The 288358-nt window shown below is 42.3% G+C and overlaps 3 protein-coding genes across 4 annotated transcripts; all 3 read left to right on the top strand.

The window, feature by feature from the left end:
• Positions 1-55616: 55616 nt before the first annotated feature.
• On the top strand, positions 55617-62019 carry TMEM186 (transmembrane protein 186). 2 transcript variants are annotated; one of them, XM_063428879.1, is made up of 2 exons: positions 55617-55685; positions 61237-62019. In XM_063428879.1, exons 1-2 carry the CDS (start codon positions 55669-55671, stop codon positions 61931-61933), a joined length of 714 nt encoding a protein of 237 aa, XP_063284949.1. In that variant the 5' UTR covers positions 55617-55668; the 3' UTR covers positions 61934-62019. The 2 variants fall into 2 exon arrangements, with proteins under 2 accessions (XP_063284949.1, XP_063284950.1); XM_063428880.1 differs by having other exon boundaries at positions 55624-55672.
• Positions 62020-87627: 25608 nt separating this feature from the next.
• On the top strand, positions 87628-115664 carry MOSMO (modulator of smoothened). The gene is made up of 3 exons (XM_063428877.1): positions 87628-87902; positions 113748-113960; positions 114619-115664. The coding sequence occupies exons 1-3, from the start codon at positions 87797-87799 to the stop codon at positions 114801-114803; spliced, it is 504 nt and encodes a 167-aa protein (XP_063284947.1). The 5' UTR covers positions 87628-87796; the 3' UTR covers positions 114804-115664.
• A 24204-nt stretch (positions 115665-139868) lies between these two features.
• Positions 139869-287460, top strand: VWA3A (von Willebrand factor A domain containing 3A). The gene is made up of 34 exons (XM_063428878.1): positions 139869-139920; positions 156255-156329; positions 165300-165432; positions 174321-174445; positions 190348-190425; positions 192457-192511; positions 194327-194425; positions 195758-195864; positions 197954-198079; positions 198929-199028; positions 202521-202586; positions 205216-205347; positions 206520-206658; positions 224178-224281; positions 225298-225378; positions 226290-226384; positions 227888-228007; positions 234943-235017; positions 244309-244453; positions 244616-244784; positions 245902-245972; positions 248563-248721; positions 251340-251430; positions 253139-253249; positions 257133-257230; positions 258719-258871; positions 259975-260083; positions 274729-274873; positions 275008-275152; positions 280016-280161; positions 280778-280904; positions 285629-285726; positions 286526-286593; positions 287269-287460. The coding sequence occupies exons 1-34, from the start codon at positions 139904-139906 to the stop codon at positions 287274-287276; spliced, it is 3570 nt and encodes a 1189-aa protein (XP_063284948.1). The 5' UTR covers positions 139869-139903; the 3' UTR covers positions 287277-287460.
• Positions 287461-288358: the final 898 nt, after the last annotated feature.

The following is a 288358-nucleotide window of genomic DNA, read 5'->3' as shown; positions in this document are numbered from 1 at the left end:
GGACACAGGCATCCGACTGGGGGGGGGTCCGCTGTTCCTGCAGGACTCAATACATAGGCGTGCCGCGGGGATTAGGGTGTGGCCAGGCACACCCGGCACACCCCGTGCGCACGCCTATGGGGCTAGAACATATATGTAGAGAGACACTAGGAGAATATAGAAAACATTATTTTACATGTTCACATCTCAATTTAGCAAAGTCCTTGCAGGCACACGAAACGCGAGAGATTTTGGTTTGAAAAACATTTTGGCTTTCAATCCCTTTCCAGCCTGAAGGATTAAATAGCTATTGTGAATGAAAGGGATTAAATATGTTTTGTCAATGCGATCTGAGTTGTTATCCACAGATTACAACAGCGTAGAGAATGAGAGCCATCTGCTGTGTGTAACTATTAATGCATGCAATCATGTCTGAAAAGGAACTAACTACTTTAAAAATGGCACGTATCACATCAAAACATATTATAATCCCACCAATTGTAAAAAATTATTTTTATTTTTTAAATTTTTTATTTTTGCAGTGCATAAGATGTTACAGCGTTTCACGGAGTACCCCAAAGGCATTCCTTGTGTTAGTCAGACAATAGGTACATTGGGGTATATGCTTGTACTTGCACATTTTTGGGTTAAGGTCGTGTTCTGACAAGATGATGTGCAACGTTAGTTAGTTATATAGCGATATGGGTTATGCAGGCAGAATATACATATCATATAAGGTACTTAGACAAATGAACACGGTACACATGAGTAGGCACTATGTTTTGTGTGGTGGTATTGCTGATCCAGGATTGCTCCTAGGCGACTCACCCACCAATTGTAAAATTGTTCAATGTATCCACTCAGTAGGTTTAAGGTGGCTTAGGTTAAGGTGGTGTTTAAGGTTTAGGGGAGATTGAGGGGGTACATGCTATGATAATGTTATGGACCGCAACCAAAAATGAATTGTACCTTTAACTGGTAATCTGGTTTGCATGCACATTTTTAATGATCTGCAGCACCATATCATAGAACATGGAATTATGTCATTACTGTTGAAAGCTTATTGACATTGACATGCTGATTGAAGAAGCCTGCTCCTTTTTCCATTTTCCATTTACTTTGTGGCTCTTCTGTCTGCAGCTTGAATTATTCGTCCGCAGCCTTGACAAGGGATATGGACGTAAGGTAGATAGAAATGAGAGATGTGATGATAAGTGTCATGTAAAGTATTGGATTTAATTGAATGTATCTGTTGTTAGTATCTATCTATTGCATTATGACGCTGATGATAACTCCTGATTGCTTCACATCCATGGAAAGGTCAGTTGCCTCGTCGTCCCAGTCAACCTTGAATGTACTGACAGTATTTTCATATAATGGGCCTGAAAATTATCTTTCTTTACAGTCTGTGTGAAATGGTTTAACAATGGTTCAACAACACACACACAACCATTAACATACAATTGTTTTAGACCTAAGTGCTAAGTCATTCAATGGGTCCCCAATTATTATCATATGGAGTAGTCTCTAAGCAACTGCCGACATTAAATTTCTCCACAGCAGTCAAGAACCCTCTTGCACTGTTATGGTCTATATACTGTTTAGAATGTTGAACTACTTTTTAAATGTTACTATAAATGCAAAAATATGCACCACTGAGCTAAGAATGAGTCCTCAAAACAAAAACAAAAAAATTGGTGCAAATTGAGTGTCCCAGGCAAAAAAAAACATTACGAACCACTATACTAGACTGTATAATTGGATCCCAAGCCCAGCCGGTGGGCATCCTTAGCCCATCCAATTCCACAGTATCTACTACGGTCTGGGATAAGGCAACGTCGTGCATCCATTATACACAAGCCAATATTTTGAGCTGTAAAAATGTTAGAATTTTGACTTCATTTTTTATTCCAAATTAAAAGTATGCTATGGCTTGAAGAATTCTGCTTGACCAGAATGTTGCCTCTTTTGTTGTAATAAACCTGCAATCTTGCAGAGATGACCGGGGTAGTTTGCACTTATTTGAAGTAGGCTGGGGCATGGCAGGGTTCTAGCTTACAATATAAAAATAATCTACCACATCTCTGTAAATTACAGTTCCTCAGTCCTGCTTGAATATGTTTGTAAGTGCTGCCTGATGATTGCTCTCAGTGTGGCCTACTGTATTAATACACAGTGCACACCACACACAAGTAAAAATGGGAAACCTATGGGATCATTTCACCACTCTGTCCACCAATGAAAGTCATCCGGAGTACACCTGATTGATCTTCAATCAACTCTATTTGGAATATGTATTTAATGGGAAATCTTAGAAGGAAAACTACCTGCAACTGAAAAGGCTGTAATTAAAGGAGCACTCTGGCCTCATAACGATTTCATCTCAATAAAGTTTTCTCAATGAGTCCCCTCACCCAGGCGCCATTTGACATCTAATGTTCAACTGTTTTTGAATGATTCAAAACAGAAGTTTTGTCCCCAGTTGTCTGTCACAATGCCTCCTCTGTTTTCCTCTTGGCTGCTCTGTTAATAAGGAAGCACTGGCTTGGCTGCAAGCCTTAATATCATAAAGTAAGACAGCACTCAGGAACTCCAGGTCCCCTAACAACTTCTGTGACGGTAGTCACCGTCACTGGGAATGGAAGACAGACACTATGTGTGGGTCCACAGATTCCTTTTGTGTTTTGGTTATCCTGTGCCCATTATTGGTGCAGGGTATGTTGAATGTATTGCTTGTCTGTGCCTCTTCTCCTCCCCCTTTTTCCTGTCCCATTGTTTCCCCAGCAGGGTGTTGTTCCAGGGACACTGCCAGACGAGTTTAAACTAGCTGCTGTGTCCCTCCCCAATTCTCCCATAAACCCTTGCTATTGTCTGACCCCACCCTTCCTTGTACTATAGTGCTCTATGCACCCTATTGTAAATAAATGAGGCTGTTGGGGGCTTAAAATATGTGTGCTATTGTGGTGGAATCTCGGTAAAAATAAATTTAGTAGGCCGAGATTACCACGTGGCATGTGTACGTGCATATGCTGACGTATCGATCAGTTGGTTGCACGAGGCAAGATACGATCAGTAGTGTACGGAGCATGTGCAAGAATACAGGATATAGTATTCCCCTCCTCCATTGTGCTGGACAAGCCATGCGGTCAAACAGGAAGTTAATTCTTATTTGTGTTGATTGGTTAAGAGAATGTGCGGGTGGAGCTTAATATGGGAGGAGTTATATGCCTATATAAGGAGCCTGCACTATTGTCCGGGGCTCAGAACTTGTGGTATTTTGGTGACGCTAGTCCCTCTGAGTCCCGATCGGTGATCCAATAAAGAATCTCTTCCTTCCTGAAGAAACCTGTGTCCATCTCTCTGTGCTTGGCTTCCGTCAGTTTCTCCGGTATCATTTGGTGCATTGGCCGGGAAGCTCATCGTTCAACGGTAGCTGAGAGGCAGAGGCGTGAGACGGTCTATCTTTGCCCACGTTCTCTACGGCTGCACCCCTGAACTTCTGCGTGGACCTCCCTTCGTCTCGGCGCCACTGGTCTGTTGTCCAGGAGATCATCGGCCTCTACGTGAGAAGTGCTGGGGTGTCCCCGTCGATGAGTGTGAACTCAGGTTCAGGAACGAGGAGGTAAGACAACTGCTGTTTTAGACGGCAGGACCCACTAGGGGTATACCGATTGTGCGGTAGGCCCAAAGGGGTTTTGAATCTGTGTATCTGCCCCCTCTGTCGGAGGGAAGGAGCGAAGGCGCACCGCTCGATCGAACGCTCTTTAGTCAGACCGTTTGATTCTGTTAGTCAGGCGGGGCGCTCTGGTGTAAAATAGCCCTAGCCGGACACCGGTGTCTTGTCTAGACTAGCGTTCTAGGGTGTACATTTTGTTCGCTAGGTCGGAGGGACCGGGAGACTAAGCGGCGTCTGTGTAAATCCGGTTCGCTAGTTCTCATCCTATCTGGGCTAAGTGGGAAGGCGTGTAAATTTGGAACCCACTAGACTTTTGATAGTACGACTAAGAGGCGTCTGTGTAAATTCGGTCCTCTAGCTCGTTGTATAGTGCGACTAAGAGGCGTCTGTGTAAATTCGGTTCTCTAGCTCGCTATATATGTGGTGATTGGGCAGTGTGGCTAACCAAAACGTATGTAGATTGTTTTTAGGTAGTCCATTCAAGGTACTGGCCAATAGTTTAGTTGGGAATTGTAAATGTGTTAACGATTGTTTTAGTAAAGTGTATATCTTGTTAGATAGCGCGAGCTCAGCCGTCTAGCGAGAGTGTTAATAGTGTGTTGCTGTATTATAGTGCACGGTACCATAACCCTGTATATATACTGACATTGTATAATAAGTACTAATCATTGTCGTCAATTGCATGTTTTAACACCATAACCACTAATAATTGTATTGTGACCTTAACTTGTACTTTGACCTATGCTAACCGTACTGTAACCGCTATTTGTAAAAGACGATGTTACTGGGGTGTGTTATAGACGGGTAATTCATATATAGAGAATTATAGCGTGGGTGACTGTATAGTTACGCCAAAGGGCATAATATTGATTATCTAGTGACTGGTGTAACAGCTGTGTGTGTACGGGAATTCCCTGAGTGTTTATTGTTATTGTGTACGTTTCACTTGGTAACCGTACCACGTGGTGCTGTTGCCAGAGGAAACGGGTGTGACTGTTGAATAGTACGCGTGTATAGTATTCGTTGTCGACGACGTTCCGTTGTTAAGTATGGGTGCGTCGCAGTCAACGATTCCGGATCCCTTAGGTTGTATGGTGAAGAATTTTAAAAAGGGATTCAAAACTTGTGATTTTGGGGTTAAGATGTCTCCTGTACATTTAGTTACTTTGTGCACTAGGGAGTGGCCTACTTTGGTTGCGGCATGGCCGCCACGTGGCAGTTTGGATTTAACTCTGGTACAGCGCTTACACGTGGCTGTATCAGGTAGGCCTGAACTTTACGGCCAGTTTCCTTATATTGACTGTTGGAGACAGGCCGTAAATGACTCGCCAAAATGGCTCCAGACATGCCACGAGGAGCAGTGTCGCCTCATGGTAGCTAGGACTTGTTCGTCCACTAGGACCGGTGTTAGGCCCATTTTGGACACGCCCCCTGAGTCCGAGATCTCTTTGCCGCCCCCTTACTTTCCGTTAAGAAGAAGTGACGCAAACGCAGGAAGCCCTGCACCCCTCCCCTCATTACCCTCATCCACTTCCGCTTCCTCCTCCAGTACAGGATCCACCCCCCCTCGTACTAAATCTCCCCTTCCGGAACCAGAACCCACCCCCATTAGAAACGAATATCCTGATTTGGCGCCACTTCAGACTTCCGGTCAAGCTTCATCTAGCTCGACCCGAAGTGTTTTATTTACAACCTTTTCCCAAAACCAACCTCCCACATCCCCATACCCTATCTCTCCCCGACCGGAACCCATGACTGACACCCCTCTACGTAGCCCCATCCAAACCCGACAGTTGACTGGTGCCCAACAATTAAAGCACTATCAGATGCCTCTTCGCCTAAATCCCGGGTCAGCTTATATCGATGCCGCAGGTCAAATGGCACACGCTGACCCAGTCTTCGTATATGTCCCATTTACCACAACCGACCTTTTAAACTGGAAGACCCATAATTCCTTGTATACTGAGAAACCACAAGCCATGACTGATCTGTTCACCTCAATAGTACAGACGCATAATCCGACATGGGCTGATTGCCAGCAGTTACTAATGACTTTATTTAACAATGAGGAAAGGACAAGAATAAATCAAGCAGCCATTAAAGCATTAGAAGATAGAGCCCGTGCTTTGAACCAAGCTAATCCAGCAGCATGGGCCGCAACACATTATCCCAATACTGATCCCGATTGGAACGTAAATGGTGCTGATATGGTTCAACTCAGAGCCTATAGAGACGCTATAATTGCTGGCATGAAAGCAGGAGGAAAGAAAGCCATTAACATGTCGAAGACAGTTGAGGTGATTCAGAAAAGCGATGAAGCGCCCAGTGTCTTTTATGACCGATTATTGGAGGCGTACCGCTTGTACACCCCCTTTAATCCGGAAGACGCAGACAATTCCCGAATGGTTAACTCCGCCTTTGTCAGCCAAGCATACGGAGATATTAAGCGCAAGCTACAAAAGTTAGAAGGGTTTGCAGGTATGTCCATCACCCAACTAATGGAGGTAGCAAATAAGGTTTATATGAACAGGGATACAGAAAGTAAGAAAGAGGAAGAGCGCAAGATGCGTAAAAAGGCTGATATGCTAGCGGTAGCGATCGCAGGCGTAGATAGACGGGGCCCGGATAGAGGCGATAGTAAGTGGAATGAGGAACCTCTAAGTAGGAATCAGTGCGCTTACTGTAGGGAAGAAGGGCATTGGAGAAATGAGTGTCCGCGAAGAGAACAGTCTGAGAGAGACAGACCTAGGTCAGGTTACGGAAACTTTAGAGGCAGAGCGAGAGGTAGAGGAGGCCCCGGAGGGAGTAATGGTTATAGAGGGAGTAATGGGAACAGAGGAAGTGTTAGGGAAGACAGGTATATTCCAGCAGCGCAAAGGTCCCGCGATAGAGAAGGTAGGGACTTTGTAGGATTGGCTGACACGGTCATGGAGGACTATTGATACCGACCGGGCTCCATCCCCCTTGGTCGAGCGGAGCCTATGGTCGATGTATCAATAGGGGGGAAAAGGAGTGCGTTCATGATCGACACTGGTGCTGAACATTCAGTGGTGACTAATCTAGTTGCTCCTCCATCTGGAAGGACTATTACTGTGATAGGAGCAACTGGAAGAAGTGCTGAAAAACCGGTTCTTAAAAGTCGACTCTGTACATTGGGAGGCCACGTAGTAAAACACCAATTCCTTTATATGCCTGAATGTCCAGTCCAATTGCTGGGACGTGATATGCTATCAAAGTTACAAGCGCAGATTACGTTCCTACCAAATGGAACAACATCTCTAAAGTTTAATGGACCTTCAGGTATTATGACTTTATCCGTACCAAAGGAAGAAGAGTGGCGACTTTATACAGTGTTGACTAGCCAAAACCCTAGGAGTGATGAGACATTATTCAACATACCAGGAGTTTGGGCAGAGAACAACCCACCAGGACTGGCCCGCAATATTCCACCTATAAAAATTGAACTGAAACTTGGGGTTTATCCAGTAAGCCTAAGACAATACCACATCCCACAGAAGGCTAAGAAGAACATCCAATCCTATCTGGATAAATTCATACGGTATGGTATCCTAAAATTCTGTACTTCCCCCTGGAACACCCCATTGTTGCCTGTTCAAAAGCCCGGTACAGATGAGTATCGACCTGTGCAGGACTTGAGAGCAGTCAATGATGCGGTTGTTAGTATACATCCAGTCGTGCCCAATCCATATAACCTGCTTGCTTTAATTCCGGGCGGGGCTACTTATTTCACAGTCTTAGACCTCAAAGATGCCTTCTTTTGCCTCCGAATTGCCGCAGAAAGTCAATGTATTTTCGCTTTCCAATGGGAGAACGCTGTAACGGGCTCAAAACGCCAAATGACTTGGACGAGACTACCCCAAGGGTTTAAAAATTCACCTACCCTATTTGGTTCAGCTCTAAGTCAAGATCTACTGGATTTCGAGTCCATCCCAGGAGAGTGTGTATTGTTACAGTATGTAGATGACTTGTTGATAGCAGCAGTTACAAAAGAAAAATGTCAGCAAGCAACGCACGATCTACTACACATTCTCTGGAAGGCAGGATACAAGGTGTCTAGAAAGAAGGCTCAGTTGTGTTTGCCAACTGTCAAGTATCTGGGATTCCATATCTCTGAAGGTCAAAGGATTATGGGGCCAGAGAGAAAAGAAGCTGTCTGCCAAATACCAATACCCAAGAATAGAAGACAAGTGCGAGAATTCTTGGGGGCAGCGGGCTTCTGTAGGATATGGATTCCCAGCTATGCGATACTGGCAAAACCTCTGTACGCAGCCATCAAAGGTACAGAGCACGACCCCTTCTTATGGACTCAAGAACAACAAACGGCTTTTGAAGATGTGAAGAAGGCTTTGATGAGTGCCCCAGCATTAGGTCTACCTGATCACACACGACCATTCTACCTGTACGTACATGAGCAAAGAAGAATGGCTGTGGGAGTATTGACACAGTACTTGGGATCATGGCAAAGAGCTGTTGCCTACATGTCTAAGCAACTGGATGCAGTGGCCAGCGGACTTCCACCTTGTCTAAGAGCCGTAGCTGCAGCCGCCTTGCTAGTAGCTGAAGCCGATAAACTCACTCTGGGTCAAGAACTTTATGTACGAGTCCCACATGCAGTACAGACGTTGTTGGATTACAAAGGAAATCATTGGTTTAGTAACAGCCGTATGACCAAGTATCAAGCAATGTTGTGTGAAAACCCAAGAGTGCATTTAGAGACTGTAAACACCTTAAATCCAGCTACCCTTTTGCCACAACCTACTGAAAGTCAACATGATTGTTTGGAAGTAATGGATGAAGTATTTTCAAGTAGACCAGATCTTCGTGATTTTCCCATCCAGAACCCCGATGTTCAATATTACACCGACGGCAGTAGTTATGTGAAAGAAGGGATCCGCTATGCAGGATATGCAGTAACAACAATAGACAAGGTGATAGAAGCTCGGCCACTGGCAAAAGGAACATCAGCACAAAAGGCAGAATTAATAGCACTAACACGAGCGTTACAATTGGCTGAAGGTTTAAGAGTGAATATCTATACGGACTCTAAGTATGCGTTTTTAACCACTCATGCCCACGGAGCTTTGTATAAAGAAAGAGGACTACTGAATTCAGAAGGCAAAGAAATCAAATACGCAGCTGAAATCCTACAACTATTGGAAGCAGTGTGGGAGCCGAAAGAAGTCGGTATCATACATTGTCGAGCGCATCTGAGAGGAGATGGTGATGTAACCAAGGGAAATCGGATGGCAGATAGTGCAGCTAAGCGTGCTGCTGAATCAGGAAGACAGGAGTATGTGGGGCATATAGCTGCTCTTATACCAACTCCACTGTCCCAATGGACTCCAGTTTATACAGCTCAAGAAGAGGAGTGGTTAAAGACTGAACCGGGAAAGTATTTGGAGAACAAGTGGTATCAGCTAGAAGATGGAAGAATAGTTATACCAGCATCACTAGCAGTAGAAATTGTCCAGAACTATCATAACGGGACACATTCTGGGAGAGACAGTACTGAAGAATCTCTCAGGAAACATTTCTACATACCAAGATTGTCCAACTTGACTCAGGCCATTGTACGCAGATGTGTAACGTGTGCTAAGAATAATGCAAGACAAGGACCAGTAAAGCCACCAGGAGTCCAGTTTATGGGGGGACTCCCCATGTCCGATCTACAAATAGACTTTACAGTGATGCCTAAATCGGGTGGACATCGTTACCTGTTGGTAATTGTGTGCACCTATTCAGGCTGGGTAGAAGCATGTCCTACTCGTACAGAGAAAGCAGGAGAAGTTGTGAGATTCCTGCTACGAGAGATAATACCCCGATATGGACTACCCTGTTCTATAGGATCGGACAATGGTCCAGCTTTTGTTCACCAGTGCCTACAACAACTGACTCATATGCTTGGTATAAAGTGGAGGCTTCATACTGCATATAGACCCCAGAGTTCTGGTAAGGTAGAGAGAATGAATAGAACTATTAAGAACCAGTTGGCTAAAATGTGTCAGGAAACCCAACTTAAGTGGAACGTTCTCTTACCCATAGCTTTATTGCGAATCCGCAGTACCCCTACCAGAAGGATGGGCCTCTCTCCTTTTGAAATTATGTATGGGCGACCACCTCCCGTACTTGGTAACTTAAGGGGGGATTTGAGTCAGTTGGGAGAAGGAATTACCCGGCAGCAGGTTGTAGAGTTGGGTAAGACTATGGAGGAGGTACAGAAATGGGTACAAGATAGATTACCTGTGAATATTTATCCCCCTGTTCATAGTTATCATCCAGGAGATCAAGTATGGATTAAAGAGTGGAATAATGTACCGTTAGGGCCCAAGTGGAGAGGTCCTTATGTTGTTCTTTTGTCTACCCCTACAGCGATAAAAGTAGCCGAAGTGACTCCGTGGATACATCACTCCAGGGTTAAACCAGCAGCAGTCGATTCTTGGCAAGTTACAGCAGATCCAGAGAATCCCTGCAAGATCCGGTTGAAACGCACTACTCAGTCGGAGTAACGAGGAATTATTGTGGATTACAAATTTTATTGTTACAGGTGTGAGTGAGAAGGCCATAATAAAGCCTGTCCGCTTACCATCACATAGTGTATAAGCCAGGAAAGTCTCGAAGGGACACCTGTGAAGACGAGCAGAACTCCATTCCCTGCAGCCCTCACATCCTGGAAGCTGAGGTTCCATCGCACGGACGAAGACTGAGGATGACGGCGAAAGATGTGCTTTTGATTGTGTTTATTTACATGTGTTTTTATATTCAGGAAGGTAGAGGTACCGACACTCCTAGCTGTGAGGTATGCATTAAGACTACGAGAACAGGTAACCATATTTCCCAAACCCTAATTTGGCATTCACAATACGAATGTAAAGGAGAGGTATCAAGATGTAGATACCTAAATATAGACTATAGTGTGTGCCATTTAGGAGTAGGAGAACCTAAGTGCTTCAGTCCGGAGTATCAACCTCGTACAATTTGGTTGACTCTCAGGAATGGAGATCCTCAGGGGACCCTAATTAATAAGACGGTGTTAGAATCCGTATATTCTTCGGGTGTTCTGTTATTTGATGCATGTAAGGCGATATCAAGTGGTAGAAAGCCGTGGAATGTATGTGGGGATCTTAGATGGGAGAGGACGTATGGATCTAACGATAAATATATTTGTCCCAGTAGTAAAAATAAATATGTGAGTCCTAGATGCCCAAATAAAGACTATAACTTTTGCCCATATTGGTCTTGTGTGGGGTGGGCGACTTGGGGACAGACAGTAGACAAAGACATGATAGTGACTAAGTTACCAACTAGCCCATATTGTAAGTCTATGGAATGCAACCCAGTCCATATACTTATTAATAACCCCGACAAGTTCTTAGATAAGTATGGAAATTTATTTGGGTTCCAGATATACGGGACGGGTTTAGATCCTGGGACATTATTGTTTATAGGAATAGAGACTGATACGGTATCCTCCCAGACTCATCAAGTATACCATTCCTTTTATGAAGAGATGAGTATAGATAATAAGATCCCCCATAATGCTAAAAACCTGTTCATCGATTTAGCCGAGAGTATTGCCGGTAGTCTTAATGTTACCAACTGCTATGTGTGTGGAGGTACTAACATGGGAGACCAATGGCCTTGGGAAGCAAAGGAGGTAATGTCCGGTTCTGAGGCAGTTGACCAACTAATATCTGCACAAGCCGATTATCATTTAAGTGTTAGAGGTAAATCTGAGTGGAGATTAAAGACCTCCATCATAGGTTATGTTTGCATAGCAAGGAAAGAAATAATGTATAACACTTCTGTAGGAGAATTAACTTGTCTAGGGCAAAAAGCTTATGATGATGATACAAAGAATACAACTTGGTGGTCGGCTTCAAATGTCTCAGAACCATCTAACCCGTTTGCTAGATATGCCAGTTTAAAGGATGTGTGGTTTGATTTATCCATCACATCTACCTGGAGAGCCCCAGCAAATTTGTACTGGATCTGTGGTAAGAAAGCCTATTCGGAGTTGCCACAGGACTGGGAAGGGGCATGTGTGTTGGGTATGCTCAAACCATCCTTCTTCTTGTTACCCATTGAAACAGGTGAGACTTTAGGTGTTAAAGTGTATGATGTGAATCATAGGAAGAAAAGGGGACCCTTAGAGATAGGCACCTGGGAAGATAATGAATGGCCTCCCCAGCGTATCATAGATTATTATGGGCCAGCCACGTGGGCTGAGGATGGTACCTTTGGTTATAGAACCCCTATTTATATGCTCAACCGAATTATAAGGTTACAGGCGGTGGTTGAGATTATCACAAATGAAACATCACAAGCGCTCAATCTCCTAGTGAAACATAATACCAGGATGAGGACAGCAGTATACCAGAATAGATTAGCCTTGGATTACCTTTTGGCAGTAGAGGGAGGTGTATGTGGGAAGTTTAACCTAAGCAATTGCTGTCTTCAAATAGATGACGAAGGGCAAGCAATAGCGGAGCTTACTAGCCATATGGTTAAACTAGCACATGTGCCTACTCAGGTATGGAAAGGGTACAATCCAAGTAGTTGGTTTGGTAGCTGGTATGAGTGGTTTGGAGGGCTTAAGGCAGTGGTAGGTGGAGTCCTACTGATTTTATTGTTGTGTCTACTCCTACCGTGTCTTATACCCCTAGTAGTTAGGTCTGTGCAAAGCCTGATAGGAAGTATAGCAGAGAGGAAGGCTGCTGCACAGATAATGGCGATTTATAAGTATAAGGCTTTAGATCAGGGAGAACCAATGCAAGAAGATGAATGTTGAAGATTCACATCATAAGATAAGTCTGGTCTGGTTCAAGGTAACTTGCGGTGTAAGCAAAACTAAGGTTAAGTGATGCCTCAAGTAATTGTAAAATATCAAGAGGCATCAAAGGGGGGAATGTGGTGGAATCTCGGTAAAAATAAATTTAGTAGGCCGAGATTACCACGTGGCATGTGTACGTGCATATGCTGACGTATCGATCAGTTGGTTGCACGAGGCAAGATACGATCAGTAGTGTACGGAGCATGTGCAAGAATACAGGATATAGTATTCCCCTCCTCCATTGTGCTGGACAAGCCATGCGGTCAAACAGGAAGTTAATTCTTATTTGTGTTGATTGGTTAAGAGAATGTGCGGGTGGAGCTTAATATGGGAGGAGTTATATGCCTATATAAGGAGCCTGCACTATTGTCCGGGGCTCAGAACTTGTGGTATTTTGGTGACGCTAGTCCCTCTGAGTCCCGATCGGTGATCCAATAAAGAATCTCTTCCTTCCTGAAGAAACCTGTGTCCATCTCTCTGTGCTTGGCTTCCGTCAGTTTCTCCGGTATCACTATGTCTAGTAAAGTTAGTTGTTGTTTTAACCTTCACCAAGTGTGGTGTTTGGTCCAGGGTGGAAAAGGCCCTCAGTGATCCCAGTCAAGCCTCAGCGACTGGGTCTGAAGTGCTCCAGGGTCCCTGATAGCTACGAGAAAGCAGACTTGGCGGAAGTACTCGGTCAGAGTACTGGAGCTCCGTTACAACTTCATAATGGGAGATGAAGTAGTTTTGGAACCTGAATGTTTCTAAAGGTAATATAAATTGAACTAAGATACAAACATGAAAGTAAGAGTAGGGTAATTAAACAAAAACGACATGTCAAAATCAGGGGAAGGTAACTAGTGTCAGATCAAGAAAAGAAAGGAAACAAGCTGAGGTTTGGCAAGCAGAAAAATAGGATGTTCAGGAGCTAGGCATCACTTATGGAGGACACTATCAACCCTTTGATACCGGAGAAACTGACGGAAGCCAAGCACAGAGAGATGGACACAGGTTTCTTCAGGAAGGAAGAGATTCTTTATTGGATCACCGATCGGGACTCAGAGGGACTAATGTCACCAAAATACAGCAAGTTCTGAGCCCCGGACAATAGTGCAGGCTCCTTATATAGGCATATAACTCCTCCCATATTAAGCTCCACCCGCACATTCTCTTAACCAATCAACACAAATAAGAATTAACTTCCTGTTTGACCGCATGGCTTGTCCAGCACAATGGAGGAGGGGGAATACTATATCCTGTATTCTTGCACATGCTCCGTACACTACTGATCGTATCTTGCCTCGTGCAACCAACTGATCGATACGTCAGCATATGCACGTACACATGCCACGTGGTAATCTCGGCCTACTAAATTTATTTTTACCGAGATTCCACCACATTCCCCCCTTTGATGCCTCTTGATATTTTACAATTACTTGAGGCATCACATAACCTTAGTTTTGCTTACACCGCAAGTTACCTTGAACCAGACCAGACTTATCTTATGATGTGAATCTTTTAACACTCATCTTCCTGCATTGGTTCTCCTTGATCTAGAGCCTTATACTTATATATCGCCATTATCTGTGCAGCAGCCTTCCTCTCTGCTATACTTCCTATCAGGCTTTGCACAGACCTAACTACTAAGGGTATAAGACACGGTAGGAGTAGACACAACAGTAAAATCAGTAGGACTCCACCTACCACTGCCTTAAGCCCTCCAAACCACTCATACCAGCTACCAAACCAACTACTTGGATTGTACCCTTTCCATACCTGAGTAGGCACATGCGCTAGTTTAACCATATGGCTAGTAAGCTCAGCTATTGCTTGCCCTTCGTCGTCTATTTGAAGACAGCAATTGCTTAGGTTAAACTTCCCACATACACCTCCCTCTACTGCCAAAAGGTAATCCAAGGCTAATCTATTTTGGTAGACTGCTGTCCTCATCCTGGTGTTATGCTTCGCTAGAAGATTGAGCGCTTGTGATGTTTCGTTAGTGATAATCTCAACCACCGCCTGTAATCTTATAATGCGGTTGAGCATATAAATAGGGGTTCTATAACCAAAGGTACCATCCTCAGCCCACGTGGCTGGCCCATAATAATCTATGATACGCTGGGGAGGCCATTCATTATCTTCCCAGGTGCCTATCTCTATGGGTCCCCTTTTCTTCCTATGATTCACATCATACACTTTAACACCTAAAGTCTCACCTGTTTCAATCGGTAACAAGAAGAAGGATGGTTTGAGCATACCCAACACACATGCCCCTTCCCAGTCCTGTGGCAGCTCCGAATAGGCTTTCTTACCACAGATCCAGTACAAATTTGCTGGGGCTCTCCAGGTAGATGTGATGGATAGATCAAACCACACATCCTTTAAATTGGCGTATCTAGCAAACGGGTTAGATGGTTCTGAGACATTTGAAGCCGACCACCAAGTTGTATTCTTTGTATCATCATCATAAGCTTTTTGCCCTAGACAAGTTAATTCTCCTACAGAAGTATTATACATTATTCCTTTCCTTGCTATGCAAACATAACCTATGATGGAGGTCTTTAATCTCCACTCAGATTTACCTCTAACACTCAAATGATAATCGGCTTGTGTAGATATTAGTTGGTCAACTGCCTCAGAACCGGACATTACCTCCTTTGCTTCCCAAGGCCATTGGTCTCCCATGTTAGTACCTCCACACACATAGCAGTTGGTAACATTAAGACTACCGGCAATACTTTCAGCTAGGTCAATGAACAGGTTTTTAGCGTTATGGGGGATCTTATTATCTATACTCATCTCTTCATAAAAGGAATGGTATACTTGATGAGTCTGGGAGGATACCGTATCAGTCTCTATTCCTATAAACAATAATGTCCCAGGATCTAAACCCGTCCCGTATATCTGAAACCCAAATAAATTGCCATACTTATCTAGGAACTTGTCGGGGTTATTAATAAGTATATGGACTGGGTTGCATTCCATAGACTTACAATAAGGGCTAGTCGGCAACTTAGTCACTATCATGTCTTTATCTACTGTCTGTCCCCAAGTCGCCCACCCCACACAAGACCAATATGGGCAAAAGTTATAGTCTTTATTTGGGCATCTAGGACTTACATATTTATTTTTACTACTGGGACAAATATATTTATCATTAGACCCATACGTCCTCTCCCATCTAAGATCCCCACATACATTCCACGGCTTTCTACCACTCGATATCGCTTTACACGCATCAAATAGCAGAACACCCGAAGAATGTACGGATTCTAACACCGTCTTATTAATTAGGGTCCCCTGAGGATCTCCATTCCTGAGAGTCAACCAAATTGTACGAGGTTGATACTCCGGACTGAAGCACTTAGGTTCTCCTACTCCTAAATGGCACACACTATAGTCTATATTTAAGTATCTACATCTCGATACATCTCCTTTACACTCGTATTGTGAATGCCAAATTAGGGTTTGGGAAATATGGTTACCTGTTCTCGTAGTCTTAATGCATACCTCACAGCTAGGAGTGTCGGTACCTCTACCTTCCTGAATATAAAAACACATATAAATAAACACAATCAAAAGCACATCTTTCGCCGTCATCCTCAGTCTTCGTCCGTGCGATGGAACCTCAGCTTCCAGGATGTGAGGGCTGCAGGGAATGGAGTTCTGCTCGTCTTCACAGGTGTCCCTTCGAGACTTTCCTGGCTTATACACTATGTGTTGGTAAGTGGACAGGCTTTATTATGGCCTTCTCACTCACACCTGTAACAATAAAATTTGTAATCCACAATAATTCCTCGTTACTCCGACTGAGTAGTGCGTTTCAACCGGATCTTGCAGGGATTCTCTGGATCTGCTGTAACTTGCCAAGAATCGACTGCTGCTGGTTTAACCCTGGAGTGATGTATCCACGGAGTCACTTCTGCTACTTTTATCGCTGTAGGGGTAGACAAAAGAACAACATAAGGACCTCTCCACTTGGGCCCTAACGGTACATTATTCCACTCTTTAATCCACACTTGGTCTCCTGGATGATAACTATGAACAGGGGGATAAATATTCACAGGTAATCTATCTTGTACCCATTTCTGTACCTCCTCCATAGTCTTACCCAACTCTACAACCTGCTGCCGAGTAATTCCTTCTCCCAACTGACTCAAATCCCCCCTTAAGTTACCAAGTACGGGAGGTGGTCGTCCATACATAATTTCAAAAGGAGAGAGGCCCATCCTTCTGGTAGGGGTACTGCGGATTCGCAATAGAGCTATAGGTAAGAGAACGTTCCACTTAAGTTGGGTTTCCTGACACATTTTAGCCAACTGGTTCTTAATAGTTCTATTCATTCTCTCTACCTTACCAGAACTCTGGGGTCTATATGCAGTATGAAGCCTCCACTTTATACCAAGCATATGAGTCAGTTGTTGTAGGCACTGGTGAACAAAAGCTGGACCATTGTCCGATCCTATAGAACAGGGTAGTCCATATCGGGGTATTATTTCTCGTAGCAGGAATCTCACAACTTCTCCTGCTTTCTCTGTACGAGTAGGACATGCTTCTACCCAGCCTGAATAGGTGCACACAATTACCAGCAGGTAACGATGTCCACCCGATTTAGGCATCACTGTAAAGTCTATTTGTAGATCGGACATGGGGAGTCCCCCCATAAACTGGACTCCTGGTGGCTTTACTGGTCCTTGTCTTGCATTATTCTTAGCACACGTTACACATCTGCGTACAATGGCCTGAGTCAAGTTGGACAATCTTGGTATGTAGAAATGTTTCCTGAGAGATTCTTCAGTACTGTCTCTCCCAGAATGTGTCCCGTTGTGATAATTTTGGACAATTTCTACCGCTAGTGATGCTGGTATGACTATTCTTCCATCTTCTAGCTGATACCACTTGTTCTCCAAATACTTTCCCGGTTCAGTCTTTAACCACTCCTCTTCTTGAGTTGTATAAACTGGAGTCCATTGAGACAGTGGGGTTGGTATTAGAGCAGCTATATGCCCCACATACTCCTGTCTTCCTGATTCAGCAGCACGCTTAGCTGCACTATCTGCCATCCGATTTCCTTTGGTTACATCACCATCTCCTCTCAGATGCGCTCGACAATGTATGATACCGACTTCTTTCGGCTCCCACACTGCTTCCAATAGTTGTAGGATTTCAGCTGCGTACTTGATTTCTTTGCCTTCTGAATTCAGTAGTCCTCTTTCTTTATACAAAGCTCCGTGGGCATGAGTGGTTAAAAACGCATACTTAGAGTCCGTATAGATATTCACTCTTAAACCTTCAGCCAATTGTAACGCTCGTGTTAGTGCTATTAATTCTGCCTTTTGTGCTGATGTTCCTTTCGCCAGTGGCCGAGCTTCTATCACCTTGTCTATTGTTGTTACTGCATATCCTGCATAGCGGATCCCTTCTTTCACATAACTACTGCCGTTGGTATAATATTGAACATCGGGGTTCTGGATGGGAAAATCACGAAGATCTGGTCTACTTGAGAATACTTCATCCATTACTTCCAAACAATCATGTTGACTTTCAGTAGGTTGTGGCAAAAGGGTAGCTGGATTTAAGGTGTTTATGTCAGGATCGGGACAGGGATCCAACACGCAGAGTACAAAGAGTGGAAAGGTACGTATACCGGGCCTTAGAATGGCCGGACTAACGTACCGAGAGTAAAGAATAGTCAGAGGCAAGCCGAGGTCGAGGGAACGAGAAGACAGATAAGCGAGAGACAAGCCGGGTCAAGGGATAACAGAGAAACAGGGTAGTACAACGAGCCGAGTCAAAACCAATAGAGCAAACTAGAATACCAGAGCACTGAGTGACTAGACAAGCTAGAACCACGACAGGGCAATGAGCTGAAGTAAGGAGTAAGCCTAAATACCCTGGTTCTGGATGGAAATCACGCCTCTGACAAGTGCCGATTGGATATCGGACACTTGAGTGACAGATTGCTCGTGCTAGCGTCATGACGTCACGTATTGAGCGTCCTGCTAGAAAAGGACGTGGATTCCTCGCGGCCGGTGTTTAAGTGACTGGATGAACCGCGAGGAACGGAGGAGACAGCTCGCCTGGACGGATACACCACCAAGTCTCTACCTCCCTTAGAGGTAGAGGCCTCAGGTACCCTGACAGTACCCCCCCTCTCAGATACGCCCACCGGGCGGAATGAACCGGGGCGAGATGGGAAGCGAAGGTGAAATGCTCTGCGAAGGCGAGAAGCATGGACGTCCTCCTGAGGTACCCAACTCCTCTCCTCAGGACCATATCCCCTCCAGTTGACCAGATATTGCAATTTTCCCCTTGAAATTCTGGAGTCAATGATGGAGCTGACCTCGTACTCCTCCCGACCCTCCACCTGAACAGGACGAGGCGAGGAGACCTTAGAGGAGAATTTGTTGCAAATGAGGGGTTTCAACAAGGAGACATGAAAAGAGTTAGGAATGCGTAAGGCAGGTGGCAGAGCAAGGCGATACGCAACCGGATTGATACGAGTGAGAACCCTGTAAGGACCTATGTAACGAGGAGCAAATTTCATGGACGGAACTTTTAGGCGAATATTCTTAGTACTCAACCATACCCTATCCCCAGGAACAAAAACAGGAGCCGCTCTTCTATGTTTGTCAGCGTGTTTCTTGAACAGCGAGGAACTATGTAATAGAATTTGTCGAGTCTGATCCCATAATTTCTTCAGGTTGGCGACATGATCATCAACCGACGGTATCCCCTGAGAAGAGGAAACCGAAGGAAAAATCGAAGGATGAAAGCCATAGTTCATGAAGAAAGGGCTAGAGCGAGTTGAATCGCAAACAAGGTTATTGTGTGCGAACTCCGCCCAAGGAATCAGACCGACCCAATCGTCCTGGTGTTCGGAAACAAAGCAACGCAGATACTGTTCGATCTTTTGATTAGTACGTTCAGCAGCTCCGTTAGACTGAGGGTGATAGGCAGAGGAAAAGTTCAATTTGATGCCCATTTGAGAACAAAAGGATCTCCAGAAACGTGAGACAAATTGAGAACCTCTATCAGAAACAATGTCTGAAGGGATCCCATGTAGGCGAAAAACTTCTCTCGCAAAAATCTCCGCCAATTCAGGGGAAGTCGGAAGTTTAGGTAATGGCACGAAATGGGCCATCTTGGTAAATCTATCCACCACCGTGAGAATAACAGTCTGTCTTTTGGAAGCAGGCAAATCAACGATAAAGTCAATGGACAAACAGGACCAAGGTTTCTCAGGAATGTCCAAGGGGTGTAACAGGCCACATGGGGATGCATGAGATAGTTTAGTCTTGGCACAAGTCTCACAAGCTGCGACGAACTCCTCAATATCCTTACGAAGTGAAGGCCACCAGAAATCCTTGGATATCAGAGAGTACGTCTTGCGAATACCAGGATGACCAGCTATTTTACTTTCATGAAAACATTGTAAGAGCTCCAGTTGAAGTTCAGGAGGAACAAAGTTTCTTCCCTCAGGAGTGTTTCCGGGAGCTAGATGTTGTGACTTCAAGATCTGGTCAAGTAGCGGGGAATGAATTTTGAGACTGGTATTAGCAATAATATTGCATTTGGGTACAATGGAAGACAAAAGTGGTTCAACTGAAGCAGAGGGTTCATATTGGCGAGATAGCGCATCGGCTTTAGAATTCTTTGACCCAGGTCTGTAAGTCAGAACGTAATTGAAATGGGTAAGAAACAACGACCAACGAGCCTGCCTGGAGGACAGACGCTTGGCCTCTCCGATATAAGACAAGTTTTTGTGGTCTGTCAGGATGGTAACAGGATGTAATGTACCTTCCAATAAATGTCTCCATTCTTTCAAAGCCTTGATAACCGCTAGTAATTCTCTGTCACCAATGTCATACCTGCTTTCAGTACCGGTCAATTTTTTAGAGAAAAATCCACATGGATGTAATGGTTTATCAACACCCAACCTTTGAGATAGAACAGCACCTAAACCAGTCTCTGATGCGTCTACCTCGAGCAAAAATGGCAGAGAAGTGTCAGGGTGAACTAAAATTGGAGCGGAAGCGAAAAGCTCCTTGAGAGTCTTGAACGCAAGGAGAGCTTCAGTAGTCCAATTCTTAGTGTCAGCCCCCTGTTTGGTCATGTTAGTGATAGGTGCAATAATGGAAGAATAGCCCTTAATAAAGCGCCTATAATAATTGGAAAAACCAATAAATCTCTGTATGGCTTTAAGACCTGTGGGTAAAGGCCACTCTAGAATGGATTGGAGCTTATCCGGATCCATCTTAAATCCCTCCCCAGAGATCACATAGCCGAGAAAGGTTACCTGGGTTTGATCAAAGCTACATTTCTCCAACTTGCAGTACAAGCCATGCTGGAGAAGCTTGTGCAAAACCCTCCTGACTTGTTTGTGATGAATCTCAATGTCACTAGAATGAATGAGTATATCATCTAGGTATACAATGACGCACTCTTGCTGAAATTCCCTAAGAACCTCATTAATCAGATCTTGGAATACTGCTGGTGCATTGCATAACCCAAAAGGCATGACAGTATATTCATAGTGGCCATATCGAGTATTGAATGCCGTCATCCACTCATGTCCCTGCTGGATTCTCACCAAGTTATATGCCCCTCTGAGGTCTAACTTGGTGAAAATTGTAGAGCCCTTCAAACGATCGAAGAGTTCGGTGATCAAGGGAATCGGGTAGGCATTTTTAATGGTTATCTTATTCAAGCCTCGATAATCAATACAAGGTCTCAAAGAACCATCTTTCTTTTTAACAAAAAAAAATCCAGCCCCGGCAGGGGAGGAGGACCTCCTGATGAATCCCTTGTCTAAATTCTCGTGAATATATTCCTCTAGGACTGAGTTCTCCTTTATAGATAATGGGTATACATGACCTCTGGGAGGCATGGTACCAGGGAGTAGGTTAATTTTGCAATCAAAGGACCTGTGTGGGGGTAAGGTATCGGCTTTCTTTTTGTCAAATACTGCCTTTAAATCTAGATACTGAGGCGGAATTTGTGTCTCTGTAGGATTGTCAGAGGTATTCGATGTATTAGTTAATCCAAGAGGTAAGACCTTCCGCAAGCATTTTTCTTGACAATTCTCTCCCCACGAAACTATCTCCCCTGATTCCCAATTAATAATAGGGTTGTGTCTCCTCAGCCAGGAGTACCCCAGAACTATGGGAATAGACGGAGAAGAAATGAGCATCAAGGATATATCCTCTTTATGCAGGATGCCAACAGTCAAGTTAATCGGTATGGTCTCATGAAAAATAACAGGCTCAAGTAACGGTCTACCATCGATGGCCTCAACAGCCAGAGGTGTCTCTTTTAACTGGGATGGAATAGCATGCTTGGCAGCAAAACCCTGATCTATAAAGCTCTCAGCAGCTCCAGAATCGATTAGTGCCATAGTCTTAACTACTCCCTTCTCCCACTTTAAAGAAACGGGTAACACAAGCCTGAGCTCCTTGTAGTTGTGAATAGAGGACAAAGTAGAAACACCCAAGGCCTGTCCTCTAGAGGAACTTAGGTGCGAGCGTTTCCCGAACGATTGGGACAATTTAGGCGTAAATGACCCCTGACTCCACAATACATACATAAACCCTCCCTTCTCCTGTACTGTCTCTCCCTTTCAGTGAGATGAGTACTGCCTATCTGCATAGGTTCAGGAATACGTAAGTCTTCGAACTCAGAGATTTGAAAGGTAGGCGCTAGTTTAAAGGAGGGTCTACGGGTCCTATCTCGAGTGTTCTGCCTCTCTCTTAAGCGTTCATCAATACGAGATATAAAAGAAATTAAATCCTCCAAATTTTCAGGGAGTTCTCTAGTAGCGACCTCGTCAAGAATTACATCTGATAACCCATTCAGAAACACATCTATATAAGCCTGTTCGTTCCACTTAACTTCTGCCGCCAAGGATCTGAACTCTAGTGCATAATCCACAAGTGTTCGATTGTCCTGTTTAAGGCGCAACATTAATCTAGCTGCATTGACCTTTCTGCCAGGAGGGTCAAAAGTTCTTCTAAACGCAGCTACAAAGGCATTATAATTATAGACGAGTGGATTATCATTCTCCCATAAAGGATTGGCCCATCTCAAAGCTTTTTCAATGAGCAGAGTAATAATAAATCCAACCTTTGCTCTATCTGTAGGATAAGAGCGGGGTTGTAGTTCGAAATGGATGCTAATCTGGTTTAGAAAGCCACGACACTTCTCCGGTGACCCGCCATAACGTACTGGTGGGGTAATACGGGAAGAAGCACCTACAGTGGCTACCTCTAGACCTGAGACTGCAGGAGAGATAGAAGGAGTACGTGTCTCCTCAGGTGGATTACTAGCACGAGACAAAAGTGCCTGTAGTGCCAAAGCCATCTGATCCATCCTATGTTCCATGGCGTCAAACCTGGGATCCGAAGAACCAAGCTGACTGTTTGTACCTGCAGGATCCATTGGCCCTGTCGTAATGTCAGGATCGGGACAGGGATCCAACACGCAGAGTACAAAGAGTGGAAAGGTACGTATACCGGGCCTTAGAATGGCCGGACTAACGTACCGAGAGTAAAGAATAGTCAGAGGCAAGCCGAGGTCGAGGGAACGAGAAGACAGATAAGCGAGAGACAAGCCGGGTCAAGGGATAACAGAGAAACAGGGTAGTACAACGAGCCGAGTCAAAACCAATAGAGCAAACTAGAATACCAGAGCACTGAGTGACTAGACAAGCTAGAACCACGACAGGGCAATGAGCTGAAGTAAGGAGTAAGCCTAAATACCCTGGTTCTGGATGGAAATCACGCCTCTGACAAGTGCCGATTGGATATCGGACACTTGAGTGACAGATTGCTCGTGCTAGCGTCATGACGTCACGTATTGAGCGTCCTGCTAGAAAAGGACGTGGATTCCTCGCGGCCGGTGTTTAAGTGACTGGATGAACCGCGAGGAACGGAGGAGACAGCTCGCCTGGACGGATACACCACCAAGTCTCTACCTCCCTTAGAGGTAGAGGCCTCAGGTACCCTGACAGTTTACAGTCTCTAAATGCACTCTTGGGTTTTCACACAACATTGCTTGATACTTGGTCATACGGCTGTTACTAAACCAATGATTTCCTTTGTAATCCAACAACGTCTGTACTGCATGTGGGACTCGTACATAAAGTTCTTGACCCAGAGTGAGTTTATCGGCTTCAGCTACTAGCAGGGCGGCTGCAGCTACGGCTCTTAGACAAGGTGGAAGTCCGCTGGCCACTGCATCCAGTTGCTTAGACATGTAGGCAACAGGTCTTTGCCATGATCCCAAGTACTGTGTCAATACTCCCACAGCCATTCTTCTTTGCTCGTGTACATATAAGTAGAATGGTCGTGTGTGATCAGGTAGACCTAATGCTGGGGCACTCATCAAAGCCTTCTTCACATCTTCAAATGCCGTTTGCTGTTCTTGGGTCCATAAGAAGGGGTCGTGCTCTGTACCTTTGATAGCTGCGTACAGAGGTTTTGCTAGTATCGCATAGCTGGGAATCCATATCCTACAGAAGCCTGCTGCCCCCAAGAATTCTCGCACTTGTCTTCTATTCTTGGGTATTGGTATTTGGCAGACAGCTTCTTTTCTCTCTGGCCCCATAATCCTTTGACCTTCAGAGATATGGAATCCCAGATACTTGACAGTTGGCAAACACAACTGAGCCTTCTTCCTGGACACCTTGTATCCTGCCTTCCAGAGAATGTGCAGTAGATCGTGCGTTGCTTGCTGACAGATTTCTTTTGTAACTGCTGCTATCAACAAGTCATCTACATATTGTAACAATACACATTCTCCTGGGATAGACTCGAAATCCAGTAGATCTTGACTTAGGGCTGAACCAAATAGGGTAGGTGAATTTTTAAACCCTTGGGGCAGTCTTGTCCAAGTCATTTGGCGTTTTGAGCCCGTTACAGCGTTCTCCCATTGGAAAGCGAAAATACATTGACTTTCTGCGGCAATTCGGAGGCAAAAGAAGGCATCTTTGAGATCTAAGACTGTGAAGTAAGTAGCCCCGCCCGGAATTAAAGCAAGCAGGTTATATGGATTGGGTACAACTGGATGTATACTAACAACCGCATCATTGACTGCTCTCAAGTCCTGCACAGGTCGATACTCATCTGTACCGGGCTTTTGAACAGGCAGCAATGGGGTGTTCCAGGGGGAAGTACAGAATTTTAGGATACCATACCGTATGAACTTATCCAGATAGGATTGGATGTTCTTCTTAGCCTTCTGTGGGATGTGGTATTGTCTTAGGCTCACTGGATAAACCCCAAGTTTTAGTTCAATTTTTATAGGTGGAATATTGCGGGCCAGTCCTGGTGGGTTGTTCTCTGCCCAAACTCCTGGTATGTTGAATAATGTCTCATCACTCCTAGGGTTTTGGCTAGTCAACACTGTATAAAGTCGCCACTCTTCTTCCTTTGGTACGGATAAAGTCATAATACCTGAAGGTCCATTAAACTTTAAGGATGTTGTTCCATTTGGTAGGAACGTAATCTGCGCTTGTAATTTTGATAGCATATCACGTCCCAGCAATTGGACTGGACATTCAGGCATATAAAGGAATTGGTGTTTTACTACGTGGCCTCCCAATGTACAGAGTCGACTTTTAAGAACCGGTCTTTCAGCACTTCTTCCAGTTGCTCCTATCACAGTAATAGTCCTTCCAGATGGAGGAGCAACTAGATTAGTCACCACTGAATGTTCAGCACCAGTGTCGATCATGAACGCACTCCTTTTTCCCCCTATTGATACATCGACCATAGGCTCCGCTCGACCAAGGGGGATGGAGCCCGGTCGGTATCAATAGTCCTCCATGACCGTGTCAGCCAATCCTACGAAGTCCCTACCTTCTCTATCGCGGGACCTTTGCGCTGCTGGAATATACCTGTCTTCCCTAACACTTCCTCTGTTCCCATTACTCCCTCTATAACCATTACTCCCTCCGGGGCCTCCTCTACCTCTCGCTCTGCCTCTAAAGTTTCCGTAGCCTGCCCTGGGTTGGTCTCTCTCGTACTGCTCTCTTTGCGGACATTCGTTCCTCCAATGCCCTTCTTCCCTGCAATACGCGCACTGATCCCTACTCAAAGGCTCCCTACTCCATCTATTATTGCCTCTATCTGGGCCCCGTTTATCTACGCCTGCGATCGCTACCGCTAGCATATCAGCCTTTTTACGCATCTTGCGCTCTTCCTCTTTCTTACTTTCTGTATCCCTGTTCATATAAACCTTATTAGCTACCTCCATTAGTTGGGTGATGGACATACCTGCAAACCCTTCTAACTTTTGTAGCTTGCGCTTAATATCTCCGTATGCTTGGCTGACAAAGGCGGAGTTAACCATTCGGGAATTGTCTGCGTCTTCCGGATTAAAGGGGGTATACAAGCGGTATGCCTCCAATAATCGGTCATAAAAGACACTGGGCGCTTCATCGCTTTTCTGGATCACCTCAACTGTCTTCGACATGTTAATGGCTTTCTTTCCTCCTGCTTTCATGCCAGCAATTATAGCGTCTCTATAGGCTCTGAGTTGAACCATATCAGCACCATTTACGTTCCAATCGGGATCAGTGTTGGGATAATGTGTTGCGGCCCATGCTGCTGGATTAGCTTGGTTCAAAGCACGGGCTCTATCTTCTAATGCTTTAATGGCTGCTTGATTTATTCTTGTCCTTTCCTCATTGTTAAATAAAGTCATTAATAACTGCTGGCAATCAGCCCATGTCGGATTATGCGTCTGTACTATTGAGGTGAACAGATCAGTCATGGCTTGTGGTTTCTCAGTATACGAGGAATTATGGGTCTTCCAGTTTAAAAGGTCGGTAGTGGTAAATGGGACATATACGAAGACTGGGTCAGCGTGTGCCATTTGACCTGCGGCATCGATATAAGCTGACCCGGGATTTAGGCGAAGAGGCATCTGATAGTGCTTTAATTGTTGGGCACCAGTCAACTGTCGGTTTTGGATGGGGCTACGTAGAGAGGCGTCAGTCATGGGTTCCGGTCGGGGAGAGGTAGGGTATGGGGATGTGGGAGGTTGGTTTTGGGAAAAGGTCGTAAATAAAACACTTCGAGCCGAGCTAGATGAAGCTTGACCGGAAGTCTGAAGTGGCGCCAAATCAGGATATTCGTTTTTAATGGGGGTGGGTTCTGGTTCCGGAAGGGGAGATTTAGTACGAGGGGGGGTGGATCCTGTACTGGAGGAGGAAGCGGAAGTGGATGAGGGTAATGAGGGGAGGGGTGCAGGGCTTCCTGCGTTTGCGTCACTTCTTCTTAACGGAAAGTAAGGGGGCGGCAAAGGGATCTCGGACTCAGGGGGCGTGTCCAAAATGGGCCTAACACCAGTCCTAGTGGACGAACAAGTCCTAGCTACCATGAGGCGACACTGCTCCTCGTGGCATGTCTGGAGCCATTTTGGCGAGTCATTTACGGCCTGTCTCCAACAGTCAATATAAGGAAACTGGCCGTAAAGTTCAGGCCTACCTGATACAGCCACGTGTAAGCGCTGTACCAGAGTTAGATCCAAACTGCCACGTGGCGGCCATGCCGCAACCAAAGTAGGCCACTCCCTAGTGCACAAAGTAACTAAACGTACAGGAGACATCTTAACCCCAAAATCACAAGTTTTGAATCCCTTTTTAAAATTCTTCACCATACAACCTAAGGGATCCGGAATCGTTGACTGCGACGCACCCATACTTAACAATGGAACGTCGTCGACAACGAATACTATACACGCGTACTATTCAACAGTCACACCCGTTTCCTCTGGCAACAGCACCACGTGGTACGGTTACCAAGTGAAACGTACACAATAACAATAAACACTCAGGGAATTCCCGTACACACACAGCTGTTACACCAGTCACTATATAATCAATATTATGCCCTTTGGCGTAACTATACAGTCACCCACGCTATAATTCTCTATATACGAATTACCCGTCTATAACACACCCCAGTAACATCGTCTTTTACAAATAGCGGTTACAGTACGGTTAGCATAGGTCAAAGCACAAGTTAAGGTCACAATACAATTATTAGTGGTTATGGTGTTAAACATGCAATGGACGACAATGATTAGTACTTATATACAGTGTCAGTAAATATACAGGGTTATGGTACCGTGCACTATAATACAGCAACACACTATTAACACTCTCGCTAGACGGCTGAGCTCGCGCTATCTAACAAGATATACACTTTACTAAAACAATCGTTAACACATTTACAATTCCCAACTAAACTATTGGCCAGTACCTTGAATGGACTACCTAAAACTATATACACCCGTTTTGGTTAGCCACACTGCCCAATCACCACATATATAGCGAGCTAGAGAACCGAATTTACACAGGCGCCTCTTAGTCGCACTATCAAAAGTCTAGTGGGTTCCAAATTTACACGCCTTCCCACTTAGCCCAGATAGGATGAGAACTAGCGAACCGAATTTACACAGGCGCCGCTTAGTCTCCCGGTCCCTCCGACCTAGCGAACGTAATATACACCCTAGAACGCTAGTCTAGACAAGACACCGGTGTCCGGCTAGGGCTATTTACACCAGAACCCCGCCTGACTAACCAAATCAAACGGTCTGACTAAAGAGCGTTCGATCGAGCGGTGCGCCTTCGCTCCTTCCCTCCGACAGAGGGGGCAGATACACAGATTCAAAACCCCTTTGGGCCTACCGCACAATCGGTATACCCCTAGTGGGTCCTGCCGTCTAAAACAGCAGTTATCTTACCTCCTCGTTCCTGAACCTGAGTTCACACTCATCGACGGGGACACCCCAGCACTTCTCACGTAGAGGCCGATGATCTCCTGGACAACGGCCCAGTGGCGCCGAGACGAAGGGAGGTCCACGCAGAAGTTCAGGGGTGCAGCCGTAGAGAACGTGGGCAAAGATAGACCGTCTCACGCCTCTGCCTCTCAGCTACCGTTGAACGATGAGCTTCCCGGCCAATGCACCAAATGATACCGGAGAAACTGACGGAAGCCAAGCACAGAGAGATGGACACAGGTTTCTTCAGGAAGGAAGAGATTCTTTATTGGATCACCGATCGGGACTCAGAGGGACTAATGTCACCAAAATACAGCAAGTTCTGAGCCCCGGACAATAGTGCAGGCTCCTTATATAGGCATATAACTCCTCCCATATTAAGCTCCACCCGCACATTCTCTTAACCAATCAACACAAATAAGAATTAACTTCCTGTTTGACCGCATGGCTTGTCCAGCACAATGGAGGAGGGGGAATACTATATCCTGTATTCTTGCACATGCTCCGTACACTACTGATCGTATCTTGCCTCGTGCAACCAACTGATCGATACGTCAGCATATGCACGTACACATGCCACGTGGTAATCTCGGCCTACTAAATTTATTTTTACCGAGATTCCACCACACCTTGTTATTTCACTTATCTGCTTATCTCTAAAGACTTTCTCTGTTATTTCTGCATCCCCCCCCCCTCCTTTTATTGATACCCACCAAAATGTCTTGCTTGACTAATCCTCACCTCCTCTGTACATCTCCATTCCATAGCTTTATTGCAGGTCTTTTTGACCCGATCATCTCTGTCTTCCACAGTCTGAGTTAAGTTTAAAAAATCAGAGTAAGCGCGCGAGGGGGGGAGCCCACGGATCAGTTTTCGCACCGGGGCCCCATGGGTTGTGTGTACGCCACTGTGTCCGCCTCAAACTTTGCAACTCACTTCACTGAGAAGATTTCTACAATCAGGGAAGGGATCTCTAACCTCTCTCCCTCACCCCTTCCAATATATCACCCAACCCCACTCCCTCCACTGTTCTATGCTCATTCACACCTACTACAACGGAAGAGGTTTCTGCCCTGCTCCGCTCCTCCCTCCCCAGCACCTGTTCTCTCGATCCTATTCCCTCATATCTCATCTATGCCCTGTCTCCCTCTATTGCTCTTCTTCTCACTAAAATGTTCAAGCTCTCCCTTTCCTCTGGTAAATTTCCTTCACCCTTCAAGCATGCAACCATAACGCCAATAAATAATAAAATAATAATATTATATACCTACCAATGTAGCACTCCAGAAACAAGATATTAACCTTTATTAAATTCATTAAAAAAGAAAGATGATATGCTTAGTGCTCAGAAGCTGATAATATGCTAATTCCCTTTTAAGGCCTGGAGGATGGACGGAATCTTAATGTATACATCAAATGCAAAACATTGTGTGCCAATACGTACTTTTACATCCAAGAAGGGTACAGAAGTGCGATTATACTCCAGCATAAATAATATGGTCCAAAATGTGTTGCTAATATCTTCCTTTAAGTGTCAGAGTTCCTCCAATGAGCCTTTCCAAAGAAAGAAAACATCAGCAATATAGCAGAGCCATAGCGGCCGGTATCAAATCTGCAAACTGTTCATATGAGTAATCAGTAGCAGGAACACAAAGGTTAGTATAATTATGAGTTTTGTTTTATTAATTCTCATAGGGATGGAAAAAAGACAGGAAAAAAATAAAAATAATTATGGTCTCTTGAAGTGGAATAAACACAACATAAATATTACAGATACTTTAAATAAATTCATTGCACGGTGGACGGTGGTGATCACAGTTTAAGGAATGATAAGAGTTAGAGTAATCTGTGAGACAAGTCTGTGGTCACAATCTGTATGAAGCAGGCAAGCAGAGAAGAGAAGAAGAATTGTATTCCTTTAAACAGTCTGAGGGCAATGAGCCAAGAAGTATGTATGAGAAAGAGCGTAGTCAAGATACCAAGTCCTAATCCAATAACCAATTAATCCAACCAAGAATAAAGAAATTGACAAACCATGTCCGTATTCAAAAGACAGGTGATCAGCCTTTAATGCAAAATCCGTAATTGTATTACGAGTCAGCCCAAGGTCAGTTTAAGTTGGCAGTGCATGCAATGGATAAAGTATACTCAAGATCTGTGTTTGTTAGCCAGGGTCAAAGAACTTCCAAAGTCAGAGGTTAAGGAGGGATTCAGCTTCTCTGTGAAGGCACTGTAGCTAGAAGAGAGTAGAGGATATACTGATCCGATGCAATAATCAAGCTCCAATCTTTTTCAGTTTCCTGTTCAAACAGGAGCATTAATCAACTATTAAAAGAAATAGTAGAACGCATTGAATCATGCATGCAAAAGAAATATTACAATATGTTTCTCTTTTCAATTTTATTCATAAATAGGTTGCCCTGGAAGGTGCTACATTCAATCCCATCAGAGTGCCCTGCAGCTGTTTATAGAATTGATTATCATAACAATACTCATGTGGGTGTAACAAGTCTAACACAAAATGGTACTGGGATGGGGTCTGACAGAAATCTTCAAATGTTCTTTAAAGAGACCCTATAGGCACACAGAGCACTTCATCTCATTGAAGTGGCCTGGGTGCAGGGCCCATAGTCCTCCCTTAGTCCTGCAATGTAAAACATAGCAGTTTTTGAGAAACTGCAGTTTTCTTTGCAGTACCAAGACTTAGAGTTTGACCCCATGAAACGATGCTGGATGTCAAGGGTTTGAGAAAACCCTGTAGGAAAGCATTGCCTCAATGCTCTCCTATGGGAAAGGACTAAAGCGTGCGCGGCACTTGCCGCGCATTACGTCCCGCCATCGTCCCGCCAACGTCCCGCCAACCCAGCACTGAGGGAGCTTGGCACTGGAATCAAATAATTGAATAAAGGGTTATTTAACCCTTTATGTGCCCCAAGGGCGGGGGGCTTCGAGGGAGCGAGTCCAGTGGGTACTATAGTGTTAGGAATACAGCTTTGGATTCCTAACACTAAAGTTTTCCTTTAACCCTTTAAGGACGGCCGACATCCAGGCCTTCCTATGCACTTACCTGAGGTCGCGATCACATGGACGAAATAGTCATCCACAGCTGTGACTGTAGGGGGCCTTCCTGTAATGACAGACAGTCCCCCTGATGCCTGTAGAAAAGTTTTTAAAACAGTTTACAAGTACATTATATATACTTAGATCATATATATATATATATGTGTATATGATCTAAGTATATATTTACACATACATAATGTCTCTAACTGTATTTTAATATTAATATATATTATATATATATTAAAATACACTTAGAATGATGTAAATTTTACACACACATATATATATATATATATATATATATATATAGTTATAATTATATATATATATAATAAAATTAATTAATTACAAATTTAAAAAATAATAAAACATAAATAAATAAAATGTATATATACATGTGTAATTTCGTTCTAACTGTATTTTGATATTAATATATTGATATTAAAATACACAAAATTACATATATATCTATATACATAAATATAAAAAATGTATAACTATATGTATATATCTCTCTATATATATATATATATAAAAATTTAAATCATTTTAAAAAAATTACATATACAGACACTCCTCACTTACTGACCGGATTCCGTTCCCACGACCTGGTTGTAGAACGAATTGGTCGGTAAGTGAGGAGTTAAGGGATTCCCTTCGGGGAAATGTTTGCAACCTACCTGTTTTACGACGGCTCGCACTTACGACTAGCTCTCTCGCGGGGTGGTTAGTGCTAGCTGTCGTGGGAATTAGAGGGATTCCCTGCTCTGCTGTGTTCTTCTATGGTCGGGGATATTTCCCTGAAATTTCCCCGAACATAGATTAAGGGATTCCCCGCTGTGGTGCGCATGTCTGTGTTCAGGGACATTTCCCCGAACATAGACGAACGCACAAGAGCCAAATTACGCTTTGGTTTACACTGCTAGAAATCAAAAGAAGTCGAACTTTGTGACTGAGAGTGGCCAACTGTGGAGGAATGGCATGAGAAAAAGGCTTTAGTTCTCAAATTTCAGGTGGGAAAAAATATGTAATTCCTCATCCAAAATTAGTTTGTCACCATAGTATGTGTTAACAAAACTAGTACCCTTACAGAGAATATGCTCCTCAAGGGTTTTCAGCTATCATCATGAAATGTTGATCACCATATTTTCTGCACTCTGTACGATCTGGGTAGCATCTTGGTCTCACCACTCATTCTTCAATTTATACACCTCCTCCTTCTCACTGTCTCCTAAACGCTCCTAAAAAAAAAGGAGACGCAAATTCTTCAGTGGACGTGCCTGGGGTTTTATGGTTGATCGAGTCTGTGTTAGAGTTGTCAGTGACTACTCTTTGTCAATCTTTATTTTATTGAAGCTTTATGGATACGTTACAGAAAGGAAGAGTAAGGATAAATATATTGTGGTAAATGCACGTATAAACAATTGTTAATAACATTGATACATTCTTACATGAGTGTCCGCTTCATTTTATATTATAAACGTCTTTGTGTTGTCAGGTTAAAAATGCCTATATAAAGGTGATGTAGAGTGTCGTTCGGTTTTAGTATCTGGCTACGTGTGTAAGATTAAGGAGCGTGGTTCGTTTGCCTTTGCCATGCTGTTGGGTCGTATCATGGATCATTATAGTCGTGACAGTACATTAAAGCTAGCACTGCGTTCATCAATAAAATATTCGGTGCAGCCGGGGGTACATTTTCATGTGTACTAAGGCTATCTAGTGCTATTCATTGGTAGGAGTCAGTGGGTAAACTGAGCTATTCATGTAGTTAACATTCCCTGGTACCTTCTACATGCTTTGTAGGTTCTGCTTTTGTTGTTTGTTTCTTCCCATTTGTAATTTTGACAAGTGATAAAACGTTCACATACAAAGTTAGCTTTAATGTCGTTTGATATTTGCACGTATATAATGTAAATTTTGTGAAGTTTCTCGGATGTTTGTACGTCTGTCGTGTGTCTATTCATGTGCTGCAGTGTTGAGGCGATATCAGTGTGCCTACCCGGTGTCATATACTCTACCCGGTCGGTTGTATTCTGCGCCTTAACATTATAGAAAGTGTGGGCGCCTGTGGTTCCTAGTGTAGTCGTTTGTCTGTGGTGTTCGGTATAGGGTGTCTCCTGGTGGCAGAGACTTATGTTTGTGTGGGGGGAGTCGCTATAGTGATCCTGTCTCTTGTCGGGGTTCCGTGAGGGTGGGTATGAGGCCATCCCAGAGTTGTTTTAACCTCCCGTGTAGTGGAGCGCATGAGTGTGTTGGTATGTGTCTAACCTGTGTGCATAGAGTAACCTATGTCACCGTAAGCTTTGCAGGTGTGTATTGCGCCACATTAGTTTACAAGAGAGGCATTATAGAGGCAAACAAGGTTAAATAAACTTAACGTTAAACGATAACTTGTGAGCGGAGTGTTTTTAGCCAAAGTTCAAATTTTGCCGGGTACTACTGTTCCCTGTTATCGAGCACAGTTCTTTCAGGTTGGGGCCGCTGGGCGTTCGTTGTCTCTCGGGGTGAAGGGCACCGATCTCTCTGGGTCAGTTAGTGCAGGGAGACCCATAGTTTGCAGGTACGTGGTTGCTTCTTGTAGGTTGGACAGTCTCTTCGTGTTCCCGTCTTTGGTGACTAGGAGGGTACGTGGTAGGGCCCACCGGTAGTCCACACCAGCGTTGCGGAGTTGGCTGGTCGCTGGGCCCATCGATTTACGCCATAGCATCGTGGAGCGGGTTATGTCTTGGTAAAACGATAGTTGCGCATTTTCAAAATTAAGCGGGGTTTTGCCCCGGATTGCTGTCATCATTTGGATTTTATCGGTGGTCGAGTGGCATCGAACTATCACGTCCTGTGGTGCTCCAGCTGGTGCTTGCCGTGGTGTCGGGATTCGGAAGAGGCTCTCGAAGGTAAGTTTCTTTGCCTGCGTGTGTGACATTATCGATGTGGTGAGCCTCCTGATGTAGTGGGGTAATTCCGTTAGATTGACAGAGTCAGGGATGCCCCTTATCTTAACATTAAGGAGCCGGTGGCGGTCCTCGGCTTGGTCAGCTCTAGTTAGGAGCGCGGTTTGGGATGCTTGCAGTTGATTAAGGGTTTCTTTTATGTCCTGTACCTCCTGCCTGAGCTCCAGGATGCCATCTTCGGAGGTCTGAGTACGGACTATAACCGCTGTGATTTCCTTCTTGAGTAAGTCCAGGTCAGCAGCATGTAACCGCCGCATTTCGTGTAGTAAATCCGCTATATCCTGTTTCGTGGCCGGCGTTTGATTGGGTACCAATGCCTGCTCCACTATGTTCAGTTCGGACTGTGTGGTGTGAGTGGGCCTTTCTTCAGGTCCCTCTGGTGCTTTCGGGCCCTCAGATTGCCCCTGAGCCGCCGTCGCGGTAGCTGGGCGCTGTAACATCGCGCCTATGTCCTGAGTGTCTCTGGTTGTTGTCAGGGGGGGCTTTGTGGTTTTTTTTGCCCATGATTTCGATAGGCTTTGGGGCGTGCTGGGTCTGGTGTGGAGGAGAGTATAAGTAGGTCTCCGGCCACTCCGGTATTTCCCACGAGGCTCGAGCGTTACGTGGCCCGGAGTAGGCCCCAGGCCTCCGGCGTGTCTTCCTGCTGGGTTGCGGGAACAGGAAAGGCATCGGATTGTAGCTCCCGACCGGGAGTATCGAGGTGGGGGGGTGTCCACTTTCCGTGGTGTGTCGGGCACGGTAATTTTCCCCCGTCTTTTGTTCTCCTTTGTCGGAGCTCTAGTTAGTTGCGGCCATTTCGTTTGAGCGCTCGGCTCCGCCCCCGTCAGTGACTACTCTTTGTGTTCCTCCTGTGTCTTCTACGATTCTCCCTCCAAATGTGCACTTGGTCGTGGAGGTAATCAAGTTTGTCTCTCTTGAATTTTTTTTTTTTTTAATTCTTTATTTTTCCGTGCATGAGTTTATCATAACAATCATTCATGTCTTGCCCCAACAGCAGTGACATGTTGTAGAGGAAACAAGGCATAACAGTTGTGGCATTGAAAGTTAGTGCACATTTTTTTTTTTTTTATATACAGTAGAGACATCAGTAAAAGGCAAGGTAATAGTCAGTGGTGCAGTAAATGATTAAACATAGGCTATGCTGGCTGACTATTTGAGAGTAAGTTTTAGGAGTAGAACTAACTAGTAATTTGCACGTTTGACATTATTTAGGAGATAGGCTTAACAGCTGATTGAGTGCTATATATGATTCACGAACCTGCGGTTACTAAGAAGGACAAGTATAGCTTTTATGCTAGCGCTAGTTAGGTAATTGTAGAGACAGTAAGGGGAATAAAGCTACGCTTTGCATCCCTAAAGCTCTTCCCTGCATCTGCAAAGCTACATTCTGCATCTTCAAAGCTGTACTGTGTCTTTAAAGTAGACGCAAGTTGATAGGGTGCTTAAGTATATGTTTGTCGGGCTTTAGTTACACTGGTCATAAGCAGAGAAAAAGAAAACAACAATATAAAGAGTAAACTTGAGAACATATCATGCTTAAAGAAAATAGTGATACTGCATAAAAACAGGTATTGTAAACATGTATAGTGGAGTCTCTAGTTTAGTAGAGGTTTTACTGATCAATGATCTGTGTCCAGTCAGCCAATTCCCAAGTCTGGGAAACAGAAACCTTGAGAGTGGGGGTTCAGTAAGGCGATCCTGACTTCCCTGGGTGTGAGTCCCTCTCCGGTGTGTTTTCTCTTCATGTTCTTCTGTGCTGTGGCGTGGTGTTTTGCTGTAGCCTCAGATTGCAACCAAGTGACTTGCTGGCCTGAGACGGCATGATCGGTTGCGTTGCTGGGACTGTGGGGTTGCCCGGCGGACTCCTGCCTGCGTGAGTGGGAGTGGGTGCGTGCGCCCAGTTTGCTCGGGTCCTTTTTCAGCCGTCGCGGTTGTCGGCGCTTGTTTGGCAGGCCGGCCACCCTGAAGGCTTGTAGTGGGATTCCGTAATGGCGGCGGCGTGTCGCAGGACGGATCCACGAGGCAACCACCCGAGCCGCTTGAAGGTAGGACAAACCCCTGTCACGGAGAGTTTTGCAGAAGCTCAGGCAGAGTCGATTCAGGATCTCCAGAGGGTGAGAGTGTGGGTGGCTGTCTGTGTTCCCCCTTTTTGGCTTTTGCTGGGCGGCCATTTTGTATATGCTCAGCTAGTTAGGGTGAGTTTAAGTTTGATGCTGGGTGCAGGCTAGTGCAGACCGGGATAACCCCCGCCGGTCCAGAGGGGGGGTAACAGGGCTGTGTTACAAGCTTGGGAGGGCACTAGGTCGCACAGAGCGTGCGATCGGCCGCCTCACCCGTCCAGCAATGCTGCTAGGCCTCACTCCCGTCACCCTCGTCAGGCGCTCCGTGCACCCGCGGGCGGCAGACCCGGGGCACTGTGGCTGGTTCCTGGGGTAGGTGTGATTCGGTTCTGGCGTGTGTGAGGGTCCGGGCTGGCTGGCATGCAGTTAATCAGGCTGATTGAGCTCGGAGCTCACACGAAGCACGTCCAACCGCCATGAAGCCCAGGCCCCGCCCCCCCCTCTCTTGAATTTATTAAGTTTATGATTAACCTTTTTTTCTAGTTCAGCATTAAAGGGACACTACAGGCATCCAGACGACTTCAGCTCAGTGAAGTGGTCTGGGTGCAATGTCTCTTTTACACTTAGTGTTTCAATGTTAAACATTCCAGAGAAACTGCAATGTTTACATTGCAGCACCAAGTCTGTCTCCAGTGGCTGTCTTACAGATGTCCGTTTTGATATATTGTTAGGAATACAGCTTTGGTCCGGTATCAGACAGTGGACGTCCTCATGCTCTGCATGAGGACATCCAACATCAGATTTTTTCCTCATAGGGAAGAATTGGTTTACATAAAGGAGGGTTTTAACCTTTTATTTAACCTGGGGGGTGGGGGGCGCAAGGGAGGGGGGAGGTAGGGGAGCGATAGAGCCAGGAAGCCAGGAATACAGCTTTGTATTCCTGGCACTTTAGTATCCCTTTAATGTCAGGAAACAGTTTGTCATTCCAATCTCTGGGCTCAACTTCCCTGAGAGAGACTCTGATGAAGTGTCAATGAGGCACGAAACACGTCAGCGGTGAGGTATCCACCCTTGTATGTCCTAGCCATATATCTATTTTACTTGAATTACTTGAAGGTATCTATTTATTCTTATCTTTGGATCAATGCATTACATGTTTTTTTGTGCATGTTGTTTTTGTTGTATCCAGTGCTCTTTATATATGTTCTAAAACAATACTTCCTTGTAACATTACACGAAGGCATAATAGACAACGGAAAATAAAACAATCAAGAAAAAAAAACACGACTGTATATTTAACAGTTAATACACACCATTTATTTGTGGATGGTTTGCTTTAAGTGTGAAAGCACCATACATTTATACCTTATATATAGTGAAACGTGTACCCTCAGGATATAAATTAACACTTTTTTTCTTTCTTAAGAAGTGTGTTAAGAAATCCTCTGTAAGCATCTTCACATTTGCTTTCAACACGTTTAATATATCCTCAAGTCTCAAATGTCTAAAGGATAGTACTGGTATACCTAATGTAATACCCAGGGGAGAGGGAGTATGACTAACGATAGGTCACTCAAAAACTGGAAAAATAGGGATTCACTAAAACCTATATGAAAAATAAAACACTCTGCTATAGTTTTGCAGAAACCAGGAGCTAACCTATAATGCTGGCTGAGTGTAGTGAACGGTGAGGGATTGCAGAATAAAAGGTGGACTGTGCCTTTAAGGTGTAAAAAATATGTACTGTGCCTTTAAATCTCACATAATGTGTGTGGTAAGTCTGCTGGTTAGAAAGACAAAATGAGACAAAACAAAAATGGATAATCTAATAAATCACAAAAAGAAAAAAGGATGAGAAAAAAATATGAGGAAGAGGGATGAAGAGAAGAAAAAAGTGAAATGAAATGGAATACGGAAAATGAAAAAAGGAGAAAAGTAGAGTCTGGAAAAGAAATATAAATAAAAAATGATAATAGTAAAGTGGATGGGTAGTGCAAAACGCAGCCGATGATATGTGCAGTGCAGATAACTCTATCCCTAATGGGGTATAGGGTAGATGGTATCTGCTCCAAATATTATACTTTGTATGTGTCAAAGATCTGGTTCAAATAATAATAGCAATACAGTATATGGAACTGGATGCTAAGGTGATAAAAAAAGGGTCACTCGATATAGAAAGCAATGGTACAAAACTGGATGTAAATAACAAAGCCAGTTTATTGGTAAAATTATAAAAATATAAAAATATATAATACAGGAACTGTTCATACAGAGGTTACCAATTCATCAGGACCGAGTTCCAACTTGCAGAGCGCCTACCAGCAGAGAACAGTACTCGCACAGGACCTTTTGTGTATTTGCCGAGTGGAGCCGTTTACAGAGCACGTCCCCTGGAGAGAGATCCTTATCGGGACGCACACCGAAAAGCCCGCCGTCCTTACCGACAGCAGGATTTCTGAAGCTCATCGGCCCGAGTCAATCCACACCAATCCCAGCCAAATCCAAGGGTTCCTGCACTTTTCTGACACTCATTAGACTGGTAACCTCTGTATGAACAGTTCCTGTATTATATATTTTTATATTTTTATAATTTTACCAATAAACTGGCTTTGTTATTTACATCCAGTTTTGTACCATTGCTTTCTATATCGAGTGACCCTTTTTTTATCACCTTAGCATCCAGTTCCATATACTGTATTGCTATTATTATTTGAACCAGATCTTTGACACATACAAAGTATAATATTTGGAGCAGATACCATCTACCCTATACCCCATTAGGGATAGAGTTATCTGCACTGCACATATCATCGGCTGCGTTTTGCACTACCCATCCACTTTACTATTATCATTTTTTATTTATATTTCTTTTCCAGACTCTACTTTTCTCCTTTTTTCATTTTCCGTATTCCATTTCATTTCACTTTTTTCTTCTCTTCATCCCTCTTCCTCATATTTTTTTCTCATCCTTTTTTCTTTTTGTGATTTATTAGATTATCCATTTTTGTTTTGTCTCATTTTGTCTTTCTAACCAGCAGACTTACCACACACATTATGTGAGATTTAAAGGCACAGTACATATTTTTTACACCTTAAAGGCACAGTCCACCTTTTATTCTGCAATCCCTCACCGTTCACTACACTCAGCCAGCATTATAGGTTAGCTCCTGGTTTCTGCAAAACTATAGCAGAGTGTCAAATGTCTAAAGGTATGGTGTCTGCAACGGTTTGCAATAAGTAACTTTCCAGTTGTTGCCGAACAACTCCTCTGGAGTCTGCAAAACTAATTGCGAAGATGCACTTTGCACAGCTTGTGGTTTAAGAACATCATCCAGCCTCCTTCATTCTGTTCACATTGGGAATTCTTTTGTTTATTTGGAAGCTTGGTGGGCTCAGCAGCTTTCATACGATAAGATGTTGGGTATCCCTTTAGATGTGGTTAAGTTACGGTGGATGGGCATTCGGGGACTGTGATGGCATGATGTTTACAGAGAATGTTGCACCTTATTGAAAAGGGATTGCTCCGCTGTTGTTCTTGTCATTCACGATGGAGGCTGCTTGAATAGCAGCAATAAGAGACTAGAGAAGGGAGGTACAGTAATTTAATTTATATAATGCTAAAAGCTGTGTTAAGCAATTTACAGGTTTGTGATAGTGATGTGATAGTGGAGCGCTAGGGATAATGTATAAATTAAATAATTCAGAGAAAAAAGGGTAGGAGGGTAGATAAATATAGGTAACCTAACAACCTATAATCATATGTAAATATAACAGATGAAAAAAAATCTCCCTTTACTCTCATGTATAAATATATTTGAAATGTATCAAAATCATATGTCCATATTGTATAGATCAGGGGTAGGCAACTGTGACGGACTGCCTGGCACACCGACCGGGTACCTCCGTCAAATGATGTTCCTAGTGCTTACCGAGGGCTCCAGGCACTCCACCGGACACCATAAGCACTGTAGACCCCACGAACCGCCGCAGCTTGGTTGGGGTTTTGCCGTCCTCCACCCACCCTGGACCCAAGACCAGGATCCAGCTCCCAGTGGGCAGACCTTTCCTACTCCAGAGAGCATAGCAGGAACAGCTCTTAGAAGAGCTAGTGATTATACTCAGGGGAGTGTAGTGATTATAGCAATCCCCAGAGTGTAGTTCTCCAATTCCCCAAACATGAGCCAAGACTTCATGAAGGGGTAAAGCATCTCATTTAATATGAGCCACAGCTGGCCTTTTATGCAAGTCCCCATGCAAGGGAACACCCACGTGGACCTTGTGGGGGACAGGGTGACAATTGTTACAAACCAATCAGAACAGTAATTAAATGTACGACACTCCTACAACAAGCATACAATCCCTCCCCTCTGCCTGTGAGATAATTGGATCAGATACTGTATTAACCAAATTATCTCCAGGCAGAAAAAACACATATTATACAAAATCCCAAAAGTACCCCAAAACACAACATATCCCCATTACATCCCCTGAAAGCCCTGATTTGGGTGAACAACATATCCAAAAATCACCCAGATTAGATCAGAGGTTCAGAAATTGTATGGAACTCATAGTTTCCTGCCCTAAACAGTTCCATAGAATTGCGGCTAAGTGCCGCTGGAGGACTGACCGTGAACCGTGAGGTTTTCATGCCAAAAATAGTTCCAGGGCATTCGCGGCTAAGTCCCCCTGAAGTCAATTCGCGTTTTTGGTCCATGCGAACAAGATGGCTACCATCACGTGTTCGAATGTCGAATGGCAGCTACTTCGACTATTCGTAAGTTTGAAGTGTTACTTTGAAAGTTCGAACTGTGGCCATAAAAATCCAAAAGGCACGAACAGTGATTTAAACAAAGTTTTATCACAGGGGCCATAGTCACAGGGTAGGAGGCTAATAAACAGGCCCCTCAAAAAAACAGTGACGAGGTTACTTTCGCCACAAAAACCTTTTAGCAGCACTGTGCCAAAATAGGATTGTGATGTCCCATAGTATGCCAGTCCTATTTTTTTAAATTGAGGTGTGTATGTTGCCGTATTCTGATTGTGTTATTTATACTGCAGTCGCGTTGTATCATATGTTCATAAGTAGTTTGTGGTATTGTGTATGATACCTACGAATGTGGGCTGGGTATGGGGGCTGCTTGTGGAATTTGGTGTGGATGGATATGTCAACTTGTGTATTTGGTAGGGTGTTGTGTGCATGTATGTGGATTTTCAGTGGTGTTGAGTTTGTGTGGATTGTGTTGTGTTTGTTTGTGGGCTGTTCAGATTATTTGTAGGAGGGAACGGTTATTCTGCATTTCTGTGTAAATTTAGCAGTGTGGGTGGCTTCCCCGGGTTCCAGTGGGGACTAGGCTGGCCAGGTTCAGGTCAAGGACAGGAGCTGTAACAACAGCAGCAGGCTGCTCTACTACAGTGTGGATTCCCATTCAGAAGTGCTGCAATGCATAAATTGAGGATTGTCCTTCACCACCTTTTCGTACATCTAAAGTTTCACTGGGACTCCTAATAAGCCAGAGCCTGTTTGGCTCCAGCAGCTTTGATTGCCGTGCATGGCACACGTGCCATGGATTAGTGGAAGTCCGTTATGGACTGAATGATGGTGATGGGAGTCCGTTATATTATTTATCTAGTATACAACAGGTTTACATGCTATATTACAGCAGAGGGGAGCTAATGAATCTTTCATCTGTTTGTAAGGCTCTGAGCTCTGAAGTCAGAAATGTGTCCTTCAAGGGTATGAGTAAGGTTTTGATAAAATACTGTGGTTTTTAGACTCTCACCATGGCTCCTTCATATCAAACACAGCTTGTGGGTAGCTAGATCTACATGATCTACATGAGGAGATTTTAAGAATTTTAGGATGGTTAAAGGAACACTCCAGGTACCATGATGCCTACCTGAGGTCTGCTGGGTGCTGCTCCCTGCCTCCACAACAGCCTTCAGTAGAGTTGGAAGCTCTCTGTCTGAGCTAAGCCTGACTGGTGTAGGAATGGGGGGAATGGTTGAAACGATGGGGTGAAATAATTGTGTACATTTTTAAAGATGAGAATCTGGTAAATGGATTAACATATACCTCCCAAGGGATTCATATTTGTTATGAAATAATGTCCATCTGTCCTCCCCCCTGTCCCCACCCCCAAATTTTCTTTGGTACCTACATAGATGTCCGACATCTCGCTGCAGTGGTCATGGTGCTTGCAATGTTCTTTTAATAAATGTCACCCACTATCATTGTGCAGAGGTCATCCATGCAAATATTTAGTGTAAACAGCATAACTTAGTATTTACAGATAACATTACAGTAGAGGAAAGGCACAGTGAGTGCAGTATCTGCATATATTTTCTTTATATTGAGCTAACAGGGGGGTTTATATTGCATGTATATTTTATTTGTATAGAGCGAACAGGTTACAGAGGTAGTGTAAGTGCATTAGTTATACACTGTATGTATAATTTAGATAGAGCTTATTATTTGGCTTAAAAATCCACAAAATAATATCGGAGACTTTAAATAGATGTATTTTTATCAAACCTTCACAAAGGTTGTATATAATAGCTATAAATAATTTATAGGAAACACACGCTGAACATTTTAACAAGTGGAAAATAAAACCCATGGTGTGAATTTAAAAACGTAGTAAATGTGCTAATTAACATATTTTAGAGTATTCTTGGGAAAGTACCATTAAAGGAAGGTTAAATTTGAACACACAATTCACTACAAGAAGGAAAAAACAGGTTTTGGCGAAAACTGTGGCTCTGCCTAGCACACAGAGACTAGCCATTTTGACAACGCAGAAATAACCCTTCCTCATTATCAATATCAATTCAGTCCTACTTAAACAGTAATGATGGACTGAGAGCAGTGGAATAAACAGCCCCAGCACTTTTCTATTATTAACCTCCAGAGTGGATGGAATTGATATTAGTATTATCAAGAGGAAGTATAAATTCTGCGTTGTCATGACATCTGCGAAGGGGGAGGTCTCCAGGTGAGACCTCCCCATTTCTCAAGTTGCTTGGCAAATTAAAATGGGGGCTGTGCCAAAAAAAAACTCCTTATACCATAAGCACTATATTGAGCCAAGTGCCCCTGTAGATGGGAAATGTTATGTTTGGTGGACACCTCTTTCATCACAGGGTTAATAGAACGGCATACATACATACACACATAGGGGCTACATGTGAGTGTTAGTAATTGTGCGCATGTGGGAGATTCTTGTTTGTGATGGTTAAATTAGTGCAAGTTCAGTGATCAATCGTTGTGATGTATTGCATGTCCTCTGACGTTGGAGTGATTAGACAGCAGCTGTCTACCTGGTATCAACACCAGAAAGAAACATTTAAGATGGTGTAAAAAATAAATAAAAAATACAGTCTTGGAATGAAATTAATTAATTATAGAGAAGAAATGCGTCAAGCATTCTTAGAATCTCATGATAGCCAAAAGAGGCATGAGTACCGAGAGCCACTTGTTGTGGAGCCCCCCATAGGAGAGCATTGATTCAATGCATTCCTATGGGGAAGCTTGGATGCACGCTCCACACTCGCTGCGCATGAACATCAGGTCCCCGATGAACCTCTATGAGGATCACTGGATTGAACCATCGTGGAAGGAGGAGTGGTAAGCAGTGCCGAGGAAAGCCTTGCCCATAGAAAAAGGTAAAAATTATTTACTAGGGAGAGGGACACTTAAGAGTTAGGAATGCAGGTTTGTAGTACAATCATGGTACTCATATGGTCCCATGATCCGCTGCAAAATACAAGCATATATATTGGATATAATATAGTCATGATTCTTTATATGTAAATATTTTAAAACTCGTCATGTTATTACATTTTGATCATCTTCATCATGCCAAAAGATAGATGTTTTAGTCTTAATGATTACCATGTTAAAGCATGCCTCTTACCTAGTATTACACTACAAGGAAGCATTATCCATTCATTTGGGAAATGATAAGCCATTTAAAATGTTTAAATGATACTTCATGTGTTATAGCACCTGAACAAGCATCCAGTCACCCAGCCATTCATCCGTCCATTCTCTTTCTTGCTATATGTTCTAAATCACTTTTTTATCCTGTCTATTTTCCACCGTTTAATTTGTTAATGTTTTTTTTTGTCAAACTATTCAGCATTTTTCTCAGTAGATCTTTCACTTTTTTCTGTAGTCCCAACAGCCGTCAAAGTGTTTATGACAAATGATTTAGATTGTTTTTTTTTTGTTTTTTTTTCAGCAAACCAATGTTTTTGCAGTCTACGATAATGGATTAAAATAAAGATTAAAAGATTAAAAAATATATATACGGTAACTCTATGCTCAAATTTCCACCATTCAACATTGTTTAAACTTCCTATGCTCATTATAAGTGGTCCAGGCACCCAATTGAGTCATTTTTGTTTTTCCGTTTTTTCCGTTTTTTGTTTTTTTACCTTCTTAGGAGAGCGGACACAGTGTGCCCATATTCTGTCTCTAATTCAAGGCCATCACAGACAGTAACATTTCCTGCATTGTTAGTGGATGCTGAGCAAAATCAAATGAAAGGCATGTGCTGATCGTTCACAAAAACAGGATTAAATGCACAAGCTTGAGTTAAAAAGCCAAAAAAAAAAACACTTTAGAAGACCGACACATTGAAACATGTTTTTGCTGATTACTATTGTCAAAAAAATGTTGTTGTTGTAGCTGTTATTGCAGTTGCAGTGCAATCCTGTTATTAATACTTTGATCTATGCATGAAACGCAGTTAAAGGCCAGCAGGTCTCAAAAACAAAAGAATGCTAGCCGGTCAATACATGTACATTGATCACCATGTTATCTGAGATTCAGGGGAGGGGAAACCTATCTGGAAAATTTAAAAATGTAATTCATCCGGTAAAGCCTCAATTCAATTTCTGTGCTCCAATTACATATCTGTGGTTTTTTTTCCACTATGCAGAACAACAAATATTTCTACTATTCCATTTGTTCCATCTGTCCCTCTGCATCACTTCAGAGGGACTATAAATTATGCCTACCCTACTCCTTCATTCTACAACAATCACAGAGGTCAAATGAATGGTTGCATTATATCAGCTAGGGAGTAGATAGGGCTGTGTGTATACAGAGTACATTACATAGATGATTGGTGTATTTGCACTTACTGTATGTGTGCATGTATGTAAGTACATTTTTACATTCTACTAAACTTTTTATGAAACAGCTTTCTCCAAATAAATTTACGAATACCCACAGGCTGGGATTCTCTTCTACACGTATATGTCAAACCCTGTCTGATATTGATACCCTACATTTTTCAATGCATAACAAGGTTTCTTTAAAGAATGAACAATTATACTAAAATGGTGTAAACGTGCCCAATTTTAATTGTATAGCTATCCTAAAACAGAGATTAAAAAAAACTAAATGTCCCTATGTTTTTGTGTAGCTATGCATCTCATTTAATGCTAAATAAAGGGTTGTTTTAAAAGGGTTAAACAGTTAAATACTTTTTTAATTTTAAAAATTCTTTATTTTTGATGTGCAGCTTGGGTATGTAGGAGAGGAGCAGGATACTGCCGGTGTGTGTCATCCTGAGGTGGTCTTCTAGATAGTGGATTTTGTTCTTGTGCTTGATTTTGAGGCATCAGCAAGACTGACGCCAAGAGTCTTTCCAGCAGTGCCTAAAAGTCCTGGAATATTGCCTCCAGTCTCAGCAAGGGGCATCCAGTGAGGTTGCTTACATCACCACAGGTTAGTGTCAGGTTCTGTGCCGTTGGAGAAGGCCTCCACGCCATTTTGGGAAGCTTGGGTGAGCGCATATTAGTTGCAGGTGCAGGAGCTGTCTGTTATGGCCCAAGAAGTGTTTAGATCAGCCTTGCAGGGACTGTGATAACGCCCACTGGTCCGGGGGGCGGAGGGGGTTGGAGCAAAGATAGCCCACATGGCAAACTTGAGAGCAGGGAAGTCGGCCGCCCTTCCCGAGCAAAGCCGCCTGTCGGCCTCAGCCAGCCTCCCTAAAATTGGAGGCATTCGATTAAGGTATTGGTGGATTCCCTACAGCACTCCCAATTCAGGCTGTGTGGAATAACCCCGATTTTGGTGCTGTGGTTGAAGATTACCCCCAATAATCGGTGAGCCAGGCGGGAGCTCGACCAATAAAGATCTGATCAGCATGAGGCTCAGGCTCCACCCCCACAGTAAAATATTTTTCATTGCCGTTTGTACACATTTAAATAAATGAATCATCTTTAGTCAAAAGACAATCATGCATTGGAAATTAACGGACATATTTAATTTTACAAGCAATATTTTTTATTAGATTTCACCTCACATGATGGATTTTTATTATTGCGATGGAATATATAGATTCCTAGCATGTCCTTTTCAATTTACACTACATTCTTCTGTGCCATTTAACCATTATGCGTTCTTTTTATTGTGTGTTTAACCCCTTAAGGACACATGACATGTGTGACATGTCATGATTCCCTTTTATTCCAGAAGTTTGGTCCTTAAGGGGTTAAAAGCCTGCGCTTTAGCAAACCCTCTCTGGCTTGGGGTTCTAATTTGGAAGTGTCAATAGGAGAATTATTTCTATGCCATAGAGCTATTCTCGTATCTATTAAAATTGGATATTTTGATAATGTTTGTATTATAATGGGTACATTTTGATCCAAAACAGCACTGTTTGATTTAGAAGCAAGACACACGTCATTTCCTATGGAGTCAGCATCTATCCTTAAACAAAAGCTGAAAACCAGTATGCATCATCATCTGGGCAGCATAACAGAGGATAAAGTGGAAAAAAAAAGGTGAGCATGCCAATTAATTTCCGTTTTTGAATCAATTCAACCCATTGTCGTCAATTTGCTATTATTTCTCGTATTCAAAACTTTCTCTGTCACTGTGGACTCATGCCAGTAATTAAGGAAGAAAGCTTATTAACGTGCATTAGTGAATCACAACAACAAACTGAAAAAAGTGAATGAAACATCAATATAGAGAGTGTGAATAAGTAATGTACAAGTTTAATATTTAATTTAAAAAATGCCTTGGGGATCTAAATCCTATTGAGGAATGAAACAGATTTCTATCTGATAAATAACCTTAGAACTACGCTTGGGCTTTATTTTAAAATTTAAAGTAAAATAAAAATTGGAGAGGTTCAAAAGATAAAAGGAAAGGGACATCAAATAAAAGGTAAACAGTCAACCACACATACAAATAGTTTGTATCAGTAAAAGCACTAGACAGATACAAGTCATGTTGCAAGTATTCATAACCCCTATTTTACCTTAGGGAGAGCAAAAAAAAAATAGGGTGCAAGAAAATACTGAGTATGGACAGCAGCTCATCTGACTATCAGACACTCCAAACTTAAACGTTCGTTTTACATATTTGTAAAGTGCTTTGAGTCTCATTAGGGAGAAAAGTGCTATACAAATGGCAAATTGTTATTATTATTATTATTATTATTATTAACAGTTCAAATAGATTGTACTTTGGTGGCTCTCAAGCTGATTTTAGTTCAGTGTTTTTGCCATTACAGAATACCTAAATCATTTGCATATCACACTGATCCAACCCAAAAGGGTGGTACAAATCCAAAATACCGGCAGGAGAGATCCCTCTGCATGAGAGATAACGTGTCATTCTTCCAAAAACACAAGGATAGTCCAAGGAAAATGTAATCATTGAAGTTGAAAAATAATTGCTAAATAGGTGTGGGGACCAGATCAGAGCCTCTGAGGAAGTGAACCTTGTCTCACGAAATGCGTAAGGCAATTGCTTCAATCCAGATTCGAGATTGAGGCTGTGAAGTGGAACACAGAGCAGCGAATATTACAGTAAGACTGCATTACTATTTCCCATTGTTTATGCCGGCTGAACATTAGGACTGTGGTAATGAAGGTTCAGCATCCAGAAGCTGATTCCCCTGGTAAGCTGCCTCAAATTGGAAATTCTGTGTTTTTACTCTCTTTTAAAATAAATGCTTACTTGTTTTTATTTTTATTGTTTTATAGATGCTAGTTGCTACTTAATCTACCTTGGGGTCACATATGTACGTTGACCCAGAGAAGGCTGGCTTCCCGGAACTCGGAGCTGATGGTTAAAAGGGACCCGGACTCCCGAGTGTTGGGAGGGGAAATGGGCACTATGAGGGGAGGGTGGAGACCAATAAGCAAAAGGGTAAAGCAGTGAGCCCTACAGGCACAGGGATGGACCCCCAGGGCACTCTGGAACGGAGAAGCCCTGAGAACAACCTCCCTAAAGCCCCAAAAATATAGTTACCAGATAATACACTAAAATTTGGTTGGACTAATATAATGAGGAAAATAATGGTACAAAATATTATAACATTGTCAAGTCAAAGGTAATGTAAGAACAAAATACTCTGACCTGACTTTTGAACGGAGAAGCCCTGAGAACAACATCCCAAAAGCCCCAAAAATATATTTACCAGATAATACACAAAAATTTGGTTAGACTAATATAATGAGGAAAATAATGGTACAAAATATTATAACATAGTCAAGTCAAAGGTAATGTAAGAACAAAATACTCTGACCTGACTTTTGATGGAGCAGCAAAGAAAGAGGAAGTACCTCAGTGGGATGGGGTTGTTATATCTTATCCTTACATCCAATTGTTTTTTGTTTCTTTATTCTTTGCTGCTATTGAGCAAGTAAAAGGAGGTTAATGCAAAATATGAAGCCTCTTGTCACATGGTAAAATTGCCAATTTTATGCACTTGGTAATGTGGTGGTTTCACAACTACGTAACTACGAACTATTTGACAATCCTTTGGGTTCCCAATAGGTCTGTAGGGTGTGTACACTCATCAGCCTGACCAGACTGCTACAATATTTGAAAAAGTGTTTCTACTTTATTAACTTGGAGCTTTAGTGATCCAGTAGACACATATACAAGGACAGTGTTATACCTTATCGTAGAAGATTGAGAAAAACAAATTTTTACATCAACTATTCTCTTTTACATATTAAAGGGACACTATAGTCACCTGAACAACTTTAGCTTAATGAAGCAGTTTTGGTGTATAGAACATGCCCCTGCAGCCTCACTGCTCAATCCTCTGCCATTTAGGAGTTAAATCCCTTTGTTTATGAACCCTAGTCACACCTCTCTGCATGTGACTTGCACAGCCTTCCATAAACACTTCCTGTAAAGAGAGCCCTTTTTAGGCTTTCTTTATTGCAAGTTCTGTTTAATTAAGATTTTCTTATCCCCTGCTATGTTAATAGCTTGCTAGACCCTGCAAGAGCTTCCTGTATGTGATTAAAGTTCAATTTAGAGATTGAGATACAATTATTTAAGGTAAATTACATCTGTTTGAAAGTGAAACCAGTTTTTTTCTTCATGCAGGCTCTGTCAATCATAGCCAGGGGAGGTGTGGCTAGGGCTGCATAAACAGAAACAAAGTGATTTAACTCCTAAATGACAGTGAATTGAGCAGTGAAACTGCAGGGGAATGATCTATACACTAAAACGGCTTTATTTAGCTAAAGTAATTTAGGTGATTATAGTGTTCATTTAACTCATCTTTATTTTGTAATATTTATTCTTTTACTATACTATTTAATTTGTTGATACTATGTACTAGTTCCTGGTTTCACCCAGGGTGTTATTCTGGGTAATCTTGGTTATTATAGTTACTACACCTATCAACTATTAGCATTATCAGTGCATTCGGCGGTCTATAATCCTAAACCTGTAATCTAATAGAAAAACCCTCAAAGGCTTCAATTTCTCTTTGTTGTTGACTTTGCGATATCAAGCTCGAGACTGGGAGATTATCTATGTAATCATGATTTAGGCCCAGTTTTATGATGGTGTTTCCTGACTTTAGTTTCATTACCAGCAGAAAAAAAAATGTTGAAACGTGATATTTGGATTCCCATTGCATTAATGACTGCCAAGCGAAAGTTAGAACATGTCATCAATTAGTTGCCAATGCTGCATTTTAATGTAAGCCACGGTGCTTTCTTCCACAGGGATACTGTAGAAACCTGTTAACTGCATAGAAAGGATGGCAACTGAATTACTGGGATTACTGGATCATTGAGATTATTGTGCTTTGGGGTAAATCCCTGTTTTTGCCTTTGTATTTATTTTCAGTACTTGCCGTGTGGGGAAGACCTCTCCTCCAGGAGAGCGTATCAGGAACAAGAGGTAAGTGAGTAAAGCGCAAGGGAGTATGCAGAGCAGAGCAATCCCCAGTGTGATATAGCAGTTCCCTCCAATAACGAGACAAGGCTACGTATTGAGGGTCAAGAAGAACTCTGGTCTAATTACACACACTCTGCTTTTATGCAATTCTCCCCTGCAAGGGAGACGCCCACATACAATTATACATTACCCAATCACACAATGGTTACATCCCACAGATTCCCTCCCCTTAGCCTGAGAAGTAACCCAATTATCCGTACAATTTAAACATACTTTTTACCCAACTTTCATAACTCTAAAACCATACATCCAATATTAATTAAGATTTTAATCACACAGACATAAGTTGGGCTAAAGGGACTAGTAGAGCAGCAAGAGGAATCAGGTTTTTAAACGTATTCAATGACACCTTCATGTCACAATTGGTACAAGCACCAATTAGAAAGGATGCTTGTCTGGATCTGGTTATAACAAACAATGCTGATCTTTTGACAAACATTCAAGTAGGGGAGCACCTGGGAAATAGGGAGCACAATATGGCATCTTTTGAAATAAACTCAAAAAATCTAATGCACATGGGGTATATTAAAGCATATCATTTTTAAAAGGCCAATTTCAATAGGATAAGGGCAGCTTTACAACTCATTGACTGGAATAAATGCTTCAGTGAAAAAAAACAGGAGGATAAATGGAATAACTTCAATATCTTAGTTAATGAAGACCACGGAAAGGCAGAAATATCAAATAATTATTTTTCATCAGTGTATATTAAAGGGGAAACTATGGCAAGAGGTATGCATATGATTGCTGCAAAAAGACTTGCAGAAAATTTGTGATTGGATAACTCAAGACAAAGTGCTATAGCAACTAAAATAAGTTGCAAACAGAGCTCCAGAACCTGATGGTATTCACCCACGAGTATTTAAGGAGCTAAATGTGAAAATATGTGACCCTCTTTGTTTAATCTTTCATGATTTTGTTCTTTCAGGAATTGTATAAAAATGAGAGCAAGTATAATATAGAGGACAAAAAAAAAACACCTCCTGATGTCAAGGATTAAAAGAATTTATGGAGTATTAGATCAGAGCTTGAAATTGAGTTTGGAAGACTAGAATGAGAACTAAAGACAAAAAATGTATTCAAAGAAGAAAGCCAAGACTCAGAGGGTAGCAAAACAAAATGTGAGGAAGGTAGAAAAACAGAGACGAAGGAAGAGAGGATGATGGGAATAAGGGGGAATTTTTTTTTTTAAATTGTTTCTTATAATTTTTCTAAGTCCAACTTCATCTTTCCACTCTTCCCACTCAATTAGCTTTCGCTAGTCATACTATGAGGAGGATATTACACATATACTGATGTGCAATTAAACCTACACCCTATTAATATCACAGCTTTCCTGGCTATATTTGGTAAAGAAATTGTGGAGAAATGACATGGCAATTAAGCATTTAAGATAAAATAGGCCAATAAGAAAATTTGGTATTTTAGCATAAAATTTGTAATTCCCTTATCATTTCTTCTTATTCCCGGTTTGGCGAGTAAACGTTATGATAGCTCACTTTTTCTTATCATTCGGGATAGTTTCCATTACATATTTTTTTCAGGTTTTTGTTCAGCTGAAATTGTATGCAACCTTTAATACCTCCACATCCGGGGCATTGTCCATCTTCCAAACCTGGAAGTATTGAGTAATAGAAATAGCAGACTGTTTATGGTATTCCTGCTCTAAAGGTTGTAGTAGCAGTTACTTATAACTGAAAGATGGGATATATTATATGTATATAGGTTGTTATACCTGGGAATTTAAGGAGTTTACTATACTTGTATGATAGTAGGAATATTAAATGTGACTCTTCACTGATAGTCTTAATGTTAAAGAAATTCTTAAAGGACCACTCTAGTGCCAGGAAAACATACTCGTTTTCCTGGCACTAGAGTACCCTGAGGGTGCCCCCACCCTCAGGGACCCCCTCCCGCCGGGCTCTGGAGAGAGGAAGGGGTTAAACTTACCTCTTTTTCCAGCGCCGGGCGGGGAGCTTTCCTCCTCCTCTCCATCTTGATCTCGACGTCATCGGCTGAATGCGCATGCGCGGCAGGAGCCGCGCTCGCATTCAGCCGGTCGCATAGGAAAGCATTTACAATGCTTTCCTATGGACGCTTGCGTGCTCTCACTGTGATTCTCACAGTGAGAAGCACGCAAGCGCCTCTAGCGGCTGTCAATGAGACAGCCACTAGAGGATTTGGAGGCTGGATTAACCCTCATTATAAACATAGCAGTTTCTCTGAAACTGCTATGTTTATAAAAAAAAGGGTTAATCCTAGAGGTACCTGGCACCCAGACCACTTCATTAAGCTGAAGTCGTCTGGGTGCCTAGAGTGGTCCTTTAAAGAATTCAAGCACCAGCATCAGCGCCTTGTAGTGTCTGTTTTTCCAGGACTGCTCTGCCCTCGACCCCCATGTAAGTTGTCAATTTTAGAACTAGTTGACTTTTTTTTTGTTTTAATTCTTTATTTTTGTTGTGGATAATATAACAAAAGAGTTTGTTGCCACGACAGCAGGGACAAGCCCCATAAGATCAACAGAGCAAGTCTACAGCATGGCATTAAAATAAAATAACAGCACAATTTTAATAACATGCACTAAACAGGTTAAATCAAACATATCCAGTTGTTAGTTATAACTATGGCAGAGTAGAGAGGCATTTAGCTGACTGGACATGCTGATTACTACAATTAGTCGAGTGTATGAAACACGCTTAATTTAAGTATGACGGGAATGCAGAGATGTAGCACATTATAGTTTTGCTGCCATAGCTTGCTAGCTTTGCTGTATAACTACTTAAAGGACCACTATAGTGTTTTCCTGGCACTATAGGGTCTTTAGGTCCCTCCCCCCCCCCCCCCCCACTCCCCTCCCTTCAGGGTCCCACTCTCGCCGGGCTAAGGGGGAGGAAGGGGTTAAACTCTTACCTTTCTCAAGCACCCGGCTCACTCGGTGCTGGGGAACTCTACTCCCTCTGCCGACATCAGCGCAGAATGCGCATTTCTCAATGCTTTCCTATGCACCCAGACCACTTAATTGAGCTGAAGTGGTCTGGGTGCCTATAGTGGTCCTTTAATTCTAGATATGCATGTTAAGATAAAATAAGTAAGCGAAAATGAGTAAGAGAAACAGGCATCAACATAATATCTAGAGTCAATAGTTGCTGGGAGCCAGGGTGACACTTCACCGTGAAGTAAGGAAGCCTACAGCTTTATTTAGCCAAGTCTGCAGCATGTGTCTGACACCCCACTGACTGGCTGTCACCTGATACCTTTGCTGACTCACGCCACCGTAAGCATGGTCTCGGTAAGATGCTGCCACCGCTTGAGCTTGTGGTAGCTTCCGCCGAGAGTGAGGGTCATGCACCAAGGTTGTCCCCCTTCGGACTCTCTGACCTGGAAGGCAGTAGTGAGCGTTGGACAATTCAGGGCAGGATGTGGTTTTCAGGCTTGCCTTCTTTTTCTTCCCCGGCCTCTTTGGTCCGGGGGCTGATCCGGTACTCCGAGGCCTGCCAGCCATGTGGTGTGGGTGGCTGGAAGGCGAGGGTCGTCACCTGTCGGTCTGCTGCCGCTTCCCCTCAGTCTGTGCAACTCTATGCCACAGCTTCCGCCAAAAGTCTCTCAAGATTGCGTCCAACCGCTGGTCAAAACTTGCCAGCAGGCCTTGTGTCGTCGTGGTCAGCGACACTGTCACCATCTTGGCTCAGGCTATGGTATAGTTCGATGTTTCAGGATCAGGTGAGTTCCCTGGTTCTACTTGTTGCCTTACAGTAGAGCTTATATGTTGATTGGCTGTGCCTGGATACACTCACCATCAAGGGGGAGGGGGACCGAGGCACGCAGCTTGTTCATGCAGGACTGCTTTCAGAGAGATCGACCGCCTCTCCCGTGCTTGCGTCCACAGGTAGGCCACAACTCGTGGTCAGTCTCAGGATGCTTCTCCGAGCTCAGAAATCCACCTGGTTGATCTCGGGGTATCACTGATGCTCTGCTGCACCAATTCAGTAGTTTTTAGCTTGATTTGTCAGCACAATTTTACTTTTTTTAGCGGGTTTCTGCTCGGAGCTCACGTTCAGTGCGACCAGACTAATCGGCGGCTAGGCCCCGCCCTCAGAACTGGTTGACTTTTTACTTAAGGGATTCTATACAAATCTGTATTCCTTACACTATAGTTCCCTCTGCCCACCCCCTCGCAAACCCCCCAATCGCACCCAGGCATTAATATAATATAACGATATCAGCAATATGTTCAGGTGGGACATCTGGCATTAAAAAGGGATACTGAGGTTTATTATAATAAACTCTGAAGTGAACCTCATTGGGGATCTGAATGGCATTATTAAATGTAAAATAGCTGATCTATGGAAATTCTCCAACTGCAATAGTCTCCAGTAGTCATAGATTGTATATTATATCTTTCATTTTACAATTTAGACTTTAATTTGCTATCATCTGGTTACAGTTAGTGAATAGACCACCTGATGTAAAATTGAGGTAATTTCTAATGTTAAAGTATTTTATTCCCAACTGGCCATTTTATTTCCCAGTCAAAGCTGGTCTCATACTATGTTCATTCAAAAGAAAAAAAAAAAAAAAACTAAAAGGTTGAAATTCCCAGTAAGGTAGCAGCCCTGGGTTCACTCCTCCCCCATCCCCATACACAGCTCACTCAGCCATTCCTTCTACACTGAGATTAGTGAAAGGGAAAGCTGCACAAAAATTGACCAATCAAAACTTATAGAATTAAGCCCGCCCCTGATGACGCTCTTCCTTGCTGCGGTCGCTTATTGATGACGCATTAAGTACTTCCAAACCTATGGTCATATTATCCATATCACTCCGCCGCAGAATATAGTCCCCTTCATATTTAATGTTTATTTTATTTGAATGCGCCCACCTGGATCCCTGATATCGGTCTGCCCGGCGGTGGGAGATAGCGGGGGTCATGTAAGGGCTCCTATCCCGGCTCTCAGATAGAGGGTCACAAAGTTATTTTTTAGGGTGGCTTGTGAGCCGGCGCAAAGGCTGCTGGGACGGGACTCCAAGCCTGGGCAGAGTGAGTTGCTGTAGATGGCTGATCCCGATTCGCTATAACTGTGACCCGCGGGTTTATGGGTAAGGGATTCAGGTGAGAGCGGTCACAGCATTAAGGGGGAGTAATCAGTATATCTCTTTACTATAAAATGCATTATCACTATATGCAGCCCCTAGCATAGCCCAGTGCCAGCACTATTCCTGTCCTGGCAGACACACCTTATATTATTATTATTATATTTATTAGTACAGGAGGTCTCTGGTACCTCTCCCACCAGATAAATTATATTAATCACTGCATTTCACATTAAACTGGCTGCAGCAACAACAGTGCCATCCACTGGTATGGGGTCTTCTGGTAATTCAACTTGAATGTTACATTTTAGTCTACAATACTCAAATTATGAGATTTATACTATAAAAGGGACACTACAGGCACCCAGATCACTTCTGCCCATTGAAGTAATTTGTGTGCAATGTCCCAGGTCCATTAACCCTGCATAGGTAATTATTGCAGTTTTTAATAAACTGCAATAATTATCTTAGAGGTTTAACTCCATCTCTAGTGGTTGTCTACCAGACAGCCACTAGAGGGCCTTCGGGGTCACTAGGCGACTCTTGGACATGCTGTGGACGTCCTTACAATGCATGAGCACACCCAGCGCCACCAAAAACCCCATAGGAAAGCATTATAAAATGCTTTCCTATGGGAGAAGTTTTAATGCGAGCGTGGCAATTAGATCTCTCCTGTCGGCAGGGAAGGCGGAGCCTGAACCAGCGCCGATAGAATTACCAGTCTGCACCACAGAGGTGGGCACTAGCACTATAGTTTCCAACAATTTTAAGTCTCTTATGTTTTCAGATTCTTTATGTAATACTCTAGATTAGAGGTTCCCAATTAATTTTTTCCATGGAACCCTTTGACATAGTGTACCAACATCGTGGAACCCCTAAAAAAAAATGTGCACCACAGCGCAAACCTTTTAATTAGCAGAGTGTAATGTTTTCTTTTTAGCAAGTTTTGTTTTTTGATATGCATACACATACTTGGGAGCAGGTGTGCTTTTGTGTGTAAAGTTGATTCTTGTAAATAATTTTATTTTAGGGATATGTTTGTAATGCACAGATGCACACATTGTCGCAAAGATACACACACCTTGACACAGATACACACACTGACAAACAGGTTCACACACTGGCACATGCATTTTTTTTAGAAAAGGTCAAATCTTTATTCTCACCAAAAAAAAAAAAATGTGTGAATATAATTCAGACCGATCATGGCTTCAGCAGACATTATTTCATCAACGTTGCTTGATCCTTTCATACATCATTCTTCAAACCAGATTCGTTCTGATCTACTTCTTGTGCACACGGTACACACATCATGGAGCTTATGTAATAATCACAAACAACGAACAATGGCAGACAAACAAAAGCGATTAGCTGCATAATTCCCGATTGAAAGGCTGTTTTTTTGTTTTTTTTTTAAATTCTTTATTTTGTGCGAGTGATAGCGTAATGGTAACATGACACATGAAACACGTACAATTTTTTACAATCAAACATGGTACAATTGCGGGTTACTCAAGGTCTCATTTCGGTATTCCACTCATTTTTAAGTTATATCAACTAGGTTTCCCTATTATGGGCAGGGTGCATTATGGCAGTCTACGTTTATAGAGGGGTCTGGCCTTAGATCTCGTAGTGCCTCTTAGGTCTTATCGCGGTATGGCTGTGAGGAATCAGCTTCACTGAGGCCTTCAGTGAGGTTAACAGTTAGCCTGCTAGCCTTCGTTTGCTGTGACTTTACGCTTGGCATACTATTGCTAGGGTGGAAGGCCTGGGGAATGGTTAGTGAAAGCATTATGAACTTTAGGCCATTGCTCGTTGTGGGGGGGGGAGTGTATCATAATATAGGGCTAGTCCGTCAGCTTACGGAGCCAGTTTAGACCTTGGGGGGGGGAGGTTAGGTATAAAATCTGCATTATAGGCAATAGGCAGTCTTACGGTCCACCAACAGTGTGAACCACCAACATGGGTGTCTGTAAGTCCTGCACTCAGGTGGGTAAGGTGTCCATCTTACGTCTCCCCCTTCCAGGAACAAAAGGAGTGATTCCAGCAACTGTCCATGTTGGGCGCTCTGTGTGTAGTGCTTTCTCCGCTGGTATGCCTAGGCGTTGGAGAAAAGTGGGTGCTTCTGAGAGGCATGACATTGTGTGCATCTTGCCGGCTTTTTCCGCCATAATTCGGCGTGGGCCCCATCTGTAGGGGATAGAGTGTTCCTGCAATGTCTGGGTGACTTGCTTGAGGGACCTCCGCCAGGTAAGTGTGTGCCTTGAAAAGTCTGGAAAGAAAATCAGCTGTGCCCCCTCAAACGACACTGTGGAGGAACCTCTCACTGCCCCCATTATCGCTCCGCGGTTGGAGTCTCGGGTCAGCTTTAGCAGGATGTCTCTGGGCGCTTCTGGAGCGGCATTGGAAGCCTTGTTGAGGCGGAAACAGGAGTCCACCACCATTTGCTTCGCCTGTTTGGGCATGAGCAGCGTGGCGAACAGTCTCCGGCAGTAGTGGGGGAGTTCTGCCCCTGAAATCGACTCCGGTACTCCCCGGATTCTTAGGTTGCGGGCTCTGGCTCTGTCCTCCATGGTGGCTATTTGCGCTTGTTGGTCTGCGCATGGTTTCTTGAGCGCGCCTATAGCTGCATCAGTGGCTGATTGGGCCAGTTTAGTGCCCTCCATTCCTTCCTCAAGTGCTTGTACCTTGTCAGTTAGCTTTGTGCCCGCTTCTCGGATCGGGGCCATATCAGCATTAAACATTTTTTTTATTTCAGCCATTAGTGCCCTGATGTCTGCTTTGGTTGATGGTGCAGACTCTGCCAGCTCAGTGGTTGTTTGTGGTCCTGAGCGTGGCCGGGAAGGAGGTAGAGAGTCGGCAGCAGCGCTGTCATCGTCCGACGACGTTGGCGTGTAGGCCTCAGCCGGCGCCATCTTGGCTGTGTCAGTCCTCAAGGTTGTGCGGAGGAAATCTCCAATATCGCGGGTGCCCGAGCCCGGGTCCGCTCGATGCTTCTTAGGTTTTTTCCCCATGGCTTCAGGAGTCGAGCTGGTGCCTTTGGGGTGGTATAGCAGTGCCTGGGACGGTAATTGTCCCTGTTTATTGAGTGCGATGCACGGAGCAGTCTCGGTGTGCGTCCGGCTCGTACAGGTGCTGGCTCCGCCCCCTCCTAGCCATTGTCTTCTAATATCTCCAACTAGTGTGTGCCCCCAAAAATATCAATTTCAGCTGTTATTTTACATATCTATGTAACATGTATGCATGTTCAGGTGATTAATAAACATATATATTTGGGGTCGGGATTATAAGGCCAAATAGAACTTAAACATATACATACTATAATATACAAAAGTCGTTTTAGTTATACCAAAACCAGCAATCGGTTAAGCCTGTAATAAAGAGGGCCCACCTGGTATGTATAATAAGGAGAGAGTTGGGAGGGTACCTTCACGAAGGCGGCGTCCGATAACTGGGGAAGCCCTGCTTGGTGTTTTATAAGCAGGGAAGCCCCTCCCACAACTCCAGGCTCCTGTCTTTTGTGTATTTATATATATTATACAGTCATAGGGGAAAAAAAAACACCCTCTTTCAATTCTATAGTTTTACATATCAGGACATAACAATCATTTGCTCCTTATCAGTCTGAAATTAAGTAAATACAGCCTCATATGAACAACACCTGACACATTATTTATTTAACAAAAATAAAGCCAAAATGGAGAAGCCATGTGTGAAAAACTAAGTGCACCTTCTCATTTAATAGCTTCTACAACACATTTTAGCAGCAATAATTTGAAGTAATTGTTTCCTATATGACTTTACTGCCACAGCATTTCAATTGGGTTGAGGTCTTGACTTTGGGCCATTGCAACACCTTGATTCTTTTATTTTCAGTCATTCTGTTGTAGATTTGCTGGTGTGCTTGAGATCATTGTCCTGTTGCATGACCCGATTTCAGCCAAGTTTTAGCTGTTGGGCAGATGGTCTCACATTTGACTCTAGAATACTTTGCTATACAGAGGAGTTCATGGTCAACTCAATGACTGCAATGTTCCCAGGTCCTGTGGCTGCAAAACAAGCCCAAATCATCACCCCTCCACCACTGTGCTTGACAGTTGGTATGAGGTGTTTGTGCTGATATGCTATTTTGTTTTCAACAGACATGGTGCTGTGCTTATAATACATAAATAACAACAAACACCAAGAAATTTATTGGAGAAAGGCAAACGCCGTGATCTTTATTGAAGAGGGGAAGGGGGCTAACCTTAAATTACAAAACATTATATGAACCACAAAAACATATCACTCGCTGACTGAAAACTAAGACTCCTGTACTTTTTTTTTTTTTTTAAACGAACACTTTTCTTTTTCTTTTTTTTTCTTCTTTTTTTTAAATAACGGACACATCATGATTATTTTTTTTTTTTAAATAACTGTTACACTAGCTCTCACGCTGCTCTACAGCCAATAAGCCGTGTATTAACATCACGCGCTATATAGATAAATAAATTAACTGTAACCCACCTTACTATAACCTAAGCAACAACAATTCCCATGAGAGCCAATATGCTTATAAATATCTGATATAACCATTGTGGCCAGACGTCTCGTCTGTTCAATGGTCATTTTTCCAGAAGTCTTGTGGGGTTTTTTCAGATGCAACTTTGCAATCCTAGCCTTGCTGCCATGTTATTTTTAGAGAGTAGAGGCTTTCTGCTGGCAACCCTTCCAAATAAATCATACTTGTTCAGTCTTTTTGTAATTGTACGTTCATGAACTTTAACATTCAACATCCTAACTGAGGCCTTAGATGTAACTCTTGAGTTTTTTACAAGTGTCTCAGCATGGCACGGTCTGACCTTGGGGTGAATTTGCTGGGACGTCCACTCCTGGGAAGATTGGCAACTGTCTTGAATGTTTCCCAATTGTGAAAAATCTTTCTCACTTTAGAATGATGGACATTAAATTGTTTAGAAATGGCCTTGTAACTCTTCCCAGTTTGATAGGCAGCAACAATTCCTTCTCTAAGATCTTTGCTGGTTGCTTTCCTCCTTGGCGTTGTGTTAACACACATGTGAATGCTCCAGAACAGCAAACTTATAAAACGTTGGCTTTTACAGAGGTGGTCACACTTGCTGATGGACAATTAATCAAGGGAATTTATTTGATTAGCAGCAGCTATCTGCAACCAAGCCTCTTAATTCCTATGAAAGCAGTAAGGGTGTACTTAGTTTTTCACACATGGCTTCTCAGTTTTTGGCTTTATTTTTGTTAAATCATGAGGCAGTGTAATATGTCATGTGTTGTTGTCCATCTAATGTTGTATTTACTAATTTTTAAGACCTGCTAAGGAACAGATGATTGTTGTGTCCTGATATGTAAAACCATAGAATTCAAAGAGGGTGTGCTTTCTTTTTCTCATGATTGTATATAGGTGGCAGCCATACCAGCCCCATCTGTGGGATGTGCCATCCTGGGCCAGTTATTCGTAGTGAAATAAGAAATGGAATACAAATTAAATTCTGTATTAATGTTGACTAAAATACACATTGAACTAATATATATGGTATTGTATCTTTCTTTAACAGATATTTAAAAATGCTACAAGTCGGCGTTCTCTCTGTGCGTTTTTGGCCGTTACAATCTCAGCTGTCACTGAAGATCTGGAGGTCAAAGCCGTTTTGCCGAACTAGTTTCACTGGTAACAAAGCATTCTGTTCTTCATCATCTGATTACAAAAATAAGCCACAACATACAGTACCAAACACACAATATCCTTGTCCATCCAAATCCCAGCAAAATGACAAATGTGATAATTTTACATTGCTATACAAGCTACATGGGATACAGTTCTGCAGAACTCTTTCAAGACTTAAAATACTTCAGACAAGTTTAACCGTGATATTCCTGCCTCCTATTTATTATTACTACATGAAAGGACAAGTCACATATTTGTGTGTTCAATACAGCACTGGTACTGCCGTCTTTGCTTGTATAATGTTGTATTGTCTAAGTTATTTTCTTCGGAGAATTATAGGAATGATTTACTTAAATGATGCTGGCACAACTGTAAAAGTTTCTCATTTGACGTTTTGGGGCAAAAGAAAAGACCTTTTCATTCCTATAACAGATATACAATCACTGGAAGAAACTGGAGACGACAAAAATGAAATCCTTCTTCAATTTAAACGATACAGCAATCCAGATGTTTTGTATTTTACAACAAGATTCGGTTACATTTTGGATAGAAAAAAGTTTTCAATGCTTTTTGGAGCTTTTAAATGACTGTCATCAAAACAATCAATGTATGTTTGTTCAGCCGTAAAATGAAAATATTAAAGCTATTAAAATTCTACAAAGTATATTTGTTTTAGAAATGGACACACACACACACATATATATATATATATATAAATATATATATATATATTTTTTTTTTTTTTTTTATGAAATCTCAAGTTTCCTTAATGCTCTGTTTATTGGGTCTGCCTGAAGCAGCAAGCACACCCATCTACTCCATCAGGAAGAATCTTCCATCCCACAAACTTCTGCACGATGACTTTAATGTGATAAGTAGCTTATCCCCAAGAGATGTTCCACTCATTTTGAATGAGTGTAACTGCTTTGTAAAATAACAGCTATGCCATGGTTTTTATCCAATATTCACTGTTTCATAAACATGTCTTTGTGAAACAGTTGGAGGTGGCACAGTTCCTGTGTGATAATTCCATGGCTTTGCTCTATCTCATGGGAACATCTTACCAATAGCTGCTTTTCTGTTAACTCGTTTAGCCATCACCTCCAAACTTCCCCTGCTACCTCTTGTCTCAAATCCCCATGGTATCCTTTAGATTGTAAGCTCACGGGCCATCTAGCCAAGCACTTTGTATAAAAGAGCTCCAATGGCTAGATATCAGCTTACGGGCAGGGCTCTCTTACCTCTTGTATTTGTCTGTGTATAGTGTACGTTTCTCCACTAATTGTACAGCGCTGCGGAATCTGTTGGCGCTTTATAAATAGCAATAATAATAATAAATAAGTAGAGCTCAGTCCAAGAATTGTGTGTGACTTGGAAAAGCTAGCAAATCTTTGGGCAAAATTAACGAGGCAACTTTGAAATAAGAATTCAGGGCTTACTGATAGTTCGGAAGACTTTGAGCTGCAGCAATTTTTTACAAATTTCTGCACATCTAAGTCATTCTCATATTCTAGAGTAAAGGGAAGCAAGCTGGGGATTGCTTTATGATGGTGTATTGATAGCCAAAAAGCAATGGAGAGAAGGTATAGTTTGTCCTTGGGTAGAGACATGTGCTGCAACGGTGGAGATTTTGGTTGGAAACATGGGATGCTGTTTGTGGTGCAGTACAGAGTCAGAGTTGGAGTGAGGGTTATAGAAAGTTCTAAAAAGACAAAACAAAACAGAGCATGCAGGTTCACCACAAGGGAACATAACATGCTCCCTGGAAATATAGATAGTAGTATTGCTAAATGTAAATATAAAGTAATTAACCTGAAGCAAAGTAAATGTCCTCTGACATTCGGCAGTACAGTTTTAAAAGAAAAAATTAAATACACTACAATAAACACCTTGTACGTAAAACCTCCTATCTCAAAATATGTAGTGTACAAATTCTCACAAGGCTGGTATCACAATAAAAAGGAGTTTTATTAAATATGGATCTACATACAAACACACGTCAGCCCCTGTGAGAACAATTGATTGCTGCTAGGAAAGAGAGGCTATGTAGTCAGTCAGTATACATAACACCAAATAGACCTAACAGTCAACATAAAGTCAGCCTGTATGAGGCATGAAGGGCTATTTAAATGAGTTAAATAAAGCCTGTTGGGTGGCCAAGTGGCCAAATCGGTATATACAAAATAGCCAATTAGAGAAAGATGAAAAATGCTATTACCAGTAAAAGACTGGCAAGAAGTTAAACTATCAAAGCCTCTCTCCCTGTTAAGCTTGCTAGACAGACATAGGAGGAAAGATCAGAAGTAAAAATCAATGTAAGTGAACCATGAAAGCAACATGCTAACAATTAATGAAAAATAAAGTGCCCAGTGATAAAACAAAAAGCAAGAACGTCCGACGCGCGTTTCGGTGCCAAAGTACATGCACCTTCGTCAGGGTAAAAACAATAGAATGCCAGTGATCTCTGTTATAAACCAGTATCCCACGTGGGAGCCCTGGGTATCAGCCAATAGTCAGGCTGTACTTTAATAAGGGGGTGTGTATGTGGCATATGTGGGGAACGCCCTATTAGTAATCTTAAAGATATATTCCAGAGATTATAGCTAATCGGAAAAATTTTAATATCTCATGGCTAGGAAGAATAACGGCTACTAAGATGACTATATTACTAAAGATTACTTAAATTATGAGATGTATTCCAATTCAATGTCCTATATATATGATCAATCAATTACAGAGAGATATAGACTTATTTATTCATCAGAATAAAAAGATGCGTATTAAGAGATCAATATTGTTTAATAAACTTTGTAGAGGAGGAATAGCGTACACAGATATTAAGAAATATCAATATGCCACTTTATTAGCACATATGATAAGATGGGTGGAGGAGGAAAAAAGTAATAGCTGGGCCCAGGTAGAAAAAGTTTTTCTGAGTTTAAGTAGTATGAATTAAATACCCTATCAAGAACTACTACCCAGCAGTACATTTAAAAATAAAGATTCGATAATATGGAAAAATTCAAGGTGCTGGTCGAGATTGAATACTAAGAACACATTAATCCCTTTTCCGAGTTTGATCACTCCGCTCTCATGGTTGAAGAGACTGTTTCCTTCTCCTTTGTTTGATTTATTAATAGAAGAAGGCTGTAAATATCTAAGCGATTTATATGTAAATAATACATTTGCACAATTTGATTATGTACAGAGAAAAATACAAGATCCCAACCAGTTTTTGGCTGGACTATAATAGTTTAAGGACTAGAGTCATATCCTCTAGGTTTCATCTCCAAGAGGCTAGACAGTTGACAGCCTGTGAAAAATGTATCTACTCAAAAAATAAATTAAATTTGATATCAAAGTGCTTCAGCATAATAAGAGATAGTGAAAATGAATCTAAACCCTTAAATATAAGACGGAAAGGGAAGAGGAGGCTGTCCTACTGAGGTACCTAAAATGAGGATGTAGGTAAAGGACAAGATCTTCCTGAATAGTTGGGAGCCACAAAGTGTAAAGGGTAATTGTGGTGTATAAGGGCGAACAAAGGAATAAGAGCAATACTTTAATAGGGAAATAGACAATCCTAACTAAACCAATCACCAATTAAGATATCAGTAGTGTGATGGTTAGCTCGCAGCCAGCGATCAGACTTACTAGCATAAACAAAATCGGGATGGATAGGTAGGGGGGGTAGACATAAAGGGGAAGACACAACTTAAAACGTGGACACAGGTTGTGTAATGATCCAAAACCTGTGTGCACAAACTTGTATTCTAATTGTACCTAGTGGAGGTCAACACGTAGAATATCGGGCTACACTATAGGCAAAGACAAGTGTCAAATTAATGTAGCGTGTTGAGCTTGTAACTAGGTAAATGTTCCAATGGATGATTAGAATAAAGTATCGAAAAAACCTCTTATCGAGAACAGAGATGCTACTGTTACTTGCTACTTCCGATAGGGGGGGATAACCGTGTGTATCCTGTATACCATGGTGAGTATACGGTACAGTTATCCTATCCACAGGAGTTATAAGTGCGTGGATACTGCTGTACTTAGTGCGGTAAGAAAACAAATTCCTGTCAGGATTAGAATGACTAGGGTAATGTGTCAGTTTACCCTAATGAGGTACTGGGTGGAAAATAAAGTGTTACTCCGCAAGGCGGTATAAGCGGTACTGATTATCTCCTGATTCAGAGAGACTTTAAGGTAAGTAACCCCTGCAGTGCTGATGGGTGTTTGTCCCCGGTGGAATGTCAATTTCCCATAGCAAGACACTGTGGGGAAATATGACCATCAGTTGGGCAGCACGAGAGGCAGTAATGGTCTCCCGGGTCGGAGAGACCAACACCCCGTGGCTGCTTTGGTGCTGAGCGGGTGACACACCCGCTCAGCACCAAAGCAGCCACGGGGTGTTGGTCTCTCCGACCCGGGAGACCATTACTGCCTCTCGTGCTGCCCAACTGATGGTCATATTTCCCCACAGTGTCTTGCTATGGGAAATTGACATTCCACCGGGGACAAACACCCATCAGCACTGCAGGGGTTACTTACCTTAAAGTCTCTCTGAATCAGGAGATAATCAGTACCGCTTATACCGCCTTGCGGAGTAACACTTTATTTTCCACCCAGTACCTCATTAGGGTAAACTGACACATTACCCTAGTCATTCTAATCCTGACAGGAATTTGTTTTCTTACCGCACTAAGTACAGCAGTATCCACGCACTTATAACTCCTGTGGATAGGTTAACTGTACCGTATACTCACCATGGTATACAGGATACACACGGTTATCCCCCCCTATCGGAAGTAGCAAGTAACAGTAGCATCTCTGTTCTCGATAAGAGGTTTTTTCGATACTTTATTCTAATCATCCATTGGAACATTTACCTAGTTACAAGCTCAACACATTACATTAATTTGACACTTGTCTTTGCCTATAGTGTAGCCCGATATTCTACGTGTTGACCTCCACTAGGTACAATTAGAATACAAGTTTGTGCACACAGGTTTTGGATCATTACACAACCTGTGTCCACGTTTTAAGTTGTGTCTTCCCCTTTATGTCTACCCCCCCTACCTATCCATCCCGATTTTGTTTATGCTAGTAAGTCTGATCGCTGGCTGCGAGCTAACCATCACACTACTGATATCTTAATTGGTGATTGGTTTAGTTAGGATTGTCTATTTCCCTATTAAAGTATTGCTCTTATTCCTTTGTTCGCCCTTATACACCACAATTACCCTTTACACTTTGTGGCTCCCAACTATTCAGGAAGATCTTGTCCTTTACCTACATCCTCATTTTAGGTACCTCAGTAGGACAGCCTCCTCTTCCCTTTCCATTTTATACCCCGAGGGTTACCCCCTCCCTGTCCGTCCACATTTGAAAATCTCATAGGCCAACCCCAACTTCCTTTCATTACTTAAATATAAGACCAATCAGAGTGCTCTGTGTCATTTTACACAGCGTGGGAAAGTTCTTTGGAATTTTCCCACACTGTGTAAAATGACAAAGAGCACTCTGATTGGCTTAAACCAGCCAATCAGAGTGTTCTTAGCCTAATTGCAGGGCGTGGCAAGGCTTTATAAGAGCTCAGTCTGCTCGGAGCCCTCCATGGGTGAAGATGGATTATTATTTTTTGCGCTCGTTTTTGTTTTTTTTTTTTAAATTGCGTCGGTTCTTATGGCTTTTTATTTGCCCTTTTTTGGGGCTGAAAAAAGATTTTAGAAAAAAGAAGACGTCAAATGGTAAGTTGAATTTTTCGTTACAGGTTAGCTATTTTATTCCCCCGTCACTATTTTTTAGGGTTAGGGGGGTAGGTAGTGGGTAACTTTTTGGGGGGTGGGTGGGTGGGTGGGTGACTAGGGGCTTGGGGACACCTAGTCACCTTTGATTGGGGGGGGGATTTTTATTTAGGGCCCCCACCCACCACTCAGGGGTGGGGGCTGGGGGGAGGACAGTAGGTCCCCCCTCATTATTTTTATGGCCCCCACCCACCGCGCAGGAGTGGGGGCCGGGGGGGAGGACAGTAGGTCCCCCCCTCATTATTTTTATAGCCCCCACCCACCGCGCAGGGGTGGGGCGGGGGGGAGGACAGTAGGTGTCCCCCCCAGTGTGTATCAGGGTCCCTGAGGACAGGTGTCAATCCATATCTGCTAAGTGACCCTATGTAGGGGGAACAGTCCCAATTCTGCTCTGTGTCAGTGTGTATCAGGGATCCTTAGGATAGGTGTCAATCCATATCTGCCAAGTGACCCTCTGTAGGGGGAACAGTCCCTATTCTGCTCTGTGTCAGTGTGTATCAGGGTCTCTGAGGACAGGTGTCAATCCATATGTCAAGGTGTCAATATGTCATATGTCAGGTGTCAATCCATATCCATTGTGATTCAGGAATGTTAGGTGATTTATGCCCTTTATGGATTAAAACCAGACTCTGCATCAACTGTGTAATTTTCCATGGGAGTTTTGCCATGGATCCCCCTCCGGCATGCCACAGTCCAGGTGTTAGTCCCCTTGAAACAACTTTTCCATCACTATTGTGGCCAGAAAGAGTCCCTCTGGGTTTTAAAATTCGCCTGCCCATTGAAGTCTATGGCGGGTTCGCCGGTTCGCGAACATTTGCGGAAGCTCGCGTTCGCCATTTGCGAACCGAAAAGTTTGTGTTCGCGACATTACTACTCGTTACAGAAATTAAGCCTGAAGAGATCAAAGGGATATCTAGACTGTTACAGGGTTTTAACAATCGGTCATGCAAAGATAAAATGCAACAATATTACAAAAAACAATTCTGAGATTAAATATGATGGTTGTTACAAAGAAACAATTTGTAGTTTAAGTGTTCTTAGATACATATATAAGAGAATCATAAAATAAAGACAGGCAATGGATATTTCATTTCAAAGTATTTTATTTCAAAGTATTGTAATTCAAAGTACCGTATTTATCGGCGTATAACACGCACTTTTTTCCCCTGAAAATAGGGGAAAAATCGTGGGTGCGTGTTATACGCCGATATCCCATAATTACTTACCTGTCCTGAAGCGTGGGCCGGCTTCACAGCGCGCACCGCGGTACAGGAACTTTAATTTAAGGTTCCGGTTTCCGGCGGGACTGAAAGGAAGTGTGCACAATAGTGTGCACACTTCCTTTCAGTCCCGCCGGAAACCGGAACCTTAAATTAAAGTTCCTGTACCGCGGTGCGCGCTGTGAAGCCGGCCCACGCTTCAGGACAGGTAAGTAATTATGGGAGGGGAGGAAAGTACACTATGGGAGGGGAGGGGGAGGAAAGTACACTATGGGAGGGGAGGGGGAGGAAAGTACACTATGGGAGGGGAGGGGGAGGAAAGTACACTATGGGAGGGGAGGGGGAGGAAAGTACACTATGGGAGGGGGAGGAAAGTACACTATGGGAGGGGAGGGGGAGGAAAGTACACTATGGGAGGGGAGGGGGAGGAAAGTACACTATGGGAGGGGAGGGGGAGGAAAGTACACTATGGGAGGGGGAGGAAAGTACACTATGGGAGGGGAGGGGGAGGAAAGTACACTATGGGAGGGGAGGGGGAGGAAAGTACACTATGGGAGGGGAGGGGGGGGAGTACACTATGGGAGGGGAGGGGGGGGAAAGTACACTATGGGAGGGGAGGGAGGGGGAGAATACTATGGGAGGGGAGGGGGGGAGAATACTATGGGGGGGGAGGGGGGAGAATACTATGGGAGGGGAGGGGGGATAATACTATGGGAGGGGAGGGGGGGAGAATACTATGGGAGGGGAGGGGGGGGAGAATACTATGGGAGGGGAGGGGGGGAGAATACTATGGGAGGGGAGGGGGGGGAGAATACTATGTGAGGGGAGGGGGGAGGAGGGGAGGGGGGAGAATACTATGGGAGGGGAGGGGGGGAGAATACTATGGGAGGGGAGGGGGGAGGAGGGGAGGGGGGGAGAATACTATGGGAGGAGGGGGGGAATACTATGGGAGGAGGGGAGGGGGGGAGAATACTATGTGAGGGGAGGGGGGAGGAGGGGAGGGGGGGAGAATACTATGGGAGGAGGGGGGGAATACTATGGGAGGAGGGGAGGGGGGAGAATACTATGGGAGGGGAGGGGGGGGAGAATACTATGGGAGGGGAGGGGGGATAATACTATGGGAGGGGAGGGGGGGAGAATACTATGGGAGGGGAGGGGGGAGAATACTATGGGAGGGGAGGGGGGGAGAATACTATGGGAGGGGAGGGGGGATAATACTATGGGAGGGGAGGGGGGGGAGAATACTATGGGAGGGGACGGGGGGAGAATACTATGGGAGGGGAGGGGGGGAGAATACTATGGGAGGGGAGGGGGGGAGAATACTATGGGAGGGGAGGGGGGGAGAATACTATGGGAGGGGGGAGAATACTATGGGAGGGGGGAGAATACTATGGGAGGGGAGGGGGGGAGAATACTATGTGAGGGGAGGGGGGGGAGAATACTATGGGAGGAGGGGGGGAATACTATGGGAGGAGGGGAGGGGGGAGAATACTATGGGAGGGGAGGGGGGGGAGAATACTATGGGAGGGGAGGGGGGATAATACTATGGGAGGGGAGGGGGGATAATACTATGGGAGGGGAGGGGGGAGAATACTATGGGAGGGGAGGGGGGAGAATACTATGGGAGGGGAGGGGGGGAGAATACTATGGGAGGGGAGGGGGGGAGAATACTATGGGAGGGGAGGGGGGGAGAATACTATGGGAGGGGGGAGAATACTATGGGAGGGGAGGGGGGGGAGAATACTATGGGAGGGGAGGGGGGGAGAATACTATGTGAGGGGAGGGGGGAGGAGGGGAGGGGGGGAGAATACTATGGGAGGAGGGGGGGAATACTATGGGAGGAGGGGAGGGGGGAGAATACTATGGGAGGGGAGGGGGGGAGAATACTATGGGAGGGGAGGGGGGATAATACTATGGGAGGGGAGGGGGGGAGAATACTATGGGAGGGGAGGGGGGAGAATACTATGGGAGGGGAGGGGGGGAGAATACTATGGGAGGGGAGGGGGGAGAATACTATGGGAGGGGAGGGGGAGAATACTATGGGAGGGGAGGGGGGGAGAATACTATGTGAGGGGAGGGGGGGGAGAATACTATGGGAGGAGGGGGGGAATACTATGGGAGGAGGGGAGGGGGGAGAATACTATGGGAGGGGAGGGGGGGGAGAATACTATGGGAGGGGAGGGGGGATAATACTATGGGAGGGGAGGGGGGATAATACTATGGGAGGGGAGGGGGGAGAATACTATGGGAGGGGAGGGGGGAGAATACTATGGGAGGGGAGGGGGGGAGAATACTATGGGAGGGGAGGGGGGGAGAATACTATGGGAGGGGAGGGGGGGAGAATACTATGGGAGGGGGGAGAATACTATGGGAGGGGAGGGGGGGGAGAATACTATGGGAGGGGAGGGGGGGAGAATACTATGTGAGGGGAGGGGGGAGGAGGGGAGGGGGGGAGAATACTATGGGAGGAGGGGGGGAATACTATGGGAGGAGGGGAGGGGGGAGAATACTATGGGAGGGGAGGGGGGGGAGAATACTATGGGAGGGGAGGGGGGATAATACTATGGGAGGGGAGGGGGGGAGAATACTATGGGAGGGGAGGGGGGAGAATACTATGGGAGGGGAGGGGGGGAGAATACTATGGGAGGGGAGGGGGGAGAATACTATGGGAGGGGAGGGGGAGAATACTATGGGAGGGGAGGGGGGGAGAATACTATGGGAGGAGGGGGGGAATACTATGGGGGGAGGGGGGGAGAATACTATGGGAGGGGGGGGGGAATACTATGGGAGGAGGGGAGGGGGGAGAATACTATGGGAGGGGAGGGGGGGGAGAATACTATGGGAGGGGAGGGGGGATAATACTATGGGAGGGGAGGGGGGGAGAATACTATGGGAGGGGAGGGGGGAGAATACTATGGGAGGGGAGGGGGGGAGAATACTATGGGAGGGGAGGGGGGATAATACTATGGGAGGGGAGGGGGGGGAGAATACTATGGGAGGGGACGGGGGGAGAATACTATGGGAGGGGAGGGGGGGAGAATACTATGGGAGGGGAGGGGGGGAGAATACTATGGGAGGGGAGGGGGGGAGAATACTATGGGAGGGGGGAGAATACTATGGGAGGGGGGAGAATACTATGGGAGGGGAGGGGGGGAGAATACTATGTGAGGGGAGGGGGGGGAGAATACTATGGGAGGAGGGGGGGAATACTATGGGAGGAGGGGAGGGGGGAGAATACTATGGGAGGGGAGGGGGGGAGAATACTATGGGAGGGGAGGGGGGATAATACTATGGGAGGGGAGGGGGGATAATACTATGGGAGGGGAGGGGGGAGAATACTATGGGAGGGGAGGGGGGAGAATACTATGGGAGGGGAGGGGGGGAGAATACTATGGGAGGGGAGGGGGGGAGAATACTATGGGAGGGGAGGGGGGGAGAATACTATGGGAGGGGGGAGAATACTATGGGAGGGGAGGGGGGGGAGAATACTATGGGAGGGGAGGGGGGGAGAATACTATGTGAGGGGAGGGGGGAGGAGGGGAGGGGGGGAGAATACTATGGGAGGAGGGGGGGAATACTATGGGAGGAGGGGAGGGGGGAGAATACTATGGGAGGGGAGGGGGGGGAGAATACTATGGGAGGGGAGGGGGGATAATACTATGGGAGGGGAGGGGGGGAGAATACTATGGGAGGGGAGGGGGGAAAATACTATGGGAGGGGAGGGGGGGAGAATACTATGGGAGGGGAGGGGGGAGAATACTATGGGAGGGGAGGGGGAGAATACTATGGGAGGGGAGGGGGGGAGAATACTATGTGAGGGGAGGGGGGGGAGAATACTATGGGAGGAGGGGGGGAATACTATGGGAGGAGGGGAGGGGGGAGAATACTATGGGAGGGGAGGGGGGGGAGAATACTATGGGAGGGGAGGGGGGATAATACTATGGGAGGGGAGGGGGGATAATACTATGGGAGGGGAGGGGGGAGAATACTATGGGAGGGGAGGGGGGAGAATACTATGGGAGGGGAGGGGGGGAGAATACTATGGGAGGGGAGGGGGGGAGAATACTATGGGAGGGGAGGGGGGGAGAATACTATGGGAGGGGGGAGAATACTATGGGAGGGGAGGGGGGGGAGAATACTATGGGAGGGGAGGGGGGGAGAATACTATGTGAGGGGAGGGGGGAGGAGGGGAGGGGGGGAGAATACTATGGGAGGAGGGGGGGAATACTATGGGAGGAGGGGAGGGGGGAGAATACTATGGGAGGGGAGGGGGGGGAGAATACTATGGGAGGGGAGGGGGGATAATACTATGGGAGGGGAGGGGGGGAGAATACTATGGGAGGGGAGGGGGGAGAATACTATGGGAGGGGAGGGGGGGAGAATACTATGGGAGGGGAGGGGGGAGAATACTATGGGAGGGGAGGGGGAGAATACTATGGGAGGGGAGGGGGGGAGAATACTATGGGAGGAGGGGGGGAATACTATGGGGGGAGGGGGGGAGAATACTATGGGAGGGGGGGACACTATGGGATGAGGGGGGAATACTATGGGATGAGGGGGGGGGAATACTATGGGATGAGGGGGGAAATTTCCTGGAATTTCTTTCTAAAAATGAGGTGCGTGTTATACGCCTGTGCGTGTTATACGCCGATAAATACGGTAATTCATTTTAATGTACTCTATTGTATCTGAAAATTTCAAAGTGTACTTTATTAATTTCATTTTATTTAAACGAATTTCAATATTGTATGGATGTACATAGAATTATTTATAATTGGATGTTCAATCTGATTTAACTCAAAAAGCAATATATTTTATTATGTACGGATTTTAACCAATCAAACAATTAACAACTGAGGGATATATAAGCACTACTATCTGTAGAATACCACAAACGTCTCTGAGGAAGTAGGGCTATTCCTTACGAAACGCGTCAGACGAGTCATAAGAATTTCCACATAGCACAACAGACTGAGGTATCAGCATAAGAGCACAGCCAGCATCCCGGATTCCAGGCATCTCACGATCATCATCCGACGAGCAGTGCAGTTCCCCCCCCAAGTGAGGCTAAGGTGGAACGCACTGTGGCACGCAAGCCGTCCTCACCGGCGATCGGAATTGAGACTTTGGAGTGTGAAGAATATCCACATCCATCTGTACCTGTGAATAAGGTTTCTGTGCATTTTTTACCTCTAAAGATCTGATGTTGTGACAATGGACTGATTTTTACAATTATTTTTATATTGAATTATTTTTATATTCAATAAATCGTATTTTCTTATTCCCAGTTGTTTTTGGCAATATTTCCTATATTGCTTATGGCAACCAGTTCCTAATACTGGCTTTTGCCTTATTATATCATTTATCTGATTTGCACCAGCAATCAGTATTTTTCAACTTTCATTTTATTAATTTTATGGAAGTATATTATTTGGTATTAAGTTACCCCTGCCCTGGGACATTTCTGTGTTTCAGGTGAAGGGTATACATACCATACAGACATCTTTTGTAATTTAGTGATTGGAGGTTTTCACATTTCATTATTTATTAATTTTTTAATATATTCCTTCTCAGATTTAAGACTATTGTGCTATATTAGAAGTTTTATTATATATATATTTGCCACAACTACTTATTTATTGGTTAGCTCCTGGATTCTTTGATTGCTATCTGTTCAATGCAATTTCTCCCTATTATATTGTCGTAATCGTGGATTCCTATTTTTTTCCAGTTTTAGAGCTTCCAGTATAAGGTCTTTTTTCCATCTTCTTTCTATACTTTTTTGGTATTAGAACTCATTCCATTTCAATTTACAGCAGGGCTGACCCAGCCCCTCATCCTGGAAACCAGAGAATGTCTGCATGCAGTTTTCCAGGTAACACACGTTGTTGTTATTATTATATTAAAAAGACCTTCAACGCTCAGATAAAGGAATCAAAAAGGGGGGGGGGGGGGGATACATAAAAAATAATTAATAGGTTATACCAATTCACTTAATAAATCACATAAAAGCTATGATATCAAAAGCTATGATATCAAAAAGCTATGATATCAAAATGACGAAATAGGCGGGCGCGAGCAGGGAGCAATCAGACGCTTCCATTTGGAAGTGTCATTGCTCCCTTGTGCGCATGCGCGGCTTCGCCGCACATGCGCACATACTTCAGAGGGCGGCATTCATGCCGCCCTCTGAAGTCCTGAGCGCACTACCGCGCATGCGCGTGGTGTGCGCGGCCGCGAGCTGAGCTGACTGACAGCTCAGCTCACGGTCTTTGTCCGCCCCCCTCCTCTGCTGACAGGCTGGAGAGAGAAGGCGCGCACACAGTGCCTTCTCTCTCCTGCACACGTCAGACGTATTTTAATACGTCTGACGTGTACAGGGCCTTTTTAGGGCCCTGCATGATAGGAAGTCCCTCTGGTGGCCGTCTGAGTGACGGCCACTGGAGGTATTCCTATCAATCAATGTAAACACTGTATTTTCTCTGAAAATACAGTGTTTACATTAGATTGCCTGCAGGGAGCTATAGATCTCACCTGAACAACTACATTAAGCTGTAGTTGTTCAGGTGACTATAGTGTCCCTTTAATGTGTTTTCTCACTACAATAACAACAGAGAATTACAATTTTTTTCTTGCATGCTATATACACCACACCATTTTGTGTTGTTTTATTTGTGTTGAATACTGTAATTTGGGAGTTGAAACGTTGTGTTGGTGGTATTAGTTGGGGTGTCTGTTATACTGTTTGTTTTTATTATTATACCCGAACACACCACTGCAATCGAAACGCAAACGTTACATGCAAACACACCCCTTTATTAAAACCCTAAATATATACAGACACCCTTCTCTGTCAAAAGCACCTCATTCCAGGGCCCTAATTAACCTTGTACTGCAGAGAGCCTCAGATGGAAGTTTTTTTTCCGAAGTAAATTGGTAAATCCCAGAAGAGCTGACATTAGGTTGCTAGAGTAGGATCGGCCAAAAATGGGGTACATTGACGTTGTGGCACGCTTATGCAATGTATGATCATATACTATAACCATACCCCCAATATTTTTGCAATAATTAGGTGTTTTTTTTAAAAAACGATTCAAATCAGTAAGTTTTAAAGATGCTGTTTAGTGGATGAGTGAGTGTGCTGAATCATGTGTAATGTGTGTGTGTAATATACACCAATATCAATTCTAATCTAGCACAGAGGGTGTACCATCTATCACTTTAAATAATATAATCATAAGCAAGAGGCAAATCCAAAAATAGGCACTCCTCAAAAATGCCTGGAAAACTCAAAATAAAAAATATTTAAGGAACACACACTCCAATAATAATCTAAAATATAACACTTTATTATAAATTGATAAAAATAAATACAAAGTAACAGAAAATATAGGACCATGTACAATGCATCAAAGCTAATACAGGTATACTTAACATATATAGATCACCATCTTTTGCAGAAGCCACACAGTACAGAGCACGAGTCAAAACCTCCCCCCAATGTTTCGGCACCCTACTTGGCTGCCTTTCTCAAGGGTATCTGATACCCTTTTATATGTAATATTTTATATTATTATGGGAATGTGCATCCTTAATAATTTTCTGTGTAATGTACACACAGACACAACGGAGAACTGTGTGCATACTGGTCAATGTATAGGTGAGAAGAAAAAAGTATGTGTTACATATTGAGAACTGTTATTTATTTACAACTCTGTTTTCCCATCTGTAACCTTATTACTTTTTAAATGATTTTCTTTATCCAGAGTTTTTCTATCCAGACAAAATTATGTTTTGGTTTCCAATAAACATTGCACTATCTAGGCATACTGAGACAAAAATACATTAAAACATTACTTTCCAGGACACCCAAAATCTTTGGATAGCAACTGTGTTTTTTTGGTAGTGAATTGACTCACCTGAGAGGTTTGCCTTGACGTGGCAGGTGATCTTATACTTAAATGGCCATTAGAGTTATACTAAAAAACCTCCAGTTATTTAAATGTGCATAGGGATTTGGGATAGTGGGCAAGTAACTTTTTTATTTTTATTGGATGTATTGGGGCTAATGTGTACTGTAGTCACTGCTGGCACCCAGGAGCAGTGAGAGTTTGATTGCAGGGCTTAAGTTTGTATATTTGTACCCTGTATGCATAAAGTCCCATTTTTCACAATATTGGCATAACTCATGGACCCAAGGTTGTGTAAAGTGAGCTTAACGGAATTTAGATTGTAATTCACAGCATTGTATGACAACCGTAAACTAATATTCTACTACTGGACACTAGAGGTCAGTATCTACTCAAAAATGGAGCTCAGAAAACGCGTGCTGGAGAAGTATTGGCTACAGGTAGGCAGACCAAAATTGTTATAATTATGGCTCCAATTTAATATTTTTGAATAAACTTTTTAAATGATTTTTTTTAAATGGTTTATTATCTGGAAAAACATTTTTTTAAAAATGTTATATTTGATTTTTGGGGGGATATTTTAACCCCTTAAGGACCGGACTTTTTTTGCGATGTTGTACATTTGCGACCAGGCATCTTTTTGACACTTTTGTGGTGTTTGTGTTTAGCTGTAATTTTCCGCTCTCTCATTTACGGTTCCCATACAAATTATATATTGTTTTTTTCAGGACAAAAGGGGCTTTCTTTACATACCATTATTTATATAATCTCATGTAATTTAATTTTTTAAAAATTACAAAATATGATAAAAAATTGAAAAAAATACACGTTTTTTGACTTTTATGTGAAAAATCTTTTACTCATCTACAAAAGCGAATGAAAAAAACTGCTAAATAGATTCAAAATGTTGTCCTGAGTTCAAAAATACCCAGTGTTTACATGCTTTTTGCTATTTTTTTGCATGTTATAGGGCTATAAGTACAAGTAGGATATTGCGGTTTCAAAACATAAATTTTTAAAATGTATCAATAGTGACATTGTAACACTGTTATCTGTCATAAATTGCTAAATAACACCCCACATGTACATATTTTTTTAAAAGTAGACAACCCAGGGTATTCAATATGGGGTATGTCCAGACTTTTTTAGTAGCCACTTAGTCGCAAACACTGGCCAAAGTTAGCGTTCATATTTGTTTGTGTGTGAAAAAAGTAAAAAACTAAATTGAACGCTAATTTTGGCCAGTGTTTGTGACTAAGTGGTTACTAAAAAAGACTGGACATACCCCATTTGCAATACCTTGGGTTGTCTTCTTTTGCAAATGGTATGCCATCATGGGGGTAATTCTCATTCCTGGGCTACCATACGCTCTCAAAGGCAACGTAACCAACCTGGCCATTTTCAATGTAAAAATATTTGACCCATATATTTGACCCTGTAACTTTCAAAAACGCTATAAAACCTGTACATGGGGGGTCCTGTTCTACTCAGGAGACTTTGCTGAACACAAATATTAGTGTTTCAAAACTGGAAAATGTATCACAACAATTATATCATCAGTAAAAGTGCTGTTTGTGTGTGAAAAATGCAAAAAAGTCACTTTCACTGACAATATCATCGCTGTGATATGTTTTACTGTTTTGAAACACTAATATTTGTGTTCAGCGAAGTCTCCCGAGTAAAACAGTACCCCCATGTACAGGTTTTAGGGTGTCATAGAAAGTTACAGGGTTAAACACAGTGCTAGCAAATTAAATTATCTGGACTTTCGGCCTGGGTTGGCAGGCAGGTCCCTCAAATTGCAATCATTAAAATTACTTAATTAGGTAAAAATATTACATAAATACACATGTAGAATTTTAATATATATACATATTTATATATTTGACGTCTACGTGTATATTTATGAAATTATTTATGTAATTATGTATATGGACATATGTATATTTCGTATTGTTTTTATTTATTTATATATACATAGATATATATACAATTTCATTCTAAGTGTATTTTGATATAAATATATATATATATTAATATCAAAATACAGTTAGAATAAAATTTCGTATAGATATAATTTTTTTTTAATTTTTATTATTTTTAATTTTTTTAATTTAATTTAAATTATTTATTATTCGTATTTTATAATAATATATATATATATATACAATATATATAGTTATTATATATATTATATATATACGTGTGTAAATTAATTATAAGTGTGTTTTTATATTAATATATGTACATATTAATATAAAAATACACTTAGCATGACATTATATATATGATATATAGACATATATTATATAGGTATAATATATGTCTATATATCATATATATACACATATATAATAATATATATTTTTTTTATTAACTTTCACTTTAAATTTTTTTTTTATGATTTTACAGTTGCAGGGAGACTGCCTGTCAGCACAGACAGTCCCCCTGCAGGCAGAGACTAGGACACCTATTGTGACCATGTGGTCGCCCTGTTGGGCGATCACATGGCCACAGGGGTCCTAAACCGCCATGGGGAGACTGTCTGGGCTGCAGGCAGTCTCCCCACACCGGGAGCACCGCGATCGCCGCCGGGGGAACGACGGCGATCGGGTAAGTACATTGGACGGTTAGGACGGTTCAGGACCGTCACCGGTCGGCAACACAAAAATGCCGATGACGGTCCTGAACTGTCCCCCGTCCTTAAGGGGTTAATCCTTTGAATAATATGTTTAATAGATAGCTCCCTAATTTAGCACCTTTTTTTGGGATTACAATTTTTAAGGATACCAAATCAGGGAGCTTTCTGCTTAACAGCGCATCAATTTGGGTTTATGGAAATAAGGAATTTCGTTTCAGTTGCGAAATTCTTCAGAATTTCGTGTCATTCTAAATCGATAATCCCATAATTTTGAAACCAGCATCTCTGCTACCCAGCTTCCGTTCCTCTCTAATCTGCAGTATAAGGGAATAGTTAACTGTATAACGTAAAGGCCCGAATGTTTTTGTTTTGTTTTTTAAATAGTACACAATAGTAGTTAAAATCCTGAAAGTTAAAAGAAGCCTAAACACTTCTGCCCCCTTAACAACACTCCACTGCCCAAATACAAAATAAATAAAAATCACTGTTTAGTAGATATGCCCCAAATGAAAACTTGCATGCAGTCAACAATGTATTTTTTTTTTTTTTACTTGGGGGTCAGGGGCATCGCTGGGTGCGTGTCATCATATTCCCGGCTGCCTGCATCAGTAGATGGCCCACGAGGGAGCCTAGAAGGATTACAGCTCCCTCGCCGCCTCTGGATGTACTCACAGTAGCTAGCCTGGACCCAAGGACAGATCCACTCCAGCTCTCCAGGTAGGGAGGCTGGGTGGAAAAATGACATTAATAGTATTAGTAATTTGTGTGTGTGTCTGTTAGTGAATGTGTGAGTGTGTGTGTGTGTCTGTCAAGCAGTCTGTGTGTGCCTCTGCCAGTGAGTGTGTATGTGTGTATGTCTATCAGTGAGTGTGTGTGTGTCTGTCAGTGAGTGTGTGTCTATCAGTGAGTGTGTGTGTGTGTGTGAGTGTCTGTCAAATCAGTGAGAGTCTGTGTTTGTCATCAAGGATCTGTATTTGTCGTTGTGTGTTTGCCAGTGAATGTGTGTGTGTGTGTGTGTGTGTGTGTCAGTGAATGTATATGTTTCTGTCAGTAAATGTGTATGCCAAATCAGTGAGTCTGTGTCTGTCAGTGTCATCTGTGTTTGTCATTAAATGTGTGTGTTACTGTCAGTGTATATCTGCCAGTAGGTGTGTGTCTGTCAGTGAGTGTGTCAGTGAATGTGTGTGTGTCTGTCAGTTAGTGAGTGTGTGTCTGTTAGTGAGTGCATGTGACTCTGAGTGTGTTTGTGTCAGTGTGTGTCTGTCAGTGAACGTGTGTGTTAGTTAAACAGTGTGTGAGACAATGAGTGTATGTGTATCAGTGAAGGTATGTTGTCTGTAAGTCTGCCCACCCACAAGGTCATCCCCACACTCTGTCCTCCACACAGTCATCCCCACACTTTACCCCCCACACTGTCACCTTCATACACACTGCCACCCTATACTGTAATCTTCCTACACACTGTCCCCCCTTTCCAGCCCACAGGTAAGAAGCAGGGAGAGGGGATAAGTCCAATTTAATTTAAACGGCTCACCCCTTCAGCACTTATCCAACACTACATCCACTACACAGACACTGCATCCACCACACAAACACTAGATACACTACACATGCTGCATTCACTACACAAACACAGACACTGCATCCACTATACACACAGACACATAATGTATTCAATACACACACTGCATACAATACACACTACATACACTACATGGAAGAAACGCGTAGAGTTATTTGTTTAGATTTTTATTTGATTTTACATATTTTTCTTCTGTTTTCCTGCCTGACATTTCTACAAGGACTTCGTTCTCAGTATTGATGGGATAAACAGAATTGTACTGATGGGCCTTTTTACATCTTTTATATTGTAAGTGCAACCATTAAAAGTTGATTTATATTTTTGCAACAGTGCTATACTATGCTATCATCTATCTTTTACATGCAATATCCACTATTCTAACTACGAGGAATTCGTGAAAATCTACTCAATTGATGGGCTCGAAAACTACTTCAATTTTGTGAGTGTGACATATAAAATAGGTGCTATTTGTACATTTACGTTAATCCCCCATGAGCGTGCTTTTTTCTATTTTTTAGGTCTAGGTATATCTTATTTTGTTTCTATGTGTACTGAGGATTAAGAGGAATCCTTTTGCTATACCTGACCGAGAAAAAGGAAGTAACTATCCTTTTATATATTTTTTACCCGTTACACACTGCACCTGGGTGGTCTAAATTTGTATTTCCTTATTTAAAATAAAGTAAGAATTGCCAGGAATTCAATATGAATTACACAATTTAAGCCAAAATAGTTTAGAAACATTCTCCAAGTCAGTTATGTATTTAATTAGGATATTGGGCCTTGCATTTGAATTTCATATTGAATTCCCAACATTCCCCAATTTAGTGAATAACCCTAAAGACCCAGGCACCATAGTAGTTTACAATGGATAATATTAATATCAACACTTTTATGGTTGGACTAAGTGCTACAAATTAGGGTTAGCCCGGTGATATAGTGTTATCGTTTTTTTTTTTTGTCAGTTGTCAAACAAAATTTTTCAAAAAAGACCACTTACTTTAATTTTTTTATGGAAAAGGATAAATTCAAAGATAACCCAAGTAATGCACCAGTTAGGAGGTCGTCAACGAAGTATCCAATAGGTAGAGGGATTCTCTTTACGGAAGTTCAGTAAAACAGATTTTGGGACTCATGGTAGCAGCTCCTGTATTGGAGTAAAGTGAATTATCTTTAAACAACCTGAGGAACACATTAACTTTGTCCCGAGGCACTGATGTCCAACGCTTAATTAATGTAGCCTTATATTTGTTAGTGTCGTGTTAAAGATACAGCTTCCCAATTAAAAACAAAAAAGCAATCAAGGGAATAAAAAATATACATATAGAGATTAAATGTATGTTGCCATGGTAACATTATAAACTTACTGTTACAGATTTTAGCTAAGTGTAACCTGGTTGTATTAATGAAGGATGGTAACGGTGATCAAGGTACTGCAGTCTCCGAACTTCGCTTTGCCACTCAGAGGTTAAGTAAAGTAATAATTTATAAAGTATGTGTCAACAGAAGACTCAATATAGGAGTCATGTATAGGAGTGTCATGTTCTGAAAAATGGTATAAAGTACTTGAAGTGGGCCAGTCACCATAGAAACCGGTATAATCAGCAGACACAATGCGCTGGTAACTCCTGCCCTTTTCCATGTGTTAACCACTTTTCATGACAACAGTTTAGACATAACCCCAATTCACAGCATTGTATGACACTGTAATTGATTATTCCAATCTGGACACTAGAGGTCAGTATCGGCCTGAAAAGAGATCTCCGAAAACTGTATGTAGACAAAATACAAAATTATGTCCCTGATTTAATATTTTTGAATAAACTTTTTATAAAACAAAAAATATTTAAAAAACAAAACATTATCTGCACATTATCCCAAATCCCCATGTACAGAGATGAGTACCCTAAGAGGTTTTGCCTTGTCGCTGCAGGTAAGCTTACACTTCATTGGCCATTGGAGTGATAATTAAAACCTCCAGTATTTAAATGTGCATCGGAACATGAGATAGTGTGCACGTAACTTTTGTTTATGTTCCATGTATTGGTTTTTGTACTGTAGTCATTGCTGCCACCCAGGCGTAGTGGGCGTTTGAGTGAAGGGCTAAATTTAGTTTGTTTCAATAAACTTTTCAAACAGTTTTATTATTTTTGGATAAACTTTTAATATGATTTAATATTCTGAAAAGTATTTTAGTATTTTTATATATATAGTATTTTATATATATTTCTATATGTTTTATATATGATATATATTTTTGATATTTTAATATATAGAAAGTTTATCCAGTAACATTAAATCATTTGAAAAGCTTATCTAAAAATATTACATCAGGCCCCAGCGGTTTCTTTTTACATCCCTTATTGCCCAGTCACAATTCCACAGGGAAGAAAGTGTGTCTGCAAAAATAACTTTCAACCTTTCCAAGGCTATTTAACATCATGTCTCAAACAAAAGATTAGTGACACCATATGTCATCCCATGTCACATGTCAGGCCTGCCACTGCTTCAAAGAACCCCAATAACACTGGTTCCTACGCTAATCTGTACAATGTAGACAATCAGGCTATCTGAAAAACTTACTGCAGGAAATGCCTTCAGAGGCTCTACCTAAAGACATGCTTGGTGTTTCCTATTGGGCCATCTGTGAGTGGAGCCGTTGGGGTGTTCAGCCCAAGGAAGCTGGTCAGAACTACAAATATCCATAGAAAAATGAAGATGGGAACACAGAGAAAATCCATGTCTTCATAGTGATGCTGTTTTGAGAGCACACTGTTGTGGATCAGTATGTGAAATAAAAAGTCAAATTATTCTACAAAGTTATTATGAAGATATACCATAAACATCTTCCTGCTTGCTCTGTCGTTTTTTTCTTTTTTAATTTTTTTCTGACACGTTGCGGGAATATATTTTGCTTAGGAATTCTACAATTACTTGCCAACATTAAGAGGTATAAGATTGGGATGGGGTGGGTGATGTCACTGGTGATGCTCATAATGGGCAGTTCCGCTGACAAATCAGGCCCAGTAACTGAAGGGGATTGTCACCAGGCTGACAGACTAAGGTTACAGAGAAATTATTCAGACCAATCGGATTTTAAAGCAATCCTCGATTTTAAAGTAGCATTTTTTACAAAAGGATTTAGAAAAGGTCTGTTATGTAGATAGAACACAGTTATTACAATATAAAGTAAAGAACAAAGGTAAAATTGTTAGTAAGCAATTATTTAAGTAATATCGGAGTCCTAAATAAAATAGTTACCTGTAATTGGCATATCTTACAACAAGAACATGAAATTAAAGGGACAGTATAGTCACCAGAAAAACTACAGCTTATTGTATTTGGTCTGGTGAGTATAATTATTCCCTTCATGTTTTTTGCAGTAACACTTTCTTTTAGAGAAAAGGTAGTGTTTACATTACAGCCTAGGGATACCTCCAATGACCACTCCTCAGATAGCTACTAGAGGTGCTTATTGGAGCAGTACCGCAGAATATGCAGCACTGCCATTCAGTGTCTCCACCCTCTGCATGCAGACACTAAACTTTCCTCATAGAGATGCATTGATTCAGTGCATCTCTATGAGGAGATGCTGATTGGCAAAGGCTGTGTTTGGGGTGTGCTGGTTCTGCCCATTATTTGCCTCCTTAACAGTCTCAGCCAATCCAATGCTTTCCTATGGGAAAGCATTGTGATTGGCTTTGAATAAATCCTTTGATACCTTTGATTATGTCAGACAAGAGGAGCAGACTGGAATAAAAGTAAGATTTTACTATATTTAGGGTGAAGGGGGGGGGGGTGGCATTTTTAACACTATAGGGTCAGGAATTTATGTTTGTGTTCCTAAGCCCATAGTGTTCCTTTAAGGATTATATAGGTTCTAAACCAAAATGGATCTAGGGGTGTGGGGGCACGAAACATAATTTAACCCTTAAGTTATGTTAATAAAAATAGTGCAAGCAAGTAATAGTTTTCTAACAAATTTGAATGAAAACTTTTTTAAAAAAATTCTTTATTTTATTTGTGCACAGGTTATACAAGCAGGTTTGCACTGCCATAACAGCTGGTGCAAACTGAGTATCAGGCATAGTAAAACATTTGCGTGGCCACTAGAACATTGCACATTTTCATTAGTGAGGCTAAGCAAGATAAAACTAAAGTCCTTAATCTAATGAGGCAAGATATCTCTCACTAGGTATGTATGCTGGGTGCTGGGTCCCAGGTGTGCGTCGTGGCCTGCATCTCAGGGGTTACGGGTCCCGTTGAGAGTCCCAGAGCTTGGAGAAAAGCTTCAGCGTCGGTCGGTGATTGGCAGCGAGTGGTAATGCCGTTTTTCTCTACTGTGAGAGCTCTTGGTTGTGTCCATCTGTATTCTACCCCAGCTTCTCGGAGTCTCTGGGTAACCGGGCCAAGGGATTTTCTCCATAGTAGTGTGTTCTTGGTTAAGTCCTGGAAAAAGTGTAATTGTGTGGATTCAAATTCAAACTGGGTATTACCCCGGGCCACGTCCATTATTCGGCTATTTTGTCAGATAGGGATTGGCATCGGACTATCACGTCCCCGGGTGCTGCCGCTGGTGCTTGCCTGGCTTTGCTGATGCAGAAGTAGCCTCCTAGAGTAAGCCTTTTAGCCAGCGTGTGGGGTAGTAAAGTGGTGAGAAGGCGTCAGAGGTAGTGCGGCAGTTCAGTCGGGCCGATGGCGTCTGGAATGCCCTTGATCTTTATGTTTGTACGGCGGTTTCGGTCATCAGCTAGGTCGAGCCGGGATGCCATTTCTCTTTGTGAGACCTGCAGTCCTTAGTCCTTTTACCTCCTGCTGTACATCCAAGATGTCCTCCTCTGAGGCCTGGATTCGGGCGGTCACTGCTTGGACTTCAGTTCTCATTAAGTTCATATCAGCCGCTGACATCTGCTTTAATTCCAGCAGCAGGTTTTTTATGTCCAGCTTAGTGGCTGGGGTCAGAGCGTCCAGATCGGTAGGTACTGTGGTGGCTGTCTTGTGATTTGCAGGTTCCACATGGTCTCCGTAGGCCGAATCTGTCTTGCAGGAGCCATTTTGTGGGCGGCGGGGCGCTGCAGCAAAACTCCTATGTCTTGGGAGTCTTTGGTCATGCTGGCTTGGGCTTTTTGGGATTTTCGGCCCATTGTATCCTCGCCGAGCATGTACTCTCTGTCTTTGTGTGGGTACAAGTCTGCGTCGTCCGGTGCGCCGAGAGATGATGGTGGCTTGTGGAGTGCAGTAGGCCCCAACTCTGCGGCGTACTTTCCTGCCTGTTTGCAGGAACAAGGGCATCTGGACACCTGCTGGGCTGGTGTGGTATATACTCTGGTGTAAGTGCAGAAGTCTGCTTGCAGCGATTACACTGGATTTTTAATTATTTGGTATGAATTGGCAGGAGCTCGGGAGAGTTGTGTCCGTTCAGTTCAAGCGTTAGGCTCTGCCCCCATGAAAAAGTTTTTTTTCATTGTGGCATGTGTAATGCATGTACTAACTCTAATAATAATTAAGTCCCTTATTACCTGTCATTCGATAAATGTAATCTAAAGCACAAAAGTGTGAAGAGTGTGTCCTCTTTTTATGTTACAAAAAGTGCTTATTTCTATAGAAATTGGCACTTTTATAAACTAACCTTAATACACCTCCCTGGCTGTCAATCAAGCAACTAGTCATGTTACTTCCTGGTTTGATTAGCTCAGTGGAGCTAAACCCAAGAGGCAGCAATTGTCCAGAGCTCCTGCCTTGCAAAAATGTGTCATTGAACCGAATTGAGAAGTCTGTGATTAGACTGACACATAACATCTGGGTGGGGTTAGAAGGGCAGGGCTTGCAAAGGATCTGCAGCGTTTGCAAGCTGTTTTTTTATATACCCCCATTAAATGAATGCATGTATTCATTGAGGATATATCTAATAAACAGATTTTTTTTTTATTTGGCCATTGGAATTTCAATTTCATTGATGGAAATCTAAAGTGAGTCTTAAAGTTTAGTCCCAAAATAACTGCACTCAAAATAAGACTTTTTTTGTGGTTATTTCTGCCTAAAATTGAAAGTATATTACTGACAAAATATTATAGTGAATGTCCTTGCAAACTGTAAATAGGCTAACTGAGCTGATTTGGAAACAAATCTCTACTTCAACTACTACATGCCACCCAACATTGGGAGGTATGCAGATGGGATGAGGGAAGATACATCAGGATTGTGGAAGGCAGGCTCTTGGAGGGCGTCGCCAGTGATGCGACTAATGTCACTGGTGACGGCCATGATGGGGGGGGGGGGGTGGTCTACACAGAAAATGGTGGTTCAGCCAACAGAAGGGTATTAAAGGATCACTATAGTGTCAGGAAAACAAACCCGTTTTCCTGACACTATGTCATCCTTGGGGGACCCTCACCCTCAGGGTCCCCCTCCCGTGGCGCTGAAGGGGTTAAAACCTTAATCCAGCACCGGGCTCCCCCGCCCGACGGCAGCTCCCGAGTGGAGAAAAATGCGCAGCAAGAGCCGCACACGCATTCAAACAGTCCATAGGAAAGCATTTCTCAATGCTTTCCTGTGGACGTTCTGCAAGCTGGATGTGAATTTCGCATCCAGCGTTGCAGAAGCGCCTCTTGTGGTTGTCAGGAAGACAGCCACTAGAGGCTGGATTAACCCCAAATGTAAACGTAGCAGTTTCTCTGAAACGGCTATGTTTGCATCTGAAGGGTTAAAACCTGGGGGACCTGGCACCCAGACCACTTCATTGAGCTGAAGTGGTCTGGGTGACTATAGTGTCCCTTTAATGTAAAACATTACATTCTAGTGTAATCAAAATGTCACAATTTAGGCTACAATTTTCAAGCTGTTTCTATAGCTGAATTGGAAGATTTTATTTATGCCTGCCCAAATCAGCTTTTTTATTTTTTATTTTATCCTCAGTCTCTCCATTCTCATTTCAGTTTAGTGGATAAGCCCCCTCCCCCCTCATGGAGTATTTAAATGTCCATCACAGGATGGTAGTAGCCAGTTGCTAGGGAAGATTTGGCGCGTGACAGCTTCCGTAGCAACAAGCAGGTGGGCGGGGCCTCGGCTGATGGCGTTCTCCTAGAGGAGGGCTATAGAGGGGTCGTTCACTTCCGGCGAGCTGTTGGGTTAGCAGCACTTTCAGTTCCGGGTCAGTGTCCGGCCCGGTCTCAGCGCTGGGTTCGTGTTGTTATTATTCACCGAGGGATCTCCCCCCTCTCCGTCTGAGAGGGGAGCTGGAACCCGGGGCCCCTGCAGCAGCGGCGGGGGGGAGGAGGTGACGGAGATATGGATAAACTGACCATCATTTCAGGCTGTCTGTTTCTGGCCGCCGATATCTTTGCCATCGCCAGCATCGCTAACCCAGACTGGATCAACACCGGGGAGTCTGCGGGTGAGAGGGGAAGCTGGGAGCATGGGGGAGAGCATGGGCAGGGGCAGCCCCCCCATGGGGGAGAGCTTGGGGAGGTGCAGCCCCCCCCTCCCCCCTTGGGAGGGAGAGCATGATGAGGGGCAGGGGCAGCCCCCCCCCCCCCCATGGGGGAGAGCATGGTGCTATGGCAGGGGTGGCTAGCCCAGGGCCGCTGCTGCTGCTGGTCCCAACATCTGTATTGCTCTGTTTACCATGGGCACAGAGAGCAGCAATCCTTGGCAGCCCATCTCTGCTGAGCTGCAACCCCAATCATGCTGCCAGTGATAAGTTGCAATCCAGAGGTTGCTGGCGTGTTTAGACTTAAAATACCTCTAGGTCAGGGCTAGTCAACCTTAGACACTCCAGATGTTGTGGACTACATCTCCCATGATGCTCTTACTGCCATATTGCAGGCAAAGCATCAGGGGACATGCAGTCCACATCACCTGGAGTGTCAAACATTGCCTACCCCTGTGCTATGTTATGTATTACAATGTCGGTAGAAGCATACAATGTGAATTTTTTAATTGCCAGGCTGAAATGGTAACATTCTTCAGATCTTCCACTATTGCATTAATTCGACATTTGCTTTTGGATCCCTGAGAATTCACCCTTTAGTGATTTATTATGTGGGTAGATGGGCCGGGTAGAGATGGATAAAGAGAAGCAGAAACCAGGTCTGAGATATTGAGATGTTAATTTAAGCAAGTGTGGTTCACAAAATAATGTTAAGAATTCTTTATTGAATTACCTTTCAAAGTCTCCAGTTTGTGTTTTGGACTTTGTCCAATTTTGGTTTCTCTCTTGAGAAAGTTTCTACAGCTCTTTGCATTCGAGCACTTCTAGCATTGATGTGATACGTTTAAATTATTTCTTAGTCATCATGTGGAGCAGCTCAAGTATCAATTTTATATTTGTGCTTTCTAGGATGTAATTGGTGTTGTCTGTTCTGTAACACTGGTGATGCAAAGCTGAGGTTTAGGATTTAAAACAAATTTCTAAGCAATACCAGCGATCTGTACAATACAAATACATGCAAGAGAGAATTCACAGCTCATTGGATTTAATGTATTTGTATGAATGCAAAACGATTTCTAGATGTGAAGAACTCTAGAATTCAGCAAAAGGTTTTGAAGTCATATAGTGAAAGGGACACTATAGGCACCTAGGCCACTTCCACTCATTGAAGTGGTATAGTTGCAGTGTCAGTCTTGCTTAGTCCTGCAATTTAAATCATTACAGTTTTAGTGAAACTGCAATGTTTACATCACAGGACTAGGACTGCCTCTAGTGGCACTAACTGTTTGCTAGGCTACTTTTGGTCCATTAGTTCCCCCTCCCCTGTCGGCGGAGGCAGAGTGCCGAGGTAGACCAGTGCTAGAATTGGGTGAATGCAGAAAGGTGTGTTTTTTTTTTTTTTTTTTTTTTTTTTTTTTTTTTTTTTTTGTCCTTACACAAGGGAGAGGCAACCTTCGGCACTCCAGATGTTGTGGACTACATTCCCCATAATGCTGGCAAAGCATCATGGGAGGTATAGTCCAAAACATCTGGAGTGCCGAATGTTGCCTATGCCTGCCTTCCACTACACTATAGTGTCCCTTTAAGGACATGCCTGTCTACCATCCTTGTCCTTGACCTTGCAGACTTATCTATTCATGTTGACTTAGAATTATGTGAATCTGTTTTTGTATGTGTTTTCACTCTGTTTTAAAAATGTTTGCATGACCTCCCTGATTTAGGATTACATGTTCAAAGTGCAATACAATCCTAGAGTCTCTTCTTATTGTACTTAGAAGAACATGTACTTGGAAGCTCACAGCAAGAATCTGAGGTTAGAGACACTATAGTCACCAGAACCACTACAGCTTAATGTAGTGTTTCTGGTGTCTATAGGCTGTTCCTGCAGGCTCTGCAATGTAAACATTGCAGTGTTTACATTTAGTCTAAAAACACATCAAGGTGCAGTCACTCAGACAGCCACTAGAGGTGCTTCTTATTTTAGTGCTGCATTGTGTACAGCACCTACATTCAGAATTGCTATCCTCAGTTTCTTTGCCTTCAAAGGCTCGTTTATTCCCCCCTTTCACTGTTTGGTTCTACACGATCCACTTTTACCACTTTTTTTTATTTTGACACTGACTTTTTATTCATCCTTCCCGCTGATGTACATTTCTTCCTCTTGTGTTTCTTTACCCCTTACTGAAAGATTGTAAGCTTGTTTGAGTAGGGCTTTCTTCACGTATTGTCTCTTATATTCTGTAAATTAATTTATTTCAAATATCCACATGATATAATTGTAAAGACCTGCAGAATATGTTGGCGCTATATAAATGATGATCATAAAACCTACCTGTAATCCAGTGCCAGGACAGGATCCTCTTGCAGCTAGGTCATTAATCATGATCTCTTTTAGAGAAGTATTGCTGACTTACAGCATACACACGGTAATAACAATGAACCACCATTGAAGTGTTGCTTATCGAGAAGTGATTCTGCTCTTCTTTGTGAATCCGGTTCTTCTTTGCTGTTCTCTGAGAAGAAAGAAGGAAGTGGCTCTAGTGGCTGTTTGTCCGCAACTACATGCAGGCATAGGCAACCTTCGGCACTCCAGATGTTTTGGACTACACCTCCCATGGTGCTTTGTAAGAGTATTATGGGGGATGTAGTCCAAAACACCTGGAGTGCCAAAGGTTGCCTAACTGTGATACTAGAGGCATGTGTTTGGCCAAATGTAAACACTGTCTCTCAAATTACGATGTTTTACACTGCCAGAGAAAAGGACCAGCATCTCTGCACTAAAATCCCTATGTCAGGGGTGCCCAAAAGTTAAAGCCACTACATCTTCATTTAAGGCAGAGATCTCCAGATGTTTTTTAAACTACAGCTTCCATTAAGCTTTGTCACTCTAAGCATTCTAAAGGCATGCAAAGCATCATGGGAGTTGAAGTTCTACAACATCTGGAGATCTACCCTTTGGGCACCCTTGCCCTAAATGAAGATGTAGTGCAGTGTTCCCTTAAAATTTAGTTCTTTAGTTTTTGCATTTATCCTAAATATTTATTTAAGACAAAAATACAACCTTAAACATCTTCAGCATTCATCATGTCCTAGAAATAACCTATGACATGCAAGGAGGGTCTGTCTTCAAACCGTCTAAGGAGCATGTAGATACTGTAAAAGATTGCAGTTTTCTAAATAACTATGTTTAGCATTGTAGGGATTTCTGAAGGGTACCCCAAAGATATACAAGCGGTTTGTGAAACTTGGCCAAGGCACAGTATATATGTATGACAAATATAAATTGAAGTCAGAAGCATTTCTGATGAGTGGCATGTTTAAATTGAACTGGAGATGGTGCTGCCCGCAATTGTGATGGTTTGATTAATAGTAAAGCTTGTCAAATACCTTTAGCATCTGGCAAAAGAAGCATCTGATATTGACTTTATGTGCGCCGTGAATAAATATAAGCCGCTTTCAAATAGTCAGGGTTATTCACTAATGGGAGCAATTAAAGTAAACCTACAATTTAAGACAAACTGGAACCATATTTGACTTGGAGCAGCAGTTCCCAAAGTGGGCACAGCGGTGCCGCAAAATGTTTCCCCGCAATGATTATCGCACCAGGAAACCTTTCTGCTGAACAGGGGCCCGGTCAGGAAACGTGGCCCTTTAAGACTGCGACTGAGCCTCTGTTGTGTCAGGCTGGGAGGAAGTGACAGCCTATCACTTCCTTCCAAGTTCATGCATAGAGTGCAGTGCAGGATGGTGAGGAGGCAGTCGCAGCATAAGGAGAGAGTAGCTGCTCCAGACCCCTTTCACACCAGCAGCAGGACCAGGACTCCAAGCCACCCTCCTGGACACACAAGGTAAGCTTAACAGGAGGATGGCTGCAGATATACAAAACTCTCTCTTGAATGTTTGTCAGATTATGTGTGTGGTTTTTATGTCAGTTTCTATCTGTCCGGATGAATGTATCTGTATGTCAGTGTGCGTCTGTATGTGTGTTAATTTGCATTTATATCTGTGTGAGTGTATGTGCATACATCTAAGCAGTCAAACACCAGCACAACATACAAATACACCTCTTCACTCAAACACAAATACATTACATTCAAAAAATACCCCTGCAAACATTACATGCAAACACACCACTGTATTAAAACACTAAAACTATATATAGAAGCTCCTCTTCAAACACCAACAATATATATTACACTATAGTGCCTGTATATGCCGCAGCTCTGAACAGATATAAAACCTAGAAAATGTGACTTGGGGGCGCCTTGGAAAAAATATTGAAGTATTAAGGGCACATTGAACCTAAAAAGTTTGAACAACTAACTTAGGGAATGTTTTCAGTTTGGCTATTTTTTATTTTTTATTTTTACCTTGAATATGAAATTCACTTTAGTGACTAACCTGGTGGGGTACATACCAAATTTTACTGTCTGTAAATGCGATGGTTAAGGGGGAGACAATTGTTCGTTTTGAAAATTAAAAGTTGCATGTAAGTTTTTATAGCTAGATTTAAGGAGTTCTTAAAATAGTTATGCTACAAAGTTTATCTAAATTAATCTTTTAATTATTTTCTTTCAGCGGTCATCAGCTTCTCAGCATTCTAATAGTAGCTATTACATGACTTTGATAGTAGTTTGCTTATTAACCATGTGTAATTAAAGAACAACACGGTCAGAAGCTGACCCTATAGTGTTAAAAACACATGTAGGATCACTGCCCCCGTTAAATATTAAGAGAACTTGCCTTATTTGCAGCGCTGCGATGGTCCTGCCCCTGTTCTGCCTCCTTGGCTGACGTCATCAGAAGTGGTGATCCCAGCCAATCACAATGCTTTCCCATAGGAAAGCATTGGTTTGGCTAATATTGTCAATTTTGATGATCTCAGCCAAGGGGGTAGGACCAAATGACTACCTAGCTAATCAGAATTTCCTCATAGAAATGCATCTCTATGGGAAGTGTTCAGTGTCTGCATGTAGAGCATGAAGATGTTAAACGTCAGTGCAGCATTGACCCAGGAAGCACCTGTAGTAGCCATCTGAGGAGTGGCCACTGGAGGTGTTCCTATACAGTAATGTAAATACTGCCTTTTTTCTGCAAAGGCGGTGTTGACATTTTAAAAGCCTACAGGGACATGCTATAGTCACCAAAACTACTACAATAAGACGCAGTTGTTCTGGTGACTATATAGTGTCCCTTTAATCTACTTGCTGCAGCATGAGTGTGTGGTTGTTGTACATGTTATCTTAAAACAAGGGGCCAATGGATTACTTAGATGTTTGGTCTAAATGCAGCCAATGCAACCCCACAGCGCTGGAAATAAGGGGTGTTTTAACCCATTCTAGTGGCGCCACTATAGGGTTAGGATTATGTTTGTGTTCCTTTACTGCAGACAAACATACCACAGTGACGTAATCTTCATATCTTAAGTGGATCAGGACCTTTTTAGCAGGCAGTTGTGTTTTTGATTATTCTATTTCAAGCTGTTAAGTCAGTTGTACATGAAAATCATAGGTATTTGAAACTGCTCAGGTCACACACAACCGGTTTAATTGTTAATCCATGTGGACATTGTCTTGTAATATGCTTTTGTATTCCAATTATGAAAAGTGCTACATTACTATATTTTCATCACACTGGTGCAGTACTGCCCACCAATCACTGCTACATTAAAAGTGTAAACTGAGCTTCGCTGCATAGAGCTGAGCCCATAAACTGTTGACATTGCAAATCCTGATTTATTGCACAATTTGCATTTTTATCCTTTAAAACCTGTATAAGCACAAAACCGCTTTTCACCCAGCACCATTTAAAATGGATAGGTTACCTTTTTGAAATGATTAGCATTGCTAATAAAATTGCTGGATTACTTACTTGACTTAAAAACACAAATTAATTTATTCAGCATGTACGTCATCACTAAACATCTATCCGTTTTGTTGCATTTAAGCGATCACTGTATTTACATCCCAGGCAGTGTGTTTTAAGTCATAATCCCAGAGAAGCACTCAAACAAATCTTAAACCCATTCAGAGATTTTCCTAACCTGTGGTCCTGTGTGGACACATCCATATGTATTTAAACACTGATGGGTCTGTCAAAAGACCAAATCTAATTTAACTGCAGGATATGACCACAAAATAGATAAAGCTCCGTACATGGATGGCTTACATCCGGTTACAAAATAATTATCCATGTACTTCTGTTTGTACAGTAGTATAAAGGACCATCATGGAAGACTGTATATACACAGCTGCTTTAGGTACAGAATAGGAATATGTAGATGTAAACCTTTAAATAAAACTATACCAAATTAATTGAAATTCAAAAACATTCTATAACTGTTTGCTCTACTACTGGTGCATTCTTATTTTCATTGTTGTACATGTAGTCAACCAGCAGGTTACAATCCTACCAAATATTGAGGTCCTCCGAAAGCCCCAGAAGAGAACAAAGGGAGCCATTGGTGAGGACCAGGACCAGTGTACACTGCATTGACTGCCTGCTGCACTGCTAGGAGGAGAACATGCCTACCAACTAGGAAGGCCTACATGTCAAGCTAGATGCTGTCATATATCTGCTATGAATGTGCTTTAACAAATTTAAAAATTGACTAGCTTTAACAAATTGTACAGAACGCAAGTGTACTTTTTATGCCTACCTTTAATTTTTGTCTTCTCAGATATTTTTGTTATTAAAGGGACACTATAGTCACCAGAACGACAACAGCTTATTGCAGTTGTTCTGGTGTGTATAGCCTGTCCCTGCAGGCTTTTTGCTATTTTCAGAGAAAAGGCATTACTGCCTAGTAACACCTCTAGCGGCGGTCACTGCTCCACCTTATCTATCTGGGAGAGAAGCTCCAACCAGGAGCTTTTTGTTCTGCTCTATTCTTATCGTCTATTCTTATCCCATAATGCTCTGACCAGTAGGTGTTAATGGCATAAGTTGTTTGAAACTGCTCTCTAAAAAGATAGAGCTGCTATCTTTTTACAAATGGCTCAGGGTTTGTGCACTGATTGGCAGAGCCACATTCCATGCAGGAGTAGTCTTCGATTTGGCACTCTCCTCCGAGAGTGTGTTCAGCCCAAGTTACCTGTTGCACAATAGGAGGAAAGATTTATAATCGGCAACAGTCTGACAGCCCTTAGGGGTACAAAGACCTTTTTAAATTTGAGTGGGGTGCTATATGCTGCATCAATTTTGTAATTTGTGCAGAATTGTGATTATGGTTACAGGTGACCCCTTTTAAGAATTTCTGTGTTGGAAGGGATTTCCTGCTGGTTTTCCTCCTACCCAGCAGGCGCATGTGATTTTTAAAGCAAGTGTTTTGTGGCAGTATAATTACAGTCTGTTATTAATTTAATGACATTTGCAAATTCTATTTTAACTTCTGTTGTACAGATTCCCAAGACTATCAAGTCACGCTGAATTGTGCTTTAATGTGTAAGCCACATCTGAGATTTTTTGCAAAGCCTATAGATATCTAAGTAATCTGTGCTTTGTGCTCTCTCTAATGCATACACTGCCTGTATAGAGGAAGCCTGCTGAATGAAAATATCAGGCCAGCATATTCATTCGTTATGTCAAGCAACATGACCACTTTAGTGATTTGAAGTGGTCATATTGCTTGGAGTCTGTAAGAACTGCTGTATATACGCCTCCAGCAGAATTATTAGGTGTGGGAATGGGGGTCATCAGCTAGCCCAGAGCTAGAATTTTAAGACTGGTAATGTCAATTCTGTGCAACTTATATTGCACAGAATGTCAATCATTGGAGGTCAGCTTATGTTCTCAGCCGATGAATGGCCAGGTAAGGGGCAGATCATTGCTAGGGTACTTTAGATATCATAACCACTACAGCAGGCAATGCACTAGTTTTTTCAGTTATAGCTTTCTGACATGCAACTTGTGAGTTACAGGTTCAACATGAACATGAAGGTTGATACAGTACTAGAGTTTAGTGTTTAGCCGTAAAGTAAAAATCGACTCTGTGCCAATTTTTTTATTTTATTTGTGTACAGTTCCTAATTTATACTAAGCTCTGCTTTACAGATTTTGGTTCTGATTTAAAGTTCCGTTTTTCTAATAACACTTGCCATAAACTTTTTTTTTTTTGTCATAAGACTTTATTTATAAAATATTTTACCAGGAAAGCTACATTGAGATTTCTCTCATTTTAAAGTATGTCCTGGGTCCACAAAACATTGCATTGATACAATGGGGTACAATAAAATAAACAATATTAAACGGACACTATAGTCACGCAGGCCACTTCAGCTCAATTAAGTGGTCTGGGTGCCAGGTCCCCCAGGTTTTAACCCTTCAGATGTAAACCTAGCGGTTTCAGAGAAACTACTTTGTTTACTTTGCAGGGTTAATCCAACCTCTAGTGGCTGTCTTCCTGACAGCTGCTAGAGGTGCTTCTGCAACGTTGGATGCAAAATTTGCGTCCATAGGAAAGCATTGAGAAATGCTTTCCTATGGACTGTTTGAATGTGCGCGGCTCTTGCCACACATTCTGCTCCACTCGGGAGCTGTCGTCGGTGGGGGACTAGAGGTCACCGGTGCTGGATAAAGGTAAGTAGCTGAAGAGGTTTTAACCCCTTCAGCTCCCAGGGAGGGGGGCCCTAAAGATGCTCTAGTGTCAGGAAAAAGAGTTTGTTTTCCTGACACTATAGTGATCCTTTAATATACAAAATGTAACATAGTACAGGTAGAAAATATATAATCAACCATAACTTGTGCATTCGGTTTTGAGGTATATAGAGGAATCTCTTTAAGTACTTTAGGCTTGGGGAAGATTTGAAAGTGTGCGGGAGGTCGTTCCATAATTGCAGGAAAAGTCGGATCGGGTTGCTTTCTTTTTGTATTGAGGTAGACCAAATAAAGTGCTGGTACTGGATCGGAGGTTATAGGAGATGGGAGAGCATTCTGCTCAAGTAGGGAGGGAGCTACCCAGAAAAGCTCTTAAACACAAGGCTGGAAAGATGTAGGGTGTGTCTGTATTCCAGCGACAACCAGTTTAGTCCTTTTAGCATGTCACAATGGTGGGTCCTGTAATTGCATTGTAGCGCAAATCAGCAGAACGAGTTATACAATGTATTGAGTTTATTAATGTGGGATTGCTGGTGCATATATTACATCCCCATAATCCATGATTGGCATCAGCATTTGCTGTACAATCTTTTCCTTTACTGTAGGGCTTTAGCAGGATTTTTCTGTACAGGGCACCTAGTTTTGGATAAAGGATAAAGTTTAGATGCAAGTTTTTCTATGTGGAGGCCAAAAGATAGATTGGGGTCTAATATCGTACCCAAGTATTTGAAAGCATGGACTGCAGTCAGTGTGTTATTTGAATTTGTTTCGATGGATAGGTGGGAATTGTGTAATTTAGGTACTGTTACAGAGATCATTGTGACAGTTTTGTCAGTGTTTAGGAAGAGTTTTTTTTTTTTTTTTTTTGTCATATGGTGGCAGTACCATTGGGTTTTGATCCTCCCCTGTGGACAAGACATCTAACAAGATAATTATGATCAAAAAGACCCTCCCCTTGACCTTTAAAACTGCCATAACACAAAACATACCACAGTTTCCTTTCTTGTCCCGAGAGAGGATGGCATCTTATGGTGAGACACACGGGTTGTTTGCCTGGGGGACCCGGTCCGAAAGCTGCCCGGGCGGTAGGCTGAGAGACCATGCTTCTTACCAGTAAGGTTACAGAGCAAGTGGAGAGGTGTTTCTTTTATGCCGAGAAGGGTTCCGGCAATACTTCCTGGAGGCGGAGTTTATCCTGAGCAAGCGCACAGCGGTGGAACTCATGCCCGGGTGGTGCTGCTTTCCACCTAAGCTTCTGGTTGCGCTAGAACGCATGCGTAAACCGGAATCTTTATTAAAGAGACAAAAACAAAACACGAAATTTGTACTGCAGGTGTGTGTATATATAGAGAGCTGTGCAGGCTCAGAGGTATTTTGAGGTAAGATTAAAGAAATCTTTACTTTAAAATATGCTCAGAAATTTTACAAAAGGTAGAATCAGATAGTTTAAGCCTCCATTTATATTTTCTCCAGATATGTCTACCTCAGCTTATCCTGATATGGACAAGGAGAAATTGGCAGCCTCCATGCCTAGAAAGGCTACGGCCAAATCTAAACACTTAGTTTGCAGTGAGTGTGCAACTCCTCTTCCAGACGGATCAAGGAAGAAGGTGTGCCAGTCAGTTAACTGCAGATTCCTTGGAAAGAGATAAGCAAAAAGATATCCAATCTTTCCTAACCTGGTTCCAGGAAAATCTGACCCAGACCTTGGAGATGATTAAAGAGTCCAAAAAGGTGGAATCTTCTATACAGGAAGTACATCAGATAATCAAGAAAAGATCTTCTGCATCTGAGACATCATCCGGGGAATGTTTTTCTTCTATAGATTCAAATGGGTCAGGATCCTCATCAAGTGAACCAGTGGGGTTTCCTCCAGATGAACTTCATAAAGGAAGTTAACCTGGCAGTTTTACCAGAAGGCCTGGAGAATCCTAAAAAAAAAAGGGTTTCCTGTTCAATAAACCCTAGTGGATTTAATATCCAGGGAATGGAGAAATCCTGAGAAACGTGCCTCTATATCCAGACACTTTATAGATATCTTCAGACTTGCCGGCGAAGTAGTATGGGAAGATCTCCCTAAAGTAGATGTCCAGGTGGCTCAACTCGCAAACAATACCACTATTCCTATGGGGGAAACTTCGGCCTTGAAAAATCCAATGGATTAAAGAGCTGAAACCTCTTGTAGGTGATCTTACCAGACGGCCGGATTTCAATGCAGGGCTTTACTGGAAGGAGCAGCGGTTGCCAGAGCAAATGGCATTTGGATAAACCCTTTCCAAGATATTTTATCTTCTGAGCAAGATAAAGACCTTAGTTGCATGTTTCATAACATGCGCTTGTCTAATGAATATTTGGATATGTTGGAGGTTCTTAAGCTGGCATCCAGAATTATGGGGTTGTCATCTGTAGCAAGACGAGCCTTATGGTTAAGGTCATGGACGGCGGATTCAGCTTCAAAATCAGTCCTTTGTGAGCTTCCCCTAGAAAAAAGTTATTTGGGTCTCCTTTAGAAGAAATTAAGCAGATGTTAGAGACTAAATGGGCGCTTCCTCAAGATAAGAAGTTCTCCTGGAGATCGGGTTACAGGAATTACCAGTATAAATACAGGAGATCCTATCAAGAGAGACTGTAATATTTTAAAAGATCAGAAAAAATTTTGTTGATTTGAACAAAGAGGTGATTTTAAAAAATCCTCCAGAGATAGACGTTTCTGACGCCAGAAGTGTGGGAGGAAGACTCCCAACGGTTTTTTCAGGCATGGGAAAGAACCACAAGCAATCCCTGGGTTCTAAGACTGATCCAGCAGGGACACAAGATTATATTCACAGAGAAACCAAGAGCAAAATTTCTGGTCTCGACTTACCAGTCTTCAAAAAAATCCCAAGCCCTGTTTTCTCAAACCATTCTACTCTTGCAAAAGAGGGTTATAGAGAGAGTACCAGAAAAGCAAAGATTTTGGGGAATTTACTCAAGATTATTCCTGGTTTCAAAACCAGACCACTCCTTTCGTCCCATTTTGAATTTAAAAACCATCAACCGGTTTATCCCATATCAAAGGTTTTGCGTGGAATCAATCGCTTCTATTTTTCCTCTTCTTTAAAGAGGCGACTTTATGGTAAAAATAGACTTGAAGGATGCTTATATATGCATGTTCCGATTGCTTCCACTTCAAGGAAATTTCTAAGATTTGCGATAAAAAGAGGAAGAGCCTTTGATCATTTCCAGTTCAGGGCTCTGCCTTTCAGGTTTTCAAAAACCTTGATTCCTGTGACAGCTCATTTGAGGGAATTGGGAATATAGAATATCCCGTATCTGAACGACTGGGTTCTCATGGCAAATACGGAAGATCACCTGCTCAAAGACCTGTAGGTCACTATCAGATTTCTTCAAGACCACGGTTGGATCTTGAACTTAAAGAAGTCAGTTCTCAGAAGTCAGTTTCTCGGATTCAGAATTAATTCAGTCTCCCTGTCAATTCACCTTCCCAAACTAAAAAGGAGGAAAATTCGAGAGGTGATTACCAATCTCCAAAAGATGGAAAGTTGTTCCTTCAGACAGGCCATGGGTGTGTTGGGCCTTCTAACCTCTGCTTTTCCAGCAGTCAAATTGGCAGGATCAAAGGTCAGACCTCTACAATGGAATATTCTGACAACTTGGTCAAAAAAGGAGGAAGATTTATCCCCTCAGGTAAAAACTCATCTTACTTGGTGGAAAACCTCAGTGCCTTTCAGGAGGATGTTCTTTCTGTCCAAAGGACTGGATAATGGTCACTACAGACGCTTCCAAGACAGGTTGGGGAGCTCATCTGGGCACCATCTTTCAAGGCAGGTGGTCAGTTAGGGAGGCGAAAGAATCCGCAAACTTCAAGGAATTACTAGCAGTTCTTTACGCCCTACATCACCTCAGGCCTTGGGTGCAACAAAAGGTGGTGAAGATTCAATCGGACTATCGTACAGTAGTCTCATATATCAATCGCCAGGGAGGAACCAAAGTAAGGAATCTTTACATTCTATGTGCCGAAATTATGGCGTGGTCACAAAGATATCTGGAAGACATCTCTGCAGTCCACATAAGAGGCAGCGACAATGTCATAGCCGACGATCTAAGCAGAGGGAAGTGGGATCAAAAAGAATGGTCTTTGAACCTGGAAATATTCAGAATCCTGGCAGAAAGATTTGGAATTCCAGAAGTAGACTTGATGGCAAGAGCATTGAATGCAAAATTTCTGTTTCGCTTCCCTATTCAGAGCAGATCAACCCCAATGGATGGACAGTCTATCGATAGAGTGGAACTTCAATCTGGCTTAAGTCTTTCCACCTCTTCCTTTTAATCCCAAAAGTCCTTCTCAAGATACGAACAGACAGAGCAAGAGTATTAGCAATAATTCCATATTGGCCAAACAGTCTGGTTTTCTGCTTTAAAGAAGATGACCACCGCTCATTGGGAACTTCCCATATCAAACTTCCTAATTGTGAACAGGAACCTGCCCTTGGAAGTTCTAAAAATGTTCAGGTTCACGGCTTGGCTACTGCAAGGCTTATCCTTCGTAACCAAGGTTTACAAGAAGACAGAATAGCTATCTTACTTCGCTCTACCAGGAAGTCTACTTCTAAGATATACTTCAGGATTTGGTCTGTTTCTCCACTGGTGTAGGGAACACCAGTGCCTTGTTTTACATCCATCCCTAGAGAACATCCTCCATTTTTTTTTTTTTATTTTTTTTTTTACAAGACTGTTTTTCAGCTGGTCTGGGGGTTTCTACGCTCAAAGTTCAGATATCTGCCTTAAGTTTCTTTCTCATTAGGGATTTGGCCTCCAATGTTTTCATCAGAAGGTGTGTGTGTGTGTTTTTTTTTTTTTTGGTTTTTTTTTTTTTTTTTTAGGTCCATCAGTCTAAAAGGTCCTCCTAGGAGATCCGTGTTTCCAGCCTGGGATGTATCCCTGGTCCTACAAGCTCTTTGGAAGAAGTTACATTCCTGGTAGCCATCACATCGTCCAAAAGAGTCGAACTTCACGCTCTGTCCTCCTCGGATGAATTTACTATTTTCCACAAAGACATGGTTGTTCTTTATCCAAGGCCGTCTTTTCTACCTAAAGTTTTGTCTTCAAAGAATATTAATTAGCCGATTATTTTTACCTTCGTTTTGTAGTGAAGTCTTATCTCCTCAGGAGCTCAAATGGCAGAAATTGGACATCAGAAGAGCTTTACTTGTATACCTTGCCAGAACAAAAGACTTCAGAATTTTGGATCATCTGTCTGTTAATTTTCAGGGTCACTACAAGGGGAATGTGACTTCCCGCAGCACCTTATCCTGTTGGCTCATTCAAGCTATAGAGTTGGCATACTCTACAGAAGGTCTTCAGGCTCCAGTTGCGCTTAAGGCCCATTCCACGCGAGCTATGGCTACCTCATGGGCAGAAAGGGCGCTTGCTTCTCCAGAGGTCATCTGGAAAGCAGCATGCTGGTCGTTTTTTTTGTTTGTTTGTTTTTTTTGGGTTTTTTTTTTTTTTAACACTTTTATCAAGCCAAGCACTATCAGCTAGACATATTCTCTGCCTCTGAAGCAGCTTTTGGGCGTAAGGTGTTACAAGCTGTCGTGGCATAAGTCCCGCCTGGATGGGGATCTTGCTATATCCCGATGGTACTGTGACCATAAGACAGACAGAAATTTTACTTACCGTAAATTCTTTTTTCTTAATATGGTGGCAGTACGGCTTCCCTCCCTCTTTATTAAATATTTTTTGCAGTACAGTTGGTCTGTTTCTTTCTCTTGCTACTTACTGAGGTAGGTTTTGCGTTATGGCTGTTTTATAGGTCAAGAGGGAGGGTCTTTTTGATCATAATGGTCTTGTCCACAGGGGAGGAGCAAAACCCTATGGTACTGCCACCATATTAAGAAAAAAATAATTTACGGGAAGTAAAATTTCTGGTTTTTGCGATCCACTTTTCTACTTCTGTAAACTGGTCTTGGAGCACAGCCTCAAGCAGGCGATGTGGGATTTTGTTTGCACGCAAGACACATAATGTGTGAATTCAAGCTTTGATTTCCCATTAATAGCTTGCCTATGGGTGCGAAGTATACAGCTGGTACTGTTGAAAGCTTAAATGGGAACCTATTTTCTGCTAATGCTTTTCAGAGCCATGTGCTTAGGAGAGCATCATCTGTACTTCGGATTAATTCACACAGAGCCAGATTAAAAGGTTCTTCAAACATTATTTATGATGGTGTGCTTTATAGAAAACAAGAGTGCCCTTGGGGAACACCATTTTACCTTTTAGCGATATGCCTAAATTTGTCTGTGACAGTATAATTCCATTTAGTGGTAAAATTCTCTGGGGTTTTTAACACTAATTTTCTGTGAAAGGTGAGTACCTAAAGATTATTGAATCATTCAAAGATAGACGCTACTTTCTATAGGCTAACATACAGCATACATTTGTATGAATAATTTGTAGAATAAAATAGGTGTATATGTGTATACTATATAACATTTTTGACATTTGCTTTCTCAAACTATATTTTTGGTTAACTTTAGACTTTGGGTTGGTGCACACTTATTTTGTTGGAGCTGTTTGGCACCGGCACGTATTTCCGGCAGAGCTAAATATTGATGTGCGGCACCACATTGACTAAATCTAAATTATTAATAAACAAATTAAACATTCATCACAGTCTGTTTTGGGCTGTGAAAACATTAGAAAAAGCATTTTATCAAAATGTGCATTCTCTCATGGAGCCTGTGGAGTGTTTTGATATTTGTTTTTTAATTTAATATATTTTATTTTTATTTTGTATATTTTTTCATTTTTTTTTTTTTTTTTATAAAAATCTGAACTATTGCTTGACCTATTTTAAACCCTGGCAGGTGTTGGTTTATTTCAAGAGAATGTTTATGGGTTCCTGTGTGGGTTTGAGAGAGATATCGACTTATTCCAGTGCAATTCCAACTTAGTTTTTTGCTTTGGTGCTCCTTTTACCACCTTAAATGGTCATTATAGGCACCCAGACCACTTCATCTAACTGACGTGGTCTGGATGCCATATCTCTATAGTTTTCCATCCTGCAGTGTAAAAGCATTTACCAGGCAGGATTTTTTTTTTTAATTCTTTATTTTTGTAGTGCTTAGAGTAACAGACATGCTTATATCGCCACGACAGCAGATACAAGTTGATGGTATAACAGAGAATAAACCGTTTCATGGCGAACATTGACAGCACAATTTTTTAAAAGGAATCAGACTAAATAGAAATGTCTCCAACTTTAGTTTCAATCAGGCTTATAGTTACGTAAAGGTAGGGTAGACATTGTAGTTAGTCAGGAGCTTATAAGGTTTAACAGCTTTAAATAGAGATTCACAGTAGAGGCTTTCTAAATTATGCTAAGCGTAACCATTGCATAACTAGGAGTTGTCTTAAGTTGTTGCATATCGAATGTAGATTTCAAGATTAAACAGTTAAAGGATACACAGGTTAAGGATAAACATGGTAAGTAAGTCATAGGAGTAAGAGTACAAAGCCACTGAGTGCCAAAGTATATAAACATAGAGCTCTGAGTAGCCTTGTAGTAAAATAATAACATGACTCAGGAGGAATGAGTGTTCTAAAAGTAGCAAGCACGTTTGTGTTTCTAGATGAGTGTACATTCATTATTGTAAGATGCTAACATGTTGTATAGTGGTGGTGATGGGAGTTGGTGTATGGTGTGGCTATACATTACATAAAGTCCCAAGAGGTAGAAGCAAGTTCATGCATCTATTTAGCATTTTAGTCCCCCTGAGTGAGGCTCCATCACCAGTCTGCAACTGCCTCCCCATCCAGACTTGTCATCCGATTCCTGAGCGTCGCTGAGTGTGGGAGCATTCCGAAGGGATACAAGGTGCTACCGCTCTGGCGGGGGTGGGGGTGTCCCTCCTGCCCCAGGCTGGTGTGTAGGCCTGTGTCTTCTGGCCTGAGACTCGGTGGCATATATTGCCCGAGTGTCTCCCCTTCGTGGGGGTGGCGGTAGGTCTGCCGGTTGGTTGCCGCTTGAGATTCCGCCCATGTGGCCGACGCTTGCGGATCGTAGCCCTCTTGGCCTTCCGCCCGAGTGGGCTAGGGTAGGTGAGTGTCGGCTTTCTGTCCGGTGCTGTGCCCGAGGGAGTCCCCCTCTCGCCTGGCTGCCTATAGTTCTTCTTTCGTGTTGCCTCGGCGCGCTGTGCGCGTTGCTGGAGCTTCTCCCAGAAGTTGTGGAATAGGGCATCCAGACGCTGCATAAGGTCTGTGCCGCAGTCGGAGCCCTGCTCAGGAGTTGCAGGCTGAATTAGCAGTTGCCGCGAATTCTCCGCCGCCATGTTTGAGCCACGTGTCGCCGGACCTGGTGCCCTCACGGTGTGCATAGGCTCGGTCTGGGTTCGCGGCATGGGTTCGCGGCCGTTTCCCCCTTGCCAGCCATTTTGCAGGCCTCGGTCACCGCAGCTTGGGGTCTCGGGTGGGTAGGTCGTCGAGTAGGGTGTCCAGAGGTGCACCCCGAGAATCCCCGTTCAATTATGCCCTTGTAGAGTGGGTCTGTGCCGAGTTTATTGGGTATTTTCCCCGAAAACAGGCAGAAGTTGCAGGAGCTCAATTTTGGCACGTCCACTCTGCTTGGCAGCTAGGCTCCGCCCCCCCACCAGGCAGGATTTAAATGCTTTAGGCAGTCACTTGAGGCACTTCTGCACTTCGAAGCACTAAATTACATGCATAGAATAACGCAAATTCCATTCAAACAGTGTTTTCTCTATTCCAAGCCTCCTTTTCGTGCCACAAGTTCAAAGTTCTAAATAGAGAAAACTATTATGTTAAAGGCCTACATAATATACAGTACAATAAGTACACCAATAGTGTGAAATATATTTCAGCAAGGGAGGAGCAGAGGTGAACCCTGAAACCGCACAGAGGGACATCGGAGCTGGAATTGGGTAAGTGACTGACTGGGGTTTTTACCCCTTCTGCAGCAATGGGGGAGGGGGTGTGAGGAAGGAGGGCATTATAGGGAGCTATAGTGCCAGGAAAACCACTTTCCTGGCACTATAGTTTCCCTTTTTATGCTTTGGTCGATGGTCCCTTGTAGACTCTTCAGGGTTAAAAAAAATAATTTTTTTTTTTTTTTTAAATAATGTATAGGGGTCCACCTTATAGTTGCCTCAAAAAGAAAAATGCCCGTTAGCCGGTTTTAAAGAGTGTATGGTTAGCATAGAACTGCAACAGCATTTCTATGATTAATGCGTACACAGTTTGCCATTATTGAAAAGAAATTGCATTTGTATCCCTCCAGGGCTAGCACAGGAAGACATGGGTATTCTACACAGCTGTTTTGTGTGCAACTCTTTTTTTTTTTTTTTTACTAGGGGGGGTGCTGCAATTAATCATTTTCAGATGATTGGTTGTGACTTGTATTTTATAGAGCTTATGTCTTCTATTCTGCATGAATATTATAAGTGATCTGTACCTGATGTAAATGGTCTGGTGTGATGCTTTAATTTAAAAAGGGACTTGATGTGAATTGGCAAATAACATCTTCTCAGTATGTTATCTACTCTAGATATTAAAGCACAATCTATTACCTTCTCAGTTGGTGACCATTTCAATAAATAATCTAGATCCTGTATCTTTCTTAATATGATTCACCCATATATTTTTACTTACACACTACATACATTTTCCACAAAATGTGTATGTGTTTCTGCGATGGGATAGGGGCTGTGGTGGGTGGAGAGGACCAGTTTGAGGATTTGGTTTTGTTTTGGTGTTTTGGTTTCCTTTCCCAACTACTTAAATTAGAATGAGGAACATGACATCCCATCTAGAGACTCTCTTCGTCTGCATCTCTGTATATTCTTCTCACAAGCCTCTGCATTGTGCCGTAGCAACGCTCTGAAAGGGAACAGATGGGCTCCATATTCCAAAAAACTACAGTATGTTTACTGTTGTAAGGCGCATATTCACCTATAACACATTATCTTTCAAAGATGTTCTGCACACAGGAGCCCTTTGGATCAAATAATACTTCATATAAAAAAGTGAAACCAGACTCCGTTCCTAAATCTGTGGTGCCACTTTTGTTAAACTTTTGTCCTTCGTTTCTTTTTTTTTTTTTTTTTTTTTAAATGAATTAAGTAAAGTAAGGCGTGAGTAAAAAAAACAGGCAGCTGAACTAAAACTCCCATTTAAGGGCTTCCTACATGATGCAAGATTTTCCCATAGACCGATATGGGACCACAAGGCTTTCCACAGTGGATTTGACCACTTCCTGATCCCATGTAAGATCACAGCAAGGTTTTGGCTTTATAGTTCTGCCCTCATTCCTGCTTCTAATGGGCAAATGTGTTAATTCCTGCATTTCCAATACAGGTGAGGAAAGGGCATAGGTTAGTAGGAGTCTGATTATTTTACACCTTTCCTAAACGGTTTGTCATTGAATTAGGGGTACAGCTCCAAGACGCCCTATAAGAAATAGAACACTCACTGTAGCGTGCCCCTCTTTAATATTGTAAAGCACTGCCTGAAATGTTGTATTTAAAAAAAAAAAAAAAAAAAAAAAAAATTGTGATATAGATATATTAAAAGTTAATGTTTGGCTTTGTTCTGAATTTTTATTCTTGCCAAAAATGTGATGGGTACAGTTTAGGTTGCATTTATTGTGTGAAATCGAGAGGGGGGAAAAAAACTAAACTTTTAAAAGGCAGTTCGAAGAGTTTGGCTTTTTAGAGCCAAGACTTGGTTGCCTTTGTTCTTGGATTCTAATAAGGAAGCCCTTTTATTCTATTTAGTATAGAAATATTTCAAGCCACCCATTCTATCTAGCACACAAGCTCCTCCAAAGTGTTCAGATTTCAAACTATGCCTTTTTGTTTCTTAAATTCCCCTTACAGTAACTGAAGATTCAGAAGAAAACTGAGATTGGCTTAGTTCTAATCAAGTGATGAATTGTACTTTAAAATCTTCTGATCCTGCTGGTCAGCCATTACCTCATAATGTGGGCTGATCCTGTGTTTCTTGAAAGACCTGGGTTGGTCTTTAGTGGACCACTCAGTCTGCAGCAACTTAAGTTTGAGACCTGGTAGTTATATTTAATTGGCTTAGCAGGCAACTTGGGAAATGCTGTGGGTTTTTTTGTTTTTTTTTTTTGCTCATCTTTCTCAAAAATCGCGTCCACTGCCACTTTAACCATGAATTGGATATCGTAGATATGAGCTTGAGAATCCCTCATCATTAATAGGGTATAAACGCAAAAAAAGTCGGCATACTGATACCTCTTAATGTAAGCTTGGTCTTACCCAGAAGCACACAAAGGAATGGAATCTCACCCCAAGAGGACATAATCTGTCAAATATATAAAGTTGGGGCAAAATCAATCAAAAGGCACTTTTGCACATAGTGAGGCACACAGGTATGATTCATATTTTGGAGGATTACCCATTTTTGGAGCTCCCTATTAGGTGGTTACAGTGGTGCAGCTCACAAGCCCCTGACTTGTATCCAGGCTCCTGACCTGCACTGTTTACTTTATTTCTCCATTTTGTGTTCGGACTCCCTCACATTAGTCAGCCCAGCTTGCAACCAGTAGAGAAAGGAGTAACGTGTCTTTTTTTTTTTTTTTTAAAGACAAGAGTATACATTTTGCACCAGCCACTCTGTATTAAACTGTAAATGGGGCCAGCCAAGACAACTGCTATTGAGTGAGCGTAAAGCCCACGATGCTTTACACGCCATAATGGCCTGCAAAGATCTTCCTAGTTGCAAGATCCAAGATGGCCACCATGCTGGGAACATGCTATAGAATGTAAGCTCGTTTTAGCTGGGTCCTCTTCAACCTGTCGTTCCTGTTAGTTTTCTTGTAATTGTATTATTTATAGTTAAATCCCCCCCCCCCTCTCATAAAATTATAAAGCGCTACGGAATCTGTTGGCGCTATATAAATGGCAATAATAATAATGCTGCACCATGATGTGAAACAGAAGATAAGTTGCATCCATATGCTGGTGTGCTGTATGTAATTTAGGTAAATAAACATTTCCTTCAATGTTGGGATAGGTGTGAATTTTTTTTTTTTTTTTGGCTGTACATGGTATTTGGGAGAAATCTTCCAGTCTACATGGTGCAGTGAGGCAATACCTGTTGATGTATTCCGTAAGAGATCACCCATCTTCCCCATTACAGCTGCAACCCTGGCATTTGGTAAATCGGGTATTATGCTGGAAATACAAATGGCTGCACTAACTCACTAAAGAGCGTTGGACCATGAGGAAGCAATTACACACGTGCCAGTATCCTTTAAGGCAGCCCAGGCACTTGTCCGTGGTCGGTTTAAAAGCATAAACGCTATCCTGCCAGGAATTGCATGTCCCAGGCGTCTGGCAATTTATATATTTCACATCCCTGGAATTAGCATTCTGCTATTGCCAGTGATTCTCAAAAGAAAGAGATACATAGGTAAGACTAGCCCTTATAACAGTAACATTCAACGTACAAAATCAATTCTATAAACAGGAGAATAATGTTATGGACAAAAAAATTATGACCGGTTCCTTTGTCTTCTAACTCAGCTGATGTTTTATAAATAAATACTGATCATGGTACTATAGAAGTGTGGATGGATCCTTAGCCTGGCTAAGTAAAAACATGGAGTAGCAGTGTGGCTAATTTGTACGCTGGGTGCTCTTCTTCCTCTGTATGCTTGAAGCAATAAAAGCATGAACTAAGTGGGCTGTTTCAAAGCATAAGACTTTTTTATTGACAAGACGTGCAATTTGATCCATCACATAAACTGCAAGAGCAAGGGGGGCCTGCACGGATGTGGGCTCCTTTTTATTCTACCTTTTAGCAAGCTCAATGAAAACCCTTTACATCATAAAATCCGTTTAGTATGCTGAATCAGCTGCTACAATGGCAAAGGTCTCTGCTAAATTTGTCATGACTGAATCTGTTTTTTATTTAAAGCACATTATTGTAGATTTCATCTCTCCTTCAGGCATGTACTTCTAAGGAATTAGATAAAGTAATTACTCCATTATTTCAAAGCCCCTCAGGAATAGGATTGTTGGATTTAATATTTTTTAATTCAGTTCGTAACCCCTTTGAGTCCCTATATAATCAATATTGTATCCTGGTGGTTGATTTACAAGCATTCTATTAAACTTTTGTGAAAACCCCATATTTAAAATTGTGTTTAAAGGACCACTATAGGCACCCAGACCACTTCAGCTCAATGAAGTGGTCTGGGTGCCAGGTCCATCTAGGGTTAACCCTGAAGCTGTAAACATAGTTTCAGAGAAACTGCTATTTTTACAATAGGGTTAATCCAGCCTCTAGTGGCTGTCTCATTGACGGCCACTAGAGGCGCTTCCGCGCTTCTCACTGTGAAAATCAGTGAGAAGATGCTGACGTCCATAGGAAAGCATTGAGAAATGCTTTCCTATGGACTGATTGAATGTCCATGCGGCGTTGGAGAAAGGCAAGTGTTTTAACCTCTTTCTTCCCTCTGCGAGTGGGACCCTGAGGGTGGGGCGGACCTATTAACACTAGTTTGTTTTCCTGGCACTATAGTGGTCCTTTAAGTTTGACCTTTTTTAAGAACACAGCCAAACCACTATGATTTTTTTTGTTTGTTTGTTTTAATGCTTAATTTGTATTTTATTTTGTGCTAGAACGTGGTTTTATTTTTTATTTTATTTTTTTTTTGTAAATTAAACATTGCTGGTGATACATCAAAGTTTAGTTTCTATATCACATGTAGTTAACTGGGGGTGGGGGGGTTTAAAGGGACACTATAGACACCCAGGCCACTTGAAGTGGTCTGGGCGCAGTGTCCCTATTGCATTTAGTGCTGCAATGTTTACACTGCAGTACTACATCTGCTTCCAGCCACTGGAGGTGCTTTCTTCATCAAAACTGACCTTTCGTACGGTATCTGACGATGGATGTCCTCATGCTCTTCATTCAATGCTTTCCTATGGTGAGGTATAATGCGAGCACGGCATTTGCACCTTGACGATGCAGGGTGGAGAAGGAGGCGGAGCTGTGGTTTTTTACCCTTTATTTACATGGTGGGGAGGCAGATGGGCTATAGTGCCAGGAATACAGCTTTGTATTCCTGGCACTTAGTGTCCCTTTGAGTGGTTTCTTTTTAATTTTATGTGAGATTGTTCCTTTAAATCGAGGAAATATTACTTGTCCAATATGAACGTGTGTTAGTGGTACTGCTTGGTTTATCAATATTGTAACTGGTAATGTCCATTCTGCATCTTTTTTTTTTTTTTTTTTTTACTTCACCTTGTGGACCATTTCGAGAATGAGGCGGTTTGTAAGTGACCTTGACTTATCATGAATATCATGAACAAACATGAACAGTATGTTTTGTATTACTTGATCAATATCTGAAGTTAAAGCTTTCCAGCTTTTTGATATGGATGACTTTGCTGCTAAAGCAAAGCAATGTGAGTAAAGGACCACTAAAACATGTAACATATCTAATGTTCTAGTGTTTTATATAACCGTTCCATATGTGGTTTGTTTTACCATGTGTCCTCTTCCTACCACACTTTGCAGTATATTTGTCATCGGGGACATAAGTATGTATGCATTCTTAAGGCTAATATAGGTTTTCTGTGGATAATCTTTTAAAAGCTTCTACTTTTGGTGGTCCTTTAGAACGGTTCTAAAAGACCTATAAAATGTATTGGCCAAGTAAAACAATGTGGCTTTTATCTTAGTCTTGCATAGACACATTTAACACTACAAATTTTATTGCTGCAGAGCTCTGATGCACTCATACGTGCCACACATTGTGATTTTTAAATGAACAAATATCTTGGCTCCTAGAATAGTGATCCCAAGCTTATCGAAAGGAATAGAGCTGTGCTGTGCCCTCCTTACTGACATTTTTAAAGGCTGGTTTTGTCAAAACGTGCCCAGTATACAGCTCAATGCAGAACTGAGCTGTAGTGATTTTGAGGCTTAGTGCCCTTTTAACTAGTACAGTTTAATATGAGTAAATGTAGCCTTTAGGCTAGGATATGATAAATGTTTTGTCCTAAATCCATAATTCAAATGGTTGTCATGGTTATGAATAATGATGGAATGCTTATCAGTAAGGCCGCTACTGCCATCTGAATTTTTTTTTTTTTCACGGCAGTGAACCCCCAGCATGCAAGTAATTACAGAAAATATTGTTAAAAGAACCACATTCCTCCCGTGAATATCTGTCTGAGAGGTTAATACCCACTAGACGTCTTTAAAGCAATCTTGGTATCTGCTGCACATAATTACCTTCTGTAATTCCGAGAGAAACATGAGAGCCAGAAATGGCTGCTTTTCATTTGGAGGTGATAAATTAGTTACAACTAAAGGGAATCCACAACGAAAAAAATTTATGTTCTCTTTGATCCAATTGTGTACTCATGCACAACTATAGTCGGTCTATTTCACCAGAGGGCCATGTGTGCTCAGTGGCTGAACTGATGACTCCAGAATGCCCAGTTCAAATAAACTGGGAACCTGGCTGTGTATAAAGTGATGGCAGCTGTGGAATGACTGCCGTCTGTAGAGCTGTTCCATTAATCCTATGTAATTTATAGGATAAGATCTGACCCCGTACACCACAATGAGAGCCTATGGACTAGTGGTAAATGAGGGTCTGTCTAGCCTGTGCAACTAATATTTATGCCATCAAGCAATAGATGAACGTAGTGAGTTTTTTATTTTATTTTATCATTATTTACAGTTTATATCCTCATTGTAAAAAAGCTCTGTGGCGTATGTTGACACTATATATAAATAAAATTTAAGTACACACACTTTCTTAATGTGGTATAGTTTGTGGTTATATGCACAGGGTAGTTTTCTCATTACTCCCTCTTGTCAGAAAAGAAGATTTTTAATCACCAGGGGCAAGCCTTGACTTGTTGGCTTTCTAATCCATTAAGTAATGTCACACATGAAAACATCTGCTCATTTAATCAAATAACCTTCTAACCTTTCTCAAGGCAGTCTTGCAGTCTTTGATGCAATGCCAAAACCCATTTCCATTTACTAATAAGCACTCAATGCAAAGCCACAGAGGATGTATTTTTAGGGGATTGGGTCACTCATGTGCCCTGCTAGACATTGAGCCAGGTATGCAATCTTAAAGGGACACATCTGCCCAAATCAAATATATTTACTATCTAGTAGATATAGCCCATATGAAAACATTTATGCATTTTGTTTAATTGGGGTTATATCTAAAAACTGCAGATAACTTGTCTGCTGTTTTTTTGCAATCCCTTCCTTTCGAACTCCGCCCAGACTTTCTGTGGCTGTCCAATCACAGACTTCCCAGTGCAGTTCCGTGTGAAGTCTTTGCAAAGCGGGTGCTCTGGGCAAATCCTGCTTTTTGAGTTTAGCTCCACTGAGGTAATCAATTCGGAAGTAGCGCCATCTGTCTGCTTCACCACCAAAGGAGTGTAAATAGATTAATGCTACAAAAATGTAACTTTTCAATAGAAATTAGCACTTTTCTAAACGAAAAGAGAGGACACTCTTCACATGTAAAGCATTTCAGCAAATGAAAGTGCTTTAGGGGCCCGGAGTGTCACTTTTAGGCAATACCTGAACTCTAAAAAGAAAACTGAAGTACCCATTCCTGTTGAATATAATCTGTTTGTTATGCTGGCTGGACTTTTCAGTGAATCTCTTATATTTTTAGCAAGATTTACGCCATGAGCCTATCCTTTCTCTCACACTTAAAGAATAGTTATACTAGAATCCAGTCTATAGCATCACTTACAATGTAGCTGCAACCTCTGCTGCTCAGATCTGTGCTTAGAGGTATTAGAACTGAGCTCTGTGAATGCGTGGGCACAGACACTCTGTAGCAAAGGAAACATGGCCGGTACGTGAGCTGAAGTGCTTTGCGTGTGCAGTGTCCTTTTAAGAATGTTAAGTCCTCACCAGGGAAGGTTACAATGAGAACGTGGCATTAGTTAGGCAGGAGAGTTTAGTGATGGCTCACAACTGAAGCAACCAAATGACTGACTGGGTTGATTTACTGAAATCTGGACTGAAAATGATTGGGTTACTCGCTCTACCATTCATTTAAGACTTTATTTTCCTCTCTCATTAGGTGTGCTCAAAAATCTGTTATCTAATTAACTGCTTCTTCTGTATAGTATACCATTTGTAAAACTACAAGTGCTAACGCTGTCTCTTGCTTCCAGGTGCTCTCACAGTTGGCCTCGTCAGACAATGTCAGACCATTCATGGACGTGACAGAACCTGTATCCCTCCACGGCTCCCTCCAGAGTGGGTAACCACATTGTTTTTCATCATAATGGGAATCATATCATTGACTGTTACATGTGGTTTACTAGTGGCATCTCACTGGAGAAGGGAAGCTACAAAATATGCCCGCTGGATAGCATTCACTGGCAGTAAGTGTACACCTTTACAGATATACAAAAATCATAAAGATCTATTTATTTTATCATTAAAAATTGTGATTTAGCTTTGTGGGGGGGGGGGGAGGAGGGGGGGGTTGTTTTAATTTTAATTTTTATATGCTATTAATATCCACATTACCGGTCTCTGTCCTTGAGAAGGTACTTCAATCCATGCAGCCTATAGCAGTTTGTTTTGGTTTTGTTTGTTTTTGAAGGCGTTCTACAGCCTATCAAAATATTGCAGATTCTCTGTTTAGCATTTATCCAATAAACGGTAAATTGCAAACAAAATCAAAAACTTTAGGCAGAGTTGTGGGGGAAAAAAAGAGGAAGAATGTTTTATTCCTACTCTGCTAAATATAAACTGTTAACTTCACAGACTATAATCATTGTGGCATCCATATTTGGAATAACAAAACATGATCTATAATTGGGCATGTATTTTACCAGTACAGTTGGTAGGTTGAGCCTGAATCTGACCTTGTTGCTCTGATATTTTGTAGCTGATAGTCTGTTAAATTGCATGATTTAAAATGCTTAATTTAACATATATCTTTATACACATTCACATTAGTAAACCTGCTGGGTTCTGTTTGTGTGCATGTATGCCATTGTTTTAACTGAACCTATTTTCTTTTTCATTCCACAGTGATCCTTTTCTGTATGGCAGCATTAATATTCCCTATAGGATTTTACATCAGTGAAGTTGGTGGACAACCATACAAATTGCCCAACAACACGGTAGTTGGGTCATCCTATGTACTCTTTGTCTTATCCATTTTCTTTACGATAGTGGGACTATTATTTGCAGGCAAAGTATGTTTACCTGGCTGATGTAAAGGTCATCCAGCTGACTTTTTATTGGAATGGATAGTATAATTTCTTTTTGAGGGTGGGTGGGGAGCTGGGGTATTTTAAAGACCCCCTGAGGACATTATCTTCTCAGGAGAAAGTTTGCCTGTCTCAAAAGGATAAGAGAAGATGAAAGACATTGACTTGTTCTCACTATGCACTTTGGATCAAATGGAGACTTTCTTTCTGTAACCAAATACAACTATCATTAACTTATCTCCTGAGCATATACATGCAGTCAGGTCTGCACTGTGACGGGGACTCATGAACGCTTTACACTGACAAACAAATCGACCTTTATTACTGTACCTGATTCCTGTTTTTATTGTTTTACAATGGGAGTTGAAGAGAGAGAAACAAAGACAAGAGTATTTATGAACGTTGCATATAATCCAGAAGCATTTCAAGGCCAAGTGAGGCTGGCCTCACTTTTAAGGGGAAATGGAGGACGTATGGGAGGGGACTTGGCACCATGATGAATTAGTTGCACAAAGGAGCCACAAGATCAAAGCTTGTCTAACGCTGTGATGCCCAACCGTTCAATATTTGGTTTTGAGCAATTTTAGATCTGCTCCTGTTCGTCAGCTTAATGTGCTTTGATCCATCTAGAGATGGGCGGATCCACAATACATCACAATGCCAATTTTACTAAGGTACTGATGGACAGGATGGCTGTAAGTGGCTATAACGGTGCTTTTTGAATTTGAAAGGGAATGTCCCAATCCTAAAAGCGAACAAAAAACAAAACCTACTTCTATACAATGTCTGTTCCTTCAGCGCAGTCTGTGGGTGGGGCTAAACGTACAAATGGAAGAAAAGAAGAACTAAACACTAACAAATTGGGGTGGGATGAACTTTTCATTTATATTTATATAAATATATATATTTTTTGCTGACGCAGTATACAGTGTATATATTAGCAGTTCCTGGAAGAGAATGCTAAATGCTTTGCTAGCGAAATCACTGTGGCGTGCAAACTGGAACTCTGTAGAGAAAAAAAAAAGCCATTACCCTGAAGGCTGCATAGTGAAAAGTCTTCAATTTTACCTCATTACTTGTAGCAGCCCTCAATTGAATCGGTTATACATTTATTGTATTCCCATTTTTAATCCTTGGGTAGAACTAGACGCCATTTTGAGTTAGTTAATTTTAAATTTGTTTTCCTTTTGGGTTTTTTTGGTTTTTTTGTTCCATCCTTTTTCTTTTTTTCTCACCCATTGCCTGATTTGAAAGATTCCAGTTCGAAATTTGTTTTGTTTCCGCTATGTATTTTGTAATTTTTTTTTTTTTTTTTTTTTTTTTTTTTTTTTTGCCACTGAGTTCATCTGCTACACTTAGATACATTTTTAATGTGATAACTCCAAGCACAGCTGTAAACTTTAAAGAAAGAGTATGCTACAGGGGATGTCACAATTAGGTCAATATGATGTAAATACATTTGTTCTGTAATGTGTGTTACTTGTTATGACTAATTTATTATCAGTCAGAGATGAACATTCTTAAATTATTTTGTCTGCGCTTTCTTTTTTTTTTTTGTTTTGTTTTTTTAGATGTATCGGACCTGATCTTAAGTCAAAATCTTTGAATGAATTCCCATATATCAGATTAATTGCATATGTATTTGATCACCAGTCGCTTTCTTATAAACTGATCTTTTCAGAAAACATTTACAAATTAAACCTCATCTGCCTCCTTGACAGTCTCAGCCAATTGTATAGGAAAGCATTGTGATTGGCTCAGAGAATCACTTCTGATAATGTCGGCCAAGCAGGCAGATCAGGGGCAGAGCGAGCAAGTAAGATTTTACTATATTTATGGGGACTAGACGGTGGTTATAAGGGTCAGGAATATGTTTGTGTTCCTGACCCTATAGTGTTCCTTTAATCAGTCAGTCAAGAGGCTAAAAGGAAAGATATATTTATTTATTTTTCTTTCCACATCATAACGAGGATGCAATTTTTAAAATGTTGAGTTAAAAAGTGAATATGTAAAGAATTACTGGTTTGACTGTGATAATCTTCATGTGCTTAACTTTTTGCTCAGGTGTCCGATTCAAACACAGAGCAGGCCATTTTTCTTGATTTAAATTTATTTCCCATTTATTTTTTTTGAGACCTTAACTGAATTTATTCCCAGCACGATTGAGAAGTGAGGGTTGTTAGTAATTCAAAGTGAATTTAAAAGAAAAAAAACAAATTGCTGAATTGGAAATACTTTCAGTTCGTACTTTTTTGATCTAAAATTTTAAAATTCACTTTGAATTCCTGCCACTTTTCACTTTATTAAATTACACTGTTATTTAGTATGGAGGGTTTTAGACTGACCTTAGTAAGTTTTTTTTTTTTTTTTTTTTGTGTGTGTGTGTCTAAGCAGCCATGGTAGGACAGACTCTACTTTCATGTGATCAGCTGCTGCTCAACCTAACTTACCTGTTCTGACGATTGTTCTGTCTGAAGCTGCAGCAGCACGCAAGTTAGGTAGTTGGTCAGGTGACATTTAGACCCAACATGGCTGCTCAGTTAGACAAAGTAAACTTTGTATCCATTAAAAAAAAAAAAAAAAAACACAAACATTAAGTTTTATTAAGAAGTTTAATACATTTTTTAAAAGAAGTGCAATTTGACATAATCATAAACTGGATCTTCAAAGACAACTAGTATCAAAGTGGGTTTATACATTTTTTTATTTTTTTTTTGGTCTGGCTGTACTACATCACTAAGATTTGTGCACACTTTAAAGTTTTTTTTGTTTTTTTTTTTATGGGTTTTTTTTTTGGTGTGCAGTGTCTGTGACTAGATACCAATTAATTCATGTGTAAGACTGCTTCTGCCTTCTCAACTCAAAATCTTCACTTTATATAAAAGGAAGTAACTCCGTGTCAATTGCTGCTGTAAAGGGACAACAAACTCCTTTATCCCTCCACCCCTATTTTGATTAGTCAGTTTGTTTCAAAAGGATGGTTACTGCATCATCTTTAATGGCACCGCTCAAGTTGGTTACACACTTCCCTATGTGTTCACCAACTATATAAGGAAATTAAGAAAATCAGAACTTTTACAATAGCGAAGTTTATGTAGCGGATACTTAATAGAATTTAAAGTGCAACTGACATTTACGTGATGACAAGGTCACCTACAGGTGTGTCTGTAATAGAAATATATATTTATATTACACTGAGATCCCATTTAGTCTATACACTGGGTTGGCAATATTGTTTGCAACTGTATAGATTAAAATATATATTTTCTTTGTCTCTAAGATGTTCTCAAATTAAACTGTCTGCACCGAAATGCCCCAATGCATGGCACTCCCCTAATTCCTAGAATGCAGCTGCTTGTCCTCCTTCCTGATAGTATTAGGGGAACAAAATATGAAGTAAATTATGGTCAGGACTTCCATTGAAGTAATTTGTGTTGCCTGTTGTCACAATCTATAGCTAAAAGTTTATTTATTTTTTATTTTTTCATACAGATTCCACATTAGGTTTGGCATGGCAGGTGTGCTTTAAGTTTGTAGAAGAATGAATCGGATTGTTTGTTAAAACACGAAGTTTGGCATGGAAAAATGTTTAAAGTCCATTTTATTTCATCATACTTGAATATACCTTGCGGATGAGCATTATGACGCCTACCCTACCGATCAATCTTCTCTATACCCATTTGTGAAACGGGAAAATGATTGCTTGTTGCCTTTCTGGTCCCCCCCCCCTCCCTTTTTTTTTTTTTTTTTTTTCCTTCCTTCCTTCCTTTCAGGGTTATTCATTAAAATGTGAATTACTAGAAATTTTACAAGGCAAATCTACTTTTAGACCACACTATCCAAACTGAAAACTGTGCCGTTCCATTTTAGCTGCAAGTATGAATTTTGAATTTTAGACAATTAAAACTCTAATGAATATTCTATTTAAGTGGTGCCAGTTATGGAATATAATTATCAAAAGATGGCTAAAAATAGGTGTAGCATTAATAACATACATACGTATAACTTTTTTTTTTTTTAAATACTTCATGTGAGATTACATGATGGACTGTTGCCATAACCATTACAGTGGTTCTGGTGCTTATATTTTACTTTTTTTTTTTTTTTTTTTTTTTTTTTTAAATAAATAAATAAATAAACCATACTGGATAACTTCACAATCCCTATCTTGATGGTATCTGGGCAAACTTAACTAAATGTGCCACCTTGTAACCTAGCAAGTTTATATTTAATTGACTCAGCAAGTTTCCTTTGTCTGGGCTGGACTTCTATTGAAGTCAATTGTGTTGCAACTTTTACAGTACTGTGTTCAGCGTGTCCTTGGGAATCCGGGATTGGACAAGCTGTGCCCCATTTTATTTCTAGCTACGTAGCAAGACTTTCCAGATCCTCTGGTACTCTCACAACTCACTTAATTTTCCTCTGTTCTGTACAGCCATAAGGGAGTAGGGAGAGTTTTGGTGCCAAGTAAGAATTCTCTAGTAAATTTGCTAAACATAATGACAGGGCCAGTGCAAGGATTTTTATCTACACAGGCAAAGATTAATTTGGCCACCCCTCCCCTTTATTATAATTTTTTTTTTTTTTAAAAGCATCTTAACCTGTGTCTTGTTGTAATCCCCCCTCATTTTGTGCTCGAATTTAATATTCCCCCTTTAGTGTATTTTACTACACCCCCCCTCCCCCCAGCCCATTTGTGTGTATCTAACCTCCAGCCCCTTTCTTTGTCTCCTTCAGTCCGTTTTGTGTTTCCCTCCCCACCCGATCCCTGTATGTCCGTTTCCTCCTAAGCCACATGCATTGTTTTTCAGGCACACAGTCAGTCATACAAACCCAGAAATAATCATACAGAGACATACATACAGGCATAGAGAGAAATATATATATATATATATATATAATTTCTCTATGCCTGTGTGTATATATATACACACACACACACACACACGGACAGTCACAATTACATACTTACATCTGTATAATCTGGTCCTTGGGGTGACTGGTCACTGAGCAACAGCTGCGCTGTGTGGTACACAGGGAGCAGAGATATGATGTAATTCATATCCCCGCCCCTCCACACAGCCTGCGGCAGACACCAGGGTAGGAGGTTGGGCTCTGCGGGAGGTAAGACCTTGGCTGCGCTCTGCCATGGTACAAGAATTAATTGGCTGGAGGGGAGCGCAGTGTGCTTTTCTGCTGCCGGTCAGCCTGACATTGCGCCCCCAGGGCCTGTGTGCCCCAAAGCGACTGCCTTATGGTAGCATCGGCTTTGACTCCTTACCATTAAAATTAAGCTACTATTGTAGAGATGGGGAACCCACAACACTATATGTTACTTGATAATCTCTATTATCTAATCTTTTGATATTCAAAATGATGCTCATTGATAAAATGAAAGGTTTTCCAACAATGACCATGACTGGTAATTCCTGCAACCCAACTTTTATGGTTCCTGTAAACTTACATATCCTGAAAAGTTGTCGTATTTTTATGTCTAACAGGACTGGGCAAATGGTACATCCGCCGATGTACTACAATATTCTACTGACATGATTTGCCACCATTTATAATGGCAAAGCATCATGGAACTTGCAGTCCTACAGCGTATGGGGATCTTCTGTTTGACTGGGTCTAATGGATAACTATCCCTTTCTGGTTTCTTTCTGCTGTACTTTACCTGTTGTCCCCACTATGTGCTCCTTTTCCGAATGAATGAGTTTGGTTTTGTGCCATTGTCTAGCAAACATTTTTTACAAGTTCAACAAAGGTGGGTTTATATCGAAAGGTAAGCTCTCATACTGTTAAAACGTTCCTCCATCTTTGTGACGGTTCAATATTTTCACCTGGCTCCACCTACAATGTCAGAACTTTAGTTCAGGTTAAGTTACAGCACAATACATCAATACATTATCGGGAAAAGGTAACAAAGCATTTAAACATCTTTTATTAAAAAAAATAGTGGGGGATTTCTCTTTCCTTGTAAATAACCACAGTGGGCAGGTAAACCTAATTATTTTGGAAGACTACTTTTTGTATCACCCCCTCTCTTTCACCCCCCCCCCCCCCCCCACCACTCCACTCCAAACTCACTAACTTTTAACCATTTGTGTGATGTGGACGCAATGCATTGCATGCTGTTCTGGAACAAAGGACTTAATACAGTTATTTATGCTATTTATATAAAAAAAATAATATTATTTTTAACCAGCTTTTACCCACACATTTTCATACTTTTAAAAAGGAAAAATGTTGGACACAGGACTGAGCAATTGCAAAATGAAATGAACCTTGACTCAAATCAATTCAATGTCTTAAAAGTGTTCTCTGTTTACCTGTGGATCATTTGGCTTGCAAAGCAGCAAAATGTCTGCTAAAACTACATTGTATGTGGGTTTTTTTTTTTTCTTACACATTGTAATGGGTCCATTCAATAAAGTGACTTACTAAAATTCTGGATAAAACCTCTAAACCAACCAAGTTGTTGTCTATTTTTGATGTATAGTGGCAGTACAGTAGGGATCCCCAACAGGCTAGTGGACAGGTAGACTCCTCTAATAAATTAAAATTGTGAAGCATAGTCTCACACCCTCCAATACCTTAAACATCCTTTGTTCCCTCCTCCAGCTCGTTCTTACTTGTGCTGTGGGCAGGTAGTCTCCAGTCTCTGTAATTGGTGGCAATTAAGCACAGGATGCTATCCAGTGGGGACCGGTGGAGATCCATTGTGCTCCTTGGCAGTGAACTTAAGTGTTGGAAATTAAAATTTTATTTTGTAGTGGAACGCATGCTGGTAGTGCATCCAAACACAGGAAGGGTGACGCAGGTGGTAGCTAATGAATTGGGTTGTGAGCCTGTGCACAGCCGGGGGAACATACATGTGTTCCATGGTTTTCTGCATGTGCTACGGAGCATGTGCAGACAAAACACAATTCATTTTTAAAGCTGTAAAGCCTGTCTATGCGTGTCAATACAGGATCACTGTGTTCACCAGCTGTACGTTCTGAGGTCTTTTTAAGGTTAGAAAATGTATTGATGTTTACATAATATACTTATTCTTGTAGAAAAAGATTCATGTAGAACATTGTATGTGTTATAGTTAATTACTAATGGGAAGACCTTCATCTCCTGTCGATATTCGACAAATTGCCTTCTTCTTTAAAATTTAAGGCTTCGTGTAAATCTAAGAATTTGATGTGTTCAGAATGTGTCATACTATAGCCAGGTGTTTGAAAAAAAAAAAAAAAAAAAAGGAAGTACTGCAGTCAGTGTTCAAACGAAGGCTTAGAAAATTAAAAAGATATGCATAATTTTTTTGATTTGGTTTCAGGAGAACCTTAACCAAATCTTTTCAAATTCCAACATCTAATGTCTACTTCCTCTGATCTTGCCCTCAAGGATAAGAAACGATGCGAGTCTCCCTCACCATCAGATCGATCTTCTGGGGGAATGCTCATATGGTTCTGTTCCCTAAGAATGGCTTTGGCTTCTTGAAAACTTTTTAGATTTGTTCTTGGGTTGAGTATGAGAATATTGATTTTCCAATTCAGGAAAATCTGTTTGGCTACAGCACCAAGGGTTATTACCAATATTTTACTTCCTCTGGCACCATTTTGAAGACAACAATAGTACCATACTAGAAGACAGGCTTGGCATAGAAACTAAATAGAAATGTTTATAAAACTCTGCAGATAAAACTCCAGAACTACAGTTGGAATATCAAGTAGAAAATAATACAAACTGTAGCCTACAACAAGAATGGGTCTAGAAGCAGTGCAGGGTGCTCCTGTTTAGGAGATTCAGGTGTTGGAGTTGCTAGCAGACCACAGTTAAAAAATATAAAATTTGACTACTCATAATGGGGGAGGGGGAGGGAGGAGGCAGGGAACTCCTGGCACCATAACCACTACAGTTAGCTGTGGTGGTTATGATGCTTGGAGAGTTCATACCTTTCCAGCTTTGCACTAGATCCCAAGAAGTTTTGTTCTTGAGATGTGTATCCTTGTTTGTGTATATAGAGAAAGGTTGGAGGAGTCAATAGCTTTTTTTAAAAATGTATTTATGAACCAATTCCAATGACATTACATACAATGACGTAGATTATGAACTGCACTCAATTCCATAACTCTGGGCCAGGGTGCAACCAAACCAGGGCCCAGCACTAGATCCCAAATAATACCATATGTAAAAAAAAAAAAAAAAGGTTTAGGCACTCCAAGGTCCAAGAAAGGCACGTTTAATCGAACCAGATAACAAGCGGCAACATTTCGACCTTTTAAGTGCCTAAACCTTTATTTAGTACATACAATGAATGCTTAACAGATGGAGATTTGTTTGAGTAGGTATGGAAGAGGACATATTTTAAATTATTAAATAAGTTATAAAATCAATTGTTATTAAAGGGACACTATAGTCACCAGAACAAATACAGCTTATTGAATTTGTTCTGGTGAGTAGAATCATTACCTTCAGGCTTTTTGCTGTAAACACTGTCTTTTCAGAGAAAATGCAGTGTCTACATTACAGTCTAGTGATAACTTCACTGGCCACTCCTTAGATGGCTGTTAGAGATCCTTCCTGGGTCATGGCTGCCTAAAATGCATCCAAACATTCAGTGTCTCCACCCTCTGCATGCAGACACTGAACTTTCCTCATAGAGATTCATTGATTAAATTCATTACTATGAGGAGATGCTGATTGGCCAGGGCTGTGAATTGTGCTTGCTCTACCCCTGATCTGCCTCCGTCTCAGCCAATCCTATGGGGAAGCACTGTGATTGGATCAGGTCACCACATCTGATGATGTCAGCAGACCGCTGCTATTCTGAGGCAAACACCATGCAGAGCTACAGCTTCAGGCTTGAATACCAGTAAGATGTTGCTATATTTAGGGAGGCATGAGGGGCCCAAGGGGGCTAGATTGTGGTTTTAACACTATAGAAATACATGTTTGTGCTCTATAGACCCTATAGTGTTCTTTTAAATATTAAATAAGCTTCATTTTACGCCTTGCAAAGTTGAGCTCTTTCAATTGCATTGTTCACAACATTTAATGTTTGAGGCTCTATTTTCTGCACAGATATTCTCCTTGAGCTGCCCGAATGTACACGGTTTGCTCATGTACAACCGCTCCTTCAGATATCCCCACCGGAAGTAGTCGGGAGCTGAAAGGTTGGGCGAAAGTGACAGCCAGTTAATCTGGGAATTTCTTGAAATTAAACTCGCTAAACAGCTGTCTCATTTTTTTCATTGTTCCTTAATGACATTACCCATGTTGAACCTCACAAGACTCTGAATAACAAATAAGTTATTTACCTATGAAATCCTACTCTGAATTTTGGCCCAACCGGTACAAATTGTTTATTTTTTTACACCTTAAAGGAATAGTATAGGCATCAAAACAACTTTTAGCTTAATGAAGCAGTTTAGAGTATAGATCAGGCCCCTGCGTTTCCACTGCTGAATTCTCTGACATTTAGGAAGTAAATCGCTTTTGTTTCTGTTTATGCAGCCCGAGCCCACTTATCCTGACTGGCACAGCCTACATGAAAAATCACACACACAGGCGGCTCATGCAGGATCTAGAAGGCTATTAACGGAGCAGGAGATAATAAATTCTAGATTAAAGAGACCGTGCAATACACAAACCTAGAATATCTAGGTTTCCTTTTAAGAAGTGTTTAGGAAGGCTGCACAAGGCACATGCAGGGAGATGTGATTAGGACTATACACAAGGTAATTTAATTGTTAAGTGTCAGATAATTGAGCAGTGAGACTACATGGGCATGATCTAGGAAAAAAGAAAACACATAAGAGATGCTCGGGTGTTCCTCTTAAGAAAGAGGAGGAGGAACTACCAAGCAAGCCGGTAAAGTTACAGATGGTAAGTGCACAAGATATTGTACCTAGTGAATCTCTAAGTCCTCTAATTGCCTATAATAACAGCCCTTGTTGCCGAAATGAGATCGTTATTCTTGGGTTTTTGTTACCAAGGGAGTTTATAGGTAGAGGTCCCCTTAACACAAATCCTTCAGATTTCTCTGTGTAATCAATCGATTGGGAGATATACCCCCAGATACATATACAGTGTAGAATCTTGAAGCATGTTTTTGCCAAATACTCGTGTAGTAGGGAAATAGGCAGAAGTATAGGGTATTTAGTTAGCACAGTGGGACAGCGAAAATCCAAATAAATGACTCGGAATCCCCCCCAATAAGTGATCCGAGTCTCATCCCTGACGAAGGAGTTGCTTACTCCGAAACGCGCGTCGGATCACTTATTGGGGGGGATTCCGAGTCACTGGACCTCGGCACAGCTCACCATACTATTCACGATGCACTAAAGGAATCCTCCTTTTCTTTTCTCACCACTTGGTTATGATTTCCTATACCTCTCCAACTATCTCTTCTAGAGTCTAACTATACTTAACAGGATAAGAATTTCTAGTTTAATGACTTAGACTAGAACACCCACGAAGGTGTTTATTAGCAGAAGTAAGGGAAATAGCATAGATCAGGAGACAGCCTCCACTTGCTATATTAGACTCGATTGTCGTCATTTATTTGGATTTTCGCTGTCCCACTGTGCTAACTAAATACCCTATACTTCTGCCTATTTCCCTACTACACGAGTATTTGGCAAAAACATCCTTCAAGATTCTACACTGTATATGTATCTGGGGGTATATCTCCCAATCGATTGATTACACAGAGAAATCTGAAGGATTTGTGTTAAGGGGACCTCTACCTATAAACTCCCTTGGTAACAAAAACCCAAGAATAACGATCTCATTTCGGCAACAAGGGCTGTTATTATAGGCAATTAGAGGACTTAGAGAGCTCCCCATTTGTTGATACAAATTGCTACTGTATCTCCTTTTCTTAACAGTTTAATAAAGTTCAATTATTTTTTCAGTGGATAAAGAGATACTTTTTATGTACTGTAGCAAATATATTCAACATTGCTCTGCTACTTTGTCCCTACCCACCGATTTTTTCCTGTTTACTGGGCTCTAGACTCTAAGATTCACTAGGTACAATATCTTGTGCACTTACCATCTGTAACTTTACCGGCTTGCTTGGTAGTTCCTCCTCCTCTTTCTTAAGAGGAACACCCGAGCATCTCTTATGTGTTTTCTTTTTTCCTACATGGGCATGATCTATACCCCAAAATTGCTTCATTAAGTTAAAGTTGTTTTGGTGCTTATAGTGTCTTTAAATGTTCCGAAACAGTTATCCAGCATATACAATCAGTACGACGTTGTAATCCAGCACACCATCTTGAATCAGAGCTCCTTCTTTATCGTCACAAAAGCACAGATAAAGACCTTATTTAAGCAAAGTGTAGTGATATGGCCAGATACTTGGCTGAAACGACCTTTTTTAGGAATTGCTTATTCCAGAAGGTGTTATAGATCATTAAGTTTTTGATATGATCACAGTATAAAATTAAATATCTAAAGCCATGTCACATGGCAGTGGTGGGGGTAGAAGATAGTTGGGTGTCCAGTTGCTTGGATTATTATAAATTGCCATATGAGTTATCGGTGCATTTTGGTTTTAGCACAATATTCGACATGAACAACTATTACAAACACACTGAGACCCAAGAGTTCATTGAAAATGTTTAAAAAAAAAAAAAAAAAATGTAGGGGAGCGGAGCCTAGCATCCAACCTGAATGGTGGCATCTCCTCTGAGCTCCTGCAAACTCGGCCTGAAATAAGCACTAAGCCCGGCAAAACCAACAAAATCAACCCTGCGGGACCCCCAATCACCCACAACATTATGGGGCGCACAACTAAGAAAAAGAAAGCCGAAAAACCAAACCTGGACATGAACATTGGAGACTTATGGCGGCAGGCACAAGCAGGAGCCTCGCAAGCCAAGATGGCGTCTTACCCCGACGACAGCTCCGACTTCTCGGATGATCACACCCTGGAGTCCGGAGACCCCCTCTTGCTGGACCCTCAACGACCAATAGTGACCCCAGCGCAACCCTCGACCAAAAAGGACTCATCGCCGGTAACCAAGGCCGACATGCAAGAGCTGCTGGCGGGCCTCCGACAAGACATACATGCGGATGTTGCCGCACCTGACAGGCCGCATGGGAGCTCTGGAAACGGACTACCACAACGCCAAACAACAAGTTACTCACCTGCAATCAGAGCTGCGGTCCCTGCGGAAACACCATGCCGCCCTGGAAAGAAAAGTCACGTCCATGGAGGACGCAAGGCGATCCACGAACCTAAAGATAAGAGGGGTAGTGGAGACGGTGCCAGACGCAGAATTACCGCACTTTGTGAGACGCCTCATGTGCTCAATATTGCCCCCGAAACAGGCAAAACTGATAACACTGGAGAACCTGTTCAGAATACCTAAACCCCATAAAGCTCCTAACGAAGCTCCCAGGGATCTGATAGTCTGCTTCCAGACCAAACAGGACAAAGCGGCGGTAATGACTGCCTTACGAGGACACTCACCTTATATATTTGAAACCTCTTCCCTCACTTTCTATGCGGACTTATCCGGGGCAACGCTGAAGTGGCGAAGATCCATGCAGCCTCTCACAACGCTGCTCCGCTCACACACCATCACCTACCGGTGGAGGGCGGCCCAAACCCTGATGATCACCCACGAGGGGAACTCCTACCTGGTTCATAAACTGGAAGACGCAGCTGCAATCCTAGGGAACCTGGGCCTCCCACCCGACTCAATCCTCAAAGCCGTGCACCAACCGACGAACACAGAGCACAACTGGGACCCGGTGAATGTCAGCCTTCGTACCCCGGAGAACCCAGGAGACCGCCTATGCCACGGTCACGACATGAGGGTACAACAAGAAGGAGAGTCGACCGCTTACCAGCTGCACAAGACAGGTCGCACCCCACTTTTCATAAAGACGCGGTCAGGACAGTTAGTGCAAAACCTAATAATCAGTGACTGAACTATGCCCACCAGATAATGCTTTCAAAATGGCGGCGATATGCCTAATCCTTACCGCTTCTATTGCCAATTGCCACGGATACTACTTACCCTATGCTATTGTTTTATTTTATTTTGATTAATTACACCCTTTAAATGTTGGGATATAATGCTGCATGCAATGCAGACTCTACTAACAAGCACTCTGATGCTAGACTATCGGACCATACCAACGACACCACCTTGTCTGACATTAGGACGCAAAGTAATCTCTGTCCCTCTATTTGTGTTACATTGCTTTTTGTTTTTTTTCTTTTTGTTCTTTCTTTGTTCCGCTAACAATCTCTAATATTACCTTTCATTAAACTTATGACGATGTTGTCGCCAGCAACCCTGAGACACCATACAGAAAGTAGCGTTGAATTAGAGAGTACAGCCCAGGGGTTAATACTACTGACTATTTGACCTTACTTGATTACTCACTTACTTACCTAACCCACTTAACTAACAATCCACATGTCTGATGTACCCCACGACTGTCCCACCAAGCTTGTTTTTCTCCCAGACATGTGGGTCCAAAAAGTTTAATAATACTGCGATAGTAGACAGTAAAAACTCTAACTCATCCACATGCCAAATACCAGACAGCACAGGTTGGAGCACATCCAGCCCCAACAAGGCATCGGATGAACCACACAGGACTGGGACTCAATGTCTAACAAAGGGCCCATCATCCCTCACTTTTCTTATCCTTATTTCGTTTTATTTTTTCATAACTCAGATGAACTCCGACTGTATGCATGCAATTAACCTTGCACATCCCTTCCAATTGCTCCAACAGGGGACCACAGCCCCTCTGTGGTATCACTCGAGATCAAGCGACCACAAGCTAAGTATATCTGTGTATAGTCTAGCTCAAACCCATGCATGCTACATTGGTTCTTCAACATACATAGTGCTTATACCTTAATCTCTAAAGCCAAGCAGTTTACATAGCTTACTAGGCACAGTGTCTAATTTTATGTTCAATGTTCTTTTTTATCTTAACAGATCGCTACAAGCATACTCAGTGCATGTAACTTTCCACATTGAAATAGACTGTCTATGAGGGTTAGCAAGCTATCAGTAATCCTTATGTGTTTTCATCCTAGGACACACTTTGTCTTAACCTGTACTATACTTAAAAAAATTGTGCACAGTAATCTTTATGCCATGTTACTACATGTTGTTGAATGGTCTTCTGCAGCTATTGTGGTGTAGCAGACCTGAATGTTCTTTTCTCGTATACAAACAAAAATAAAGAATAAAAAAAAAAAAAAATTTAAAAATGCTACAACGAATAAACAAAGTTAAAAAAGAAAAGAGTGTGGAGATATTCCACTGTACCTTGGCACGGTTTACTCAGCGGATTGGGGAGTGGGAGTAACACTAAGCACGTATTCTTGTAACAATACAATTTCACTTGTGACCGGTAATGGGTATTTTACTAAAGTGTCATGAATTTGACACATTTTAGACCAAAATACCCGAACTAGAAGCGTTTCCGACTTGGAGAATGTTCCCAATTTAGCTGTTTTGTCTCTAAATTTGAGATTCACTCTTTGTAATCCTGACAATTGTCACTTTACTAAATAACCGTGTGAGTTTCAATGCTATATTATTCAAAGCATGCAGAGTCGTAGCACAGCTACCTATGGTCTTCAGCAATCTGCTTTCTATTGCGGGGAAATAATATGCATCCTGTCCCATCACATTGTTCACACCAATGAATTATTTCATCTTTCAGTGCTGTGCTTGGTGTATATCCGTTTCAGTAATAGTAAAGGACAGAACAAATGCTACTTCTCTGGCTGCATACAAATGTGCTGCTAAGTGTAATTATTTTATCAGATCTTGTGCAAGTGAAGCACCTTTCCGTTCGGAGTCACACAAATCATTCTTAAATGGCCCTAATCTTACAGCTCAATGATTTTATTAGATAAAAGCAAAGTACTCATGTAACCATTCTCATCTAAATTACCTACAGTGACTCATGTCTGTTCTATCATGTACTCTGTATTGAACTCACCCATACATTACTAATAAGATCAGGGAAGAGCTCAACGAATTGGCGCACAGCTATTAGCGGTGATGGTGATGGTGATGGTTAACACCCATGATGCTCCGACAGCTGACAGAAAACCTAAGGACGTGATCCTCTTTTTCCTACACTTTTGGTAATGGGTTAAGAAATAGATGATCTTCCCAGAATAAGATGGATGAGGAGTCCTCTCCTAGATAAAATGCATTAAAGGATCACTATAGTGTCAGGAAAACAAGCTCGTTTTCCTGACACTATATAATCCTTAGGGTCCCCCCCCCCACCCTCAGGGCCCTCCTCCTGCTGGCCTGAAGGGGTTAAAACCCCTTCAGCTACTTACCTTTATCCAGCGCCGGGCTCCCTCTGCGCTGGTGACCTCTCCTCCCCCTCCAACGTCAGCTCCCTAGTGGAGCCGAATGCACATTAAAAACACCCATAGGAAAGAATTTCTCAATGCTTTCCTATGGATGTTCTGCACGCTGGATGCGATTTTCGCATTGAGTGTCGCAGACGCGCCTCTAGCGGCTGTCAGGAAGACAGCCATCAGATCTAGAGGAGGGGTATTTAGGCCCAGTTCTCATCCTGCTCAGTGCCCTGTCGTGGTTTCCCTTGTGGTTGTCCGAGAGCGCGTTATTGATTCTGGTAATTCTGGTTATTTGACTTTGGCATTGTTTTTGACTTCCCTGTTTTCTGGCATCCCTGACTCCTGGCTTTTTCTTATCGTTTTGTCTCTTTCTGTATCCCTTGACCTCGGCAATTCCTGACTATTCTTTGGTACGTTAGTCCAGCCATTCTAAGGTCCGGTATACGTTACCTATTAGTCCTCTGTGTTACACAATTCTACGTGCTGGATCATTCTGTAATCCTGTCATTACGACATGGCCATAGATCCTGTAGAATTGTGTAAGCACATAGCTGCTTGCGAAAGGAAACTAGAGGACAATGATCACCGCTTGGATCAATTTGCCCAGGCTTTCAGTACGCTTCTTACTCGTACAACGCATCTGCAACCTGCGGCTGCTCCTACTGTCTCACCTCCGCCTTGTGTACCTCCGCCTATAGTATACAAGGCACCAGCTATCTCTCTATCTTCTCCTATGCATTTTGATGGTAATTTCCAAGAATGCCGGGGATTCCTTAACCAAATAGAGTATCATTTTAAGGGCTCACCTGGATTTTTTCCCACAGACAGAGCTAAAATTGGTTACCTGATAAATCAATTAAAAGGTAAAGCTTTAGCTTGGGCCAATCCATTATGGGAGAGTAATAGGAGTGTGGCACACAATTACCAGGAGTTTATTACGGAATTTAAACTTACGTTTGAACCATTAGGCAGGGAGGAAGACGCCTCTACTGCCCTGATGCATATCAGACAAGGGAACCGGTCTATCTCGGAGTATGCCATAGAATTTCGTACCCTAGCTTCCGAGGTAGACTGGACTAATAGTGGGTTAATCTCTGCATTTAATAAGGGACTATCTGAAACTATGCTAGATGAGATTGCCGCCAAAGACTTACCCAAAAAGCTTAATTAATTTATTACTTTTGTCATGCAAATTGATAATAGATTGAGAACCAGAGAAGCTACTCGAAACAAGACTAGACACATGAATATGCCTTTAGCACACCACTTCTCCAAACCTATTGTCCCTGAATTTCCTGTACAGTCCGAACCCGAACCCATGCAGTTGGGGGTCACTAGACTGTCAGAAGCAGAAAGACAATATAGGAGAAAAGAAGGCCTATGTCTATACTGCGGTAGAAAAGGACATATGAGAAACAATTGTCCCATACGTCCGGAAAACTACCGCACCTTAAGGAGACAGGTCTTAGGTGTAATGGAAACGTCCTCTGGAATGGATAAAAATAGGTTTCTCCTTGATATTTCTATTGCCTTTGAAAAGAAGAACTTTTCATGCAGAGCCCTGATGGATTCAGGTGCCGCTGGAAACTTCGACGTTCGATTTGTTAAAGGTAATACTATACCTATCAAGGCGAGCCTATCACCCCTAGCTGTTGAAGCTATTGATGGGAGACCACTCTCACAACCATTGATAACACACAAAACCTTACCCATTAATATTTCCATTGGTGCCTTACATAAGGAAGAGATTACATTTCAGGTTATTGCATCCCCTTCCTGTCCGATCATATTAGGCTTTCCATGGCTTAACAAGCATAACCCTCATATTGACTGGGCTAATGGGGAAATATTAGAATGGGGTAAGGATTGTTATGAAAGGTGTATATTTTATGTTGCCAAAAGAGTGGGCACTATTGGATTACCCACTAGTACACCTCAAAACCCGGAAATCCCTATACAGTACCAAGACATTAAAGAAGTATTCAGCAAAACTCAGTCGAATACTCTACCTCCTCACAGACCTTATGACTGTTCCATTAATTTACTACTCAGTGCTATGCCACCTAAGGGAGCAGTCTATGCTCTGTCACCTCAGGAGAGTAGAGTAATGGAGGAATATATTAAGAATTCATTGAATAAAGGCCACATACGAAAATCATCCTCGCCTGCTGGGGCAGGATTTTTTTTTTGTATCTAAAAAGGACGTTGAGTTGCGCCCATGTATCGATTATAGGGCATTGAACAAAATCACCATTAAGAATGCCTACCCCATTCCTCTTATTGCTGAATTATTTGATAGACTCCAAGGCGCTAAAGTATTGACTAAGCTAGATCTTAGAAGTGCTTACAATTTATTGAGAATCAAGGAAAACCACGAGTGGAAGACTGCATTTAATACCAGAAGTGGACACTATGAATATCTAGTGATGCCATTCGGGATGTGCACTGCTCCAGCGGTTTTCCAAGATTTCATAAATGATGTACTCAGGGATTACATTTACTCGTTTGTCTTGGTCTATCTGGATGATATCCTTATTTATTCTCCTGACATTCAGACTCACCACGATCACGTTGGACAAGTTCTGCAGACCTTGTTAAAGAATCAACTTTATTGTAAATTAGAAAAATGCATCTTTGACCAATCTGAAGTACAGTTTTTGGGATATTATATCTCTGCCTCGGGATTTCAGATGGACCCCAAAAAGCTGGAATCGGTTCTACAATGGCCTTTACCCACTGAGTTGGAAGCCATTCAAAGATTCATTGGTTTTGCCAATTATTACAGAAGGTTTATAAAGGGATTTTATTCAGTAATAGCTCCCATCACCAATATGACACGCAAGGGGGTTAGCAGTACGATATGGTCTAAAGAGGCTATAGAAGCCTTTGAAACTCTAAAACAGCGATTTGCCTCCGCCGTCATATTGATACATCCTGACACCAGTAATCCTTTCATACTGGAAGTTGATGCATCAGAGACAGGGGTAGGGGCAGTTCTCTCCCAGAGGGAAAGCCAAGATACTCCATTGCATCCTTGTTGTTACTTCTCTAGAAAGTTGTCTCCTGCCGAGTGCAATTATGATATTGGCAATAGGGAATTTTTGGCCATTATTCTAGCTCTCAAGGAGTGGCGACATCTTTTAGAGGGTTCCAAGGACCCCCTTTTCATCATTACTGATCACAAAAACCTGGCTTACATAGGAGATGCTAAACAATTGTCTTCTAGACAAGCTAGGTAGTCTCTGTTCCTTTCTCGCTTTAATTTTCTTATTACTTATAGACCTGGTTCTAAAAATGTCAAGGCTGATGCCTTATCCAGACAGTTTGATACGGAGTCTATACAAGAGTAAGAAAAGTCCCATGTCTTTCCCCCGGAATGTATCATTGCTTCCACTATCCTTTCATTGTCCTCTCCGCTGCTCGGCTCCATCATGGAGTCTCAGTCTCAGGTGCCCTGCGGTAAACCTCAGGATAAATTGTTCGTTCCATTGGGGGAAAGGGTTAATATCATGAAGGTGTTTCATGACAATGTGTCTGCTGGTCACCCAGGTATTAATAAATCCACTTCTGCTATCATGAGGTCATTCTGGTGGGATTCCCTTAGGAAGGATGTTAAGGAGTATGTGCAGGCTTGTTCTGTTTGTGCGGTTTCCAAAGTACCTCATAAACTCCCTTGTGGCTTGTTACAACCTCTTCCCGTTCCTGAGGTCCCATGGTCCCACTTGTCTATGGATTTCATTGTAGAACTTCCTAGTTCTAATGGTTATACCACTATTCTCATCGTTGTTGACCGTTTTTCTAAAATGGCTCACTTCATCCCTCTCAAGAAATTACCGTCATCTCAAGACCTGGTACTGATCTTTATACGTGAGATTGTCCATCTGCATGGCAAACCTCATAATATTGTATCTGATAGAGGTTCTCAGTTTGTATCCCGGTTTTGAAGGGCTTTCAATAAGCAATTGGGAATTTAATTGTCTTTTTCATCCTCTTACCACCCCCAGACTAATGGTACAGCTGAGAGGGCTAACCAGTCTTTAGAGTTATACTTGCATTGTTTCGTTAATAGCACTCAAGACAATTGGTCCGAATTATAACCATGGGCCGAGTTTGCTAGGAACAATGCTGACCATGACTCCTCTGGGCATTTTTTTGTTAATAATGGCCGGCATCCTACTGTCCTACCGGCTGTTTTTTCTGATACGGCCATTCCTGCTTTGGATGACCGTCTGGCTTCCATCCGTGATACCTGGGTTAAAGTTCAATCTGCTCTCGGTACTGCTGCTGAACGTTTCAAGCATTTTGCTGATACACGTCAAGGTGCCAACCCTGTTTACCAAGTGGGAGAGAGGGTTTGGTTATCTTCTCGTAACATCTGGCTCAAAGTCCCTAGCATGAAATTTGCTCCTAGGTTGGACCTTTTCGTGTCCTTTGTAGGATCAATCCTGTTGCGTACTCTCTGGCCCTTCCTGCCTCCTTGAAAATTCCTAATATCTTTTATGTGTCCTTGCTCAAACCTCTTGTTTGCAATAAATATACTGTCTCAAGTGTCCCCCCTCGTCCCTTAGTTGTTTCTGGACAGGAAGAGTATGAGGTCTCCTCCATAATTGATTCCAGGATTTCTCGGGGCACTTTACAGTACTTGGTGGATTGGAAAGGTTATGGACCAGCTGGGTTCTAAGGTCGTTCTTGGGTTCTTGGGTTCCGGCATCTGATATACATGCTGGCCGCGAGATTCGCTATTTTCACACCAAATTTCCTCTCAAGCCTGGTCCTGCCCGCCCGGTGGGCGTTCTTCAGGTGGGGGCTAATGTCACGTATTCATCTGCTTATAAAAATGTGGTTAATGACATTTACTGTCCACACAAGAAAAGTTGTGCCGAGCAGCAACCAAATCCACAGAAGGGTTAATGCTGAGCAGCAATTATGCAAATGGAAACCTGGTAACTGCCTTTGGGGTCAAAGGCTAGTTACAGCCTATCAGATCTAGAGGAGTATTTAGGCCCAGTTCTCATCCTGCTCAGTGCCCTGTCGTGGTTTCCCTTGTGGTTGTCCGAGAGCGCGTTATTGATTCTGGTAATTCTGATTATTTGACTTTGGCATTGTTTTTGACTTTCCTGTTTTCTGGCATCCCTGACTCCTGGCTTTTCCTTATCATTGTGTCTCTTCCTGTTTCCCTTGACCTCGGCTATTCCTGACTATTCTTTGGTACGTTAGTCCGGCCATTCTAAGGTCTGGTATACGTTACCTATCAGTCCTCTGTGTTACACAATTCTACGTGCTGGATCATTCTGTAATCCTGACACTGGCACCCAGACCACTTCATTGAGCTGAAGCGGTCTGGCTGACTATCGTGGTCCTTTAACCCCTTAAGGACCAAACTTCTGGAATAAAAGGGAATCATGCCATGTCACACATGTCATGTGTCCTTAAGGGGTTAAGATAAAAGGAACAGTTACCCCGGTCATGATGGACTAGTCCCTAAAGGAGTTCTCCAAGTGTACTGTAGTGGTTGAGGTGCCAGGAGTGCTCAGGAAATCCCTCCCCTAAAGCATTTTAGAACATAGGGTCTGGCAAGTTTTGGCTTTAGTGACTTGACTTTAATTCTGATCTGAGAGCCAGCAGTTGTCTGCCTGAACTAAGCCTGGCACTCAGCTTGACAACTTACCTGCGGAGCACCAGAATGACAGTCACCTCGTCCCCTGGAGCTGGAAGCTCGTGCAACATGAGCACCTCCTCGCACACAGGGCTTAAAACAGTACAGGAGCTTGGGGCTGGAGAAGATGTGGCAACTAACGGTGATATCATTCATCATAAAGTAATTTAAGAAGAAATGCATCGACCCTTTTTTTCTTATATTGGTCCATTAGATTGGCCAGACCATTTAATCAAACTAATTAATAAATTGTTAGCAATTCACCTGGGAATTTAAAATGTTGGGCCAATAGCAGAAATGAAATTAAAAGCCCACCTAGGTTTCTAGGTAACTATTTTGGCCAAACATTTCAAAAAATGCTCTGGTTGGTTACTGACAATTCACTAATAGAAATAACCTTGACAATAAAGCCGAATTGCTATGTTGCATGACTTTTTTTGCACAAGGTGCACAATGTTACATAAACATACACAGCCTAACACAATCATTTCTACGAGACTTGCATGGAACCTTTCACCTCAGTTACAGATGGATGATTTTTTCAAGCAAATCCTACACATCCTCGCCAATTCATGGCACAGCCGATAATAACTATTTATAGCATCTTCTGGTTCTGAGAGGTCACATTCATTTTATAATATATCAATAAGTCTGCATAGAACCAGAGAGAGTAAAGGGTGCAGTGATGGAAGGGATTATAGGTTACTCCAACACTCTTTAGGACGGAGTTAATTGTACAAGTTCTGAATGAAAACAAGGCCTAGAATGTGTGTAATGTGTTTGTTGCACCGTAAGTTAAGGGTTTCTCTTTAAGTGCCTCCATACATACTATATATTGTTTGTTTGTTTTTGTTTTTTAAAGGATTGTAATAACTTTTCTTTAATATCCTATATGCAGTGTTCAAAGTATTATCTTGCCATCATTCAATGGCAAGTGAAAATCTAACCCTGGAAAATAGAAATTCACCTCTGGTGAGTGTGCAATGGACTCTCCGGGCTTGCAGTGGCAAGTTAGTGTTAAGGCCTGGACTTGAAATTTAAGCCCTGTTATATACAGTGGTGTATTTTGGATCTGTGCTGCCCTAGGCATGACGGAACTCGGGCACCCCCTAATTTACATTTGCCCCACCCCTTCTTGTCAATGCTACACCTCTTCCTGTTAAAGACTAACACACACACTTTGACTGACAGACACACACTCTCAGATATACTAACATACACACACACACTGATTTGACACAATCTGACAGACACATACAATCACTGACTCACTCACAGACACACTGACAGACACACACAATCACTGACATACACACAATGATGCAGACTCACACACTCACTAACACACACACTCACAGAAACACACACACTGACAGGCATACACAATCACTCAGACACACACACAATCACTCAGACACACAGGCTCCCTCACAGACACACACACTCACAGACACACTTACAGACAGACACATAGGCGCCCTCACAGACACACACTGACAGACATACACTCACTCACTCACAGACACACACTGACAGATATAGAGACACACTAACAGACATACACACACACACACACACACACACTGACAGACAGACAGACAGACACACACACACACACACACATTACCCCCCCCCTCCTCCCAACATTCACAGATTATTTTTTAATTTTAGTTTAAATCCACCCAGCCTCCCTACCTTTGGGAGAGCTGGCGGAATTTTTTTTACCTGGGGTCCAGTGGGGCTGTTGGGCAGGGAGGGAGGCAGGCATGCAGGCAATTGGGCGGCTAGCTGAATTCCAAGGTGGGCGGTGAGGGGCTGCTTGGGCAGGGAGGGAGGCAGGCATGCAGGTAGTTGGCCGGTTAACTGAATTCCAAGGCCGGCGGCGAGATGTGTGAGCTCTATCTGCTCAGCTCCCTTGCGCGCTGCAGAGTGATGCCGGGAGCCGGAATATGATGTCATATTCCCGCCCCCCGCACTCTGCGGTGCGCGAGGGAGTTGTGCACCCCCCAAATTTGCACCAGATTCACATTAACTACTAGGCTGGCTAATGATGCCCCAATGAATCGGCTGGAGGTGAAGTTACATTTCCTGCAACAGATGGGTTAAACTTTGTATGTTCATCATCTTATAGTGAAAGACACCACAAACAGACTCTTTCAAACCACTGAATTGGTCATGGTGCATAGTGTAACCTTTTACGTAAAGTGACATTTATAAATTGATGATGATAACCATGTGTATACAGAGATAGTGTTTTTGCTAAAGTGCAAAAAGAACTAGACAGTGAGTGAGGAAAAACTAGACATTATTATGTAAACCTAACACAACACTGAATATGAATAAAATGTTAAAAATAGGAAAACAATAATAATGTTTACACATCAACAGAAATTAAAAAAAAAAAAGAACTCGAAATATATTCACGTATCAGTTCTTATTGTTAAATGCTTCATATGTCTAAGGTCTCAAATAATTTTGGTAGGTACCGCTATCCCTATACCAAACCTACCCGTATGCTTACACTAACTCTAACCATACACCTACCCTATGTTTAGCCATGAAACATACATCATAGCTAAGTGTAAATCACTTCCCATACCCTAAGAGCTTTGTGGCACTCATAAACGGGATTTAGAAAGGGTTATTCACAAAAATGAATTTTAAATTGTTGTCCAAAATAGGACAATCCTGCTAGTCAACCATGTATTTAGTTCAGTTCAGTTCTCTCTGAATTCTCATTAAAGCAGCTATACAATCTTTATAAAATGCTTTATAAAATTAATTGAACTCCTAACAGTCAAAAAATATCATAGGATCGCATATCAGTTTTATACTCTTGCGCATGTACAGCACTTACGTGGGCTCATGGGGGATTAAGTTCCAAGAGTCGAATAAATAATTTACAAATCTTGGAGCTTCAATCTCCTCGAGTCCACATGGTGGACATCATCAGGAGTTACACTATGGCTACCGCTGCACACCATACAGCGATGTCAGGGACTGGGTAATTTGTAAAAATAAATGCTAATATTTCATATTTTAGTAAATAACCTCATCTGCCATGACAGTGTGTAATTTTATTCCATTTTGGTGACAGCTCTATTTTAAATCAGCTTGGCAGATTACTAAGATTGTTTCCACTGCAAGAACTATAAAAATATCTGTGCGTCAGAAAATAAAAAAATCTCTCGACATTTAAATTATGGGCACCCAACATTCAAGTCAGAAATTAATTATTTTTCCTTTCTGGCCTGGAAAGTTTAGCATTAAATAAGCTGACTCAGTTATAAGCGTTCCCCCCTTTTTTTTTTCTTTCAAAAATCACTTTTATTTTGCTGCTTGGCAAGCCAATATGTTGGCAAAACTTAGTAACAGTAGGCAACAGAGAATATTGTCTATAACTGTAAATGTCAAGTGAGAGGTGCTTTATGTCAAACTGTTACACTGGCGTTTTAGATAAATGCAGTCAGTGAAATCACTCATCTCTCTTTGAACCAGCATGCATAGAGTAACAAGATATTTACCCAGACCTGTGGTTGGGAAATTATTTGAAGAGTTACTAAGGGATCACATCCAGGAATTTATTATGGACAACAACGTCATTATTAATAGCCAGCATTGGTATATGAAAGACATATCATGTCACACTAACAAGTGGATTCTGTGAAGACGTCAGTAGAAGCAGTCAGCCCATAAAGGGTCCTGTTTGGTTCCATGGTCCCTGGTAGGATCTAGAGTTGGTGGCATTTTGCCTCCGCTGCTAGGGTCAATTGCTGCTCTGGCAATACAAAAAATGCCACCCCATTGTAGGTACCACCAATGTGGTACCAGGAGGTGCCCAGCCAGGCATGCCACATATTACTTTGTTTTGTATGTAGCATGACTGAGCAGCATGGGAGTGAGAGTCCTGCGAGTAAGCATGCTCTGTCATTATTCTTCACATTGGCTCCAGGTGCTGTGTGTGACAAAAAACAATTGATGTCTTGTTATATCCTCGCCCTCTCCCCAGAGGACCCAGTATCTAGCATGAAGAATGCTGAGGCAGCAAGCTTGCTATCAGGACTCTCACTCCCATGCAGCTTGGTAATGCTACAAAAGACAAGGTAATGTAAAGGTGTGACACAAATGCAGACAGACTGGGAGGGGATGCATGGACACACTGACACAAGGGAATAAATCTCCAAGGGGATAATGGAAGGTGGACAGCCTTTAGGTAGCATATGTTAAAACATACAGTTTTCTGTTGAGATAATAATAATAGAAACCTATTAAATCTACCTGACCTAATCTTTTAATAGCTAAATTCCTTACAAAATAACAATTATTTAATAAAGGTCTTTCCATTTATACTTATAAGCCATAAAATTAAAACCACTGACAGGTGACGTGAATAACACTGATTATAATGTAACAATGACACCTGTCCAATGGTGGGAAATATTAGGCAGCAAGTGAACAGTCAGTTTTTTAATTTCAGCAGTAGACATTGCTTACCTCGATTTCAGTAAGGCTTTTGACACTGTTGCACATAGAAGGCTTATCAACAAACTACAATCTTTGAGTTTGGATTCCAATATTGTTGAATGGGTAAGGCAGTGGCTGAGTGACAGGAAACAGAGGGTTGTAGTCAATGGAGTATATTCGAAGCTTGGGCTTGTCACCAGTGGGGTACCTCAGGGATCTGTAGTTGGACTCATTCTCTTTAATATTTTTATTAGTGATATTGCAGAAGGTCTTGATGGTAAGGTGTGTCTTTTTGCGGATGATACTAAGATATGTAACAGGGTTGATGTTCCAGGAGGGATAAGCCAAATGGAAAATGATTTAGGTAGACTAGAAAAATGGTCAGAGTTGTGGCAACTGACATTTAATGTGGATAAGTGCAAGATAATGCATCTTGGACGTAAAAACCCAAGGGCAGAGTACAGAATATTTGATAGAGTCCTAACCTCAACATCTGAGGAAAGGGATTTAGGGATGATTATTTCTGATGACTTAAAGGTAGGCAGACAATGTAATAGAGCAGCAGGAAATGCTAGCAGAATGCTTGGTTGTATAGGGAGAGGTATTAGCAGTAGAAAGAGGGAAGTGCTCATGCCATTGTACAGAACACTGGTGAGACCTCACTTGGAGTACTGTACACAGTACTGGAGACCCTATCTTCAGAAGGATATTGATAATGATACCGGAGAAACTGACGGAAGCCAAGCACAGAGAGATGGACACAGGTTTCTTCAGGAAGGAAGAGATTCTTTATTGGATCACCGATCGGGACTCAGAGGGACTAGCGTCACCAAAATACCACAAGTTCTGAGCCCCGGACAATAGTGCAGGCTCCTTATATAGGCATATAACTCCTCCCATATTAAGCTCCACCCGCACATTCTCTTAACCAATCAACACAAATAAGAATTAACTTCCTGTTTGACCGCATGGCTTGTCCAGCATAATGGAGGAGGGGAATACTATATCCTGTATTCTTGCACATGCTCCGTACACTACTGATCGTATCTTGCCTCGTGCAACCAACTGATCGATACGTCAGCATATGCACGTACACATGCCACGTGGTAATCTCGGCCTACTAAATTTATTTTTACCGAGATTCCACCACATTCCCCCCTTTGATGCCTCTTGATATTTTACAATTACTTGAGGCATCACATAACCTTAGTTTTGCTTACACCGCAAGTTACCTTGAACCAGACCAGACTTATCTTATGATGTGAATCTTCAACATTCATCTTCCTGCATTGGTTCTCCTTGATCTAGAGCCTTATACTTATATATCGCCATTATCTGTGCAGCAGCCTTCCTCTCTGCTATACTTCCTATCAGGCTTTGCACAGACCTAACTACTAAGGGTATAAGACACGGTAGGAGTAGACACAACAGTAAAATCAGTAGGACTCCACCTACCACTGCCTTAAGCCCTCCAAATCACTCATACCAGCTACCAAACCAACTACTTGGATTATACCCTTTCCATACCTGAGTAGGCACATGCGCTAGTTTAACCATATGGCTAGTAAGCTCAGCTATTGCTTGCCCTTCGTCATCTATTTGAAGACAGCAATTGCTTAGGTTAAACTTCCCACATACACCTCCCTCTACTGCCAAAAGGTAATCCAAGGCTAATCTATTCTGATATACTGCTGTCCTCATCCTGGTATTATGTTTCACTAGGAGATTGAGCGCTTGTGATGTTTCGTTAGTGATAATCTCAACCACCGCCTGTAATCTTATAATGCGGTTGAGCATATAAATAGGGGTTCTATAACCAAAGGTACCATCTTCTGCCCACGTGGCTGGCCCATAATAATCTATGATACGCTGGGGAGGCCATTCATTATCTTCCCAGGTGCCTATCTCTAAGGGTCCCCTTTTCTTCCTATGATTCACATCATACACTTTAACACCTAAAGTCTCACCTGTTTCAATCGGTAACAAGAAGAAGGATGGTTTGAGCATACCCAACACACATGCCCCTTCCCAGTCCTGTGGCAGCTCCGAATAGGCTTTCTTACCACAGATCCAGTACAAATTTGCTGGGGCTCTCCAGGTAGATGTGATAGATAGATCAAACCACACATCCTTTAAACTGGCATATCTAGCAAACGGGTTAGATGGTTCTGAGACATTTGAAGCCGACCACCAAGTTGTATTTTTAGTATCATCATCATAAGCTTTTTGCCCTAGACAAGTTAATTCTCCTACAGAAGTATTATACATTATTCCTTTCCTTGCTATGCAAACATAACCTATGATGGAGGTCTTTAATCTCCACTCAGATTTACCTCTAACACTCAAATGATAATCGGCTTGTGTAGATATTAGTTGGTCAACTGCCTCAGAACCGGACATCACCTCCTTTGCTTCCCAAGGCCATTGGTCTCCCATGTTAGTACCTCCACACACATAGCAGTTGGTAACATTAAGACTACCGGCAATACTCTCGGCTAAATCTATGAACAGGTTTTTAGCGTTATGGGGGATCTTATTATCTATACTCATCTCTTCATAAAAGGAATGGTATACTTGATGAGTCTGGGAGGATACCGTATCAGTCTCTATCCCTATAAACAATAATGTCCCAGGATCTAAACCCGTCCCGTATATTTGAAACCCAAATAAATTTCCATACTTATCTAAGAACTTGTCGGGGTTATTAATAAGTATATGGACTGGGTTGCATTCCATAGACTTACAATATGGGCTAGTCGGCAACTTAGTCACTATCATGTCTTTATCTACTGTCTGTCCCCAAGTCGCCCACCCCACACAAGACCAATATGGGCAAAAGTTATAGTCTTTATTTGGGCATCTAGGACTCACATATTTATTTTTGCTACTGGGACAAATATATTTATCGTTAGATCCATACGTCCTCTCCCATCTAAGATCCCCACATACATTCCACGGCTTTCTACCACTTGATATCGCCTTACATGCATCAAATAGCAGAACACCCGAAGAATATACGGATTCTAACACCGTCTTATTAATTAGGGTCCCCTGAGGATCTCCATTCCTGAGAGTCAACCAAATTGTACGAGGTTGATACTCTGGACTGAAGCACTTAGGTTCTCCTACTCCTAAATGGCACACACTATAGTCTATATTTAGGTATCTACATCTTGATACCTCTCCTTTACACTCGTACTGTGAATGCCAAATTAGGGTTTAAGAAATATGGTTACCTGTTCTCGTAGTCTTAATGCATACCTCACAGCTAGGAGTGTCGGTACCTCTACCTTCCTGAATATAAAAACACATGTAAATAAACACAATCAAAAGCACATCTTTCGCCGTCATCCTCAGTCTTCGTCCGTGCGATGGAACCTCAGCTTCCAGGATGTGAGGGCTGCAGGGAATGGAGTTCTGCTCGTCTTCACAGGTGTCCCTTCGAGACTTTCCTGGCTTATACACTATGTGTTGGTAAGCGGACAGGCTTTATTATGGCCTTCTCACTCACACCTGTAACAATAAAATTTGTAATCCACAATAATTCCTCGTTACTCCGACTGAGTAGTGCGTTTCAACCGGATCTTGCAGGGATTCTCTGGATCTGCTGTAACTTGCCAAGAATCGACTGCTGCTGGTTTAACCTTGGAGTGATGTATCCACGGAGTCACTTCGGCTACTTTTATCGCTGTAGGGGTAGACAAAAGAACAACATAAGGACCTCTCCACTTGGGCCCTAACGGTACATTATTCCACTCTTTAATCCACACTTGATCTCCTGGATGATAGCTATGAACAGGGGGATAAATATTCACAGGTAATCTATCTTGTACCCATTTCTGTACCTCCTCCATAGTCTTACCCAACTCTACAACCTGCTGCCGGGTAATTCCTTCTCCCAACTGACTCAAACCCCCCCTTAAGTTACCAAGTACGGGAGGTGGTCGCCCATACATGATTTCAAAAGGAGAGAGGCCCATCCTTCTGGTAGGGGTACTGCGGATTCGCAATAGAGCTATAGATAAGAGAACGTTCCACTTAAGTTGGGTTTCCTGACACATTTTAGCCAACTGATTCTTAATAGTTCTATTCATTCTCTCTACCTTACCAGAACTCTGGGGTCTATATGCGGTATGAAGCCTCCACTTTATACCAAGCATATGAGTCAGTTGTTGTAGGCACTGGTGAACAAAAGCTGGACCATTGTCCGATCCTATAGAACAGGGTAGTCCATATCGGGGTATTATTTCTCGTAGCAGGAATCTCACAACTTCTCCTGCTTTCTCTGTACGAGTAGGACATGCTTCTACCCAGCCTGAATAGGTGCACACAATTACCAACAGGTAACGATGTCCACCCGATTTAGGCATCACTGTAAAGTCTATTTGTAGATCGGACATGGGGAGTCCCCCCATAAACTGGACTCCTGGTGGCTTTACTGGTCCTTGTCTTGCATTATTTTTAGCACACGTTACACATCTACGTACAATGGCCTGAGTCAAGTTGGACAATCTTGGTATGTAGAAATGTTTCCTGAGAGATTCTTCTGTACTGTCTCTCCCAGAATGTGTCCCGTTATGATAGTTCTGGACAATTTCTACTGCTAGTGATGCTGGTATAACTATTCTTCCATCTTCTAGCTGATACCACTTGTTCTCCAAATACTTTCCCGGTTCAGTCTTTAACCACTCCTCTTCTTGAGCTGTATAAACTGGAGTCCATTGGGACAGTGGAGTTGGTATAAGAGCAGCTATATGCCCCACATACTCCTGTCTTCCTGATTCAGCAGCACGCTTAGCTGCACTATCTGCCATCCGATTTCCTTTGGTTACATCACCATCTCCTCTCAGATGCGCTCGACAATGTATAATACCGACTTCTTTCGGCTCCCACACTGCTTCCAATAGTTGTAGGATTTCAGCTGCGTACTTGATTTCTTTGCCTTCTGAATTCAGTAGTCCTCTTTCTTTATACAAAGCTCCGTGGGCATGAGTGGTTAAAAACGCATACTTAGAGTCCGTATAGATATTTACTCTTAAACCTTCAGCCAATTGTAACGCTCGTGTTAGTGCTATCAATTCTGCCTTTTGTGCTGATGTTCCTTTTGCCAGTGGCCGAGCTTCTATCACCTTGTCTATTGTTGTTACTGCATATCCTGCATAGCGGATCCCTTCTTTCACATAACTACTGCCGTCGGTGTAATATTGAACATCGGGGTTCTGGATGGGAAAATCACGAAGATCTGGTCTACTTGAGAATACTTCATCCATTACTTCCAAACAATCATGTTGACTTTCAGTAGGTTGTGGCAAAAGGGTAGCTGGATTTAAGGTGTTTACAGTCTCTAAATGCACTCTTGGGTTTTCACACAACATTGCTTGATACTTGGTCATACGGCTGTTACTAAACCAATGATTTCCTTTGTAATCCAACAACGTCTGTACTGCATGTGGGACTCGTACATAAAGTTCTTGACCCAGAGTGAGTTTATCGGCTTCAGCTACTAGCAGGGCGGCTGCAGCTACGGCTCTTAGACAAGGTGGAAGTCCGCTGGCCACTGCATCCAGTTGCTTAGACATGTAGGCAACAGGTCTTTGCCATGATCCCAAGTACTGTGTCAATACTCCCACAGCCATTCTTCTTTGCTCATGTACGTACAGGTAGAATGGTCGTGTGTGATCAGGTAGACCTAATGCTGGGGCACTCATCAAAGCCTTCTTCACATCTTCAAATGCCGTTTGCTGTTCTTGAGTCCATAAGAAGGGGTCGTGCTCTGTACCTTTGATGGCTGCGTACAGAGGTTTTGCCAGTATCGCATAGCTGGGAATCCATATCCTACAGAAGCCTGCTGCCCCCAAGAATTCTCGCACTTGTCTTCTATTCTTGGGTATTGGTATTTGGCAGACAGCTTCTTTTCTCTCTGGCCCCATAATCCTTTGACCTTCAGAGATATGGAATCCCAGATACTTGACAGTTGGCAAACACAACTGAGCCTTCTTCCTGGACACCTTGTATCCTGCCTTCCAGAGAATATGTAGTAGATCGTGCGTTGCTTGCTGACATTTTTCTTTTGTAACTGCTGCTATCAACAAGTCATCTACATACTGTAACAATACACACTCTCCTGGGATAGACTCGAAATCCAGTAGATCTTGACTTAGAGCTGAACCAAATAGGGTAGGTGAATTTTTAAACCCTTGGGGCAGTCTTGTCCAAGTCATCTGGCGTTTTGAGCCCGTTACAGCGTTCTCCCATTGGAAAGCGAAAATACATTGACTTTCTGCGGCAATTCGGAGGCAAAAGAAGGCATCTTTGAGGTCTAAGACTGTGAAGTAAGTAGCCCCGCCCGGAATTAAAGCAAGCAGGTTATATGGATTGGGTACAACTGGATGTATACTAACAACCGCATCATTGACTGCTCTCAAGTCCTGCACAGGTCGATACTCATCTGTACCGGGCTTTTGAACAGGCAGCAATGGGGTGTTCCAGGGGGAAGTACAGAATTTTAGGATACCATACCGTATGAACTTATCCAGATAGGATTGAATGTTCTTCTTAGCCTTCTGCGGGATGTGGTATTGTCTTAGGCTTACTGGATAAACCCCAAGTTTTAGTTCAATTTTTATAGGTGGAATATTGCGGGCCAGTCCTGGTGGGTTGTTCTCTGCCCAAACTCCTGGTATGTTAAACAATGTCTCATCACTCCTAGGGTTTTGGCTAGTCAACACTGTATAAAGTCGCCACTCTTCTTCCTTTGGTATGGATAAAGTCATAATACCTGAAGGTCCATTAAACTTTAAAGATGTTGTTCCATTTGGTAGGAACGTAATCTGCGCTTGTAATTTTGATAGCATATCACGTCCCAGCAATTGGACTGGACATTCAGGCATATAAAGGAATTGATGTTTTACTACGTGGCCTCCCAATGTACAGAGTCGACTTTTAAGAACCGGTTTTTCAGCACTTCTTCCAGTTGCTCCTATCACAGTAATAGTCCTTCCAGATGGAGGAGCAACTAGATTAGTCACCACTGAATGTTCAGCACCAGTGTCGATCATGAACGCACTCCTTTTTCCCCCTATTGATACATCGACCATAGGCTCCGCTCGACCAAGGGGGATGGAGCCCGGTCGGTATCAATAGTCCTCCATGACCGTGTCAGCCAATCCTACAAAGTCCCTACCTTCTCTATCGCGGGACCTTTGCGCTGCTGGAATATACCTGTCTTCCCTAACACTTCCTCTGTTCCCATTACTCCCTCTATAACCATTACTCCCTCCGGGGCCTCCTCTACCTCTCGCTCTGCCTCTAAAGTTTCCGTAACCTGACCTAGGTCTGTCTCTCTCAGACTGTTCTCTTCGTGGACACTCATTTCTCCAATGCCCTTCTTCCCTACAGTAAGCGCACTGATTTCTACTTAGAGGTTCCTCATTCCATCTACTATCGCCTCTATCCGGGCCCCGTCTATCTACGCCTGCGATCGCTACCGCTAGCATATCAGCCTTTTTACGCATCTTGCGCTCTTCCTCTTTCTTACTTTCTGTATCCCTGTTCATATAAACCTTATTTGCTACCTCCATTAGTTGGGTGATGGACATACCTGCAAACCCTTCTAACTTTTGTAGCTTGCGCTTAATATCTCCGTATGCTTGGCTGACAAAGGCGGAGTTAACCATTCGGGAATTATCTGCGTCTTCCGGATTAAAGGGGGTATACAAGCGGTATGCCTCCAATAATCGGTCATAAAAGACACTGGGCGCTTCATCGCTTTTCTGGATCACCTCAACTGTCTTCGACATGTTAATGGCTTTCTTTCCTCCTGCTTTCATGCCAGCAATTATAGCGTCTCTATAGGCTCTGAGTTGAACCATATCAGCACCATTTACGTTCCAATCGGGATCAGTGTTGGGATAATGTGTTGCGGCCCATGCTGCTGGATTAGCTTGGTTCAAAGCACGGGCTCTATCCTCTAGTGCTTTTATGGCTGCTTGATTTATTCTTGTCCTTTCCTCATTGTTAAATAAAGTCATTAGTAACTGCTGGCAATCAGCCCATGTCGGATTATGCGTCTGTACTATTGAGGTGAACAGATCAGTCATAGCTTGTGGTTTCTCAGTATACGAGGAATTATGGGTCTTCCAGTTTAAAAGGTCGGTTGTGGTAAATGGGACATATACGAAGACTGGGTCAGCGTGTGCCATTTGACCTGCGGCATCGATATAAGCTGACCCGGGATTCAGACGAAGAGGCATCTGATAGTGCTTTAATTGTTGGGCACCAGTCAACTGTCGGGTTTGGATGGGGCTACGTAAAGAGGCGTCAGTCATGGGTTCCGGTCGGGGAGAGATAGGGTATGGGGATGTGGGAGGTTGGCTTTGGGAAAAGGTTGTAAATAAAACACTTCGAGCCGAGCTAGATGAAGCTTGACCGGAAGTCTGAAGTGGCGCCAAATCAGGATATTCGTTTCTAATGGGGGTGGGTTCTGGTTCCGGAAGGGGAGATTTAGTACGAGGGGGGGTGGACCCTGTACTGGAGGAGGAAGCGGAAGTGGATGAGGGTAATGAGGGGAGGGGTGCAGGACTTCCTGCGTTTGCGTCACTTCCTCTTAACGGAAAGTAAGGGGGCGGCAAAGGGATCTCGGACTCAGGGGGCGTGTCCAAAATGGGCCTAACACCGGTCCTAGTGGACGAACAAGTCCTAGCTACCATGAGGCGACACTGCTCCTCGTGGCATGTCTGGAGCCATTTTGGCGAGTCATTTACGGCCTGTCTCCAACAGTCAATATAAGGAAACTGGCCGTAAAGTTCAGGCCTACCCGATACAGCCACGTGTAAGCGCTGTACCAGAGTTGGATCCAAACTGCCACGTGGCGGCCATGCCGCAACCAAAGTAGGCCACTCCCTAGTGCACAAAGTAACTAAACGTACAGGAGACATCTTAACCCCAAAATCACAAGTTTTGAATCCCTTTTTAAAATTCTTCACCATACAACCTAAGGGATCCGGAATCGTTGACTGCGACGCACCCATACTTAACAATGGAACGTCGTCGACAACGAATACTATGCACGCGTACTATTCAACAGTCACACCCGTTTCCTCTGGCAACAGCACCACGTGGTACGGTTACCAAGTGAAACGTACACAATAACAATAAACACTCAGGGAATTCCCGTACACACACAGCTGTTACACCAGTCACTATATAATCAATATTATGCCCTTTGGCGTAACTATACAGTCACCCACGCTATAATTCTCTATATACGAATTACCCGTCTATAACACACCCCAGTAACATCGTCTTTTACAAATAGCGGTTACAGTACGGTTAGCATAGGTCAAAGCACAAGTTAAGGTCACAATACAATTATTAGTGGTTATGGTGTTAAACATGCAATGGACGACAATGATTAGTACTTATATACAGTGTCAGTAAATATACAGGGTTATGGTACCGTGCACTATAATACAGCAACACACTATTAACACTCTCGCTAGACGGCTGAGCTCGCGCTATCTAACAAGATATACACTTTACTAAAACAATCGTTAACACATTTACAATTCCCAACTAAACTATTGGCCAGTACCTTGAATGGACTACCTAAAAACAATCTACATACGTTTTGGTTAGCCACACTGCCCAATCACCACATATATAGCGAGCTAGAGGACCGAATTTACACAGACGCCTCTTAGTCTCCCGGTCCCTCCGACCTAGCGAACAAAATGTACACCCTAGAACGCTAGTCTAGACAAGACACCGGTGTCCGGCTAGGGCTATTTACACCAGAGCCCCGCCTGACTAACAGAATCAAACGGTCTGACTAAAGAGCGTTCGATCGAGCGGTGCGCCTTCGCTCCTTCCCTCCGACAGAGGGGGCAGATACACAGATTCAAAACCCCTTTGGGCCTACCGCACAATCGGTATACCCCTAGTGGGTCCTGCCGTCTAAAACAGCACTTGTCTTACCTCCTCGTTCCTGAACCTGAGTTCACACTCATCGACGGGGACACCCCAGCACTTCTCACGTAGAGGCCGATGATCTCCTGGACAACGGCCCAGTGGCGCCGAGACGAAGGGAGGTCCACGCAGAAGTTCAGGGGTGCAGCCGTAGAGAACGTGGGCAAAGATAGACCGTCTCACGCCTCTGCCTCTCAGCTACCGTTGAACGATGAGCTTCCCGGCCAATGCACCAAATGATACCGGAGAAACTGACGGAAGCCAAGCACAGAGAGATGGACACAGGTTTCTTCAGGAAGGAAGAGATTCTTTATTGGATCACCGATCGGGACTCAGAGGGACTAGCGTCACCAAAATACCACAAGTTCTGAGCCCCGGACAATAGTGCAGGCTCCTTATATAGGCATATAACTCCTCCCATATTAAGCTCCACCCGCACATTCTCTTAACCAATCAACACAAATAAGAATTAACTTCCTGTTTGACCGCATGGCTTGTCCAGCATAATGGAGGAGGGGAATACTATATCCTGTATTCTTGCACATGCTCCGTACACTACTGATCGTATCTTGCCTCGTGCAACCAACTGATCGATACGTCAGCATATGCACGTACACATGCCACGTGGTAATCTCGGCCTACTAAATTTATTTTTACCGAGATTCCACCACAATACCTTAGAGAGAGTTCAAAGAAGGGCTACTAAACTGGTTCATGGATTGCAGGATAAAACTTACCAGGAAAGGTTAAAGGATCTTAACATGTATAGCATGGAGGAAAGACGAGACAGGGGGGATATGATAGAAACATTTAAATACATAAAGGGAATCAACACAGTAAAGGAGGAGACTATATTTAAAAGAAGAAAAACTACCACAACAAGAGGACATAGTCTTAAATTAGAGGGACAACGGTTTAAAAATAATATCAGGAAGTATTACTTTACTGAGAGGGTAGTGGATGCATGGAATAGCCTTTCAGCTGAAGTGGTAGAGGTTAACACAGTAAAGGAGTTTAAGCATGCGTGGGATAGTCATAAGGCTATCCTAACTATAAGATAAGGCCAGGGACTAATGAAAGTATTTAGAAAACTGGGCAGACTAGATGGGCCGAATGGTTCTTATCTGCCGTCACATTCTATGTTTCTATGTTTCTATGTGTTGGAAGGAAGAAAAATAGGGCAAGCGAAAATACCTGAGTGACTTTAAGAAGGGCCAAATAGTGATGTCTAAATGACTGGGTCAGAGCATCTCCAAAACAGCAAGTCCTGTGGGGCTTTCCCAGTATGCAATGGTTAGTACCTACCAAAAGTGGTGCAAGGAAAGACATTTAAACCGGCATCAGGGTCCTGGGCTTCCAAGGCTCATTGATGCATATAGGATGTGAAGACTAGTCCGTAAGGTTCAATCACACAGAAGCTCAAATTGCTGGAAAACCTAATGCTGGCCATGATAACAAGGTGAATCGCAGTTGCTGCATATGGGTCTGCGTGGGCACAGATCGGTCAGAGTGCCCACGATTACCCTGTCTGCCGCCGGAAGTGCCTTCAATGACCATCAGAACTGGACCATGGAGCAATGGAAAGAGATTTTCTGGTCTGATTATTCCCAAATTTAGTTTAGATCAGGTGGTTGGCCTAGTGCATCATTTACCTGGGGAATAGATGGCAGCAGGATGCAAATTTGAAGAAGGCCGGCTGGCAGAGGCAGTGTTATGCTCTGGGCATTGTTCTTATGGGAAACCTTGTGTCCCGGCATTATGTGGATGTCCCTTTTCACTTTCATTCCTACCTGCCTCATTCGCATTGTGCAAGCCCTGATCACAATACAGTTGAGTTGGTTTAGCAGAACAAAACATAGCGTAAAACTGTTTAGATGCAATTATAAAAGACAAGCCTCCACAACTTTCCACTCACTCCATTTGGGATGTCCTACTCCAGAATTCACTCTTCCACTACTCCTTGGGACCTGGAACCTTGGTGTATTTAGGAGCTGTGTGAGAACATCTTGGAGTCCCTTTGTGGCAGGTAATTTCACCTATTGATTATTAGCGGCGGACCGTTTGTGAGTGCAATAATTATCTTATATTTTATCATTGTATCTAAACAGGTTTACACTATGTTTTGTTTTATGATTAAAAGCTGTAATTATTACTATTTCCTAACTGGCGTATTACCAGTTTATTCCGGGAGACCGGTAACCAGTGTGTGTATATTATCTGAATGGTGATCTTCACAAATGTTATTATAGCACACCAAACCATTTATTTTGAACAGTGATAACTATACAGAAATATAAAGACGGCTCACGGTTTTATTTGGATTTGCGTTCAATGAAAAATAAATAATTGCATTTTTATTGTATGTAATGAATAAAATAAAGGCAGCTCCTCCAAGCATTCCTCATAAAAAACAAACAAAAACAAACAAACAAACAAACAAATTAACACAAACATGTCATTGGTAACCCTATTTCCAATATGTCGGCGCTATAGATTGACAATCAGTCATCTATTTGTTACACAGCACTAGATAACCTTTCTAATTATTGGCTGATTTGGATTGTATTGATAGGCAGTCAATGCAGCCATTATTACTGTAGTGCCTAAGACTAAGCTGGACAGTGCTGCACTAGGAGACTGACCCCTCCTGGCCAAAATACATACTGCAATGCTTTCTGCAGGGAGAGCTTTCTGCCTGGCAACGGACTATACCAACATGCCACCTTGTTTCACGATGTCTTACAGAGAGCCTTTAGCCCGTAAGCAGTTTGTCCTGTTACATTAGCGCATAATTCTATGTGGATATATTATTTCTGGCTCTGGTATGTTTACAGTCTTATTATTGTGGGGGTTATCCCCCATCTGGATATGAATGGGCGGGTCCGTTGCCATGGAGACGTGGTAACATCTCTGAAGCAGGAAGTGGAACCCACGCCGAAACTAAGAGAGAGGTACCTACCTACCCACCTACCTACCACCTACCCCAGGGTGTATGTAAGTCCTCAATACCAGCTCAGCAAGCCAGGTAACCATGCAATCCCACTGATATCAATAACATATATTAAAATGCCATTACCCATAGGCAAGTAATGATCCTGCTGCTTTGGAATACAACTCCCATCATGCTCAGCCAGGCAGCACTCATATTTAGTATCATATTATTTTTTTTGAATGGCCTGTGAGGCTTCTTTAAGAACCACAATTTTTCTTTTTACACCATGAAGGGTCTGGCATATCAGCACTATCACAATAATATCTAATTACTAATTAGTTTCTCCCTGGTCCTGGGACTAGCTGTACGGCGCTAAGGAATTTGCTGGCGCTATATAAATAACAATAATAATATTAATAATAAATTATAATAATTAGTTTCTCCTTGGTCCTTGGTCCTGGGACTAGCTGTACGGCGCTACGGAATTTGCTGGCGCTATATAAATAACAATAATAATAAATTATAATAATTAGTTTGTCCCTGGTCCTGGGACAGCCAGTAGCAATGCTTGTTAAATTTGAGGTGTGCTATTAGTGTATTTTCTTATTGCTGTCTGTGTGCAATAACTCCACTGATACACTGGTTACCTTTAAGGCAGCGCTCTCAACTACTGCATTGTTTTATTATTGTTTTATTTCTGTTTGTTGGGAACAAAAAGCTCCCCAAAACATCATGCATACTGATTGGGGATCCCTAACCTGTATCGTTAATATTTAGAAATGTACTGGTTTATTTATTAATACAGAAGATTAAAATTATATTGTCAATTAAACATTGCAAATTACCTTTTACCCCTTACATTATTAAGCAGGGCCCCCAACTCGTCTTGTTGCAAATCCATCTCTGTTAGTCCACCTATTGTACAGCGCCATGAAATTGTTGGCGCAATATAAATTAATATTAATTATACTGCAGCTTAATATGACCGACCGCTAAATGCACCCAATTTGTGGATGCCATGGTTAGATAATATGGCTAAGAACACTAACTATGACTTCATATCCACGCCATCGGACCATGTGTCTGGGGATCTAACAGGGTCCTGACAACTTTTCCCCGTCTTTTTTTCTTCCTCCTCCACCTCTTATCTTATTTTTCCTCTCTCCTGCCTCTATATTCCCTAGTGGCACAATGTATGCTAAACGTTATTAAACCTCACTTTCAGTCCTGCATTGATGTGCTGACTGTCTTCATGCAATGATTTGCAAGGTTAATTGTCATTTCTGAATACTCATAGTTAGATATTTGTCTACCTATCATTTTTTTTCCAGTGCTATCTCACTCCGTTCTATTGTGATATCTTATCTATTTTGGGTTTTTTTGTTTTTTTTTGTTTTGTTTTTTGCCTACTTTCTACATTATGCAATGGAAATGTTCTTGCTTATCTCGCAAATTTCAATAAAGATTGTCAAAAGTAAAAACAGAATCAACTACAACTTGTGCTAACCTGTTTTCACGTGATACACCATTTTTTTCACTTCTATATCAAAGATTTAGGATATTACATGACAATCCAGTTCAGTTCAGGCACAGTAAGGGCATACATTGTAAATGAGGAAGAAAAATAGAAACATTGTTTAATTTCTTCTCTGTATGCTTTGTGTAGACTAACTGCCAGGTGCAAAATACGGAGGGAATGATATAAAGCTAAAATGGAGGCACCCAGTTTCAAGATAGAGAATATTACGTTCCATATTTTATTTTTCACACTTTACAAATACATATTTGTTAGATGAAGGGAACATGTATAATAATATCCTCTTAATACATATCTTGGGAAAAAGCAAAAAACAAGTTATAGACAGAATACGATTTGTAACTGCAACAATTTATCTAAAATGCCTAAAGAAACCTATGAATTATGTACCCAATAAACATTGGTACCAAGACATTCGATATTCCAAAAAAATACCAACAGTATATGCTTATTTTTAAATAACCTTAACAAAGGAAAATTATTTAATTACAAAATATTTATATAAAAAAATACAGAAAGGAACCACATTAATTAAACTGAGAGAATAACTTAAATGCATGGAGAATACCATTTTTTATCTTTTTCTTTTATCTGTACAATTCTATTGTGTATGAATTTATCAACTGCCTTTTTATTTTCTTAGCCCATTTCAAACACATGGGCGTAAATCTTTATATTGAAAATATTTATTACTGAATAAAGAATCGAGAGGTTTAGATAGTGATTCGTCAAACATTATCAGAAATAGAACTCCATTTAAAAGTTTATTTATATTTGATTGGTCCTAATATCTCTCATAGAATCCATACCTGCCAGATACTTTACATTTAGTGTCATTGTTATACTTTATGTTTTATTATTTTTTCTCCTTTTTTTATATTACCCTTTAATCACCATCCGAGAGTACTCTTCTAAACCAACCTACGTAGGACTATCTACAATGTATTTGATACTGTTTACTGCACTCTCTTTCAAATGTGACTTACTGTATTTCATACGAGTAATACTGTGATAAGATAGGTTGTTAACCAATATTAGATACAATATTTTGTTATACTCTTTAATGAAAACTCTAAAACCCAATAGAAAAAACCTGTTGAACCCAATAAAAACATAATATCATTTGGTTTCCATGCATCAAATAGTGGGAGAAATGAAATTACATGAGAGATATGCTGACTACAGACTAGCGCTGATATTACATCACGCATCACTGGTAATTCGTGGCAATAGTAGCGACAGAAAAGGGGGTGCCACTCTGGTGCGATTCAGGCTGTTAAAGAGAAAAGCACTGAAAAGGTGCTCTTATGTGTGCACAAGTAAACCTTCATGGACCTTTGCACTTACACAATCACTTTTAATGATATGTCTGAATTGGCCTTTTTGGGTACCTTTCACTGCTGTCCTCAGATATGGGACACATGAAAAATACCTGGAACTGCTATGTATATTAGCAACCATTGGATCTGTGCAGCGGTATGAAAAAAAAATAACATATGTTATTGTTTTAATTTTGGTATATTATTGATGTGTTGCAGGAATGATCCAATGGATTCACATGCGAAACACGTGGCACAAATTCTGGACAATGAGAATTTCTTCAAGACCTCTTGGTAAGTGTTGCATATTATGCATATTGTGTTCTAAAACTGACACGAAAAGAATATTAACAAATTATTTCTGTATTCCTTAAATAGTAGAATTATCATTATTTACTTGGTAGTGACAAATAGTCATTCCTGACTTTGTGGACTGCAAATGTAGGTTCCATTGAACTAATGAAGAAGATAATAGATTGGGATTTCAAAACTCTAATTTTAATAGTGTTCTAACTGGGAGATTGTCGTAGTATTAACATTGTCCCATGTCTGTGCTGCTAATGGTTGTATCCTATTGACCTAAAAAGGAACGAGCAATGGCTGATGTATTGTAAGAACCGACTAGATGGGCCGAATGGTTCTTATCTGCCGTCACATTCTATGTTTCTATGGTTTCCTGATTACCTTACCTCTGCTTAAATAGATTGACTATCCAATTAGTGTCCACAAATTGGATGGCTGCAACTGAGGCACAGCCAAGCCGTTATGGTATTACTGCAAGTATTGAGAGCACACAAGCCAAGGGTTAAAGGAAGGTACCATAGGCGTGCGCACGGGGTGTGCCGGGTGTGCCTGGGCACACCCTAATCCCCGCGGCACGCCTATGTATTGAGACCGGCAGGGGAGATCCAAACACCGGCTCTGCTCTCAGCCTCCCTCCCCACCGACCCACAGGCAGTGAGGGAGGCAGGAGAGGACCGGTGGAGCTCTTGCCAGCAGCTCCGCCGGGTTCCTCTCGCGAGATCTGAGTGTTGCCGCGGCAACGCTCAGATCTCGCGAGAGTGAACTCTAGCCCCGCAGGCTAGAGTTCACTCACCACTGGACCACCAGGGAAGGATGGCAGAACAAGGATCCCCCCTCCCAGGCATAAGGTAACAAGGGAGGGGGGATATTAACTGATCTGCCCCCACCTCCACTGGACCACCAGGGAATGTAGCAAGGAACAAGAATCCCCCCTCCCCACATAAAGTAAGAAGGGAGGGGGGATATTGAGTAATGTACCCCCACCTCCACCCCCCACAATCACCCACACACATACAGCACCCACACACATAAAGCACCTACACACATACAGCACCTACAGACATACAGCACCTACAGACATACAGCACCTACAGACATACAGCACCCACAGACATACACAGCACCCACACACACATACAGCACCCACACACACATACAGCACCCACACACACATACAGGACCCACACACACATACAGCACCCACACACACATACAGCACCCACACACACATACAGCACCCACACACACATACAGCACCCCCACACACACAGCACCCACAGACATACACAGCACCCACAGACATACACAGCACCCACAGACATACACAGCACCCACAGACATACACAGCACCCACAGACATACACAGCACCCACAGACATACACAGCACCCACAGACATACACAGCACCCACAGACATACACAGCACCCACAGACATACACAGCACCCACAGACATACAGCACCCACAGACACACAGCACCTACACACATGCAGCACCCACAGACATACACAGAACCCACACACAGCACCTACAGACATACAGCACCCACAGACATACACAGCACGCACACACATACAGCACCCACAGACATACACAGCACGCACACACATACAGCACCCACAGACATACACAGCACCCACAGACATACAGCACCCACAGACATACACAGCACCCACACACATACAGCACCCACACACATACAGCACCTACACACATACAGCACCCACAGACATACAGCACCCACAGACATACAGCACCCACAGACATACACCACACATACACAGCACCTACACACATACAGAACCCACACACATACAGAACCCACACACATACATAGCACCCACACACATACACAGCACCCACACACATACACAGCACCAACACACATTCAGCACCCACAGACACACATACAGCACCTACACACATACAGCACCCACACATACACAGCACCTACACACATACACAGCACCCACACACATACACAGCACCCACACACATACACAGCACCAACACACATACAGCACCTACAGACATACAGCACCTACAGACATACAGCACCTACAGACATACAGCACCTACAGACATACAGCACCTACAGACATACAGCACCCACAGACATACAGCACCCACAGACATACACAGCATCCACACAGACATACAGCACCCACAGACATACAGCACCCACAGACATACAGCACCCACAGACATACAGCACCCACAGACATACAGCACCCACAGACATACAGCACCCACAGACATACAGCACCCACAGACATACAGCACCCACACACATACAGCACCCACACACATACAGCACCCACAGACATACACAGCACCCACAGACATACACAGCACCCACACACATACAGCACCCACAGACATACACATCACCTACACACATGCAGCACCCACAGACATACACAGAACCCACACACAGCACATACAGACATACAGCACCCAGACACATACAGCACCCACAGACATACAGCACCCACAGACATACAGCACCCACAGACATACAGCACCCACAGACATACAGCACCCACAGACATACAGCACCCACAGACATACAGCACCCACAGACATACAGCACCTACACACATACAGCACCCACAGACATACACAGCACCCACAGACATACACAGCACCCACAGACATACACAGCACCTACACACATACAGCACCTACACACATACAGCACCCACAGACATACAGCACCCACAGACATACAGCACCCACAAACATACAGCACCCACAAACATACAGCACCCACAGACATACACAGCACCCACAGACATACACAGCACCTACACACATACAGAACCCACACACATACACAGCACCAACACACATTCAGCACCCACAGACATACACAGCACCTACACACATACAGCACCCACACATACACAGCACCCACACATACACAGCACCCACACATACACAGCACCCACACACATACAGCACCCACACACATACAGCACCCACAGACATACACAGCACATACACACATACAGCACCCACAGACATACACAGCACCTACACACATACAGCACCCTCACAAAAACACACAGCACCCTCACAAAAACACACAGCACCCTTACACACATTACACAAACAGCACCCTTACACACATTACACAAACAGCACCCTAACACACAGCACACAAACAGTACCCTCACAAACACAAACAGGACCCTAACAAACACACACAGCACACTACCAGTACCCTCACACACAGTACATTAACAGCACCCTCACAAGTGCACACACACACACACAGCACCCTCACACACAGTACATTAACAGCACCCTCACAAGCGCGCACACACAAACACCCTCACCTACATAGTACACTACCAGCACCCTCACACACACATCACACTAGCAGCACACACACACACACACACACACAGCAGTGTATGTGTGTGTGTGTATATATGTGTATATGTATATACATACATATATATACGCGGCGTGTGCTTGTGCTTTAAGGTGCACACCCTAATGCAATAGGCTGCGTACGCCTATGGAAGGTACCCTAATTGTTTCCTTTTTCTGTTTTTTGTTGTTTTATACAACTGACCTAAAACTCAACAAGCACTCAACAAATAACTCAAAAGACAAATGCATCTGGTCAAAATGGCAAAATGTTTTGTGATATATAGATATGAGATACATAACTTGAGTAGATACACAAGGAGGAAATACATTTTTCACAATGTCTTTGTCATGTGTGAAGATGCATCAGTATGTACAAATGCTGATACCATGAAGAGTTGTACATGCCAAGCAATTCAGGGGTTGGATTAGAAAGGTGAATCAAATCCATCTTAATATGCCAATCAAACCAGTTATATTCGTTCGATTTGTGTTATATGTCTTACAAAGGAGCAAGCAGCCATCTGACCCCTAATATTCCATCACTTAGAATCATAAAATGTAAGACTTAACAGATTTTCTAAAGTGCATTGAGTTTTACATCACATGCTTTTTTCTACAATGCAATACATTTGTTAAAGGGACACTATAGTCACCTGAACAACTTTAGCTTAATGAAGCAGTTTTGGTGTATAGAACATGCCCCTGCAGCCTCACTGCTCAATCCTCTGCCATTTAGGAGTTAAATCCCTTTGTTTATAAACCCTAGTCACACCTCCCTGCATGTGACTTGCACAGCCTTCCATAAACACTTCCTGTAAAGAGAGCCCTATAGCTTGACTGGAGTCTCGCCGTTTTCCTTCCACCCTGGATCAGCTTCTGTCCTCCAGAACCGTGTGGGAAAGACCTCTTCCTTCCACCCTGTATGAACCTCCAGCTTCCAGGACTGTGTGGGGAAGACCTCTCCTCCAAGGAGAGCGTAACAGGAACAGCTCTTAAAAAAACTAAGTGATTCAAGCTCAGGGGAGTATGCAGAGCATAGCAATCCCCAGTGTGATTATAATAGCTCCCTCCAATAACGAGACAAGGCTACATTTTGAGGGATCAAGAAGAACTGTCTAAAACTTTATTTTACTTGGGACTAGCCCATATGGTCATAACATTAACATTGCTGTGAAAATTCAATACAATTACAAACAGTCAAATCATAGCAGGCAACATACAGTGACTTATTACAACATAATTACATATTTATAAATGAGTGGGGAAGACCATAATTAACACAAAATGTCTCTCTCCTGCATGCAGAATTATCGATATGCAAATCTACCCGAATATGCAAATTACAAGTCTTGCTATTCAGGTAGTGCATATTACTGTTGCTATCAACAGAGGGCACTACACAAGCTCCATAGCCAAATCCACCTAGTTGGTAGCAATCCTCAGCAGTACAGGAGAGCAGGCAATACATTTCACAGTACACACACACACTATAAACAATTACATTACACACACCCTGCACCTATAATGACTAAAACATAAGAGAAATAAAGCAACCTACATAAATAGTCTGTCTGAAGGTAGAATAGGGGCATCAAAGAGTCATAGTCACAGGGGAGGAGGCTGGCAAGCAGGCCTCTCCAGGACCAAGTGGCGAAGGGCACTTTGTCACAATAGTGTTCCTTTAAATTTTTTATCAACAATTTTTATATCAAGTTTTATATCAACAATTTTCACTTGACATAATTCTTCGCTAATTACAATACATCATCTCTTTCACGTATTTTTTACGTATTTCACGTATTTCCTAGGTTAGAGTTTAAAATATGAAGTCATTCATTACTAGCTAGACTTTAAAAGTTACTTGGAACTGCAAGCCTGAAGAGTCCATGACATACTCAACATGGATGAATTTGTACTTGCCAGGGCTAAATTTTCACTTGCTAATGGCTAGTGGTGAGTGAAAATGTTTAACCTTCTCCTATTTAATATCAAAACCTGTAGAATATTGCATATTCTATGTTTCTATTGATTATGTATGGATGTCTGGATTGACATAAGTAACAGATGGTATCAATAAGTCACAAGGCTTTCTTTGTCTGAGAACTCTGGAATGTGGATTGGGGGTCTTGTCCTTATATGGCTAGGGTTATACTCTGACGTCATTATGGTCATATCTATATAGAATAGGGGACAAAGGACCACGATGTCTTGCTGTTGCTTGCTGCACGAGGTTGTTCTTCTTGTCCGGCTGTCTAACTATGCAGACTCAAACTCTCCCTTCAGGAGTCAAGCAATTACCACCTGCTGTTGAACATCCATTATCCTGTAACATCCTTTGTTGTTTTATTATGTATCAGTAACTGTAAGAATAAGCCTGAAGAAACCGTAAGTAAGATTGCGTATTCGTGTTTTTGGTTAATATAGACCTGGCGAGCCTTTTACTCAAGAAGAAATATACATAAAATAATTATTCCAATCAACCGGAAAAACACACAGAAGAACGAGTTTATTACAAAACCAAATCTCTGCACTACTCCATAATTACAGCATCAAAGCTAGTCCTAGGCACTTGGATCGCCAATTGCAGTTGTCACTGCTTATTCTTTTCTTCTTCAACACCTTCTTCCAGATGTCAATGCACGCAAGAGTTTATAAGGTTACTACAAACGGATTTTCCCTTACCCCACACTCCCATTCTCTGTTTTGCCCTTATTCAAATGGTGTTGTTGGAATCCTTTTCAAACAAACTATGAATAGAGAGTGCTTTGACCCTCTGGATTGACTGGAAGTAGGGAGGTCCCCACCCTGCTATTTACAAGTGTCATATACATTCATATCCATAAAATAGAAGATAGGGCCAGTGGAGCACTGTAATATATAATTTTTAGATTTTGTTTTGCTTTATAGAGAAGTATTAAATACTTTTGAATAGAAACAATGGAATATACATTTTTCATACCTATTTAAGCTACCTGACCTTACTTTTGAATGTACACTGGTCAGCCACAACAATAAAACCACCTGCCTAATATTGTGAAGGCCCACCTCGTGCTACCAAAACAGCTCTGATGCGTCAAGGCATGGACTCCACAAAACCTCTGAATGTGTCCTTTAAAGAGACACTATAGTCACTAGATCCACTACAGCTTAATGCAGTGATTCTGGTGTCTATACCATTTGACCGCTGGTTTTTCAATGTAAACCATGTCTTTTCCAAAAAAGGCAGTGTTTACATTGCTGCCCAGTAACACCTCTAGTGGCAGTCACTGTGTGCAGCACCTACATTCAGCGTTTTCACGATCTGCATGGAGACACTGATTTAATGCATCTCTATGAGGAAATGCTGATTGGTGCAGTGCAGCGTTTTGCCGAACATGCACAATAGCCTCCCAATGCTTTCTTACAGGAAAGCATTGGATTGGCTGAGATCATCAAGATTGATCATCTCAGCCATGGAGGCAGTGCGATGTAGAAAAGGTACATTTAAAACCTTTTAATTCCACTCTGAGGGGAGGCCAGAGACCTAATACATGTTTGTATTCCTAACAATATAGTGTTCATATAGTCCTGCAAGTTGACAGGTGGGGTCTCCAAGGATCAGATTCTTTGTTCTAGCACATCCCACAGATGCTCAATCGCATTGAGATCTGTGGAGTTTGGAGGCCAAGGCAACATCTAAAACTCTTTGTCATGTTCCTCAAACCATTCCTGAACAATTTTTGCAGTGTGGCAGTGTGCATTATCCTGCTAAAAGAGGCCACAGGCAAACTTCTTCCATTGCACCATGGTCCAGTTCTGATGCTTAAGTCCCCATTAAAGGTGCTTTCGGCAGTGGACGGAGATCATAATGGGCACTCTGACCGCTCTGCGGCTACGCAGCAAACTGCAATGCACTATGTGTTCGGACAAGTTTCTTTCATGGCCAACATTCCAATTTTTAACAATTTTAGCAAACAAATACAGTAGCTCCTCTGTGTGATCAAACAGTCTAGCCTTCACTCCCTATGTGCATCAATGAGCCTTTGTGCCAATAACCTTGACTTGGGTTCACCAGTTGTCCTTCCTTACACCACTTTTGGTAGGTACTGTCACGGTGTAGATCAGCACCTCAGTGTGACCGCACGCCGTCACAAGATCTTTGCAGTCACACTAAAGGAGAGAGAGGTTACTCACCTTGCCACCAACACCTCTCCTTCCGCACAGCTCCTTGGACAGTGGCCGGGTCCAGCGTTAGGAAGGACGCCGGCCTCTGCAATGACATCACTAATGACGTCAACGTACGTGCGGCATCAAGTTCTGGGGTCATGAGACCCAAATTAGCAAATAGCAGGGTTATTTAAACCCAAACCTACAGGTATTCAGTGCCCTGTCGTGGTTTCCATCCTGTTGGTTATCCGAGAGCGCGTTCCTGTTACTGTTATTTGGTTATTGATCTTGGCTTGGATTGACTTTCCGTTTTTTTTTATTCTGTATTCCTGACCTCGGCTCGTTACTGGTTATTCTTATACGTTAAATCCGGCCATTCTAAGGCCCTGTAATACATCGTTACTGTTTGTTATTTTGTCCGTGTTTAAGTTAGTTCTGCGTGTTGGGCCACTGGTTCGTCCTGACAGGTACTAACCACTGCATACCGGGAACACCCACAAGACTTGCCGTTTTGGAGATGCTCTGACCCAGTCATCTAACAATCACTATTTGAGCCTTGTCAAAGTCACTCAGATCTTTTCACTTGCCCATTTTTCCTGCTTCCAACACATGAAATTCAAGAACTGACCGTTCACTTGCTGACTAATATGCCCCACTCCTTGACAGGTGCCACTGTAACAATATAATCAATGTTATTCACTTCACCTGTCAGTTCTTTTTATGTTGTGGCTGATCAGTACAAATATATTTATATATCAGTTAATCAAAGAGGTATATAGATATGATATATTAAGTTATTATGGTGTTTTGAGATCTTGGGCACCATGTTACCAAAGAGGATTAAACAAACTGTCTAACCCCAAACTCTGGAAGTCAACGCCCTATCAGTCTGTGCTCCTTTCTTGATTTGAGGTTGAATAAGGAAGCCTCCAACCATCACATTTTCTCAATGAGGTGCTAGTGTTAGGCTGAGATCGTCAGCTGATGCTCACAGCTTTTCAGCAGCACCTGATCTGAGGCTTCCTGATAGAAATATTGGAAGTATAGGGGCAGAGCGATTTGGCACCATCTTCCACATTTTGAGGTTAAACTGTTTGTTAACAAGTTAATCTCATAAGGTAAGAAGGCAGCCGGAACCTCCTTGCATCATAACAACTTTATTGTGAACTTCTGAAAACAAACTCCTTTAAAATATTTTATTTTTTGCCATCTTTTATCAACAGTAAAGCATATGATCTTAAAGTATACTTTACACCATCATGATTGCAAGAGTGGTCTTACCTTCTCAAACCCTTTCCGAAAAAATATCTGAGAGGATCTACCCATTCCCATACCCTTGTTACACTGATCTTTAATAGTCATAACAGAATTATGTCAGGCAATGTACTCATGTGAGTTGTTTGTTACTGTGTTTTTTTTTTCGTTTTTTTAAAGCCCTGAAGTGGAAAGAGAATTAAAACCAATTCCCATCAGTGCGTGGCCTTCCTGGAAAGATGTTAGGATAAACAACATGGGACGTGATAACGGATTAATGGTGACACACGTCAATCACACACAGGATTTACTGGTAACACAGAATCTCAATAATTCACAGGAGTTTTGTTTGTTTTGTTTAGCTATATATGCAATTATGTCAGAACTTATAGTCAACTTGTGGTGGTGGTGTGATTTGTGATTTACCAATACAGGATTACAGGTAAGGCAGCCGCTTGGTACAGTTCCTGAACATCGTGGCATATCAATGGATGCCGTCCTCTGCGGACTCACTCAGTTAAATAGCCCCACCTCCGTTCTCGGCAAGATTGACACCGACGTGCGTGTGACGTCACACAGATGACGCACACGCACGTTCTGGGGTCAAAGACGAGGTACAGCCAATCGGAGCTACAGGAGGGCTATTTAAGTCCAAGTTACTTGATCGTTGCCCTGTCGTGGTTTCCACTAGCTGGTTTTCCGAGAGTGTATTCCTTATCGTGTTTTTTCTGGTATCCTTGACTTTTGGCTCTCCTCATCGTTGTGTCTTGTTCTGTGTCCCTGACCTCGGCAAGTATTCAGACTATTCTCTGGTACGTTACGTCCGGCTATTCTAAGGTCTGGTAAAGGGTGTGATACAATTCTGTGTGCTGGATCAGCTATAATCCTGACACACAGTTAGAGGAGGTGCTCAATTTCGCATTTGGGTACATGGTGTGTTTAATTTTTAGGAGGAATTAAACCTGGTTTATGATAAAGGATTTTCTTCCAGGTTTAGGTGTTAAATTAAGGCTTTGGGGAAAGGGGAGTATAGGGTGCAGGCACGAGGAGTTTTAAGGGTTATTTGGAAAGTAGTCACCCTCCTGTGATTGGTAGTAGAATTGCAGGAGCTGTTGAACAGTGTGAATTACGCAGTGCTGTCCCTGCTCCTCCTGCTAGGCATTTCCTGTTAGTAGGCAGATGGGAAGTGACCCCTTGTACTTCCTCTTTATCTTCACACACAGACACTGAAGGAGCTGAGACAGCACTGAGTTTTACACACTCTGTAACTATTCCTGCAGCTCTGTTATCATGCGTAGGAAGCTGGCTTGATTGCAGAGTTGCAGGAATAGGACAAGGCTTCTGGTACTTATCTCTCCTCACCTGCCCACCTGAGCTCCAAAATGGACATTATAAGTGCTGTAAATAGGTGTCTCCAACAGGACAAGTCCCTGAAGATGTAGCGTTCTTTATCCCTGCAAGCTCCATCAACATGATATGCTTAGCATGATGCAGCATTTACAGAGAGCTGTGTATGCCCAAGAGACACAGACTCTGTTTTCTGCAACAATGATAACCGCAGTGTTTCATGAATGTCATGAGCACTGTCTCCGTTTACCCTGCAGTTCCATTTACACATCTCCCGGGACATCATAGATACGCATAATAGTCTGACAGCCCCAGATACTGCAGTCCACTGAATTCTTACTGCAAACCTACACAGTACTTGGCTAGGAAAGACCCTGCACACATCTTGCCTGTTGCCTTACTCCTACAATACAGTATCAACATACATTCCTACACACCACCCTGCTGCTTTTAGAAGAATGGTGTGAGACTGCAGACCATAATCCCAGTATGCTTTGCAACTGCCCTCTAGCCAGACTTCCCATACGTGTTCATCTATGACTAAGTCACAATCATTAAGTATATAAATAGCCCACAAAATAGTGCCGGTTTAGGCAAATTTGTATTCTGTCCCCTGCCAGATACAATGCTGTTGTTCTCTAACATCTAAATTGTTATTCGGGTTTGGCTCGTCCAAAAATATTCCGGAAAACGATTAAGACATCGGTGTACAAAATTTTTCCCCACAATTTAATTCACAGATAAAATGAGAAAATGTAACCAATAGAAGGAAAAAGAAGATGAGTAGTAAAAAACCCAATATTTACCGTATATACTCGAGTATAAGCCGACCCGAATATAAGCCGAGGCCCCTAATTTTATCCCAAAAAACTGGGAAAACTTATTGACTCGAGTATAAGACTAGGGTGGGAAATGCAGCAGCTACTGGTAAATTTCTAAATAAAATTAGATCCTAAAAAAAATATATTAATTGAATATTTATTTACAGTGTGTGTATAATGAATGCAGTGTGTGCGTATGTGTGTGTGTATGAGTGCAGCGTGTGTGTATGAGTGCAGTGTGTGTGTGCATGAATGCAGTGTGTGTGTGCATGAATGCAGTGTGTGAATGCAGTGTGTGCAGGGCCGGTGCAAGGATATTTGCCGCCGTAGGCAAAAAAAAATTTGCCGCCCCCTCCCCCCCCATATGTCTTGACTTCCCCTCCTCCTCCCTCAGTGGTCCTTACCTCCCCACCCCCGTGTTCCTTCACTCCCCCCCCCCAGTGGTCCTGACTCACCCCTCCCCTAGTGGTCCTTACCCTCCCCTCCCCTAGTGGTCCTTACTTCCCCCTCCCCTCCCATAGTGGTCCTTATCCCACCCCCTCCCTCTCATAGTGGTCCTTATCCCCCTTCTCCCTCCCATAGTGTTCCTTATCCCCCCCATCCCTCCCATAGTGGTCCATATACCCCCCCCCCTCCCTCCCATAATGGTCCTTATACCCCCCTCCCTCCCATAGTGGTCCTTATCCCACCCCCTCCCATAGTGGTCCTTAAACCCCCCTCCCTCCCATAGTGGTCCTTATACCCCCCTCCCTCCCATAGTGGTCCTTATCCCCCCCTCCCTCCCATAGTGGTCCTTATCCCCCCCTCCCTCCCATAGTGGTCCTTATCCCCCCCTCCCTCCCATAGTGGTCCTTATACCCCCCTCCCTCCCATAGTGGTCCTTATACCCCCCTCCCTCCCATAGTGGTCCTTATACCCCCCCTCCCTCCCATAGTGGTCCTTATCCCCCCCTCCCTCCCATAGTGGTCCTTATCTCCCCCTCCCTCCCATAGTGGTCCTTATACCCCCCTCCCTCCCATAGTGGTCCTTATCCCCCCCTCCCTCCCATAGTGGTCCTTATACCCCCTCCCTCCCATAGTGGTCCTTATACCCCCCTCCCTCCCATAGTGGTCCTTATACCCCCCCTCCCTCCCATAGTGGTCCTTATCCCCCCCCTCCCTCCCATAGTGGTCCTTACCCCCCCCCCCTCCCTCCCATAGTGGTCCTTATCCCCGCCTCCCTCCCATAGTGGTCCTTATACCCCCCCCCCTCCCTCCCATAGTGGTCCTTACCCCTCCCTCCCATAGTGGTCCTTATCCCCCCCTCCCTCCCATAGTGGTCCTTATACCCCCCCTCCCTCCCATAGCGGTCCTTATACCCCCCTCCCTCCCATAGTGGTCCTTATACCCCCCCCCCCTCCCATAGTGGTCCTTATACCCCTTTTTTTTTTTATTATTATTATTTTTTTTTTTTATATATTTTTTTTTCGTCCCCCCTCCCTGCTTGATATATGGCAGGGAGGGGGGCTCTCCTTCCCTGGTGGTCCAGTGGCAGTTCAGTGGGGGGAGAGGGGGGCTGGCAGAGCTGTAACTTACCTTTCCTGCAGCTCCTGTCAGCTCTCTCCTCCTCCGCGCGGTCTGTGCAGCTCACTCTGTCAGCTCACAGTGTAAGTCTCGCGAGAGCCGCGGCTCTCGCGAGACTTACACTGGGAGCTGACCGAGGTGCTGAACGGACGGCGCAGAGGAGGAGAGAGCTGACAGGAGCTGCAGGAAAGGTAAGTACAGCTCTGCCAGCCCCCCTCTCCCCCCAGTCTGTATTATGGCAATGCAAATTGCCATAATACAGACTCTGACTCGAGTATAAGCCGAGTTGGGGTTTTTCAGTCCAAAACATGGGCTGAAAAACTCGGCTTATACTCGAGTATATACGGTATATAGTCTATATTTATTAAGACAACCACTAGAGGTGGATTTAAAGGATTACTCCAGCCCTTTTATTCAAAATGCCCTAATGGGCATTACTAATTACTATCATTAAGGAAATAACACAAGTTCTAGGTAATTTCTATTGTTTTATTCAAAGGTGGACATTTTAGAGGCTGTTCCCCTTTAAAATATTATAATACATTTGCCAGATTTATAAATAAAGAATGTTTAAGGCCAGTACAAAAACTGTTATTTGCAAATTTTAACAAGAAGAACAAGCCCAAATGTTATTTCAGATACATTTAAAGTTTGCCTTTGGCTAAATTTAGTCAAATTGAGTAAATTGTGGAGTAATTACAGTGTATTCAATAGGTTATTATAATACTAAATAGATGTGAATGGAACCATTATTACATTGGCAGCAGAAACGTTTTGCATCATTACATTTCAAATTAAAGCTTGATAACAAATAGTTAGATCTTGTTTTCAGCCATTTTATGGTTTTCAAAAGAACTTGATTCAACTTGTCTTGTAACTCTCTAAGATAGTGAACCAAATGACAGCTATGGATGTAGCGGAGCTCCAATACCTAGCATAGGTATCTCCGCTGTGCAGTCCTCGTAGCCTAAATAAGCAGCAAAATATCCCAAGACACTTTCCCCCCAGTAACTGGACGGCACACGGTTCTGGGAGTCAACTGAGTTTACAGCTTTTATGCACTGACCCCTACATGGGGTCTCTCACACAGAAATACAGGGCTTTTCCTCCCAAGATCCTCTGTGCCTGAGAGATAATTGCATGATAAAAATCTATAACTCAATTATCTCTCAGGTACATAAAAATCTACAATAATTAAAAACACCACAAAAATGCATTTTAATATTTCAGAACCCTACGAAAGTCACATCACCCAATAGCTTGGGTCTGAGCGCACACTTTGACGAAATATCACTCCGATCCCTTCGGTGTTTCGGGAACGCCAGTCGAATGAAGTTTTGACCGGTTGGCCACGAGGTGATGCCCCAAAACAGTTCCAGAGAAAGCAAGGCCACAACCAGTCATCTTTTGGGGGTTCTCGCACATCAAGAATCAAGCACATCAAATCAATTTATAACTTTTTTGACATGTGTTTTTCTTGACTTTTTTTTGTTATTCTGTCTAAAATTATAGACTGATCATTTCTTTGTCAGTGGACAAACGTTCAAAATCAGCAGGGGATCAAATACTTTCCCCCCTCAATGTATATAATACGAAATTAATGTGGTAAATGCAATTAATAAAAATTCAGTGTCAAAACTAAATATTAAAGTGATCGTGCTTTTATATACACTGAACAAAATTATAAACGCAACACTTTTGTTTTTGCCCCCATTTCTCATGAGCTGAACTCAAAGATCTAAGACTTTTTCTATGTACTCAACAGGCCTATTTATCTCAAATATTGTTCACAAATCTGTCTAAATTTGTGTGACTGAGCACTTTGACAAGATAATCCATCCACCTCACAGGTTACATTAGACAGCATGATTATTGCACATGTGTCCCTTAGGCTGGCCACAATAAAAGGCCACTCTAAAATGTGCAGTTTTATCACAATGGCACAGATGTCGCAAGTTTTGAGGGAGCATACAATTGGCATGCTGACTGCAGGAATGTCCACCAGAACTGTTGCTTGTTAATTGAATGTTCATTTCTCTACCATAAGCCGTCTCCATAGGCATTTCAGAGAATGCAGCAGTACATCCAACCGGCTTCACAACCACAGACCACGTGTAACCACACCAGCCCAGGTACACGTCCAACATCTTCACCTCTAAGATCGTCTTACACCAGCCACCTGGACAGCTGCTGCAACAATTGGTTTGCATAACCAAAGAATTTCTGCACAAACTGTCAGAAACCGTCTCAGGGAAGCTCATCTGCCTGCTCGTCGTCCTCATCGGGGTCTCGACCTAACTGCAGTTCATCGTCGAAACCGACTTGAGTGGGCAAATGCTCACATTCGATGGTGTTTAGCACTTTGGAGAGGTGTTCTCTTCATGGATGAATCTCGTTTTTTTTACTGTATAGGGCAGATGGCAGACAGCGTGTATGGCGTCATGTGGGTGAGCGATTTGCTGATGTCAGCGTTGTGGATCGAGTGGCTCATGGTGGTGGTGGAATGATGGTATTGGCAGGCGTATGTTATGGACAACGAACACAGGTGAATTTTATTGATGGCATTTTGAATGCACAGAGATACAGTGCTCTGGATCGGCGTATACGACAGCGTGTTCCAGGTCCTGCCAATATCCAGCAACTTCGCACAGCCATTGAAGAGGAGTGGACCAACATTCCACAGGCCACAATCAACAACTTGATCAACTCTATGCGAAGAAGATGTGTTGCACTGCATGGGGCAAATGGTGGTCACACCAGATACTGACTGGTTTTCGGACCCCCCGGATTCCCCAATACAGTAAAACTGCACATTTTAGAGTGGCCTTTTATTGTGGCCAGCCTAAGGCACACCTGTGCAATAATCATGCTGTCTAATAAGCATCTTGATATGCCACACCTGTGAGGTGGATGGATTATCTCTGCAAACACAGATTTGAGTACAGCTCATGAAAAATGGGGGCAAACACAAAAGTGTTGCATTTATAATTTTGTTCAGTGTATATCATGGTTCGTCAACCTGGTCCCTACCGCCCACTAGTGGGCGTTTCAGGATTCCAGGTGGGCGGTAGGGATTTCCAGGTTGATCGGGCGGGCGGGTGCGAGCCGGCGGTACCCGTGCGACTGGGTACCGCTGTGACCATTTGCGGCTCCGGCCCGCCCAGTAAACCGCCGGGGCCGCCTTCCAAAGTGTCCATCGGGTGGCCCATGCTGTCAGGGCCACCCGATGGATGCGGATTGTAAGGGGGCCCGGTCAGCGCTGGGCACTTTAACAGCGCGACCGGGCCCCCTGTGATGACATCAGAGCTGGGAGGAAGTGATTCCCCGGTCACTCCTCCCAGCTAAAACTGAGAGCCGCGCGGGAGGAACACCAGGGAGTCAGAGTGGGAACTCTGACTCCCATCCACCTGAGCCACTACTGGACCCCAGGGAAAGTCACCCTCCTGCACCTTAAAGGTAGGAAACAGGAGGGTGACTTAAATATACTTAAATATAATGTGTGTGTCTGGAAAGGGGAATTGAGGAGGGAGAGGAGATGAGCTGACGCACAAATGAGAAATCATATTATGCGCAAACAGAGAAGTCGTCTGAATATCACTGAAAGAGACCTTCGTTTGTTCCTTACGAAAATCGAACCAGATATCAAATATTTAGTGTCGCAGCATCAACCTCAAGGATCTCATTAATCACTAGTAAAGGTAATTTCAATTTACTTTATTGTTTTCTCATTAAACGTTATAAAGTTAAAAACCTTATAAACCTGCATTAAGTAGAAATAAAAAGATAAATGTACGTACATTTATTTTTTTTAAAAAACACCCTCCTTTCTTAAAAATATTCCACATTTGCGCGAAAACTGGTGGGCGGTAAGGAAATTTTTTCAACCAAAAAGATGCATTAGTGGGCGGTAGGTAGAAAAAGGTTGACTACCACTGGTGTATATACTTACAATGCAAATTATGTATCTACTCAATGAAACTTATAATTGAAGTGACGTTACTATCCAAACCCTCCTCAAATTTATACCTGTGGTCACCTCCAAAGGGGCCTCTGAGGCTGGAGGTTGCTTAACCCCAAAGGGAACCTGATCTCGATTCCAAACTACAAAGCAAAAACTAAAGGGAAATGGGGGCACACCCAGAACATACATCTTGCAGGAATGGTGCTACTGTAGTGACCAACATGTATACATAATACAGATTAAGGAACAGCGCACTTGTAAAACACATTTCTAAATTACATAGGGGCACTTAAAATAGCTTATCTCAGCAAACAAATATGGGGTTTAAGTTCCACCATATGGCCATATTGTGTTAAGTCCACTACTTTTTCACAGTATCCCAATATTGGTGGGTTTTACACTAATAACAACATGGGAGGCAAATCAAATAGTGCTAGCGCTAAATAAACTGAAGTGAGTAAAGAAGAGAGTCTTATGTGTTCTCCCTTTGAACAGAGGGTTTCAAAGTCAGTGGGTTTCCTACTCAAGAAGCAGGGCCTAGGGAGGGACTTCATAACATGAGTAATTTGTGTATTATAGCAGAATACTCCAGGGACTCCAGTGGTTTGGATTTTCCTTTTGTGACTAAATGCGTTAGACACATGAGGCCCTCTAACCAAACCTGTGTCTTGTTCTCCAACTGGAAATGACAGATTAAATAATGATGTCATGGGGTTTGGGATTGATGAAAGATCACAGTGAACATGGATTCTATGCCAAATGTGCAGTTTAGCCCCTATGAACGGTTGCAATACCTTGATGGTGAGTATGACCCGCATTTCAAGCCAAGCCAAAAAGAGGAGACAGTGAAAGGATCCTAACGTTCCCAAAGGGCACCAGGGTTTTGCTTCCACCGAGCCATGCCACTCAACAAATCGCAGGAGGGAAGGTAGAGTTGGGACAGCTTGATTATATACAAATCGTAGAATAGCTGATTGTAGAATGGAGAAGAATTAACTGGGAATCTGGATGGGAATGGTCTGGAACAGGTATAAAGCTCTCGGGAACAGTTTAAATTTAATCTTGCTGCAGCTACCAACAGCTAATTCCTTCTTGCAGTTTATATAGTGATAAAAGAAAACACACTTTTGTAGTGCATGAATCGCCTTGTACAAAGTATATGTTGTATATTATTATTATTATTATTATTATTTCCATTTATATAACGCCAACAGATTCCATAGTGCTTTACAATATTATGAGAGGGGGGGATTTAACTATAAATAGGACAATTACAAGAAAACTTACAGGAACAATAGGTTGAAGAGGACTCGGCTCAAACGAGCTTACAGACTAGTGCTACAAATTTCCATAGTGCCTTATTCTATTCTATATTGTAAACAGTATTAAATTAGACATGTACACCATTAAGACGATGCAGTAAAAATGTATATTTCTTTGAGCTCTTAGGAAAAAGAAACAGATTTGTTCATGGTTAACTGATTTATTTTGCTTTGTTTGTTCTATGCAGAGATTAAAAGGCCCGGAAGTGGAAATACATGATACGCAGTCATCTGAGGAATGGATTCAAACTACTGGCATACATGCCTTGCATCTAACAATACAAGATCTACTAAAATTGGGACATATTGTTATGTAAGTTATTCTTAAATCTTATTTAAATAAATTTTTTGGGGAAGTCCCAATTTTTAAAACTCAATTTTTATTGTTGACAATTAAAATGGGAATTAGCTCCATAAAAAGTGAGAAACAACGAAAAGTAAAGTAAATGTTAACATTTGTGTTTTGTGTAAAGAAGAAAACCTTAATTATACAAGATCCATGTTTTATTCATTAGACAAAGTGCATTATTTACCATGAATAGTAGGCAAATGTGTTCTTTATTAGTCTTTTACTGACATCTAGTGGATTATTCTCAGTATAACAACACAGTATACTAACAAAATACAATCTGAGTTGTAGTGTGAACTGTGAAGTATTGTTGCCTTCAGTAGTCTCTGAACATTGGTGGTCCCTACACAATATACAAACACAATAGGCAAAACAATTTAGGCAAAATGTGCTAAATTAGATGTGGTAGTCTAAAGTGATCTGTGACAATCCCAAACTGAACTCTCATCACAATTGTAGATTATGCTAACGCAATGTACCTATAATCTAAATTTTATTATAGACAGGAGGCGAATATTTTGCATGAAACGCTCTCTACTAAACTCCAGCAGCACAGATTTAACAATAAAGTTTATTGAAAAAAACATATTGCAACAGGGTATAAAAGGCCCCTCTTCCTTTATCTCTTTCTTTGATGCAATCTAACAAGAAATGCATTTTTAACCCCGCCGTCCTATGCACTTACCTGCTCGCAGGCGATCGCGATGGGGGTACCTGCCTGGCATCCCAGGGAGTCCTCCTGCGGCTGATCCGGCCCTCCCCGGCCATGTGATCGCGATGAGGATACGATCACATGGACAGAATAGCCGTCCACAGCAATGCCTGCAGGGGCTCTGCCTGGAATGACAGGCAGTCCCCCTGCTGCCTGTAGAAAAATTAAATACAGTTTAAAAACAGTGTAAAATTAAATTATATATACTTAGATCATATACATATGATCTAAGTATATACATATACAAACATGCATACACATACACTGTCTCTAAGTGTATTTTAAATTTTAATATTAAAATATATTATATATATATATATATATATATAATGTTAAAATAAACTTAGAATGATATTAAGTTTACATATATATAAATATATATATACATAGTTATAATTTAATATATATAAAAGTTGTAAAAAAAAAAAAACAATAACATTTGTATCTTGTAATACCTTTTTTATTGGACTAACATCAATTTTTAATGACAAGCTTTTGGGAGACCTATGCTTTCCCATACTCTAATGCATGTATACTTATATATGTGACTGTGCATTTATATTTGAGTATATGAGTTCATGTACGTGTGTGTGTGTGTGTATATATATGTGTTCATGTGTTTATGAGTTTGTATGTATATATATATATATATATATATATATATATTTGTGTGCGTGTGTATGTATAAAGTGTACCATCTTCTGCACTGTCTGCTTGGTTTTTGTTTTTTTTCTCCCTCTCCCCCTCACTCTGATTTTTAGAAAGATATTTATGACCCTCTGCAAGAATGTTGTCTATTTTCTATCAAACCTGTGTCTTATCTGCCCTCATGTCGCTTTAACCCCTGTATCACAACTCAACTTTGAATTCTATCTGTCGTCTTGCTCAGAAATGCTTCAGACTTAAGAAAAGCTTGTCATTAAAAAAAATTCTATTAGTCCAATAAAAAAGGTATTACAAGATACAAATGTTATTTGATTTTTACATCTACATCACTGGACTAATACGGCTACAATCTCTACTTGTATAATATAAAATAAATAAATAATTAAAAAATTTTTTTAGATATACATGTGTAATATTGTTCTAACTGTATTTTGATATTAATATATATATATATATATATATTTTGATATCAAAATACACGTAGAACAAAATTCTATATCGAGATTAATAAATATATATGTATATATCTATCTATATATAAATAAAAATAATGAAAAAAATTACATTATATATACATACAGTTGCAAGAAAAAGTATGTGAACCCTTTGGAATGATATGGATTTCTGCACAAATTGGTCATAAAATGTGATCTGATCATCATCTAAGTCACAACAATAGACAATCACAGTCTGCTTAAACTAATAAAACACAAAGAATGAAATGTTGCCATGTTTTTATTGAACACACCATGTAAACATTCACAGTGCAGGTGCAAAAAAGTATGTGAACCCTTGGATTTAACCCCTTAAGTCCGGAGGACGTAATATTACGTCCTGCAGGAACCGGCTCTAAACGCCGGCGGGCGTAATATTACGTCCTCGCCATAATGGCCGCCCACGTGGCCGGCGCTAATCGCCCGCTGCAGATCGCGGTCGGGGGGGATGCCTGGCCCCCCAGGCAACCCCCCCTGTGGCCGGTGACCGCGATCTGCAGTCTCTGATCGCAGTGACAGGCTGTCACTGCGACCAGTATTAAGCATGTGTCAGCCGATTTCAAATCGGCTGACACATGCGGCCGGCGGCGTTCCCCTTCTGCAGATCGCGGTCGGGGGACTTAACTGGCCCCCCAGGCAGTCCCCCTGGGGTCAGTGACCGCGATCTGCTAAGTCTGATCGCAGTGACAGGCTGTCACTGCGATCTCAGAGCTCTCTGATCGCAGTGACAGCTTGTCACTGCGATCAGTGTTACATGTGTCAGCCTATTGGCTGACACATGTAACTGGCACAGTGATCCCCCTGCAGATTGGAAGGGGGGAGTGCTTGTACCACCCAGGCACTCCCCCCTGTGGTCAATTACCCAATCTGCAGGAGGTGATCACAGTGACAGGCAGTCACTGTGATCACTGATCCTGTGTCAGCCAGTGATGTGAAATCACTGGCTGACACTGTCATTGCCCCCCTGTCCTAAAATAAAATAAAATAAAATATTAGTTAAAAAAATTACAGTTACAAATAAGATATACTTAGATCATATATATTATATATATATATGATCTAAGTATATATATATATATATATATACACATACACACACACACACACACACACACACACATTTACACATACACGACGTGTATTTAAATATTAATATATATATAAATATATATATTAATATCAAATTACACGTAGACTGATACTGATCAAATATATATATAATTATTGTTATATATATATTTATATATAATATAAAAAAAATATGTAAATACGTAAAAAAATAAAATAAAAAAAATATTTAAAAATAAATAATTAAAAAATATATAGATGTGTTATTTCGTTCTAACTGTATTGTGATATTAATATATATATTTATATCAAAATACACGTAGAACAAAATAATATATATATCATAATATATATATATCTATATACATAAATATATACGTATATATCACTATATATATACCTATATATAAATAAAAATATTAAAAAAAATTATATATATATATACGTATATATACACATATGTATATATATATATATACATATATTAATTCTACACATATATTTATGTAATAATTTTACATAATTAGGTATCCTAATTAATTACAATTAGCGGGACCTGCCTGACAACCCATGCCGAAAGTATAGGGAATTTAATTTGCTAGCACTATATTTAACCCTATAACTTTCCAAGACACCATAAAACCTGTACATGGGGGGTACTGTTTTACTCGGGAGACTTTGCTGAACACAGATATTAGTGTTTCAAAACAGTAAAATGTATTACAACGATGATATCGCCAGTAAAAGTGACGTTTTCTGCATTTTTCACGCACAAACAGCACTTACACGGACGATATTATTGCTGCAATACTTTTTACTGTTTTGAAATACAAATATTTGTGTTGAGCGAAGTCTCCCGAGTACAACAGTACCCCACATGTACAGGTTTTATGGTGTTTTCAAAAGTTACAGCGTCAAATATAAGGCTTGTGTTTCATTTTTTTCACATTAAAATTCGCCAGATTGCTTACGTTGCCTTTGTGACCCTATGGTAGCCCAAGAATGAAAATTACCCCTATGATGGCATACCATTTGCAATAGTAGACAACCCAAGGTATTGCAAATGGGGTTTGTCCAGACTTTTTTAGTAGCCACTTAGTCACAAACACTGGCCAAAATTGGCGTTTTTTGCATTTTTCACACACAAACAAATACTAACGCTAACTTTGGCCAGTGTTTGTGACCAAATGGCTACTAAAAAAGACTGGACATACCCCATTTGCAATACCTTGGGTTGTCTACTATTGCAAATGGTATGCCATTATGGGTGTAAATTTAATTCCTGGGCTACTATACAGTCTCAAAGGCAACGTAACCAATCTGGCGAATTTCAATTTCAAATGTAACGTGCTATATTTGACCCTGTAACTTCCCAAAACACCATAAAACCTGTACATAGGGGGTACTGTTTTACACGTGAGACATCGCTGAATACAAATATGTGTATTGTATTGCAGTAAAAGCAAACAGTATTTTGACATCCACAGTTAAAATGTCACATAGAACAAAAAAAAATTAAAAAATTCTTTTTTTCTCCCATTTTTTTATAAATTTTTTATATTAAATTATGTTCAATACCTAAATATTTGATGTTAAATGAAAGCCCTGTTTCCCCTGAATAAAATGATATATAATAAGGGGGGGTGCATTTAATATGAAAGAGGTGAATTACGGTTGGACAGACATATAGCGTAAATGCCAGGTTTTGTTTACGTTTTGTTCTGTTCACAACTTGTACATTTGGCTGCGGTGTTAAGGGGTTAATAACTGGTTGAACCTCCTTTGGCAACAATAACTTCAACCAAACATTTCCTGTAGTTGCAGATCAGACGTGCACAACGGTCAGGAGTAATTCTTGACCATTCCTCTTTACAGAACTGTTTCAGTTCAGCAATATTCTTGGGATGTCTGGTGTGAATCGCTTTCTTGAGGTCATGCCACAGCATCTCAATCGGGTTGAGGTTAGGACTCTGACTGGGCCACATCAGAAGGCATATTTTCTTCTGTTTAAGCCATTCTGTTGTTGATTTACTTCTATGCTTTGGGTCATTGTCCTGTTGCAACATCCATCTTCTGTTGAGCTTCAGCTGGTAGACAGATGGCCTTAAGTTCTCCTGCAAAATGTCTTGATAAACTTGGGAATTAATTTTTCCTTCGATGATACCAATCCATCCAGGCCCTGACGCAGCAAAGCAGATCCAAACCATGATGCCCTCACCACCATACTTCACAGTTGGGATGAGGATTTGATGTTGGTGTGCTGTGCCTCTTTTTCGCCACACATAGTGTTGTGTGTTTCTTCCAAACAACTCAACTTTGGTTTCATCTGTCCACAGAATATTTTGCCAGTACTGCTGTGGAACATCCAGGTGCTCTTGTGCAAACTGTAAACGTGCAGCAATGTTTTGTTTGGACAGCAGTGGCTTCCTCTGTGGTATCCTCCCATGAAATCCATTCTTGTTTAGTGTTTTACGTATTGTAGATTTGCTAACAGGGATGTTAGCATTTGCCAGTGACTTTTGTAAGTCTTTAGCTGACACTCTAGGATTCTTCTTCACCTCATTGAGCAGTCTGCGCTGTGCTCTTGCAGTCATCTTTACAGGACAGCCACTCCTAGGGAGAGTAGCAGCAGTGCTGAACTTTCTCCATTTATAGACAATTTGTCTTACAGTGGACTGATGAACAGCAAGGCTTTTGGAGATACTTTTATAACCCTTTCCAGCTTTATGCAAGTCAACAATTCTTAATCGTAGGTCTTCTGAGAGCTCTTTTGTGCGAGGCATCATTCACATCAGGCAATGCTTCTTGTAAAAAGCAAACCCAGAACTGGTGTGTGTTTTTGTATAGGGCAGGGCAGCTATAACCAACACCTCCAATCTCATCTCATTGATTGGACTCCAGTTGGCTGACATCTCACTCCAATTAGCTCTTGGAGATGTCATTAGTCTAGGGGTTCACATACTTTTTCCACCTGCACTGTGAATGTTTACGTGGTGTGTTCAATAAAAACATGGCAACATTTCATTGTTTGTGTGTTATTAGTTTAAGCAGACTGTGATTGTCTATTGTTGTGACTTAGATGATGATCAGATCACATTTTATGACCAATTTGTGCAGAAATCCATATCATTCCAAAGGGTTCACATACTTTTTATTGCAACTGTATATACATATTTAAATTCTATGTATGTATTTATGTAATATTTTTACATAATTAAGTAATTTTATTAATTACGGTGTGAGGGACCTGCCTAACAAACTAGGCAGAAAGTCCACAGAATTTGGTTTGCAAGCCCTATATTTAACCCTGTAACTTTCCAAGACACCATAAAATCTGTACACGGGGGTACTGTTTTATTCGGGAGACTTCACTGAACACACACCTCGAATGTATTCAAATCTTTATTGAAGTAAAAAACAATGAATCACATAAACAGGGAGGGGAATAAGAAGGGTGGGAAAATATTTGCCTCCTGTTCTCAATAAAATTAAGATTATAGGTACACTGCGTTAGCATAATTTGCAATTTTATAACATGACAGAAGGCTTCATATTTTGCATTTTTAAAGCTAAGGAAGAAAAGCAAAAGAAGCATGAGAAACATGACAAATAAAAGTCATGGAATTTACTTTCTCTAGTCCAGTCTACATATTGCTGTAATGTGTCCACCACGCAGAGGCGAGGGACAGCCCGAAAAAAAGGGATAAGAGACTGAAGTGGAGTCCATCTTAGTCCGACGCGAAATAGAAAATGACACTCCTTCTGGAGTGAAGGAAAAAACGTTCCATGACCAACGCTCGCACGTCCGCAACCCGTCAGAAAAAGAAATAAAGCATAACAAAAGTGTTAGTTTTGCCGAGAGTTGGCGCAGAGAAAATTCTGCCAGTCTCGAAGAAAACTTAAAACTAGATCCACGTCCCACATATGTGAATATTTTGGAGTAGGTAGTCAAGATAATCAAATAGGGTTTAGGACTGGAGACATGCTTGGCCAGTCCATCACCTTTACCTTCAGCTTCTTTAGCAAGGCACAGGTCGTCTTGGAGGTGTGTTTGGGGTTGTTATCATGTTGGAATACTGCCCTACAGCCAGTCTCCGAAGGGAGGCGATTATGCTCTGCTTCAGTATGTCACAGTAAATGTTGGTATTTATAGTTGCCTCAATGAACTGTAGCTCCCCAGTGCCGGCAGCACTCATGCAAGCCCAGACCATGGCACTCCCACCACCATGCTTGACTGTAGGCAAGACACACTTGTCTTTGTACTCCTTACTTGGTTCCCGCCACACACGCTTGACACCATCTAAACCAAATAAGTTTATCTTGGTCTTATCAGACCACAGGACATGGTTCCAAAAATCCATGTCCTTAGTCTACTTGTCTTCAGCAAACAGTTTGCAGGCTTTCTTTTGCATCATCATTGATGCAGTATACGTCTATTTCCCAAAGAAAACCTCTGGATATGACACTGAGCACGTGCACTCAACTTCTTTGGTTGACCATAGTGAGGCCTGTTCTGAGTGGAACCTGTCCTGTGAAACCGCTGTATGGTCTTGCCCACCGTGCTGCAGCTCAGTTTATGAGTCTTGGCAATCTTCTTATAGCATAGGCCATCTTTATGTACAATTCTTTTTTTCAGATCCTCAGAGAGTTCTTTGCCATAAGGTGCCATGTTGAACTTCCAGTGACCAGTATAAGAGAGTGTGAGACCGATAACACAAAATTTAGCACACCTGCTCCCCATTCACACCTGAGACCTTGTAACACTAACGAGTCACATGACACCGGGGAGGAAAAAATTGCAAATTGGTCCCAATTGGACATTTCCACTTAGGGGTGTACTCACTTTTGTTGCCAATGGTTTTAATGGCTGTGTGTTGAGTTATTTTGAGGGGACATAAAATTTACACTGTTATACAGGCTGTACACTTACTACTTTAGATTGTAGCAGAGTGTCATTTCTTCAGTGTTGTCACATTAAAAGATATAATAAAATATTTACAAAAATGTGAGGGGTGTACTCACCTTTGTGAGATACTGTATGTCCCCTGCTGCATAGTCCCCTCCTTATCCACATTCCCTGCATGCACAAAGTCTACATAAGACAACACAAAGAAAATACCCCATAGGGGAATGATGACAAAGAACCAAGCTATTTGTTTATTTACACAAAATACAAATGTTTACATTTTTTTTTTAATGTCTCACAGTTTATCGATTTAATTCACATTTTAAATAATAAATGTTAAATGTAAAATATGGAGACTACACAAAATACTTAATTAAAATAACTTATTAAGATACGTTTGAAAAAGTCATACTTTTTAGGATATCCCTAGTCTATTTTAATGTCAATAAAAACTATAGACTGGCCCTAATCTATTACAGGAACACTATAGGTCTGCACACTCACACAAACCTGTATTCTTGACCCTATAGTGTTAAAAACACCGTCTAGCCCCACTGCCCTTCCATTGCCCCTGTAAATATAGTGAAATCTTACATTTATTCCAGTCTGTTGGTGCTGGCTCTGCCTTCTTGGCTGGCATAATCAGAAGTGATGATCTTAGCCAATCACAATGCTTTCCCATAGGAAAGCATTGGATTGGCTGAGCTTGTCAAGGAGGCAGTTCAGAGGCAGAGCCAGCAGTAGCCAAACACAGTCCTGTTAAACAATGATTCTATTTCTACTCATTTGCAATGTCTTCCTTGACTGTGTTTGAACTGAACTGGACTTGAATGCACTAGAACAACAACAAAAAAAGACAGACATGCTTATTTACTAGGGAGAATTTAAAGTGAATTTCAAAGTTAAGGTCAAAATAGCTGATCTGGAAAAAGTCAGCTATGCTTTCAGTTCGGCTAATTTGGCTTTGAAGTTGAAATTCACTATGACTTCACTTTGAGTTCTCAGTTTAGTAAATAACACTGCTAGTTTTATTGCTATTTAAATGCATGGTGATAACATCTATCAAGTGGCCCCTTTTCTACTAGAAACTAAAGACCATCTGTCCCTCTTTACTTTAATCTTCCATTGTGAGTGTTCATTGTAGCGGAACGCAGTAAGCCTGTCCTGCAAAATGCCTGTGTGACTGTAATTGTTATATTTTTACCTATGTTGAAATTGCTATTCGCCTATGTAATATGTGAATTGTATGTTATTCGGTAGTTTCCATCCGTACTATATACTTCTGGAAACTACCGAACGGAGAGACCACCCCGGAGAGAAGTGTGCCAGCAATTAAGGTTCACATTCTCTCCAAACCGCAAGTTAACAGGCTCATTAACAGTGTGTCTGGGTGGCCGCCATTCGGCATGCGTACACGTGGCGGCGGCCATCTTACGCATGAAAATCTCAGCGGTGTTTTGTCGTCGAGTGTCTGGAACTCAAATCGGACACTCAAACAACCAAACACCGCTGAGACCTCCAGAGCTCCGTAACTGCCGAACGGAGAGAGTTAACGAATCCCCATTCGGTAGTTACAAAGTACCGAATGAGGGAATCACTATCTAGGGGAATTAAAGTATGGATGGCAGTTATAAATGTCTGTTTTAACTGCCGAACGGAGACCGACCGCAGGGCCCATTCTCATGGAACCCTTTTCGGATACCAACTCGTGTGCGGTCGGTCAAACTTCACCTTCCTGGAACTGCCGAACCACTGGTCCGATCTGGGTGAATTTTGGATATTATATTCACCCAGATCAGGGCTACCTAGCGGTACCCTAATATTAAAGATATGTGATGGTTTAGGGGTACATCCAAGTTGGGGGTAAAGTACTGTACAAGTTAAGGGGATTATGACGCTCTCTGAGGGGAGGAGATGTGTGGGAGGTAACAAGCACTGCATTGGTTACTGTCATAATTACTGTAGTTCCCTCCCTTGCATGGGAGCAGGCTTTATAAGAAACCTTGGAATAAACGATTGTCAGTTCTACTCCTGAAACTGTGTGTCGTCCAGTTATTGGGAGTGCTGTGGGGATATTTCTGTACCTTTTTACCTGCTGGAAACTCTGCTGTGGATTTACTAATGACTTGTTCCTGAGCCTTCCTTGGATCTAAAGTGGAGAATAGCTGCGAGAAATCAGCTCTCCGCTACATTGGTTGGCAGCGCTGGGATCCAGACTCACAGAGGAACAAGGATTAATGGAGATTGACCTTTCTACGCTAAAGAGAACCACATTGAAAGACCTTCTGGAAGCGAAAGGTGGTTCTGCCAGCAGCAAATCCAAAGCAACGCTTATCACCGAAGTAATGGCAGAGTACAGAGCAGAAGAGGTCCAGGCCACGGAACAAAGACCTGAAACAGAACAGGAGGAGTTCCAAAGGCACTTACAATTCAGACTGGCCTTTTATGGAGAAAACCCACCAACAGAGATCATCTCTAAAACGATGACAGAGGTACAGGAGTTTGTGATGAGAAACAGGAGACCACAAACACCAGAAAGAAGTGCAGCAGGAGCTGTGACACAAGAGGGTAAGCCCAAAATTCCCTATCAAGCTTTTAAAACGTATGTGGAAGCAGAGGAGGATATAGATGCCTTCCTCCAAGACTTTGAGAGACTGTGTACGCTGCATAACATACCAAGGGAAGAGTGGGTACCCATATTAGCCGGACGGCTGTCAGGAAGGGCAGCTGAAGCTTACCGCACTGTGCCTGATATTGAAATTAGGAACTATAATCGGGTAAAAGAAATTATCCTGGCCCGGTATGCAATAACAGCAGAGGCATACCGGAGGCGCTTCAGGGAATTGAAAAAGGCGGACAAAGATTCGCACGCAGAGTGGGCTTGCCGACTAGAAAGGGCAGCTCTTGGGTGGATGCAGTCCAGTAAAGCACGGTCCATGGAGGACTTGTTACAAATGCTGCTGTTGGAGCAGTTTTATGAGGGGATATCCTCAGAACTACAGGAATGGGTGAGGGATCGTAACCCCATCACCCTCACCGAGGCTGCCAAAAAGGCAGATGATTTTATGGACGCTCGCAGACAAACCAAGGCAGTGAGTACCAAACCTGCCATGCGGCCACCAGGGGGGAATTCCTTCTCTCCTAACCCTCAACCCCCACCAAGACAACTCCCTCCACCAGCACCAGCAGCAGCACAGCAGAGATACCGCACACCTGCTTCTGTGCAATGCCACCGATGCCAGAAGTGGGGACATTTTCAACGAGAGTGTCCACAGTCTAGAGACCGCAACACCTGGATCCGACCAGGGCCTCCACCACCACCACCGAGAGCAGCCGCCCATCACTACCAAGATGAGATACCACTTACCTACAGCTCTGCCGTTCCAGTCACGACTGTGGAACAGTGGGAAGTGCTGCATGAGGCCAATCCCTTACAAGCACAGGCGGATAATCGACAGCACCATAGGCAGACCGTATATCTCGAAGGGAAGCCTATGCAGGGGCTCAGAGACTCGGGAGCCACCATCACCCTGGTGCAAAGTCATTTGGTTTCGGACAAAGCCAAACTGAATAAGACTGTGGCTGTCAGGGTTGCAGGGGGAGCCGTGTATCGGCTAGACACAGCCCGGGTACACTTGCATTGGGGTGCGGGGTTTGGGAATGTGGAAGTGGGACTAATGCCGCAATTACCTGCTGAGGTGGTTCTAGGGAATGATCTGGGCAAACTCACCTCCGCCTTTGAACCACAAACTACTGAGGAAGCACACCCAGTAGTCACCAGGCAACAGGCCCGCACCCAGCACAACAACAACGCACTGCCGGAGGTCCAGGTAAGAGATTCCTCCCCTTCCCTAGACTGTATGCCGTGGGCCCCTCCTGACGAGTTTGTAGCCGAGGTGATCACTGACCCTACCTTACAAGTATATCGAGACAAGGTCACCTCTATCCAACCTGGGGCGGAGGGGGAAAGATTTGTATGGGACAGGCAGTTATTATATCGAGAAACAAGTAAAGAGGTAGCTGGGTCAGAACCCATAACCGCAAGACAGCTCGTGGTACCGCAGAGGTACCGAACCGAATTACTCCGGATAGCGCACGATATTCCGCTATCCGGACATTTGGGGGTCAGCCGTACCAGATATCGGCTGACCCAAAGTTTCTTCTGGCCAGGGATTAGCCAGGAGGTGCGCAGGTATTGTAACACCTGCGATACGTGCCAGAGGGTAGGAAAGAGGGGGGATAAGCGTAAGGCAAAGCTGCACCCCCTACCCATAATTGAGGAACCCTTTCATAGGGTTGCAGTAGACATTGTAGGCCCCTTCCGGAAGCCTAGCCCATCAGGCAAACGGTACATTTTGACCGTAGTGGACTACGCCACTCGCTACCCTGAGGCGGTAGCCTTAACTAATATCCGTGCAGAGACGGTGGCTGAGGCGCTGATGCAGATTTTCTCCCGGATGGGGTTACCCAGGGAGATCATCTCGGATCAGGGCACTCAGTTCACGGCAGAGGTCACCCAACAGCTCTGGAAGTTCTGTAAGATTAAGCCCATCATTAGTGCCCCGTACCACCCCCAGACTAATGGGCTCTGCGAACGGTTCAATGGCACCTTAAAACAGATGCTCCGAACCTTCGCAGAGACCCACCGAGACTGGGAAAAATTCCTGCCGCACTTACTGTTTGCTTACAGGGAGGTGCCGCAGGAATCTACGGGATTTTCTCCCTTTGAACTGCTATTCGGGAGGAGAGTAAGGGGACCCCTAGACTTGATTAGAGAACACTGGGAGGGAGACCGTAGCGCTGACGGCACCCCTATTGTACCATATGTGTTGGCCCTCCGAGATCGCCTGGAAGCTCTCACAAAGACGGTAAAGGAAAACCTACAGGCAGCTCAGACGCGTCAGCGCACCTGGTACGATAGAGGCGCCAGGGACCGTAGCTTTCAGGTCGGACAGAAAGTTTTAATTTTAAAACCTGTCCGACACGATAAGCTACAGGCCGCCTGGCAGGGTCCTTATAAGGTGGTAGAGCAACGGTGTGACACCACTTATATAATTGGCCACTGCGCAGGGAATGGGGGGCGACGCATGATCCATGTGAACATGCTAAAGCCTTACCAAGAGCGATCAGAGGAGGTGACAGCTATCTGCGCCCCCACCTCTGAAGAAGGCGACAGCCTACCCCTCCCCGATCTGTTAGAGGACGGACAGATGGCTGGGGATTTAGGAGCAGTTGTACTGGGGGATCGGTTAAGCCCACAGGAGCGTATCGAGGTACAACAACTACTGCAAGAAAAGCAGGAGACCTTTTCTAATGTACCTGGATACACCCCTCTGGCTACCCACCGAGTAGAAACCCCTGGCCAACTTCCCATGCGCCAGACTCCGTACCGCATCCCTGAAGCGGTACGGGAGAATATGCGCAAGGAAATTGAAGAGATGATTCAGTTAGGAGTCATTGAGCCCTCCGATAGCCCCTGGGCCTCTCCAGTAGTCCTCGTACCAAAGCGGGACGGCACGACCCGCTTTTGCGTGGACTACAGGAGATTGAATGAGAAAACCGTATCCGACGCATACCCGATGCCTAGGATAGATGAGTTGCTGGACCGGATGGCCAGGGGTCAATACCTTACCACTATTGATTTGTGTAAAGGGTATTGGCAGATTCCCTTGGCCCCGGACGCCATCCCTAAGTCCGCCTTTGTCACCCCATTCGGCTTGTACCAATTTAAGGTCATGCCGTTTGGGATGAAAAACGCGCCGGCTACCTTCCAACGGATGGTGGACCGCCTCCTAGATGGGTTCCAAGACTATACCTGCGCGTATCTCGATGATATTGCCATATTTAGCGATACCTGGCAGGAACACTTGGCCCATATAGGAGCGGTTCTAGACAGGATCAGGGAGGCTGGCTTGACCTTAAAACCAGCGAAATGTAGCATTGGGATGGCCGAGGTACAGTACCTGGGCCACAGAGTGGGCTGTGGTAAACAAAAGCCGGAACCAGCCAAAGTAGAGGCAGTAGCACAGTGGCCTACCCCGAAAACTAAAACCCAGGTATTAGCCTTCCTAGGGACAGCAGGGTATTACCGGAAGTTTGTGCCCAATTATAGTGCCCTGGCCAAACCCCTCACTGACCTGACCCGTAAAAACCTTCCCCGCCAAGTAACCTGGACCCCGGAGTGTGAGCAGGCATTCCAACACTTGAAAGATGCACTTGTTAATGCCCCTGTCTTGGCCGCTCCCAATCCAACTAAACGTTTTCTTGTTCACACAGACGCTTCTATGTTTGGATTGGGGGCAGTACTGAGCCAAGTCGGGGCCGATGGCGGAGAACACCCCGTGGCTTACATCAGTCGCAAACTTTTACCTCGGGAAGTAAGCTACGCCGCCATCGAGAAGGAATGCCTGGCTGTGGTGTGGGCCTTGAAGAAATTACAACCCTATTTGTATGGACAGGCTTTTTCTTTGCTCACGGATCACAACCCGTTGGTCTGGCTGAACCGGGTGGCTGGGGACAATGCCAGGCTGCTGCGCTGGAGTTTGGCGCTGCAGCCCTTTGACTTTAACATTCAATACCGCCCGGGTAAGCAAAATGGGAACGCCGACGGGTTGTCACGACAAACTGATCTGGAGAAATAATCCGTGAGCACCCCGGTCATCCCCAAGCCGATCCGTGTGGGATCAGACTGTGTATGCCGGCTTGTGGGCAAGGGGGAGCAGTGTAGCGGAACGCAGTAAGCCTGTCCTGCAAAATGCCTGTGTGACTGTAATTGTTATATTTTTACCTATGTTGAAATTGCTATTCGCCTATGTAATATGTGAATTGTATGTTATTCGGTAGTTTCCATCCGTACTATATACTTCTGGAAACTACCGAACGGAGAGACCACCCCGGAGAGAAGTGTGCCAGCAATTAAGGTTCACATTCTCTCCAAACCGCAAGTTAACAGGCTCATTAACAGTGTGTCTGGGTGGCCGCCATTCGGCATGCGTACACGTGGCGGCGGCCATCTTACGCATGAAAATCTCAGCGGTGTTTTGTCGTCGAGTGTCTGGAACTCAAATCGGACACTCAAACAACCAAACACCGCTGAGACCTCCAGAGCTCCGTAACTGCCGAACGGAGAGAGTTAACGAATCCCCATTCGGTAGTTACAAAGTACCGAATGAGGGAATCACTATCTAGGGGAATTAAAGTATGGATGGCAGTTATAAATGTCTGTTTTAACTGCCGAACGGAGACCGACCGCAGGGCCCATTCTCATGGAACCCTTTTCGGATACCAACTCGTGTGCGGTCGGTCAAACTTCACCTTCCTGGAACTGCCGAACCACTGGTCCGATCTGGGTGAATTTTGGATATTATATTCACCCAGATCAGGGCTACCTAGCGGTACCCTAATATTAAAGATATGTGATGGTTTAGGGGTACATCCAAGTTGGGGGTAAAGTACTGTACAAGTTAAGGGGATTATGACGCTCTCTGAGGGGAGGAGATGTGTGGGAGGTAACAAGCACTGCATTGGTTACTGTCATAATTACTGTAGTTCCCTCCCTTGCATGGGAGCAGGCTTTATAAGAAACCTTGGAATAAACGATTGTCAGTTCTACTCCTGAAACTGTGTGTCGTCCAGTTATTGGGAGTGCTGTGGGGATATTTCTGTACCTTTTTACCTGCTGGAAACTCTGCTGTGGATTTACTAATGACTTGTTCCTGAGCCTTCCTTGGATCTAAAGTGGAGAATAGCTGCGAGAAATCAGCTCTCCGCTACATTCATTTACTGTCGATAAGTGTAGCACTAAGCTCCGCAGCAATTGCATTCACATAGATGTGCAGTATAAATCTGTAACGGAGCTCCACAGCAATAAAACTGAGCAATGGTAAAATTACATCTTCACATCGCTTTTCACCGTTTTAAGGTTCTCAGAAGATCATCCCTTTTCTATAATTGTTTCCCCTGCAATTAAATACATGTCCAAACTATTCCCCAATTCCCAATATGTTTTCTTTAATCGTAGGAGACGAACTACCGATGCCTCCAAGCATATTGAATTCTCTGCCCACACAATCAATGAGTTTGAATCAAAGATACACGAGTAAGTATTGAACAGTATGTATACACATTGTAACATGCTTAAAGAGATACTATCACTTATATGGAAATGACCGTCCCTTGTTCCTTTATCCCAGTAAATAGCATTGAATCAATTATTGGGGTGCATTGTGCTGCAGAGATGTTAAAATACTTGCCTCCTTAGCACTCCCATTCAACTTCACATCATTGCCCTATAGCAGGCTTTCCCAAACTCTGGCCCTCCAGATGTTGCTTAACTACAACTCCCATGATTCTCAGTCTGTCTATTTCATTCATAGAATCATGGGAGTTGTAGTTCAGCAACATCTGGAGGGCCAGAGTTTGAGGAAGCCTCTCCTATAGTGTTCTGGGTATATAGCAAGGCATTCCTTGTAGATTAAAACAAAAATGAAACCTCCCTACACCACCACTTCAGCTTCGATTTGCAAGGTGTGGAGTCTAATACTGGCTATTCTATAAGACAACTTTTAACCACCCCACCTTTCGTGCACTCTCTCCTTTTTCTTTCTTGTCTTTTGGCCTTTCTTCCCCTGTTTTCCTTTTGTTCCTCCTTTTGACCGCTGTTTATTATAAGGTATGATCCATGATGCGGATGTGGTTTTTGGACTACAATGTTCTAGTTTTATATTACATTAGCCACAGCCTTTCTTTGACTGAATTGTTTTGCTCTCTGTTTGATATTCTGTATCAATCTATCAGCATCTGTATTGTGCTGTTTCACAGTATTAACACTGACGTATTATTTTGCCTTGCCATATTTGTGTTTAAATAAAGAATAAAAAAAAAAAATGAAAACAGTGTATTTTAAAAAAAACTTAATGCACAACATGTGAGTGGTTCAAAAACGTAAGTACAGTTCTGCTTTAATTTCATGAAAAGTGTATTCTCTTTATTACTAGTTATTTTACAATATTTTCACTATTATTAACTCAAATGATTTACCATTGCTATTTTGACCTGACATTTTCTTTGTCTCAATTATTTAATGTTAAGTTTTGTGAGTAAATCTCCACGTGTCATAATTAAATAATCAAATTCTTCAAAAATGGTAACTCTAGTAATTTTACATATTTATTTTTACCTTCGTTGTGCCTGCTTGCTTATAATGTGCCCTGTGTTATGCTTTTTTTCCCTCTCTGCTGAAACCTACAATTTTCACTTTTACAGTGATAAATAATCCAAAGATGTTCTGTCAACTCTGATCACTTTGTGAGTATTTTATAAAGATAACAACTTTATGAAATTTTCATGTTGGCTGTGATGGGAATTCCTTGATTGCAATCCAATGCAATCAAGAAATATAAGACAAAATATGAACTTCTTTGTCTTATGGGCAAAATTCAGGTTGGCAAAATGCAGAGCTACAGTCAATTTTGTCAACGGTTTTAGGTACAGCTATGGGAAAAGACGTTTTCTCACGCATTGTGCGAGTTAGTCTATTGAGGATCCCACAGTCTTGCAGAATCGTCCATAGGCCTCTGTGTTGTACTTTTTAGGAACATCGTGATCTGAAGAAAGAAGTTGGAAGCGCCAGTGAAGGAGAGCTTTGCTAAGTATTTACCTTTAGATTCACCCTCAGGCAGTGTTAGGTGGCAAAAAAGCTTTGGTTATACAGGGTGGCCCATAAGTCCATACCCATCCAGCACACAGATACACTGGATACACAAGATATATGGATGGGTGGGGACTCTTGGGCCACCCGGTTAATAATGAATTGTCTGAGATTCTCAGCAAATGTCTCTGAGCTAATGAATAATGTACACAATTAGAGAGAGTTGATGTGATAATCCTGAAGATTAGAATAGCTGTGTAGACTGGAAGGGACAGGTAAGTGTCAAAGTGTTTACAAATGTTATAACAACTTACTGTCAGACAGTGCCAAGCGACTCCTAGCACTATACAGTAACCACTGTAATGCACTGTAGTTGCTATGGTGCTTAGAGTGAAAAATACCTTTAAATGCTGTGTTTTGCATTGTCATTCTATATATTAACTATGAGGCATAATTTTCTATGTTTTGTGTGTGTTTCAGAGCTGTTGCACTGTGCCAACAAAGAATCCGTTTCCTGATGAAAGGAAGTAAGAAGGTGATTTAGAAAATGGAATTACGGTTCTGTATTGAAATAGTAATACATATAAAATACATTGTTTGCTAGTATTAACAAGCAGCTGTTCAATTTAACCAGTCTCCCATTAATGATATGCTGGGAGAGGAGCTTGGAAGAGAGAAGCATAATGTCTCTGTCTCTCCAGCTCCTTTCCTGGCATATACATTTAAAGAGAGGGACTGAAATATTAATGGGAGCGACAAATAGCAGCTTCTGCTCAAGGATATAATTCTCATTTATTTTGGACAGACTTGGGCATATTTGTCTTGGTGCTTCTCTGAGATTAGGGGCCATAATGTTTGGATTTAAATCATGATGTGCTCGTTGAGCTACTGAAGGAACACTATAGCATTATCGACCTGCCTCCTGGATGAGATCATCAATCTGGATGATCTCAGCCAATCCAATGCTTCCCCATAGCGAAGCATTGGGAGGCTAGTGTACATGTGCAGCAAATCTCCACACTGCTCCAATCGGCATCTCCTCATAGAGATGCAATGAGTCAATTTGGGAGCATTGAGAATCTACATTAACAGAATGGAGACTCTGAATGTCAGTCCTGCAGTCTTTACAAGACAGAGCCCAGGAAGTCCCTCTATTGGTTGTCAGAGTAACAGGCAGCATTTACACTGCTGAGACTGCAGGGACAGACTCTTTGCAGTGATTCCATAAATGAACATATTAACCTCTAATACTGTGGGGTTAAAGGGACACTGTAGTCACCCAGACCACTTCAGCTCAATGAAGTGGTCTGAGTTCCCGGGCCCTCAGGTTTTAACCCTTCACATGTAAACATAGCATGTTAATATCACAGCTGTACACACATTAGTGAATAACCTCATATGAATTTTCAGGAATTTAAAGTGAATTCTAACAAAATTTAAAATTTTAGACCAAAATAAGCCCAACTGAAAATATACCTGACTGTTTTTTTGTTTTTTTTCAGTTTGGCCGTTTTGGTTCTAATACCTAATATTTATGTTCATGGATTTTCACTAAACGCAATGGCAAAATATCGGCTAAAATAGCTGATTAACTCCGCTAAAGTCACAACTTATTTTAGCCTCAATTTTGCACTTATTTATTTTGGTAGACTTTAGTGGATAGTGAATAACCCTGTTTGAATTTACTTAAGGGTTTATTCATTAAACATAGAATTTTGGTAAATTGATATCTGAATTTCAAAACTTACTCTTAAAAAGGTATCTGGAAAAATTCTCCAACTCTGCTAAGCACCATAACCACCACAGCTCATTGCAGTGATTATGGTGCATTTTGCACATTGCTTTAGGGCAGTTTGACAAAACTGGAGCTCTCCCAGCCAGACACTTGGATAAATATCTATCATTGACATGGTAAAGATAAGTTGTGAGCGTTGGCATAATCTGACCCTGGTACTCGCAGCCCATTGTTTGAAGGATGACGCAGAACTTCCACATACTCTTAGCTACAGCAGAGGGGTAAGGATATGGGTACCAGGAAAGCAGCTTCAATATGGATTGACAATAAATGGCATGGGGCAGCATCCAAAAAAACTAAATACTACAATGAGCCAAAGTGGTTTTGGTGCTTTGAGTACCCATCTAATGAATAATCTCAACCAAAATGCACAATTTCCTGCAAACAAAATATGTCCCACCCTGCCAGTCTGGCTACTTTTTTCTAATTCTGGTACTTTGGCTACATTTGAAACATGATTTGGAGCTCCCTGTTCAATGGCTAAGCCTCCTTATCTGTATTTAGCTAAATCTGTGTTCACATTGATTTAATTTCAACCTATTTTGCACATTACAGATGTTTGGCCTTATAAAAGGGAACAACGTTGGATTGCTGGTTGATTCTTCAGATCTAAATTGTGGAGCAAGCAGAATGGATTTCTTAAGAAACCTATTGGTAATAGAGTGCACATGTTTGTCCGGTCATGTAAACATGGCAAAGTTTTCAGACACCATCTGATTATTTGATTTGCTTCGGGTTAGAAATATCAAAAGATAATAAAGTCTTAATAAAGTGATCTGTTGCTAAGATGGCCTTTATGATAATAATAAAGATAATCAATGTTTTTTGGTCTCTAAACATATTTTCTAAACTTAATAAATCAGAAGCTGATTAACAGATGTTATCTTTACCCAATGTGTTATTACTCATGTTAGCGACCTCCGTAAGGTAACAGACTGAAGAGATTTAGATTAAAACGTGTAACCGAGTTTGAAACCTACCGTATTTTAATAAAATGGAAGATAAAACATTAACTGTAGAATCTTGGGGGTAATATATGCACTGTATGTTGTGTATGTTTTGTGTGAAATAAAATCGGCAATAAATTACAGACATTTGACAGATGGTAGATGATATACACAGCATTGTAAGCCATTCTTATTTTATCACCTTAACATTATTTGGCAATAGCAGATACAGCCATTTATCATGACCCTCAAACATAGGAGCAAGACTAACAATTAAAACCATTCAACAAAATAAAACTTCTAATTGTCTTCTGTCTGGTTCATTAAGCAGTCATTCCAAACTGTTATTTATGTTTAGAAAAATCTTGGTACGGCGAGTGTATGGGATAGGTAAAATTACATGTAGATGAATTGTCACCTCTCTGGCTGCTTACTAAACAGTGAACACTAGGGATTGTTTAAAGGGACACTATAGGCACCAAAGCAACGTAATGAAGCAATTTTGGTTTGTGGACCATCCCCCTGCAGTCTTCCTACTCAATCAATTCTCTGCCATTTCGGAGTTAAATCACTTTATTTATGAAACCCTAGTAAAGAGAGATATAATGTTTAAACTTCCTCTATTACATAGTCTGATAAATTTAGTATATTTTTCTCTCCTGTTCTGTTAATAGCCTGCAGGAGCTTCCTTTGTGTAATTAAAGTTCATTTTACAGAGAAGGAGATACAAACTTCTAAAGTAAGTTGAGATCTGACTGAAAATGTAACCATGTTTTGCATGCAGGCTGCGTGATATAGTCAGGGGAGGTGTGGATAGGGCAGCATGGACAGAAACAAAAGTGATTTAACTCCTAGATGGCAGAGCATTTAGAAGTGAGACTGCAGGGGCATGACCTATTCACAGAAACCGCTTCATTGGGCTAAAGATGTCTATAGTATACATTTTATGATTTTCTTTTGGTTAATCATATCTAGCAGTCCACTCATTTTAATATAACTGCTGCATTCTTTGATTAGTTAAATGCCTTTTCTCTTTCAGTGTCTTGTCGATGAACAGCTGTGTCACAAGAAGGAGCTGTACTTTCTTTCTTTTGGATCCCAAGTTTCATATCTCTGGGCCACTCCACAAGATGTTAACGTACAGAGGTAAGTGTGTTCCAATACATAAAAAATCCTCCCTTTTTGCGTTTTTTTTTATTTTTTATTAAAGTTTAAATAATTTCACATCTTATATACAATAGTAAATAAATGGCACAAATTATTCACAATGGTGCATATAGTCAATGGTTGTGATGTAGAACCTTATGAGATGGTTTTCAGACAATATAAGCCAACCACGGATCTATGGGGTAAAAAGAAATCTGATTTGAATGTGGCATTGTTTGGATGTACTCACTGTGATAACAAATTAGAACATACTGAAAGACAGGGATAACAGACACCTTCATACACAAACAAATAGGGATCACAGACACCCTCACCCACTTGCACAGACTTGGATCATACCCTCACACATACACATAGAGGCATCACAGACAATCTCCCACACAGACTTGGATGACAGACACCCTCACTCTTCCCGATACACACACAAATAGGGATCACAGACTTCCTCGCACACAGACACACACTAAGACAGGGATCACAGACATCCTCTCACACAGACACACACTAAGACAGGGATCACAGACATCCTCTCACACAGACACACACTAAGATAGGGATCACAGACATCCTCTCACACAGACACACACTAAGATAGGGATCACAGACATCCTCTCACACAGATACACACTAAGATAGGGATCACAGACATCCTCTCACACAGACACACACTAAGATAGGGATCACAGACATCCTCTCACACAGACACACACTAAGATAGGGATCACAGACATCCTCTCACACAGACACACACTAAGACAGGGATCACAGACATCCTCTCACACAGATACACACTAAGATAGGGATCACAGACATCCTCTCACACAGATACACACTAAGATAGGGATCACAGACATCCTCTCACACAGACACACACTAAGATAGGGATCACAGACATCCTCTCACACAGACACACACTAAGATAGGGATCACAGACATCCTCTCACACAGACACACACTAAGATAGGGATCACAGACATCCTCTCACACAGACACACACTAAGATAGGGATCACAGACATCCTCTCAGACAGACACACACTAAGATAGGGATCACAGACATCCTCTCACACAGACACACACTAAGACAGGGATCACAGACATCCTCTCAGACAGACAGACACTAAGATAGTGATCACAGACATCCTCTCAGACAGGCACACACTAAGACAGGGAACACAGACATCCTCTCACACAGACACACACTAAGACAGGGATCACAGACATCCTCTCAGACAGGCACACACTAAGACAGGGAACACAGACATCCTCTCACACAGACACACACTAAGACAGGGATCACAGACATCCTCTCAGATAGACACACACTAAGACAGGGATCACAGACATCCTCTCACACAGATACACACTAAGATAGTGATCACAGACATCCTCTCAGACCGACACACACTAAGATAGGGATCACAAGCACTCCTCTACAAACACAGATTGATATGAGAGATGCCCTCACACACATTTAGGGATCACACACACACACCACAAATATATATCACTGACTCCTCACACATTCACAGATAGTGACCACAGACACCCCACACACATATAGTTCATAGAAAACCCTCCCACACACACATATAGGGAGCATAAAGCCCATCTTAGCTCATGGCGCAAACTACACCACAAACTTGCAAACTTGCGTGGCTCCAAATGCAATGCCTTCTCCATACAGAATTTCCACCCCATTCACTCCCAACTGAAAGGCAGGAAGGCCAACATAATTTATGATCATATCTAGCATTTCAGCTTGCATTAGCAATTTAAATACTTTTAGTGTCCCTTAAAGGAATCTGTGAAATTACAATGAAACATAATTTTCCCATTTGTTGAGGTAGCTTAAAGTAACTTAACAAAAACGGTGTCTCCTAAGCAGTGACCCACGTACAGTCCAAATATTTGCGTCTTAGGACGAACCAGTCCAACTGTCATCAGTTTATTTCATTAAAGAATATTCTTTTGAATAATAATAAAACATATGGGGTTCAAGCAGAACAGATCACAGAATCAAATATGTGTTAGTATTGCATTTGCTTAAAACATGTTCTATATCTTAGCCTTCATGAAGCCAGACAGTGGATTCAAGAGCTGCAGCCTCGAGGTGGATGCAATTTACTCCTGGCGCTAAGGAAGGCTGTCTGCATAGAAAAACTGGATTCTCTTGTCATCATTGTAGGCAGCTGGTATGATTCCTATTCCTATTCTAAGTATTATTAATCCATATTGATTTGATCAAAATTGAGAGATAGATATAGGGAAGAGATTAGGGGGAAAATTTAGGATAAGAAATGTATAAATGAAAAATGTGATTAAAGGAAGACTCTAATTAATGAAACACTCTAATGTTAAAAAATAAATATATTCCAAGTTTAGAGTGTTTCTTTTTAAGTTTAGATGTTTTAAATTTAGATTTATTTTAAAAAGTGCATTAAAACTCCTCTATAATCCAGAGCTGGAACAGTCTCCTCGCTGCAGTCTGATACACTCACTATGAGATTATCAATCCTGATGATCTCTGGTCCAGGAAGGAATCTTTGCATCAAAACGTCTACATTTCGATGTACTGCTTTGGTGTTTTGAGTGTCCCTTTCATTAATGCAATTGCAGCTTCCACTATGCAATAGCAATATGCACAAATCAATGAATGCAATCACAACCCATCTTAATACAGTATTGAGAGTGATATACAGTGATTACCATTTATTTTAAGGAGAATTCCATTGTCAAAACAAAAATAAATAAAAATGAAATAAATGAATCACTATTTTGTAGATATATCCCCAATAAAAACATGCATGCATTTATTTCTGCATTTGTTCTTTGAGGTTCTATCTGCAACTGCTCACAAAAGCTGCAGATCTCTTGTCTTTAGCCCTTGCAAGCTGTTCTCTTTTTCCCCAGCACAGGCAATCAATCTATATTGGGGAATACTCCAGTTAAAGGCTGCATAAATTTAAGAATCTTCTGTGCTTGAATGTACTAACTTCCTTTTCGTATAATGATTTTAACTTCTACATGTTTTCCATCATCAGCCCTGACCAATCTTCAGAGGTTTTATCTGACTTTATTCAGCAATGCACTCTGGGAAGAACACTCCAAATTCACATTGTGGCATATGACAGCACCGGGCAGGTAATTGATGATCTATTTATGTGTGGGGCACTGTTCATTAATGCATTGGCTGCATGGTCACTAGTAACTGACTACACTGCAAAATCTCTCTATTCTGATTGGTAACTTTATGTCAGAGACAGAATGGGGATTTCCTCAGACGGTTATTCACTAAAATCCAATTGGACCCATTCTGCGTAGAGCAAAACCATTTGCTGTTGTACGCAGCCATTAGGACCGCAAACTCTGAACTTTGTTCGCAGTATTTAACAATGTCCAGATTTTGCAGAGCAAGTTCCAAACTTTCCTGAATGTGGCCCAGAAATCAGCCAGACCGAAAAGCTGACGCTTAGAATCTGGGCTCGGATTTTACAAATCCAAACTATTTGCCTGCTTGCGGCCAGCAGGCAAAAATGAAACCCTTGGCAATGCAAGAATTAACCATGTTATGGCTGGCCAGCTCTTGCTAGCCAGCTGCCACATTAATAAAGTGAAAAAAAGCCTGTGGGGTCACTATGACTTCAGTCAGTGTTAGTGTAGGGAGATTATAAAACCTCCCTTATGCCCCCAAGTACCCGATCTAATAAACAGTGAGCAGCCATTGGCTGCTAACTGTAACTATAAACTTGTGACTGGGCAGCCATTGGAATTTAAGAAGAAAAGAAGGCATGTGTTGGTGTCCGTGGGATTTGGCCTTTACAATGATTGAACAATCATTAGTTTATAGTTAAAGTGAGCTGCTGCTGGCTGCTTACTGTTTAGTAGATATTCCTGCACCCAAGGCATGGCAGGTGGAGACATAGGGGAGGTTAAAATCTTTCCTTGTAGTAATACGGGGGTCATATTGGCCCCTATGGGCTTTTTTATTTTTTATTTCTATTTTATAATGTGGCTACTAGCTAACAAGAGCTGACCTTTGTTCTAAATCAGCTTATCCCAATGTGGATTAAAATAAAGAAGAAATTAAAAATTAACGATAAAATATTTTATTTTCAAAAAATAGATATGGTAGAAAAATTAATTTAAATATATCCTTAAAGAATTGGAGGGAAAATAATGTTATGTTCATAAAAAATTTAACGAACAATGATAAAATCAAACATTTTGATTCCCTTTTTGAGGAATTTTGGTTGCCGAGTAGAGAGATCTTAATTTTTTACGCGTGAAGAATTTTCTATTTAAGAAAATTATACTCCCTAATGGAGATTGTATAAGCAGATGAAATCAGTATTTTATACATATACTTTGAAGCATCAGTTTTCTAAATGTCTTAAAATGATTGACTCAGGGAAGGCCAAATCTATCCATTTGGTAATACAAAGATGGGAAAAAGATTTAAATATCCATATTGAAGATGTGTGGTGTTTGGCACACCATAAAGTGAATAAATTAGTTCACAGTCGGTCTTTAGTTGAAGCTCACTTTAAAACGATCAACAAGTGGTATATGATCCCATCTAGATTAGCAAAAATCCATCAAAAGTATAAACAATCTTGTTGGAGATGTGGGGCTGAACTAGGCAACTACCTACACATATGGTGGTCTTGTGAAAAGGTTATTCCCTAGGGACTACAGCTCAGAATATTATTTTATCGTTAAGTAACCTAAAGGTACCCCAAAAACCAGATATTATGCAGCTACATCTTAATTGGCCAAATATGACAAAGATTCAACAGCTACTACTAACCCATTGTTTAGTTGCAGTTAAGATACTGATAGCAAGAAGTTGGCAAAAAGACCAAGATTTTGCTCCAGCCCGAATTAAATAACAATTAAAGTTCCAAATTCAAATGGAAAGAGGAATGAGTCATATTAAAGGGTTATATAAAGACATAGATCAGTGGGACAAACTGTTATACCTTTTTGAGACACTGGATTCTAATAAGTAAATGATTATACGATTAAAAGCTGTAGTGAAAGGAAAAGAGGATGAAGATAGAAGTTATATTCCTCATAGACCGGCTCTATGTAATATAATTAGTATCTCTTCAATATGATCTAACACATTTTTTATAAAGTATACTATGGTATTTTCAGACACAGATCTTAACAAAGCATATATGAATGTTTCTTTTTATGTTAAAAAAGAAAAATGTTCTACAATAAAGATTTATAAAACAAAGAAATCTAACTGCTCATAAATGCTGTAACCTTAGGCATAATCAAGTCCCAGTTTGCGGGGCCACATGACCTATAGGTACAAAGTGGGCAGCCCGAGAGGGGTCCCAGATATGCATGCTTGGCTGCCTTTCTGGAGTATTTGCCGGGACTGGAAAGCCCAATGCCTTTAGGAGGATAGGCGATTCTGCAGGCATTGATATCTTATATAGAGTCCCGTTATGCGTAACCGTCATAAACCTAGGTGACATTCAGTGATACTCCAGTAGCTCTCAGTTGGCTGGTGACATTATACGCCACTGTAGTATAGACCAGGTGAGGTCTTGGTAAAAGGTGAGATTTGAGGCCAGTGCTCTGCTGGATATCGGGAGACGATAAATCCCATCTAAGGAAAACGTTTTGGCCTGTCAGGGTGGTCAGCGAGAAGCCACAAGGCATCTTATGTAGTAATGCTGCTCTTCTGGTGTGACTGTATCTGGAACACCTCTGATTTTCAGGTGGTTGCACCGGGATCTGTCATCCAGAGTAAGTGGATGACGTGATGGAGCATACTGATGAGCTTGCAAAGTTAGCAGAAAGTCCTTTAGAGAAGATAGGACCTGCTTGAGGTTGGCTATGTCTTCCTCGGATGTTTTTACTTTATCAACGACCACCTGTATGTCAGCCTTAAGAATAGTCACATCAGCTGCCAAGAAACGTTTGATTTCTGTCACCAAGTTGTGGAGTGTTGTGGAGAAGTTACCAAGTTGTGGAGAAGTTACCCGTTGGGTAACTTCCATCTTGGGTTTCCAGCACGGCATGCCTATGACCTGATGGGCCAGGCTGCGGGGATGAGTCTGCTTATGTGAGATCTGACGGTGTTCCCACTGCATCGCGGCTCTCCGGTTCCGCCATTTTGAGCTGTGGCGTCCGCTAAGGAAGGAATCCTATGTCTCTGGACCCTGAAGGTAAATCATGGTGTAGTCTCTGGGATCGCTGTCCCATAATCAGTGCTGGGTCGGGCAGTAGAGCAACCCAGTCAAATCGAGGACGGTGGGCAGTTGGTAGGCCCCAGACCTGCGCTTCTGCCTTTTTGCCTTGGCGGGTTGAAAGAGCAGCATATCAAGTAAATGATTATTGGTCAGAATCTGAGCGGTTGATGGGTTTACCCTCCCAAAAAAAAAAATCTTTTTTGTTGTGTGATATCGGAGCACTGTGAAAAAGCGTCTGCTCCGGCTCAAGATTAAGCTCCGCCCCCTTGACACGATTACTATTGACTCTATCGATGTGTAAATTAGAATTGGTTTTGATTCAGGAAAATGTGCTTATGCAATTTCTGTAACTATCCTCACCACTGCTTATCTGACAAATATCACTGTGAGAACCACTGATTTAACCCGGTGTCTTTCATCTTAGGATACATTACAGAGCCTAGCTGAAGCAGTTGGAGGGTGCTTTTACTGCTACTCTTCCTGGAAAGAGGTAAATGGATTTAAGGTTGCATGATTGTTTATTTTTAATCACTGAAATGGGAATTTGTGAATTATTGGAAATCCATAGCGAATTTAACATTATAGGTCGAAATAGTCAAATTGTTACAATTCTACAGCCATGTCTCTATTTTTAGCTACTTAGGCCGAATCTTTGATTTATGATATGTAGAGCAATGTAATTGAGAATTCAAAATATTTAAAGCCTGATTCATTCATGCTGGCGCCCGAAAACCCCACCTACAATTAGTTGAGTGCTTAGCCAAGTTAAAGAATTTAGATCTATGGAATTAATGGTTGCATCACACCATAACAAAACAAACAAGGTTGCCAGACTTTGGTCTTTATGGGACACTTTCCATGAGTCTGAAGATTTCCATTCCTTGGGTTTACATCCACATAATACAGCACCATATTGGTTAGCTATTATATGATTTTCTGTCTTTGGTAGAGTGGATAACCTGCAACTATGGTAATGCCTATCTTATTCGAGCATGTGACTTTAGATAGATTTTCTTTCTCTCTTTCTTTTATCCAAGGAATATAAAATATTGATTTGATTGCTGAATGCTATTAATATTTATTTTTTTATGACTGTATATTGTCCAATTCTGTTTTTGATGAATGTGACACGGTATGTCATATTACATTTTGCTTGTTTTTTTTGTCTTGGATTCTTGACGCTTAAATAAAAATTTGTCAAAAAGAAGATTAACACCCCCTAAACCCTCATGCTGATGTATGTATCTAACATCCGAAAATCGATTTTTAAAAAAAATTATTTAGAAAAAAAAAGTAATACAGTATTTGCAAAAGGCATAAGAAGAAAAATTTTAATGTAAACCGTCTCTACATGGATTTAATTTGCTGAATATTATAAAGTAATGCCCCAAATCAAACTGAACTAACAACAACTGCAATCCAGAACCGTTAAGAGCATCACCAGGAATGATTCCCTCATCCGACAGTCTTCAAATCCTAAAGGCACCCTATAAGGACCAAAATAACTTTAGCCTTATGATGTAGTTTTGGTGTACAGATCATATCCCTACAATCGCACTGCATAATTCTCTGCCATTTAGGAGTTAAATAATTTTGTTTATGCAGCCTTAGTCACGATGTGACCTACACAGTGCCTCTGTAAAGAGATATCTAATGTTTAAACTTCCGGTATTGGACAGTGTGGTTTATCTTCTCTCCTGCTCTGTTAAAGCAGCACTGTTAACCTCCCTGAAAAATGTGTGTTCTATAAAGATAGAATCTTTATGAAAAAATATTTTTGACCGTGTTGAAATTCAAACCCACTTTGTCTCTGTATATTTCCTTCCCCTGACACTTCTAGACACTGGGTGGAGCTACCGCAGTCTAGAAGTGTCAATCCCCCAGCTGTCACCAGTGACGGCTGCAAGGAATTGGCTCTGTCTATGGAGGATCCCGTGGTTCTACACCAGCAATGAACAGATTTAGTTAAGTAAATCTCACCTCCAACTGCCTCCTCCGGCCACCAGACCATCAGTGGCAATGTCACCATTGGGGATCTTTGCAAATTCTGCAGTGTCACCAGATGGTGACAGTGTTGCTTTAATAGCCTGCTAGAGCTTGCACGAGGATTAAAGTTCAAAGAACAGAGAAGGAGATAAAAACATTTGATTTAAAATGAAACCATGTTTTCATGTATGCTGTGTGAATATCAGCCAGGGGAAGTGTGGCTAGGGCAGAAAAAAAACGAAACAAAAATTATTTAAAGGGACACTATACCCACACCACTTAATCTCCTGCCATGTCCTTCTCTCCTGAAAACATTGCTGTTCATTGCAGGGTTTAAATGTTTTCAGCAGCTGTCCTTCTGAGAACTGTTAGAGGCACGTCCGATGAAATAGCAAACTAAAACTCGTCCTTTTGCCATGCATGCACACTGGTTCCCAATTGTTTCCTATGGGATAACATTAAATTGGCTAAGAGCATGGATCTTGATGATCTCAACCAAGGAGGTAGAGCTTCCCAGCGGAGATGGGCGCTGCCAGGCAATAAAGGCTAGTAAAATTCCCTTTATACTCCGTGCAAGTGTGGGGCAGGTGACCTAAACAGCCGACACTGCACTATAACATTAGGAATAAATTGTATTTCTAACGCTTTAGTGTTCCCTTAATTCCTAAATGGCAGAGAATTGAGCAGTGAGACTGCAGGGGTATGATCTATGCACCAAAACTGCTTAATTAAAGTAAAGTTGTTTGGTACTTAGCATATCAGTTAAGGATTAGCAACCAATAACTATATATAATCCTTTTGTTTAAGATTATATTAATTTATCAAATTGCATTTGATCTCCTTAATGGAGAGATTATTTATGACATTTGCATGGTTTCTATATTTAGAGTTGAGTATAAGTTGACAGTCTGCATTTTATATTTTTTCATTGTCTCAAATCGAATGTGTTTGAGTACAGAGTTCAGCTGTCAAACAACAAAACCTGTCCCTGTCTAAACACGAACATATTGCCCTGCAAGTTATCACTTACTTGATAACACTTGAGAAAGACTTATTATTCAAAATGGGGTCCAGTTAGATTCACATGCCCATTAACGCAGCTTAGTAAACATCTTACTTCCTCTTTAATACAGGACGAGATCTACAGTAGCACTGATATTCACCTATTGGTCAATGAGATCCAAAAAGCTATTGATGTTCTCAACAAAATCAAGGAATTGCGGGAAGGAAGGCTGGGAGATACACTTGTCAGTATAATACAGGAGGTACGTCTTTTTATGAACATATTGGATATTTGGGATTATATACAATGAAAAGTTCTTCGGAAAGTTTCCAAAGGTTGAGCAATCCTCAGGGAAAGTTCCTGCTTATTGCTTTAATTTTACAACTTTGACAAATTCCAACACACACTGACAGTGTTTTGCCTGTATTGATATAAGTGAAAACAGGGTTACAGTCTAAACAGGGTAAATCTAAAAAAACGACACTAGGATAATGTATGAACTATTGTCTACGTAGATGCTATTTCAATGACTAGTGATGTACTGGTGAGGATACATGACATGCGCACAGTCGTTATTCGGCATGTGTACAATTTATCCCCACCCCAATAACCACAGACACCATATTTCTGTTGGAAATATAAAAAGTCCACAGCTTTATTTATTATAATAAACAAGATAACAAATTGGGGTCATTGCCACATAGTGTTAATTTACTAACATCCCCCACCGTACATAATTACCCCTGGCAATGACCCCGTACCAATAACAATATATAACATCATAAATAACAAATAATACATAACACATGGCCTACCAAAGAGGCCCCATATCCATAAGTTTTTTAACTGTAGGGGTGTACCGAGACACCCTTACACCACCAGGTTCGGAGCCACCGAAGAGCTCGAACCTCCAGACCACTTAACACTCTGGCCTAATCCAGCCTAACTTTAGCCCAACCACTTGATACTCCTCCTACATCCCAATTACCCAAGCCCTATCCCGCCGCTGTGACCAAACGGCACAGGGAGGGTGGGAGGGACAATTAACAGGTAAGTGAAGGTTCTGTTAAAATGGCCACTTTTCTAAAATGGCTGCTTAATATACCCCTTATTCCTCCACCCCCTTTACAAATTAAATCCACTCCTTTTTCTTAATAACTCCCCTGCCTACTCCCTGGCTCTGTCAAGGCCCACTCCCCTGACTACGCTGTTCCATGGGCTTCAGTTAACTGACCATCAAGTAAAGAGACTATACTTTTATCCTTTCATTGTAGGTGTAGTGAAGTCAGATTAGTTCTAGTCATTTTATTTTCAAGCATTATATTATGTTTCTACATTTTGTTATTTTCGTGTTTTGTCTTTCATCTTTAATGTATTAATCGTTGTGGCAAATTACATGATGCATTTTATTTAAAAGAGTACATTATTTTCTAGTTATCAACAGAGGTTGATAAGATACCGCCTTCTGTGTTCCTCCCTAAACCACCTAATCACGATGGGCCGTTAAACATAGAGATTCCCAATTTTACACCTAAAGCCTCTGCTGATTGGCTAAAGAAAAATGGATTGAAAGGTACTTTGTTGCGTTATTTTATGGGCTTTGTATAGCTTGGGGTGGCAACAGAATTTGATGGGAAAAAAAGAAATATTGCAATTTATATACTGAATTCTATATAGAAGCGAATGTTAATCACAGTGGTTTTAAATATAACATCCTCACTCTATCAAATTATATGCATGCATGCATTGTTCTGTTAATACTCCTTTTATTTTGTTTCTTTTTATTTTTTTATTTTTTTTTGTAACTTGTTCTTTATTATTTTCAAATATTATGGGGTACAGAATGCAAAAAAAGGTGGGCGGAACAATAAAGGGTTGTTCATCATGGCACACTTTGCAGTCAATACGCACACACACAAGTATTCCACCCTGTATTTAGTCGAGGGCTATATCACAATAGGGAGCTTATGTTTTATGGAAATAGTCCTGGGTGTAGTTTAAACGGTCAGCGTTTAGGTTGGCAGTCAGCATTTGGGAGTTCGGTGTGAGCGTTTCATTGAGTGCCCAGAATGGGAGTTGATTTGTTTTTAATATTCCGACAGTGGCACCTTGTTGAGGTCTATTTGCTCAGTATCTTATGTGGAGTTGCCTGTCTCATTTCCAGCGGGTTCTGCAGGGTTTATGTGGCAATATGGTGTGCCGTGGCTGGTGTCTGAGATATGCGACCCTGTTGGGTCATCACTGGTTGGGGCAGTGAGAGGGGTACAAAACATTGTGTCGCATATTGCTGCAAGGTTTGTCAGTGAGGGTGAAGGTGCTGGTGGGGGGGGGGAGACTAGGGGAAGGTGTGTTAGGGGGGGTATTGGGTGCGGTACCAGATGGTGTTGTGGTGAGGTGTTAGTCAGATTCAGGGTCTGGTGCTATCTGGAGGTGTATTGGTGTGTAGCATGAGGGTGTGGCAGGAATTTTTAGATCTTCGTGGGTGTTTTTTACTTGGTTCTTGTTCATGGAAGCCTTATGTCGCGTTAGGCTGTGATGCTCTGTTTAGGTGTTGCTGTTTTTTGTAGGTAGTCTCTCCACATCTCTGCAATGGTTGGGCTCAGCCTCCCATTGTTCAGTTGGTTCCACATAAGGAGTTCATAGTCTACTGTTGCCGACACAAGGGACGTGGTTTCTGGTACTGAAGGAAGAGTGGGAGTCTTCCAGTTTCTGGCTATCAGGGTGGACTGTACATAGTATGAGAAATATAATTTTCCGTGTTGGTTTAGAGATATTGTCTGGGAGTAGCTTGAGAAGTACTGCTGCTGGTTCGTGCGGTAGGGTGTAGTCTGTGATTTCACGGATCAGAAGTTCAGTGGTTTTCCAGAGCTCATTTACTGTATCGCAGGACCACCACATATGCAGCATAGTGCCTACGTGTGAGTTACATCGCCAGCATATGTCCGTTGTGGCAGGGTATATGGAATGTAGCCGGGAAGGTACCATGTACCACCTATAGAGTATTTTGCGCGATGTCTAGAAGTGGGCAGCACAGGTGGTTAGTCCTTCGTGGGCCGTGAAGATTTTCTCCCATTCTCGAGTAGTTATTTGCTCTTGGAGATCTTCTTGCCAGTCTCTCATGAACTTCCAGTCAACTTCCAATTTGGGGTTCGCTAGGTGGTGGTAGCAGTCTGAGAGCATGTTCTTTGGTGGTATTGTCGCTAGGCAGTGTAGTTCGAACTTTGTTACTGAGGCCCGTAGTGTCTGTTTTCTTGTGCTGATCGTGGTTTCCAATAGTAACGCTTTTATTTGGAGGTAAGCGAACGTGAAGTTCAAGGGAAGTGTGTACTCTGCTTGTAGGGCTGGGAAGGGTTTTAGACCTTCAGTTGTGTAGAGGTGGTATAGGTGTGTAATGCCTTTCTCGTTCCATTTCTGGTGTGGGAATGTGCCATTGCAGTGGTATATGGTCTTGATGGGGGCGGCCAGTGCCCATGGGTGGGCCGAGCATAGTTTGCTTCTGTTGGCATCCCATGTAGATATCAGGAGTTTGGTGGTGGGCAGCATGTCTGGAGTTCAAGGTCTTAGGTTTTGGGGTGTCCACAGTGTGGAAGGTAGGTCTTTATTGTTGCAGAACTGACTTTCCACTGCCACCCATTGGGGGTTGTGTGCGGTCGAATGTGCGCAGATGACATTTGTGAGGAGGGCCGTTTGGGAGTATGATTTTAGATTCGGGAATCCCATGCCTCCCTCCTTTACGTGTCTGAAGAGTAGGGCTTTTGGGACTCTAGGGTGTTTTCCGCCCCAACTAAAGCGTAGGAGAGTAGCTTGTAGTCTTGTCAGGTAGCTTTGTGGTACTTTAATTTGTAAGGATTTTGGGGAGTATTGTCATTTTGATTGCTGCGATTTTCCCTACCCATGATAGAAATAGGTTTTTCCAGGTATGCAGTTGTTTTTCAATTTCTTTAATCAATCTTGTGTAGTTCGCTGGGAATAGTTTGCTCGGTTTGCTAGTTATTCTGATGCCTAGGAACGTTAGATGGTCTACTCTCTAGTCGTAATTGTGGGCCGATTTTAAAATCGCTTCCGTGGGTGGAGGAACATTGAGGCACATCGCTTGCGTTTTGGTGGTGTTTAGCTTATAGTATGACTGTTGGCTATATGCTTGTAATTCCTAGTGTAGGGATGTGAGCGAAATGAGTGGTTGGGTGAGTGTAAGAAGGATATCATCTGCAAAGAGGTTGAGTTTATGTTCTGTTTGACCCACGGACACTCCACGGATGTTACGGTTGTTGCATATGGCTATGGCTAGGGGCTCTAGTGCCAGGATGTACAGAAGGGGTGATAGAGGGCACCCCTGGCGGGTGCCGTTAGTAATCGGGAAGGGCTTTGAGCAGAAACCTTAGGATAGCACTATTGCTGTAGGATTGCTGTATAGGGCCCAGACCACATACAGGAAGGGCAGTGGGAATCCGTAGAGCGACAGGGTTTCACTGAGGAAGTGCCAGTTTAGGTGATCAAACACCTTTTCGGCTAGGGAGAGCATAATGCTCTCTTGTTTAGTCTTCTTTAGGAGGTGATATATGTTAAGGACCTTCCTGGTGTTTTCTGGTCCCTGTCTGCCTGCAACAAATCCCACCTGGTCTGTGTGGATTAGGGTGGGCAATATTGTTTTAAGGCGGTCAGCGTGAATTGTAGCGTACAATTTGGCATCTGCGTTAAGCAGTGAGATTGGTCTGAAGTTTTGGCATGCAGTTGGGGGTTTCCCTGGTTTAGGAAGTGTGATAACATGTGCTGACAGGAACTCAGTTGGGAAGGAACCCAGTCTAGTGGCCTCGTTGTAGAACCGGGTGAGAGGTGCTGCAAGTTCGTGTTTGAATATTTTATAATATAAGTTGGTGTACCCGTCGGGGCCTGGTGCTTTACCCTTGGGCATTTGGTCAATATGTTGGAGGATCTCCACCGTGGTGATGGGCATGGTGAGTTGGGTTGCTTGTTGTGAGTGAATCTTGGGGAGTGCTATGTTATTGAGATACGCTCTTATTGACTCTGGGGTGGGTCGGGGCACGTTGGGGTGGTCTTGCAAGTTATATAAGGTGCCGTAGTATCGAGCAAATTCATTAAATATTTGCGCAGGTTGCATTACTTTTTGCCTAGAATGTGTGTAAATGTATTGTGTTCTCGTTTGTGCCTGCTTGTCGCGAAGTCTTTGTGCTAATAGTTTCGTAGCCTTGTTTCCCATTGAGTAGGAAGTGGCTTTGAGTTTTCTCAGTGCTGCATTTGCTTTGCAGAGGTGGATTTCTTGGATTTTAGTTTGTGTGGTTTGTATTTGTTGTTATAGGGCCTGGGTGGGGTTCGCCTGGTTTGATCTGTGAAGGTCTTGGACTTTTTTGAGGAGCGCGATCATAGCGGTGTGGCTGATCTTTTTAAGATAGGCTGCTCTGCTCATTAGTATCCCCCTAATAACTGGTTTGTGTGCTAGCCATAGTGTGGTAGGAGTGGGACCTTCAAGTACGTTGGTTGCAAGGTAAAGGTTTATTTCTGTGCGTGTTGTCTCCATGAAGGAGGGGTCTTTGAGAAGTTGTTCGTTTATTCTCCAGGGGCTACGGTTTTTGTATTGGTATGTATCTGTGAGGTTTAACAAGACTGGGTTATGATCTAATATTGTGGATGTGTTTATCTCACATGACCTGACCTGTTGTAAGTGAGCATTGTTCATTAGGAACCCGTCTATGCGGAATTACGTATTGTGGACCTGAGAGTAGTGGGTATATTCCCTGGTGTTAGGATGTAAGGTTCTCCATATGTCGGAGAGGCCATATGAGAACAGTAGTTTATTCATGGAGTTGCAGTATTTGTGTAGGGTCTTTTTGCGTTTTGTGGAGTGTCGGGCTGTGGAGTCTGCATTGGGATCTAGTATGTGGTTAAAGTCACCGCTGATGACTGTAGTGCCTGTCTGGTGTTTCTCCACTTTGGCGAGGAGTGAGGCCAGATACGATTTCTGGTTATCGTTAGGAGAGTAGGAGTACACTATTGTGTATGTATTGTTGTTCAGGGTGCATATTAATATGATGAATCTGCCTTGCGGTTCGAGTTGGAGTGAAATTAGGTCAAAGGCTAGAGAGTGGCTCAGCAGGATCGACACTCCTTTGCTCTTGGATGGGGAGGTAGCATGGAACTGGTGAGGGAAATTCTTAAGCCCAAGTGAGGGATTAGAGTCGTGTTTGAAATGTGTCTCCTGTAAACAGACTATGTCTGCTTGTATGTTTTTGAGCTCCCTAAGGAGGGTGTGCCGTTTGTTGGGCGAGTTTAGCCCGCGAACATTGTGGGTAAGTATCTTCTTCGTCTGGAAATGACACAGTGGGTCTATTCGTAAGTATTGGCGGGAAGGGGGCGGTGTCGGGTCTGTTGGGGTGGAGGGTCTGGCCTTGGTTGATTATGTGAAACCGTCAGTGGTTTAGTCGTGAACTGGTACCTTGAGTTGTGAATCAGCTGCGTAATACAAAATACAGAGCAATATAAAACAAACTAATACAGTTAAACAATCAAACAATTAATAAGTAACAAGTAAAGAAAGTATCATATAATGGTGACTTTCAGAGGTATGTGCCATAGCAATGGCACTTCCTATTTGGGGGTGATGTGAGCGGGTCGGGTCATATGGAGGCAGCTCGGGGCTCATTTGGGTCGGGTTCTCTCTGGTCTTTTTTTATTTTTTTCTCTGTGAGTTTCTACGCTTTGGCGCATTCAGCGCCTATGTGAGGAGCAAGATGTCTTATTGGAGGCAATGGCTACTGTGGGTGTTGCACGGTTAGCCTATGTCAACAAAGTTAGATTAAAGTTTGTGGTACTGGTTCTATGGGGGGCCGCCCATGTTACCCCAGTTCTCTCTAGTAGAGTGCATCAAAGGGGATAAGATAAGGGTATTAATATGTGGGTGTATTAGGGTGTATTAGGGCATGTCATAGACTATCACATTGTATAACAGTTAGGTATTGGGGAAAACTTGGCTTTAACTTGCTTTCTTTCGTCTTGAGTTTTCAGTCTTCTCTCGGGGATGTGCGTCTCGTTTTTGAGGGCGCCCTGCCCCTGCTTCTGCGGTTTTGCTGGAGGGTTGGGGATTTGGTAGTAAGTTTCGGGACATACCCCATTGCCGTAGGAGGTTCAGTCCTTCTCTTGGCGTGTTTGCTTTGAAAAGTTTACCTCCTTTCGTGATAAGGAGCTTGGCCGGATATCCCCAACGGTACGGGACGTTTTGATGTCTCAGAGCGTCGGCTACTTCCTTAAAGGATCGCTTGCGACGTAGTGTCTCTGCGGATAAGTCCATAAACAATAAGACGTCCCTGAACCGGTCCGGAAGGTTCTTCTTGGTTCTGTGTGCCCTGAGGATTTGGTCCTTGATGTGGTAATAGTGAAGTCTCATGAGGACATCTCTTGGCGTGGTGGGCGGTAAATGCTGCGGCTTGGGAAGTCTATGGATGCGGTCCAGTAGGAACATGTCAGCAGGGATATCTGGCAGTATAGCCTTGAACAAATCCACTGCGTAGGCTGTTAAGTCTTGTGCCCCCATTTCTTCCGGCACCCCTCTCAGGCGTATGTTGTTGCGGCGCGATCTGTCTTCTGTGTATGTGATTTTAGTTTCATGGAGGTAAAGCTTGTCTTCGATTCTGCTGAGGCAGCCTTCTGTTGCAGTGTTGGCTGCAGTGAGGCTTTCCATGTTGCCCTCTAGGTGTGAGGTGCGTGCATCTAGGTCTGTAATGTCCCTCCTCATGTCAGTTATAGCCTCTGTGACAGTGCATTGCATTTTGGCTCCAGCTGCATCTAACATGGTTTGCAGGAGGGTCTGTGTGAGTGGGGTGTCTGCCTGCTTACCAGCTGTGCTGGCGCGGTCTGCGTCGGAGTCATAGTCGGCGCCATCTTGGGCCTGCTGGTCAGCAGTTTTATGTTGCGGCGTCCTAGCTGTAAAGAAGGCTGATTTTTCCTTCGCCTCCGCAGCTTTCTTTGTGTCGTGTTGGGACATCTTCCTCGTGGTCTGGGACGGAGAATATACCGAGGGTGGTTGTTTATTAGCCGTTTAGTGGAGCCCGTAGCAGCGGAGCTCGTTTACTGTGCTGCCATCCTGTTCGACGTCCGGTCACGCCCCTCTTTTCTTTTTTTTAACATGTATTTTTATTTGTTTTATAGTGAATTAAACAATGTCATACCGAGCGATATTACAAACTATCAGGTAACTGCAATAAGATGTTTACATAAGTTAGTTGCCATATGGAAACATTAATTTAAACAAAACATTAATTGCAAGTAATGAAGTTCAAATAATAACAATAAAATGTGGGTAACATGAAAATTATTGAGTGGAAGAGAAAAAGAGATAAGGAAAGAGAAGATAAAAGAAAGGAGGGCGTCCGTGTTGGAGTGCTGCAGTGGTCCTGACTCTGGATCCCACACAAGAATGCTGCAGAAGAGTCGTCACACCACTGTAATCACGGTTTATGTTAACAATCTAGTTAGAACCTTGGTCTTGAGAAGGAACTCATCCCATATTTTGCCCTCATCCCATCTTACCTGCCCCTGACCTAGCTGGTATAGCACCATTAATTCAGTTGGACTGTTCAAAGTGGTTTGGTCAATTAATGCTTTGGGGGATGGAACATGAGTTAAACAATTACAGGCCAATAGCAGCATTAATTTGATAGTGGGTTTGGGTAAGTGCTGTGGTAGCAAGAATAGAAAAAATGTTTATATGCATGGTTGTATATTGCACTAAATACCTTCTATAGAGTACTCTTCTCATAATCTCTAAGTGAGAGATACAGGAGGCAATACATTTATTGGATAATTTGGGACCACTGTTCCTGGCTCAATTCATGTCCTATGTCTTTGTGCCATGCTGCTTTGAATCCTAATTGCTGTGGGGTTTTTTTTGGCAATTAGTGTTTTGTTTTTTTTTTCCTGGTATTGGTAGCGTAACCACATGGGCTGACGAATTTTCAGGAAGGAAGCTCCCTTTTTCTAAAGCTAAATTGAACAGCTCAACCAGGTGTGGGTCCAAAATGTGCGCATATTTTTTGTAGGATATATTTTAAAACCCTGGCAGGGTTGGTAATTTCTGAATGAGAGTAATGACTTCCTCTGTTGTTATAGGAGCACTCACCCCGACTTTTTGAGCAGTAGTAAGGATTGGTAGGGAAACGGTAACTAAGTATTTTTTCATCCCCTCTCAAGTGGGTTGTGGAAAATCCCTATCTCCTTTAAATTGTATCATTTTGAATAATATTGTGCAAATTCATTACACATCCTGCGGGATCATTCGTTTTTGGCCTGCGTGGGAAGTAAGGAAGGGAATACTCATTTGGACTTGCTTATCTTTAAGTCTATCCATGACCCCCACAGTTTATGGGCTTGGGTTCATGTGGAATAGGACTTAATGCTGATTATTGAACTTAGGACAGGAACAATAAAAGAGGACAAAGTACTCTCAAAGATGATCACTACACATTGCATCAAAAGTGGTGTTGGTTCATATAGGTATTACTCAGGGGTGCTGAATTTACTGCAGTAAAACATTAACATGCAATACAATTACAAGAAGGCCGTTCTTACTAGGGTGCATAAGACATGACACTTGCATTTTTTTGGGTGGCTTTAAATTTAGCAGTGTGCGTTTAGCATTCACAGCTACAAGTCCCTCTATTACGGTATCTAAGGAGAACTCAAATTGCGGAGCATTCTATGCCTAGCAACCATACAATATCAAGCTATAGATCACAGTGCTGATAGTGTCACTTTAAAATGGCATTGCTTCATTTGTGCACAGTGTTATATTGATAATGTAGGTTTAGGACTATAATTAAATAAGGTTTGGATAAGGTGAGCTTTTTTTTTTTTGTAAATTTGATTTTTATTAACGTGTTTGCAGTGTCATTTCAACAGGAGATAGGCACAATATAAAAGGACTCGCAGGTCCCTAGCAATAGTGTCAGATGTAGCCGGGCTCGCAGGCCCCAAGAAAATCAAGTGGACTCGCAGGTCCCGCTTTTCCTCATTGACAATTTGGTTCTCATTTATACATAGTTAGTGTTAGTCATTCAATTGAGACTCGCAGGTCTCATCGCTTCTTAAGGGTGTGTGGATGCACAGATCCAATAGTTGTCTGTTTCGACTCCACATATGTATCATGGTCTTGAGCCGTTTGGCTCTCTGCTACTGTCGTATGGGTTTACATTTAGATTACAATTTCAATTATAGGTCTGTGTATCATGGATTTCTAATATTGTGCTCCCTCTGTCCTCGGCAGTAGGACAGTGGGTTAAGTTGGTCCCGTTCCCCTTGGTCGGTTTGGGTGGGTTCCACCCTGTGTCCTATTCTTAACTGTCTAGAAGCGTTGCCTCTAATTGTCCATGGCTTTCGAGTGGCCACTAGGGTGTCTTCGTTTGCGGGTAGCTTTGACCCACTGTAAGTTTCTACAGTCAAGTGGGGTCCGTCAGTGTGTTCTCCTCGGGAATTGGGGAAGGGTAAGCAAGAGGGGGGTGGGGCGGTCGGGTTGGTCGTCTGTCAGTGGTCCTCTGTCGTCTTGAGTGTTCGGTTTCCAAGGTCTATCGAGTGGTCGGGGGGAGGGCGTCGGTGGTTGTCCTAAGGTCTAGTTGGAATTGTGGTTTTGCTGTCTCTAAGATCCAGTATGTCCATAGTTCTGTATATGTCGTCAGGGTAGCGTTTGTTGTCATTGTTAGTTCCTCTATTGTCCTTAGTTCCTCCATCTGGTTGAACCAAGCCAGCATTGATGGTGTGACTGGTTTCTTCCAGAATTGAGGAAGTACTCGCTTGGCTACGTTCAATATTCTGATTGTCATAGATTTTTTATATTTTGAGTGGGGGGCTGGTGTGTGGTGTAAGAGCATTGCTGCCGGTTCCAGGGGGGGTGGGTGTTCTGTAAATTTCCTTAACATTTTGTGTATCCCCCTCCAGTACGGGGTGACCAGTGTGCAGTCCCACCAGATATGTTTCAATGTGCCTTCCTCCTGTCCGCATCTCCAGCACAGGCTAGGCGTGTTTGGGTTCATTTGGTGTAGGAGGTGTGGTGTCTTGTACCAGTGCGTCAGGAGTTTGTAGGCCGTTTCCTGCGTTTTACTGTGTGTGGAGCAGTGGTGTGTGAGGTAGCATATTGATTCCCATTCCCTTTCCGTGAGTGTGACACCTAGGGTTGCTTCCCATTTTCCCATGAAACGGGGCGGTTCAGTCGGGAGTTCCGACTGTAGCATGGAGTATAAGAAGGATATCCCGTGAGGTAGTGGGTCTGGGTGCGCGCTGATTTTTTCCATTGTGGTATACTCCCTTGCGAGCGCTGGACCATGTGGTAGGGTGTGTATGAAGTTAATAAGTTGGGCATAGCGAAAACGGTGCATGAATGTGGGGGGTGTCTCCCCTAGCAGATCTGTTAGCCGTCTACAGGCCCCTCCCTGGAGAATGTGGTGCAAGCGTGGGGATGCGTTCGGGACGATGTCCCTGAGGGCTCGTGGGTCTAGTCCTGGGGGAAAGTCCTCATTCTGTGTTAGTGGCATGAGGGGGGAGGGGTAGGGTGACATGTTTCCCTGTCGTTGGGCCTTCTGCCATACTCCCAGTGTGTTTTTCGTGTATATGGACATGTCATGTCCTTCCTTCGAGCCGCGACTCCATGGGAGTCCTGCGATCGGTCTACCTGCCTCCGTTTCTTCTACCGTTTTCCACAGTTTGTGTACCCCGTTCTTAGACCATTCTACAACCCTCTGTAGGTGTGTGGCCACATAGTATAGCTGGAAGTCCGGGAGGGCTAGTCCCCCCTTGTCCTTGGGTCTGGTCAGTGTGGAGAATTTTATTCTGGGCTTCCCTCCTCCCCATATGTATCTGGTCATCTCTTTCCTGAGTGTTACGAAGAAGGGTCTCGGAATTACAATGGGGATGGCCTGTAGAAGGTACAGGAGGCGCGGGAGGAAGTTCATTTTTATGACCTGTACTCTCCCTAGCCACGAGATATGGGGATACGACCATTCCCTCATGTCCCTCTGGAACGTCTGTAGGATGGCCGTGAAGTTGTCCCTGTACAAGTCTCCTGTGTGTTTGGTCAGCCAGATTCCCAAATATTTAATTTTGTTTTCGGCCCATTGGAAGGGGAAGCTATGTCTCAGGGATTCCGCCCTTGCTTGGGGTACGCTGACGTTTAGGATGTGTGATTTTCCGTAATTAATTTTCATATTAGATATGTCCCCAAATGTCTGTAGTTCTTTCATTATATTCGGTAGGGTAATTACTGGGTTGGTCACCATAAACAGCAGGTCGTCGGCGTATGCCGCCACCTTATGATGTACTGGGCCTGTCGTGAGGCCTGTGATGTCTACGTTGTGTCTGATATGTGTGAGGAACGGCTCCAAGGCCAGAGCGAATAGGAGCGGCGACAGGGGGCACCCCTGTCTGGTGCCATTGTGGATGGTGAAGGCACTCGTCAGCGCCCCGTTAACCAGTACCTGGGCCGTAGGTTCTCGATAAAGTGCCTCTATCCATTGTCTGAGGTGGGGGCCCAGACCCATGTGGGCTAGTGTTTCAAAGAGGTACTCCCATCCCACCCTGTCGAAGGCCTTCTCCGCGTCCGTGGATAGCAGGAGAAGGCCTTCGGCAGTCCTCCCGTTGCCGTGCATGAGGGTAAGTGCCCTGATGGTGTTGTCGCGGGCCTCGCGTCCCGTCACGAACCCCACCTGATCAGGGTGGATCAGAGAAGGGATGTGCCTCGTGAGGCGCGTGGCCAGGACCTTAGCTAGGAGTTTGACGTCGCAGTTTATCAGCGAGATTGGCCTGTAGTTCCCACAGAATTCTCTGTCTTTGCCATCTTTGGGTATGACAGTTATGTGGGCCGTCAGGGCTTGCTTGGGGATACATTCCCCTTCCCTTACTGCGTTGAACGCTTCCACCATTGGTGGAAGCAGCTCCTCCGCGTATGTCTTGTAATATTTCACCGGCAGGCCGTCTGGCCCTGGGCTTTTACCGGGTTTGGTGCTCTTGATAGCCGCCGATAGCTCTTCTATTGTGATGGGTTCATCGAGCACTTCGGCGGTTTCAGCGTCTAGGGTCGGCATTGGGTACTTAGCTAGGTATGTTTGGATCGAATGGCGAAGGCGGGCCTTCGCTGGTTCTGTCTGGGGCTGCGGGAGTGTGTAGAGATCCGTGTAGTATGCGCGGATCGCTGTCATGATGTCCGATGGGATGCGGTGTATGGACCCTCCTTTGTCCCTGATCTTGTCAATATATGTATGTTGCCTTCGTTTCTTTAGCATAGCCGCCAGGAGCTTGCCACTCTTGTTCCCGTGTAGGGTGAAGAAGGCTTTATGTCTGGCGGCGTCCCTGTGATGTTTAGAGTGGATTAATGTGGCTAATTCCCTCCTCAGTTGTAGGAGGCGGGATTGGAGCTTGTGGCTCGGGTCGAGTTTGTTTTGGTCGTCTGTTTGGTGTATTTCCTCTAGGAGGCCTGCTAGTCTTAGTGCTGTTTGTTTCTTTATGAGCGCTCCTTGTTGAATGTAGTGTCCCCTTATTACTGATTTGTGTGCTTCCCATCGTACTGTCGGGGACGTGTGTTCGGCTGTGTTGAGGGACAGGTAGTCTCTAATTTTGTCGCCTATCAGGGTTACGACCTCTGGGTTAGTTAGAAGATATTCATTTAATCTCCATTTCGGGGTGGTGGGGCGAAAGAGTGGTGATTTTAGTTTGATGGTGACTGGCGCGTGGTCTGACCACGTCGCCGTACCAATCGTGGCTTGAGTGACCAGTGGGAGGTCGTAGTGTGTGGTGTATATGTGGTCTATGCGTGAGTACGAGTTGTGCGGGTGGGAAAAGAAGGTGTAGTCTCTTGTGTCTGGGTGGTGGGCTCTCCAGCAGTCGACCAGGCGGTGGCTGCGGAGTAGTGATTTAACGGTTTGCCGTTGTTGCGTGGAAATGTGGGAGGTGCCTGACGATGTGTCCCATGTTGGGTCCAATGTCATGTTAAAGTCCCCCCCTAGTATGAGGGTTCCCTCCCTAAACTCCATGAGTCTGCGGAGTGTTTGTTTGAGGAAGCTGTAGTGCCGTGTGTTGGGGGCATATACTGTTGCGAACGTGTATGGGCGCTCTGCTATTTTCCCTTTGAGGAATAGGTATCTGCCTTCGTCATCTGTCATGCATTCTCCCCCCTGGAACGGCACGCTCTTGTGGAGTAGTATCGCTGTTCCCCTGGCCTTTCCCCCGTGATAGTCGCTGTAGTAGCCTTGCGTGTAGCGGTGGTCAGTCAGTTTGGGTCTAGCCCCTTTCTTGAAATGCGTTTCTTGTATCATAACTACTGAGGCCCTCCGCTCGTGAAAGTCCCTCAGTGCCCCGGATCTTTTCTCCGGTTTGTTAAGTCCCTTTGCGTTAATAGTAATTACCTGTAGGGGAGCGGGCGTCAGGGCCATGTCTGTCTTCTCGTGTCTTGGGTGGGTGTCCCTTCCAGTTCCTAGTCCTCGTTATGTGGGCGGTTCTAAAGTTGGTCTGGGGTCGCAGTCAGGGGGGGCCGTCCGGTGTCCAGTAAGGGTGGTAGTGGGGTATGCAAGGGGGGGGGGGGTAGGGTTACGTGTAGTCTGTGTCTCGGTCTCTCGACCGTTAGGTGTAGACGTCGGGGAGTCACAGTCCTCGGCACCACCAGTGGTGCACGTGGGTTGCTCACCGTTTGGTCGGCGTCTCTCCTGTCAGGCGGTGGTCGGGTGTCCGGGCGTCTGTGTCGGCGTCTTAGTGACATGTCTCCAGGTGTCCCTGTACGGCTCATAAGTGGTGGTATAAAGGGCTTGTTCGTCTTCCCCGTCTCTTTGTGTTTCTCTTCCTGGGTTTGTGTGTGTTGATGGTCTCGCGTGTGTATCCTGTCCGGTCGCTATTGTGAGGTGTAGCATAAACAACAGCATTAACAGTGAATTAATCATCTCAACAAATATATACAATTAACTGGCAGTTCAAACATTATTAAAGAAAGACATTAAGCGTTTCACTATCCCCCTCCCCCTGGTCCCCCCGGCTAAGCTAGCTGGGGTGTAGTGATTAGGTCCCCTTTCCATTGGGCTGCGTGGATGTATCTGGTTTTAGTGCTGGCGCCTACGAGGCCAGGGCCAGGCCTGGGTCATTCCTATTACCTTTGAGGCTGTTAGGCCTCACTGCTGGTGTTTTGGGCGTAACCGGCACAGCGGGCCCCCCGGGGCCCAGGCTCCCGCCTCCCCTGAGCCCCGTGGTGTCCACCGCGCCGGCGGTCCCGGGCTGGGCAGCCTCCACCTGACTACCGCCCCACAGGCACCCCTGTCGGTTGCGCCCCCCGCCCCAGGTGGGCCCCGCCGGCGCCACCGCCCGCCTGCTCCCCGAAGTTCGTCACAGGGCAGGTGGGTGACAGCAGCCGGGCCCAGCCAGCGCGAAGGGCCCCCCCTAGTTCACATTACACAGCATATACGATACAGTGATAATTAACAATGGTCAGGTTCCCGTCCCGCTACCCCCTCCCTCCAAGCGAGAACCTCATCAGTGTGGGGGACCCCCTCAGGTTATAATAAACAGCTTATTTGATATAATAAAAGTGAATAGCCTTAAGTACGTTCCCATCCCATTACCTCCCACCCCCCGGGTGGGAACCCCTTCAATGCCCTTTCAGTCTGATAGGTTACCCTACTCCACTGAATTGTGGAGTTCTCGTTGTGCTCTCTGTCTCCGTTATGCTTTTGTCATCGTAGGGGGTCTCGACTCACGATGGCTTGGTGTGTAGCATCACAGCGGAGTCTATTTAGTGTGTCCATAGTCTCTGGTTTCTCGGGGCTGAGATGGGATCGGCTGTTTAGTTCGTCGGTGGAGGACCACGGGTTGGGGGGGTTCTAGGAGCTCGGTTGCTTACATGTTGGCGCCTGAGGGGCGCGTGGTTTGTTGTCTCGGTCTCCGAGGCCTCGATGGTTGTTGCAGTCTGTTCTGAGTCTCAGGTGAAAAGGTGTAAAAGGCCATCGGGTCAGGCCAGGGTAGATGTATCTGAGGCAGTTGGAGTTCTCTTGTAATGTCTCTAAAGTCTTCTTCGCTCCTCACCATAAAGGGGCCTGTATTTGTGGTGATTTGTAATCCATTAGGGAAGCTCCAGCGGTACCTAATTTTGTTGGTCTGTAGCACTCTCGTGAGGGGGCGCATGGCCCTGCGGTACGCCAGGGTTGCCGGGGATAAATCTGGGTAGAGTTGTAGTTCTGCCCCTTTGTGTAGGATTTGGCGTCGGTCTCTGGCACTTCTCAAAATGTCTTCCTTAACCTGGAAGTGTGTTAGGCAACAGATGACGTCCCGTGGTGGGGACTCCGGCGGGCCCCTGGGCCTGAGTGCCCTGTGTGCCCTGACAAACTCAACGGGCGAGTCGGGCGGTTTCTGCAGGAGGGCATTAAATATTTCCGTGAGTGTGTCACGGATCGGTGTGGTTTGGTCTAGATCTTCCGGTATACCTCGGATCCTGAGGTTCTGTCGTCGCCCCCTGTTATCTAGGTCTTCCATGTGGAGGGCCATTTGGCGTAACTGTGTTTCTTGTCGTTTTATAATGCTTACTGTTGCGTTCTGCGCCGTCGTGACATGGTCGCAGTCAGCTTCTAGTTGAGCCAGTTTGGTATGGATCCCCTGCATATCCTCCCTCAGGGCATGTAATTCTCCAGTTATAGACTTGTGGAGGGCATCGTTGGCCTCTTTGAGGTCGGATTTCGTGGGCAGGTTGCTCAGTATAGTCGCCCAGTCCAGCTGGGAAGGGGGCAGATCGGGTGGAGTCAGTACCTGCTCGTTGTGTCCGCCGCATGGCAAGGCCGCGTGGGTAGTGCCTGAGGCTTCCGTTTCCCCGGAGGCCTGATCGGCCTGATCTGCTTGGGTTGTGAGGAATTTGCGCATGTTAGTCGCCTGTGACCCCCTCGGGGTGTCGGTGGTCGTAGTAGCTTGTTGGGACCGGTTATTTCTCCCCATTGTCGACGGGCTAAGGCTAGTGAGACGGGTTTTTTATTTCAGCCTGCAGGGAGCTCCTGGTTCACGCCGCCATTCCGCTCGGCGCTCAAGCCACGCCCCCGATAAGGTGAGCTTTAAGAGTACGGCTCTTAGCTGTTGGTCACTTGGTTATGCAAGCAATATTATGAATGCACTGTTATGACTTATGGCTAAGAAGTGGTGCCATTAGAATAATTAATATGATCACAGGATATCCTGAGCAATTGTATAGAGCAGGAAATATCCAGGTACATTGTGAGTAACAGCGTAATACCATGGCTGCTGCATTACAATTTGCCAAATTAAAGCATGCCATTTATAAATTCGAAGGTGGAGCAATGAATGATAAACAGATAATGTACAGATAGGTGTTTTGTTGTTATTATTATTTGAGAAGATTATTATAACTATTATCTAACAAATAATACTTGTTAAAGCAAAGATGGGTTGTCTTCTTTTGGATCAACAGCATAAAATGTTTTGAACTGGATTGGCTTTTTAACTTGTATTTCACAAACCTATCTCTCGCTCTTACTTAAAGGAACACTATAGTCACCTGAACAACTTTAGCTTATTGAAGCAGTTTTCAGGAGGTTCAGTCCTTCTCTTGGCGTGTTTGCTTTGAAAAGTTTACCTCCTTTCGTGATAAGGAGCTTGGCCGGATATCCCCAACGGTACGGGACGTTTTGATGTCTCAGAGCGTCGGCTACTTCCTTAAAGGATCGCTTGCGACGTAGTGTCTCTGCGGATAAGTCCATAAACAATAAGACGTCCCTGAACCGGTCCGGAAGGTTCTTCTTGGTTCTGTGTGCCCTGAGGATTTGGTCCTTGATGTGGTAATAGTGAAGTCTCATGAGGACATCTCTTGGCGTGGTGGGCGGTAAATGTATAGCCAATCCAGTTCAAAACATATAGTCACCTGAACAACTTTAGCTTATTGAAGCAGTTTTGGTGTATATAGTCCTCTGCCATTTAGGAGTTAAATCCCTTTGTTTATGAACCCTAGTCACACCTCCCTGCATGTGACTTGCACAGCCTTCCATAAACACTTCCTCTAAAGAGAGCCCTATTTAGGCTTTCTTTATTGCAAGTTCTGTTTAATTATGATTTTCTTATCCCCTGCTATGTTAATAGCTTGCTAGACCCTGCAAGAGCCTCCTGTATGTGATTAAAGTTCAATTTAGAGATTGAGATCCAATTATTTAAGGTAAATTACATCTGTTTGAAAGTGAAACCAGTTTTTGTTTTCATGCAGGCTCTGTCAATCATAGCCAGGGGAGGTGTGGCTAGGGCTGCATAAACAGAAACAAAGTGATTTAACTCCTAAATGACAGTGAAATTGAGCAGTGACATTGCAGGGGAATGATCTATACACTAAAACTGCTTTATTTAGCTAAAGTAATTTAGGTGGCTATAGTGTTCCTTTAAGGGTTACGTTCCACTTTAACCTTATCATTCTGCTACTTACCACCCTACCGTTTGGTTGCTACCCCTCACGTTGCCACCCTATTTTGTTTTGATACCCAACCTCTCCTAGATTTTATTTTAGCAGAGTCTTCTTTATTATTGGTATTTATATAGCGCCAAATAGTATTCCGCAGAGCTTTACAATATTCTGGACGGGAGGAGATTTAACAATAAATGAGACATTTACAAAATTATATAGGAACAATAGGTTGATGATGACCCTGCTCAAACGAGCTTTGACCTATTGTTCCTGTAACATTTTGTACTGTTAAATTCCCCCCTTTATAACATCGTAAAGCACTGCGGAATATGTTGGCGCTGTATAAATGCCGATAATAATAGATTACTATGTAACTATATTATCAAGTGCAGGTAACTTGAAATCATGTGATACAGGAGTTCAGTAGATTGGATGGGACAGAGGGTGCTCTTCCATGAACTGTATTGTACACAGCACAACGTGCCATCTTCTAAACTTAATCCACCTGATTGGTTAATGTTTTATTGCTTACAATATAGCATCACTAATCTCTATGAAGCTCTCTTGTGCTGGGCGCTATATAAGAAATGTAATATAAATGAAATAAACTATTTTACACTTCAATTGTTTGCCGTATTATGATGAAGAGTAACTATATTTATATGTTTCAGCAAAAAAACTGAGCCTGTATCAAATATTAGCTCCAAACGCTTATTCCATGGTCGAGGACTTTGTACCCATCCTTCAGAAAACTGTCTCATCTACTCTTCATGAGGTAAATCGTAATTTTTCGAACATATTTACAAATCGATTAGAATTTTCTGCGTTTTTCAGAGATTTCACACTCTGAAGAAGAATGCATCCTTGTGGAGCTTTAGAGTCCTTGAGTTTTACCTCTGCTGATTACACCATCGTGTGGGTTATACCTTTACTGTAGCTTCCAATGTTTTCATTTTCTTAGGATACTGGACTTCCCAAGTACCATAGCTACATATCCAGCATACGTTGAAAATAATTCTGTATATTCTTTGATTCTGTAACGTTTAGTATATGACTTCTAGCAAAAATCGCTGCAGTTCTACTCTCCCTAGGGACATCACAGTTGGTATCTCTGCCCTCCCTGGTATTTGTTAAGTGTGACCCACAGTGTATGTGCATACCCGGTCCTACTTCCCTTTTCTGGGAAGAAACCTATACTACAGCCATGTGAATTGCTAGTTTCATAAAAAACATACATGAAGCTGTTCTAGAAGAAGGCATAGTAGTTTCTTTCATGTTCTTTCATGAATTAAACTAGCAGCGAATAGTAAACTACATATCTAACAAATTCATCCGCTGCTGTTATGGTTTTATGGGATATGCATGGTTCTTCCCTTGGGTTCCAGCCTTTGTGAGTCATTCCAGATTCTGAATAAACAAGAGCTTTTTATTGAGCGAGATTGAGACATGGATCTCTATTATTATTGTAATATTTCCCATCTTCTCTAGGCATTATTTATATAATGTTTTAAAAATGTGGTCAAGTCAAGCCTGTCCACACAAGTGTTGTTCCCCTGCATCCCTCCTAAATTCCCAAACGTAATTACTTAATTCTCTCTGCACATAGCAAGGGCATGTGAAGAGTAGTAAATATATATAATGGATTGAATTCATGGCTTTATTTCATGGGCATGAGCCCGGATCTTTAGTTTAATTGGCCCCTATGTTAATCTGGCCCTGTTTGTTATTGTGAAATATTGTGATTTATTGTATCAGTCTCCTAAGTAATAACAATCAACTTTGTTTCTATAGAGGGTAATGCTGCAGTTTGAGTGGCATGATGGGTCTATCAAGAATGTGCATGTTGATCCCCCAGCACTCTATGATTACCAGGTAACGCATTCACTTGGCTAAATGGTAGTTATATCTATATGTAATGAGACCGTGACAGGTGGTTTTACTAGATATATGTTATTAGTATTTTGTCCTCACAGTCCAATAGCAAAATTATGTATAGCAGGCAGTTTAGAAGAATTTTCACATTTCCATATTTTTTTTGTATTTTTGAATAAAAAGTTTTCAAGAAAATTCAAAGGGACACTATAGTCACCAGAACAACTACAGCTTATTGTATTTGTTCTGGTGAGTATAATCAGTCCCTTCAGGCTTTTTGCAGCAAACACTGTGTTTTCAGAGAAGGGCAGTATTTACATTACAGCCTAGAGATACCTCCACTGGCCACTCCTCGGATGGCTGCTAGAGGTGCTTTCTGGGGCAGTGCTACACAAGAGGAGATGCTGATTGGCCAAGGCTGTGTTTGGCTTGTGCTGGCTCTGCCCCTGATCTCCCTCCTTAACACGTTCAGCCAATCCAATGGTTTCCTATTGGAAAGCAATGTGATTGGCTAAGATCATAACTTTTGATGATGTCAGCCAAGTAGGCAGATCAGGGGCAGAGCTGAAAAAAAGTAAGAATTTACTCTATTTAGGCGAGCAAGGGGGGCTAGATTGTGTTTTTTAACACTACAGGGTCAGGAATAAATGTTTGTGTTCCTGACTCTATAGTGTTCCTTTAACTATAAATGTATAGTGTTCCTTCCTATTTCTTTTTGTGATAGGAAAAACCAACCAGTGTAACAGACTGAGTAACTGGTTAATTTAGCTTGCTTTATATTTGCTTGCTTCGCAAAATGATCCAGTAAGCCAAATACATGAACGATTTATGTTAGAAGAAATATCTTCGCATTGGAAATTTGGCCTTGAATAGCCTTTATTTTGCATCAATTGGCTTTGTGTATTTTACAGATACAACTTGCAAAAGTTGCAAAAACCTATGAGAAAAGAATAGACTGGCTTACAAACGGCAGCAAAAAATTCTGGGGCACAATCTGTGAAAAAAGGTATATATTGGTGTAAAGCACATGTATTTGTATGTAAACGCTAACGGTATTTGTATAGTACATTGTTAAAGGATCACTATAGTGTCAGAAAAAACAATCAGTTTTCCTGACAGTATAGTACCCTGAGGGTTTCCCCTTCCCTTGGTGCTGAAGATTAAAACCCCTTCAGTTACTCACCTTATCCCACCGCCGGGCTCACTTACCTCTCCTCCCCCGCCGACGTCAGCTCCCCCGTCTTTTCTATGGACGCTCTGCGTGATGGAGGCATAAAATGCCTCCAGCGTCGCAGATGCGCCTCTAGTGGCTGTCCAGAAGACAGCCACTAGAGGCTGGCTTAACCCCAAATGTAAACATAGCAGTTTCTCTGAAACTGCTATGTTTACAGCAGGCAGGGTTAACCCTAGAGGGACCTGGCACCCAGACCACTTCATTGAGCTGAAGTGGTCTGGGTGACTATAGTATCCCTTTAAATAACTAAACCATGATAATATGTATTGGCCAGCAAGCTCTGGCGGTACATATCCTTTGGTCCTTGGACTGACTTTTGCTGGTGCTGTCAGTGCCACCCACAGAGGAGGTCCTGAGTCACATGACACTTACTAATTTGCCACACTCAAAGCTGTGTTGATTACCCCTAAACCTCCATTTGAAATTCACAGTTTAGACAATCTGTAATATTCTGTGTGAGGGGGATGCAGGCAACAAATTGTGTCTAAATGGTTGGTCCATGCAACATTTCTCATATTAGTCCAAGGAGTTTAGAGAAACATCTTCCTTTGGGATTGAATTTTGGGCTTTCATATCCCAAAGTACATAACAAATCTCATTAAAATGAGTTGGTGACATAAATTTGGTACTTGCTCATTTAATGTGCAATATATTGCCTGTCACATCTTAATTTTTCTTAACTTTATAACAGAGAGAGAATGCTGATAATATTCACATGGCCCTATTAGTAACAATCTGTGACTCTACGTCCCAGAAGATACACATTGCACAAACCAGGCTTTATTGGTTAATGGCAGCAATATGTGGCATATTTTTTTTAATTTACCGGTATTTGACATTTTCATGGGATGTACATTCAATTGCACCACCTTCTCAGACGCCAAATAATTTCAGCACAGTTAGTGCTATTTTTGGACATGTTTCGTTTTGAGTAGTTGAGTATTTTAATGGTGGCATTTGATGTTGCAGCCACTCATGATAAATGACGGCAGTGATTCTGATGTTTTTTGGAAGGGTTCTTCCATCTGTCTTTATTGTCTATTTCATGGCAAATAAGTGAACAAATCAGTCTCACCTTTACTGTGGCTTAATTATAGGCACATTTCTGTGAGTTTTCACTAATCCATTTTTAGAAAGTTGTTGTCTAATGCTGGTACTCCAGCTGTTGTAGGCTCTGTTTCCCTTTATTTTCATTAAAATTTTAGCTATTACCATTTTATAACATGCAGACGCCAATGCATTTCTCAACGTTGAGTTGTTTTTTTTTCTCCATAGGGTGGTATTGTTGGTGGACATATCGGTTGCAAACGCCATGCACATTATCAATATTCAGCACTCTCTGCGCCTTCTTCTAGAAGAGCAAATGGCAAACAAAGATTTATTCAACATCATAGTGTGAGTTACCCAATGTTAAAAAAAAAAAGCATTTGTACATTTACCTTAGTAGTGTTTACACAGTCCAGGGAGAAGTAGCTCCCTGTTTACATATGTAGCATCCAGGGCTAAATCAGCTCTGGCAAAACACACAAAACATGGCTAACTCTCTTTAAAAACTATACTTTTTGATGTGAATATTATGAATTGTATGTGAGGTACACATGTAGCATATTAAACCAGTGTAGAATGTTCCTATAGTGTGATCTAAAGAATGATATATACTCTATAACAGTTTATTAATTACAATAAATATCAAGAATGATATGATATATACTGTATAACAGTGCATTAATTACAATAGATTTCAAGTATTTGAACTCATTCATTCACAGTCTTATACCATTAGAATAGGATAGAATCCTTTGGTTCTTTGCATCAAAAGCCACAGGTTAAAGTTGGCTTCCTGTACCCTTCAGAATCCAATTCAAACTGCTAACCTAAAAGGGGCGGGCTGGAGAGAGTAAAAAGGGGGGGAGAGTAAAAAGAGGGGGGGAGGGAGTAAAAAGAGGGGGGGAGGGAGTAAAAAGAGGGGGGGAGAGAGTAAAAAGGGGGGGAGAGAGTAAAAAGGGGGGGAGAGAGTAAAAAGAGGGGGGGAGGGAGTAAAAAGGGGGGGTAAAAAGGGGGGTGGAGGGAGTAAAAAGGGGGGGTGGAGGGAGTAAAAAGGGGGGAGAGTAAAAAGAGGGGGGGAGGGAGTAAAAAGAGGGGGGGAGGGAGTAAAAAGAGGGGGGGAGGGAGTAAAAAGGGGGGGGAGAGTAAAAAGGGGGGGGAGAGAGTAAAAAGGGGGAGAGAGTAAAAAGAGGGGGGCGAGAGAGTAAAAAGAGGGGAGGGGGAGAGTAAAAAGAGGGGAGGGGGGAGAGTAAAAAGAGGGGAGGGGGGAGAGTAAGGGGAGGGGAGGGAGAGTAAGAAGAGGGAAGAGAGGGAGTAAGAAGAGGGGAGGGGGGGATAATAAGAGGGGGGAGTAAGAAGGAGGGGAGATAAGAGAAAGAGGGGGTAAGAAGAAGAAGGGGGGAGTAAGAACAAGAGTGGGGAGTAATTAGAAGAAGGGGGTAAGAAGAAGAGGGGGTAAGAAGAAGAGGGGGTAAGAAGAAGGGGGAGTAAGAAGAAGAGGGGGGAGTAAGAAGAAGGGGGGTAAGAAGAAGAAGGGGGGTAAGAAGAAGAAGGAAGGGGTAAGAAGAAGAAGAGGGGGTAAGAAGAAGTAGGAGGGTTAAGAAGAAGAAGAAGGGGGGAGTAATAAGAAGGGGGTAAGAAGAACAAGGGGGGAGTAAGAAGAACACAGGGAGGAGGGGGGGTAAGAAGGACACAGGGGGGGGAGAACACAGAGGGAGGAGTGAGAAGAACACAGGGAGGGTGGAGGGGGGATGAGAAGAGCACAGGGAGGGTGGGTGAGTGTGAGAAGAGACCGCTAGGGGAGGGTGGGGGAGAGGAGAGACCACTAAGGGGCAGGGGAGAGCTCTAAGGGACAGAAGGGACAGCTCTATAGGACAGGGGGCAAGACAGGGAGCTCTTTAACACTACGCGCACTAGGGATCGACCGATATTGATTTTTTAGAGCCGATACCGATACCGATATTCTGTGAACTTTCAGGCCGATAGCCGATATAATTTGCCGATATTCTGTACATTTACCATTTTGGAAAATAAAAAACAATTTCTAAAGGTAAATGCACAAAATATACATGCCACGTGTAGTGGATGCAGTGTGTTTAGACAGGGGAGCTGTGTATGTGTGTGTAGTGGATGCAGTGTTTGTGCAGTGTGTGTGTAGTGGATGCAGTGTGTGTAGTGGATGCAGTGTGTGTAGTGGATGCAGTGTGTGTGTATATAATGCAGTGTGTTTGTATAGTGTGTGTGTGTGTGTGTTTGTATAGTGTGTGTGTATATAATGCAGTGTGTTTGTATAGTGTGTGTGTGTATATAATGCAGTGTGTTTGTATAGTATGTGTGTATATAATGCAGTGTTTGTATAGTGTGTGTGTGTATAATGCAGTGTGTTTGTATAGTGTGTGTGTGTGTGTGTGTGTGTGTATATAATGCAGTGTGTTTGTATAGTGTGTGTGTGTGTATAATGCAGTGGGTGTGTATATAATGCAGTGTGTTGTATAGTGTGTGTGTATATAATGCAGTGTGTTGTATAGTGTGTGTGTATATAATGCAGTGTGTTGTATAGTGTGTGTGTGTGTATATGATGCAGTGTGTTTGTATAGTGTGTGTGTATATGATGCAGTGTGTTTGTATAGTGTGTGTATATGATGCCGTGTGTTTTGTATAGTGTGTGTGTGTATATGATGCAGTGTGTTTGTATAGTGTGTGTGTGTATATGATGCAGTGTGTTTGTATAGTGTGTGTATACGATGCAGTGTGTTTGTATAGTGTGTGTGTGTATACGATGCAGTGTGTTTGTATAGTGTGTGTGTATACGATGCAGTGTGTTTGTATAGTGTGTGTGTATACGATGCAGTGTGTTTGTATAGTGTGTGTGTATATAATGCAGTGTGTTTGTATAGTGTGTGTGTATATAATGCAGTGTGTTTGTATAGTGTGTGTGTGTATATAATGCAGTGTGTTTGTATAGTGTGTGTGTGTATATAATGCAGTGTGTTTGTATAGTGTGTGTGTGTATATAATGCAGTGTGTGTTTGTATAGTGTGTGTGTGTATATAATGCAGTGTGTTTGTATAGTGTGTGTGTATATAATGCAGTGTGTTTGTATAGTGTGTGTGTGTGTATATAATGCAGTGTGTGTTTGTATAGTGTGTGTGTGTATATAATGCAGTGTGTGTTTGTATAGTGTGTGTGTATATAATGCAGTGTGTTTGTATAGTGTGTGTGTATATAATGCAGTGTGTGTTTGTATAGTGTGTGTGTGTATAGTGTGTGTGTGTATATAATGCAGTGTGTGTTTGTATAGTGTGTGTGTGTATATAATGCAGTGTGTGTTTGTATAGTGTGTGTGTATATAATGCAGTGTGTGTTTGTATAGTGTGTGTGTGTATATAATGCAGTGTGTTTGTATAGTGTGTGTGTATATAATGCAGTGTGTTTGTATAGTGTGTGTGTATATAATGCAGTGTGTTTGTATAGTGTGTGTGTATATAATGCAGTGTGTTTGTATAGTGTGTGTATATATAATGCAGTGTGTTTGTATAGTGTGTGTGTATATAATGCAGTGTGTGTTTGTATAGTGTGTATATATAATGCAGTGTGTGTTTGTATAGTGTGTGTGTATATAATGCAGTGTGTGTATATAATGCAGTGTGTGTTTGTATAGTGTGTGTGTATATAATGCAGTGTGTGTTTGTATAGTGTGTGTGTATATAATGCAGTGTGTTTGTATAGTGTGTGTGTGTATATAATGCAGTGTGTGTTTGTATAGTGTGTGTGTATATAATGCAGTGTGTGTATATAATGCAGTGTGTGTTTGTATAGTGTGTGTGTATATAATGCAGTGTGTGTTTGTATAGTGTGTGTGTATATAATGCAGTGTGTTTGTATAGTGTGTGTATATAATACAGTGTGTGTAGTGTGCATTATAAATACACACACACTATACAAACACACTGAATTATATACACAGTGTGTTTGTGTAGTGTATGTGTATAATAATAGTGTGTGTGTGGGGGCATTTTTTATTAAAAAAATGTTTTTTAAATTTTTATATAATTTTTTATATATATATATATATATATATATATATATATTTAATTATCATTTATTTTTTGATGTCCCCCCTCCCTGCTTGTTGCCTTGCCAGGGAGGGGGGATATGTTAATCCCTGGTGGTCCAGTGGCATTGGCTTAGCTGGGGAGGGGAGGGGAGGGAAGTGGGGTGGGCAGCAAGCGCTTACTCACCTCCCAGCAGCTCCTCCAGCTCCCCAGTGTAAATCTCGCGAGACCCGCGGCCGTCAGAGCTGGCCGCGGGTCTCGCGAGATTTACACTGGGGAGCTGGAGGAGCTGCTGGGAGGTGAGTAAACGCTTGCTGCCCGCCCCCCCAGGACCGCCGGGCTTGTAATGAGCCTGGCGGTCCTGGGAGGTATTATCGGCAATATCGGTATCCCTATTGGCCGATACCGATATTGCCGAAAATACCGAATATCGGCCGATTATATCGGTAAAACCGATAATCGGTCGATCCCTAACGCGCACACACACACACACACAATGCATCCCTATATATACACAGAAACACACAATGCACCCCTATACATACACAGAAACACACAATGCATCCCTATACATACACAGAAACAGAACATGCTTCCCTTACACACAGAGAAACACACAATGCATCCATTACACACACACACAATGCAACCCTTACACACAAAGACAATGCATCATTTGCACACATACACAGAAACATACAATGCAAACCCTTACACACACATGCAAACACACACACTGTTTTTCTTACATACACACAGAAACACAATGCATCTCTTACACTCAATGCACACACATACAGACACACACCTTGCATCCCTTATGCATACAAACACAGATTCACACAATGCATCCCTCACACACAACCAGAAACACATAATACATCCCTTATACACAAATACACACTGCTTCCACTACACACAAACACACTGCATCACCTGCACAAACTGGTATCCCTATACACTACATACCATAAGCACACATATGAGATAACACATAACACATCCCCTACACACTCCACTCCCTGTGAGCGAGCTCATGGGTGGGTGGGTGGAACATATAAGTGGACTTATGAGTGGGCCTTATGGGCATACTCACCGTCAGGCACTGGGGCCCAGACCTTGAGCTGTGTAAGAGGCCCCCAAAAAATGGAGCTGCTTCCAATTCTCCCAGAACGTTGAATTTTGTGACCACAGTTGCAAACAGCCTCCAGAGGTCCTGTTCTACACCAGACCAGTGGAGCCAAACTGCTGCCCATCATCATCCTCATCTAATTGTAAGTAGGCAATCTAGTATATTATTAGTGACACTAATCTATAATTTACCTCACATTAAAGGGACACTATAGCTTAATGAAGTGGTTCTGGTGTCTATAGCTGGTCCCTGCAGGCTTTTTAATGTAAACACACACTGTGTGCAGCACTGGCGTTAGTTCATATGGCAGATCATATGGGTGGGGCATTGTGATGTCACATGGGGGGGGGCGGCAAATTTATATTTTGTCTAGGGCGGCAAAAATCCTTGCACCGGCTCTGATCCTGGGCAGGTGCACCAGTCTACTGGTGACCCACAGGAGGGGAGTGCACTGATTGCACTGCACTCTCCTCCTGCCCAGACCCGTCTTGACCGCAGTGCAAGTGCCCTCTGCCCCTAATTTACAGTGGCTCACACTCACAACAAGCAGTGCCTAGAGCCCTTTGCAGAGACGGAAACAAAGGGGTTCTGCGGCAGCTGGCCGTCCTGCAAGCATTACATTAAACAGCTGTTCCCCATGCAGCCACAGGTGGCGTTGTGCTGGGAGACTGTGATTACTCTTCACTTCCTCCCAGCCTACAGAGCAGCGCATGGGGGAGAGAGGAGGAGGCATGATTTAATCTTGAATAAATCCTCTAAGCAAACCTTTATAAATTTGGGGGGGATCAGCTCTGTTTCCACAGTTTATTGGTGTTTACTCTCATCTCTGTATTAATATTGAGGGATGTCTAAGTAGTAACGTCAGTGTGTGTCAGCAGGGCCAGCCGTTAGGGTGGGCAAGCTGTGCGGTCACGCAGGGTGCCATGACAACAGAGGCACCCGGCGGCCAACACAGCTCACAAGTTGGGTACACCAGCATATTTAATTTAAACGATTCGCTGGTGGTCCACTGGTGCGCACCAGCAGTAGGTGCAGTCAGATCATATCCTCTCCCTCGTGGTTCCGGCGCTCAGTTAGTGAGTCAGAGCACAGGCTCAGAGATTCTCAGCCTGTGCTCTGACAACATTGAAAGTCAGAGCCTTGAAGGAGCGGGTATGGCAAAGAGCTACTGATTAGCATAACATCAATATCCGTTATAAAACCAGAAAAAGATGGGCATGGACGGTGAACTGATTTGGTGAAGGAGCGGGTATGGCAAAGAGCTACTGATTAGCATAACATCAATATCCGTTATAAAACCAGAAAAAGGTGGGCATGGACGGTGAACTGATTTGGTGCCGCAATGGGCCACTTAACTGGTTTTGCCCCCCAGGCCTAAGGCTGCCAGCCCTCCCCTGTTTCCACCCATGACTAAATTTCCTCTTCACTCAAAAAATACACACCTACCCGTTCCTTTCACTCTGAGAGCGACCTTCTCCTGACATCTGCAACTTTAATCTTCAGGATTTTTCAAGAGCTGCCCGTTTGTATGGAATTTCCTTTAGGTAACATCACAGCCTTCCCGGGTGACACTCTCATTACAATTGCCCTTCTCCACTCCCTTGCCTCCATAACCCAGCTCACTCTCTCTCCTTCCAATTTTCGGTTCTTCTAAATACCACTTTTACTAGGTATTTTTTACACAGACCTCTTATCTATCAATCCCTCCTCCCATCTGACGTAGATTGTAAGCTTGTTTAAACACAGACTTTTTGACCTTTTTTCTCGGTTAATATTTCTAATGTTGGCACTACATAAATAATAATAATATTTCAATCAAAAAAACATTTTCTGATGGTGCAATCTAACACTGTTCCAGTCCTGTTTTACTTTTGGCAGGGCTAAATTTGTAGCAAACAAATGTATGCTGGTATATTGTATAAACATTACTAAAATCTCTCTGCACAATGCATTACTCACAGAACTAAATGTAATTTGTGTGATCTCTGTAGTGCTGTAAAACGAGAGAAAGAAACTAAATATTTGATGTACACTGTACTGTGATGAACATATTAAGTGTTTATAAATGCATCATAAATATAATTGTTATTTCTTTATAGATACGGGAATGATGTTAAAGCTTGGAAAACGGAAATGGTCCCATCAACTGCTAAAAATCTACAGAGTGCTTGGACGTATGTAATAATATAAAATATTATCACAAACATAAACCGATGTAAATGTAGCACATATCAGTCTGAACTAATTTTTATATTTTTTTAGTCTTAGAATTGTGGTTGTCTCTGCTACAAATCAGCAATTTGTTTAACTGCTAGTTTAAAGTGAACTCATCATCCACTAAAGCGAACTCATCATCCACTTCTGCTTTAATTAAATTTTTATATGTTATAAGTACATTATTAACAACTGTCAGGGTTATTTACTACATTCAGAATTGAAAGTGAAATCAAAGTTAATTTTACATTTAAGGCCAGGGTGTCTAAAATAATTGCCTTCTTACCCTCCTGTCTTGTTTTGTATTTTTGTATGCCATTTACTTGTTGTCAGATAGCCACTTTCTATAACTGTACAGCAATACGGAATACGTTGGAACTATATAGATGCTAGTAATAATAATAGCTGACTTAGAGAATTTTTCCAGTTTGGCTATTTTGACCTTTAATTTGAAAGTCTCTTTGAAATGCATGCAGTGTTATAAACTCTGCTTTGATGTATGTTTTGTCAATCATCTGGCACAGACAAGATTATTGGGTATTTACAGATTGCGAATACACTCAGTCCTCTTGCTCCCCAAAAATTAGATTATTCTGCTTGTGCAGGGTGAAAAATATTAAACCACTGCCCTCCAAAGAAACTGGTGCTGGTACCTGACTGAGCTTAGGTTAGACTTTTCCCTGGTGTTCCCCCTGAATCCTCCAATTTGTAGAGGTATATCACACGTGCAAAATAATAAAACATATTGTTTTTACAGCACACTAAGCAATAGCAGTCTTTGTAAACACAATAGTTAAGTGCAGAAACAAAATACTTGCATTTTGAATATTAGATGATTGCAGGAAACGTGAGCGATCAATTAAGCCTCTCCCCCACTTAGTAGGGTCTGTTTTGGACCCCCATATGTCTCTATTTTATCGAGAATGCTTCTGGGTTATTGAGGAGCTCTGTGGATCCCAATCACATCCCTGTAAAATAAATAGCATTTATTTATTGTCCCTTTTGGTCAATCTCTATCTATAAACAAAAACAAAACGGCATCAGGAGAAAATATCCCACACAGGGGAGGCAAAGAAAATAGAAATGCAATAGAGACTTAGTGGGAACAACAAACATGTGGTCATTTATTTATTTTCTGATGGACTGGATAGGTTTTGGCTATCAGTAGCCATTAGTCTTTTAAATTTCCTTTCCTTCGTTTTTTGCAGAGCACGGCAGGGGCATTGCTCTATGAATGTAATAACCCCCTCCACTCCAATCACTTACATTGCTTTCCTTGTAGGAGTTTTATTTTATTGTTTTGCCTTTCTATTTCCTTCCTTTGCATTCCCTGTTCCTCTTGTTTTTACACATTACCCAATACGTTGTCACATTAATTCATCCTTACTTTATATATTGCACCATGTTTATTGCAATATATTGTATTGCATAATTCTGTCTGGGAAATGAAAACACTCTGTCTCAGCTAAGCCCGGTGTTGCAGGGCTCAGCTTATTGACTCAGAATGATCGCTTGGAGACCTTAGCCAATAAACTAGCCCTACAGTGCTAGGCTTAGCTCATGGTAGCTGAAGGAAGTTCCAAAGCAGGAGCTACTGGCTCTCTGTTGGAAATTAGTGGAGGAGGGAAACTGTTAGGCGGACCCAAGATAAAAAGTCAAACTTCTAAAACAGTTTGCAGACTTACAATGAGGGAGAGAGGCACTCCTGGCACCATAACCACTACAGGGTACAGAAGTAGTTATGGTGCGTGGAGTTGTCCTTTAGCATAGAATTAAATAAACATTCCCATGGTGCCTGAGAAGGCAGGTATGTTAATAAGATCAAGATTTAAAGAAAAAATGCTTCTGTATGCCGGGCCAAAACAAGCTGATGGTACCTATAAGAAACCACATTATTACACCTATGGATGAGTTGTAGTGCAGAAGGTCTGTGAAAGTGAAGGAGTATATGGATTATTATTTAGATCAGAAAGTTTATGCAGTTCACACAGTATATGTAAGTACATATTAGAAGCCAATTTTAGAAGAAAGAAAAACCAGTACCGCTTTACTTCATCTTGAGTGAGATGTTGGACGGAGTCCATCAACATTTAAGTAACTTCATATGGATTGACCATGAACTGTAAAAAATAGAGAAATCAAAAAGATTGCTTTAAAGAAATTGTCATATTTTTTGCTTTTAGGGCAAGGGTGAGGATGATCTCTTGATATTATAATAGTCCTGACGTGTAATTGGCTCTGAATCAGTATCTGTTATAGAAGATCACTATCTATAGGGTGAGGTAGAGGCAGAAAAAGGCCTACAAAATTCAAAATCTAAACAAAGAAAAATTAGACCTGTGCCGCAGATACTCCACACTGAAGTCCCAACAGTGTATATACAACCAAAAAACAAACACGAGTCCTGCGCATCCAGTAAAGGTGTGCACACCCAGGTGCTACCACAATTTATTTGAGGACAAAGTTAAAGCAGCAAACGTTTCGAGCAGCAGCCCTTTCTCAATGCTAATGTCCTGTTATGGAAGAGGTGACGAGTAATGCAGAAGAAATGATGAGTTTTGTTTTAGATAAAGTTCATATAGTCATGATTACTGGATACTAATGGATCTAATTGATACCGTACTGATTGAGTTTGATGTTTAAAATTATAGAAGATTTTGGCAATTAGCTTTGAGAAGCTTTTAGATGCTAGCAGCAATTTTCTTGTGGAGAAAATAAGAGGTTAAAAATAGAACAGAAAAAGTAAAGAAAGGATAAATCCACGAAGGAAAGAAGTGGGGGGAGGAGAAAGGGGGAAAGGAGAAAAAAAAAAGAGGAAAGGGAGAGGGAAAAAAAAAGAGGGGGGGAGAGATAGTTGGACTATTAAAGACCATTTACATTTTTTTTATTTTTTTTTTTACAGTTTGTTGGTTGCCCCTGTCTGTTTGCCTAGTATTAATACCAGGGTACCAATATAAATATGTCTCCCAAAAAACCCTCTCCAGCAGATAAGATAGAAAAGAATAAACCTATTAATACATTTTACTCTCCAAAAGCAGACCCTAATAAATCCCAAAGGAGATCTATTTCTCCTCCTCCTCTGGCGGAGCTAGGTTTAAAAGTAACAACCTTGGAGGACTCAAATTTACCTATTGAAATTATATCAAACCAAAGTCTTATTAAAATGATGGATGATTTATATGGGAAAATTAAAAACGGACAGTAATCAAAATATCTCGAAGGTAATTAAAGCGATCTCTACTCTCAATGTTAAACTTGTTGAACAAAATCAAAAATTTGAAAAAAAATGAGTTCAGAGATTGCATTATTGCAATCACAAAACATAATTCTCAAAAATCAAATCACAGATATGGATAAAAAATTAACAGAATTTGAGGATAGATCGCATAGAAACAATATAAGAATTAAAGGTATACCGGAAGAAATCAAACAAGGGAATTTAATTGATTATACTAAAGAATGTATTGCTCAATTTGTCAACCCTCCACTTTTAACACCTTCTCCAATGCCAGAGAGATGCCATAGGATCTTCATATCCAGAGAAACCGAGAACCCCACACCTTGAGATGTGATAGTAAGGTTTTTTTAGTTCCTCAGTGAAAGATGAATTATTGAAACAGCTTAGATTCCATCCAAATTTAAACAACGAGAAGTTTGGAAATGTATTTGTTTTCCCTGATCTTCCTGTGGCAACAAGATTAAACAGAAGACAATTTAAAGACCTAACCTTGCAATTGAGATCCAAAAATATAAGCTACAGATGGGGTTTCCCCACAAAATTGATAATTTCCCACAATAGCAAAAGCTTCTCTATTAAAGACCCTATTGAAGTCTCTAAACTAAAAAAATCTAGGAATGATAGATTGATTTAACTAACTTTATCTAAATAGAGTAAGCAATAAAATCTAAGGAGGGGACCAAAGTAGTAATGATGGCGAATCTAGAGACTATAGAGAAACATATAATTAGGAATTTATACAATGGAATTTAAAAATAATATTTACGTAATGCGTAAAGAACTATCTGACCATTACTACATACCAAGCTATGGTAGTTCTTTTATATAAACCTATGTTATTGTTATGTACGTATATATTTTCTTAAACTATATTAATACTTGAATCATTTTATGACACTAAAGTTAAAGATATAAAGTTAAAGATATAAAACATTTTTTATATGTAATTAATTAAGCACAAAGAAATATGAAGAAGAGTTGAAGAGAAGTGAGATATAACCTTTTGGGAAATAAGGAAAAAAAAATTATATAAATTCACTTTATTAAGTTGATAAGTAATGATGGTTCATTTCAACGATAAATATGATAGCACAAGTTTATATTTGCACAAAAAAAAATATTTTTTATTTTTTTATAATAATAGAAGTGTAAATTAAAGCAAAAATCAAAAGGAGGTTATATACTCCCACACAGCTCTGGAGTATATAAAATTATATATAATATAATACGATTGAATACACATTAAGTTTTACTTAGTATATATACACTTATTTTTTATAATTACATGGGTATTTTTTAGAGAACATATGGTCATGTTTGATTCTTACGATGTAGTGGTTTTCTGGTTTCTCGAACAGTGTTCTCCTCCACTTACATTGCCTCCTATATTGCTTTAGGGAAATGCAGACCAAATACACGTGAGGAATCTAGAATATCTATAGTCTTCATTTAAATACTGAGCACGCTTTATAACGAACTACCTGGCCACAAAATACCACCAGCGATTGATTTTCCCTGAGATTTTTTTTATTTTTTATTTTCTTCGGGGCAGTTTGTATGTTTTTTTTCTTAGGGTAACCACCTATACGATATGTTTTATCTAGTTGTGGTGGTATATTGTATGTTTGTTATATTATATTGTAATGATATAATTGTTTGTGTAGTATGCGAAGGATCAGCTATCGAGAATGGGGATGGACGAGTCTTATTGACATTTTTTGGAAGGAAATCAGTAATTATGAGTAACAATGTCAATTAAAATTGCAGCTATAAATGCACAGGGTTTGAATTCTCCGGTAAAAAGAGGCCTTCTTTATAGAATGTTTTTAGAGGATAAGATCGACTTGTGTTTTGTCCAAGAAACACACTGGAAAGAAAGGGGAAAAAATTTTAAGAACTATTCAAAATTTTCATTCATTATGAATGCTAACATGTTACATAAAAAGAAAAGAGGAGTTGCCATTATTTGTTAATCTAAGCTTAAATTTGAACAGATTTATATAGAAAAAGATCCACTAGGAAGATTTTTAAATTCTTTACTTTTTGTGCAAATATATGACATCGTTGCAAGCTTAGCCACAACAGCAATTGCTCACAGGTATAACAGACATTCGAAAACAATCGTGGCATTTAGTAACGTTGCATTTTTTATAATGCATTTAACTTTATACGAAACAATAGTGGTAACACCTGCTTTCCCTCTGTGGGTATGAGTAGAGTGTAGTGCTGCAGTCTATGTGTCTGCCCTAGAGGGTTTTACCCCGTGCCGATATTCTGTGTGGGTATATTAGCGTAGTTCTTCGTGTGTCAGCTAAGGGGGGGGGGGGGGGCGTTGATAAGATATGGTATTTGCATGTGGCTATGTGGAACCCCTTTGCGGTATGCATCTGCCTCCTGTTGTGGGTGTTTGTAGTGTAATCATAGCGTTAGGTGTTTGTATACCCTATATTGTATAGGCTAATCGGTCGCGTCTCGTTGGGGTGGTTAACTCGTAGAAGGTGAGTAGCAGGTTATGTTAAACTGAAACAGAGAAGGGTTGCGTACATACATCCGAAAAAAAACATAAGATAAAGAATGAAATAGAGGAGAGAGAAGAAAAAACAAAGAAAAAAAACATAAGGTAAAGAATGAAAAAGAAGAGAAAAAACAATGCAGTAGTTTCTAAGCGGACCAGGAGATCCTTGGTACACTTGACTTGAGTAAGTCTTTAACTTTGTAAAAGTTTCCATATGCGTATACGGTGGGATGAAAAGGAGAGGAGAGTTCCATAGGCTAATTGGCCTCTGCTTCCTCAAGTGGGCAAACCGCCATGAGAGGCTCCGGAGGGATTCCGTGGGGCAAATTCTCGGATGGTAGCCGGATTTATCTGGGATAGTCCCTGTCTAGCTGCCAATGCTGCTTGCAGTATTGCGCTTAGTCCCAATACTGCTGGGCCAGCAGCAATGACTACAACGACTACAATACACTGATGTGTATTGTAGTCGTTGCTGCTGGCCCAGCAGTATTGGGACTAAGCGCAGGACTTCTCTTTTTGTATTTGTATTTACTTTGTATCACACAGCCTGGTTACAATGCTGCTGCCCATCCCATGTGTTCCCTAATAAGGGTTAATAAGTATAGGGGTGTATATAAAAAATACCCCTTTCTGTCTCATTAGAGATATCTTTGCCAGAAGCTCAAGGAAGCAAGGTGAAGGGTCAGTGTTAGGACCCGCTTAGGGGGGTCTGCCTTGACGTTGGCAGGCGGGCATTCCCTCCAATGGCCATTGGAGCAACTAAATGACCTCCATTTGTCTAAATATACATAGGGATTAAGGAGAAAGCGCAAGTAACATTTTCTTTTCTGTGGTTTTTACTATATATTGGGGCTGATGTGTATTGTAGTCGTTGCTGCTGGCCCAGCAGTATTGGGACTAAGCGCAGGACTTCTCTTTTTGTATTTGTATTTACTTTGTATCACACAGCCTGGTTACAATGCTGCTGCCCATCCCATGTGTTCCCTATTAAGGGTTAATAAGTATAGGGGTGTATATAAAAAATACCCCTTTCTGTCTCATTAGAGATATCTTTGCCAGAAGCTCAAGGAAGCAAGGTGAAGGGTCAGTGTTAGGACCCGCTTAGGGGGGTCTGCCTTGACATTGGCAGGCGGGCATTCCCTCCAATGGCCATTGGAGCAACTAAATGACCTCCATTTGTCTAAATATACATAGGGATTAAGGAGAAAGCGCAAGTAACATTTTCTTTTCTGCTGCTTGCAGTATGCCTGTTGATTGCAGATGAGTTTCAAGTTCTTGTTTATCTTGCGTTTTGTATAGAGTCCCGTTGTGGGTGAACAATATGGTTCGAGGAGTGCTCCATCTGTAGGGAATTTCCCTGGACCGGAGGTGGTGCAAGAGGGGTTGCATATTTTTTCGCCAGGCCAAGGTACTCCTGGTAAGGTCTTGGAATACTTTTAGTGATGCCCCCTCAAACAGCAGGGTTTTTTTTCCCCTCATGGCAGTCAGAAGGGAGGTCTTGTCAGCCAGAGTCTGAAACCGCAGTATGAGATCAGCTGTCGCTGCCGCCGCTGCTCATGGTGACTTCGGCAGTCTGAACATCCCATCCAGCTTCATGGACTTTATTTGCTTCGGTGGGAGCAGGACCCCAAGGAAACGCCTGATGTAGTGGGGTAAGTCCGCAAGAACTACCGATTCTGGTATCCCCCTTATTTTCAGATTATAGCGTCTCCTCTGGTCTTCCATGGCGTCAAGCCTGTCGGTAGTGGTAGTTTACCATTGGGCTAGATCTGAGATTTGTTGTTCTACCTTGTTTAGTCTAGCGTCGTGGATGCTTGAGCTGGCCTCCAGCTGTGTGATTTTCGTTGTGGCCCCTTCAATGGCCTTCCTGTAATAGGCCATATCTGCCGCCAAATCTTTGCGGAGCTCCGCCAGCATTGCTTTGAGCTGGTCGGCCGTGACCAGGTCCCCGGTCGTTGGGGGCGCATTTCTGCAGTCCGGAGGGTGCCTGTGGGACGCTCCCTCTAGAATGTCTGTAGCAAAGTCCTCTGAGGAATACGAGGAGAGTTCGTCGGTAAGCGCCATTTTGGACCATGCGGCCTGCTGCGTGGTCCGGAGCATTTCGCCGATATCTCTCCCGTGGGGGCTTTTTTCAGCTTTTGCTTTTTTTGCTTTTTTTTTATTTTTCTGCCCATGTTCTTTCTGCTTGTGCCCGTGCTGTCTGTGGGGACTTTTGGGCCCAGATTTCACCATATATCCCTGTATTTTCAAAAGTTAGAGATGGAGCTCAGAGGAGTGTGTCCGCTCTGTTGCTCTGCTAGCTCCGCCCCCCCAGGAAGATTTTTAATACTTATATGTAAATTAAATTATATTATTTATACTCTGGTCAATTTATATGCTCCCAATGTATTTTCTCAAACATTCTATAGGAAACTCTTTGGGAAGATTGGAAAAGTTAAAAAAGGGGTATTATTAATTGGAGGTGATTGGAACACTATCCCGGGCCCAAAATTGGATAGAAGATCTAGAGATCTTAAACAATTAAACTATCCTCATATATTTGATTCCAGGACTTCCCTGCTGCATTTGGGTTATTTGATATTTGGAGGGTACAACATCCAAATGAAAGAGAATTTACGTTTCTATCTAAAGTCCATCTAAGCAATTCTAGAATAGATATTTTTTTTGTAACAGATATGGTTATTCTGAGAAAATTTGTAAGTTCAGAAATTGGACCTATTGTTTGGTCCGACCATTCTCCTATTCGCGAAGTATTGGAAAACAATTCAGCATATTTAAATTCTTGTACAGATCAAGTTTAAACAGTAATTTACAAATTTTGATGTGAAGAATTCCCTTGGTTTCACTGTAATCCATATGCATAATTTATGCTGTATGTATTTAACCTAGTGGCTGCAAATGTTTTCTTTAATACAATCAATTATTCATGTTGCGAAACAATAAATTACTCACAAAAAAAAAAATTTAAAAAAATCAAGTGGTGGAAATTCTTTAGATTCTTAATCATTTAATAAGATAACAAAGAGTAGAGGTGTGAAGGGAGGCATCTTGATAAACAAGTATTGAGAAACGTATTAGCCAGACTAAGTTGCTGACGTTTTTTGAAGCACCATAGAAAAAAAATATTTTCCGAATACAATAGAAGCAATTGAATGTTAACCAAAATCATTGATAAATTGTCGAGAAAAAAAGTTTAGTCTTAATTACAGACGTCCAGAGAGACCATGTGTTTTTAATATTTTCCTGACTTGTTATTTTGAAAAAAATAATTAGTTTTCTGGGTAAAACAACTTCTTTTCTCAAGATAACAGCTTGTTTTCCCAAAAACAAGTCCAAACAATATTCAAATTACATGGCCTATCTGTGTTTCTGTACTTAATAGTCTCTTTAAAGAATATTACATTTTACAATATGCAAGTTGTCCTGTTACAGTAATAAGCCATAGTAAAAAAGGTAATAAATTATGGCCATTTGGTAATATTTTATCTTCTACTACAGCTGGATATTGAGTCAGCAATGTGAAGGAGGCAGAAATGTTATCGGTGCAATTAAAACCGCGGTGGAAGCAAACTTCATTGATAAGGAAAACCATGAATCACAAGGAATATATCTGTTTACCAGTGGAATCCCTGATCAGGAAGTGGTAGGTCAAACGCTTCCTTCAGATCCCTCTTTTGAAAATCGAGAAGTGTACTCTGTACAATAAATTTAAACAAGTGTGACATCTCTGTTCAATAAACATAAACAAATGTGAGAAACAAGTGTACAATAAACATATACACTTGTTTATATATTTCTCTTACAGCATACCATTTCTGCTTATCTATCTGAAGCTGCCAGTGGCTCAGATCTGCAGCTACACGTTTGCTTTTACAACCCCAGTGAAGAAGGGATTGAACAGAATGATGTGATCCGCACATTGAAACAACTGGCCCTTACGACTAATGGAAGATTTCACTGGTGTGACGACAAAGGTAAAGCTGAAATATACAGGGTTAAAGATTCAGACCGTGAAGGTGCTGTTGAATCCGGAGGGGCACATATAAAATTATTAGATAGGTGCTGTGAAGGGAAGCAGAATAAACAGATCTGTTTCTTTAATTTCATACACTAAATACTCCATATGAAGTATAAATGCATCACAGGACACAGAACCGGCTACAACCATTCCCAGAGAAAGAAGCACTTCAGTAAAAATATATTTATATTATACGGAAAAGACCGGACCGTGCAACGCTGTTTGTATTCTGTGGCTGCAAGCATCTTCTGGCTGTTGGTACATGTGATTCTTTAAGGACAATATAGTCACCAAAACATCTTTAGCTTAATGAAACAGTTTTGGTGTATAGATCATGCCCCTGCAGTCTCCCTGCTCATTTTACTGCCATTTAGGAGTTAAATAACTTTGTTTATGCAGCTCTAGTCATACCTTCCTGCATGTGACTTATATAGGCTTCCTAAACACTTCCTGTAAAGAGTCATCTAATGTTTACACTTCCTTGATTGCAAATTCTGTTTTGTTTTAAATGTCTTATCTCCTGCTCTGTTAATAATTTGCTAGACCTTGTAGGAGCCTCCTGTATATAATTTAAGTTCCGTTTACAGAGCAGGAGATAAACACTTTTAAAGTAAGTTACATCTGATTAAAATAGAAACCATTTTTTTTCTTCATGCAGGCTGTGTCAGTCACAGCCAGGGGAGGTGTGACAAGGGCTGCATAAACAGAAACAATAGTAATTGAACTCCTAAATGGAAGACAATTAAGCAGTGAGACTGCAGGGGCACGATCTATACACAAAAACTGCTTCAAGCTAAAGTTGTTTCGGTGACTAAAATGTCCCTTTAACTGCTGCTTTTTACCAACAAGCATGGAAAAAAAGCCCTCTTTTGGCACTCATAAGCATCCCATAGACATAAAATACAAGAAAATAATAAGATAATCTAACATTTTAAAACATACATATTTCTATGATTAGGTCTGTGTGTTTTTGAAGATCTTAGATTCTCCTACTCTTTTGTTCTGTAGTAGATTCGGAAGATAAAATGCACTTATTTTAATATACGTTTTTAGTTCACTGATTTTTGTTTTAGGTGTGATCGAAAGTGATGATATCAGTAGTATTGTCTCAGAAATGGAAAAGGCTGTCAACTACTCCAGAAAGGTATGTATTACCCTTTATTACTACAGCCCTTCAAATTACTGAAACTGAACTTCAAATTACTGCAAATTTAGTTTGCTGCCACTAATATAATTTCCCAATTTTCACTTTCACTAATGGGAATACAGATACAAGTGGGCATTTGGCCAAATTTAATTATTAATTATTAATCTTCTTTAAAAATAAAACAAACCATTATCATAAAATCGGATGCACCTGTTGGCCACTCTGACAACATTTTAGTAAGACAACTATACATGATCAAACCTACAAATAATGTAATTATTCTTGTTACACGAGCTTGTACAAGTTAATACTGCGGCTGCAACAATGCCTGATAATTAAAAATGCAACAATGAGCGTCCTGTTAAGTCACTGATCTACAATGCTATTTCTAGTCTTACCCTCTGGCTGTTCCAAATGTTTGGAACGCCTTACTGCAAAGCATTTAGCAGAGTTGTGAACTCTATTACTGCAAAGGCAAAGTAAAATGCCATGTGAATGAGCTATTTTATTTTACAAATGTCATTAAAGAAACACTATAACATTATGGATACAAATATGTATTCTTAACGCTATAGTGTGCCCTGTCCCTAACTTAATAGGTCCCCCCCCCCACTTCCACTCTTGAAAGGGTTAAAATCCTTTTTCACATTTACCCCTTTTCAGCACCGTTGCTCTTCCTAGCGCTGGCTAGGTCTCCTCTTCCGCGATGTCATGTGATGGGGTGATCTAATGCACATCTGCTGCGAGCGCCACATGGGCATTAAAGCTTTCCCATAGGAAAACATTGAATCAGTGCTTTCCTATAGGGAGTTTGAAGACATAAGACGTCATCATGCAAAGTGTGAGGATGTTTGTCACGGGTTCCAGGGTCTCTTCGTGTCCCTTGGTCGCCGCTTCTCTAATCCTCCGCTGCTCCTGGATTCAGCTACAGCATACAGTGATTCTAGCCCTCTGGAACCAGTCGTATTGGGTAAAACAACAATCTGATCTTTATTAGGCCACTCTGCTTTTTATGCAGTGCCCATAGCTTGGGGTTTCTAATACAAAATCACAGGGGTTTCCTTCCCACAAGCCACTGTGTTTGAGAGATAATTGAGCTCCAATTAAGCTAATCCAACTATCTCTCAAATAGGAAAACTTACATACAATTTTTTATGACAACAGCATCGGAATCCCACAAACATTATATTCCCGAATAGCCACGATCAAAGCGCACAACATATCCAAAAAGTGCTCAGATCTGTTCGGTAAAACGAAAGTTATGTTCGTGCATAAATGAACTGGCTGCCTGGTAGAGGTGGTATTGTCAATTTCAAAAGGGGTTAATTTGATTGTATGGGAGGCCAGAGCTTACAACCTAAATTTCTCTTTGAAGCCAGGACCCCAGCAGAGCTGCTGTGTAAGGTCTGAGAAGTCACACATAAGTGGCCTGGAAGTCTGGTTTCAGTATAAACTAACTCTCTAATTTGACATATGTCTAGATTCTCGCTTAGATAGTGGGTCCTGTGATATGTTAATGGCCATTAGCCTTGTGTTCCAGTATCATATCCAACAGGAACACTAATACCCACCCAAAGATTAATAATCAAGCCTCATTCCTATCATATTTAGAATGGGACAGGCACAATCTTCTAATCAAACCTAAACATGATTTGCGAACAAAGGGGACCCCACAAACAATACATTGTTAAATAGCCCTGATCTGAGCACCCAAGTTCTCCAAATAGCGCTCAGATCCATGCAGTGTAGGGGAAACGCCACCGTGTTGCAGTTCTGACCAGCCGCACACATGGTCCTATGCCCAAAATAGTTCCAGGGCGTTTGGTGCTTTTGCCAGTCAACTTTCAGGAGCTCCTGCGGCTGCAAGAGAGGGTGTTCCGCATGGCTCTTAGATAGCGTTTGTTCCTCTTAGTCTCAGGCACCCAGGGAAAACTACTAATGGCGGCTGGGCAGGGTAACTCCCAAACGGTGTCCCAGACCTGGGCCATAGTACGTGAGCAGGAGGCCAGCTTCTACACTCCTCCAGTTCGTGGCAAACGTACGTGGGAAGGAGCATTTGTCACAATATTCAAAGTCATTTCACAGAGTAAAACTCTGCTAGGCACCAGGAAGTGCATCTAGTGGCTGTCAATATGACAGCCACTAGAGGTGGAATTAGCCCCGAAATGTAAACATTGTAGTTTCTCTAAAAATGCACCCAGACCACTTCAATGAGATATATCTTTAACTTCATAGAACTGCACCTTATTTGTGCCACCCATTCAGATATTAAGCTCTGGATGCCTGGCACCCCATATACTAATATATTGTGTTTTGTTACAATCACTATACCTTTTTTATGGTGTAATTTATACCACACAGTCTAAAGTTCTATATGTAAATACAATATACAAAAACTGAGCTAAAAATGCTGACACAAGGGGAAAGAGAATATTTGTTTCCCACAGTTATTGGATTATTTTACACACATATATTTGCAGGTGGTACAAAATACATCTTAAATATCTTAAAGATTGCATTTTTCAATTTGTTTTCACAATATGCGCTTGAAATATTGTCGTGACTCGCAGTATTATGTCTAATGTAGTGTGCTTATTTGGTGGAATCTTTGAAACAACGGTCAGGAAACCAGACTGGGAGCTCTTCCATGTCAGATAGGGGAGAAGTGGTCCCTTACGAAAAAGAGAAATACAAGGCACGCAAATTACCTCTCCCGAAACCTACGGCACTCTCACTTGCCAGATTGGTGAGTTTGTACATTCTACGTGTCTATATTGTGTCGGCTTTTCATGTCTACCTGTACATAATCCCTCAGTACTCCAGACATTTCTGAAACAGGCTTTCAGATGACATTTATAAAAGAAAGATTTTAAGATGGAACAACAAGGTGTGCTAATACATTCTACATTTATTTTAGCACTGGCAAGACGTTAGTAGGAATATATATATTGATTTTTTTCAGTATACCTATACCAAAATAATTAATGTATGTGTTATTATTTTTAAAATCTTTAGCAGGATTGATGTTGCGAATGCTCAATTGTTACCTACTTAAGCTTCAACATCTGTTTAAACCTCAGGGCAGCAGGTGTAATTCCCGTCATCCTTTCACATGAACAAGATTTTGGTTATCCAGAGGATCTGCACAAAAATATTTTAGGCCCCTTGGAGAGAAAACCGCCAAGAAAAAATAAATAAAGTATTGTTATATATAATAGCATATATAGAAGTGTTTTTTTATTGCTGTACATTTTTTATATTTAACCATCTCAAACATATTCTCCAGCTTTGTGCAATAGAAGTAGCTTTCAAGCAAGAATGTTATTTCTGCTCAAATTCATATCAAATTAACTATACAATAAGTATGTGCATGGGGAAAATATCCGGCTTCGTTCGGCATTCCGAAATTCGACGCTTCGGAACTTTGGCACTTCGCCACTTCGGAACTTCCGTCACTTCGGAACTCCGGCATTTTGGGACTTCTCTTGCAGCCGCTTGGTAGATAACTCCCTAATTCCCACGGTATTAGGGAGTTATCTACCAAAAGGCTGAAAGACCTAAATTGGTAAAGATTACTTAGCATTAGTAAATTAGTAATAATAAGTAAATTACTTAGTAATACTTAGTAAATTAATAATACTAAGTATTAGCCTGTGGCTGCTCACTGTTAAAAAAAAAAAAAAAAGGGTCCCCTCTCCTTAGCCCCCACCCGTGATGCGCGAGTGGGGGCTTTTAAACTAAAGGGGGGACCTAATGTCCTCCCCCTGGCCCCCACCCCTGAGCGGTGGGTGGGGGCCCTAAACTAGAATAAGGGGGGAGACCTAATGTCCTCCCCCTGGCCCCCACCCCTGAGTGGAGGGTGGGGGCCCTAAATACAAATTTACCCCCCCAGGTGACTAGGGGTCCCCAAACCCCTAGTCAGCCCCCTCCCCCAAAAAATGAAGCCCTACCTACTCCCTTCACCCTAAAAATAATGTAATAATATACTAAGTACCTGTAAAAATAAAAATAAACTTACCATTTGATGTTTTCTTTCTTCTAAAATCTTCTTTTTTCAGCCCCAAAAAAGGGCAAATAAAAATCCATAATAACCGACGCAATTAAAAAATAAATAAATAAATAAATAAACCCGAGCGCAAAAAAAAAATCCATCTTTACCCGGAGAGGGCTTAGCCTTCCCCCGCCCTGCAATTAGGCTCAGAGAACTCTGATTGGTGGGTTTAAGCCATCCAATCAGAGTGCTCTGACCGGTAAATGAAGAGACTGACTGAAGTCTCTACATTTACCTGTCACAGCACTCTGATTGGTTGGTTTGAAATCTACCAATCAGAGTGCTCTGTGTCATTTTACACAGCGTGGGAAAGTTCTTTGGAATTTTCCCATGCTGTGTAATTTGACTCATAACTCTCTGATTGGTTACTTAATCCACCAATCAGAGTGTTATGAGTCAAATTACACAGCGTGGGAAAATTCCAAAGAACTTTCCCACGCTGTGTAAAATGGCACAGAGCACTCTGGTGGATTTCAAACCAACCAATCAGAGTGCTGTGACAGGTAAATGTAGAGACTTTACTCTCAGGGGTGGGGGCCAGGGGGGGAGGACATTAGGTCCCCTCCCTCTATTCTTGTTTAGGGCCCCCACCGCTCAGGGGTGGGGGTCAGGGGGAGAGGACATTAGGTGCCCCCCCAATTTGTATTTAGGGCCCCCACCCACCGCTCAGGGGTGGAGGCCACAGGCTGCTCACTGTTTAATAGACATGCCCCTACTCGTGATATATAGTGAGTAGGGGTATAATTTACTAATACTAAGTAATCTTTACTTAGTATTAGTTAATTTGGCTGAAAGACCAATTCAGGTCTTTCAGCCTTTTAGTAGATAGACTTGATTGTTGTAAGTGTTGCAAATGCTTACAGCTGAATCCTGGCTATGTTTGTATACTTTTTATTTAAAATTGTATACAATGTAACATTCTTCTTCTTTCACTGGGTAAGTATTTTAGTACTTAGGCAATACTGGGCTTCAGAACTTCGGCACTTTGACACTTCAGCAATTCAGCACTTCGGCACTACTACACTTCGTAATTTCGGCACTTCGGCAATTCAGCTATTCGGACATTCGGAAGCACCCGAATGTCCGAATTGCCCGAAATTCAGCCGAATTTTCATTCGGACCCAAACGAATTGCACATGTCTACTATACAACAGCTTACACGAAATTGTATAAACCTTGTTCAATGCCTCCACATCTCTCTAAGCATTTCAGAAGAATAGCAAAAACAAGCTTAGCCCTCTTCACCTGGAATGTGCGTACAGTTTTAAAAAAAATATTAATATTAAACTGGCTAAATAAACTCTGATTTGCAGGGCTTAAAGGAAGATCCAGGATGTAATAAGGACCCTTCTCTAAAAGCACTAGTGTGGCGCCCGTGTAGTGGCAAGCCTGATATTCCTCCAGGTATGTACCATTTTATTATTCTAATACTCTCCCAATCTCTGCCATCTGCAACATGTAAGACAAACGTTCAATTTATATTACCATTTTATTTATACCTTTTTTTTTTAATTTTTATTGTGAGTTTTTGCACATACAGTTTATCGCAATATAAACACCTAATGTAATTTGATTTTACTATTAAAGCAGTTCTACAGAGGCAGGCAGTTGCCAAATTGCAGAATAAGTCCAGACATGTCAAGTACACAGTTTTTAAAGGACCATCAGCATATAGGGCTACCTACCTACTGATAGAGTAGGTTGACACCTACAGTGACATGTTTACTAGGTGTGTCTGTCTTGACTACAAATATGCATTTATATATATATATATATATATATATATATATATATATACATATATATATATAATGCATGAAAAAAATGCATAATATACCGCACAGACTCAGGCCCAGGCTTCTGATAGAGGGCCAGAGAATGAGAACTAAATATATGCCATCCAGGCGGGATGAGAAAATCAATTTTAAGTATATATCTTGTTAAAGTCCCAGGAGGCCAAAACGTTGATTCATTTTTTGATTCTGTGAGTATACTTTATTTTGCTGGAGACCCTGAGATTTCTCCTATATATAAATATATGGTTTGGGGTTTGTTTTTTCATGCTATAACAAGTATCACGTCCTGTTCCTGCTGTGGATCATTTCTGTCTTGGCTTCTGATATCCAGTACTCTGTTTACAATTCTTGTTTAGTTTTTCTTGGTTTTTCTGGTTTTGTATTCTATGTCTGGTTTTCTGGGTTCATTCCTGTATTCCTTTCCTGGAATTCCCAGTCTCTTGGATTCCTTTAAATGTTTGTTTTTTGTTGCCACACCCGTTCCTTTCCCATTAATCCTTTTTGTTTCAGTCTGGCACTGCAGGCAGTGGTTTCATTTCCTCTGCTCATTCCTTTGCAGGTAAGTGTGCTGTGTGTTTTATTGTTTATTTAGTCATGCATATCTAGGCGGTTAGGACCCACCGTAATTGGATTACTTTGGCGCAGTGGTTGGCTGCATACATCTTGGCCATTTATGTATGTCTAAATCTCCAATATTTATTACACATATTAGTACTTAGTTTTGTCTCCTTGTTTTGCCTTATATATCTTTTCTTGTTTTATGTTGTCTTTCCAGTTCATGTCCAGTCCTGTCCCGTCCATGCCTTGTTCTGGTTTCCCTCATGTCTTGTATACATGTTCTGCTTTCTGTCCTGCTCCGGTTCTGGGTTCCTCTAGTCTAGTCTTGTCTTATCTTGTTTGGTGCCTGTTCTAGTCTTGCCTTGTTTCTAGTACTGGATACATATCTGCTGCAGAGCCTCCCTATCCAGATCCTGGGAGGTCTGCATATTTTCTCCAAGTTCCTGGGATCCGCAGAAACTGCCCTGGATGTTGCCGCACAAATCCTGGTGCTCAAAGCCTGCACCAGGCCCCTGATTGTTCAGTTCCACAAGGTTTACTCTGACCATCATCAGGCACACAGGGGTCCTGGTCTCTGTACTGCCACCCGCGTGACAACAAGGGAGTGAGAGGATTACTTCCTAAATCCTTTCTGCATCCTCCAAATCACAGAGCTGGCAATGTCTAGTAATGGTTATTTTCTGTGTAGTTTGTATAAATAATAACTAGATAAGATTGCTCATGGTACCTTCAAGAAATGTATATGAATGTACTTTCAGCACAACCCTTTAAAGATTGGCCGCTGTCTGTTTCCAACAAGAAGACAAAACAAAAGAAACAACCTAAGCTGTCATTTAACGTGTTTTATACCGAAAATGGAAAGGATGTTGGTGAGTGGAAAAGTCTTGAATTTAGTAATCAGAACCTTCAGATTAGTTTTTTTTTTGTTTGCAACACACAAATACATCAACAATATGTGAAATAAACATCACCACGGTACTTGGAAAGCATGAAGTCATTATTGAAACATATAAAGCATTGCAGACGGTAGAGGGTCTGTAGAAATTGTCTAGTTTTCTTGTAGGAGAAGCAGGACATCTTTTAATTTTTCTTTCTCTCATTTACAACACTCAGAGACAGAAGGTGACAGTGCACAACTTCGCACCTCCCAATAATTGTTATGTGTAATTTAGCACATCATACAGGGAGGCCACCAAGGACACAGGCTGCTTTATTTATGTGCTTGGGATCAAAATAACTACACCAGTTGTTTCAGTATTTACTAGTGGAGTTTTTACAAAAATTATCAATTCGTCTGCATTTTGCAACCCTAGCTGCAAATGAATCTAAGTAAGCTCCAGTAGTGATCTGTTCTAAAATTATTTTGTGAATTAGGATTTTCCAAGAATTGCTTTGTTAAAGGACCACTATCGTGCCAGGAAAACAAACTTGTTTTCCTGGCACTATAGTGCCCTGAGGGTGCCCCCACCCTCAGGGTCCCACTCCCGCCAGGCTGAAGGGGGAGGAAGGGGGTTAAAAACTCACCTTTGGGGGCGGGGCCTGGGCAGCATGGCGACTGGCAGCACTTTCGGGAAGCTCCGGCTACTAACCGTATTGAAAGCGCCCTGCAGGAGCTCCAGAGTGCCCTATTGCCCTTAATGTGTGACATACCTGCGTCAGCAACCTAATGAAGCAAGCGACAAGTTTCTGGAAGCGGCTCCCTCTGCAAACGCTGGAGAGGCGAGTGAGGCCTGGTGAGCCCGTCGGACAGGCAAGACGGCCGCTTGCCTGTACTGTGCGGCACTGGGCGTCCGCAGGGCAAGCTACAGCTCCGTTCCCCCCCCCCTTTGGACCGGTGGGGGATATCCCGGTCCACACTGGCTGGCCGGCTGCACCAACGAGCCTCAAATCCTGAGACAGCAAATCCCGAGACTCCCTCAGCCAAGATGGCGGCGGCCTCAGGAGTCTGTGGAGCACAGACCTGGCGACACGGGAAGCGGCAGCATGACCACATCTACAGACCCCTGCATGTACTTGGTCAGCGATTATGTGCAACCCTAGAGGCAAGACAGGGGTATGCTGCACCCTCACACAACACACAGGAGTACAGATGCAGAATGGGTGGAGAAGATGGCGGGAAGCCACTGGGCACTCTATCGAAGCACACGCGATGAATCCCACATCCTGGCCCACCTAGGCCGCAGGCCGCAGAGGGGGAGACCCCTGCGCATCACCCACACGGACAGAGGACCGCCCGCATCCAGCGGAGACATGACATCAGGTCCGCCTGTCCCCCTCACGAAGGGCAGGACTTGGACTCTCTGAGGCACCAAGACCGTGGATCCAAGATGCGGGCCTGCAACCCGGCCTGGGGCGGGAGGCACATCCCCCACAACGCTCCGACCACAGAAGGCTGGGACTTCCCTAGGACCCACACCCTGAGTAACCTGCCGACTGGTATAGGATAATAAATACATGACCCGGGACTGTAACATACCCTAAGGCTGATAGAGAATGCTTGATAATGCTTCCCATATACCCGGCCAGTGGCAAATTTAATCATTATGGGTGACGCTGTTTTAGTGTTCGTCAAATATGTTATGTTCAATTTTAAGTCACCCAGCTAAAGTATAGCATAAAATGGCAACTGCACATGTATAGCTCAGGCAGTCAAGAGAAATGCATATAAAAACCTGATTTAAAGCCAGATTGCAAAGCCTGATTTAAAAGCCTGACGTAAAAGCCTGATTTATACACCTGTTTTCTAAGCTTGATTTATATGCCTGTCTTCTAAGCCTGTTTTGTACGCGTGTTTTTCATGCATATTTCGTCTTTACAAATAACAAAAAAGTGCATTGTCTATGTACCCCCTACTGTAACCAATGTCTTGAAACCTGCATATGGAATGCCGTTAGGGTACCATATGTATGCCTGTGACAAATATACGCACTACAAAAATAAAGAATTTAAAAAAAACAAAACTCACCTTTCTCCAGTGCCGGGCTCCCTCGGCGCTGAGGACTCTCCTCCTTCCGACGTCATCGACTGAATGCACATGCGCGGCAAGAGCATTCTCAATGGATGGACGTGGCACCCAGACCACTTCATTAAGCTGAAGTGGTCTGGGTGCCTATAGTGGTCCTTTAACCCTGAAATTAAGTCCTGATAAATTTTCAGATTATATACTCTTGAATTAAAGAGGAAGTTGGCCTGCTGAAGTGGGCAATTGGTTAAAAATAGATGAAATTAGAGTTTTGTTTGCACTACACAATAACTGGCAGAATTTGTCTGAAAGCCCTGGCCATTCCCTCACAGCATAGACAACAGTGTAAGGGTTAATACTTAATAGGTGTCCTGCACACCCGCTAATCTGCTAAATAATTTTTACATTGATGCTCTTTGTGTGAGGGAAGGTGACAGTCCATCCACCCCTCGATTAATCCCAGCCCTCTCCATTTACCATACCACCAGCTTAGGGACTCTGTTTCTTTTTAATTAGATGTATGTGTTTTTAACCCTTGAATGCTGGATGGTTACCCTAACCACCAGGTATATTTGGTATTTTTCTATCTTTTCTCCTGCAAAAAGCAGAAAAGTAAAACACAATGTGCCTATGAATATCCAAAATATGAAGAATGAAGAACGGTTACTATAGGTATAACAAAAAAATAGTAGCTTTATTGTTGCAAAAACAGCAACGTTTCGAACCTACAGGGTCTTTATCAAGTAGGGTCGAAACTTTGCTGTTTTTGCACCAATAAAGCTACTATTTTTTGTTATTCCTATAGTGACTGAACCGTTCTTTATTCTTCATATTTTGGAAGGGAGGCCTGGCCAACCTTGGTTTCAGAGTACCTGGGTTACCTGGTGAGTGCGGTATCCAGTACGTCTCTACTATGAATATCCAAAATCTGGCAGGGCCAACTCTCTGAACTCCTGAACTCTGTCTGAACACCTATACTCTGCATTGAATTTGTATATGTTTAAAGTAATTTATAGCAGGTTCTGAGTTGCTCTGAAATGTGCCCCCAAATTAACTTCAAAGTGTAATTGTCATTATTATTAGCAGAAATGGTAGCAAATGTACAGGGGAGATTAATCAAGGAACAACAGCTGCTATTCTTGGTGAAAAGTGATAAATGTTGAGATACATTATATTGTTTTCCATGGTGATTGCTTCTTAGGTAGCCCTATGCCCAAGCATAACACCAGTGAAGCCATTATGTAGCATCATTAGGGAGGAATAGCCTTCATGGAGAAAAGTCCCCAAGCAGAGTCAATCCCGCAGAGACTAGATGGCAACAATGCAGGACTACAGGGTGATGAGTGTTTTGCAACCGTGTAAAAGCCACCTGTATGAATTTCTTCATTTCCAATGTGTACTATCATAACATTATAGTCAGCTACTTCAAACTAGCCACAACAGATCTCCGCTTCCAAGGCTTCGATCAAGATATTATCTCAGCTTTCAAAGATCATCATTTAAATCGAAAAGGCCTAGAGACACGGGGAATCACATTCATCTTTATTTCATTACTCTTCCAGCCAATCTTTGTGAAATATGGTTAATCTGGATGATGGTGCAGTCTGAATGTTTACTTTATAGCCAAATTGTGCCCATTGAATTCACAATGTAAAGAAGTAAATAGAAAGGCGAATAAAACAATGCATTCAGCATTTTACTTTTGTTTGCAGATTACTTTGTTTGTAAAGTTAGTTGTGTCTGCATAAGTGCAACCAAATATCTCATTACGTCCATTTGTCAATGATCAGGGGTTGTATACAAAGACTATCCGTCAACAGATACTATAAGAAAAGCCGTTCCCTTCATTGTATTGCCTAAAGAAGAAGACATTTGTTCGACTAAAGCGGTAAGTTATACAACATGGCAAATATATAGAAAAAGCATACTGTATAAGGCACAAACATATGTCTGCATATCAATAACATTACTATAAAATTGGAGAAAGCTAAAACAGACATTATTATGACTAACAATCACACAGATATTGCCTCTTTATGAATAACATAATGTAAAAATAAATCTAGCATTCAACATGTTTGCATATTATAGTTTAGACCAGGACCTCTCAACTTCTGGCATTCCAGATTTTGTAGGCTACATCTACCATAATGCTCTTACAGCCATAATACTGGCAAAGCATCAGAGGAGTTGTAGTCCTCAACATCTGGAGTGCCGAATGTTGCCCCTGATTTAGACTAATGTATATTAAACACTATTAGCGTTAGAAATAGAAACATGTATTGCTAATACTATAGTTTCCTACTAACTAATTAAAATATTGTCCCATCTATATCAATGCAGATTTGCTTACATTTTCTCCCACAGCGCACCTCCCTGGTTGAGATCATCGGTTTTGATGATCTCGGTCAATCCAATTCTTCCCTATAGGGAAACATTGGGAGCATAGTGCTCATGGATAGACGCTGACCGTCAGATTGCAGGACCTCATACAGGAAGTCCCTCTCGTGGCTGCTTGAGTGACAGCCACTAAAGGGGTCTTAGGCAGCAATGTAAATGAATATACAATTTATTACTAAATGGTAAGAATATACCAATAGTAAGAAAAGTGTGTAGCGCTAAAATTAGTGTTACACTTACCCTTAGGGGTTGAAAAATGACAACACTGTAAAGATAAATAAAAAACACATGTAGGGTGTTTTCAACTCCTAGAGGTAAGTGTAACACTAAATTTAAGCTTTACGACTTTTCTTACTATTGGTATATTCTTACCATTTACTAATAAATTGTATATTCTGTTACAGTAGGGTGGGGAGTCCCTACGTTTGTGTGGAAGCTTCTTTCCCTTTGCACTTTTCTATTTGTCTAAGCGCCTTTTAGCATAGAGCACTTAATATTTATTTCAATTTTTTTGCTATATATGTTAATATTCTAAGTTTCCTTTTTTTGTTAATATTTTATTACCTAGGTCTCTTGTTTTTGATAAATAGTAGACTATGCTATCCCTATGGCTAGGCCCCTGAATCAGATGCGGCACCATTAAACAAAATTGGATAACCCTATATATGTACAATCAAACTCATATTTGTAATGTTTCATTTTTAAAGGCTAGATATATGTAAAAGCCAAATAGAAGCGGTTTTTATACAATAGTTAATAAAAGTGCTCCAAATTAAACCTGTAATTAAAATTAGTTTGCTTTCCATCCTCTTTAAAATGTCTGTTTATTCAATAAAAAAAGCCATTGTGGAAACTTGAAAATGGGATTTATTTACTTAAGCCCTTACTTGCTAAATTTAGAAAAAAAATCTTCAACTACCATATATCATTGTTTTTTACTGATCTATATTAATTGTTGATTTAATTTGCTGAAAAGTGGTTAAAGAAGTACAGTTTGAAGAAACTGAGACTGGAGTTGCCCAAACTGATATTCGGCCCAGACTGCACTCATCAGAAACGAATGGTGCCTACGTTACACAAGAAAGTTTCTGCAAAATACTGTACTATCTTCCCAAGCGTAGAAGTCAATGTGAGTCACTTTTTGCTTTATACTAAAGCATCCACTGCAATGTTCATATGAATGATGTGTAATTGTCTTTAACCTCTCCCACCCAACACTTTGTATTCATTTTGCGGCTTTTTAGTCTGCATAAAAGTAGATCTCTCTCCTATGACTTTATTCTAACCCTTTGCATGTCTGCACTATAGATGGTGGCTCTCCTAAGCACACTACAGGACTTCTTTACAGGAATCAGCAACAACCTACAACACCCTATAAGCATAGAAGCTTTGTGTAAATACACTACTACTGGTGTTTGGCAATGTGCCCATGTACAGGCCTTTTTTTTAACATTCTGGTTTGGTTTTTAGTAAGGTGCATCCCCAAAAATGCCACCAAGGTCCTTACATATACTGGTAGGCAGGGCATTTGACCATTCTTAAATACCTGTTGTTTTTTTCACACATAACGTAGGTGCCCTACAATTTGGATTGGTGATTTTAACTGCTATTTCAGTACGCACTGCATTCACATACTGTTCCTTGATCTCCTCCTTTGGCTTATTTTGGACCCAGTTTTCTCCTGCACACGTAATGGCACCTTTGATCTCATCCTGACTTGCCATGCCCCCCTAAATCACTATATCCCTCCTGCCATGCACCCCTTATTCCCCTCTAAACCTTCACCTCGACTCCCTTGTACTATTTCTTCACTCTCTCAGTCTACCCATTTGATCATCAGAAATGGATCATCCATTGATTTGTCTGTCTTTTAAGATTACCTTAGTTTTTCCATCAATCGTCCTTCTATTCTCTCACTCTCTTCCCTCTCTTTTCCCTTTCTCTATGCTCTTGCTCTCTTCCCACTCTCTTCTCTGTCCACACTCTCCACACTGTCCCCTTCTCCACTGATGTGTGTGCTATACACAGCTAAAACATATCGTCCCTAATTCACCAACATTCATCCCACTCTCCATTTACGCACAATACCTGCCATGTCTTATTTTAATAGTGGAAAATGTTTTTTATTTATTTATTCTAATGAACAGATTTTTTTTATTCTTCACCACCTTCTAAATACTGTTTATGTTCACATTTACCAAGTCTGAAAACAACATCTTTCTTATACTGTAGGGAGTGGTGAAACATCTGCAATTTCAGCCCAAGGAGCTGGAGGAATACATCGAGCAACTAGAGAAAGTACTCAGACGTTACATTGAGAGAATGCAATGGCTTTTGTCAGGTAAACCCTGTCTTCATTCTGTAGCACAGGTTGGTCATGCATGGTGAAACAAAACAATAGCTGCTTTGCTTTGATTTAGAATAATGATTTTCAAACTCACTGTGTTTTTTCAAAGGTCTTCCAAAATATATTGCAATAGAAGTTATTGCAATAGAAGTTATTTCAACATTTTCGTGTTAGTGTGCCAAATGTCTCGGCAGCTCTGTCAACCTGGCCCCTTGTGTAATGTCAAACACATCAGTAGGAAGACTGGTCATCATTGAGGATCCAAGGGTGATCTGCGGATAAATATATATTTTAATATACAATTTCGGGGGATTTCACAAGCACAATCTATACATTCAATTTCTATATGTAATGGAGACGGAGAATGACAGAGTCCCTTATAGGAATGCCAATGGCTAAACATTTTTATATTAAATTAATAGTTTATATATATTTTTTATATTTTATAAATAGTTTATATTTTCATTCTTTTTAAATATACTGTAACCTGTTACACTACGTTATGAAGCTACCAAACTAACTTGGATTTCTCAATCCCCTAGATTCTTCATATGTTAGCTTCCGTTTTAGGAATACACTAACTCTATCTGTTTTCTTTGTTAATTTAAACTAGAAAACAGCACTTGTTACACATGTTTCCTTCAAAACCATTTATTATGTTTCAAAGTAATATCCCTAAAAAACGGAGAACAAATGCATATTGAAGGCTCAGAATTTCCTCTAATTATTGGCTACTGAAAATTCAGCCCTGACGAGTCAAAATTAAGATCTGAGTAGTGTGCAATGGTGTAACCGCGGCTGGTTCCCTTATTTACCACTATAACGTCTTAAAGCATAGAACTTAGCAGGGCTAACCATACAGATATCTTAGCCATAATGTTATATAGTTAGTAAGAGATCCTCTATTTAAAATATATAAATAATTGAGAATAGAATATAAAATAAGGATTGTCTTGGAAGCAATAAAGTTTTGTCTTTTTAGATATTTATTCTATAAAAATATAAATATAGACATATACAATCCATTACAATATTTTTTTATTTTATTTTTTAAATATGTTTATTGTTATCATGTCTTGAATTCTTATATCAAACAGGTTTTCATGAAAGCGAACAGTCGCCTACGCAGAGGCTTAAATATCGGTATATAAGAATAGATGCAGATTGTCGCCTGAGCAGAAGCAAATTGATCAGATCATATAAACGTATATAAACTTTGCAGGGATGCACATGTCTAAGCTTAAAACGAACACATGACCAGAGTATTCTGATATAACGTTTCAACATTCATGTCCCTAAGACATACAAATAACGACCTGTGTCCGGCTAATTACTCAGTTATGGAAGCTGATGCGTATGTTCGTATCATGAGCCGATCACGTATATCAGTCTGCGTGCGACTAAATGTTGATCTTAGGCTATTGCTTAATCGGCGTATGTGTGCTGTTACATTAACAGGTCAAAATTGAGTATTGCTAAGAACAGTGTAGGATGGTTCTGAATGGACCCTTATGAAATGCAGTGTTGCAGTAAGGAGGCATATAGAGGCAGTGTCATTTAATTAAGCTACCTATGTGGATAATGAAAAAGCTAGGCCTTTTATATTCCGCTCTGCTAGCCCGAGCATGGTACTGTGTGACTAATGTAATTTTGAATGCTATATAATCAACTCTCATCTATACAGTGTGCTAGTAGAATTGCTAGCAAATAGTTATGTTATAATAACTTAGTCGTTGTTTCGGTTTCTAGTGCCGATCACTCAGTGTTATCTTGTAAGTATTCTACAAGGAATTATGCAATACATGCAAATGAATATGTACACCGGCAAGTGTTCTTTCATAACAAAATAATCCTCTGATAATGCGCGGTCTGACGTAGGCTGTTGCTAACAATGCAGTTCTGGTAAAAGGGTTGTACATACTACCTCATTATTTAACATGCTGTACTCTGTATAGTGAACTGTGTAAAACGTAAGGTTGTAACATAAGGACTTTAAAACTTTTGTGGTGCATTTGTCTGGCATCGCGAGGCTATAGCAAATCATAGCTATTAGCTTTATTATTAATTGCACAACAGACATGCTGGGAAATAGCTGTACAAATTTTAAAGAGTCACTCATGGACCATTGTAGGTATTTATACGTGTCTCTCAATACGGTTTCTCGGTGTCACCTTGAGGTTTGCGTCTAGGGAGCGCCCCATAGGTATAGCTCAATGCATAAGTTCCAGGTTTGGCGTCTGACACCTATATATTCCATCCGAAGATTACTTAGTCTGGCTGACTGTGTGGGAGTGATGTCGTGCATGGCCCTTGTGAACGTGCAAAGCGGTCGGGTCGCCCATGCAGGTAAGGGAGCATCCAGCGCTCCCCCGTCACCCCGGCTGCCAGGTCCCGGCCGGCCCCCAGCCTGGCCCAGGCTGCCCTCCGTTAGCACCGCGGCCCGGTGGGCACTCGGGGGCAACATGGGCTGTTGCGGTCCCCCCACCCAAAAAGTCTGCACTCCCAGTGTCCCCTGCACCTCCCCCGTACCTCCAGTGCCCCGGTGGGTCCACAACCCGCTCCATATGTCTCTCCCATCTCCGGCCACTTCTGCAGAGCAGGGGCTGCATGGCCTCTCAGCCACCAGTCCGCCGGAGGCACGCAGTGGTGGGGACAGATTTCTCTGGGTTCCCTCCTCATCCGGAGGTAGAGCGGTCATGGCATCGGCTCCTGGGCCGCCCGGGCAGTCCGTCCGCGGCCCCGGCCTCCACAGGTCAAGCGGCGGGCGCCGAGGTCTCCCCCCATGCACGGGTCCGCCGTCTTCCGCTTCACACTGCTGGCGGGTCCCAGTATGACAGCCTCTGCCAGTGTAGGGGAGCGGCACAGGTTCTGGCTGGAAGCTCCTGCCTCGGCGTGTGCGGTCCTCACGTGGCTGGGATTACCCCCACTGGCCGGGGGGGGGAACGGGGCCGTGCCCCGAGCCAGTGCTGCACTCCATGGCAGTGTGTGTCTCTGGCATATGTGCCTCTTGGTGCGGTCCTCCGTTGCCGGGTCTCATTTATGCAATGTCGTTGCTTGTGGTTGGTAGGCCGGGTGTGTCGGTTTCATCCCTCCCGGTGCATTAAATACATGTGTGGTATCAATCCGGAGCTGTGGTAGTTCTCTTGTTGATTCTGTGCTTTTGTCCGGCTCTAAGGGCCGTTCTTAGTCGGTGTTAATGCCATTCTTTGTGGCTAGGGCTTGGAGCCCTGGTAGTTTGCCACTGTAACGGATCACCTGGCACCCCGACTTGGTACCTCCGTTAATGGATGCTCCTAGTGCTTCCTGAGGACTCCAAGCACTCTGGCAGACACCATAATCACCGAATCCGAGAAACCTTTAAATTCTCCCAAGCGTATGAATGCTGTAGACCATTGAATAGGAACCATACGAATAGGCTTGTACTCCTAGCAGTCAACTGGAACAGCATACAATAAATCCTTCCCCCAATAATGAGACGACACATGACTTTGAGGGTAAAACAGGAACTCTGGACTGTCTCATCCAGCCTGGCTTTTATTACAATAATACACATACAGGCCACACCCAGGGGGAGGCATAAAATAACCAATCACATACATGGTTCAGCCCACACATCCCCTCCCCTCAGATAACATTAAACCCAATTATCCGGTACACTTTTCCAGCCAAGTTCTGGATGTACCCCAAAAACCCTTATTCAGAGGGACAACATATTCAAAATTCAAGTCATTCGGATGAACAGTTCGGGAGATATGAGGTTCCAAAGATTTGACCGACCGCATGGGTAAAGTATCCGAAAACAGTTCCATGCATTTTGGCCCTGCGGTCGGTCACAAACAAGGGAATGAAAACAGGCGAATTGCCTGTGTTATAGAGCCTGGAGAGGGTTTGAATGAATTCCCTTGTTTGTGGGGTTCTTTCTACCGAACGGCGGGTCATTCGGTAGTTTCTATACGAATTTCTGGGAGTATGGAGGTCTCAGCGGTGTTTGCCTAGTCGAGTGTCCGATTTCAGTTCCAGACACTCGATGGCAAAACACCGCTGTTCGGTAGTTAAAGATGGCCGCCGCCACGTGTTTTTTTCCCGAATGGCGGCCACCCAGAGGACAAAGAATACATTACACTGATTGCCAATTACCCGTTTGCAACATTGTTGCAAACTGTAATTGGAGGCACACTTATTCCTGGGTGGTCTGGTTGTTCGGTAGTTTCACTCAATATAATGAATGGAGTGATTCTACCGAACAATCAGAGGAATGCTGCATACATATCCCAGGTTAAACTTAACACACAAATACACATATAATATTACAGGCAGTACACTAGAATATGTAGCACAGTCTTAAAGGGACAGTAGTCCCAAAAGTCCCAATATGTCCATAGATGCTGTTAAAAGGGCCAGTAGCAGCAATATACAGTACAATATGCCCCAAATAACCCAGGGGCCATAGTCAGTAGGTAGGAGGCTAGCAAACAGGCTTCTCCAGGGCCCAGTGGCGAGGTTGGTTTCGCCACAGCCACCATGCGGCTTGCGGCCCGGCCTCGCCCCCCCATTACAATATTTTATTGCAGAGTTTATAAAATTAAACTAGATGCTTGCAATATCTTAATAGATAAACATACCCTCCTGAACATGTCATCGTGTCAGCCTCTCTGTCATTATAAGGTGGAGCGTCTGTCTCCAAATCTCCTCTCTGTGTCTTAACATTGAAAAGGTACACATATTTATACCTTAGATGTTCATTTTAGGACCTCCCTTAACTTGGCAAAGATACAAGGCCATAACTAAAACGTAAGTGCACACGTCATTCTAAAACTTGTAATATTTGCATTTGCCCACCGCTCTCATTTTTCTTTAAGCCAACAACTGGTTGTAACAATGGTTGTTCAGCTAATATATGTGATCATCAGCAGTGGGGTTAAACCAGGGAGTGTTCCAAGTAATTGGCTGTTTAGAGCTATGCAAATATGAAGACATATGTAGTGTAACCACCAGACCTCACTCGACAACCATCAGGCATCATTATGGGACGTCTTCGAAGTCTGGATGCATTCTAGACAGGTTTACATAGTTATAATGAAGAGAGATCACAAGTAAGTTCTTCTCTTCTCTCATACTTGTAGACATGCAGGATCACTTTAAACGAAAAGTCACTTAGTCACAGTGAACTTATAATATATGTGTTCTCTAACTTCTCTGCGATTATCTTTCAAATCCTGTACTGCCATGCAAAATTCCTTGTATAGCTAAGAAGTTATTACATTTGTATTTTTCTGCTTCTCTCCTGTTCTATCCCGGTGGTCCCACTAGAAGATTAGGTTTCCATTTGCAAGTAAAACTTAGGCCTGACAGGTAGCATTGTACTTGAAAGGTTAAGCCTAGTTTACACATAGTGAAACAGCAATACCAACGTTTCCATTTAGGAATGATATGCCCCTTTTAGAAATACAGGTCTTCCTGTTCTCTCATTGTCTGTAATAGTAGCACTGAGTACTTTATTATATTAAGTCATTGATATCGAAATGATGGAAGAAACAAGTTGCTCTAGTGGGTAGAGTAAAAATAATCAAATATGTAATACATAAAAAATATTTATACTTGTTGCTTTAATTTTACCAACCTCTGGAATCAAGCACAATAAGCATTTTGGTTTTCATAGTGATTGCTATATTGCTAGAATTTTGTCCCAAATTTTCCAGCACATTTAAAATGGCACTATCAATTTTGAATTTTTCATAATAAATAGAATATACGTATATGAAAAAGTCATATTCACTTTAATGGAGTTTTATCAAAATTCCAACACAATCAGAAGCTAAACATGAGACTTTGGTCAGATTTTATGGCAAAATATAGCAATTCTACTACCACATCCTGCCATTCCCCTCTGCCTTCATTTGTGATGGTTGATGGAAATGTGTAGGAAATGTCTATGACATTATCTTTTCTCAAAATATCCACTAGCCATTGGAGAGTAAATATTTTGCCCTAGCTTGTAGAAATGTACCTTTGGTGTATATGTCATGGACTCCAGGCTTGCAGTTGGGAATACATTTTAATGCCTGTCTAGTAGCGTAGGACTTTTACTCTTCATCTTATTGCATATGGGAGAAGAGCCATGGGATCATTTATACACCCCTGTTTTGGACTCCCCGTATGTGAGAGCTCATAAGTAATCTAACTTTTGGCATATGAAATCACCAGCAGCTCCTTCCGAAGGTAGGTCCATGGCAACATCTTGAAAATGAGGGAACCAGTTTCTGGTCTTGACCAAAGCAGTATCTTCTTAATCCATTGCTGTCTCATTTTGTACAATTCGCCTTGGACATGAATCTTTTAATGTGATGTCAAAAAAACTTGACATGTTCATTAATGTCATCCTTATTATTGTAATATATAACCTTTTGTATTAGGTGTTTAAATCATGGACACAGATTTATAAGTAACTCAACCCAGAGTAGCATAGAGCAAACACCTATTATATCCACAGTGCAATTCACATAGCGTGATATATTTTTTTTTGTAAATCTGTTTATTAAGGCATAGTAAATAATACAGAGTTGGCTCGCAGGCCAGATAAACGAGCAAAATTTTCAAGGCATTAGCAAGACATGTATACAAAGTTTTAATATCTAGTAAATTGTGATTTAAACAGGAGCAATACGATTAACCTATATCGGATCAGGAGATTCGAGCTTCCTCTTGTGGGTCAGTAGCAGGTCCCCAGCTGTCAGGTTCAGATATGTAAATGAGCAGTACCTCAGAACATTCCCAAGGTATTTACATGGGTGCACCAGTGACTATTCTAGGTGTGACGTTGCTTTAGGTTAGGCAGAGATAGTTGGCATGATCTATCCCATGAGAGCAGAGTTAGGAAAATTGGGTCAACCGTTAGCAACGTAGAGGTTTAGAATTCTGGGTCTGTGAAGACGATATAGAGTACTGCCTCATCACTTCACATGCATAACCCCTTTACCTAGTGTATCCCCAGATAAGGCCAATATTCAGGCTCTAAGACTCTGCGGTGGTGGGAGATCATCCCTCCAGACAGTGTGCCACAGCGGAGCTCGAGATATATCCACCGGCTAGTACACCCAACAAACCACTAAACCATTTAAAAAGGGGGTCAGTTGATCGCCCATGTCAAAGGTCACGAGTTCTCAATGCGTAAGTACGTATGGGCACCATCCCGGGGCATTGAGGGGGTGGACTAGAGCGGTGGTCGCCCAAATTTAGTAAGTGTCCAGCGTGACCTAGGTCTCCAGGGTCTCCGAGGGCATCCCCGGAGATCATGGTTTACCATCCGCCATCAAGTCTGAACACCGGAAAATCGTCAGTCGGTAGTCAGGTCAGTCATGTACCGTAAGATGTCAATTATCCGTCCTGTGTATGGTCTAGCCAGTCCCGAGCCCAGATCCCCCGTGGCCCAGAGATCAAAGAGAAGAGAGTAGGAAAAGAGGTTAGAGAGGGGGGGGCATTGGAGGTTGCGCTGCGCGCCCCTGATAGTCCCCGTACTGTCGGCAGCTGGCGATATAGAAGAACCATGGTGCCCACATTTCAGTGTGTCTGGCTACCCGGCCCATGATGGTAGCATGGGCTTCTTCTGCCCCCTGGATATCTTCCACTCTTTTAATCCACTCACTTCTGGTCGGTACTATGTCCGTCTTCCAGTGTGCCGGAATGTTAGCTTTTGCGGCGTTAAGCAGGTGTCGTAGTATTGATTTCTTGTACACTGGTATGGGTAGAGCAGAGATGTGTAATAAAGCCAGTTCTGCACCCCACGTTGGTAGATCTCTTAGGATGAGCCGAACCGCCTCTCTAATCATATCCCAGTAGGGAATGATAAGCCTGCACTCCCACCAGATATGTATCACTGTACCGAGCTCCTCCTGACATCTCCAGCACGTCGGAGGAGTAGAAGGGAAGATGCGGTGTAGCAGCACCGGTGTCCTATACCATAGGGAGATCAGCTTATAATTTAGCTCCTGATAATAAGAGCTCATAGAGCTCTTATGTTGCCAAAGTAGCGCGGATTCCCATTGTTGGGTGGTGAGATCCTTCCCTAGTTGTCCTTCCCATTGCCGTTTGAATGCCATCCGTGTGGAGGCGCCTCCGGTGAGCAGGTGTAAATATAGAGATGAAATTGCGTGGTCTAGGGTGGTACCTTGATCACAAAGCTGCTCAAACCACGTAAGTTCCCTGTGGAGTCGTGCATTGTGTGGTATGGAGGCCAGAAAATGTTTCAGTTGTAGGTGGCGGAAGTGTGAAAGAAAGGTAGGAGGTCTATCCCCTAGGAGCGATGAGAGATCCCGCAATCGTCCACCACTAAGAACCGTGTATATGGGTACAAATGTACGTTCACTCTCGATAGGCCATGCCTCAGTCGGGAGCCCCCCTCCAACTTCTTCATTGTGAGTAATCGGTAGCAGTGGGCTAGGCGTCGGCGACACCTGTTCTTGTTCCCTCAGGGATTGCCATCCAAGCAGGGTCTGCGAGACCAACCCCTCGCTAGGCGTCAGGGTGGGCCGTCTCCTGGGGGATCCCCATACCCTCGCCTCCAGCGTCGGGCCTATGAGACCTCTATCGAGGGCTACCCATTGTTTAGGTGTCGACGTTGAGTGCCAGTCCAGAACGCGCTGTAGGATAGCAGCTTGATAATACCTTTTGAAATCGGGGAGCGCTAGGCCACCTTGTGTCCTCGGCCGGCATAAGAGGTCATGGCGAAGCCGAGGGCGGCCCCCATGCCAAATATATTTGAGCACTCCTGATTTTAGGGCCGCAAAGAAGCTCACCGGAATGGCCAGGGGTATAGTCTGTAGGAGGTAGAGAACCCTCGGAAGGATGTTCATCTTAAGCACTGCCACTCTACCGTGCCACGTAACGTGTGGATAGGACCATTTGGAAAGGTCCGTTAGGATATTTTTAAGGAGAGGTGAAAAATTGCAGTCGTAAACTTCTTCCGGATTCGTGGTCACCCATACCCCTAAGTATTTCATTTTACTAGATAGCCAATTGAACGCAAACTGTGGTTCCAGAGATCGGTATTCCTCCGGGGGGAGCGTGATGTTTAGCGCCTCACATTTGGAGATGTTAAGTTTAAATCCGGACAATTGTCCGAATTTATCAAGTTCCGAAAGGAGGCAAGGTAGTGTAATCCTGGGATTGCGGACAAAAAAGAGAAGGTCATCAGCATAGGCCGCTACTTTGTGGTGAGTGCCATGCCATTCATAACCCTGGATGTCTGGATTCCGTCTGATCGCTCGGAGAAGTGGCTCTAGGTGGAGTGCGAATAACAGAGGTGAGAGCGGGCATCCCTGTCTGGTACCGTTTCGGATAGCGAAGTCGGCAGTCGTGGCCCCATTGACCCGTACCGTTGCTCGAGGATCAGCGTACAAGGCAGAGATCCACGCGAGGAACCTCTCTCCACACCCCTGCCATTGTAGCATTTCAAGCAGGTATGACCAGTTGACCCGGTCAAATGCCTTCTCCGCATCCGTGGAAAGAAGCATCAGCCGGGTCCCCTGTCTCCGAGCATGGTGTTGAACGGCAAATAGTCTTAGGGTGCTGTCCCTGGCTTCCCTACCCGGGATGAATCCCGTCTGATCAGCATGAACCAGTCCGGGTAGAAGGTGTTTGAGGCGATTCGCCAGCACCTTTGTGAATAGCTTGGAATCCACATTAATCAGGGATATCGGGCGGTAACTGCCGCAATGTAGCGGGTCCTTCCCGGGCTTCAGGAGTACAGTGATGGTAGCGGCAACTGACTCCCGGCCCAGAGGACCCCTGTCTCCTATCGCGTTGATGGCGTTGGTGAGCCGAGGTACAAGCAATCCCGAAAACTTTTTATAATATCCTACAGAGAAGCCATCCGGGCCTGGGGCCTTCCCAGTCTTGGACGATTTCAAGGCCATGGCTATTTCATCCACCCTAATTGGGGTATTTAGGAGCCCCGTGGAGTCTCGGTCCAGCTTATCCACGTCCACGTCTGACAGATAGGTGCGGATTTTCTCGCGGTGTCTCATGGCTTCGCTCTCCCCGATCGGTGCTTGTAGATTATAAAGTTTCTCATAGTAGAGTCGGAATTCTTCTGCTATCAGCTCCGGGAAGGGAGACACTTCCCCTGAGGTCAGTTTTAGCTGGCGAATTTGTCTGGGCGGCATGGGGCCTTTTAGTAGCCGGGCAAGGTATTTACCACCTTTATTGGCGTGGGCATAATAGAAGCCTTTGGTTCGCTGCACCGCCCTGAGGTGTCGTTTCAGGAGGAGTGCTTTAAGCCGTCTCCGATGCTCCATCAGTTCTCCATAGACAGCATTTAACTGAGAACGTTTATGACTGCGCTCAAGTGTGGAGATAGTGCGATGTAGTTCGGTCATTTCTGCCATGAACGTTTTTCGTTTTTGCGAGGCGATGCGAATAAAGATGCCGCGGATCACGCTTTTATGCGCTTCCCACAGAGAAATCGGGGATATGTCCGGGGTATCATTTTCCCTGAAGTATTGCTCCAACTCCCGGTGCAGCTGATCTTGGACATCCCGATCCAGTAGTAAGGCTTCATTAAGTCTCCAGGTCCAACCAGTCGGCTTGTAGAGAGGGGAGGCCAGTTCCATCTCAACTGATCCGTGGTCCGACCAGGTGGCCGGAAGAATGTTGGCTCCCATCAGGCGAGAGAGTCCTTCTTGGGTGACAAAAAGGTAATCTATCCGCGAATATCGGTTGTGAAGTGCAGAAAAATAGGTGTAATCTTTCACCGTAGGATTCAGCACCCGCCAGCTGTCCACCAATCTCAGAGAGTCCAGCGATTGTCGGATGGACCTGATGTGACGTTGTGGGATACAACTATGACCTGTGGAGGAGTCCAGCATAGGATCCAGCGGGGTATTAAAGTCGCCACCAACAATCAGGGTCCCATCCGAGAAGTCCTCCAATTGTTGAAGTGCATTGCGGAGAAACGGTGCCTGTCTCTTATTAGGAACATATATAGAGGCTATCGTGTAGATCTTATCAGCAATGACTCCTTTAAGGAAGAGGTATCTCCCCAGTGAGTCCTGTGCTCTATCTAGTTCTTCGAATCCCAAGTGAGCTGACAGTAGGATAGCCACACCAGTTTTGTGAGCGGAAGGGTGGTTGCAGAAGTAGTTAGTAGGGAAGTGTCGATCGCGTAACTTGGGGTGAGACTCTCCCCTAAAATGAGTTTCCTGTAGCAGTGCGATCGCAACTTGTTTTCTTTTCAATTCCCTTAATAGGTGCGATCTACGTTCAGGAATGTTGAGTCCTCTGCAGTTCTGCGAGATAACCTTTAGGGGTGCTTTGCGGTAAGCCATGATGCGTAGTGTCACTACGAACAAGGGCTGCCTTGGTGCCGTGTAGAACTCTCAGGGAACGCGACAGTCAGTCCAAAGCTAGGTGAAGAAAAGGGGAGGGGGGGATAGCGAGTGGTGGGGAGGGGGGGGGGGAAGATGAGAGAGAAGTTAGAGATAAGAGTAGTGGGTGTAAGGTGGGTCAGCCACAGGAGACCGGGGACCAGGGCCAGGTGTCTGTTAAGAAGTTAAAAGGAGGTATGTATCCTTATCGTCGATACCCTCACAGAATTTGGGGGTAACCCAAATCTACGCCCCCCGCCCGAATGGAGGGGGGTATTCCCGTGCAGTGACCGACACTAGAGGTGCTTCGTTCCGGTACCAGCCCAGGAAACCCAAGCACTCTCTATGTGGCCACGACTACAGCACGAGTGTAAGAAAGTGGAGGCACAGCTCGAGCTCCGCCTGGAAACTATCTCTCCGAAAGACAATCGGCAACCGCTCCCAACCGTTCCCCCGGGCTACTGTAAAAGGGCTATGGAAATTCCCCGGAGAATGACAGCGGGGTCAAGGCTTATGGATGGTAATAGCAAAACAAAAGGGAAAGTAAATACAGAGGAGTCGTACCAGTACGTAACTACCAGAGACAACTGGCATACCCCGGACATTACCCCATAGCAGGGCACTCTATCGGAATCCCATACCCGCCCCTCCCTTAGAATCTCGTACGGACAGCATCCTATCTCGTGGCGTAACAGCGGGTGATGTGTACTTATCCTGCCCCCCAGTACCGGAAGGCCCGTGGAACCCCTAAGCCCCATCTCCCCTAAAGGGTTACATTTATCAATACCTATATCTCCACATAAATTCAAACAGATAGGTGAACACTAATAACGGCACAAACATTTTCTACCATCGAATCCTGCAGTCATACTTGCATCATAGTTAGGAGGCACACTCCTCTTGGGATGGGCAAGCACGGGCGAGGGAGGGGAAGGGGAGAGGAGAGGAGGCGGCACGATGGGGGGGGGAGGGGGGGGGGGAAGGGTGGACCTCATGTAGAGCAGTACCTATATCAATAGTGAGCTCGTTGAGATTGTCTACATAAAAGCATATGTTCTCTATCTAAAAATGCACAGATGATTGCCATCCTCGAGGACCCCACCTTTGAATGAAATATGTGAACACAGCGAACTGGGCGGCGGGTTGCAACGAAAAGGGTTAGATTGGTCGTAACCCGGCATATAATCGCTTGTCAAAAAGTGATTGCATAGTACAGTGGGGAGGTTTACACGGCGCAACGTGCCGCACGTGCAAGCAACCAAGCAAGGCCCTCGGAGGGTGGCAATGAAACACACAATACTATACAGTATACCGGGCATCAACATCCGTAAATAGCAATAACAATGTGTAGGTGTACTTCCCCAAAGCCCCCCCCCCCCCCCCCCCCAATCCCGAACCCCCCACCCAAAGCCCCAGCAGAGGGTCCAATGCTCAATCAAATGTCCCAGAACATGGAGAGTTCCGTTGCCAGAGGACAACCCAACTGAAGCGTAGACATCCGCCCCCCCCCCCAACCCCCCCGCCCAAACCCCAAAAACTTGCATATGCAGCCTGTTCTTAGCTGAGACATCGAGGAAATTATAGTAGTACATAAAGCAGGTATGGTGAACTTAAGCGTAGGAGTCCCCAAGGAAACCCGACTGGGCCCAATATCCCCCTCCCAAGAGCCAAAAACAGCCCCACAGTACCTTAGAGTATGCAGTGTAGTACGTGCGTCTCACACAGTGGTCGGGGTGAGTCAGCCATCTGAAGCGGAGTTCCGTGGCCCAGATCCTGCGGAGGTGCAGCATCAATCATGAGAGATGGGGTGGTTATTCCTCTGGTGAGGTCGGATCCCGATATCTTCCCGTACGGGGGGCAGAGGGAGCTCTGGATTGTCGTTGCCTGGGTTCCCTCTGAGCTCTCGGCGGTGGACCCAGCGGGCCTAGAATCCAATTAGTAATAGGCTGCGACGGGAGACCCAACTCTCCCATGAAACGTGGGACTTCCTCCGGCCATCGCATAGTGATCCAGCGATTCTGATGTCTTGCCATCAAGGCAAATGGAAAACCCCATTTGTAGACCACATTATGATCCCGTAGCGCAGTCGTGACAGGGCGGAGAGCTCGTCTGGCTTCCAGAGTGATGGGGGACAAATCATTAAAGAGTGTTACTTGGGCTCCTCTGAAGGGCCAAGATTGCCGCTCCCGGGCTTTCGTCATGATGGCATTCTTCACCGGGAATGAGCTGAGGCAGCAAACAAGATCTCTTGGACCGTCATCCGCATTCCTGGGCCGTAGTGCCCTATGTGCCCTCTCAAAGTGGATCTGTGGAGGCGGGGATGATTGCATAATAAGTTGGAAGAGCTCCAAGAGGGTGTCCGCCGCCACCTCGGGGCCCTCAGTTTCTGGGACCCCGCGTACACGTATGTTGCATCGTCTACCCCTATTATCCACATCCTCCAGATGACGGCGCATAGCCAAGATCAGTTCACCCTGTCTCGAAACTGCGGTGTCCGTGGACGCCATGCGGGTGGACAGGGCCGCGCCTGCTTCTTCAAGCGTAGTGATGCGGCCTGTATGCGCTGTGATCTCGGCGCGAAGTCCTGCCACTTCATTCCTCATAGCTTCCTGAATATTCGCCTCCATGACCTGTAGATCAGTTTTAGTGGCCATGGCAGCAGTCAGGTCCCTGAGGGTGTTTTCAATTCGTTCCAGGGCGGTGAGCGCTGGGCCCTGCTCCGGCGCAGGCGCCATCTTGGGAGTAGCCGGGTCGCCGCTCGCGCTGGGCTGTTGCTGCAGGTAATTGTCCAGGGGACCCTGCTGGGGATTCCCCGGGGTCTGGGGATGCTCCGGGCGTTTAGTGCGCCCCATTAAGTATGCTTAGCCGCTCTTAATAGCTGTAATCGGGGGACGGTGGAGCGGAGCTCTGTCTTCAAGCGGCCATCTTGGACGGAGCCGGAACCACGCCCCCATAGCGTGATATATTGTGTCTCTGAGACGGATACCATCTTGTCCCTTTTCTATGATAAAAAACTGAAATATATATCAGGCCTCTGTGATATGTGATATGGAACAATCCCCAGAGTGGCACAATGCTGCTCAAATGAGGTCTTCAGTAAATTCTGAAACGTTGGAGATACCAAAGTACTGGGTGACAATGAATTAGACCTACAAAATTTAGAGAAAATAAACGTTTTATTTTGCAGTTATTTAAGCCCATTGTTATGATTGTTTTTTTTTTTTTACTGCACATGTCCCTTAATAATCAATTGTTAAATAATATTAATTTGATCTACAGGAAGCCGTCGGCAATTTGGGACCATACTGGAAGCTAAAATATGCCTGTTAATAGATGCATCTTCATCCATGGCTCCTTTTTTCGTTGAATTACAGAAAGCAGTAACGTCCCTTTTATGGGAGCAGCTGAGAGCGAGAAATGTCTGGTAAGGTGACACTCTCAAGAGCCAAAAGTAACAATTTAAAGACACAATAAATGCATGGAATGTAACCTAAATAAATTCAAGAAACAAAGTTGTGCTCTAGCAAAATGTTCTCTTCTGAATTATTTGTGATGCAGGTTTAATATGATAAGCGTTTCGGAAAGCATGGATTCTTGGCAGGAGTGTTTGGTGGAGGCAACAGATGAAGCGTGTCACGATGCTTCACAGTGGATTTCCCGGCTAAGGCCGCAAGGGAACACCTGTATTCTTCACGCTTTAGAGGTTTGTACGCTATGAACTAAGTGAACTATTAATTCTATGCCATACACTATATTCAATACACACTACATTACACATGTTGGCTACAGAGAACAGACTGACACGACGGATTGATCAGAGAAAGTCACTCAACCGCCTTGTAGTTCTGTTCCTACAAATATATCTGTTATTACAGTAACCGCTATGTTCAAAAGAATACAAAAGTGTGAATTGTTGGAAATTCTAAGTGAATCTTCAATGTTGAGCCAAAACGAATACATCACTGACTTATAGGAATGAAATACATAAATAGCTGAATTTTTCTGTTTAGTTACATTGTGCTTGGCCTAAAATTTTAAATCCACATTTCTTGTTCTGTTTGATGATAAGGAGCATGTAAATTGATGGGAAAATGACAGTGCGTACCATCTGTGTTTGGTACTTGACAAGTTGCTAGTGAGTGTAGCTTGCTATTCATTGTTTGTTATTGTTTGCATCCTTATTTTGTCAGCATGTGCCTGCTAAATGCACTTTTTAAAATTTCACAAGGCAGAGTAGGTAGGAGAATACATAAGTCAAGATTTATTTTCTCGTGTAAGCTATTTGGAGCTTATAAAACATATGACACTTAGAAACGATATTTATTCCTAATAAATGTCCTTCTCTTCAGAATTTCCACACGCAGGAAAGGTCAGTGCTTAGTGGATAGTGTAAATTAATACACCGATACCACATCTACCAAAGTATAACAACGTAAGGGTTTAATAAATGCCCATATTGAAAAAAACACAAAATGAGTTCATTAAATGGACACTCCAGGCACCAAAATAACTTCATTTAAATGAAGTTGTTATTGTGCCAGGAGGACCCTGGAGGCATTCTTACCTCGTGGGTTTGACCCATTCTCAAATGGTTTTACCCCAAAGTTACCTCTAGCGGCTATGTCCACTCCCCCACAGACGGGATTTGGCTTCTGAATTTTCTGATTCAGGAAACACAGAGTGCCACTGGGCAGGGGCGCCACTGATTGGCTGAGTGCAGTCAGCTGACCAATCAGTTTAGTGAATGGGGAGTCACTGGTTAGCTTTAACTGACCACTATCAGTCAATCAACTGCGCCTCTGCCCGGCAGCACTCTGCACTTATTGAATCTGAAAATTCAGAAGCCAAATGCCATCTGGGGGGAGTTGAGACCGTCGCTAAAGGCAACTTTAGAGTTAAACCGTCCGAGAATGGTTTAACTCCTTGAGAAAGGAGTGCCTCCAGGGGCTTCCTGGCACCATAACAACTGAATTTAGGTCAAGTTTTTTGGTACGTGGAGTGTCCCTTTAAAAGTATACTTGTATATCTTCAGCCTCTTTAGCAGCTAAGTTTGAGCTGTAAAAAGTGTAACTTGTATACATTCTACAAGCATGGATTGCAACAAAGTTATACCTTAAAACATCTAAAAACCAACCTGTCTGTGACGTGCATTGCAACTGCAAATAAAGTTGAATGTATTTGGAATCGCTGCACATTCTTATTGTTATACTGGACCTGCAAGTCCCATTTCACAATGTTATGGTAAACTTGATCTTCGGTCTTGCGAGACCAGTTCATTACCCCAACTGTGATTCTGGATGTCCAATTTTGTACTTTTATTGCTTATTTTAATGAAAACCACTTTAAAATAAACACATATTGGGGGGGCGCAGCCAGCCACTAAAGGAAGCAGTCGCACATGCTTGGAGCTCCCTAGAGAGATTTGACATTCCTGAGCCTAATTGCTCTTAAAAAGCCATTAATCTCCCTGCATACTACGTTACCACTATGGGGAAGAAATCCAAACTCCGGAGGAACAAAGCGATTCCCACATCTAAAGATATCGGCGCCCTGCTCCGTGTTATACCTGTGCAGAGGCCTACTAAGATGGTGCCCGCACAGGAAGATTTGGACATCACCTCAGAGGATATTACGCTGACAGAGCGGAGCCCAGTAAAAGCTCATCTCTCCCTGGCTGCGACCTACGGTCCCCGAGGGCGAGTGCTGTGACCCGTCCAGACCACACTCCCTGCCAGCAAAGCGGATATTCAAAACATGTTGGCAGAGATGAAGGCCTATTTCACAGCCGATATAGCGTTGGTTCAGGAAGATATGGGAGTTATGACAGCTGGAATGCGGATGTTGGAGGACGATAGTGTTACCACGAAGAACACACAGGAGGTTCTGAAAGCTGAGGTGGAAACGCTGGAGCAGGCCAACCACACCTTGGAAGGAAGGCTTGCTGTGCTGGAAGACAATAGGCAGCAACGCAATCTGCGGGTCCGTGGCATCCCCAAGGGCATAGGGGAGGACAAAGTACTTCACTACCTCTGCAGACTGTGGAGCTCTACTGTGTTTTCAATCGCTCCAGAGCAAACAGCTCATTTCAGCCTTGACAAGAAATGCACCCACTTACCGTTTTGAAGGCTCAGACCTGGCCTTCTTTGCGGACCTTTCCAGGTCCACTATGATCTGGAGGCACTCCCTGCAACCAATGACTAAGCTGTTAAGAGAGAAGGAGATCAAGTACCGCTGGACACCAGGCCAAAGATTGACCGTAATACACGTGGAGAAGAGATTACAGCTAACACACCCCTCAGAAGCAGAACACCTCCTCAGGGAACTGGACCTACCTGCACCAGATACCACCCAGAGGACAGTGGCAAATGCCTCACAGGCATCATCTCCTCCATCATGGGATGTTGATACCATCCAGCCCTTTTACCCCAAGTCGAAACGGGCGGCGGAGACGCAGAGGTTTTCGGACACTTGTATACTGCAAGTGTGTTTGTTTTAGACTCAATCTGCAATTTTGGGCATGGTTCCTACCTTTTGGGTATTATATGTTATGTATTGTTTTATATTTGTTTTCTGCTCTTTTTGCTGACTTAAAGGTACACTATAGTCACCAGAACAACTACAGCTTAATGTAGTTGTTCTGGTGAGTATAATCATTGCCTTCAGGCATTTTCATGCAAACACTGCCTTTTCAGAGAAAAGGCAGTGTTTACATTGCCCCTAGGGACACCTCCAAGTTGCCACTCCTCAGATGGCCACTGGAGGTGCTTCCTGGCTCAGTGCTGCACAGTTGGCAGCCCAGCCGTTCAGCGTCCCCACGCTCTGCATGGGGGGCCAACCCACCTAAATCGTGGATTTTCACTATATGGTCAGGAATACATGTTTGTTCCTGACCCTATAGTGTTCCTTTAAGTCCGATTATATGACCCAATCCCCATTGAAAGCGGAAGCATACATCCACCCAGTCAGCCATTTTGCCATAGCATTGTTGTTTAAGGAAAATGTCCCTTCACATATGCATATGCCTATTATTTTTATATGTTTCTCGTTTTTCGCCTCTAAGTTTGAATGCACTGATGATCATCACCTAGTTTTAGTATCAGGCTGTTTTTCACTGTACCTGTAAGCGCTCTCTCTTTCATCCAATACCCCCCGAAGGAAGCGATTATAGTTGAGTAGCTATAGCTAGTGTATATCAATGAGTGCAAGTAGACTTTCGTGTAGGTCAGCCAGACAGTAAACCTGATAATAATGTTCTAGTTACACATTTTCTGAATGAGTCTGTCAATACTTATGCATGCACTTTAAAATGTAGCTCACTGTGCTTTTATTTTTCTGTGAAATTCTATGTATGCTACAATAAAAAATACAAATAAAAAAATAAACACATATTTACAAAAAAAAAAAAAAAAAACGGAAAATAAGGGTTAAATAAATATCCACTGAGATAAGAACTTAAATTAGTTCATCAACATTACCAAGTGCCTTTATATCTTCAGACACAGATTAGAAAAGGTGTATAGCATGATACTGCCAATTCATATTGGGAAAGTAATTTAGCAGTACCACCATTTTGTTTCTTTTATGGTAAGACTTTGCCTGTAGAAAATTACTTTTTATCAATGTGGATATTTACTTAACCCTTATTTTTTAGTTGTGTAGACTATTTGATACTGGTGCCCTTCCATTAAGCTCTGAAATTTTCTGTGTGTAATTTTTAGATATTAAAGGGACACTATAGTCACCAAAACAACTTTAGCTTAATAAAGCAGTTTGGTGTACAGATCATGCCTCTGTAGTCTCACTGCTCAATTCTCTGCCATACAGGAGTTAAAGCACCTTGTTTATGTAGCCCTACGCACACCTCCCTGCATGTGACTTGCACAGCCTTCCTAGTCACTTCCTGTAAAGAGTCTTCTAATGTTTACACTTCCTTTATTGCAATTTCTTTTCTCTTTCAGAGAAACTGCTATGTTTACATTTGCCGTTAAGCCAGCCTCAAGTGGCTGTCTTCCGGACAGCCACTAGAGGCGCACGTGCGATGCTGGATGCGAATTTCGCATCCATCTCGCAGAGCGTCCATAGGAAAGCATTGAAAAATGCTTTCCTATGGACTGTTTGAATGCCCGTGCGGCACTTGCCGCGCATGCGCATTCGGCTCCGCTGACGTTGGGAGAGGGAGCTGACGTCGGCAGGGGAGGAGAGGTCACTAGCGCCAAGGAAGCCCGGCGCTGGAATAAGGTAAGCTGCTGAAGGGGTTTTAACCTTCAGCACCACGGGAGAGGGACCCTGAGGGTGTCAGGAAAACCGCTATGTTTTCCTGACACTATAGTGATCCTTTAACTCATAAAGGGCAGAGAATTGAACAGTGAAACTTCAGAGGCATGATCAATACACCACAACTGCTTCATTAAGCTAAAGTTGTTTTGGTGACTATAGTGTCCCTTTAAAACCTGGTGGGGAGTGTTGTAAGTGTCATAGCTGCTGTATTTTAGATTTTTATATGATTTATTCGTGTAACATTTTCTATTTCTTTGCACTTTCTTCATTTTTATTGTATTCTTTTCAGAAATGTTTACAGTTTCCAGGCGTGCAAGGTCTTTATGTAGTGACTGACGGGAAGCCTGACTCAAGCTACAATATTTTACTAGCCGAAAACATCCTTAAATCACACTGTATCAAAGTTCATACTGTGTCACTGAACAACTCTGAAAAGTATGTGGATAAAATGATTCCATAGCTCAATAAAAGGTTTCCAGTGTATTACATAATTAATCACACCCCGTCTTCGTGTGTTGTTTTTGCCATTAGTATTGCTAATATTGGTGCATTAGCTGAGCAATTTGTAAGCAGTAGTATTGTGGTGCCAAGAGAACCCTGTTTATTTGCACCATAACCACTACAATTAGCTGAAGCTGTTATGGTTATTTGGGTGTCCATTTTAACCTGTTATAATATTTAATGCCGTAATTACAGTCTGGTTCCTAAATACAGTATGTCAGAATGGGATATTCTCCTTGTTTAGTATTTTCACCTGTATGCAGACCTATTGCTGTTAAATATAAGAAACCTTACAATTTGAAAATAGTTTTTGACGTTTTGTTTGTTTCTTTGACATACCTAATTATATCATTGGTCCTTCAGGGCTTAAAATAAAGCTGTTGTGTGTTTTTAAACTCCGGAAGTGACAGAATAGAATAAATATAATGTATATGAGTGTGTGATATAGATAAGATCAGACAGATGTGGTACATTTTACCTATATATAATGTAAATCTTATGGTTCACAGCAATGAGCTCATACTACACTTTCGGTCCTTATTTTATACAGATACGGAAATGAATTTCTGAGGAAGATTTCTACTCTCTCTGGCGGTCGTTACCATTGTTGCCATGGAGATATGGATGGCCACTTTGCTGCACATCGTATGTTAACTGAGGGTTTCTTCGATGAAGACGTATGTACTTTAATTACTTAGTCATATCTCGATACATTTAAAATATTGCAGTATTGTGTATCTAGATTGCCAATGTAAGATTACTTAGTTACCAATTATATTTCAACCATGGTTATTAAAATATTTCAAAGTGCCAGGGTCAATGATACGTAGGGAGCTGCCATTTTCAGGATCATCGTACAATTATATAAATAACGATTTTCACCGATAATTCTAGGGAAAGATAAGAATATGTAATATTTTCTGTATTCATATGTTGGAAATTTTAACAGTGCCGATTAGTAAGTGTGTGAAGTACAGGAATCTGTTAAGAAAAAATATATTTATAGATACATTATATAGTCTTTCTTTTTTTTTCCCAATATGTACAGCCTCAAAGAATACATTTTACAAGATTTCTTACAAATAAGCAAATTACAACTTGTTACTATCTCTATAAGAATGCCAGGGACTTTCAAATAACCCTTTACCAGACTTACTCCTATGAATTACTCTGTGTTGCTTTTACTTTTAACGTAAAACTTATAAGATTACATTGCAGACCATGAGAGCATCATGGTGCACTGATCCCAGCACCGCCTAACCTCTGTTCGTACTCCTACCTCTAATGCTCGCCTTTAAGACTTCTCTCGGGCTGCACCATTCCAATGGACCGGCCATCCCCTCTCTGTTAGACTTTCACCCAGTCTCCGCTCCTTCAAAAAATCTTTGAAAACGTACTTCTTCAGGAAAGCATATCAATTAAACTGTGAACAGTTTTCCCTCCTCGCACCCCGGTTCCTCTTCTGCAACTGGCATGAAAACAAAACAATAAACCCTCAGTGAATACTATCCCAACAACCTATTTTTCTACCATACCCTTACATTTTGTGTCCCTTTACCCCACTCCCTCTAGCTTGTAAGCTCATCGAGCAGGGTCCTCAACCCCTCTGTTCCTGTGCGTCAAACTTGTCTGGTTACAAATACGTGTCTGTAGGTCCACCCATTGTACAGCACTGCAGAATTTCTTGATGCTTTATAAATAATAATAATAAATAGGTTTGTTCCAGCACAAATCGTCAGCTTGGTGAAAGGCCGAAACATCATACTATATGATCACCAAATATGAGGATCACTGATTTGAGAGGATTTATGCTGGATTAATGTAGCTGTGGAATATATGTACAACCTTTTAACCTTTAAAGGAACACTTCAATCACCATACCCCATGTAAGAAGTCAAACAACTCCTCAATGGGAAACCAACATGGGTGGTCTTGTTCTGCACCAGCTTGGGTTCTACATCTAGGCTACCTGTGCCATTGTCTAAATCCATAGAATGTCCAAGTATGCCTATAAGTAATGAGTCTTTTACCTTTATAAAGGTAAAGGTTAATGTGGCTACAGATGCTGGCTGACCACCACGAGGAATGTAGTCTACCACAAATGTAGTGCCAAAAGTTGAGTAATTACTGGAATAAGTTGTTAATTGAAGTAAAAATGTGTGTCAGCTCTTTATTGAGGTATATGCAAAACTTACAGAAGAAGTAATGTTAATATAAAGCATATACCACATGTTCAGAGATGCAATCAATCTCATTACATCGTAATGCCTCATTCTAAAACATAAAGAAAAATACATCAAACATATGTACTTTCAAAATTAGTAAACATTTCCACCGATACTAACAGAAAAGAAAGGTAAGCATGGACATGCAATTGGGTGACTTTGGGCATGAGATAACAGAACGAAAAGACAATTGCAAATAAAGCAATAAAGGCTGATTTAGGTTAAGATGTGGCAGAATGAGTGAACACCACTCTGGAACAAAGTCAACCAATGCCCAGTCTATCTAGGAGAGGACAAGCATCGGAAATTACTAGCAACAATTGGCATATTTGTAGCCACGTAGCAACCTATTGCTGTCTGAAGATTATTTTTTAAGTAAGGTGTATTGAATGGACATTCTAGGCCCCTAATCAACTGCAGCTCAATGTAGTGGTTCTGGGGAAAAGAAACTGTCCCTACAGGCTGAGCAGTGTAAAAGCTGAATTTTCTGTTTGTACGAAGTCTTAGCTTACATGGCTGTATCTTTTCTTATACCTATCGGAGTTGGTGATCAATAGACAACCCTCCTGATTGGAGAGATTCTGATATCACCAACTTCAACACTTTAAGCAGGCAGAGAAATCAATTACACAGGACAGCTGCTAGCTAGGGGAATTTCAACATTGTGACAAACTCCTCTCTCCAAGTGAGTTTGCCATGAGCTCCTGGAGGAGCCTGCTTGCCAGCCTCCTGCCCACAGACTATGGGCCCTGCAAGGAAACCTGTAAAAGACTACCAAACTTGACCGACTGTTAGCACTGATTTCCCTGGAACTGTTTTGGGCATGGGGCCATGCTTGCGGTCGGTCAAAACTATGACTTCCAGGAAATCCCTGAACCGATCTGGGTGATTTTTGGATATGTTGTTCACCCAGATCGGGACTATCAGGGGATATTGTATTTTGTATTGTATTTTGATATTGTATTTTGGGATACTTATTGGACTTTTTAAAAATGTGTGTTTTTTCTGCCTGGGGATAATTATTTAATTTATTTATTTAATTTATGGGGTTTTGTGTGTTTTTAAGGTACTTTTTGGGGTTTCATAAAATTGTATGTTTTTTCTGTGCTTGGAGATAATAAGGTTAGATTAGTACAGTTCCTGATTTAATTATCTCCCAAGCACATAGAAGGGATTATATTGTTTGTGTATGGGAGTGTCTCACTGTAAAAGTTTGTTCACTTTGTGTCCCTGTGCCCAACAAGGTCTACCTGGATGTCGCCCTTGTTGGGAAACTTGCATAAATTTGTGCCTCCATTAAATGCTATTCCAGCTTACACTCCAAAACTGTGTGTCGTCCTGTTATTGGAGGTAAAGAAGATTTACTCCGGTGTCTGCTGTTCCAGCTTGCAGGGGATTCAACGGGGAAAGTCCTTGTAAGGATTAGAGCTAATTTCTCATTCGGCTCCAGGAAGAAGCGGTTCCAGGGCCCCAGTCAAGCCACGGCGTCTGTGGACAGAAGTGCTGCTGTTTGTCCTCTGTTCCAGCTAGGAAGCAGTCCTTGGAGGAGGTACCCAGTCGGGGTACAGGGAGTTCCGTTACAAACATTTTACCAGATATTTTTACACAACACAGACAACGCCTCACTCAGACACATGTCTAATTGAGAAGAGTCCCTACACATGACATTAACAGAACAGGAATAGACAAACTCATTGAACTGGCACACCAGGGCTCTATATGCTCCAAATACTAAGAAAACCGTTATAAAATTCTCACAACATTGTATAATACACCTCAGAAAGTAAATAGACCCTTCACCTGTCTGCTGGAGGTACCGGGGGCGGTTATATCTATGCTGCATATATGACTTGTTGTTGAGGATGAATGGGTGGATTTTCACCCAGCAGACATATAAATGTCCCACTCCAAGCTTACAGTCTCTTGATATTAAAAAAAAAAAGCTCTCCGAACACCTGCTGGCAGCTGCCAGATCACTGGTCCCTGCATTTGTGATGCAACCCTCGGCCCCTTCATTCTGTAATTGGCTTGACTGAATGGAAGAAATTATAATATTTGATGAACAACCTTCATTTTTATTATGTAGGACAGAGAAATACCTGGAAACCTGGGAGACATTACTGTCCTACTTATCTGATAGGGTCTACTCAACCTCTTCCTTAGACCCTAATTTTATGACAAGGACTCAGGCATGGCCTGGGATGAAGTCTCCGCCTGGGGGTGCAGTTGGGATTTCCCATCAACCTTCCTTTCACAGTTTTCCCATCTTTCTCTACCCCCACCCCCACCTTTATTTCCTTTCCTTCCCCCAACTCTGTCCCTGCTCACGTCACCCTTCCCACCCTTCATTCTCTCCTCTTTCTTGCTATTATTCTTTCAATGATGGGTATGGTACAGCCCAAGGTTATCTAAAATACTCCGAACATTGTGATGATTTAGCTTCTACCAATGAGCTATTGATGGTTTGGTATAATATGGCTGCAAACCAATGATTGTTTGGGGTTTCAAGCACAATGTAATGCCACTAATTTGTTCATTCATGAATGATTCACAGTGCTATGTGTCTATGTTGATTATTTATGTCTTTGTGTTTTTAAAACCATGCTAAGAATACAGATTGCAAAAAAAATGAAATTCCAAATTCTGCATTATTAAGTGCGCATCCATCCAGTTTTGGATGACAATGTGGGCAGGCTAGCCAGGTGCTCTTAATTCTAACTCTCCCTTGCTGGTTATAAATTTTGTAAGATGTGCGGAAGCCTACTTAATTTGACTGAATTAGATCTACATTGTCTTCACGATCGATTTTTTTTATTTTATTTTTTAGATTGTTTTCTTACTGTAAACCAAAAATAAGAATAGGTCAATTTGCATTGATTGCCTTGGCTCTGCATACGCAGCAAAATGCTGTGCTGCACCAATCAAATGCAGCATTTCATTTATAACCAATCAAAAGAAGCGCCCAATTCACTTTGAGAGACCCTGCATCCAGATCACTTCATAGTGTCCCTTTAACTAAAATAATAAATAAAAGGAGTAATAGACACCTATATTTGTTATATTCATAAATACTCTTATCTTAATTGTAGTTGCTTTATTTTAAAACACCCACAGTATATGCAGTGCAGATATTTAAGTATTCTTTCATCAGTGTTGCGATACTTTTGTTTTCACAGGACCCTGTTCTCCCTGTATTTGAAGGTGATGATCTGAAAAGACTTGCTAAAGCAATAGACCAAGCTCGGAAATTTGTAACGCGAGCAAGACACTTCCGGTAAGTGTTGTTTGTCCATATCATTGGGTGATCAATGAAAGATCAGACGGGTTGGTGTCTACTTGTTCCTTTCTCCAGACTACTTCCTGATTATAATGAACCCTTCCACTTAATAAATTAATTTAAAACCTCATAAACATTGTATGTATGTATTGTTTTTTTTTATAGTTTTTCTTAAGGAAATAAACTTAAATGTGAATGGGTGGACCCCTGTCTCTGAAATGTTTAAATGCTCTAATGTAGAGAAGAGAAAGTTTAGTTTGTATGTGGGGAGCATATTATCTTTTGTCCTACCAGGATTGTATTTGCCACCTCGTACATGTGTAAATCCATGTTGGTTGGCTGCTGGGAGCATGTCCTTCGCAACAATGTATGTATCATACAATCTATAACCAGATCCATAAATAGGGGACTGGCCCGATCAGGAGCTCCAAGTGAAGTCCCGAAAAAGCCAGGTGTCTTATTTAGGCACAGTTGAACTGTTAGTCCAGAGTCTGAGTTAATAAATAGAAGTTTATATAACAATCTGTTTCAAATTATGAGAATTATTCTGACAATTTTCTGAATTCTGCACAATTCCTGGTTTAGTGGATAATACTATATATTTTGTAAAAAGTTTTCCTTTAAAGTTAAAAAGTAAAATTTCCATTTTAAACATAATAATTATGGTTATGGGTGATGTAGCCTGAAATGCACTATTTCTTTCACTGTAAATTTGACTAGTCCACTGCATTATTTTGTAAGGTAACAATTAAAATAATATTTTTTAAGATTGCTTTTATTCACTGGTTTTTAACAGGTTGCTTGTATTGGATAAACAGAAATTGGACTCTAGAAACATGTCTACAGAAGGAAGCGAGGTATCAGGTAAGAATGAGAGCATCATGCTGTAAAATCTGGCCAGGCAGAGTTGTGATTGTTGTGGTGTTTTTTTTTTTTTTTTCATTTCAGTAAAAACCTAAATGTATCAGAGTTGTCCTGAGATATTGCCAGGGGAGTACTGACCAGGGATGGAGCCCCATGTGTGCTCCTATTTCCAAATATTGAGAAATAAATTATGTAGATTTCCAAGTTAACAGTTAACAGTTCTACTGATCATTTAATTACAAATTATGTAAATACATAATGATTTAACATTTAACCTGAGTGTTCTTGGCTAATGTACTGCTAGCACTTTTAGCCAATCACGTCCATTCACATTTGGAAAGACTAATATGGAAGTCCCCTTTCTCGTTACTGTAACTACATCAGAGGAACAGGCCATAGGACCCAGGAGAACCAGTTTTTTTCCAAACTACTCAGAAACTATTTGACACAAAATTGGGGGAATAGTGCCTAAAACTCTTTGCCCCATACTAACTTCAGTGAACTGCAGTGGTTATAGTGCTAAGAGTGCCACTTTATTTTTCTGTTTATTTTTTAAATGCATTGTCTATTTAAATTCTGAAAGCACGTAGACTTTGTGACTTTGTATAAATGTATTACAGCAATGCAAACAAATCATTTTTATCAATAACTTAAAATATATATTTATCTTAACAGATGATTGAAAGAAGATTATTAACTATTTCTTTGAAGAAGTACCCGAATCTAATAAATTGACTTGTGTGGCTTTATATACTTATATTGGTATAGTATTTTTTGAAATGTACTACAGAAGATCACTTGGAATCCTTTTAAATGACCACTAGAAATAACTGTATATATATCTAGTAGCATCACACTTTCTGTAATGATCACACATTATTTATAATTTGGTTTTATAATTATTTTATACATGTTCGTTGTATAATTCTTTGCCATGGAAAAATAATGTAAGTAAATAATTATATCAAAGATGTGGTGTAAAGCACTTTATTTTCTCCACAAAATGTTTAATTAAAGGGACATGCATCACTTTGAGACAACTGTTTCATTCCAAAGCTTTAGCTTTCATATTTACCTGCTTCTATTTTTTTTTTATTCTTTCCACACTTAATATTGGCGGGGAAGGGGGAGTTTTCAGATCTAACCAATCAGTGTCCTATCCCTAGGAATGGAACCACCTTGGTTTATGCCCCAACTCTTCCTTATCAACTTTCCACCACTATTTTCATCATCCCTGCCTTCAAGTATCCCGATATTAAAAAATTAGTTTAAGGGGGGGCGTGGCTAACCGCCGAGCTTAATGGTCGCTTGAACCCGAGCTCTGGCTACCAAGGCCGACAATCCACGACAATCCGAACGCTTAGGACCTGCTTATTGCTAAAACAGAAAATGGCACAAGCTAAAACAAAGAAGAACTCGACAAAGAATGAAAAACTAAATTTTTTCAGCAGCAAACAACAACTAGAGACCGCGGAGCAATTGAGGCCTTCGCAAGATGGCGACGCCAGCCCGAACCCCCGAGACTCACAACAAGATCCAAGATTGCCTATGACAAAGGATCAACTTACCAAAAGTGACCTGCAAGTAGCACTTGATGACTTGTCCCAGAAGCTAATTATGTCTTGGCAACATTCTATGGACTCGCTTAGAAGAGATGTCCAAGAGATCAGTAAAAAAAACACGCACGTCGAATCCAAAATGGACAACTTTGCCGTGGCGCATAATGACCTCGCGAGCCATGTAGAACATCTGGAGCAAAAACTTA

Source organism: Pelobates fuscus, chromosome 8, assembly GCF_036172605.1.
Source record: "Pelobates fuscus isolate aPelFus1 chromosome 8, aPelFus1.pri, whole genome shotgun sequence".
Taxonomy (NCBI): Eukaryota; Metazoa; Chordata; class Amphibia; order Anura; family Pelobatidae; genus Pelobates; species Pelobates fuscus.
Note: the sequence above shows the minus strand (reverse complement) of the source record. Positions and strands in the feature narration are given on the sequence as shown.

What these genes read in the sequence shown, in the direction of transcription:
- MOSMO (XM_063428877.1), top strand. Translation starts at nt 87,797, where the DNA reads ATGGATAAACTGACCATCATTTCAGGCTGTCTGTTTCTGGCCGCCGAT. An exon ending in CAACACCGGGGAGTCTGCGG is followed by an intron (nt 87,903 to 113,747) that starts GTGAGAGGGGAA and finishes TCTTGCTTCCAG; the next exon opens with GTGCTCTCACAGTTGGCCTC. An exon ending in CTGGATAGCATTCACTGGCA is followed by an intron (nt 113,961 to 114,618) that starts GTAAGTGTACAC and finishes TTCATTCCACAG; the next exon opens with TGATCCTTTTCTGTATGGCA.
- VWA3A (XM_063428878.1), top strand. An exon ending in GAATCCCTGATCAGGAAGTG is followed by an intron (nt 244,454 to 244,615) that starts GTAGGTCAAACG and finishes TTTCTCTTACAG; the next exon opens with CATACCATTTCTGCTTATCT. An exon ending in CGAAAATGGAAAGGATGTTG is followed by an intron (nt 253,250 to 257,132) that starts GTGAGTGGAAAA and finishes GTCAATGATCAG; the next exon opens with GGGTTGTATACAAAGACTAT.